The sequence below is a fragment of the Ambystoma mexicanum genome, chromosome 2q (assembly GCF_040938575.1).
Source record: "Ambystoma mexicanum isolate Mex_15411 chromosome 2q, UKY_AmexF1_1, whole genome shotgun sequence".
In the NCBI taxonomy this organism is placed as follows: domain Eukaryota; kingdom Metazoa; phylum Chordata; class Amphibia; order Caudata; family Ambystomatidae; genus Ambystoma; species Ambystoma mexicanum.
In genome coordinates this window covers 1,062,864,969-1,063,153,326 of record NC_090924.1, presented here as the reverse complement: position 1 = coordinate 1,063,153,326, position 288,358 = coordinate 1,062,864,969, and the positions used below count along the sequence as shown (strand labels likewise).

Genomic DNA, 288,358 nt, shown 5'->3' with positions numbered 1-288,358 from the left:
ATACAATGTGAAGTGCCAGGAAGGGTTCTGTTGGGAAATGACCTGAAAGCTCTTGGAGTTGTGTCACATACCCCCAGACCTCCTAGTAAAAGGTTACAGGAGCTCACCAAACCTGCAAGAGAGAAAACCCTGCGAGGTTTATCTCAGGAGATGATGACAGAAATCACTCCTCTCCCACTGGAGCAACTTACTGCAGTAACTACCAGAGCAGGGGCAAAGGGGCAACCCAAGACTCCTAGGAAAAAGCCTACAGCAAGCACTCCAGTGCTCCCAACAAGGACTTCCCCGAGGTTGTCCAAAGTTACACCTGTAACTCCACCTCCAGCTGAGGCTGAGAGGGAGGTACAACCCTGTCTGGTTGAACTAGACTGAAGAAGAGCTAGTAGGAGGCCCAGAACTTATTGGAGACCTGGACCCGGCTGACCATCCTGAGCTGCAGTCTTTACTGGCAGAAGGTGGACCCAGCAGGACAGCTTTTCGTAAGGGACAAAGAGAATGTCCAACTCTGGAGGGTCTCCGCCAACAGGCCGCTTCTCAGGCTGATGGGCAAGAGCCTGGGAAGTATAGGTTACACTGGGAAGATGGCCTCTTCTACAGTGAACCCACTGAATCTGAACCTGGAGCCTACCAACGCCTGGTAGTGCCCCAAGAGAACAGACAACAGTTCTTGCAACTAGCCCACGAGATTCCTTTGGCTGGTCACTTGAGTTTCAAGAAGACCAAGGAAAGGCTCTCCCTCTACTTTTATTGGCCAAAGATGGGGGCTGAAGTAGATAGATATTGCAGGAGCTGCCATACCTGCCAGACTTCTGGTAAGGTTGGTTCCAAGAATGTGGCACCTTTAGTGCCTCTCCCAGTTGTGGGAGTCCCATTTGAGAGGGTAGGGATTGACATTGTTGGTCCCCTTGATCCTCCAACCTCCTCAGGCAACAGGTTTATCCTTGTTGTAGTAGACCATGCTACTAGGTACCCTGAGGCAATTCCTATGAGGACTGTTACAGCTCAGGCTGTGGCTAAGGCCCTCCTTGGTATCTTTACCAGGGTTGGGTTTCCTAAGGAGGTGATCTCTGACAGAGGGTCAAATTTTATGTCCAACTACATGAAAGCCATGTGGAAAACCTGCGGAGTCACCTACAAGTTCTCAACCGCATACCACCCTCAGACAAACGGGTTGGTAGAAAGGTTTAACCGAACTATGAAGAGCATGATAGGTGCTTTAGAAGAACCCCTTAAGAAGAAGTGGGACCTTCTACTGCCATGCCTTCTATTTGCTTATAGGGAAGTCCCTCAGGAGGGAGTAGGTTATTCTCCCTTTGAACTTCTCTATGGCCATCCAGTCAGAGGCCCCTTGGCCCTGATTAAGGAGGGGTTGGAGAGTGCTCCTTCCCCCAAGCCAGTCAGAGTGACTGACTATGTGATAGGTCTCCGAAGGAGAATGTCACACATAATGGCAGAAGCAAGTGACAACTTGAAAGCTGGCCAAGCTCTGATCAAACATTGGCATGATCAGAAGGCTAACATGGTTGAGTTTACTCAAGACCAGCTAGTTCTAGTTATGCTTCCAACAAGGCAGAGGGCCTTGCAAGACAAATGGATGGGACCCTTCAAGGTTGTGAGAAAACTTGGAGAGGTCAACTATCTGGTGGATCTGGGCAAACCCAGGGAAGCTCCCCGGGTCTTCCACACCAACCACCTCAAAGCCTATGTCTCTAGACCAGAAGTAGGAGCCTTGCTTCTAGCTTCATCAGAAGAGGAGGAGGAGAGTGAAGCTCTACCTGACCTCCTGAGAGGCTTACCTTTGGACGAAAAGGTTGAAGGAGTTAATCTCTCTTCAGATCTGACCCCTGAGCAACAGGAGGAGTGCAAAGCGATGTTAAATCAGTTTGCCCCCCTGTTCTCACGTTCACCAGGCTTGACCCCTTGGGGACAGCATGATATGCTCACTGGTGACTGTCTGCCAGTCAAAAGCAGAGGATACAGAATGTCAGAACATGTCAGAACCCACATCAAAGGTGAGGTCAAGAAGATGCTTGATCTCGGGGTAATAGAGCCCTCTACTAGTCCATGGTCTAGCCCAGTGGTGTTAGTACCAAAGGCAGGATCCAAAGAGTTGAGATTCTGTGTGGACTATAGAGCTCTTAATGCAGTCACCAAGACTGATGCCCACCCTTTGCCAAGGACAGATGAGTTGGTGGATAAACTTGGTGCAGCCAAGTACCTCAGCACACTGGACCTTACGTCAGGCTATTGGCAAATAGCCCTGACAGACCATGCCAAGGAGAAAACTGCATTTTCTACCCCAGTTGGCCTATACCAATTCACGGTTATGCCTTTTGGACTGATAAATGCACCTGCAACATTCCAAAGGATGGTGAACCAAGTTCTAGCTGGGATGGAAGACTTCTGCATGGCATACTTGGATGACATTGCAGTCTTCAGCCACTCCTGGGAGGAACATGTGACCCACTTAGGACATGTTTTGCAGGCTCTTGAGCAGGCCAATCTGACCATAAAGGCAAGCAAATGCCAAATTGGACAGAGTAAAGTGGTCTACCTTGGACATGAGGTAGGAGGTGGAGAAATAAGGCCTTTGCTCAGCAAGATTGAAGCTGTGCAAAATTGGACAACACCTACTACTCAGACCCAGGTGAGAGCCTTCTTAGGCCTCACTGGGTACTACAGGAATTTCATTGAGAACTATGGAACCATAGCTTCTCCTCTGAATGTGATCTCCTCTCCAAAATTCCCTAAAAAGGTCAAATGGAATGAGGAATGCAATCAGGCCTTTGAAAACCTGAAGAAAGCTCTTTGCCAAGCTCCAGTACTCAGAGCTCCTGACTACCACCAAACTTTCATTGTACAAACTGATGCCTCCAATGTAGGTATAGGTGCAGTTCTTAGCCAACTGGATGAGAAGGGTAGGGAACACCCCATTTGCTTCATCAGTAGAAAACTGAAGGATCCTGAAACAAGGTGGGCAACAATCGAAAGAGAATGCTTTGCTATTGTGTGGGCACTGAAGAAGTTTAGGCCATACTTGTATGGTTCTACTTTTGTCATTCAGACTGACCACCAACCCTTGAGATGGTTAATGCAAATGAAAGGGGAAAATCCAAAAGTATTGAGATGGTCAATCTGCCTCCAAGGGTTTGATTTCACCATTGAACACAGGTCAGGGTGTCACCATCAAAATGCTGATGGACTCTCTAGGATGTATGTCATCGACTAGAGGTATGAGGTTCATCCAGGAGTGGATTAAATCCTCCTGTCCCTTAGTCTGGGGGGGGCGAGTGTTAGGGAGAATTCTCTGTTTAGGCTGAATTTCCTAACCTAGTGAGTCCCCCAGCAGCTTTGCTGGATTTTTGGGGTTTATTTTTTTTCTCCTGCCAAGAGTGAGACTCTTTTACCCTCACTCTTGGACATGACTTGAGAGTGTTTATGTGACTTGCTATGTGCTTATGGGCTAGGGGGTATTTTTTCCCCATAGGCTATCATTGGTTTTTTGAATGTGTGTTACACAGCACCCTCAGTGCAGTAACACAGGGGTGTCATAGAGACCCCCAAACATAGACTCCAGACCCTGGGACTGACTACTATCTCCCTGGGTCTGTAAAGTCACCATTGACTTTACTAGTCTTAACTTAGGAACTTAACCAGTACAAACCATCTTACTGTGGAAGTACTGGTAGGGGCAATTAGATTGCCCCTGGGTCTGTTGTCGAGGGGGTACTGTCCCGTCCCCCCTCGCCGAGTTCTGGCTGGTGGCAGTGGATACCACGGAAATACTCCACCGGAATATTTCCCAATGGGATTTCCCATTGTTTTTAATGCACCACTTTTTGGTGCAATGTTAAAGATACCGCTGGTTTATTTATTTAATATAAATTCACCGGTTGGGATTTTTTGCCAGAACTCGCCGCCAAAATGGCGTCTAGGTTCACTTTAGTAACCCTGAACCCGAGTCGAGCCTTTGTTCCACTTTTGGCGGTCTTCTGCACAGAAGCCCTCCACAGTGGTGCCATTCTGTCTGGGTACCACAGGGGGTGTGGGAGGGGGTTTAGGCACCCTGGACTGAGTTGCCTTGTCAACCCATGTCGCACTCTAGTGTGATTGGCCCAAGTGGTGAGCCACCCCGCTCACCACTTAGCATGTTTGAGTGACAGCTAGGCTGTATGAATGGGGGTTTGCTGCATAAAAGCAGGGTTTTTGGGACTGGTTCTTCAGAAGTCGCCACAGGACCTAAGAAGCCGAAGAGGGAGAAGCAGAGCCGACCTGCCAAGACGACACCACCGGTGGAGCCCTGCGGAACCGTCTCACCACTTTTTCCGACGACAGAGGAGATCTCCCGCCGGAGAGTCTCCTTCCCTTAACTGGTGGGGACAACCAGTTGCTGCCTCCTTTTCGCCGTCCCGAAGCATCTCGTGGCCGCCTTGCTTGTGCCAAGCACCCCGGCAACCGGGATACCACTTTTTACCTCAACCGCGAAAGAGGGGTAAAATCCTTTGTGACTGAAAAACTCCACGGCTGGTCTCATCCCTGGTAGTGCAACGACCTTCAGCTTTCCTCCACGCCGAGATCACCTCTTCCTCTGGACGACGCCGCGACTTGCACCCACTACCAGGAACAACTACCACTGCTGGAGGATCCTTTCCACTTTTAAAGGTACTGTGTCCCGCCCGGCTTCCCTTGCCACCGATTGTACGGGGTAGATTTAGCCCTCGGCTCTCGAACCTGGGTAAGCCTGGGACACCCTAACTAAACTTTTTCTAAATTCAGTAAAACCTTTTCTACTCACCTGCAAAGACTTGTGACATTGTGTGATCTTGGGCATATTTTCGCCTGGCTCTCTCTAAAGCGGGCCACGAACCAATTTTCCTTGTTCCACAATTAACTGCCTTTTCTAACCTTATGTGAAAAGTGTTTTACCTTGCTGCTCGTATTACTTCTGTTTTTTCCCCCGTTTTCTAATAACTTGTTGGAGTGCCATCTGACGTTAAGCGCTCACCTCTGTTTGGAAATAAGTGGTGTTAACTTAGACGTGTCCAACAATTGACTAGGGATGTACATATAAGTAATAGTGACTGTGTTTTGACTTACTTACCTTTTTCTGTGCTAGTGTAATTTATGAGTGTGCCTTTAAAATAAATAGGTATATACTTTTACACCTAGCTCTGGTCAGTGTTTGCTTGTACTACTGTGCCTCTGTACCTATCCTGTATCCTCTATATACTGCCTAACTCTTCTTGAGGGAAGTCTGACTGCTCAGCCACAGCTACCACAGTGAATCTGTGTGGTACAGACTGCTAGCAAGTGGGTTTACTGCCAACACCTGTAGTCTTAAATCTTTTGCAGTGGTCCCAGAGGGAACTGCACAGGTTTCTGCTTAACACTGGTGTACAGCGGTGGGATTTGTATTGAGTATACACTTTAGTGTACTTTTGAGATACCTTAGTGCAACTAACCACAAAGCTTAAGCACAAGAAAGAAGAAGTCATTTTCTAACCCCTTCTACTATGGAAAGTTATAGTCAAGAATCCCTTGCTACAAAAACTGCTGATTGTCTAAGACTTCTCTGTAAGCATAAGAATCTCATGACTAAAGGAAAGAAAATGGAGCTAAAAGAAAGGTTGTTAGAAAACCAAAGTCTGGATGATGGTTCAGAGGAACCTATCACTCCAGCAAATTTAGAGAACAGCAATGATATTGATATTGAACAAAGTATTGATGATCTTGGGTCAGAACCAGAAGAGGAGGATGAAACTGTTGTAGATGTTCCCTCTAGGCCCCTGTCTGCTCTACCAGCTGTACCTACTGGACCTTTGCCAGGTCCCACATTTAACCCTCAATACTTTGAACTGGAGAAAATGAAAATTGAATTAGAGTACAGGAAACTTAATGCTCAAACTGACAAAGAACTAAGGCTAAGGGAAATGGAGCTCAAGTATGAGCTAGAAATGAAAAAATTGTCTGTTGAGAATGCTTCTCTCTCTGGCTCCTCTAGAAGTTCCAGTCCTAAAAGACCCCGGATGCCTAAGGAATTGATTGGTATGTATGAGCCTAAGTTGGATGTGTTGGATTGGTTGTCTATGTTTGAGTATAATCATGGGCTCCAGAACATCACAGGTAATGAGTTACTCACCTGGTTGTTCTCTAGGCTTCCCCCTGTTGCAACAGATGCGGTAATGGAGTTGGGGGAGGAGGATAGGAAAGAGTATGAATGTGTGAAACTAGCTTTGATAGCTAGGTTTGGGAAGCCCCCTTCCCAGTATCTTAAGAGGTTTAGGAGCCTCAAAAAGCATGATGGTACCCCTTGGGCTACTTGAGTGTGTGAAGGGTTGAAAAACTTAGAGGGATGGATTAAGGGTTACAAAGTGAACACTTATGAGGAATGAGGAATCTTGTAATGATGGAGTCCATTTATGATGCCTGCTCTCCTGAGCTCAGACAGCACTTGGCTGATTCACGGGAATTAGATCCTAGGAAGCTAGCTAAGGCTGCTGACTTGTGGGTTGCCAACCGGGCTACTCACAAGGATTCTGGGGTAACTCAGAAGAAGGATGAGGGAAGACAGCCTAAGAAAGACTCCAAAGAGAATTCTAATAATTCCAATTCCAAAGAGGGCCCCAAACCAAACCATAAGGGTAAGCCACCTGGGAAACCACAGCAGAGTAGTATACCTTCTGGTGCTAAACCAGAAGGAGGTCAGAACAAGCCTCCATTCCAAAGGACCTTTGGGGCCTGTTATGTTTGTAAGGCTACTGACCATGTGAAAGGAGATCCCAGATGTAAGGGTAAACCTTCAGGGGTCCAGCTTGTCTCCTTAGCCTTCGCTCCAGAGGAGGAAGTCACTATGGCAAGTGGAAACTTTCTACTACTGGCTGATGAACCCACTGGAGTCTCAGCCAGTGTTTCTTTAGTCTCTCTGGGGTTGTGGGAACAACAGAATTTAGATGTCTATAATTCTATCCCAGATAATACTAAAGAGTATTATAAGGACAGTGTCCACGTGAATGGTCAGGAGACTCCTGCCATCAGGGATACTGGGGCCAGCATAACTGTGGTGGATGAATCATTTTTCAAGGCAGAGGATGTTGCTAAGGCACCCAAATGCCTCACCAAGTTAGCTGGAGGGCCTGTGCAGATGTGTCCCCAGTTACCAGTTCTCATCCAATGTAATGATATGGCTGTGAAGATACCTGTCAGTATACAATGTGAAGTGCCAGGAAGGGTTCTGTTGGGAAATGACCTGAAAGCTCTTGGAGTTGTGTCACATACCCCCAGACCTCCTAGTAAAAGGTTACAGGAGCTCACCAAACCTGCAAGAGAGAAAACCCTGCGAGGTTTATCTCAGGAGATGATGACAGAAATCACTCCTCTCCCACTGGAGCAACTTACTGCAGTAACTACCAGAGCAGGGGCAAAGGGGCAACCCAAGACGCCTAGGAAAAAGCCTACAGCAAGCACTCCAGTGCTCCCAACAAGGACTTCCCCGAGGTTGTCCAAAGTTACACCTGTAACTCCACCTCCAGCTGAGGCTGAGAGGGAGGTGCAACCCTGTCTGGTTGAACTAGACTCTGAAGAAGAGCTAGTAGGAGGCCCAGAACTTATTGGAGACCTGGACCCGGCTGACCATCCTGAGCTGCAGTCTTTACTGGCAGAAGGTGGACCCAGCAGGACAGCTTTTCGTAAGGGACAAAGAGAATGTCCAACTCTGGAGGGTCTCCGCCAACAGGCCGCTTCTCAGGCTGATGGGCAAGAGCCTGGGAAGTATAGGTTACACTGGGAAGATGGCCTCTTCTACAGTGAACCCACTGAATCTGAACCTGGAGCCTACCAACGCCTGGTAGTGCCCCAAGAGAACAGACAACAGTTCTTGCAACTAGCCCACGAGATTCCTTTGGCTGGTCACTTGAGTTTCAAGAAGACCAAGGAAAGGCTCTCCCTCTACTTTTATTGGCCAAAGATGGGGGCTGAAGTAGATAGATATTGCAGGAGCTGCCATACCTGCCAGACTTCTGGTAAGGTTGGTTCCAAGAATGTGGCACCTTTAGTGCCTCTCCCAGTTGTGGGAGTCCCATTTGAGAGGGTAGGGATTGACATTGTTGGTCCCCTTGATCCTCCAACCTCCTCAGGCAACAGGTTTATCCTTGTTGTAGTAGACCATGCTACTAGGTACCCTGAGGCAATTCCTATGAGGACTGTTACAGCTCAGGCTGTGGCTAAGGCCCTCCTTGGTATCTTTACCAGGGTTGGGTTTCCTAAGGAGGTGATCTCTGACAGAGGGTCAAATTTTATGTCCAACTACATGAAAGCCATGTGGAAAACCTGCGGAGTCACCTACAAGTTCTCAACCGCATACCACCCTCAGACAAACGGGTTGGTAGAAAGGTTTAACCGAACTATGAAGAGCATGATAGGTGCTTTAGAAGAACCCCTTAAGAAGAAGTGGGACCTTCTACTGCCATGCCTTCTATTTGCTTATAGGGAAGTCCCTCAGGAGGGAGTAGGTTATTCTCCCTTTGAACTTCTCTATGGCCATCCAGTCAGAGGCCCCTTGGCCCTGATTAAGGAGGGGTTGGAGAGTGCTCCTTCCCCCAAGCCAGTCAGAGTGACTGACTATGTGATAGGTCTCCGAAGGGGAATGTCACACATAATGGCAGAAGCAAGTGACAACTTGAAAGCTGGCCAAGCTCTGATCAAACATTGGCATGATCAGAAGGCTAACATGGTTGAGTTTACTCAAGACCAGCTAGTTCTAGTTATGCTTCCAACAAGGCAGAGGGCCTTGCAAGACAAATGGATGGGACCCTTCAAGGTTGTGAGAAAACTTGGAGAGGTCAACTATCTGGTGGATCTGGGCAAACCCAGGGAAGCTCCCCGAGTCTTCCACACCAACCACCTCAAAGCCTATGTCTCTAGACCAGAAGTAGGAGCCTTGCTTCTAGCTTCATCAGAAGAGGAGGAGGAGAGTGAAGCTCTACCTGACCTCCTGAGAGGCTTACCTTTGGACGAAAAGGTTGAAGGAGTTAATCTCTCTTCAGATCTGACCCCTGAGCAACAGGAGGAGTGCAAAGCGATGTTAAATCAGTTTGCCCCCCTGTTCTCACGTTCACCAGGCTTGACCCCTTGGGGACAGCATGATATGCTCACTGGTGACTGTCTGCCAGTCAAAAGCAGAGGATATAGAATGTCAGAACATGTCAGAACCCACATCAAAGGTGAGGTCAAGAAGATGCTTGATCTCGGGGTAATAGAGCCCTCTACTAGTCCATGGTCTAGCCCAGTGGTGTTAGTACCAAAGGCAGGATCCAAAGAGTTGAGATTCTGTGTGGACTATAGAGCTCTTAATGCAGTCACCAAGACTGATGCCCACCCTTTGCCAAGGACAGATGAGTTGGTGGATAAACTTGGTGCAGCCAAGTACCTCAGCACACTGGACCTTACGTCAGGCTATTGGCAAATAGCCCTGACAGACCATGCCAAGGAGAAAACTGCATTTTCTACCCCAGTTGGCCTATACCAATTCACGGTTATGCCTTTTGGACTGAAAAATGCACCTGCAACATTCCAAAGGATGGTGAACCAAGTTCTAGCTGGGATGGAAGACTTCTGCATGGCATACTTGGATGACATTGCAGTCTTCAGCCACTCCTGGGAGGAACATGTGACCCACTTAGGACATGTTTTGCAGGCTCTGGAGCAGGCCAATCTGACCATAAAGGCAAGCAAATGCCAAATTGGACAGAGTAAAGTGGTCTACCTTGGACATGAGGTAGGAGGTGGAGAAATAAGGCCTTTGCTCAGCAAGATTGAAGCTGTGCAAAATTGGACAACACCTACTATTCAGACCCAGGTGAGAGCCTTCTTAGGCCTCACTGGGTACTACAGGAATTTCATTGAGAACTATGGAACCATAGCTTCTCCTCTGAATGTGATCTCCTCTCCAAAATTCCCTAAAAAGGTCAAATGGAATGAGGAATGCAATCAGGCCTTTGAAAACCTGAAGAAAGCTCTTTGCCAAGCTCCAGTACTCAGAGCTCCTGACTACCACCAAACTTTCATTGTACAAACTGATGCTTCCAATGTAGGTATAGGTGCAGTTCTTAGCCAACTGGATGAGAAGGGTAGGGAACACCCCATTTGCTTCATCAGTAGAAAACTGAAGGATCCTGAAACAAGGTGGGCAACAAACGAAAGAGAATGCTTTGCTATTGTGTGGGCACTGAAGAAGTTTAGGCCATACTTGTATGGTTCTACTTTTGTCATTCAGACTGACCACCAACCCTTGAGATGGTTAATGCAAATGAAAGGGGAAAATCCAAAACTATTGAGATGGTCAATCTGCCTCCAAGGGTTTGATTTCACCATTGAGCACAGGTCAGGGTGTCACCATCAAAATGCTGATGGACTCTCTAGGGTGTATGTCATCGACTAGAGGTATGAGGTTCATCCAGGAGTGGATTAAATCCTCCTGTCCCTTAGTCTGGGGGGGCGAGTGTTAGGGAGAATTCTCTGTTTAGGCTTAATTTCCTAACCTAGTGAGTCCCCCAGCAGCTTTGCTGGATTTTACCCTCACTCTTGGACATGACTTGAGAGTGTTTATGTGACTTGCTATGTGCTTATGGGCTAGGGGGTATTTTTTCCCCATAGGCTATCATTGGTTTTTTGAATGTGTGTTACACAGCACCCTCAGTGCAGTAACACAGGGGTGTCATAGAGACCCCCAAACATAGACTCCACACCCTGGGACTGACTACTATCTCCCTGGGTCTGTAAAGTCACCATTGACTTTACTAGTCTTAATTTAGGAACTTAACCAGTACAAACCATCTTACTGTGGAAGTACTGGTAGGGGCAATTAGATTGCCCCTGGGTCTGTTGTCGAGGGGGTACTGTCCCGTCCCCCCTCGCCGAGTTCTGGCTGGTGGCAGTGGATACCACGGAAATACTCCACCGGAATATTTCCCAATGGGATTTCCCATTGTTTTTAATGCACCACTTTTTGGTGCAATGTTAAAGATACCGCTGGTTTATTTATTTAATATAAATTCACCGGTTGGGATTTTTTGCCAGAACTCGCCGCCAAAATGGCATCTAGGTTCACTTCAGTAACCCTGAACCCGAGTCGAGCCTTTGTTCCACTTTTGGCGGTCTTCTGCACAGAAGCCCTCCACAGTGGTGCCATTCTGTCTGGGTACCACAGGGGGTGTGGGAGGGGGTTTAGGCACCCTGGACTGAGTTGCCTTGTCAACCCATGTCGCACTCTAGTGTGATTGGCCCAAGTGGTGAGCCACCCCGCTCACCACTTAGCATGTTTGAGTGACAGCTAGGCTGTATGAATGGGGGTTTGCTGCATAAAAGCAGGGTTTTTGGGACTGGTTCTTCAGAAGTCGCCACAGGACCTAAGAAGCCGAAGAGGGAGAAGCAGAGCCGACCTGCCAAGACGACACCACCGGTGGAGCCCTGCGGAACCGTCTCACCACTTTTTCCGACGACAGAGGAGATCTCCCGCCGGAGAGTCTCCTTCCCTTAACTGGTGGGGACAACCAGTTGCTGCCTCCTTTTCGCCGTCCCGAAGCATCTCGTGGCCGCCTTGCTTGTGCCAAGCACCCCGGCAACCGGGATACCACTTTTTACCTGAACCGCGAAAGAGGGGTAAAATCCTTTATGACCGAAAAACTCCACGGCTGGTCTCATCCCTGGTAGTGCAACGACCTTCAGCTTTCCTCCACGTCGAGATCACCTCTTCCTCTGGACGACGCCGCGACTTGCACCCACTACCAGGAACAACTACCACTGCTGGAGGATCCTTTCCACTTTTAAAGGTACTGTGTCCCGCCCGGCTTCCCTTGCCACCGATTGTACGGGGTAGATTTAGCCCTCGGCTCTCGAACCTGGGTAAGCCTGGGACACCCTAACTAAACTTTTTCTAAATTCAGTAAAACCTTTTCTACTCACCTGCAAAGACTTGTGACATTGTGTGATCTTGGGCATATTTTCGCCTGGCTCTCTCTAAAGCGGGCCACGAACCAATTCTCCTTGTTCCACAATTGACTGCCTTTTCTAACCTTATGTGAAAAGTGTTTTACCTTGCTGCTCGCATTACTTCTGTTTTTCCCCCCCTTTTCTAATAACTTGTTGGAGTGCCATCTGACGTTAAGCGCTCACCTCTGTTTGATAATAAGTGGTGTTAACATAGACGTGTCCAACAATTGACTAGGGATGTACATATAAGTAATAGTGACTGTGTTTTGACTTACTTACCTTTTTCTGTGCTAGTGTAATTTATGAGTGTGCCTTTAAAATAAATAAGTATATACTTTTACACCTAGCTCTGGTCAGTGTTTGCTTGTACTACTGTGCCTCTGTACCTATCCTGTATCCTCTATATATTGCCTAACTCTTCTTGAGGGAAGTCTGACTGCTCAGCCACAGCTACCACAGTGAATCTGTGTGGTACAGACTGCTACCAAGTGGGTTTACTGCCAACACCTGTAGTCTTAACTCTTTTGCAGTGGTCCCAGAGGGAACTGCACAGGTTTCTGCTTAACAGAAGGATCTCAGTTTTACAGGCATTGAGGCAGAGATCGTTGGAGGTGCACCAGAACTGGATGGCAGATAGGCAGTCAGGGATGATGGAGGGTGCAAGAGGGTCAGAAGGAAGTTTGAAAAAGAGCTCTGTGTCATCTGCATAACACTGGAAGTTGGAGGAGAAGGAGTTGCAAGCAGAGCAAGGTAGATGTTAAAGAGCTAAGGGTAGAGGATAGAACCCTGGGGGACACCACAGGTGGAGAAGACAGTAGGAAAGGAGAAGGTGCCCAGGATGACTTGGGAAGAGCGGTCAGTAAGGAAGGATGTCAGCCAGTCCAGTGCCCGTTCCAAGATACCAAGGGTATTGTGTAGCCTTTGTATGAAGATGGAAAGGCTGACTGTGTCAATAGCAGAGGAGAGATCGAGAAGGATGAGGACAGCTGGGGAGTTGGAGTCCAGAGATGAAAGAAGTTCTTCACAGGTGTTCAGACGAGCAGTTTCCATGCCATTGGATGCTCGGAATCCAGATGGATGGTTGTGGAGACCACCAACAAGTACAGTGTGTGAGTTGAGTTGGGGCAATGCCATCTTCTCCAGAACCTTCACCAGGAAGCAGGTGATGGAAACAGGGCAGCAGTTGGCAGTGCAGGGAGGGTCTGCTGAAGGTTACTTTAAGGAGTGGGCGCATACGTGAGTCCTTAAGGGAGGAGGGGAAAGATCCAGCATCAAAAGAGTAATTGCAGAAATCAGCGAGTGCAGGGGCAAGAGAGCCAATGTTTTCCTTGATGGTCCTGGATGAGCAAGGGAAACCTGTTTAGAAGAGACCTTCATGGAGCAGACAACTCTGGTAACTTCTTCAGGTGTGACAGGGGAGAAGGAAGAGAAGGAGGAAGGATAAGGGTCAGGGGCCATAGGCGGTAAGGGGGTATAGGTTGGGTTGTGAGGATGTGTAGCAAGGTTTATCAGGATATCCTGAGTGTTGGTGGCAAAGTTTGTGGCCAGTGTCTTGCAGAGTGCCTGGGAAAGAGGAGGGGAGGAGGAGACTGCAGAAGGGTTGGCTAGAAAGTTCTACTGTATTCTTGGATGCACTGGAAATCCATACCTGTATGTGGTCTCTTTTGTTGGCATGGATGGAGAGTCTGTATTGCCTTTGAAGCAGCCGGTAGGCCTGTTTGTCAGAGAATGAGCATAAGGTTTGCCACTTCCATTCTGCCGCCCTGCACTTCCGTTTCAGGGCTGCAAGCTTGTAGTTGTACCAGGTGTTACGCTTAGAGGCAGGTTTCAGGCAGATCCTCATGACTGGGGCAAGAATGTCAAGAGTATTGGTGATGGAAAGGTGGAGGTTCCTGAGGGCAGAGTCAGAATCAGAGGTAGGGGGTTGAGGAGGAATGAAGGTGGAAGCAAAGGCAGCAGCTGACACTCGTTGCATTGGGGGTTGTTAGCGAACAAGGTTGGCAAGGCTTTTGGGGGGGCAGTCAGAGGGCCAAAGGGACCCCGGTGGGAGGAGATGAGAGAATGGTCTGACCAGGAGAGAGGGTTGACCTGCTGGGCTTCACTTTCATTTGCCCTTAAATGTTGCATTGTTCAGGGACTGCTGCTACAAATGCTGACCTCTTGCTCTTACATTGTTGGTTGTAATGTGGAGTTTCCCTCTCCCTCTCAACTTCCACTTATGGGATCTAAATGTTCCGGGGTATGAAGATCTTTTTTTCTGCCTAATCCCTTTCCACTCAAGACATCAAAAAGAAGTGATCACAAAAGGCACCTTATAAATGAATTATAAATAAAATAATTAAAGTGTGTTATTGAGTCAGTCATCTGTTTTTTATTGTCATAGGGTATGTCACGAGATCTATCCAAGCAGCACATCGACCATGATCGTATTACCATGATGCCTTGTAAATCCGCTGAATTCTGCCATCTTGGGTACATCCAGGACAGAAGCTCTGCCTTCTATTTATTACTTATCAACATAATATGCTATGGACCAAGAAGGTATCAACAACAGGCCTTACTAGCATCATTGGTTACGTCTGACTGTGGTCTGTTGTATCAGCATATGTAACAAAGAGCCCCTCAGAATGCTCAAGGGAAGTCCCTGATCTGTGTGATGGCTAGGACATTCCATAAACATGGTGGAGCATGGTCTCAATTATCAGACCCCTCAGGACTCCACACAGAACTTTATAGCTAAGTTGTTGTTATGCACATTTGAGCTAAAGTCATCTAAATGTCAGACATTGAACAAGTTCTAGGCAATTTCAATGTTGCCATGTGAATGGTTTTGAAAATCTGTCAAGGGTTTATGTTGTTGGTATTTATATGCCTCCACCCATTTGGGTGTTGGTTCAGAACCAAGACTAACAATCCTGGACAGTAACCAACTGCAGAAAACCTATGATATTGACCAATAACTCTACTAAGTGGGTGTGTCATCAACATTCACAAGCACAATATATTGCATATTCTTTGTTTTTGTTCTACCAGCTGTTGTTACTGTTTGAGTGTATGAACACACTTTCTAATAAGAGACCAAGTTCATGTTAAAGTACTATTCGTGTACATAATGAATTAATATTTTGCATAATAGATCAGTAGCTGTGAAGACAACGAGTGGAGGAGGAGTGTATAGCCGTTCCCTCGCTTGCTATCATTCCTATTCTAATAACACAAATAATGATGTCTTCTATCAAATTTTCTTAATCCCAGTGAACCCATGACCAATCCAACCAGCAAGACATGTATCTTTTTTAGCACATGAGGTCTTGATTCCCAATCTGGACTGCAGCATTGGGAGGATTGTTATGCATAGGACAGTGTGTTGCATGCAGGTTACTAAACTTGACAGAGTGGTAAGCCCATGTTTCATCATCAAACACATTGTGTGGATCCTGACCGGGTCCTTCAGATGATTAGGACTTTTTAAAGATTTGCAGGAACATTTGAAACCTACTATAGTGCTAAGGCCACTTCTTGGGTTCTAGGAAGAGCAGATTCCATGGTCAAGACATTGTAAAAGCAACCTTCCATTATCATTATATTATGCCCACCTGTAGCACAACCGACTGAGGCCTGTTAAGCGGCTTCACTTCAACACTACAGCTAAGTCAATGCCTAGTCTGGGATGCTGAGGGAAACCCTTATTGATATATTTTTAGGTCCAGTTCATGTACTCTGGATGACAACCCTTATATAACACCCCTCTCTTAGAATCCCCCTGACCCCACTGAGCCAAGAAGTAGGTTGGTTTTGCAAATTTAAAAGGTTTATTTGGACAATTCAACAATATATATCTATCATACTTTATAAATAAATTGATAACTGATGTCACACTTCAGAATATGACCGTGATCAACAATGGATAATGTTACAGGCGTACGCTGATTTGGTTACTTAGTAGTAGTGTAGAGGATGAGGTAGCTGAAAATGCTTGATGGTTTCAAGGAAATGCAAGGTGGAATAAAATGCAGTACAGAAATAACTTGTTATGATTTTAGCAAAAGGTAATATGATCACTTTTTCTTTTGACAATTCACTCCCCCCCTATGCAATACAAGAAATGGAAGGAGAGCACACAGTCTTCAAGAATCCCAACAAATCACACTTTATAATGCAATACACAGTTCCAGTTCCCCCAGCAAGCTTAGAGAAAATAGGTATGAGTTTTAAACACAGGCAAATTACTTTAATGTGGTTTGCAAGGAAGTGAAAAGGTGCTAAAATTGCTTTTAATTCCCTCTAGAGGTTCAGGGTAGGTGATGGCTACTTTATATTAGTTCAGGCTCACTTTAACAATACTCTATGAATGATTAGCAGATTGCAAACCAATTTTAGCAAAGAGAAGCAAAAAGCTGCTGATTTTTACAGATGGCTGAAATTGTGCAAAATGTCAAATCACAGCAAATTTACTCGCACGCGTCAAGCGTAATTATGGAGGCACTATAAGGAGTAGGAAGTCTAGAATCTTAGCTTTAAGATGAAAGTTAAATCTCGTTCCTAGCACAAACGGTTCAAGAGATACGGACGATTTAATAAAGGTAGATTTTCGGATTTAAAGTAAAACTCAAAATGACAGGTGACAGCTTGCAGCTGCACAGGTGACAGTTGTGCAGCTTTAAAAATGACAGATGACACGATTTCTAGGAGGCTGTTCTAATTAGGTTAAAATAGTTTGGATTAGATTGTTTTAACTAAGAGATTGGGTTCTGCACAGTTCTGGCGGATACTCACTCCTAATTTTGAAATGAATGGGCCTCGTCACAGATCTGGTCAACACGTTCAGCGGCAGTTCTCTCTGCTCGGCGGGTCAATCAGGCACCGGTTCTGCTCACAATGATCCGGATCTCTGGTTCTGCTCACAGCGGTCTGGGTCTGGTCTGCGGTTCCGGCACAAGTTCTTGGCAAAGAATTCAAACAGCTCGCCCGGCTGTTGAATAGTTTGGTTAGGTTTGCTGGATTCTGAAGGCCTGCTGAGAATACTTTTGCTTGCAGTGGGTCTTCTTGGTTCAAAGTTCTGTAGTCTCTGTTTAGCTTGGAAGTCTAAGTGTTGGATCTCTGGATGTGAAGTCGTCGGTCAGCACGCTCCGCAGCAAATGGAATTGAATGTCTCTACCTGTCCCAGCAGTCTATTTTAATGTGTTTTAAAAAGTGGGTGGAGAGGCTAGCATCACTAAGCCTGTCCCTCTCTTGATTTGATAGGTCAATAGATTATTTGGTCCCTGATTTGGGAAGGGATAGTGTGTCAGAGTGATGTCATTTTTATGACCTGCAGAAATGACACTCCCCTGGTCAATGTGCACACAAATCTATTCCTGATCCAAATACATATTTCCCAGGTACACAGTTGTTTGACATCACATACACACATCATATATTACTAAAGATAGTCCCTGTCCTGACTCTGGCGTTTCTAGGAGCTTGCCTTCAAAAATGGCAACTTATTTTCGATTTTAGTGGGTTTTGCAACATTGGTTTTTCATCAAAAATTATACAAAGGTACATTTCCCTTCCACATATATCCCAGTAACTTTCCATGTCTCTAGCTTGAATACAGTGTCTACAATATTCATAATTAGCGGGTTTTTGCCCCAGAACATGGTACAAATCGGAGTTTGGACTCAAATCGTGAGGGCATTTTCCATACTAAGACTCTCAAAGTTGTACATTCCTGTCATTTGGTTAAAATAAGTTATCACTGTTTCTATAAAATATATATTTGTTGCAATTCAACTCCCCAAAGTGTTTGGGTCTGCCTCCAGAAGTCTGGGTGGGTCAGTGATCACATGTCTCTCCTTGCTGGCAGAGGGCTGTTGATAGGAAACACTCAAAATTAACATACCCCATTCAACTGAAAGGAGCTATTGTCTCTCTCTTCCAGGCTGAAGGGGAAACCCCCTCCCTCTCACTCAGAAGGGCCATGTGATATCCTGCCTCCTGTGGTGAGTCTCTGGGGTGTTAAGAGTTCTAAGCCTCTTGGCCTCTGGGAACAGCAGGTGGCTAAGATTTTTTAATTAACCAACAGGCCTTTGAAGTCCAGTTGACTCAGGTCCCTTTGTCAGCCAGTTCTCCTGTCAGAGTTTAGACCGCTAGAGCCGCCTTGTGGAATTTGTCAGTACTGCATCCATTTTTGGGATCTGTCTTGAATTACTGCATTTCAATAGAGTGGTCTTTTGCTTGATAGTATAGGACCCTTGCTTAACATTGTTTTGATGGCATCCTTACAGTAGGGTGGCGATGTGGTACCCCCCACAAGAAGGTTGTATCTTTGGAGTGGTCTTGTGCCAACTGCGCAGTTCTCCTGGATTCTGGCGTGAATGTGGGCGGCGATAGCTCATCCCCACATCCACCCAGTCTATTGATTTAGTTTGTTCTGGGATAGAATAATGGGCGGCGATAGCTCATCCCCACATCTACCCAGTCTAAGGATTCAACATGGGTCAAAATCCTTGACAAAACCCCCGCCCGACTGCGCTTTGATTCGAGTCGAGGGGAAGTCGGGTGCCAAGGATGTTTTGAGCCCTGTGCTGGTATGTCCGCATTATGTTCTTCCAATTCTGTAGATGGCACAGTTCAGCATCTTTTCCTCCACCCAGTTGGATCGATCGGTTCTCCTCGCAGGAATGCAATCAGGCCTTTGAAAACCTGAAGAAAGCTCTTTGCCAAGCTCCAGCACTCAGAGCTCCTGACTACCACCAAACTTTCATTGTACAAACTGATGCTTCCAATGTAGGTATAGGTGCAGTTCTTAGCCAACTGGATGAGAAGGGTAGGGAACACCCCATTTGCTTCATCAGTAGAAAACTGAAGGATCCCGAAACAAGGTGGGCAACAAACGAAAGAGAATGCTTTGCTATTGTGTGGGCACTGAAGAAGTTTAGGCCATACTTGTATGGTTCTACTTTTGTCATTCAGACTGACCACCAACCCTTGAGATGGTTAATGCAAATGAAAGGGGAAAATCCAAAACTATTGAGATGGTCAATCTGCCTCCAAGGGTTTGATTTCACCATTGAGCACAGGTCAGGGTGTCACCATCAAAATGCTGATGGACTCTCTAGGGTGTATGTCATCGACTAGAGGTATGAGGTTCATCCAGGAGTGGATTGAATCCTCCTGTCCCTTAGTCTGGGGGGGGCGAGTGTTAGGGAGAATTATCTGTTTAGGCTTAATTTCCTAACCTAGTGAGTCCCCCAGCAGCTTTGCTGGATTTTTGGGGTTTATTTTTTTTCTCCTGCCAAGAGTGAGACTCTTTTACCCTCACTCTTGGACATGACTTGAGAGTGTTTATGTGACTTGCTATGTGCTTATGGGCTAGGGGGTATTTTCTCCCCATAGGCTATCATTGGTTTTTTGAATGTGTGTTACACAGCACCCTCAGTGCAGTAACACAGGGGTGTCATAGAGACCCCCAAACATAGACTCCACACCCTGGGACTGACTACTATCTCCCTGGGTCTGTAAAGTCACCATTGACTTTACTAGTCTTAACTTAGGAACTTAACCAGTACAAACCATCTTACTGTGGAAGTACTGGTAGGGGCAATTAGATTGCCCCTGGGTCTGTTGTCGAGGGGGTACTGTCCCGTCCCCCCTCGCCGAGTTCTGGCTGGTGGCAGTAGATACCACGGAAATACTCCACCGGAATATTACCCAATGGGATTTCCCATTGTTTTTAATGCACCACTTTTTGGTGCAATGTTAAAGATACCGCTGGTTTATTTATTTAATATAAATTCACCGGTTGTGATTTTTTGCCAGAACTCGCCGCCAAAATGGCATCTAGGTTCACTTCAGTAACCCTGAACCCGAGTCGAGCCTTTGTTCCACTTTTGGCGGTCTTCTGCACAGAAGCCCTCCACAGTGGTGCCATTCTGTCTGGGTACCACAGGGGGTGTGGGAGGGGGTTTAGGCACCCTGGACTGAGTTGCCTTGTCAACCCATGTCGCACTCTAGTGTGATTGGCCCAAGTGGTGAGCCACCCCGCTCACCACTTAGCATGTTTGAGTGACAGCTAGGCTGTATGAATGGGGGTTTGCTGCATAAAAGCAGGGTTTTTGGGACTGGTTCTTCAGAAGTCGCCACAGGACCTAAGAAGCCGAAGAGGGAGAAGCAGAGCCGACCTGCCAAGACGACACCACCGGTGGAGCCCTGCGGAACCGTCTCACCACTTTTTCCGACGACAGAGGAGATCTCCCGCCGGAGAGTCTCCTTCCCTTAACTGGTGGGGACAACCAGTTGCTGCCTCCTTTTCGCCGTCCCGAAGCATCTCATGGCCGCCTTGCTTGTGCCAAGCACCCCGGCAACCGGGATACCACTTTTTACCTGAACCGCGAAAGAGGGGTAAAATCCTTTGTGACCGAAAAACTCCACGGCTGGTCTCATCCCTGGTAGTGCAACGACCTTCAGCTTTCCTCCACGTCGAGATCACCTCTTCCTCTGGACGACGCCGCGACTTGCACCCACTACCAGGAACAACTACCACTGCTGGAGGATCCTTTCCACTTTTAAAGGTACTGTGTCCCGCCCGGCTTCCCTTGCCACCGATTGTACGGAGTAGATTTAGCCCTCGGCTCTCGAACCTGGGTAAGCCTGGGACACCCTAACTAAACTTTTTCTAAATTCAGTAAAACCTTTTCTACTCACCTGCAAAGACTTGTGACATTGTGTGATCTTGGGCATATTTTCGCCTGGCTCTCTCTAAAGCGGGCCACGAACCAATTCTCCTTGTTCCACAATTGACTGCCTTTTCTAACCTTATGTGAAAAGTGTTTTACCTTGCTGCTCGCATTACTTCTGTTTTTCCCCCCCTTTTCTAATAACTTGTTGGAGTGCCATCTGACGTTAAGCGCTCACCTCTGTTTGGAAATAAGTGGTGTTAACATAGACGTGTCCAACAATTGACTAGGGATGTACATATAAGTAATAGTGACTGTGTTTTGACTTACTTACCTTTTTCTGTGCTAGTGTAATTTATGAGTGTGCCTTTAAAATAAATAAGTATATACTTTTACACCTAGCTCTGGTCAGTGTTTGCTTGTACTACTGTGCCTCTGTACCTATCCTGTATCCTCTATATATTGCCTAACTCTTCTTGAGGGAAGTCTGACTGCTCAGCCACAGCTACCACAGTGAATCTGTGTGGTACAGACTGCTACCAAGTGGGTTTACTGCCAACACCTGTAGTCTTAACTCTTTTGCAGTGGTCCCAGAGGGAACTGCACAGGTTTCTGCTTAACAGAAGGATCTCAGTTTTACAGGCATTGAGGCAGAGATCGTTGGAGGTGCACCAGAACTGGATGGCAGATAGGCAGTCAGGGATGATGGAGGGTGCAAGAGGGTCAGAAGGAAGTTTGAAAAAGAGCTCTGTGTCATCTGCATAACACTGGAAGTTGGAGGAGAAGGAGTTGCAAGCAGAGCAAGGTAGATGTTAAAGAGCTAAGGGTAGAGGATAGAACCCTGGGGGACACCACAGGTGGAGAAGACAGTAGGAAAGGAGAAGGTGCCCAGGATGACTTGGGAAGAGCGGTCAGTAAGGAAGGATGTCAGCCAGTCCAGTGCCCGTTCCAAGATACCAAGGGTATTGTGTAGCCTTTGTATGAAGATGGAAAGGCTGACTGTGTCAATAGCAGAGGAGAGATCGAGAAGGATGAGGACAGCTGGGGAGTTGGAGTCCAGAGATGAAAGAAGTTCTTCACAGGTGTTCAGACGAGCAGTTTCCATGCCATTGGATGCTCGGAATCCAGATGGATGGTTGTGGAGACCACCAACAAGTACAGTGTGTGAGTTAAGTTGGGGCAATGCCATCTTCTCCAGAACCTTCACCAGGAAGCAGGTGATGGAAACAGGGCAGCAGTTGGCAGTTCAGGGAGGGTCTGCTGAAGGTTACTTTAAGGAGTGGGCGCATACGTGAGTCCTTAAGGGAGGAGGGGAAAGATCCAGCATCAAAAGAGTAATTGCAGAAATCAGCGAGTGCAGGGGCAAGAGAGCCAATGTTTTCCTTGATGGTCCTGGATGAGCAAGGGAAACCTGTTTAGAAGAGACCTTCATGGAGCAGACAACTCTGGTAACTTCTTCAGGTGTGACAGGGGAGAAGGAAGAGAAGGAGGAAGGATAAGGGTCAGGGGCCATAGGCGGTAAGGGGGTATAGGTTGGGTTGTGAGGATGTGTAGCAAGGTTTATCAGGATATCCTGAGTGTTGGTGGCAAAGTTTGTGGCCAGTGTGTTGCAGAGTGCCTGGGAAAGAGGAGGGGAGGAGGAGACTGCAGAAGGGTTGGCTAGAAAGTTCTGCTGTATTCTTGGATGCACTGGAAATCCATATCTGTATGTGGTCTCTTTTGTTGGCATGGATGGAGAGTCTGTATTGCCTTTGAAGCAGCCGGTAGGCCTGTTTGTCAGAGAATGAGCATAAGGTTTGCCACTTCCATTCTGCCGCCCTGCACTTCCGTTTCAGGGCTGCAAGCTTGTAGTTGTACCAGGTGTTACGCTTAGAGGCAGGTTTCAGGCAGATCCTCATGACTGGGGCAAGAATGTCAAGAGTATTGGTGATGGAAAGGTGGAGGTTCCTGAGGGCAGAGTCAGAGGCAGAATCAGAGGTAGGGGGTTGAGGAGGAATGAAGGTGGAAGCAAAGGCAGCAGCTGACACTCGTTGCATTGGGGGTTGTTAGCGAACAAGGTTGGCAAGGCTTTTGGGGGGGCAGTCAGAGGGCCAAAGGGACCCCGGTGGGAGGAGATGAGAGAATGGTCTGACCAGGAGAGAGGGTTGACCTGCTGGGCTTCACTTTCATTTGCCCTTAAATGTTGCATTGTTCAGGGACTGCTGCTACAAATGCTGACCTCTTGCTCTTACATTGTTGGTTGTAATGTGGAGTTTCCCTCTCCCTCTCAACTTCCACTTATGGGATCTAAATGTTCCGGGGTATGAAGATCTTTTTTTCTGCCTAATCCCTTTCCACTCAAGGCATCAAAAAGAAGTGATCACAAAAGGCACCTTATAAATGAATTATAAATAAAATAATTAAAGTGTGTTATTGAGTCAGTCATCTGTTTTTTATTGTCATAGGGTATGTCACAAGGTCTATCCAAGCAGCACATCGACCATGATCGTATTACCATGATGCCTTGTAAATCCGCTGAATTCTGCCATCTTGGGTACATCCAGGACAGAAGCTCTGCCTTCTATTTATTACTTATCAACATAATATGCTATGGACCAAGAAGGTATCAACAACAGGTCTTACTAGCATCATTGGTTACGTCTGACTGTGGTCTGTTGTATCAGCATATGTACCAAAGAGCCCCTCAGAATGCTCAAGGGAAGTCCCTGATCTGTGTGATGGCTAGGACATTCCATAAACATGGTGGAGCATGGTCTCAATTATCAGACCCCTCAGGACTCCACACAGAACTTTATAGCTAAGTTGTTGTTATGCACATTTGAGCTAAAGTCATCTAAATGTCAGACATTGAACAAGTTCTAGGCAATTTCAATGTTGCCATGTGAATGGTTTTGAAAATCTGTCAAGGGTTTATGTTGTTGGTATTTATATGCCTCCACCCATTTGGGTGTTGGTTCAGAACCAAGACTAACAATCCTGGACAGTAACCAACTGCAGAAAACCTATGATATTGACCAATAACTCTACTAAGTGGGTGTGTCATCAACATTCACAAGCACAATATCTTGCATATTCTTTGTTTTTGTTCTACCAGCTGTTGTTACTGTTTGAGTGTATGAACACACTTTCTAATAAGAGACCAAGTTCATGTTAAAGTACTATTCGTGTACATAATGAATTAATATTTTGCATAATAGATCAGTAGCTGTGAAGACAACGAGTGGAGGAGGAGTGTATAGCCGTTCCCTCGCTTGCTATCATTCCTATTCTAATAACACAAATAATGATGTCTTCTATCAAATTTTCTTAATCCCAGTGAACCCATGACCAATCCAACCAGCAAGACATGTATCTTTTTTAGCACATGAGGTCTTGATTCCCAATCTGGACTGCAGCATTGGGAGGATTGTTATGCATAGGACAGTGTGTTGCATGCAGGTTACTAAACTTGACAGAGTGGTAAGCCCATGTTTCATCATCAAACACATTGTGTGGATCCTGACCGGGTCCTTCAGATGATTAGGACTTTTTAAAGATTTGCAGGAACATTTGCAACCTACTATAGTGCTAAGGCCACTTCTTGGGTTCTAGGAAGAGCAGATTCCATGGTCAAGACATTGTAAAAGCAACCTTCCATTATCATTATATTATGCCCACCTGTAGCACAACCGACTGAGGCCTGTTAAGCGGCTTCACTTCAACACTACAGCTAAGTCAATGCCTAGTCTGGGATGCTGAGGGAAACCCTTATTGATATATTTTTAGGTCCAGTTCATGTACTCTGGATGACAACCCTTATATAACACCCCTCTCTTAGAATCCCCCTGACCCCACTGAGCCAAGAAGTAGGTTGGTTTTGCAAATTTAAAAGGTTTATTTGGACAATTCAACAATATATATCTATCATACTTTATAAATAAATTGATAACTGATGTCACACTTCAGAATATGACCGTGATCAACAATGGATAATGTTACAGGCGTACGCTGATTTGGTTACTTAGTAGTAGTGTAGAGGATGAGGTAGCTGAAAATGCTTGATGGTTTCAAGGAAATGCAAGGTGGAATAAAATGCAGTACAGAAATAACTTGTTATGATTTTAGCAAAAGGTAATATGATCACTTTTTCTTTTGACAATTCACTCCCCCCCCCTATGCAATACAAGAAATGGAAGGAGAGCACACAGTCTTCAAGAATCCCAACAAATCACACTTTATAATGCAATACACAGTTCCAGTTCCCCCAGCAAGCTTAGAGAAAATAGGTATGAGTTTTAAACACAGGCAAATTACTTTAATGTGGTTTGCAAGGAAGTGAAAAGGTGCTAAAATTGCTTTTAATTCCCTCTAGAGGTTCAGGGTAGGTGATGGCTACTTTATATTAGTTCAGGCTCACTTTAACAATACTCTATGAATGATTAGCAGATTGCAAACCAATTTTAGCAAAGAGAAGCAAAAAGCTGCTGATTTTTACAGATGGCTGAAATTGTGCAAAATGTCAAATCACAGCAAATTTACTCGCATGCGTCAAGCGTAATTATGGAGGCACTATAAGGAGTAGGAAGTCTAGAATCTTAGCTTTAAGATGAAAGTTAAATCTTGTTCCTAGCACAAACGGTTCAAGAGATACGGACGATTTAATAAAGGTAGATTTTCGGATTTAAAGTAAAACTCAAAATGACAGGTGACAGCTTGCAGCTGCACAGGTGACAGTTGTGCAGCTTTAAAAATGACAGATGACACGATTTCTAGGAGGCTGTTCTAATTAGGTTAAAATAGTTTGGATTAGATTATTTTAACTAAGAGATTGGGTTCTGCACAGTTCTGGCGGATACTCACTCCTAATTTTGAAATGAATGGGCCTCGTCACAGATCTGGTCAACACGTTCAGCGGCAGTTCTCTCTGCTCGGCGGGTCAATCAGGCACCGGTTCTGCTCACAATGATCCGGATCTCTGGTTCTGCTCACAGCGGTCTGGGTCTGGTCTGCGGTTCCGGCACAAGTTCTTGGCAAAGAATTCAAACAGCTCGCCCGGCTGTTGAATAGTTTGGTTAGGTTTGCTGGATTCTGAAGGCCTGCTGAGAATACTTTTGCTTGCAGTGGGTCTTCTTGGTTCAAAGTTCAGTAGTCTCTGTTTAGCTTGGAAGTCTAAGTGTTGGATCTCTGGATGTGAAGTCGTCGGTCAGCACGCTCCGCAGCAAATGGAATTGAATGTCTCTACCTGTCCCAGCAGTCTATTTTAATGTGTTTTAAAAAGTGGGTGGAGAGGCTAGCATCACTAAGCCTGTCCCTCTCTTGATTTGATAGGTCAATAGATTATTTGGTCCCTGATTTGGGAAGGGATAGTGTGTCAGAGTGATGTCATTTTTATGACCTGCAGAAATGACACTCCCCTGGTCAATGTGCACACAAATCTATTCCTGATCCAAATACATATTTCCCAGGTACACAGTTGTTTGACATCACATACACACATCATATATTACTAAAGATAGTCCCTGTCCCGACTCTGGCGTTTCTAGGAGCTTGCATTCAAAAATGGCAACTTATTTTCGATTTTAGTGGGTTTTGCAACATTGGTTTTTCATCAAAAATTATACAAAGGTACATTTCCCTTCCACATATATCCCAGTAACTTTCCATGTCTCTAGCTTGAATACAGTGTCTACAATATTCATAATTAGCGGGTTTTTGCCCCAGAACATGGTACAAATCGGAGTTTGGACTCAAATCGTGAGGGCATTTTCCATACTAAGACTCTCAAAGTTGTACATTCCTGTCATTTGGTTAAAATAAGTTATCACTGTTTCTATAAAATATATATTTGTTGCAATTCAACTCCCCAAAGTGTTTGGGTCTGCCTCCAGAAGTCTGGGTGGGTCAGTGATCACATGTCTCTCCTTGCTGGCAGAGGGCTGTTGATAGGAAACACTCAAAATTAACATACCCCATTCAACTGAAAGGGGCTATTGTCTCTCTCCTCCAGGCTGAAGGGGAAACCCCCTCCCTCTCACTCAGAAGGGCCATGTGATATCCTGCCTCCTGTGGTGAGTCTCTGGGGTGTTAAGAGTTCTAAGCCTCTTGGCCTCTGGGAACAGCAGGTGGCTAAGATTTTTTAATTAACCAACAGGCCTTTGAAGTCCAGTTGACTCAGGTCCCTTTGTCAGCCAGTTCTCCTGTCAGAGTTTAGACCGCTAGAGCCGCCTTGTGGAATTTGTCAGTACTGCATCCATTTTTGGGATCTGTCTTGAATTACTGCATTTCAATAGAGTGGTCTTTTGCTTGATAGTATAGGACCCTTGCTTAACATTGTTTTGATGGCATCCTTACAGTAGGGTGGTGATGTGGAACCCCCCACAAGAAGGTTGTATCTTTGGAGTGGTCTTGTGCCAACTGCGCAGTTCTCCTGGATTCTGGCGTGAATGTGGGCGGCGATAGCTCATCCCCACATCCACCCAGTCTATTGATTTAGTTTGTTCTGGGATAGAATAATGGGCGGCGATAGCTCATCCCCACATCTACCCAGTCTAAGGATTCAACATGGGTCAAAATCCTTGACAAAACCCCCGCCCGACTGCGCTTTGATTCGAGTCGAGGGGAAGTCGGGTGCCAAGGATGTTTTGAGCCCTGTGCTGGTATGTCCGCATTATGTTCTTCCAATTCTGTAGATGGCACAGTTCAGCATCTTTTCCTCCACCCAGTTGGATCGATCGGTTCTCCTCGCCGGTCCTGATGGGAATATTGGGCGGTACCCCGGGCCCCTCGGGTCTCTGCTCCCGGTCCCCGGTCGTCCTCTTTGGCCAATCTCCATGGTTTCCTCTCTCCTAGGATGATAAAGCAAAAGCGGCAATACACATTCCTCGACATTTTTCCACCACTATTAATGGTGTGGCGAACATGTACATTTTATACATCCAAATGCATTTTGCAGTCTGATTTTAAAAACAATATATAACAGGGAACATTTGCATTACGTTACTATATTTTTGATATGTGGAATATTTTAGAGTTTGAACTGACTTACTCTGGAGCGGCCCCCTCTGGTATTGCAGAGGTCTCCTCCAGTTGCTGCAGGGTGTGCCTGGGATGGCAACACTTTAGCTGATTTATATGTACCCACTTGTCTTCCCCCTCTGCCGAACTGCCTTTGGGGATGCGGATCTTGTACGCTACAGGGGAGATCTTGTCTATAATTTCAAAAGGTCCCTTCCATGTAAGCAAACATTTTCGCTGTTTGGCCTGGTTCCTTTGGAAATTGTATAGATAGACCGGGTCACCCACAGTATATTCCTTCCTGGTGGTCTTCAGGTCGTAGTGGGTTTTCATGCTATCAGCTGATCTTTCTAGATTCCGCTGAGCATAGGCAAAAGCATGCAGAAGGTGTTTCCTTAAATTCTCCACATACTCATGAGTTGTGGAGGAATTTATCAGTGTCTGCTCTTGGGTCCTGTAGAGCAGATGCTGGGGAAGCACCGTCGTGCGTCCGGTCATCAACTCAAATGGTGACATTTCAGTTGCAGATGAAGGGGTAGATCTGATGGCCATTAGGACCAGAGGTAATCGGATATCCCAACTTGGCCCAGAATCTGCCACAAACGTTTTTAATATGCTCACAATGATTCGGTTGTAGCGTTCTACTGCCCCAGAGGAAGCTTGCCGGTAAGCAATATGTTACTTCCTTTTGACCCCCAGTATCTCCCACATCTTTGTCATTACTTCACTGGTGAAGTGGCTACCCCTGTCTGACTCAATTCTTTGAGGTAGACCAAAACGGGAAAAGATGTGGTTAATCATCAGGGCAGCTGCTGTTTCTGCCTTGCAGTTTGGAGCCGGGAGACATTCCACCCACTTGGTAAACAAGCATGTAATGGTCAACATGTACTTGTTTCCTCTAGACGAGCGAATTACAGGGCCTACAAAGTCGATTTGCAAATCTGACCATGGCAGTGTCATCCCCCTCTTTTGGAGAGGCGCACGTTGTGTGAGGGATGATGGCTGAAATTGTGCACACACAAGACACCCCTTCAATTATTGTTCGAGGTCCTGCCCCATGTGTGGCCAGTATGCAACCTCTCTTAAGATTTCCAGTGTTGTGTGAAACCCCCTATGACTGGCGGTGGCCGCATCATGGGCGTGACTTAACATCAGGCTTCGGAATGAGGTAGGAACCACCCACTGATCGTGGCCAGCTTTGGATATCCTTACCAGCAAACCGTCTTGGATTCGGAACCTTTTTGGACATTTCATCAACACTCTTAGGTCCTCTTTCCCAATGTAATCGGTATCCGTCAGGGGATAGTTCTCAGGGTCCTCCAGGTGTTGGTAAAACTTACCAATAATTGGATCCCCCTTCTGAGCTGTAATTAAATCAGCATCAGGGGTCTCCTTACTCCATTGGGCAGTTGAAAGATCATTGTGAGCATTTGTCTGGGACCTAGTGATAGCAGTGACCTGGATTTCCCCCAACAGGGACTCTATTTCTATTAGATCCCCGTGGATGGCCCCGGTTTTGGCCAGCTGATCAGCTAAGTCATTTCCAGTTTTGTCTGGTCCCTCTACTTTGGAATGACCCTTGATCTTTTTCCAGTAGATGGTCATCCCATTCGAGGTGACCAGATCATCAATATTTTGGATTAACTTCCCATGTTTCAAGGGTTTATTATTAGCACATAACATGCCTCTGGTTTTCCAATTAACTAGGTGCTCCACGAACCCGTTCCGTACATAATCCGAATCTGTGATTATGACCAGTTCGTGGAGTTGATGTTGGACAGCAGTGAGGATGGCCTGATGCACAGCCATCAACTCTGCCACCTGACTACTTCGGGGACCAATTTTGTATCCAGCGGAGGGTTCTGGAAACTCCTTCACCCATGCATTCCCTACGCCGGCCACCAGTTCTTTCTCCCCGTTGTTGTCAACATGGTACGAGCATCCATCCACATAGACAGTGGGCATTCCCTCACACTTGTCTTCTTCAAAGACTTTGTGTGGGGAATTAAGGTATGCTTCCATGTTGTCCTTGATTTTTAGACTTCCGTCCTCGAGACAGTTTTCTCTGGCACAATCATGCAAGTCAGCCAGACCTTGCGCGAGGGGACTCTTCTTGTTTTGGCCATATCTGACCTCCACAGGAAAGCCTTGCATTGACAGAATCCAGGAAGTAATTTGGGAATTACTCACATTTCCGGCCCGGATTCTGTCACTTTGGAGATATTGCAGAGGCTGGTGTGGAGTCTCCACTATGATGTGTTCCCCCTGGATAAACGGTCGGTAATTCTTCAATGCCCACACCGGTGCCAGGAGTGCCTTCTCACAATCGTTGAATTTTTCCTCCACAGAGGATAAAGTTTTGCTCGCATAGGAGATTACTTTATTGACCTTGTCATGCTTTTGGTATAATACTGCCGTCAAGCACGGATTAGAGAACCCTGTCTCCAGGAAGAACTCCTTGTTTCTGACAGGGTAAGCTAGGCAAGGCGCTTGTGAGAGGCTTCTTTTGAGTTGTCTTACTGCCTCGGATTGTTCTGGACCCCATTGCCACTTGACCCCCCCCTTCAGGAGATGAATCAGGGGTCTGGTGATCTCTGCGTAGCCCTCAATGAACTTTCTGCTGTAATTAGTCAGTCCAAGGAGGCTCCTTAGTTCCTGCAGAGTGGTGGGGTCTTTCAGTTTCTGAAGTGCTTCCACTTTCTTTTCCTGGGGACAGAGACCCTGAGGAGTAATCTCATGCCCCAAGAAATTAACACGGGTTCTACACCACTGTGCTTTCTGAAAGGAAAGTTTTGCTCCGGCGGCCCTCAACTGCGTCAGAACATAACGGATCTCCACTATGTGTTCCTCCACAGATGAACTTTTGATGAGGATATCATCTACATAAGCCAGGTTACCCCTCGCACCCAGGTCGGGCATGGCCTTATGTAAGAAAATGTTGATTTCATTGCCGGAGTTGAGGTATCCGAAGGGAGTCTGGGTCCAGGTGTGCTGCTGGCCCCCAAAGGTAAAAGCCAGTTTGTATTGGTCCTCCCTACTGACAGGCACGGTCCAGTATCCATTGGTCAGGTCTATTGCAGTGAATACTTGTGACCCTTGAATCTGGGCCAGCCCTTGGTCAATGTAGGGCAGAGGCCATCGGGAAGTATGGACCCGTTTGTTGAGCTCCCTAAGGTCGGCGCAGAGTCTCCACTGGCCGTTTGGCTTCAATATTCCCAGCACCGGGTTATTGAAGGTGCTGTGTACTGGACGTATTATTCCCCAGGACTCAAGGTTCTTAATTATTTCAGTAAGGGACTCCATGGATGCGAGAGGCAAACGATATTGCTTCACAAACACTGGAGTCATTCCAGGGTCCGTGGGAATTGTTGTGGTGTGGATGTCGGTGCGACCACAGTCATATGAGTCTACCGCAAAGAGATCTTGGAAATCCAAGAAAACTTGTTTCAACTTTTGCTTCTGTTCCAGAGTCACGCAGGCATCAGCTAGGTTGACCCTCTCTTCCATCATCTGCCTGAAGCCTGGAAAGACTTCTGGCTTGGCTATCTCAGCGGCCTCCTCCAGCTGGGTGGAGAAGTCCCTGGTCAGAGTGCTGATTTGGACTGGGGGCCTCAGCTGGGAAAGGCAGCCTTCATGGACCTGAAAAATCACCTCATCCCTCCTGAAGTCACAAGTCACATCTTCCTTACCATAAGGGCAGGAAGTGTACACCAGGAAGTTCCCCCCATGCCGGGTGAAGATCCTGTCTGGTGTTGTATTGTCCTCACTGTCACTGTCAAAACAGTCCTTGGGGATCGGTCCTATCAGTTCATTCCCTAAATCAATGGAGAAATGTCGGTCATCAACCGCCATTCCAATAATGGTGCCTGCGGCTAGAGTAATACTCTTTAAGTCGCAGTTATCCACCTCTATTGGAATGGTGTCATATTCTATGTTGACTAATGGTGTTGGGTTTAACCCTAACGCGTGCTGTTGGAGAGAAGCATTTAGATGAATATAAGCATCAGGGTTTTTCAATTTTTGTCCTCTTTTAACTTTCACTTCCAGGGAGAATTGTCGGGTCCTTTCTGGGATGGTGACTTCCTCTTTAAACTGAATTACAACTGCATAAGGTAGCAATTGAGCTGACCTAAATGCTTTTTCTGGATCATCAAAGCCCATGGGATTATCCGCTAATCGGGACCAAGCTTTGAAGTTTATTAGGTCCAAACTAATGGCGAAGCGATTGAGAATGTCACTGCCGAAGTAAAAGGCGGCAGTGACGTCTCGCACGACCCAACAATTATGGACTATGCTCTTGTTGCCAATGGAGATTTTGAGCATACACCTGCTTGGCAGGAGATGTTTGGAATTGGGTGTTTCCAGATCCATTTCCCATTTGTCTATCAGTTTGAATGGGGGAATGGCTGGATCCTTTGGGAGTTGGCGGAACATGGCTTCGCTGATGAAGCTCTTACCGTTGTTCACACACACTCGAGCGAGAACAGAGTCCTTCCCATCATTTAACTGAACAGGGATGAACAACTGCTCTCCAATTTGCTGAATATCAGCCAGGCTCTGAGCTGATTTCACCTCTTTCTGGACTAAAAGGGTGGGAGTGTCTGATTGTGGATTGGTAAAGAATTTCAGAGTGTTTCCTTCCAGTGTGGAATACCACCTTAAACTGGAAGGAAGGTTGATTCTCAGAAATAGAGAGGAACCCCATCACCAGTCTGTTGTCCTACTGCTATTACTGTCACGTCTGGAATTTGGTTGTTCTGGAAGTGAAATTCTACTTGGTCAGATTTTTGTTCAACCATGTGGCAGGTGCCATTTAAACTAACATGGTTGACACTCTGTTTTAATTTTTTTGGTCGGCTAGTCTGGGTCCAGAGGACCTTGTTTACACAATCTATTAGGGGTGACAACCTTCTCAGGAGGTCATTCCCTAGTAAACAAGGGGTGCCCTCTGGAGTCACTACTATGAATGGGTGTTTCACCTTGTGTCGCCCAATTTTGATGTCCAAATCTGCAGTCCCCTCGACAGGAATTTCCTTCCCGTCAAAGCTCTGCAGTTGTCCAGGAATAGAGGTGAGAGGAATACGGTAATTCTCCCCCCTTCCTGCATTTAGTTCATCAAAGGCCCTTTTGGACATAAGGGTAGCTTGGGATCCAGTGTCCACCAGTGCCGAAATTGCACCCTGCCCCTGTACTTGTACCGGGGCATAATATCTTCCCTCCTCCTCCTCAAGGGGGCACAGATAATGCACATTTTTGGACAACTGGTGGGCTAACTTTCTGGTTTTGGACATTGCTAGCAAAGAGATTTGGGCAGAATTTTGTGGAGAGCCTGGGGAATCTGAAAGAAAAAGTTGCCAACTGGAAATGGTTTTGGGTTCTGGGCCGCCCCCCCCCCTTTTTGGAGGCAGTCATCAGGATGGGTTTGACCCATGAGATTTTGGTATTATCGGTTCTGGGATGAGATGATGGGCGGCGGTAGCTCAGTCTCCACATCTCCCCAGTCTGAATTGGCATCCCTTGGGACCCATTTTTCCTTGGGAGGAGTTCCCCCATCTCTGAAGGAGACAATGCTTTTCCCAGGATCTTCTGAGGATCCCTCTCCCTCAAATTGGAAGACCTGTGCCTCCTCCACAAAGTGGGTCTGTTTGGGTCCTTTGTTTCTCCTACCCCCCTCTGCTCCTTGGGAGGCAGGCTTTCAGGGCAGGAGATTTTGTTTCCGGTTCCTAGTTTTCCAGGGGCTGTTTACAAGTTGGGAAGGAAGCTTCCTCCAAGGCTTTACACCCCCCTTCCCCTTGTGCCTCCTCCCTGGGAACCGGTGGGTTATCGGGGTGCTGCCCCCGTCATTGTTCTGGAACACCAGGTCCAGAGTTTGGGGCATTCTGCGGTGGCATGCTCATCTGAGGGTTCTGTTGAGCCCTCAGTATGTGACCCAGATCCCGTGCCATATTTTGGACCTGGCGCTCAAGTTGTGAAACCCGCTCAGGCTGATACGGGGCTCTCTTTTCTCCCCTGGGCTGATCCCGGGAAGGGTAGCTATCCCTTCTCTGGTAGTACCCCTGGTTGGGAAGATTTTGGTACCCCTCCACCCTTGGCCTCCCCTCTCCCAGATTAGGTTGTCTGGGCTCAGGGAATTGGGGAAAGAAGGATGGATGATTTTGGGGTTGGAAGTACGTTGGATACCTGGGGAAAAAGTTCTGCCCAGGATTTGGTGAATTTCTGCCCTCCTGGGGGACGTTAGGAGGGAAGTTCCCTGGGTAAGGTGCTTGGCTGGATCCCCGCCCCTTGGGCTAGAGGAGTCCACACATAACCCAGGATGGGTCGGTTTCCCTTGTAGCGGGGGCTTACATAATCAGGGGAGCGAGGGACCCCATTTGTGGGACTACCTCCTCGACTCCCTGTCTGTGACTGGCCCGAGGGCCTTCTGGGCTTGGCATTATTAGGTGCAGGTAGGTTTTTAGGCCCCCCCATCTCCAAATCCAAAACAGGGGTGACCTTTACCTCTGCCACTTTGGCAGCAGAAGGGGTGCTGTTGGTTTTGGGGTTTTTCTGCGCATTATTTTTATTTTCGATGGGCTTCTGCACCTCACAGATCCGGGTGCCTGTTCAATGACCCAGTCTAAAGATCTTTTCTCATGAAAATCTCTCACGAGCTGGGTCATTATGTATTTGGGTAAGGCATGGAAAAACGTATTGATAAATTCTCTGCTATCCGTGCGCACCCTTCTGGTGGTCTGCGCAAAAGCACGCTTTAATTCTTGCACAAACTCTTGTGGGGCCTGATCCTCCCCACATTGCAAATTGTAGGCTGCCTTGCGAGCCTCTTGAGGATTTCTGTGCACACAAAAATGTTTCAAGATGGCCGCCCTGTATGTGGACCACCTTGAATGGTTTTGATCCTCCAGCCCTGCAAGGAAACTGGAGTATTCTGGTGAGAAGGTCCATTTGACGTACTGGATGCAGCTACTGCTGTCCTTCAAATGGAAAGTCTCCATCATTTGCTCATAGAGCTCCAAGTGTTCCCAAACAGAATACTTGGCGTTCTTATGATAAGGCGTGATGACACTCCTTATTGCCTTTATTTGTTTCAATGGGTCCTTAAGCAAGGCCCTTTTTGCCTTATTGGCCTTTTTGGTTCGGGTAACCCTGGTCCATTCATCCTCTGACTCAGAAGCACTGCTCCCAGTGGTGCCCGTCTGATCTTCCAGGTTTTCCCGGATTCTGAGAGCCTGGGAATGGCTGGCAGAATGTGGGGACCTGGTCTCCTGTATCCTGTAATGCTCAGAGGAGTCTTCAGATCCCTCCTTGCTGCCAGGATTTGATGGGTACCCCCCTTACTGACCTAACTGGGCAAAGGTTTTCAGGATGCCCTTAATGTGCCTACTCTCCTGGGGTTCCCCACTAAATTGCACTGTGCTTGGGTGCCCATACCCGGATGCCCGCCCATCCATTCCTGGGGGGTACTGGCCTATGAGGCCCATACTTCTAGCTGGATAGTAATCTGCCATCCCCGTGGCCCTGGGCTCATGTGCGCAAGGGGACATGGGGGTGGCAGAGTCCAGGGACTGGAAGAGATGAAGGCCTCTGGTACTAGGGCTCCTGAGGTTATGCTCAGGAGTTTCTCTTTCCCAGCGAACCTCGTCTCTATCCGCCCCTGCTCCCTGTTGCAATGCAAGAGCCTGCGCTTTCAGTTCCTCAGTTAAGACCTTACTAGACTCTATCAGTCTCTCCTGCATCGCTACCTGTTGCTGGAGCCTATCATTGTGCTGGCAGAGAGCCTCATTCTCTCTCTGTGCCTCCTGATTGGTCCTGGAGTACTGGGCCAGTCTTTGCTGCAGGAGGGTTACCTCCTGAGCTGTGTACCTATTGGCCTGCTCCTTTCTTGCCAGAGCATCCTCCACCCTCCTGGTGTGCTCTAACAAGTTCTGGTGTTCTTTTTGGAGGTCACCCAGTCCCTGGAGGGCCAGGTGATTTTCTTCCATTTTTCTTTTTAAGTGGCAGACTTCCTGGCCTAAGGTATCCCTTTCCTGACTAAGAGCCTGCATCTGTGCTGCCAGGTCGTCCCTTTGCCTTTGGAAGGCACCAGCTTTCTGGCGCTCCTGGTCAAACTCTGCCTGGGTATCCAGGTCTTTCAAAATCAGTTTATTGCTCTCTGCCTTCTCCCTATCTAGGTGGCTTTGCAGGGTGACTACCTGCTCAGCACATGCCCTATTGAAGTCTAACTGTTGCTCCAGCTTTTTCTGGCTCTGCAGTAGGGAGTCCGAACCTTCTTGGTACTCCTTCTGCAAGGCCAGAAATCTGGTATCCTGGTCCGCCTTTTCCTGTTGCAGCACATCCATATCCTCCTTTATTTTAGTGATGTACTGTCTGCTGTCCTTTTCTGACTCCTGGCTCCTGAGCAGCCTCTGCTCAGAAGAGTCCAGATCAGATTGGGCCTTCTCTAACGCCATCTGTTGCCTATTTGTCAGATCTTGGCCTTCAGCACATTTGTCCTGCATGGCTCCCATATATAGGTACAAATATGCCGCTATCCTGGCAATCTTATTATGTTCATCTTTGGCTTTAGGGGCCATATATAGTTCACTCAGGGCCACATGTAGGGGACCTGATCTCTCCATTTATCTGACCCTGTTTCAGTGACCTGTTGCGCGATTGCCTGCAACCAGACCGTTTGGTCCTGATGAGTCCACTCACCTCTCACAAATAGCTTATGTAAGAAGTGCTCTCTGGCTATTTTGATGTCTACCAGTGTCGTCATTCTGGAATTTGAGTTCCTTCCTGACTTACAGAAGTTTGTATTTTATTTTTGCAAAACATACCGTTTGCTTAGAGCGTTCCTTTGAGGGGTGCTTTCACAGTGTAAAACAGAGTGGTGATCTAACCGGATATGTGTATCCATTCAGTTGGCACACTGTATTAAGCTGCACAAGTGATAGATCTAACCCAGAATCTCCGGCTACGAGCCCCCACTTTGTTAAGCGGCTTCACTTCAACACTACAGCTAAGTCAATGCCTAGTCTGGGATGCTGAGGGAAACCCTTATTGATATATTTTTAGGTCCAGTTCATGTACTCTGGATGACAACCCTTATATAACACCCCTCTCTTAGAATCCCCCTGACCCCACTGAGCCAAGAAGTAGGTCGGTTTTGCAAATTTTAAAGGTTTATTTGGACAATTCAACAATATATATCTATCACACTTTATAAATAAATTGATAACTGATATCACACTTCAGAATATGATCCTGATCAACAATGGATAATGTTACAGGGGTACGCTGATTTGGTTACTTAGGAGTAGTGTAGAGGATGAGGTAGCTGAAAATGCTTGATGGTTTCAAGGAAATGCAAGGTGGAATAAAATGCAGTACAGAAATAACTTGTTATGATTTTAGCAAAAGGTAATATTATCACGTTTTCTTTTGACAATTCACTCCCCCCCCTATGCAATACAAGAAATGGAAGGAGAGCACACAGTCTTCAAGAATCCCAACAAATCACACTTTATAATGCAATACACAGTTCCAGTTCCCCCAGCAAGCTTAGAGAAAACAGGTATGAGTTTTAAACACAGGCAAATTACTTTAATGTGGTTTGCAAGGAAGTGAAAAGGTGCTAAAATTGCTTTTAATTCCCTCTAGAGGTTCAGGGTAGGTGATGGCTACTTTATATTAGTTCAGGCTCACTTTAACAATACTCTATGAATGATTAGCAGATTGCAAACCAATTTTAGCAAAGAGAAGCAAAAAGCTGCTGATTTTTACAGATGGCTGAAATTGTGCAAAATGTCAAATCGCGGCAAATTTACTCGCGCGCGTCGAGCGTAATTATGGAGGCACTATAAGGAGTAGGAAGTCTAGAATCTTAGCTTTAAGAAGAAAGTTAAATCTCGTTCCTAGCACAAATGGTTCAAGAGATACGGACGATTTAATAAAGGTAGATTTTCGGATTTAAAGTAAAACTCAAAATGACAGGTGACAGCTTGCAGCTGCAGAATTGACAGGTGACAGTTGTGCAGCTTTAAAAATGACAGATGACACGATTTCTAGGAGGCTGTTCTAATTAGGTTAAAATAGTTTGGATTAGATTATTTTAACTAAGAGATTGGGTTCTACACAGTTCTGGCGGATACTCACTCCTAATTTTGAAATGAATGGGCCTCGTCACGGATCTGGTCAACACGTCCATCGGCGGTTCTCTCTGCTCGGCGGGTCAATCAGGCACCGGTTCTGCTCACAGCGATCCGGATCTCTGGTTCTGCTCACAGCGGTCTGGGTCTGGTCTGCGGTTCCGGCACAAGTTCTTGGCAAAGAATTCAACCAGCTTGCCCGGGTGTTGAATAGTTTGGTTAGGTTTGCTGGATTCTGAAGGCCTGCTGAGAATACTTTTGCTTGCAGTGGGCCTTCTTGGTTCAAAGTTCTGTAGTCTCTGTTTAGCTTGGAAGTCTAAGTGTTGGATCTCTGGATGTGAAGTCGTCGGTCTCTACCTGTCCCAGCAGTCTCTTTTAATGTGTTTTAAAAAGTGGGTGGAGAGGCTAGCATCACTAAGCCTGCCCCTCTCTTGATTTGATAGGTCAATAGATTCTTTGGTCCCTGATTTGGGAAGGGATAGTGTGTCAGAGTGATGTCATTTTTATGACCTGCAGAAATGACACTCCCCTGGTCAATGTGCACACAAATCTATTCCTGATCCAAATACATATTTCCCAGGTACACAGTTGTTTGACATCACATACACACATCATATATTACTAAAGATAGTACCTGTCCCGACTCTGGCATTTCTAGGAGTTTGCATTCAAAAATGGTAACTTATTTTCGATTTTAGTGGGTTTTGCAACATTGGTTTTTCATCAAAAATTATACAAAGCTACATTTCCCTTCCACATATATCCCAGTAACTTTCCATGTCTCTAGCTTGAATACAGTGTCTACAATATTCATAATTAGCGGGGTTTTGCCCCAGAACATGGTACAAATCGGAGTTTGGACTCAAATCGTGAGGGCATTTTCCATACTAAGACTCTCAAAGTTGTACATTCCTGTCATTTGGTTACAATAAGTTATCACTGTTTCTATAAAATATATATTTGTTGCAATTCAACTCCCCAAAGTGTTTGGGTCCGCCTGCAGAAGTCTGGGTGGGTCAGTGATCACATGTCTCTCCTTGCTGGCAGAGGGCTGTTGACAGGAAACACTCAAAATTAACATACCCAATTCAACTGAAAGGGGCTATTGTCTCTCTCCTCCAGGCTGAAGGGGAAACCCCCTCCCTCTCACTCAGAAGGGCCATGTGATATCCTGCCTCCTGTGGTGAGTCTCTGGGGTGTTAAGAGTTCTCAGCCTCTTGGCCTCTGGGAACAGCAGGTGGCTAAGATTTTTTAATTAACCAACAGGCCTTTGAAGTCCAGTTGACTCAGGTCCCTTTGTCAGCCAGTTCTCCTGTCAGAGTTTAGACCGCTAGCGCCGCCTTGTGGCATTTGTCAGTACTGCATCCATTTTTGGGATCTGTCTTGAATAACTGCATTTCAACATAGTGGTCTTTTGCTTGATAGTATAGGACCCTTGCTTAACATTGTTTTGATGGCATCCTTAAAGTAGAGTGGTGATGTGCAACCCCCCACAAGAAGGTTGTATCTTTGGAGTGGTCTTGTGCCAACTGCGCAGTTCTCCTGGATTCTGGCGTGAATGTGGGCGGTGATAGCTCATCCCCACATCCACCCAGTCTATTGATTTAGTTTGTTCTGGGATAGAATAATGGGCGGCGACAGCTCATCCCCACATCTACCCAGTCTAAGGATTCAACATGGGTCAAAACCCTTGACAGGCCCGACATTTGTCTCTCACTGTCCAGGTGGCATTACAACCAACTATTGCACAAATCAGACCAGAGTAAAAGGCAAGTGACCACTATCAGTAGTAAACCTGTATAACATATTGTATATTGTATTGGAAATAAACCTCAGTTGTGCAGGAATTCCATACAAAGGCAGAGTTTATTTTTTAATATTTATAGGTGTTTCTGAAACCTGTACCATCCTATTAGATCAGGAGGAATCTGCTATGAGACTGGAGTAGGTGATAGGAGAAATGTTGATACATATTCCACTAAACAACTACTTTACTACCCAGAGTAGGGGCACGCTGACTTTTCAACAGGTTGGTAAGCAAAATGATTCTGTCCGTAGAGGACTATGAGATGAGTTAACAACATATTTGCACAGATCAATAACAAACACCATAAGTGTTCTGCAATGGCCGCTGGGGGTTCAACATAGTTGGGAGAGTAGAGCCATGGTGCATTTCGGAAAGGTCAAGTTAATCAGTGGTAGAATATCATCAGACCAATGGACAATGCAAAATGTCAACATCAGGTCACTGCTTTCAGCCAACTAAAAGCAGCAGTATATGTGACTGAAATTGCATCTGTTTTGTGGCAATACCTTGGCACTTTTGTAAGGAATTCCAATTTAAACCAAGGAAGAGTTTGGTGGAAGACACCAGGGCTTGACAACAGAGGGAGCCCATTGAGGGAGGAAAGGTTTGGTGGAAGACACCAGGGCTTGACAGCAGAGGGGGCCCAATGATGGAGCAAATATCCAGCGTCACAATAGCAAGAAACCTGCAAGTAGCCATCCTCCTATTACGGTAGCAGTTATCCTGCTATTTCACCAGATGTATATCTTGATAAACATCATGGTAGATTGTGGGGCTGGAGGCAATGTCTTAAACATAAAATGTTCAAATTCTTTGGAGGTATCCCACACAGATAAGTGATATGCAGAACCAGTATAATTGGTTGAAGGTTCCCCAATAATCCAACAGACTTGTAACATGGTATTAGTGTACTAACCAACTTATTCAGAAACCATAACCTTTGATCTAAATTCAGGTACACAATGTGGCCTAATTTTGGGGATGCCCTCTTTAACAACCCCCATTTTGTATTTGTTTATTATTTATATTGCACACCAAACCCTGGGTTACTGGGCGCTTCAGAAACTTGGTGGTTACATACATAGAAGTGCAATACATTCATGTTACAGTCAAATATAAAAAACAGAGAGGGACCCTGGTTACAGGTGGGTCCGGTATGAGATCACAGGCATAGAGTTTGGTATGACAGACGGATGATTAAAAGATCATAAATCATGTCAGACAAAAGAATGGCAAATCATAAATAAGCAGTGGTAAGTTTACATGGTGAGGTCTCTTAGTGGAGAGACTTCTTGCTCAGTCAATTTTTAATGTTGGCTTTAAAGGTGAGGAAGGACGGTTCCTGTCTGAAAGGGATGGGAATGGAATTCCAGCATTTGGCGGCATGTACTGGGAAGGTATCTCCTCCGGCTGTTTTGAGATTGAATCTCTGTACCATCAGGTTGTGGGAATTAGATGATCTGGTAGTGCGTGTAGGTTGGTGTTTGCAGAATTTGTCCGCCAGGTATTTTGGAGCTGAGTTTGTGAGGCATTTGTGTGTGATGACCAAGGTGCGTAGTGTGATTCTGTCACAGATGGATAGCCAATTGGTGTTCTGTCTGTGAGAGGAGATGTGGCAGGATCTGGGAAGGTTGAGGGCTGCTCTCAGAGAGTTGTTTTGAAGTATCTGGAGTTTGTTTAGATTGTGTTCAGAAGAGCCCAGGAAGAGAGTGTTGCAGTAGTCGAGTTTAGATAGAGCGAGTGACGATTAGGTATAAAGGATGGTGATGTACTGTTTAGAGTACTATTTGGACCAATGTAAGCACAGATATAGATCTACACAAACTCCAGCATCTCATTTGGCTATGGTTATGGAAGACAGTGGGCCTCATTACGAGGTTGGAGGTAGCCATGGCGCTATTAGCGCCATGGCTGCCTCCAAACTCGTTCCGACTCCGCCCTGGTGAATGGAGCAATTACCGGTCCATTCCAAGGTTGGAGGGATCAGTCATTCCCCATTCACCAGGGCCATTCCCCATTTCCATTTGAGCCCGCATAGGGCTCAATGGGAATAGGGAAGGCGCTAATAACGGTACCGCAAATTGCAGTACCGTTATTAACTCCAGAGTCCCTTTGCGAGTCCCGTCCTTAACGCCTGGATAAACCAGGCATTAAGGGAGGACCCGCAAAGGGAACTCGTAGTAGGGCGGTAAGGGATTACCGGCACCGTTGCCCTTACCAGTGCCGGTAATACCTTACCGCCCACCTCGTAATGAGGCTCAGTGTAACACTGGGAATGTAAACATTAATTGGGAATTACCTGATGCCTAGAAGACTTTTCTGGATGTGTTTATTAAGGAGACCGCTGAACAGTTACCCCCACGCTGGTCTTTTGATTGTAAAAGAGTTTTCGAGCTGGGGGGTTCACTACATTGCCAAAGGATCTATGCCATGACACAAGCAGAAAACCATCACCACAAAGAAGATATAGAACATCATCTCAAGACAAGGTTTAATAGACTTTATATCATGTGTGCATGAAATAATTCACTAAAAATAATAATTTATTCTTGATCCCTGACCTATTTTGCTAGTAAATTTGCAAAGTTGGACTTATTTCGAGTTTAACAACTCCCTAGTATGCATGAGGTTGAAGAGGGGAAGTTGACATTTTGCATAAGGTTTGGGCTCTTCCAGTATCAGAACATTCCCTTTGACTGGGTAAGTGCAGTCAGGGGAGCCAACATTTGAATTTCTCAGGGGGTTCCTCTGCCCAGATTTTAGGGCACTGGCATTGAAAGAGTATTAACATTGTTTGAGGTTGAATTTCCCACTGTCACCAGTAACGCTCTGGAAAAGTACTAGGCAACTACATTAGATTGGCCTGGTCTCCATGGCCCTTTTTGACTAGTTTGGTTGATTTAGCTAAAAGCTCTGATCCACATACCAGCACTAAGTGGCAGTGGACTGATCCTACAAATTGTAGCACGTCCCAAAGGAGTCCATTTCATCTGTGCTGTTTTTAAAAAAAAATGTTTTAATTGTATTAACCTTTCGATTAACCCAAGGCTGATCACATTTTCTTTGAAATCTGGTTTACACCGAGGTTGAGTTCTGTTACGTCTTTAGTCCTGTAATAGGAGAGGCATGTCTGTGAGTACCCACTGAGTGAATAGACTGTTCTCGAGAAGGCTGAATTCCTTTCGTTGTGTATGATTTCAACTGGGAATTGCTTGTTTGTTGTCTCTTGGTTTAATTAGAATGAGTACCATGAAATGGAAAGACAAGCATATTATAGCATCAACACAAACATAGGAAAATTTGTGGTAATATCAGAGCCAATTTAATGGGCTAAATCGCTAATTTAGTGGATTTCGTTCCACAAGACTATCCTCGGAAATGTCCAGAACTACTATCTGTTAAGAGGCCATGCACACATCAAATCCTTCCGCATTTATGTGCTGTAAGATGTACTGGATTTGGGGAATGTCATCCCTTGGACCATCTGACTCTACCTGGAATAAAAAATGATGTTAAAACTAGGCTTGTGAAAAACCCAGGGTCCAGGGTCCTGAAGATTTGATGACCCTGTCATATCTGATTTTAAAAATGGCCAGGCAATGCTCAAATTAACCACCATGATCTTGCACGTCTACTTAGAACACAATGACACTTCAGATTTAAAATTCAATGAGGAAGAGGGGGTGTGACCATTCCAGAGAAGGCTATCAGCAAACATGATAAAAGCTCACACAATTGTGTTTTAATAGATTTACACCATTGGTTACTGAATCATCCATCACAAGCGTACATGTTAGGTTACACCTCACACATTCTCTCCCAAAAGCAATGCTTATCCATCATGATTTCCTCCCACACAGTGATGCTGAATTCTCAATCACAGGAAAAGTTTCCTGATGAGAGGGACTGTTGCACAGGACGTGTTGCTTTGACTGAGACTGTCTTGCAAATGGATTGCACAATTGCTCAGACTTAATTTCACTCTTTCTACTCTACACATCCATCTGTTTCTAATTTACCACCTCATGATGGGAGATCAGAGTGTAATGAATCCTGAGCAGTTAGTAAAACAACCAAAGGCCCTATAGAGGGTGCTATATGGTGTGATGAAGTTCATAAAGGTGATGGCCTGTTATCATTGCTTTTGGTGATATGTAGGCAAGTAGTAAACAGACAATCACCAATATATAACCATTCTATTGGAAACAATGATACAAATACATGATCTAGCATCCAACTACATCTGAAGAGGCTCACTCGGGGTTTCTGACAGTGGTCCGTATGACAAGGCAGGTTGTAGCTGAAGATAGAAAATGAATACAGGTACACATTTGGCTTTGCCATGTCAAGGGCTGGCTCTCTATAATAAGAGATGATATGGCTGCTGCTTACAGATTTTCAGACCCACATATTTTATTCTCAGGACATAATTTAAAAAGTCTTGGCTATGAAATTGGATGAGCGGTGACCTCCTTTTCATCGACTATGGAGCATACCTGCAATCAGGTTCTAGTATCCAACTGTGACAAATGTACTTCTGCCCTGCAGGAGTGCAAGGATGAGTAGAGGCTCAGACGCCCACTCAGCTCTCATACTTCTACAAACCAAGAGCCAACACAATCATAAATGTAAAATGTGCACAGCCAAGAGATGTACCTCCTTTGCCTTAACTGGTGACGTGGGCTAAGGGAAGGATATACTCTTAAGAGGGGTGTGAATGTGGTTGAAAAGCACACAATAAAGGAATGTCCAATCAAGGTTCTATAAACATAGATACACTTAAATTAAACATGCCATATCCAATAATAACTCATTTGAAAAACACTACGTAAAACCCCCCCTTCAGGAAATAACACAGAATAAGCATAGAAAGTAGATGAAGCACTCTGGGTAATTAATCAGGGGTGAAAAGCTAGCAAAATCAACAATTTTCTTGAAAAACGATATTTACTTGTGAGCAAAATGGGACAAAGGGAGCAGTTAGCAGTCAAAAGTACATTCTTTGGGGGGCGCTGTTGAGCAGCCAACAAAATGGCTGCCTAGCTTTCCAGCTCCGTGTGCCGCCGCTCTATATCTGCCTTCATCTGCGGTCTAACATCTTGCCCCATCCTCTAAACCGGCTCCTGCCTTGCAGGCACTTCGCCCCACCTGCCCGTGAAATTCTGGCCTGAATCGGACCTCCTGGGCCTGAGTTCGGCCGGTGGCGCGACCCCGCCTTGGACTGATTGGGCCGCCACTCTGCCGCTGAGCGGGGGACGGGTTGCGCAGCTGGGGCCCACCGCTGCCTGCGGCCCTACTGCTCGCTTATTCTCACCGCCCACATCCCTGGCTCGATCACTGGCGTCCCGGAGCCTTAGGGCTGTAGCTGATCGGGAGCGCGGAGGCTGCCATCACGACCTGCGCTGATACGCGTGGGCGAATCCTGGCTCAGACGTCGCGGAATTGCCGCTGGGATCCCCTGCGGCCATCCGCCGCTCTGCGCCCGTGCGGTGCCGCTGCCTGACTTCTTCCCGCGGCCCCCGTGTCTCCGCGGGACCCAACGCGGAGATCGCCCCCACCGGACCTACGGCCGGGGGGCCCCTCAGCGCGGCGCTGAAACTGTGCCATTGATGGCGTGGGAGCCCCTCGCGCGGGCTCGCTGGAGACTCCGCCACCCGGATCCTGAACAAGCGTAAGGTGAGGAGCTGGGGGGGATACTGGGGGCGGGTGCTCCCCCGACCCCTCCGCTCTGGTTGATACCCCCCGCTCCCTCATCGCTGCACTCCACGAAATTGGGATTCCGCGGCGATTACCCATTCTGCCTCATATGATCCATTGAGGCGCGCTGCATGGTCGTCTCCCCAGACACTGCCTCCCCTACACCCTGGCTCAGGAGCCTGGATAATACGTTTCTTCATACCCTGTGGGCTACTGTTACATCATCCAAAAAGCCAGATCTCCTTCCTTTGACCTTTTGCTTTGCACAGCCCCAGGTCATATACAGCACCCGTATTGTACTTACTCATATTACACAATGTCTAACAGATCCAGGAATACCAGTAAGACTGGAGCTATGGATAAATTTGCAAAAGCCACCCCGAGATCCGAGTCGACCCATTCTTCTTGTGACCAGACCGACACACCACTCCCTGCGGAGGGGCCTCCTGCGGACATGACGGCCATGATGGAGTCTATGGCTAGAAACTTTGCTGCATTTCACGAAAAGCTAGACGATATAAATGCTAATGTGGCTTCTCTTAGGGCCCAGTAACTTTCCATGTCTCTAGCTTGAATACAGTGTCTACAATATTCATAATTAGCAGGGTTTTGCCCCAGAACATGGTACAAATCGGAGTTTGGACTCAAATCGTGAGGGCATTTTCCATACTAAGACTCTCAAAGTTGTACATTCCTGTCATTTGGTTACAATAAGTTATCACTGTTTCTATAAAATATATATTTGTTGCAATTCAACTCCCCAAAGTGTTTGGGTCTGCCTCCAGAAGTCTGGGTGGGTCAGTGATCACATGTCTCTCCTTGCTGGCAGCGGGCTGTTGACAGGAAACACTCAAAATTAACATACCCCATTCAACTGAAAGGGGCTATTGTCTCTCTCCTCCAGGCTGAAGGGGAAACCCCCTCCCTCTCACTCAGAAGGGCCTCTTGGCCTCTGGGAACAGCAGGTGGCTAAGATTTTTTAATTAACCAACAGGCCTTTGAAGTCCAGTTGACTCAGGTCCCTTTGTCAGCCAGTTCTCCTGTCAGAGTTTAGACCGCTAGCGCCGCCTTGTGGCATTTGTCAGTACTGCATCCATTTTTGGGATCTGTCTTGAATTACTGCATTTCAACAGAGAGGTCTTTTGCTTGATAGTATAGGACCCTTGCTTAACATTGTTTTGATGGCATCCTTACAGTAGAGTGGTGATGTGGAACCCCCCACAAGAAGGTTGTATCTTTGGAGTGGTCTTGTGCCAACTGCGCAGTTCTCCTGGATTCTGGCGTGAATGTGTGCGGCGATAGCTCATCCCCACATCCACCCAGTCTATTGATTTAGTTTGTTCTGGGATAGAATAATGGGCGGCGACAGCTCATCCCCACATCTACCCAGTCTAAGGATTCAACATGGGTCAAAACCCTTGACATACCCGACATTTGTCTCTCACTGTCCAGGTGGCATTACAACCAACTATTGCACAAATCAGACCAGAGTAAAAGGCAAGTGACCACTATCAGTAGTAAACCTGTATAACATATTGTATATTGCATTGGAAATAAACCTCAGTTGTGCAGGAATTCCATACAAAGGCAGAGTTTATTTTTTTATATTTATAGGTGTTTCTGAAACCTGTACCATCCCATTAGATCAGGAGGAATCTGCTATGAGACTGGAGTAGGTGATAGGAGAAATGTTGATACATATTCCACTAAACAACTACTTTACTACCCAGAGTAGGGGCACGCTGACTTTTCAACAGGTTGGTAAGCAAAATGATTCTGTCCGTAGAGGACTATGAGATGAGTTAACAACATATTTTCACAGATCAATAACGAACACCATAAGTGTTCTGCAATGGCCGCTGGGGGTTCAACATAGTTGGGAGAGTAGAGCCATGGTGCATTTCGGAAAGGTCAAGTTAATCAGTGGTAGAATATCATCAGACCAATGGACAATGCAAAATGTGAACATCAGGTCGCTGCTTTCAGCCAACTAAAAGCAGCAGTGTATGCGACTGAAATTGCATCTGTTTTGTGGCAATACCTTGGCACTTTTGTAAGGAATTCCAATTTAAACCAAGGAAGAGTTTGGTGGAAGACACCAGGGCTTGACAACAGAGGGAGCCCATTGAGGGAGGAAAGGTTTGGTGGAAGACACCAGGGCTTGACAGCAGAGGGGGCCCAATGATGGAGCAAATATCCAGCGTCACAATAGCAAGAAACCTGCAAGTAGCCATCCTCCTATTACGGTAGCAGTTATCCTGCTATTTCACCAGATGTATATCTTGGTAAACATCATGGTAGATTGTGGTGCTGGAGGCAATGTCTTAAACATAAAATGTTCAAATTCTTTGGAGGTATCCCACACAGATAAGTGATATGCAAAACTGTAACGCTCACCTAACTCCCACGGAGGCGCTGGCCTGGTTCGCGCTGCTGTGACCTCTTCTAAGGTGATGCGCAGGGTTCGGAAAAAAGGACTGGACCGGGCCCCCAAATCTGGCTTGTCTGGCTCGCAGAAGTATCCTTCTGTAGGTGAAAATAGGGGATTAACTGTCTGCGGGGTAATGCAATTGGCCTCCCACTTTCCCCTCTCACCCTCCTCGAAACCCTTCTGTGATTTCTCGTAGCGTCTCACCTTAGGGTCTGGAAGGACGAGCTCTCCATCCTGCTTCTGATGCAGGGGCGCGTTGGTATCCAGTTACTTCACTGGATTTTCAGATTGGTGAGAACCAAACTTGCTTGGCTTCCAGGTAAGTTTTTTTGATAAGAGGTTCCCCTTGTGTCCATGCATTAATGTACTGATGCTAGTGTCTTTTTCCCCATAGGGGCCGGGGTACGGAATGCCGGGGAACAGGCACCGACCCGAGATGAGAGGTGGAATCCTTGTAGAAATCAGGTAAGTCTTTAATGAGCGTTTTTTGGTAATGTCTTTTCATTCGCTCATTAACGCTGATGTCCCTTTTTCCCCTTAGGGGCCGGGGTCCGGAAATGCCAGGATGCAGCGCGGACCCAAAATGGAGAGGGAATGAATCAACAGGTAAGTCTTAACATGGAGATTTAGCTTTCCTTATTCCCTTCTCTCTCTCACCTTTTGTTCTGGTCTTTTTTTCCCTAGGCGCTGGGGCATGACTGCGAATCCGGATGATCGCTGCTGAACATGGAGGCGCCCTGTAAAGGTGAGTGGAATGCGGCGCTGAAGCGATCGACGCGATGAGCTTTAAAAAAAAAGTCTTCCTTTTCAGGATTGTCGGCGAGATGTCTCCGGGATGCGGTTTTAGCAGGTAAGGACTTTTCCTTCTTCTGTTCTCTTCTTCTCTTCCTTTGCAGGTGATCCAGGATGCTGGCTAGCGTGGCAGAAGTCAGGATGCAGGAGCAGACACGGTGAGCGTCCAGCTGCTAGATGCAGAACAACGCGAAGCACATGTGGCTGTTCGGGTGGGGTTTAAATAGCCTTGGAAGAAGTTCCAGGTATGTATCCTTCCTCCAATCAGGTATGTATCCTTCCCCGACCACACCCGGATGGTCAATTAGTCCCACAGGTAAAGTAGTTCCTTTCAGGCCTCAAGGAGGCCGGGATCCTGCAGCATGGTCTGCATCAGGTAAGTGCACCCAAGCACTCCCATAATGAGCCTGGCGCCTATGGCGCCGGGACTGATGTCTTTTATGACCCTGGCGCCATAGGCGCCAGGACACTGTCCAAAGGGCCCCTATATGGGGTTGCTGGGTCCTTCCTTGGGGACTGGATGTCCGCTTTCGGGGACGCAGGGCTTGAACCGGCTCCCCGGGAGCAGGCATCATGACAAGAACCAGTATAATTGGTTGAAGGTTCCCCAATAATCCAACAGACTTGTAACATGGTATTAGTGTACTAACCAACTTATTCAGAAACCATAACCTTTGATCTAAATGCATGTACACAATGTGGCCTAATTTTGGGGATGCCCTCTTTAACAACCCCCATTTTGTATTCGTTTATTATTTATATTGCACACCAAACCCTGGGTTACTGGGCGCTTGAGAAACTTGGTGGCTACATACAGAGAAGTGCAATGCATTCATGTTACAGTCAAATATAAAAAACAGAGAGGGACCCTGGTTACAGGTGGGTCCGGTATGAGATCACAGGCATAGAGTTTGGTATGACAGACGGATTATTAAAAGATCATAAGTCATGTCAGACAAAAGAATGGCAAATCATAAATAAGCAGTGGTAAGTTTACTTGGTGAGGTCTCTTAGTGGAGAGACTTCTTGCTCAGTCAATTTTTAATGTTGGCTTTAAAGGTGAGGAAGGACGGTTCCTGTCTGAAAGGGATGGGAATGGAATTCCAGCATTTGGCGGCATGTACTGGGAAGGTATCTCCTCTGGCTGTTTTGAGATTGAATCTCGGTACCATCAGGTAGTGGGAATTAGATGATCTGGTAGTGCGTGTAGGTTGGTGTTTGCAGAATTTGTCCGCCAGGTATTTTGGAGCTGAGTTTGTGAGGCATTTGTGTGTGACGACCAAGGTGCGTAGTGTGATTCTATCACAGATGGATAGCGAATTGGTGTTCTTTCGGTGAGAGGAGATGTGGCAGGATCTGGGAAGGTTGAGGGCTGCTCTCAGAGAGTTGTTTTGAAGTATCTGGAGTTTGTTTAGATTGTGTTCAGAAGAGCCCAGGAAGAGAGTGTTGCAGTAGTCGAGTTTAGATAGAGCGAGTGACGATTAGGTATAAAGGATGGTGATGTACTGTTTAGAGTACTATTTGGACCAATGTAAGCACAGATATAGATCTACACAAACTCCAGCATCTCATTTGGCTATGGTTATGGAAGACAGTGGGCCTCATTACGAGGTTGGAGGTAGCCATGGCGCTATTAGCGCCATGGCTGCCTCCAAACTCGTTCCGACTCCGCCCTGGTGAATGGAGCAATTACCGGTCCATTCCAAGGTTGGAGGGATCAGTCATTCCCCATTCACCAGGGCCATTCCCCATTTCCATTTGAGCCCGCATAGGGCTCAATGGGAATAGGGAAGGCGCTAATAACGGTACCGCAAATTGCAGTACCGTTATTAACTCCAGAGTCCCTTTGCGAGTCCCGTCCTTAACGCCTGGATAAACCAGGCATTAAGGGAGGACCCGCAAAGGGAACTCGTAGTAGGGCGGTAAGGGATTACCGGCACCGTTGCCCTTACCAGTGCCGGTAATACCTTACCGCCCACCTCGTAATGAGGCTCAGTGTAACACTGGGAATGTAAACATTAATTGGGAATTACCTGATGCCTAGAAGACTTTTCTGGATGTGTTTATTAAGGAGACCGCTGAACAGTTACCCCCACGCTGGTCTTTTGATTGTAAAAGAGTTTTCGAGCTGGGGGGTTCACTACATTGCCAAAGGATCTATGCCATGACACAAGCAGAAAACCATCACCACAAAGAAGATATAGAACATCATCTCAAGACAAGGTTTAATAGACTTTATATCATTTGTGCATGCAATAATAATTCACTAAAAATAATAATTTATTCTTGATCCCTGACCTATTTTGCTAGTAAATTTGCAAAGTTGGACTTATTTCGAGTTTAACAACTCCCTAGTATGCATGAGGTTGAAGAGGGGAAGTTGACATTTTGCATAAGGTTTGGGCTCTTCCAGTATCAGAACATTCCCTTTGACTGGGTAAGTGCAGTCAGGGGAGCCAACATTTGAATTTCTCAGGGGGTTCCTCTGCCCAGATTTTAGGGCACTGGCATTGAAAGAGTATTAACATTGTTTGAGGTTGAATTTCCCACTGTCACCAGTAACGCTCTGGAAAAGTACTAGGCAACTACATTAGATTGGCCTGGTCTCCATGGCCCTTTTTGACTAGTTTGGTTGATTTAGCTAAAAGCTCTGATCCACATACCAGCACTAAGTGGCAGTGGACTGATCCTACAAATTGTAGCACGTCCCAAAGGAGTCCATTTCATCTGTGCTGTTTTTAAAAAAAAATGTTTTAATTGTATTAACCTTTCGATTAACCCAAGGCTGATCACATTTTCTTTGAAATCTGGTTTACACCGAGGTTGAGTTCTGTTACGTCTTTAGTCCTGTAATAGGAGAGGCATGTCTGTGAGTACCCACTGAGTGAATAGACTGTTCTCGAGAAGGCTGAATTCCTTTCGTTGTGTATGATTTCAACTGGGAATTGCTTGTTTGTTGTCTCTTGGTTTAATTAGAATGAGTACCATGAAATGGAAAGACAAGCATATTATAGCATCAACACAAACATAGGAAAATTTGTGGTAATATCAGAGCCAATTTAATGGGCTAAATCGCTAATTTAGTGGATTTCGTTCCACAAGACTATCCTCGGAAATGTCCAGAACTACTATCTGTTAAGAGGCCATGCACACATCAAATCCTTCCGCATTTATGTGCTGTAAGATGTACTGGATTTGGGGAATGTCATCCCTTGGACCATCTGACTCTACCTGGAATAAAAAATGATGTTAAAACTAGGCTTGTGAAAAACCCAGGGTCCAGGGTCCTGAAGATTTGATGACCCTGTCATATCTGATTTTAAAAATGGCCAGGCAATGCTCAAATTAACCACCATGATCTTGCACGTCTACTTAGAACACAATGACACTTCAGATTTAAAATTCAATGAGGAAGAGGGGGTGTGACCATTCCAGAGAAGGCTATCAGCAAACATGATAAAAGCTCACACAATTGTGTTTTAATAGATTTACACCATTGGTTACTGAATCATCCATCACAAGCGTACATGTTAGGTTACACCTCACACATTCTCTCCCAAAAGCAATGCTTATCCATCATGATTTCCTCCCACACAGTGATGCTGAATTCTCAATCACAGGAAAAGTTTCCTGATGAGAGGGACTGTTGCACAGGACGTGTTGCTTTGACTGAGACTGTCTTGCAAATGGATTGCACAATTGCTCAGACTTAATTTCACTCTTTCTACTCTACACATCCATCTGTTTCTAATTTACCACCTCATGATGGGAGATCAGAGTGTAATGAATCCTGAGCAGTTAGTAAAACAACCAAAGGCCCTATAGAGGGTGCTATATGGTGTGATGAAGTTCATAAAGGTGATGGCCTGTTATCATTGCTTTTGGTGATATGTAGGCAAGTAGTAAACAGACAATCACCAATATATAACCATTCTATTGGAAACAATGATACAAATACATGATCTAGCATCCAACTACATCTGAAGAGGCTCACTCGGGGTTTCTGACAGTGGTCCGTATGACAAGGCAGGTTGTAGCTGAAGATAGAAAATGAATACAGGTACACATTTGGCTTTGCCATGTCAAGGGCTGGCTCTCTATAATAAGAGATGATATGGCTGCTGCTTACAGATTTTCAGGCCCACATATTTTATTCTCAGGACATAATTTAAAAAGTCTTGGCTATGAAATTGGATGAGCGGTGACCTCCTTTTCATCGACTATGGAGCATACCTGCAATCAGGTTCTAGTATCCAACTGTGACAAATGTACTTCTGCCCTGCAGGAGTGCAAGGATGAGTAGAGGCTCAGACGCCCACTCAGCTCTCATACTTCTACAAACCAAGAGCCAACACAATCATAAATGTAAAATGTGCACAGCCAAGAGATGTACCTCCTTTGCCTTAACTGGTGACGTGGGCTAAGGGAAGGATATACTCTTAAGAGGGGTGTGAATGTGGTTGAAAAGCACACAATAAAGGAATGTCCAATCAAGGTTCTATAAACATAGATACACTTAAATTAAACATGCCATATCCAATAATAACTCATTTGAAAAACACTACATAAAACCCCCCCTTCAGGAAATAACACAGAATAAGCATAGAAAGTAGATGAAGCACTCTGGGTAATTAATCAGGGGTGAAAAGCTAGCAAAATCAACAATTTTCTTGAAAAAAGATATTTACTTGTGAGCAAAATGGGACAAAGGGAGCAGTTAGCAGTCAAAAGTACATTCTTTGGGGGGCGCTGTTGAGCAGCCAACAAAATGGCTGCCTAGCTTTCCAGCTCCGTGTGCCGCCGCTCTATATCTGCCTTCATCTGCGGTCTAACATCTTGCCCCATCCTCTAAACCGGCTCCTGCCTTGCAGGCACTTCGCCCCACCTGCCCGTGAAATTCTGGCCTGAATCGGACCTCCTGGGCCTGAGTTCGGCCGGTGGCGCGGCCCCGCCTTGGACTGATTGGGCCGCCACTCTGCCGCTGAGCGGGGGACGGGTTGCGCAGCTGGGGCCCACCGCTGCCTGCGGCCCTACTGCTCGCTTATTCTCACCGCCCACATCCCTGGCTCGATCACTGGCCTCCCGGAGCCTTAGGGCTGTAGCTGATCGGGAGCGCGGAGGCTGCCATCACGACCTGCGCTGATACGCGTGGGTGAATCCTGCCTCAGACGTCGCGGAATTGCCGCTGGGATCCCCTGCGGCCATCCGCCGCTCTGCGCCCGTGCGGTGCCGCTGCCTGACTTCTTCCCGCGGCCCCCGTGTCTCCGCGGGACCCAACGCGGAGATCGCCCCCACCGGACCTACGGCCGGGGGGCCCCTAAGCGCGGCGCTGAAACTGTGCCATTGATGGCGTGGGAGCCCCTTGCGCGGGCTCGCTGGAGACTCCGCCACCCGGATCCTGAACAAGCGTAAGGTGAGGAGCTGGGGGGGATACTGGGGGCGGGTGCTCCCCCGACCCCTCCGCTCTGGTTGATACCCCCCGCTCCCTCATCGCTGCACTCCACGAAATTGGGATTCCGCGGCGATTACCCATTCTGCCTCATATGATCCATTGAGGCGCGCTGCATGGTCGTCTCCCCAGAAACTGCCTCCCCTACACCCTGGCTCAGGAGCCTGGATAATACGTTTCTTCATACCCTGTGGGCTACTGTTACATCATCCAAAAAGCCAGATCTCTTTCCTTTGACCTTTTGCTTTGAACAGCTCCAGGTCATATACAGCACCCGTATTGTACTTACTCATATTACACAATGTCTAACAGATCCAGGAATACCAGTAAGACTGGAGCTATGGATAAATTTGCAAAAGCCACCCCGAGATCCGAGTCGACCCATTCTTCTTGTGACCAGACCGACACACCACTCCCTGCGGAGGGGCCTCCTGCGGACATGACGGCCATGATGGAGTCTATGGCTAGAAACTTTGCTGCATTTCACGAAAAGCTAGACAATATAAATGCTAATGTGGCTTCTCTTAGGGCCCAGTAACTTTCCATGTCTCTAGCTTGAATACAGTGTCTACAATATTCATAATTAGCAGGGTTTTGCCCCAGAACATGGTACAAATCGGAGTTTGGACTCAAATCGTGAGGGCATTTTCCATACTAAGACTCTCAAAGTTGTACATTCCTGTCATTTGGTTACAATAAGTTATCACTGTTTCTATAAAATATATATTTGTTGCAATTCAACTCCCCAAAGTGTTTGGGTCTGCCTCCAGAAGTCTGGGTGGGTCAGTGATCACATGTCTCTCCTTGCTGGCAGCGGGCTGTTGACAGGAAACACTCAAAATTAACATACCCCATTCAACTGAAAGGGGCTATTGTCTCTCTCCTCCAGGCTGAAGGGGAAACCCCCTCCCTCTCACTCAGAAGGGCCTCTTGGCCTCTGGGAACAGCAGGTGGCTAAGATTTTTTAATTAACCAACAGGCCTTTGAAGTCCAGTTGACTCAGGTCCCTTTGTCAGCCAGTTCTCCTGTCAGAGTTTAGACCGCTAGCGCCGCCTTGTGGCATTTGTCAGTACTGCATCCATTTTTGGGATCTGTCTTGAATTACTGCATTTCAACAGAGAGGTCTTTTGCTTGATAGTATAGGACCCTTGCTTAACATTGTTTTGATGGCATCCTTACAGTAGAGTGGTGATGTGGAACCCCCCACAAGAAGGTTGTATCTTTGGAGTGGTCTTGTGCCAACTGCGCAGTTCTCCTGGATTCTGGCGTGAATGTGTGCGGCGATAGCTCATCCCCACATCCACCCAGTCTATTGATTTAGTTTGTTCTGGGATAGAATAATGGGCGGCGACAGCTCATCCCCACATCTACCCAGTCTAAGGATTCAACATGGGTCAAAACCCTTGACATACCCGACATTTGTCTCTCACTGTCCAGGTGGCATTACAACCAACTATTGCACAAATCAGACCAGAGTAAAAGGCAAGTGACCACTATCAGTAGTAAACCTGTATAACATATTGTATATTGCATTGGAAATAAACCTCAGTTGTGCAGGAATTCCATACAAAGGCAGAGTTTATTTTTTTATATTCATAGGTGTTTCTGAAACCTGTACCATCCTATTAGATCAGGAGGAATCTGCTATGAGACTGGAGTAGGTGATAGGAGAAATGTTGATACATATTCCACTAAACAACTACTTTACTACCCAGAGTAGGGGCACGCTGGCTTTTCAACAGGTTGGTAAGCAAAATGATTCTGTCCGTAGAGGACTATGAGATGAGTTAACAACATATTTTCACAGATCAATAACGAACACCATAAGTGTTCTGCAATGGCCGCTGGGGGTTCAACATAGTTGGGAGAGTAGAGCCATGGTGCATTTCGGAAAGGTCAAGTTAATCAGTGGTAGAATATCATCAGACCAATGGACAATGCAAAATGTGAACATCAGGTCGCTGCTTTCAGCCAACTAAAAGCAGCAGTGTATGCGACTGAAATTGCATCTGTTTTGTGGCAATACCTTGGCACTTTTGTAAGGAATTCCAATTTAAACCAAGGAAGAGTTTGGTGGAAGACACCAGGGCTTGACAACAGAGGGAGCCCATTGAGGGAGGAAAGGTTTGGTGGAAGACACCAGGGCTTGACAGCAGAGGGGGCCCAATGATGGAGCAAATATCCAGCGTCACAATAGCAAGAAACCTGCAAGTAGCCATCCTCCTATTACGGTAGCAGTTATCCTGCTATTTCACCAGATGTATATCTTGGTAAACATCATGGTAGATTGTGGTGCTGGAGGCAATGTCTTAAACATAAAATGTTCAAATTCTTTGGAGGTATCCCACACAGATAAGTGATATGCAAAACTGTAACGCTCACCTAACTCCCACGGAGGCGCTGGCCTGGTTCGCGCTGCTGTGACCTCTTCTAAGGTGATGCGCAGGGTTCGGAAAAAAGGACTGGACCGGGCCCCCAAATCTGGCTTGTCTGGCTCGCAGAAGTATCCTTCTGTAGGCGAAAATAGGGGATTAACTGTCTGCGGGGTAATGCAATCGGCCTCCCACTTTCCCCTCTCACCCTCCTCGAAACCCTTCTGTGATTTCTCGTAGCGTCTCACCTTAGGGTCTGGAAGGACGAGCTCTCCATCCTGCTTCTGATGCAGGGGCGCGTTGGTATCCAGTTACTTCACTGGATTTTCAGATTGGTGAGAACCAAACTTGCTTGGCTTCCAGGTAAGTTTTTTTGATAAGAGGTTCCCCTTGTGTCCATGCATTAATGTACTGATGCTAGTGTCTTTTTCCCCATAGGGGCCGGGGTACGGAATGCCGGGGAACAGGCACCGACCCGAGATGAGAGGTGGAATCCTTGTAGAAATCAGGTAAGTCTTTAATGAGCGTTTTTTGGTAATGTCTTTTCATTCGCTCATTAACGCTGATGTCCCTTTTTCCCCTTAGGGGCCGGGGTCCGGAAATGCCAGGATGCAGCGCGGACCCAAAATGGAGAGGGAATGAATCAACAGGTAAGTCTTAACATGGAGATTTAGCTTTCCTTATTCCCTTCTCTCTCTCACCTTTTGTTCTGGTCTTTTTTTCCCTAGGCGCTGGGGCATGACTGCGAATCCGGATGATCGCTGCTGAACATGGAGGCGCCCTGTAAAGGTGAGTGGAATGCGGCGCTGAAGCGATCGACGCGATGAGCTTTAAAAAAAAAGTCTTCCTTTTCAGGATTGTCGGCGAGATGTCTCCGGGATGCGGTTTTAGCAGGTAAGGACTTTTCCTTCTTCTGTTCTGTTCTTCTCTTCCTTTGCAGGTGATCCAGGATGCTGGCTAGCGTGGCAGAAGTCAGGATGCAGGAGCAGACACGGTGAGCGTCCAGCTGCTAGATGCAGAACAACGCGAAGCACATGTGGCTGTTCGGGTGGGGTTTAAATAGCCTTGGAAGAAGTTCCAGGTATGTATCCTTCCTCCAATCAGGTATGTATCCTTCCCCGACCACATCCGGATGGTCAATTAGTCCCACAGGTAAAGTAGTTCCTTTCAGGCCTCAAGGAGGCCGGGATCCTGCAGCATGGTCTGCATCAGGTAAGTGCACCCAAGCACTCCCATAATGAGCCTGGCGCCTATGGCGCCGGGACTGATGTCTTTTATGACCCTGGCGCCATAGGCGCCAGGACACTGTCCAAAGGGCCCCTATATGGGGTTGCTGGGTCCTTCCTTGGGGACTGGATGTCCGCTTTCGGGGACGCAGGGCTTGAACCGGCTCCCCGGGAGCGGGCATCATGACAAGAACCAGTATAATTGGTTGAAGGTTCCCCAATAATCCAACAGACTTGTAACATGGTATTAGTGTACTAACCAACTTATTCAGAAACCATAACCTTTGATCTAAATGCATGTACACAATGTGGCCTAATTTTGGGGATGCCCTCTTTAACAAGCCCCATTTTGTATTCGTTTATTATTTATATTGCACACCAAACCCTGGGTTACTGGGCGCTTGAGAAACTTGGTGGCTACATACAGAGAAGTGCAATGCATTCATGTTACAGTCAAATATAAAAAACAGAGCGGGACCCTGGTTACAGGTGGGTCCGGTATGAGATCACAGGCATAGAGTTTGGTATGACAGACGGATTATTAAAAGATCATAAGTCATGTCAGACAAAAGAATGGCAAATCATAAATAAGCAGTGGTAAGTTTACTTGGTGAGGTCTCTTAGTGGAGAGACTTCTTGCTCAGTCAATTTTTAATGTTGGCTTTAAAGGTGAGGAAGGACGGTTCCTGTCTGAAAGGGATGGGAATGGAATTCCAGCATTTGGCGGCATGTACTGGGAAGGTATCTCCTCTGGCTGTTTTGAGATTGAATCTCGGTACCATCAGGTAGTGGGAATTAGATGATCTGGTAGTGCGTGTAGGTTGGTGTTTGCAGAATTTGTCCGCCAGGTATTTTGGAGCTGAGTTTGTGAGGCATTTGTGTGTGACGACCAAGGTGCGTAGTGTGATTCTGTCACAGATGGATAGCCAATTGGTGTTCTTTCTGTGAGAGGAGATGTGGCAGGATCTGGGAAGGTTGAGGGCTGCTCTCAGAGAGTTGTTTTGAAGTATCTGGAGTTTGTTTAGATTGTGTTCAGAAGAGCCCAGGAAGAGAGTGTTGCAGTAGTCGAGTTTAGATAGAGCGAGTGACGATTAGGTATAAAGGATGGTGATGTACTGTTTAGAGTACTATTTGGACCAATGTAAGCACAGATATAGATCTACACAAACTCCAGCATCTCATTTGGCTATGGTTATGGAAGACAGTGGGCCTCATTACGAGGTTGGAGGTAGCCATGGCGCTATTAGCGCCATGGCTGCCTCCAAACTCGTTCCGACTCCGCCCTGGTGAATGGAGCAATTACCGGTCCATTCCAAGGTTGGAGGGATCAGTCATTCCCCATTCACCAGGGCCATTCCCCATTTCCATTTGAGCCCGCATAGGGCTCAATGGGAATAGGGAAGGCGCTAATAACGGTACCGCAAATTGCAGTACCGTTATTAACTCCAGAGTCCCTTTGCGAGTCCCGTCCTTAACGCCTGGATAAACCAGGCATTAAGGGAGGACCCGCAAAGGGAACTCGTAGTAGGGCGGTAAGGGATTACCGGCACCGTTGCCCTTACCAGTGCCGGTAATACCTTACCGCCCACCTCGTAATGAGGCTCAGTGTAACACTGGGAATGTAAACATTAATTGGGAATTACCTGATGCCTAGAAGACTTTTCTGGATGTGTTTATTAAGGAGACCGCTGAACAGTTACCCCCACGCTGGTCTTTTGATTGTAAAAGAGTTTTCGAGCTGGGGGGTTCACTACATTGCCAAAGGATCTATGCCATGACACAAGCAGAAAACCATCACCACAAAGAAGATATAGAACATCATCTCAAGACAAGGTTTAATAGACTTTATATCATTTGTGCATGAAATAATTCACTAAAAATAATAATTTATTCTTGATCCCTGACCTATTTTGCTAGTAAATTTGCAAAGTTGGACTTATTTCGAGTTTAACAACTCCCTAGTATGCATGAGGTTGAAGAGGGGAAGTTGACATTTTTCATAAGGTTTGGGCTCTTCCAGTATCAGAACATTCCCTTTGACTGGGTAAGTGCAGTCAGGGGAGCCAACATTTGAATTTCTCAGGGGCTTCCTCTGCCCAGATTTTAGGGCACTGGCATTGAAAGAGTATTAACATTGTTTGAGGTTGAATTTCCCACTGTCACCAGTAACGCTCTGGAAAAGTACTAGGCAACTACATTAGATTGGCCTGGTCTCCATGGCCCTTTTTGACTAGTTTGGTTGATTTAGCTAAAAGCTCTGATCCACATACCAGCACTAAGTGGCAGTGGACTGATCCTACAAATTGTAGCACGTCCCAAAGGAGTCCATTTCATCTGTGCTGTTTTTAAAAAAAAATGTTTTAATTGTATTAACCTTTCGATTAACCCAAGGCTGATCACATTTTCTTTGAAATCTGGTTTACACCGAGGTTGAGTTCTGTTACGTCTTTAGTCCTGTAATAGGAGAGGCATGTCTGTGAGTACCCACTGAGTGAATAGACTGTTCTCGAGAAGGCTGGATTCCTTTCGTTGTGTATGATTTCAACTGGGAATTGCTTGTTTGTTGTCTCTTGGTTTAATTAGAATGAGTACCATGAAATGGAAAGACAAGCATATTATAGCATCAACACAAACATAGGAAAATTTGTGGTAATATCAGAGCCAATTTAATGGGCTAAATCGCTAATTTAGTGGATTTCGTTCCACAAGACTATCCTCGGAAATGTCCAGAACTACTATCTGTTAAGAGGCCATGCACACATCAAATCCTTCCGCATTTATGTGCTGTAAGATGTACTGGATTTGGGGAATGTCATCCCTTGGACCATCTGACTCTACCTGGAATAAAAAATGATGTTAAAACTAGGCTTGTGAAAAACCCAGGGTCCAGGGTCCTGAAGATTTGATGACCCTGTCATATCTGATTTTAAAAATGGCCAGGCAATGCTCAAATTAACCACCATGATCTTGCACGTCTACTTAGAACACAATGACACTTCAGATTTAAAATTCAATGAGGAAGAGGGGGTGTGACCATTCCAGAGAAGGCTATCAGCAAACATGATAAAAGCTCACACAATTGTGTTTTAATAGATTTACACCATTGGTTACTGAATCATCCATCACAAGCGTACATGTTAGGTTACACCTCACACATTCTCTCCCAAAAGCAATGCTTATCCATCATGATTTCCTCCCACACAGTGATGCTGAATTCTCAATCACAGGAAAAGTTTCCTGATGAGAGGGACTGTTGCACAGGACGTGTTGCTTTGACTGAGACTGTCTTGCAAATGGATTGCACAATTGCTCAGACTTAATTTCACTCTTTCTACTCTACACATCCATCTGTTTCTAATTTACCACCTCATGATGGGAGATCAGAGTGTAATGAATCCTGAGCAGTTAGTAAAACAACCAAAGGCCCTATAGAGGGTGCTATATGGCGTGATGAAGTTCATAAAGGTGATGGCCTGTTATCATTGCTTTTGGTGATATGTAGGCAAGTAGTAAACAGACAATCACCAATATATAACCATTCTATTGGAAACAATGATACAAATACATGATCTAGCATCCAACTACATCTGAAGAGGCTCACTCGGGGTTTCTGACAGTGGTCCGTATGACAAGGCAGGTTGTAGCTGAAGATAGAAAATGAATACAGGTACACATTTGGCTTTGCTATGTCAAGGGCTGGCTCTCTATAATAAGAGATGATATGGCTGCTGCTTACAGATTTTCAGACCCACATATTTTATTCTCAGGACATAATTTAAAAAGTCTTGGCTATGAAATTGGATGAGCGGTGACCTCCTTTTCATCGACTATGGAGCATACCTGCAATCAGGTTCTAGTATCCAACTGTGACAAATGTACTTCTGCCCTGCAGGAGTGCAAGGATGAGTAGAGGCTCAGACGCCCACTCAGCTCTCATACTTCTACAAACCAAGAGCCAACACAATCATAAATGTAAAATGTGCACAGCCAAGAGATGTACCTCCTTTGCCTTTACTGGTGACGTGGGCTAAGGGAAGGATATACTCTTAAGAGGGGTGTGAATGTGGTTGAAAAGCACACAATAAAGTTATGTCCAATCAAGGTTCTATAAACATAGATACACTTAAATTAAGCATGCCATATCCAATAATAACTCATTTTAAAAACACTACATAAAACCCCCCCTTCAGGAAATAACACAGAATAAGCATAGAAAGTAGATGAAGCACTCTGGGTAATTAATCAGGGGTGAAAAGCTAGCAAAATCAACAATTTTCTTGAAAAAAGATATTTACTTGTGAGCAAAATGGGACAAAGGGAGCAGTTAGCAGTCAAAAGTACATTCTTTGGGGGGCGCTGTTGAGCAGCCAACAAAATGGCTGCCTAGCTTTCCAGCTCCGTGTGCCGCCGCTCTATATCTGCCTTCATCTGCGGTCTAACATCTTGCCCCATCCTCTAAACCGGCTCCTGCCTTGCAGGCACTTCGCCCCACCTGCCCGTGAAATTCTGGCCTGAATCGGACCTCCTGGGCCTGAGTTCGGCCGGTGGCGCGGCCCCGCCTTGGACTGATTGGGCCGCCACTCTGCCGCTGAGCGGGGGACGGGTTGCGCAGCTGGGGCCCACCGCTGCCTGCGGCCCTACTGCTCGCTTATTCTCACCGCCCACATCCCTGGCTCGATCACTGGCCTCCCGGAGCCTTAGGGCTGTAGCTGATCGGGAGCGCGGAGGCTGCCATCACGACCTGCGCTGATACGCGTGGGCGAATCCTGCCTCAGACGTCGCGGAATTGCCGCTGGGATCCCCTGCGGCCATCCGCCGCTCTGCGCCTGTGCGGTGCCGCTGCCTGACTTCTTCCCGCGGCCCCCGTGTCTCCGCGGGACCCAACGCGGAGATCGCCCCCACCGGACCTACGGCCGGGGGGCCCCTCAGCGCGGCGCTGAAACTGTGCCATTGATGGCGTGGGAGCCCCTCGCGCGGGCTCGCTGGAGACTCCGCCACCCGGATCCTGAACAAGCGTAAGGTGAGGAGCTGGGGGGGATACTGGGGGCGGGTGCTCCCCCGACCCCTCCGCTCTGGTTGATACCCCCCGCTCCCTCATCGCTGCACTCCACGAAATTGGGATTCCGCGGCGATTACCCATTCTGCCTCATATGATCCATTGAGGCGCGCTGCATGGTCGTCTCCCCAGACACTGCCTCCCCTACACCCTGGCTCAGGAGCCTGGATAATACGTTTCTTCATACCCTGTGGGCTACTGTTACATCATCCAAAAAGCCAGATCTCCTTCCTTTGACCTTTTGCTTTGCACAGCCCCAGGTCATATACAGCACCCGTATTGTACTTACTCATATTACACAATGTCTAACAGATCCAGGAATACCAGTAAGACTGGAGCTATGGATAAATTTGCAAAAGCCACCCCGAGATCCGAGTCGACCCATTCTTCTTGTGACCAGACCGACACACCACTCCCTGCGGAGGGGCCTCCTGCGGACATGATGGCCATGATGGAGTCTATGGCTAGAAACTTTGCTGCATTTCACGAAAAGCTAGACGATATAAATGCTAATGTGGCTTCTCTTAGGGCCCAGTAACTTTCCATGTCTCTAGCTTGAATACAGTGTCTACAATATTCATAATTAGCAGGGTTTTGCCCCAGAACATGGTACAAATCGGAGTTTGGACTCAAATCGTGAGGGCATTTTCCATACTAAGACTCTCAAAGTTGTACATTCCTGTCATTTGGTTACAATAAGTTATCACTGTTTCTATAAATTATATATTTGTTGCAATTCAACTCCCCAAAGTGTTTGGGTCTGCCTCCAGAAGTCTGGGTGGGTCAGTGATCACATGTCTCTCCTTGCTGGCAGCGGGCTGTTGACAGGAAACACTCAAAATTAACATACCCCATTCAACTGAAAGGGGCTATTGTCTCTCTCCTCCAGGCTGAAGGGGAAACCCCCTCCCTCTCACTCAGAAGGGCCTCTTGGCCTCTGGGAACAGCAGGTGGCTAAGATTTTTTAATTAACCAACAGGCCTTTGAAGTCCAGTTGACTCAGGTCCCTTTGTCAGCCAGTTCTCCTGTCAGAGTTTAGACCGCTAGCGCCGCCTTGTGGCATTTGTCAGTACTGCATCCATTTTTGGGATCTGTCTTGAATTACTGCATTTCAACAGAGAGGTCTTTTGCTTGATAGTATAGGACCCTTGCTTAACATTGTTTTGATGGCATCCTTACAGTACAGTGGTGATGTGGAACCCCCCACAAGAAGGTTGTATCTTTGGAGTGGTCTTGTGCCAACTGCGCAGTTCTCCTGGATTCTGGCGTGAATGTGTGCGGCGATAGCTCATCCCCACATCCACCCAGTCTATTGATTTAGTTTGTTCTGGGATAGAATAATGGGCGGCGACAGCTCATCCCCACATCTACCCAGTCTAAGGATTCAACATGGGTCAAAACCCTTGACATACCCGACATTTGTCTCTCACTGTCCAGGTGGCATTACAACCAACTATTGCACAAATCAGACCAGAGTAAAAGGCAAGTGACCACTATCAGTAGTAAACCTGTATAACATATTGTATATTGCATTGGAAATAAACCTCAGTTGTGCAGGAATTCCATACAAAGGCAGAGTTTATTTTTTTATATTTATAGGTGTTTCTGAAACCTGTACCATCCTATTAGATCAGGAGGAATCTGCTATGAGACTGGAGTAGGTGATAGGAGAAATGTTGATACATATTCCACTAAACAACTACTTTACTACCCAGAGTAGGGGCACGCTGACTTTTCAACAGGTTGGTAAGCAAAATGATTCTGTCCGTAGAGGACTATGAGATGAGTTAACAACATATTTTCACAGATCAATAACGAACACCATAAGTGTTCTGCAATGGCCGCTGGGGGTTCAACATAGTTGGGAGAGTAGAGCCATGGTGCATTTCGGAAAGGTCAAGTTAATCAGTGGTAGAATATCATCAGACCAATGGACAATGCAAAATGTGAACATCAGGTCGCTGCTTTCAGCCAACTAAAAGCAGCAGTGTATGCGACTGAAATTGCATCTGTTTTGTGGCAATACCTTGGCACTTTTGTAAGGAATTCCAATTTAAACCAAGGAAGAGTTTGGTGGAAGACACCAGGGCTTGACAACAGAGGGAGCCCATTGAGGGAGGAAAGGTTTGGTGGAAGACACCAGGGCTTGACAGCAGAGGGGGCCCAATGATGGAGCAAATATCCAGCGTCACAATAGCAAGAAACCTGCAAGTAGCCATCCTCCTATTACGGTAGCAGTTATCCTGCTATTTCACCAGATGTATATCTTGGTAAACATCATGGTAGATTGTGGTGCTGGAGGCAATGTCTTAAACATAAAATGTTCAAATTCTTTGGAGGTATCCCACACAGATAAGTGATATGCAAAACTGTAACGCTCACCTAACTCCCACGGAGGCGCTGGCCTGGTTCGCGCTGCTGTGACCTCTTCTAAGGTGATGCGCAGGGTTCGGAAAAAAGGACTGGACCGGGCCCCCAAATCTGGCTTGTCTGGCTCGCAGAAGTATCCTTCTGTAGGCGAAAATAGGGGATTAACTGTCTGCGGGGTAATGCAATCGGCCTCCCACTTTCCCCTCTCACCCTCCTCGAAACCCTTCTGTGATTTCTCGTAGCGTCTCACCTTAGGGTCTGGAAGGACGAGCTCTCCATCCTGCTTCTGATGCAGGGGCGCGTTGGTATCCAGTTACTTCACTGGATTTTCAGATTGGTGAGAACCAAACTTGCTTGGCTTCCAGGTAAGTTTTTTTGATAAGAGGTTCCCCTTGTATCCATGCATTAATGTACTGATGCTAGTGTCTTTTTCCCCATAGGGGCCGGGGTACGGAATGCCGGGGAACAGGCACCGACCCGAGATGAGAGGTGGAATCCTTGTAGAAATCAGGTAAGTCTTTAATGAGCGTTTTTTGGTAATGTCTTTTCATTCGCTCATTAACGCTGATGTCCCTTTTTCCCCTTAGGGGCCGGGGTCCGGAAATGCCAGGATGCAGCGCGGACCCAAAATGGAGAGGGAATGAATCAACATGTAAGTCTTAACATGGAGATTTAGCTTTCCTTATTCCCTTCTCTCTCTCACCTTTTGTTCTGGTCTTTTTTTCCCTAGGCGCTGGGGCATGACTGCGAATCCGGATGATCGCTGCTGAACATGGAGGCGCCCTGTAAAGGTGAGTGGAATGCGGCGCTGAAGCGATCGACGCGATGAGCTTTAAAAAAAAAGTCTTCCTTTTCAGGATTGTCGGCGAGATGTCTCCGGGATGCGGTTTTAGCAGGTAAGGACTTTTCCTTCTTCTGTTCTCTTCTTCTCTTCCTTTGCAGGTGATCCAGGATGCTGGCTAGCGTGGCAGAAGTCAGGATGCAGGAGCAGACACGGTGAGCGTCCAGCTGCTAGATGCAGAACAACGCGAAGCACATGTGGCTGTTCGGGTGGGGTTTAAATAGCCTTGGAAGAAGTTCCAGGTATGTATCCTTCCTCCAATCAGGTATGTATCCTTCCCCGACCACACCCGGATGGTCAATTAGTCCCACAGGTAAAGTAGTTCCTTTCAGGCCTCAAGGAGGCCGGGATCCTGCAGCATGGTCTGCATCAGGTAAGTGCACCCAAGCACTCCCATAATGAGCCTGGCGCCTATGGCGCCGGGACTGATGTCTTTTATGACCCTGGCGCCATAGGCGCCAGGACACTGTCCAAAGGGCCCCTATATGGGGTTGCTGGGTCCTTCCTTGGGGACTGGATGTCCGCTTTCGGGGACGCAGGGCTTGAACCGGCTCCCCGGGAGCGGGCATCATGACAAGAACCAGTATAATTGGTTGAAGGTTCCCCAATAATCCAACAGACTTGTAACATGGTATTAGTGTACTAACCAACTTATTCAGAAACCATAACCTTTGATCTAAATGCATGTACACAATGTGGCCTAATTTTGGGGATGCCCTCTTTAACAACCCCCATTTTGTATTCGTTTATTATTTATATTGCACACCAAACCCTGGGTTACTGGGCGCTTGAGAAACTTGGTGGCTACATACAGAGAAGTGCAATGCATTCATGTTACAGTCAAATATAAAAAACAGAGAGGGACCCTGGTTACAGGTGGGTCCGGTATGAGATCACAGGCATAGAGTTTGGTATGACAGACGGATTATTAAAAGATCATAAGTCATGTCAGACAAAAGAATGGCAAATCATAAATAAGCAGTGGTAAGTTTACTTGGTGAGGTCTCTTAGTGGAGAGACTTCTTGCTCAGTCAATTTTTAATGTTGGCTTTAAAGGTGAGGAAGGACGGTTCCTGTCTGAAAGGGATGGGAATGGAATTCCAGCATTTGGCGGCATGTACTGGGAAGGTATCTCCTCTGGCTGTTTTGAGATTGAATCTCGGTACCATCAGGTAGTGGGTATTAGATGATCTGGTAGTGCGTGTAGGTTGGTGTTTGCAGAATTTGTCCGCCAGGTATTTTGGAGCTGAGTTTGTGAGGCATTTGTGTGTGACGACCAAGGTGCGTAGTGTGATTCTGTCACAGATGGATAGCCAATTGGTGTTCTTTCTGTGAGAGGAGATGTGGCAGGATCTGGGAAGATTGAGGGCTGCTCTCAGAGAGTTGTTCTGAAGAATCTGGAGTTTGTTTAGATTGTGTTCAGAAGAGCCCAGGAAGAGAGTGTTGCAGTAGTCGAGTTTAGATAGAGCGAGTGACGATTAGGTATAAAGGATGGTGATGTACTGTTTAGAGTACTATTTGGACCAATGTAAGCACAGATATAGATCTACACAAACTCCAGCATCTCATTTGGCTATGGTTATGGAAGACAGTGGGCCTCATTACGAGGTTGGAGGTAGCCATGGCGCTATTAGCGCCATGGCTGCCTCCAAACTCGTTCCGACTCCGCCCTGGTGAATGGAGCAATTACCGGTCCATTCCAAGGTTGGAGGGAGCAGTCGTTCCCCATTCACCAGGGCCATTCCCCATTTCCATTTGAGCACGCATAGGGCTCAATGGGAATGGGGAAGGCGCTAATAACGGTACCGCAAATTGCGGTACCGTTATTAGCTCCAGAGTCCCTTTGCAATTCCCGTCCTTAACGCCTGGATAAACCAGGCATTAAGGGAGGACCCGCAAAGGGAACTCGTAGTAGGGCGGTAAGGGATTACCGGCACCGGTGCCCTTATCAGTGCCGGTAATCCCTTACCGCCCACCTCGTAATGAGGCTCAGTGTAACACTGGGAATGTAAACATTAATTGGGAATTACCTGATGCCTAGAAGACTTTTCTGGATGTGTTTATTAAGGAGACCGCTGAACAGTTACCCCCACGCTGGTCTTTTGATTGTTAAAGAGTTTTCGAGCTGGGGGGTTCACTACATTGCCAAAGGATCTATGCCATGACACAAGCAGAAAACCATCACCACAAAGAAGATATAGAACATCATCTCAAGACAAGGTTTAATAGACTTTATATCATTTGTGCATGAAATAATTCACTAAAAATAATAATTTATTCTTGATCCCTGACCTATTTTCCTAGTAAATTTGCAAAGTTGGACTTATTTCGAGCTTAACAACTCCCTAGTATGCATGAGGTTGAAGAGGGGAAGTTGACATTTTGCACAAGGTTTGGGCTCTTCCAGTATCAGAACATTCCCTTTGACTGGGTAAGTGCAGTCAGGGGAGCCAACATTTGAATTTCTCAGGGGGTTCCTCTGCCCAGATTTTAGGGCACTGGCATTGAAAGAGTATTAACATTGTTTGAGGTTGAATTTCCCACTGTCACCAGTGACGCTCTGGAAAAGTACTAGGCAACTACATTAGATTGGCCTGGTCTCCATGGCCCTTTTTGACTGGTTTGGTTGATTTAGCTAAAAGCTCCGATCCACATACCAGCACTAAGTGGCAGTGGACTTATCCTACAAATTGTAGCACGTCCCAATGGAGTCCATTTCATCTGTGCTGTTTTTAAAAAAAATGTTTTAATTGTATTAACCTTTCGATTACCCAAGGCTGATCACATTTTCTTTGAAATCTGGTTTACACCGAGGTTGAGTTCTGTTACGTCTTTAGTCCTGTAATAGGAGAGGCATGTCTGTGAGTGCCCACTGAGTGAATAGACGGTTCTCGAGAAGGCTGAATTCCTTTCGTTGTGTATGATTTCAACTGGGAATTGCTTGTTTGTTGTCTCTTGGTTTAATTAGAATGAGTACCATGAAATGGAAAGACAAGCATATTATAGCATCAACACAAACATAGGAACATTTGTGGTAATATCAGAGCCAATTTAATGGGCTAAATCGGTAATTTAGTGGATTTCGTTCCACAAGACTATCCTCGGAAATGTCCAGAACCACTATCTGTTAAGAGGCCATGCACACATCAAATCCTTCCGCATTTATGTGCTGTAAGATGTACTGGACTTGGGGAATGTCATCCCTTGGACCATCTAACTCTACCTGGAATAAAAAATGGTGTTAAAACTAGGCTTGTGAAAAACCCAGGGTCCAGGGTCCTGAAGATTTGATGACCCTGTCATATCGGATTTTAAAAATGGCCAGGCAATGCTCAAATGAACCACCATGATCTTGCACGTCTACTTAGAACACAATGGCCCTCATTACGACCCTGGCGGAAAGCGACTGACCGGACCGCCACAGCGTAAATAGCGTTTCCGCCATAGCACGAAGGAGCAAACTGCGGCCCATTCCGACCCATCGAGCACGAGCACCACGGCATGGCGGAAGTGCAAAGTCCGCGATGGCGGAAATGACCCCAAAACGGCCCACACCGCCGCCGTACGGCGCCCCAGGTGCAATACCGCCATCCCCTCTTAGCGGTCCCCGCAGTGTGCGCCTACCGGAAAGTACGGTGGCCGGAAATATACGGAAACGGAAGTCAAAACACGGGGCCGGAACGGGAAACATCCCGGCGTACACCTATAAATACACTAAAACCACACAACCACTAAAAACACTACCCTGAGACACACCCCACCCCGTCAACCACCCTAGCGAAACCAAGAAAAATGGGAAAAGTAGCGAAGAAAGCGTGCGATCGCAAGCGGCAGGTCCACTTCTCCCGCGAGGAACTCACCGTGCTAACAGAGACCCTACAGGAGAATGCTGCCGTCGTCTTCAGCACGCAAATGACCAGGACGGCACTTGCAAACAAGAAGGCCATATGGGCTCTGGTGGCACAGCGTGTAAGTGCGGTGGGGACCGCACCCCGCACCCCACAGCAATGCCGCAAGCGATGGGACGACCTGCGGATACGCGTCCGCAGCATACTCTCCGCCAACCGCAACATTGCCACAGCCACCGGGGGAGGTCCTGAATCACCCATCAAGTTGACCCCCTGGGAAGAAATCTGTGCCTCCACCATCGGAATGGAGAGCATTGAGGGAGTCGGAGGGATGGAGAAAGGAGTGCAGACATCCGAAGATTCAGGTAGGTGGGCCAGATATAACAATCCACACAGTCCATCCATGTGAAGTACCATGCGTCCACATAGTGCAACAGAAACACATGTCCAGGAGAACGTCCACACACATCGGCCTGATAGCGCACGTTAAAATCCACAATAAATACATAAATAATTAAAAACCCCTAATACACGCACTACACGTGCAGCAGGCACACCCAAACTGCAGGCTGCCAAACAACTGCACCCTCACTCCACACACAAATCAAAGCACCTCCAAGTCCCCGACCCAAATCACCCTCAGGTACCACCCCAAAGCATGTGATACAATGCCATTCCAATTCCCACAGACCCATCAATAACCCTCGCCCTCCTTTACTCCACCACAGGGTCCGATCCAAACGACGAGCTACAGGACACCCCTACCAGCACACCTGCAAAGAGGGCCAAGACCAACGGCCAGAGACCCTCCACCTCAGCTGCACGCATCAAGACACGGCAGCAGCACAAATCAGGTGCCAGCACAGAGGAGGGAACATCAACAGGCACCCCAGCAGCCAGCATGCCCACAACACCACCACAACAGGTCCCCCCAATGGATGCCACAGAAGGCACTGCCTCTGGTGGCAGCAGCACCATAGGTGACACCCCATTGATGGCAGCATGCTCGGACACAGAAAACGGGGATGTCGAAGTCAGATCCATCCATGACCTGTCCCAATCCCCCTGTCTGTCCCATCCCGTACAACATGAGGATACCACGCAGGGGCACCCACAAGACGACGACTGGCCATCCCCCCCAAGCCCTGTGGCAAGGCAACATGAGGACAACAGCCCCTCTGTGACACCACCGCAAATGGCCATGGCCCAGCAGAGGCAACAGTCCCTCGACAAGTTAATCGTCCAACAGCAGCAAATGGCCACACTCCTCAAGGGCCATGCCGATGAATGTGGGGGCACCAAGGCAGACATAGAAACATCAACAGAGACACTTAGGGCAGAAATGGAGAGAGGTACTGAGACGCTAAGGGCACAAATCGAGAGTAGCACCGAGAGCCTGAGAGTCCAAACGGAGAGTAGCACCGAGAGCCTGAGAGTCCAAATGGAGAGAAGCACCGAGAGCCTGAGGGGGGAACTGCATGCGACGTCCAAAGACGTATGTGCCGAACTTGCCGCAGTGCGCCGTGTGCTCACTGAGCTCTCGCAAACCCTTAGGGACATGCATGGACGTGATCAGGCAGACACATCATCCGTTGCAAGTTCCGTCCAGGGCAGCCCCCAACGTAGATCTGGGAGGACCCGGCGCTCCACAGGTAGGGGTGCCCCTGATACCCGCAGAGGGGGCATGCAATAGCGACAGCCCACTGACAATGAGCATCTTTGGACACTGGTGTTCGGGGGGGAGGTAGGAGGGTGGAGGGGGTGTGTTGGGCTCACTTGGGTGGCGGGTCGATAGGGTGTTCAACATGATATCACATATGCCATAAAAAGTGCACGATCAACCAATGAGATGTGTGGACATTGATCTTTGTGTACTAGGCCATCATAGGCGTACAGTCCATATTGTGCATGTCCCAGACACACGCAGTGCCACGAGTCCCGTGTCCATGTATCAGCCACCAGGCGTGAGTGCTAGAAGCATGCATCAATGAGATGCTGACGGATGTCACGGGCCTCCGGTGCCTCGCAGACTCCATGAGGTGCTGCCACATCCCCACCCTCATCATGACCATCATCAGGTGCTTGCAGTTCTGCGTCAGGGGGCATGGGCACATTTCTACGTACGCACATGTTGTGGAGCATGACACATGCCATGACCATCTTTGCAACCTTCTCATGGCGGTACAGGAGTGCCCCGGCAGACCTGCTCAGGCAGCGGAAACGAGTCTTCAGTAGGCCGAATGCCTGTTCTATGACTACACGGGTACGTGAGTGGGCATGGTTGTAGTCCTCCTCATGCTGGTCCCGTGGGTTCCGGACTGGTGTGAGGAGCCATCTCTTCAGTGGATATCCAGCATCACCTGTATGTGGACGAGAAACGTAGGATGTGGAATGCCATTGATACGTACGCACACCCCCCCCCCTTCCTGCCAGTACATTGCCAAATCACATACCCCACATCATCATGCATGCAATGAGACTCACCGAGTAGCCAGGATCTGTTCCCTGCGTGTCGCTCCATGTAGCGTGGTATGGTAGAGTTCCTCAAGACCATGGAATCATGGGTTGATCCAGGGAATCGGGCACAACAATGCGTAATGATCCTGTTGGAGTCACACACCATTTGTACATTCAGGGAATGAAATTGTTTTCGGTTGCGGTACTGGGCCTCCATGGCATGTGGGACGACCAATTCAACATGGGTGCAGTCGATGGCACCAATGCAACCCGGTATGCCGGCAAGTGCATGGAATCCCACTTTTGTGTTGGTTATTTCCTGCTCCGAGCGTGGTAGAGAGATGTAGTCGTCTGCGTGCTGCAGGAGGGCATCGAGCACTTGGAATAGTGTCCGTGAGAACAGTGGCTGAGAAATGCCATGCAACTGTCCGACTGTGTGCTGGTAGGTGCCAGTGGCCAGGAAGTGTAGTACAGACACCACCTTCAGTAGGGGTGGGATGGCGGTTGGGCTATCTATCATGCTGACTAGGTCAGCCTGTGTCATGTCCACAATGGCGGCTATGGTGTCCCGGTCCAGACGGTAGAGGGTGTGGATCTGCTCATCAGTGAGGTTGAACGGATGTGCTCGGAGGCGTGGTATTGCGGGCTGCCTGCGTGGTGGTAGTGGCTGTGCTGGTGGGCCTTGCTGGCCCTGCCTTGGCCTCCTCCTCCTCCTGCGTCTCCTCCGTGCGGCTGGTTGTAGTTGATGTTCGTCTTCCTCTTGGAGTCGGAGCACTTGCAGTGCTATCAGGTCCCCCAGGGCCAACATCGCGAGTCCTGCCGGTAGCATTTCGCTGTGGTTGTGGGAGGAGACTGGCTGTGCAATTTATGTGTTTCCAGGCTGTATGGCCTCCACCTGTGGTGATTGATTCCACCTGTGCCAACTGCTCTCCCCTTTGGCCGAGCATGTCCCGCGCACGACGCTGCTAATCGGGTATTTGTATCTTGCTATTGCATTCATGTATTTGTACCCGATGGCCGTGTAAGATTGGTTGATATGTTCATTCTGCTGTGGTCCCATTGTTTCCCATACTATCTGTGCAGTCGCGAACGGACTTGTGAAGGGTCAGTGGAACGTAGTACTCGAGTAACGGTGGGCCCTCATGCATCACTGTACCGAGTTGCAACGACGGGCGTGGCTTCCCATTCGTGGGTGAAGGCAGTTGCCATTTTCACGCACAGCCGCACTCGATGGAATAATTAGTGATTTCAAACGGCCACAGATGCCTTCTCGACGTGATGTTGAAAATGAGGAATTCGAAGGGCGGCGCTTTCGGTTTCCGGCTAGCGGCGAGGAGATGCCCACAGGTCTGTCTGCAAATATAACGTTCTTTTGTTCTGTGTCCTTGAGACAGGGCCCATGGCGAGGGAGCAATGATTGATATGTATAGTTTGGGATGCGCAATAGCTACGTGGGCGATGAGGCCGGGCATTCCCAAATACATGTTACTTCACAACACTGGATTTACGGGCTGGGGCACTGTGGATTTAGCAGGCTGCATTACGCACAGACTCAATGGATGTTTCTGATGTCATGTGAGTAATTATTCAGGCGTTTTGATTCCTGGATGAGGGTATGATGAATGGATGCATGGGCAGGTGATTTGATGCAGAGTTTCCCTTGTACAGGGCTTCTTGGGGTCTATCCGCCTCCCCTACGCTATGTGATGCAGGGCTGCCATAGTGGGCCCATCGTCTATCTGGCCTTGTTGAGCCCTCCCTGTCTCGACGCGCACTCAGCCACTTGTGTCCATGCACGTTAACATTCCCCTCTGATGGATTCTGTTATGGCAGACGCATGCACAGGTACACTCGTTTGTGATGGTGTTTACACCTCGATATAGAGAGTTATAAGTCGCAAGTGGTTTTGGGGTGGTGATGATCCTTTGGAGTGGGCTAGCATGCATATGGCTGTGGATTTCGTGTGCTCATTGAAGTGAGTTGTTCGTATGTGGTTCTGATGGCCATTCTGTTCTTGTTCTTTTCTTTTGGTTGACAGGTATCTCCTCCCCTTTTGCCACTGCCATCTGTATGCCACTCCTGCAGATGGATTTTACTCCCAACACCTGCTGCTTCGTGTTAATCGGTGGAGCAGCATTACGATCTTATGGGACGATCGCCAGTGGCCCACATGCCCTTACGCAGTACTGGTGGCTCGGAGCAACATTTCGGCCTTTCAGCTGGACTAGTGCCTCCACATTGGGACGGCCCTGCGGTTGTGTGCGCTTCCATGTAGCCTTTTCGTACGTGAATGTGGCTCTGTGTACCATGCTGGAACAGGGCGTCACACAAGTGGTGGATGGTCATTTCTTGCGGATGCAGCCCTCAATGGTGGAATGTGTTTTTGAGTTCGTGGCCTGATGGCTGTATGGGCTTGGTGATTTAGTTGTGCATTAAATTTCTGATCGGATTTGGCCCGTGTAGCGTTTTTCTTTGCAAGTGATGTGGCATGTGCCTATTTGTGGGGCGATGTATTGTGAGGAGATCTGCATTGGGTTCCTGCTTCGGGGTTTAGTTGCGTGGTACTGTACTGGGCGCGTTTGCCTACTGAGCCCGTGAGGTCAGGGATGGGGGCTGCCAATGTGACAGTTTGAATGTTGTCATGCTCAGGGGCGGGGGATTGGGTTTTGTGTAACAGATGCCGGTCAGCCAGGTGGACTGGTGGAATGATGTGTTTTCGGATTGTTGCTGGGCACAGGTGCCTGTGTTTGCGTGCGTTTCTTGGTGGGGGACTGTGGTCATGTCCATTGGGATGGCTTCTGTATTCGTGCCATCTGTGCCCTGCAGCTCCCATTGGCACCTCTTGTGTTGCTTTTGTTCGTTGGCATGCATGGGTGCTTTGTACTTTTCAATGGTTGCATTGTGGCTTCTTTGCACCTACAGGGAGTTGTACTTTGTGGGCAGGGGGCGGTGTACAGGCACTCAGTGGGGCCGTTTACGGTTGATTCGCGATGCCGTACTTCTCACCATGGCGGAATGGTCCATTCCGCCATGCCTGATGGCGTTAGGTACATGTCCGCTAGGGTCGGAATTGGCGTACCGTTGCACCATGGTGGTGTTTGCGGTTTGGCATGGCGCGCGCGCGCGTGCTTAGTGCAGTTAGCGTTGGCGTTCACTACGGTGTCGCTAATGGCTTCGTACTTTGCGGTGACGGGTCGTAGTCGCACCGAGCGCTATTCGATGGCGGTATTGCATTTACGCCATCGTTTTCCCATTTCCGCCAGGGTCGTAATGAGGGCCAATGACACTTCAGATTTGAAATTCAATGAGGAAGTAGGGTGTGACCATTCCAGAGAAGGCTATCAGCAAACATGATAAAAGCTCACACAATTGTGTTTTAATAGATTTACACCATTGGTTACTGAATCATCCATCACAAGCGTACATGTTAGGTTGCACCTCACACATTCTCTCCCAAAAGCAATGCTTATCCATCATGATTTCCTCCCACAGAGTGATGCTGAATTCTCAATCACAGGAAAAGTCTCCTGATGAGAGGGACTGTTGCACAGGACATGTTGCTTTGACTGAGACTGTCTTGCAAATGGATTGCACAATTGCTCAGACTTAATTTCACTCTTTCTACTCTACACATCCATCTGTTTCTAATTTACAACCTCATGATGGGAGATCAGAGTGTAATGAATCCTGAGCAGTTAGTAAAACAACCAAAGGCACTATAGAGGGTGCTATATGGTGTGATGAAGTTCATAAAGGTGATGTCCTGTTATCATTGCTTTTGGTGATAGATAGGCAAGTAGTAAACAGACAATCACCAATATATAACCATTCTATTGGAAGCAATGATGCAAATACATGATCTAGCATCCAACTACATCTGAAGAGGCTCACTCGGGGTTTCTGACAGTGGTCCGTATGACAAGGCAGGTTGTAGCTGAAGATAGAAAATGAATACAGGTACACATTTGGCTTTGCCATGTCAAGGGCTGGCTCTCTATAATAAGAGATGATATGGCTGCTGCTTACAGATTTTCAGACCCACATATTTTATTCTCAGGACATAATTTAAAAAGTCTTGGCTATGAAATTGGATGAGCGGTGACCTCCTTTTCATCGACTATGGAGCATACCTGCAATCAGGTTCTAGTATCCAACTGTGACAAATGTACTTCTGCCCTGCAGGAGTGCAAGGATGAGTAGAGGCTCAGACGCCCACTCAGCTCTCATACTTCTACAAACCAAGAGCCAACACAATCATAAATGTAAAATGGGCACAGCCAAGAGATGTACCTCCTTTGCCTTTACTGGTGACGTGGGCTAAGGGAAGGATATACTCTTAAGAGGGGTGTGAATGTGGTTGAATAGCACACAATAAAGGAATGTCCAATCAAGGATCTATAAACATAGATACACTTAAATTAAACACGCCATATCCAATAATAACTCATTTGAAAAACACTACATAAAACCCCACCTTCAGGAAATAACACAGAATAAGCATAGAAAGTAGATGAAGCACTCTGGGTAATTAATCAGGGGTGCAAAGCTAGCAAAATCAACAATTTTCTTGAAAAAAGATATTTACTTGTGAGCAAAAAGGGACAAAGGGAGCAGTTAGCAGTCAAAAGTACATTCTTTGGGGGGCGATGTTGAGCAGCCAACAAAATGGCTGCCTAGCTTTCCAGCTCCGTGTGCCGCCGCTCTATATCTGCCTTCATCTGCGGTCTAACATCTTGCCCCATCCTCTAAACCGGCTCCTGCCTTGCAGGCACTTCGCCCCACCTGCCCGTGAAATTCTGGCCTGAATCGGACCTCCTGGGCCTGAGTTCGGCCGGTGGCGCGGCCCCGTGTTGGACTGATTGGGCCGCCACTCTGCCGCTGAGCGGGGGACGGGTTGCGCAGCTGGGGCCCACCGCTGCATGCGGCCCTACTGCTCGCTTATTCTCGCCGCCCGCATCCCTGGCTCGATCACTGGCCTCCCGGAGCCTTGGGGCTGTAGCTGATCGGGAGCGCGGAGGCCGCCATCACGACCTGCGCTGATAGGCGTGGGTGAATCCTGCCTCAGACGTCGCGGCTTTGCTGCTGGGATCCCCTGCGGCTGTCCGCCGCTCTGCGCCCGTGCGGCGCCGCTGCCTGACTTATTCCCGCGGCCCCCGTGTCTCCGTGGGACCCATCGCGGAGATCGCCCCCACCGGACCTACGGCCGGGGGGCCCCTCAGCGCGGCGCTGAAACTGTGCCATTGATGGCGTGGGATCCCCTCGCGCGGGCTCGCTGGAGACTCCGCCACCCGGATCCTGCACAAGCGTAAGGTGAGGAGCTGGGGGGGACACTGGGGGCGGGTGCTCCTGCGACCCCTCCGCTCTGGTTGATACCCCCCGCTCCCTCATCGCTGCACTCCACGACATTGGGATTCCGCGGCAATTACCCATTCTGCCTCATATGATCCATTGAGGCGCGCTGCATGGTCGTCTCCCCAGACACTGCCTCCCCTACACCCTGGCTCAGGAGCCTGGATAATACGTTTCTTCTATCCCTGTGGGCTACTGCTACATCATCCGAAAAGCCAGATCTCGTTCCTTTGACCTTTTGCTTTGCACAGCCCCAGGTCATATACAGCACCCGTATTCTACTTACTCATATTACACAATGTCTAACAGATCCAGGAATACCAGTAAGACTGGAGCTATGGATAAATTTGCAAAAGCCACCCCAAGATCCGAGTCGGCCCATTCTTCTTGTGACCAGACCGACACACCACTCCCTGCGGAGGGGCCTCCTGCGGACCTGACGGCCATGATGGAGTCTATGGCTAGAAACTTTGCTGCATTTCACGAAAAGCTAGACGATATAAATGCTAATGTGGCATCTCTTAGGGCCAAACTGGATCAACAGGGGACGTGGATCACTGAGGCTGAAAATAGAATCGGTGCCAGTGAGGACAATATAGTTACACTACAGAGTACAGTGGCAACCCTTGTCACGGACATGAAATCAGTAAAGGCTTAGTGTGATGACCTTGAATCCAGATCAAGGAGGAATAATATATGCATTATTGGGGTCCCGGAAAATGCGCTGAAGGGCCGACTCAAATTGGCCGTCGAAAACCTCTTGAAAGACCTGTTGGGCAACCCGGATTTGTCTCCCTTCTTCACAATTGAAAGGGCCCACAGGGCACTCGCCCCACGTCCCAAACCTAGTGACTTTCCAAGGCCCATTATTGCAAAAATTCTGAGTTTTAGAGATCGTGACCAGATTCTCCACCTCGCACGTGAGAAGGGTGAGCTCAGAATGGACTCGCAGGTGATCCGAATTTTCCCTGACTTCTCGACCAGAGTCCAGAAACTGCTCAGGGAGAGAAGCATTCCTTATGCCATCCTATTCCCTGCGCGTCTAAAGTTCACATTCAACAACAAGCTTTACTTCTTTACGGTGCCCTCGGAAGCGGTGAAATTCATAGAAGCGCATATTCCCCCTCATCCACCTGCTGAGGATATGATGGAGAATGACTGAACTTTTTCCGAAGCTTGCTCCCCTTGATCGTCCTTTGGCCAGCCGGTCTGCTGGCTCCATCGCTCATTAGCCTCCTCCACAACTATCCTGCTGTCACATTCACATGTCTCATGCAATCCAGGCTGTACTCACAGCACCTAATCTCTCAGATATGCACTGCTAAATTACCATAATGTTGAACTACTCATCGTGATCATGTTGACTTCTTATTGGTGTTTAGTGTAACGTTCCTTTGATTCACATTCAGGCCTGGCACGGCCCTTTTTAGATGCAGCGACATGCATTACCAAACCGCAAACACTGCTTGTCTTTTCTTGGATCCCACTGGGTTCCAAGCGTGCTAGCACACGGCAATAGCGCACCCCACTGCGATTGCACTGTTCTTCATATCGTTGTTCTGGGCTAGCCCCTGTTGGGCTCCTGCACAGGCTGGATCATGTTGGGGTCGATCCGACTGTGCGCAGTTAAGCATGGGTGGGGTTCACACTGCTAAACTAGGGTTGGTGGTGAGGGTGGGGGGTGGGTACGGGATGTTATCTAAAAAAGGCACACAAGGTTGCATGGTGCGAGCACTGAAGGGACACGATTGCAGGAATGACTCCAAACTTTGGGGCACATACTATTGCTGGATCCGAGATGTCCACTGAGAATATGTGTGGTACAATGGTTTATTTGTCACTGCAATGTCTACCATCATAATGTCCTGGAATGTCCGTGGGTTAAGCAATCATACCAAGGCCCGCAAAATCATAGCTTATGCCAACAGACACAGCTGTAAAATACTGCTCCTACAGGAGACACACTCCAGTGGCCACATACCTAGAACTATGGCCCTGGCATGGGGACCTGCGAGATTCTTTACCTCCTATTCCACTCAATCCAGGGGAGTACTAACGATGATTCATAAATCCATTAAATTCACATTGCACAAAAGTTACACCGACCCCGAGGGACGTTATGTAATACTACATTGTACTTTGGCTAACAAAGAATATCTACTTGTCAACACCTACTGCCCCCAATGTGGACTCTCCCGAATTTTTTGATAATATCACTACCATACTGCTGGGATATGTGGGCATGCCGATCTTTTGGGGTGGAGATTTAAATCTTATTCTTGACACGGTCCTAGACAGGACTGGAACTGCTCCCCGCTCTTTGTCCAGTGCTGCATGCAGACTGCACTCCCACATTAAGACCCTTGACATCTGCGACGTTTGGAGGACGTTACACCCCCAACTGAGGGATTACACTTACTATTCATCAGTGCACGATAGCTCTTCTAGGATAGACCTATTTTTTGTGTCAAGGGGAGTCATGGGCGGGGTGGTGGACTCCCAGATGCTACCTCGCACACTGTCTGATCATGCCCCGATCACAATCTCGGTGAAGTTGGGGATACTTGTCCCGACATTCAGCACCTGGCGTTTCAAATCCGAGGCCCTTAGGGATGTTGTATTTAAAGCTGAAATACTTGCTGACATTCTGTCTTTCTTTGAACGCCTTTAAAGTGTATATTAGGGGTATGTCCATCTCCCGGGAGGCTGGAGTGCTGAAAACAATCAGAGCCGCATTGGGTCGATCTGAAACCAAACTGAAGCAATTGGAACTGCGATGTGCCGCTAGGGCTGACCCTGCCATACTTGCACAGGTCTCCGATGAACTCCAGGCATTCAACAAACTTGCTGTCAGCGAAATACAATACCTTAGCCGCCCACAAGCAGCCAGGAAATATGGGGAGGGGGATAGGCCTGGGAAAACGTTAGCGACACTGATGAAATGGGAATCTGGCCGAACGCAAATCACCTCTATTAAAGACAAACATGGTAACGCTCAATGGGCTGACCAACAAATCCTAGACACATTCACTGAGTTCTACAGGTCTCTCTACTCTCAACCTGCTGAACACACTGAACAATATATGAGAGAACTCCTCGACCAGATCCCCACCGCAGAGATCTCCTCCACTACTCGAGACGAATTGGACTCCCCAATTACACTGGATGAGATAGTAACAGCTATCTCCAACTTGCCCAAAGGCAAAGCCCCAGGACCTGACGGCCTAACCGCTGATTTCTACCAAGAACACGTCGCCATAATCGCTCCCAGGCTACTTGAGGTCTGGGATGAATCGCTGCGACTCTCTATCCTCCCCCTTTCCATGCGCGAGGCAGCCATTACAGTGCTGCTCAAGCCTGGTAAACCTGATGATGAATGCGGGTCCTATAGACCCCTTTCCCTTATGAATCTTGACACAAAGATCTTTGCAAAAATTATAGCGAACCGATTTCTGCCCATTATGATATACTTAGTTCATGAAGACCAGGCCGGTTTTGTACCTGGAAGGTCTACCTCCCACAACATCAGAAGATTGTTCAACGTGATGTCCCGCATTGATCAGGATGTGCAAGCGGTGGTGGTCACGCTGGATGCCCAGAAGGCCTTTGATATGGTCTCGTGGAAATACACATGGCTGGTGCTGGAGACTATGTGCATTGGCCCAAACATGCTTAGGTTCATCAAATTGTTATACACCTCTCCTGTGGCGCGGGTTAGAACCAATACATTGACATCTGATCTTTTCACACTCTTCAGGGGTACCCGACAGGGATGCCCCTTTTCTCCGATTCTATTAGCTCTAGCAATAGAGCCGATGGCAGACTATGTCCGTGCTCATCACGCCTGCAGGGGAATAAGATTGATAGACAGCCCCGAAATTATATCTCTTTATGCGGACGATGTTTTGCTATATATCAGAGACCCCACGACACATCTTGACCCGATATTGAGAGATATCACTCGCATCGGCACTCACTCCGGCTTCACTATTAATTACTCAAAATCAGAGATCTTCCCGCTCACTGAATCCACCCAGCAGCCCACCACCGAATACCCCCTTCGCTGGTCACCGAATGGCGTTAGATATCTGGGTGTGCAAATATCCTTAGCCAAATCCACCCGCCTTGCTGATAATTACTCCGCGATAGCACGAATAGTTGAGACAAAAATCCTAAGGTGGCGTGCCCTTCCACTATCCATTGGTGGACGGCTCTCCCTCATCAAAATGATCCTACTCCCCAAACTCCTTTACACGTTTAGTAACGTACCCGTGTGGCCCGGGAGGGAAAATTTTACTAGACTACACACACTGTGTGCACAGTTCCTCTGGCACTCTGGCGCAGTACGCAAAAAGTGGACGGACATGACGCTCCCTTACAGACAAGGGGGACTCACGGCTCCAGATCTGTCACTTTATTGGCACGCGGCCCAGGCCTAACATGCCACTCACTGGTACCCTGGTACTCCGGTGCGTCCCCATATCAAACTGGAGCGATTGGCAGCTGCTGGTATCGACCTAATGTCCATCATACTACATCGGCAATACACGCCCGACTCTCCCATCGACCCAATCAACACGACCATTCAAGCCTGGGCTCACCTGCTATCTCAGACACCTGAAGCCTCCCCATATTACAAATGGCTTCCTGTGTGGGCCTTCCCCGGCCTAGAACCCACTCATGATGCGGCACTGGCCCGACACTGGGGGAAGCTGGGATACCAAGCACTGACAGACTTTTACCCCGATGGCAGGTTCATTGACCCCAAACCTGGAAACCGGGACACACCGGGACCGCCTTGGAGACCCTTCAATACTATAGATTACGGGCCGCGTTTCGCACCAAATGGCCCACATTCCCTGCTGAGCCCCCGGATAACTCGGCCATTGCATATATTGCCAACTCGGGCGGTGCCCGTGGAATAGTCTCTTCACTTTACAAGATCCTACAGGATGCTACCCCTACTCCCACTCTCAAGGCACGTGTTGAATGGGCTAGTGAACTAGACCTAGAACTATCAGACGGGGACTGGGGCAATATGTGCCTACACACCCAAAAAGTCTCCCTCAATTTCCGTTTTCGCGCCATGCAGTACAAACTTTTAAATAGACTCTACTATACTCTGCATAGGACCTCGAGGTTCACTCGCACTACGGAGCATCTCTGCCCCCGTTGCGGGGCCACAGAAGCGGACCACTTACACATGTTCTGGTCTTGTGACAAGTTGCTCAGATTTTGGGAAAGTATCCTAGAAACACTCATGGCCATCACTGAAACGGTTATTGACCCTGATCCTTTGGCCGTCCTGTTTGGAGCCTGGAATACTGATGACAACAGACGTTCGGCTAAATTTCTCAATATTGGGTGTATGATAGCCAAAAAATGCATTCTCCAGAGCTGGAAAAGTCCCTTCCCCCCGGTCCACCAGAAATGGCTCCATATGCTTACTTGGTCGCGAAACTGTGAGGAAGAATTTATATCCATGCTCCCCGCCACCTCTCGCCCCAAGAACATCTGGGTGGAATTCAACTCCTACCTTAACAGTCAAGGTGTGGACGCTTCCAGCTCTGGCTCGTCCCCCACTCCTTCAATGACCACGCCTACTACTGGATCCCGTACTCGTATGAATCGTATGTGACCATTACCTGACAATGCTATTACTAATGTACCATGTTTTATGTATTGCTCCACCTTATGTTGCTTAGTCATGCTTGTTGCCTTGATGTGTGTACCTTGTAAACCTCTGCCGCCAAAAATAAAAGTTGAAAAAAAAAATAAAGTACATTCTTTTCAGTTCTTGGTGGTTCAGCAGCGCTGAACCAGACTCTTGACGCTGTGTGACGTTTGGGGGAGAGCAAATGGCAGCAACTGAGGGTCCTGCTGGTTCAAATGTGCTAAACAACTCTTGAAACACACTCCAAGCAGTTAGCAAAACAAATTAGGATCCCAGCTGTCTTTGCTCTCAGGGTGCAGCAAGTCCCAATCCAGGAGCTCAGGGATAAGATGAGTCTCTTTCTCGTGCTCCCAAACAAGGGGGAGGCTGTCACAAAACTGCAGGGAACCTTAAACACAATGCGGTCCTGGGTACCGCTGTGGCTGGCAGAGAGGCAGTCTTACTCCAGCAGTAGGTCACTTCTTAGATTGCTTTGAGTCGAACTCCAGGAATTTAGGGACAAGATGGGTCCTTGATTTCGGGCTCTCAAAAAAAAGGGGAGGCTGGCACAAAACTTCAGGGGTTCACCAACACAGTGAGGTCCTAGTTACTGCTGTTGTTGGCAGAGAGGCACCTCATGTTCCAGCAGCACCTATCACCCCCAATCATTGCTGGGAATGGTTAGAGGACATAGCTCTCCTCTGCCTTGGAACACCTACCCTCACCTCACAACTGGAGGAGTCTGCAAAGGACTGCTCTGCTAGCAGGGTCCAACAAAATCTTCTCAAGTGTGGATCCAAATATGTTTTAAGGTGATAATGTCACACCCAAAGTGCTTTCCTCCAGAGTAAGTGGAGGGGATTAGAAAAAAAAAGAAGAGCAGAGAGATTGAAGATGGTGGAAGTCTCCATGCCTGTAATGGAGTTCTCCTGATTACTCTAACTCCGCCTCTTCCCTTCGCTCTAAGAACAAAGGTCTTTAGAAATGCATCACATTGGTGTGAGACCTGGCTCTCCGTGAACGGATGTGCCCCTTGATTCCAGTTTCCATGCCAGCTCCCTGCAGAGTGGCTGTCCCTGGGGAAAGGGTGTTTCAAAGTAACAAACAGAAGCAATACCCCAAGGCCAGAGGGTAGGGTGAGCCTTGTCTGAGCTGAATACACATAACACATCCACAGATGAACTGGGCCTACAGGGCTGACATATGTGTGGAATCAAATTGGATGTGTCTGCAATGATCATAAGTAGGGCCATGCACCATGCTTTAACTCAGGCATAGCATTGTTCTTACAGGTTATTCTGCTATCATCATGGCTACTTATGCTCATTACAGTTTTGGTACAAAGGCGCATATCCTAAATGCAGCCCCTGCACTGCAGATACATGGCGTCCTTTACAGCTGTCAAATGAGCAGCTGTGACCTCCGAACCTGCTCTGTGCCACTGAAAGAGAAAGTACTTATGTCAGAAGGTCACAGGTAACACTATTCTTTTGGCATGGAGCCTAAGAAATGGGAATCTGATCAGCAGAGATGGAATTGCCTGCATCATTATATTATTTAATATAAATCAAAAAAGATAGGGCTTTCACACCTTTGCCAGATGGAAATTCATCACACCAATTTAGACAGAATTTATGTAATTATATTCCCCCAGCTTCTTCTCGATTAACAGCTTGTGGTGACTCAAGTCTTGACACCATAGCTTAACATATAGTTTTATTCTACTCCATAAACCACCTCACATTACCTCTACTTTCAAAGAGAAATATTAAGTTTTATTGCATTCTTTTGTTAAGTCTTCTACCAAGATTATTCTTGCAGATTGTGATTTGTGGTTACATGATTTGCACGATCATAGAGCCGGTTCTTTTGATCAAACCCTTTCTAATCTTGGATTTGTTCGGGTCATTTTTGAGCCTTAGTCAAAAGGACAGTCACGCTCTTGACTGGGTGTGTAGCTTGGGTATTCCAGTTAAAACCATAGATTTTTCAGTCTGCCCGTGATCTGACTACTGTTTAAATCTTTTAAAATTCATTTAACATAATAGGCATACTTGTAAAGCGCACCTTCACCCCTGAAGGGGCATCTTGGCGCTAAAAAAAGATGTGTATTGTTACCCAAATTAATGGTACTCATTTTTTCTATTTTGGAAGGATGAAGGGCTGAGTAGACCTGCCAGGATTCGAACCTGTGACCATGAGGTCAAATACAGGACCCTGTAGTGGATGCATTAGTTCACTGAGCCACAGGCCCGACTGATATCTGCAGTTTACCACCACAAATCTACCCACAGACCTATTTGGTGACCAAGCACAGTTTATATAACACCACTTACTCTTAAACCGTTTTTGGATTTTGCCAACCCCTCTTATTGCTCTGACACTTTGGTTGATGAGCTAGTATTATGTTATAATCATGAACTGTCTGTAGCTCTTGACACTATTGCCCCTGCAAGGATTTGTGAAACCGCTTGGGTGGAAAGGCTGTTGCAGACCTGGTATACACATAATCTGCGTAGCATGCAGGCTACTAAAAATAAAGCATATCGACTGTGGCAAAAGTCCCTATTTGCACATGATAAATAGTCATAAGATCTTAGTCATACAAGCCAAGAAGGAGCACCTTAATACACATATTAGACAGGCTGCATCGAGCTCTAAGGAAGAAATCATGATCTTCAGAAAGCTCGAGAAACCCAACATCAAATTGGCAGAACAAGATTGGTGTATTAAAATTCAGCATGCATGCTTTGAAAAGGTTTCCTTACTCAAAGCCGTAATTCTCAAAGAATTACTAGTCTTTTGGTACTTTTATTGCTATCAATCCCTACTAATTTGCCCTTAGCCAATTTCAGCTTCAGGGAAGACTCTATACCTAAAGTGGAAGTAGTTATAAAGTCCCTGGGACCCATGCCCTTCCAGTATCATAAACACCTGTGTGTCAGTGCTTTTTGATTACTGGATGTGTGAATGCTAGGGCCTGAAGACCCCCCGCATATGGAAACTAAGGCACAATCACCATATACTAGCGATACGACAGACACAAGGTTCGATTTTCCAAGTACTATGGTTTATTGCAAAGTATGCTCAGTCGGCCGACTGGGTCTAACTTCTCGCAACGTGTGTCTCCCAGGCCTCGTGAGACGCAAGAGAGCGAGCATCGCTCAAGCAGCAACATATATACAAACATACAATCTTTGAAGGCACATCAAACCGCCCATAATGTATCTTCTAGAGGTAGGGTTCGGTGAATGACAATCATGACAAATATGACACATTATGACAAGTTTCTTATTCAATCTAATTATACTTACTTAAGCAACAGTTGCAGAGACAGTTCTTTGTTATGGAGAACATAAAGCACTTGTTCAGCAAGGATATCGTGTTCGCGAGAGTGACACATTCCATAGCACGTTATCTACCCGTTTCTATTTGTGAACTAGGGGTCAGCCTGTTCTGAGGCAGATCCGCGAAGGAGGACCACTAGAAGAGTATAATTCACCTGGGCCGGTGATTAAATGCCATTTCTCCTTGCCTCCAAGGACTTTGTGAGGGAGGAAAACAATGTATTTATGTACTGTTTGGCATTCCTTTCTCAGTTGATAATTTCAGCATGCAGTCTGTGGCCTCGCACCGTGTATGAGCTTTCAGAATAAAATACATTTTGCAAAGCATTTGACAGAAAGGAAAAAAGCAAATGGCGGATGTTACACAAAATGGACGGCATGTGGTTGTACTGGTTATACCGACGATTCTGTGTTTGCGATGTTTGTCATGTGATGCAATTGGTTTCCGGCCAACATAATATAAATACTATACTTGGTTAGGGTCATTTCTGGACTAACAAACCCTCCTTTTGGCCGTAAGCCAAGAGCATCATCCATACATCTCATCTTCATCTGACCATGTATCTAATTCTGAACTATGCATGCTACTATAATCGTCATCTTCAACATTAATTGACATGAATTCCTTGATTGTTTGAATTTCGTGATTTTCACCCTTATGTAATACGGGAGATTGGCAGGCAGTGTATGCAACAACAGCAGAAGATGACGATCCCAGGTATCGTGACTGAAACTGAAATTATTTTCCATCCCCATGAACGCAGTAGTTCCCAAAACCATGTGCTTATGTTCAGATTCCAACCACCTGTGGAGACATGAATATCAGAACTCAGGACGTGCAATTTCTTGATCGCTTCAAAAATCGTAGGGGAGGAGTCACTTATGAATACACACCATGCTGACCACACGATTTTGCACACACCCCCACGATCAGCCAAAATTATATCAAGAGCCATTCTATTCTGAAGTGTCATTAATCTAACTGTTTTCTCTTCTAGTGTCATATTATAGAGTATATCGGTAGTCTCATTTATCGTTCTTTCTAACACCCTGGACAGTTTCCTTATATTCCATGAATTCATTGCTTGCCCCCAAAATGGTATATATATCGCCTGCAATCAGTCCTGTATCATCCCGCCGTGGCCTGGATCTGGATAGTTTGGATATGTCTGAAGTTTTGGAAAGGAATACACCAGGAAAAAGAACTGCTAAGTAACAGGTCCCTCCCCAATTTCTAGGTAACCAGGGATAAGCCTGTTCTCCACATACAAAATACATAGGATCGCCTACATATATTGGTTCCTCTTCTTTGTCAAGCACTGCAGTATTAATACATCTAGTAAATGTTCCCACCGAATAGGAACCCTTTTTTGGTAAGCAAAATGGGACAGTACGTGGACTGTAATTAATAGTATAGGAGGGAGGCACAACATCCTTATTCCCTACGGGAGCCATGTGGAAAGTGCTTACCGCCGATTTGTAAGGCACAAAGAGCCTATCTACTTGTTTTGCCATTGGTTTTATCATTCTCGCCCTGTTAAATATGGAACAATCCACTGGTTTCATTACCACTCTTTCGAACTCATCTATGTTTGTTCCATCCAATTGATCAGTATCACTCTTATTCCATTTCCCGTAAAATAGTGCACTCAATGATGCACAACATGCCGTATTAAGCGGTAATGGCTGCATGTACCAACCCTTTCCGTTTCCGCCATGCTGGGGTAAATGGGAGCAGACCTAACAATTTGTCCTATTCAGAATAGTATGAGTCATATTCATAATCAAAAGCAATGTATTATTATCGTACCCTCTTCTGTGTCTCACCACTTGGGAGGAGAGAGTATAAGAGAGCACATGTACCGGACTGCTTGTGGCAGGATCATTGGTAGCAGGCAAAAGAGAGCTTAAAGGATGCACAGTTTGCAAATACCAAAATATTGGGACAAATGTAATCAAGATGCAAAGTGGTGTCATAATCATTAGCATATGTTTCCCAAAACAAATTCTTCTGGGCACTCATTTAGTCTCTATCTCTATAATATCATCAGCGTTGGTGCAGGAGGGAGCAGGAATAAGTATGGGCATTGTCTGCAATGTTTATCTTGGCAATGTTCGTCACAAAGAAATTCTTCACAGCAGCACATGTTAGACAGCAAAGCGTTCTAGTAACAGCAAAGCGTTCAGGCCAGTTTAGGTTAGCCTGCTTGATAAATGATTGCAAGCTTATGTGATTCTGTACAGTGCTCCAAAAGGTCATAGCAAGCATCAATTGTGTTGGTACCATATGCGCCCCGTTTGTCCCCACAGTGTGATCGCACTGGTCCTTCACTTTTCAAAGGTAGCACCGGGAATCCGCGTTTCAGAGCTTTCAATTTGATGCAGATTGATACAGCTCATACGCTCCATTTCCCTAGCCCTCGGATTCCCATTTCATCCGTGTTGGGAACAGAGGCAAACAAAAACACACAGATTATTTCCGGCTTTGAGAATGTAGGTTGTACCTTATCGCTCCAGGTACTGTATGATCAATGAACAATGCACTATCATTTCCGGATGCAGGATCAGTGTCAGCCTGCGATGCAATGAGTGATGCTGTGGCAGTAGTTGGACAATGCTGAGGCACCTTTGGCCTTTCGATCTTTGTTGCAATCTCCCCAGGCCTTTTCCCTGGTTTAGGAAGCACCTCTGGCAGAGAACTGAGGATGGTATCTTTGTGATCGAGTGCAGCTGTTTCTCGATCGGCCTTTGGATCAGGCAGCTCTTTCAAAGGGAACGGGATTCTTTTCGTATGTATGGCATGGATCCATGACTTGCAACCATCCACTCGGACTGCAGTCTGTGTTGCCAGGAGGACCTGGTAAGGCCCCTTCCACCGATGTGCAAGTGAAGGCTTTTGTTCAAAATGTGTGGTGGGAATATAGTCTCCAGGCTGTAGACAATGCCCTGGACTGGTATATCTGACAGGAAGAGCCTCCTGCACCTGCTTATGAATTAAACACTAGTTTTGAGTTAACACTTTACAGTAAGTGATGAGCAAAGGGTGTTCGATCTCTCTTAAATGCTTAGGCTGTGGGGCACTCCAAACATTTGCTGGTCTCCCCATTACGATCTCATACTGGGAGAGACCAGTCTTTGCCTGCACAGATGTTCTCATACATAATAAAGCCAATGCCCATGCATCAGGCCACTTCAACTGACTCCCTGTGCATATTTTACTGAGCTTATTCTTCAAAATACCGTTTTGGCGTTCCACAAGACCGGCACTCATCGGGTGTTTGGCCAAGTGGAATCTCTTATCAATCTGGAGACCTGCACAAATCTGTAGTATCACGGCTGCAATAAAATGCGGTCCATTATCTGACCACATGACACGTGGCAAGCCAAAATGGGAAAAATACTCTTTTAGCATAACTTTCGCTGTGCTGATCATTGTACAGTCTTTAAGGGGATAGGCCTCCACCCATTTTCTAAACGCACAGACCACTACAAGGATGTATTTGTAATTTTGACACCTTTCCATTTCTATAAAATCAAAATGGATCACTTCAAATGACATAGAGGGGGGCCAAAACTACCCACTGGAGTCGCTGTTCCTTTTCCAATGTTATGTTGTATACAAGTCATGCAGTTTTGAACTAGCCTGTCAGCTGTTTTTCTAATGTGCAGATTCTGCCATACTGTGTCTAAATGCTGAATCATTTTCTTAGCACATATGTGTTGGGCTATGGGCCATAGCGACCATCGCAGTTACATAGGCATATGGCAACATCCATTTTTTATTCTTTTTGTCCACCCAGCAACCTTCTATGTCTAATTCTGCTGTGCCCTCAGACCATGTGTTTATTTCATCTGCAGTTGCTTCTGTTTGCATCTCTTTAACTGTGGCAATTTCATTTTCTACCATTTAGAGTACCTCTTTTGACTTCTCAATATACATTTTTGCATGTAAATCAGTGGCAGTTTGTTTCGCAATTTGGTCTGCAAATGCGTTTCCCTTCCTGACGTTACATGTTACCTTTATATGCGCTTCGCATTTCATTATTGCTAATCGTTTGGGAAGCGCAAGGGCGGACAACAATCTTAGTATCAAAGTGCCATGTTGGATCTTGGTTCCGTGTGATGTCAGAAAAACCCTTTCAGCCCATAGTTGACCAAAATTGTGTACCACCCCAAATGCGTACTGACTGTCAATATATATGTTTACATTTAGGTTCTCAGAAATGTCACATGCTCTGGTAAACACAATTATCTCTGCAGCCTGTGCTGAATTGTATGAGATTCTTTTGCTTTCTACAATACTCTTCAGTGTCATGATGGCATATGCAGCAGTTGATGTACCATTGGGTAATTTAAAACAAGAACCGTCACAAAACAGTTCTCCATCTGGCTCTTTCTGTGGGGTATCTGTTTGATCAATTCTTCCTTTCATGTCTTGCTCAGTAACCATTAAACAATCATGGAGGAATTCTTTTTCACCCGTTCTTTCATTGGGAGGAGGCATTAACTCAGCCGGATTCAAAGCGCAACACCTCATAATTTGTATATACGGTGCAAATAGAACTATTTCATACCACATCAGCCTGGGTGATGTAAGGTGTTGAATCTGCGTTCTATTTAAAAGAATGTCTACTGCGTGGGGCACCATGACGGTTAAAGTGTGACCTAAAATCATACCCTCGGTTTGTTTTACTGATGCAGCAGTCGCAGCAACAGCTCGCAAACAGCGCGGCAAAGCATATGCAACAGGATGCAGTACGGAAGAAAAATAAACTCATGGTCTATTTCTCCCTCCTTGTTCATGGGTCAAGACAGCGAAAGCACAACCATTGTTCTCATACACAAATAATTTGAAACTCTTGCCCAAAACGGGAGCTGAACACAATGCAGCTTTCAGCAGGTCACATGCTTCTTGACATTCCATGCTCCATGGCAAAGGCAGGACAACATCCTTCCTTGTCAGTGCCACTATTGGTTTCACAATCATAGTGAAATTCGCGTTACACTGCCTACAATATGGGGGCAATGCCAATTATAGCCCTGACTTCCTTCTGCGCTTTTGGAATAGCCATACCAGAGATGCTTTCTATCCTTTCTGGTGTCAGTCTTCTTCCCTCCTTTGAAAGGAGGTAGCCCAAAAAGGCCACTTTCTTTCGACAACACTGGAATTTCTTTAACAAAGCTTTGTGTCCATGTGCTGCTAGATGTGTCAATAGTGCAACTGTACTCTCTTTGCAAATGTCTTCTGTGTCTGCTGCAATGAGTAGATTTTCAATGTACTGTGACAATACGCAACCTGTTGGTAGCTCTAACATGTCTAGTTGTTCCTTTAATGCTCGACTATAAATACTCAGACTTTCAGTGTAACCCTGCGAATTTGTGTGAATGTAAATGAACGTCCTCCTAGAGTGAAAGCAAATAAATATCTGCTATCTAGATGTACTGGAATGCTGAAAACACATTCTTCAAATCTACAACACTAAAATACGATGCAGATGCTGGAATCATAGTCAAAATTGTATTCACGTCCGGGACTAATGGAAATTGAGGATCAACAACTTTGTTCAATCCGCGCAAATCAATTATGAGATGGTACGCTATGTCATTACCTCCTTTCTTATAAACCGGAAGAATTGGACTATTGCAAGTGCTACCTGAAATCTCTTCAATTACGTTTCTTTTAATCAAATCTGACACAATGCATTTCAATGCTTTCTCTCCTTCTGCCGAGATTTTATATTGTGGAATACGCGGCAACGTAATTCCTTCTTTCAAGACAATTTTTACTGGCTCTACTTTTAAACAACCAACATCATTATCATTTACTGCCCATATACAAGTTGGTACTCTACTCAATTCAGTCGGTAATGGTTTAGATAAAAATTGTGCTACAGGAGTTTTTTTGTGGTGATATTGTCAAATACACTCCATCAGACTCCATCAGGAGACCAATGAATAATGGCATTCAATTTATTCAAAAAATTTAAACCCAACAAATTGTCATTGCACTTTTTTGTCAAAAGAAATTGGCAAGACTCAGTGAATGGACCAAGTGTTATAGGAACTGACTGTGACACTGGACTAATTACTGGTGTACCTGCGAACCCTACTGAGACATTATTCTGCCCTGACAGTGGTATATCTGGAACCTGGTGATGGTTAATTGAACATTTCTGTGCACCTGTGTCCACTAGAAATGTGTGCTCCCTATTCCCAACCTTCATTTCTACATAGGGTCCTTTCTGGTCACGGGAATAGATATTGGTTCCAACCCCTGTCTTGGGCTGTCCTAGTAAAACAATACATCAGCAGATGTAAAGTCGCCAGAGTAATATGCATTGGACTGATTATCAAAAACATTTCCATCTCTCGTGCTATTCTGCTGTTGCTGCTGCTGGTTCTGGTTGTGATTACCCTGGTTGTTCTGAGCTTGTGGTGCTCTTTGGTTTCTATTCTGTCCTTGTGTTTCCGGGCGACCTCTATTCTGTCTTCTCGGGAAAGTTTCATTCCGATTCTGCATCTGCGGGCACTGTGCTCGCCAATGGTCTTCTTGTCTACAATAGGAACATTGATTAATTTCAATTGGACCACCTTGCATGTTGGGAAAATTAGCTCTGGGTTGTGCGTTCCCGCCACCTCTGTTATTGTTTGCTACCCGCTGCATTAATACCCTTGTTTTTAAATTCCCTTTGTCCCTTATCTCTTTCTCCTTCTCTGCATTTACTCTATTCTCATAATATTGGGCCATGTGCAATACTTCACACTGTGATTTTGCTTGCCATGCACTTTCAGATGTCATTATTAAATTTAGAATTTTCGGTAACAACCCTTGCACGAACTTATCAACAAACAACCTCTTCCCGGGTTCAGTACTCAAATCTTGGCCACTGAAATCTGCAAATACTTCTTCAAATCAATTACAATAATCTGTTGCAGCTTCATTTTTGCCCTGTAAGCAAGCCGTTAATTTATCCCAAACAATTCTTTTCTCAGGTATCAACATTTTCAATTTCTGTACTATTCACGCTGGTAAGGCCAACATGACCGGCGGCGGTTTTTCTCCCGCTTTTCTGTCTGCATCAATTCTAATCAAATTTTCCCATGTATCACCCAATATATCTATGTAATTTATATTCCTAACCTGTTTCCATATGTCTACAGGAAGAATCACGGGGAACAATAGATCAATATCACTTGTTGTAAAAGCAGAGAAATTCAAAACAGACTCAATTTCTTTATAGAATCCCGCTGGAATTTTCCTAAGATCAGGGATCGTCTGCTTAATATTATTTACCTCCTGTCTAGAAAAAGGGACATGCACAAATTGCGCTGTATAATGGGCTTCTATCGTGTGCACGTCAGTCGTTGCAGTGGCAGAAAGCTCTACTTTTGGGACAAATGTGGGGGGCACTTCTCTCACAGGCAATTGCAAACTAGGTGATTCTACATCTGTTTGTTTGCTAAGCAATAAAGCTGAATCGAGAGAAAAGGCAGTCCTTCCAGTTTCAGACGAAAATGCTCTTTTGTATATCGTCATCAAATCAGCGGGACAACATACTTTCTTCTTCAAACACTCATGTTGCAAATACTTGACCATTACCTGCAATATCTTTCTCTGCATCTCTAGTGTATACTGGCTAAACGTATCATGCACTTCTATTGGGGAAATGCTGACATCCGTAATCCATCTAAGCACCTCTCGTGTACAAATGTTCATCGCTTGACTAACAGGTTTTAACGGCGGCAAGAATCGCTGCTGGACATAGGGCACTACTTGCTGTTTACCTCTTTTCATTATTTCTTCATTCAATTGATCAAGCTCGTTTCTAAACACAAATAGCCGGCCTACATGTTCTCGTACTTCCGACGCATTATCCCGCAAACGAGAAAAAACATTTAGATCACGCAACTCTTGCGGTGCCAATGTACCAGTCAATTTTTTCCATTTCTCCACAAGATACTCCCCCATGCATTCTAACAATACCTGCTGTTCACCAAGCCTTTTATAGTCACACATGGAACTCTGCACGGCTCCCTCATTGTTAGCTTCAATATACGTTTCTGCCCAGTCTTTCAGCTGCTCTTTCCTGTCTTTACTACTGCAGGCACTAAGAGAAGAGGAGTCCTACTAGGCCTTTCTCAAAGCCCTTAAGACTCGATTGTTTGTCTAAACTCCAGGCGCAACCTCAAACTGCCTATTATACGACAAATATGACTACAGTTATTCTATATGTAACACATGTATGCCTCCATGCCTCGCCTATGAGCTTCATGTAACCGATTTTTTTCTCCAGCGCCCTGATGCCGAAAGGGCTTGTGTGCATGATACGAATGCTAAAATAAATAAATAATAATCAGGCGCAGAGGATAGATCTGACCAATTTTGAGATGGAGAAAAACCACATTGATATGGCAGTAGGTGGAAAGAAGCCTTTTAAAACAAATGGTATTCGCCAATATTTATGTGAACCCACTAACGTTAGTGAGATCCTGTCCAACAATGAAGTGAATGATGGGAATCAAATTTTGGAAAGAAGTAGTAAGAACAATCAATCACAGGTAGCAGATATTGGAGACTGTGTATTGGAATCAGTACAATGTCTGCTTGGTAGTGAATGTACAACTGAACCTAGAGACACTAGAGAATATGGTTGGGATAAACCAAAGGAAACTTGGGCACACCAGTGTGTTGGTTAACGGTGGTGCAGATGTGACAGTTAACGTTGCAAACTAGCCCATGGAACATGGATGAAAAGGACAAATGCAAAGAGAGTGTGACAAGAGCAGTAGTGCAGATAACTAATCAAAAAAGCTTGGTAGACACCGATGAGCTAGTACGAGCCCTGCAAATGAGGTCCATCTCTGGCATAGATAGCCATCCTCCCTTAAACAGGGCTCTGGTGCTTTCTGTATTTCATGGAATGGTGCCATTTCAGAGATTAACACTGATAACCATCTGGTGGTACACCAATTGGATAATAGGAAAAATGTGACATCGAATATATGGTTTAAATCAGCGAGTATTATAGATCATATCCTCCGGCATAAAATCGGCCTGTTTAAGCTGAGACATTGCTGTGCCGAAATGCAAAAATAAATCCAATTGCGAAGAAGATTGCATCTCAGTAGAAAAATCCAAATGAGCAAAGAAAATCATATATGAATGAAGGAAGAGTGCATGATGGCAACTACCGATGTACAGCGCGGAGCGCACAGCGGAACCGGGCAGCATAGGTGGGCAGAGCCTGCAGCAGGAGAGAGTATGCTTTTCCTTTCCTTTGTTGGAGATTGTAAGAAGATTCAATTCAACACTACAGCTAAATCAATGCCTAGTCTAGGATACTGAATGGAAACCCTTATTGATATATCTTTATGTCCAGTTCATGAGTTCTGGATAACTACCCCTATATAACACCCCTCTCTTAGAATCCCCCTGACCCCACTGAGCCAAGAAGTAGTTCTGTTTTGCAAGTTTAAAAGGTTTATTTGAGAATTTAAACAATATATATATATATCACACTTTATAATAAATTAATATCTGATAGTACACTTAGACATATGATGTTGATCAACAATGGGTAATCTGGCATTAGCACACTTCTTTACAATCAATGAAGAGTTAGTATAGGATGGAGTAGTAGCAAAAGAACTTTTATGATTTCAAGGGAAAAGCAATGAGGAATAAAATGCAGTACAGAAATACTTGATATGATTTTAGCAAAAGATAAAATAATCACTTTTTCTCTGGCAATTCACCCCCCTCCCCTATGCAATGTAAGAAATGGAAGGAGATGGAAGTAACACACACAGTTCTTAGGAATGCAATCAAATATAATTCAGTTCACCCCAGTAAGCTTAGACCACAGATAGAAGTTTGAAACACAGGCCCAAAATGCTTTTAAAAGGTGATGGCAATGAAGTGAGAAATATGCTGAAAATGGTTTTAATCCCCTTTAGGAGGTTCAGGGGGAGTGGTAGCTACTTGGGATAAGTTCAGGCTCACTTTAGCAATGATTCAGAGATGGTGATTAAGAGGCAAACAAATTTTTAGCAAGGAAAGAAATGACTGCTGATGGTTACACGTGGCTGGATTTTTAACCAAATCGCAAAACGCGGTAAAATTCGCGAGTGCGTGAATCGTGATTACGGCAACAGTATAAGGAGTAGCAGGCTCTAGGCTTGTGGGAAAGCTGAGATTCTAAGCTTTCAGAGGAAAGTTAAACCAAGTTCCTAGCCCAAACGGTTCCAGAGATACGGACGATTAAATAAAGGTAGTTTTTCGGATTTAAAGTAAACTCAAAATGACAAGTGACAGCTATGCAGCTGCAGAATTGACAAGTGACAGTGGTGCAGCTTTACAAAATGACAAGTGACAACTTCTAGGAGGCAGTTTTGGTTAGATTAAAATAGTTTGTATTAGATTACTTTAAACTAAGAGCTTATTTCTGTCACAAATCTGACCTAAGTACTCACAATATATTTTGGAAGGACTGGACCTCGTCACGGATCTGATCAATCAGGCTAGCGGCACTTCACAGCGATCTGGTCTCTGGGTCTGCGGTTCTGCACGGTCTGGTCTGGTCTGGTATGGCACTGGTCTGGTCTGTCCGGATACAGCGGTCTCTGCACGGCTCCTGGATCTCTGCACTGGTCCTGGCAAAAGTTCTTGGCAAGGGATTCAAGCAGCTCGCCCGGCTGTGAGTAGCTTGCAATGATTTGAGGCCTGCTGCAGAGAACTCAGCTTGTGGTGTTAGGCCTCTGATTTAGGTTCTAAAGTTTAAGTTCTAGGTTCTGGAGTATGTAGCTGGAGTCAGTCTGGAACTGGTATCTTCTGGATGTTGTGTGGTCCGGCAAAACGCTCCGCAGCAACTGGATTTGAATGTCTCTACCTGTCCCAGCAGTCTCTTTCTATGTGTTTTGGAAATGGGTGTGTGCCTGGGCCCAGCCAAGCCCGCCCCTCTCTACTCGTCATTGGCCCAATTCTCCCCTCTCCCACGATTGGGGGAAGGAAATGTGAGTCAGAGCGATGCTGTAGGTTTCATGGGTCAGAGGATCCTCCCCTGGTCAGTTTGCCCACAAATCTATATTTGATTCAAATACATATTGCACAGATACACAGTTGTTTAAAAGTACATGCACCCATCACATATCACATGAGGTATACTCTGTTCAAACTCTGCTCTTCCTGGGGGCTTGCATTCAGAAATGCAACATTTTGCGCTTTTTAACTGGTTTTGCAATATTGGTTTTTCATTAAAATTGATACACATATACACCACCCTACTACACATATCTCAGTAACTTTCCATTTGTCTAGCTTAAATACAGTGTCTGTGGTGTCAATAAATGGTGGGGTTTTGCCCCAGAACATCACACAAATTGGAGTTTGGGCTTGAATTGTAGGCAAAGTTTCCATTTTAAGGTTCCCCACATTTCACATTTCTGTCATCCGGTTACCAAGAGTTATCAGTGTTTCTGTAAAATATATATTTTGCTTTCAAATCAGTTCTCAGAGTGTTGGAGTCCGCCTCCAAGACTTGGGTGGGTCAGTGATCACATGTCTCTTCTGCTGGGAGCTCTTTGTGTACAGTCAACAGTCAACATCAGCATATTCTATTCAAGTGCAAGAGCCTATTGTGTGGTCTCTGGGAGGCTGAGGTCAGCAGACCAGGGAGCCACTTTACATTTGGTTAGTATGACCATGTGGTTTCCTGGGCTTCCTGAGGTGAGAAGGGTTCCCAGGATTTTGGCCTGTTAATTAAATCAGATTGTCTTCTGGGAACAGCATGTGGTTAAGATTTTTATTAACTCCCAGCCTTTGATGTAAAGGCCTCTCCTGCAACTCCTGACATGCAGTTTCCCTGTCAGAGTTAAGACCGCTAGCGCCTTGAGGTATTTATCGGTACTGCGTCCATTTTTTGGATCAGTCTTGAATGAATGCATTCCAAACAAGAGATTTTACATGGAAGTATATTATCCAGGTTCAGCACATGGAACTGGTGTGGTTCTGCAGTAAAATAATTTTGTGCCCGTTGAAGGAATGAATTCCCAATAGTTGTGGGTTGCTTTTGGCAATCAGCATTGCCCCTTTTGCAATGGTTTCAGGCTACTGTGTGTAGCCCAATGGTGGTTTTAGGCAGTGCCCTTCTGTGCCCATAACATCGGCAAAATGGGTGGCAGCCTATTCTTCATGCATTTCCCTGTGCATTTTCTGGGAAGCTCTGGCCATCATGATGTTTTCCATGCCAGTACTGCACAGTTTTCCTATTCTGGCGTACATGTGGGCTTTTTGGCCATCTTGGATTTTCTAAGCCCACAGCACCAAATGTTGCAGCATGATAGCTCAAACGTGGGTCAGGACACCCAACAAGATGTGTCTTCTCTAAAACAACAGGTGTAAAGCGCGGAGGGTGCAGCAGAGCAGGGCAGCAGAGGTGGGCAGTCACTGCAGTCTGTGCAGGCTGGAAGGCGAAGCGAAGCATTGGATTGGACTCTGGTTGTAAGGTGGGACTGCAGTGCGAAGGCATAAGTGCTTGAGTGCCTGGGAACCTAGTGGGGATCACCTAGTGGGGAAGACTCAAATAGTTATTTCGCATACTCCCTCTGTGCCGGATATAGTGCTTGAGAAGTGGTTTATAGCTATGCTGTCAAACGGCCTTTGTTCTAGGTGTAAGGTAAATCTATGTGAGGATTCATCATCTACTCCTCCTATCAAACATACAGTGGCATTAATTTCTGTGCCCCGAAATAACTGGTCTTATTTCTCTAGATATGGGGGAGACTGGTGAACAGGAGAAAAGCCCTGGGTCCTTCACCCTGCCCTCCAATCCAGCAACCCAAAATTGTCATGGAGGGATTACAATTCCGAGTGACCGTGAAGACGAGTGCGTGACTGAAAGGGAGAGGGACCCTGCAAGAAACCCTTCACCTGCTCCCAGACAGGCACCGCAATTGGTTCCAGCTCCTCTTGCTCCTGAGAGGCCAATGAAGACTGGGAGTATGAAGAAGATGCAGAGTATCTCGAAGTGGTTTTCAACTGTCTAGACTCCCTCGAATATGCTGTATTGGGGTCCTCAGGACCTTCATTGAAACCTCCACTCCTGGGCTTTCAGTTTTCCTCAGTGGAGATCTTGGAGTGCCAGCATGTGGCTCTGGCCACAAGACTAGCTGTGGACATTGCCGGCCTGAGCTTTATTAGGCAAACGCAATGCAGGCGGAATAACTTGGCAAATACAAACTGCTTAACTCCAAAAAGTCAGGACATCCCAGCTGACTCACTTCGGCAGCTAATCTTTTGATACGAAGGAATAAACTGTCTATGGTATTGTTCAGTTGTAAAATGGAGGGGTGATTTCCAGTACACAGACGGCAACCACTCAGAAGCCGGCTCCCACAACACCTTCAGCCACACTCCCTGCAAACAGTAACTCCAGTCTACTTATGGTAATTACACAGGAGCTGGTGCGTGCAGCGCCTCTTGGCCTCCTCCCATCAACTAGTAACTCGCCCGAGAAACTGAGTTCATCTTCTGTTTCTTTCTGTGACTCCGGATCTAGTACCTCTCTGAAGAGGAACGGAGAGGGTTATCTGCCGGCTCCAGTAGTTGCTGGAGGGCTAGATCATGTTCAACTGCAGAACTTTATGATGGCGGTCCTGAATATCACTATCAATCCCTTCACAAAGCTATATGAATCTCTTAATGAGACAATAAAAGATCAAGTTACGCTATTAGCGATGGTGCATACCAAATTCATTCTTCTGGAATCTTCCGTTGGATCAGTCCAGTCAAGACTTGACAAGGAAGCTGAACTTTCTGCGCAATGGCAGTCTAGGCTCTTCGACTTGGCCAGAGGTGAGGAGTGGGAGAAAACAAATTTAATGACTGGAATTATGGATTTACTGAAGTTGTTCAGGCATCAGAAGAGCTCCCGCGATTTGGAACGGGAAGGCACTTCTGTTAAAGACCCTGGGTTAGTGCTACTAAGTCTATCCCGCCTACAATGGCTACAAGAGAACAAGCCTCGACAAACTTGCATTGTGCAACCCCTGAGTCCATGTTGTAGAACTTGACATGCCTTGCTAATGCTCAATCTACACTGCCCCACTAGGAACCATCGGTGCTGCCAAAGGGGCCTGAAAAGTCAAATGAAACAGCGTTAAGCTTGACCTCTGAAAAGTCAGACTCGAGGAAATGATATTCTGTATTTGGACTCCCGAGCAGGATCGATGATGGTCGCAAACAGACGTCCAACCATCAAAAACAAAAAAAATCTAAGCATCTCCGAATGCCTATAAAGGCTAAATCAAATGGCTCTAGAACTCTTTTGTGAAAGCTAATGCTAACAAATCCTGCAATCTCGGAGACATGTACCTATGACGTCCCTACAAAAATGGTTGTGTCTCGGGGTGCAACTCCAAAATTTATTGATGTACTGGATACAGAAGACGAAAACATGCTTCTGTTGATGAACCTATCTACCTATTCTGACGGCATGAATGAAGAATTGGCTGATAGAAGTGACCTGACTTTTGTGTTTGAGAAAACTCTGCCTTCTATGGGGGAACACCAGCTGGACTGCAGCCACTTCCATGGCCTGTTCCCTCCAACGATTGGGCATTAACCGAGTGGGGATGTGGGAGTCCTGTTTTTCATACATTGGAGCAAAAAGAGAACTCTTTTCGCACCTTGAAACACTTGTGTATAGGTGCGTTATAAATGCCATATCATATCATATCATGTCTTGTCAAGGAAAAAAGAGCAAATAAGCATAAAACCTTCTGGCTCTACGGAGTGGAGGGAAGAAGACTATACGAGAGGTCGGGTGAGCCCCAAGTTGCTTGTATCAATCGAGAGGCTCATATCAGAGAAAGATTGTCTAATCAGGAATAGGAGGAATGTATTAAAATGCCCAGACTACGATTTATTGGTCAAGATGATGTTAAGATTGTGACCTTTGTGAGTGGAAAATGTCTGGATTGAGTGGTGCTACATCTGCACTAAATTCTGGTTAGGAATGCCATCTTGAAATCCTCCCCTGACTTTCTACACCTGGGTTTTGAGCTAACTGATGGTGATCTACTTAATTCTACAACTCTTGGAAGGCAAGCCCATGTCCAAGAGATGGCTAGTTTGAAAGCTCCAACTACGTATAACTATCTGCTGCTTAGCTCAAAGCCCAAAAGTGCAAGTGTTTAAAGCAAAGGGAATTGAGCTCCCCTTGCAGGAATGGGGAAAGGGCTACATCTATACAAGTGTCTTTTGAGCGAAATAATTCAACTTAAAGAACGGTGAGGATGAGTGAAGATAGATGTGGAGCAACAAGGGCTGCAACAAGCTGGTCCTATTTGGCAGGTACATTGGCGGAGGGCCAGAACCTGAAACTCCCAGAGTCGCAGTCTATTTCCTCCTTATGTATGGCTTCACGGAACACTAGAGGCACTGGGCACCTGTTCGAGAAGGATGGCCTAGACTTTCTAAACAATGACATTCTTTGTTAACAGAAGAATTTGCTATCCTCTAAGCCAATTTGTGAGGGATTTGAAGTACACCTCAGTCTGGCCCAAACTAGAACAGTGGGAAGACCGTCGGTGGGTTTACTGACCCTAGTAGAACTGGGACAGAGGCTCAAGATATTGGAAACAACAAACCCAAGCCCTTATGTACAGACGGTTCACTTAGAATGGTACAGAACCCCTGGCAGCATTCTGTGACTGTTAGTTGTGTTCAATGTTTATTGGAACCCAGCTGGGATCAGGGATGAAGAGTTTGTGGAACTTGTCACCCAATTTATAGATAACTGTTGGGTGGAGTTGAAGACTCCCTTGTTTTTGATATGTGGGAATATTAATTTCAGATGTTTGGACAAATTGGGGGTAAAATTGAAAAGGGGTTCTCTATTGAAAAAAGCAGCCCTATGGGTATCAGAGCTAAAAGAGCAAGATGTCTGCATGGTGAATGGCCTCTGTTAAGGAGAATTCTCCAGAATGGCAAATTTCCCTTACCTACTGAGTCCCTCAGCAGTTTTGCTGGATTTCTGGGATTTATTTTTTTCATCTGGTAAGAGTGTGAGCCTTTTTTCCCACTCTTACATGTGTTTTGCAGCGTGTGTTTAACATTGTCTTGTGTTCATAGACTGTGGAGCCTTACCTACTCCATAGGTATCATCTTTATACTGTGTGTTACACAGCACCTTCAGTGCAGTGACACAGGGTTGTCTTTTCGACTTCCCATCTCAGACTCCATTTTCTGTAAGAAAAAAACATGTAAAGTTGCCATTGACTTTATTAGTCTTTTTAAAGTCCACAGACCCAGTACAAACTATCTTACATAAGAGTACTGGAAAGGGTTACTAGTTATCCCTTTTTGTCTGTTTCTCATGGAACATTGTTTCGTTCCTTTTTCATTAATTCTTGGCTGGTGTCAGTGGTAACTACCCTAGTTTTCCTACCACATTTATTTTAAATAGCCTTGGTATTGTTTTAGTCTATCTTGGTAGCCTCAAACTTAAACCCGCTGGACATATACGTTTTTATACGGTTCCGGCTGGGTTTATTCACCATTTCTTTTTGTAAAAGTCTTTCTCGTGTTTTACTCTGCGCACCAAACCAGGTTTGGTTCCTTTGTTCACCGTCCTTTCGCGGGCTTCTGCATAGAAGCCCTCCTTAGGCGCATGTACGTCTGAGGGGGACAGGATGTGAGGGTGAGGTTTAGGACTCCCTGCACAGGGTCTCCTTGGAGACCCATGTTGCACTCTGATATGATTGGCTGTGGTGACTGTCCCGGCGGGACAGCCACACTGCTGTGTGATTGACAGCCAGGCTGTGTGAATGGGGGAAAACTGCATAAAAAGCAGGTCACTGGGGATGGAAAGGCAGAGTCACCAATGGATTGAGAGAACTGAAGAGAAGCTGACAGAAAAGGACCTCTACCATGACTAATCCTCCCGGTGAAGCCCTGCTCCAGGTCCGAATCTTCAACTTCGACGACAGGGAAGATCAGCAAGGAATCTTCTCCCCTTGAGTTGGTGGGAACAACCAGTTCGCCAAACGGCTCTCCAGGCCTCCCTTCTCTGGTTGAATTTGCTGTACAGAGCTACAGTGAACCGGATAGCCAGGAGGAACGGACCCTGCTTGCGTTTTAAGGAGCGCACCATTTATTTGTCGCTTTGCTCTGCTGCTGCTTTCTTCCCTGGGCAGTGCAGGACCCTCCAGTCTTCCTCCTTCTTGTCAGTCCATCAGTCGCTTCAGGAACCGTGAGCCTGCAGGACCTGCCAGGATTGTCTGCCTCAGCTACAGCATTCTTCTGCTCTAAAGGTACTGTGCTAACCCGGTTGTTCGTTTCGTCCAGCCGCGGTGAAAGTGTGAAATCTTTTGCCAATCTGAGGGCTTGTCTTTCTTCATTCTTTAAAGTAACATTTTTCGTCTGACCAACTCCGTTCTGAACTCTTGGCAAAGACTTAACCGCGAACTACCCTGAACTGTGTGATCCTCTGCAAATACTTTTTTCCATTGACTTTGGCCTAGGCCTCTTGATTTGATTTCCTCACTGTAGTTCCGTTTTCTAGATTGCCCTGCTTACTTACTTGTTGGTGCTGCTCAACTTTTGTCAAACTTTGTATTTCAGTCCCTTTTGAATTACTGGAGTGCCATTTTGCTCACACTTCATTTTGAGCCTTACTTGTCCAGAATCTATTGGGTGTGGTGTAGTGTATTAGAAACGTGATTTTTCAACTGCTTGATAATAGTGAAATGTTTAATAACTGATGTGTAAATAAATGTATATTCTTTTACTCAGAAAACTTGATTCAGTTTTTATTTGAATCATAGTAATTGCTGTCCTTTGTGTAATTATTGATACTGCTCACTCTACTCTTGAGATAAGCCTGGCTGCTAAGCCATTGCTACCACTTTACTGGCATGTAGCAAAGGTTAATTTGTACTGTTACTTGTAGTCTTACTTGTGTGAGGTGCTGTCAAAGGGTACTGCATATAATTCTGCCTAACAGCCTCCTAAGAGGTTATATACCGGGTAGAGTGACATGGGTACGTGGCACCCAGAAAATCCATTTGGATTACTATTTTGTATCAAATGGTCTTTTTAAATGTCTACAATCCCTGAATATTAGGCCTATGGCAAATAGTGATCAATGCCTCCTATGTCTTCGCTTTAAAGGGCAGGAACGGGGCACTGAGGAGTGAATGTCAGAAGCCTTACAAAAATCAGGAGAGGAATTGTGTGCAAATTCTTCCTAAGGAGGTCCCAAAGGTCACAGCTTTATATAAAAATAGCCCTCCAATTAAGAACTCTGGGGCTTGACTACCCCCGTGTCTCTTTGAGCTTCCAAATTAAATCAAAGACTGGAAGCAAACCCACCTTCATGAGGCTTCACTACCCTAATAAATATCTGAAAGAGGCTAAAAAAAACGTTCAGAGCTGACCTGTGAAGGATTGATCGCCTTCAGCTGGGTGACAAAGCTTCTTTAAAAAGGAAGTGGAGACAGCAATATAGAAACTGGCTGTTGGCTACTAAAGAACAACGCTATCAAGCGGATGCTGAAGTAATAATGAAAATCATCTCCAACAAGAATATGCAAGACCTTTTTTTTTGGCCCTGCTTAATAGTAATGTCACATTCCACTGGCTACCATGATGATTCCTGCAGTTCCAGAGAGAGTCTGGAATGGGGTTTTTCAGGCCTTTTTGCGTCATGGAATGTATCTAGGACAGATCCCTGGACTGTTCAGTGGAGGAGAGCAGTGGTGCTCATTATGTATTTGCTGGCAATCCCATTGGTTGCCATCTTTTGTGGCTCAACCCCAAGTCTGATTTTCTGTGCTGATCCTCTGTGCCATCTTTGTGAGGGCTGAAAGAGCTTGTCACCTCCATATCCATTGACATAAATGCTCGACCATTTCAATGTTTGCCCAAGAAAAGGACATGAATGTTTTGGTTTTTGATCCTGCAAAAGTCTCTGATCCTATAAGTCATGGTCGAAAATACAAAAATCACGAGAATAAAATATAATGTGGCTAAACGAAGTAATAACTTCAAACCAGGTGACTGTATGCTTAAGGGCAATCCTCATAGCATTGAGCTTGCTTATTTGGCAGTCGTGTGGATGTCTGATTCATTCACTGGCATACTCGACATGTTTTAGACCTAATCATCCAGTAACTTACATTTTAATGTTCAGCGCGATTCTTGGTTACACGATTTATTTAGTTTGTGTGTTTGTTTTGCTTATTTGTGCAGTGAATAGGGCACGAGGAGTATGCAATGCTAGAACTACAATGTGGTACAAAACAAAAATGACGAATAACTCCCTAAACTACAGTAACACACTTCTAATTGTTAGTGACTTGATTGAGAACTAAATATCCGAGACACGTGATATTTCTGAACGTCGTATCCTCGCTGCACTTCGCGACTTGCAATTTCCAGCTTCTGCTTGCTGTAGCAGAGTTGTTGCTCATGGCTTCGAGTTGCGTTCGTCTCGCCTGAAAGCATTAGACCTGCACCAGAGAGCACTTTATTCCTTTTGAAGCAGTGATAATTCTTTCATCATTTTCAAGGCCCAATTACTGTAAGTTATTGTGCAAGACACACAATCAGACAAGAACTGCTTCAGCGTGTCCTCTTATGCTGTCACTGTGACTTGTGACATTCAAATTACAAGGAGACGATTAAACTTTACGGTGCTCTTGAAAGCCGTGGGTCAAGTTACAAATCCTTGTGGGTTAGACTCTCTGAACAAAAGGAAAAAACAGGGTATTCATTATTATGACAAAAAGCCCCCGAAAGACAGTGCCTCCTGCATAATGGGACGGTTTTTAACACTCTTTCTTTGCGCAAGTCTGCCGGCTTCCCCTTGTAAAATAATTTCTCGTCACAAGCTAGTCTACTATTTCTGGAATTTTAAGAAAGGTCAGAGAGTCTCAAGAGTTGTGATTACTTTTTCTAGTTGACATTTATTGATCTCATTACCTACATGCTCATATTTCAAAATCCTTTTTTTCATTTTGTAGCCGTTTCAAGGATGACAGGAGTGTCGCAGTGCCCACTGGGCTAGACCTAACAGTAATTAAAGCTTGTACCGTGTGTGTCATCCGACGTTCCCGCCTTGCGTGCTCTATACTGCGTGCCACATTGTCATAATTAACGGTGTAAAACGGCGCAATCTAAAATGCATGCATTTGTTTCTAAGATCCATAAATTGTATTGGTGTACGCTGAGCAGAAATCATGACCATGCGCAGGGGTGTTGCTAAGTCAGGAAAAGATCCGGGGCTACCCTAATGTCGGGACTGTCAGAACTCGGGGCTAGCTAGCCTTGCTGTTGTAACCCCTGAGCTTCTATCGGGGGCTACAACCGAAAGACCCGGGGCTATAGCCCAGTCGCCCCCTAGCAAGGCCTCTGCCCATGGGCCTGTTTCACAGACGTGTTTTTATAATGTCGCAATCCCATTGAAAAACGCCCTGTGAATCCGGCCCATTGTGTCATGAGTCATTTGGCAGAACCTGCTCTACTGTACGTCACGCCAATGCTTTTGCCATATTTTCTTCACTTGAGCGGACTGGCATAACGTGATTTTTTTGAGGCAGCAAACCCAAAAGGATTGAAAATGTGTGACAGGCTTTAGAGCAATGTCTTCTTCATATGCATACTATATTTTAAACATTTTAAAACAATTGCGTTTTCCTGAGATCAATAACCAAATGGCCGATGTTACTGATGAGTGCCCTAGACAGGGTGGAAAAATCCTTGTCATTCTGCTGTGGCCTTCCAGTAGGTCAGTCGGTTAGTGATTGTAATGGGTCACCCCTCCTGGGAGCTTGGTATCTCCCAGGCTCATGCTCCTGTCTCGTGGCAGGGACCAGGCGGGCAGCAGAGAGGAAATAAATATCCTGCCTGCCGGGTGGTGAAATGCGCTCCTCCATATTGGCGGGATTAAAGGAGAGGGAAAAGTCCCTGTTGCACTTCCCAGGTAAACCAAGGTGCTCCGTGTCAGAGTTTACAGAGTAGAGACCCCGATGCACTGCTCCGAATCTTCAGAGCCTCCAGAATGGGAATCCTGGGCCAATTGACAAGGAAGTGCGGCAACAAAAAAAAAAAAGGAAAAGGCTCCCTGTCAGAGAGTTCAACAATGCATGGACCCTCTTCAGGCCCAGGCCCATGGCCGGTGAGGTGCAAGTGCTCCGTGTTGGCGCAAAAAGAAATGAGCAGACCTGGTGCCCAATGCACATCCCGGGCCAGCCGGGGCTAAAGGAAAAAAAAAATTGAAGAAGGAGAAAGGGAGGGTTGCAGCTCACACAAGTGCTTGTGCGCCTTCCTAGGCCTGCCGCCCAGACACCCTGCCACCAATGTCTCCCTGCCAGCCGCCCCAGGTGGGAAGAGAAGTGTAAAGTGTGGCATGTCATCCCATCACCAGTACCCGGCCCCCAAGGCATGTGGACTAGGTTGATGAGGCCCCTCGGCAACCCCACCTCCCCCCAGGTGTGACTTTGCCAGCCCCTGAACTGGTGTGACTGTCCTGAACTGATGCTGGAGAAGGCATGAACTGGATTCCCGCAACTCCATGAGTGCGCAAGATGGACACCATAGACATCCCAATGAAGACTGGGACCCTGCCCTGAACTTGCTTAAAATGGCCCAGTCAATGGGAAATGTGAAGCTGTAAACATCTCTATGTGTGGACGTGCTTTATGTGGTGCCAGGGCTCTCATCAGTGTTTTTCAATGGCTTTATATCTCACACACTCAGGTTAATAAAGGGTCCTTTGATATGTTTGAGTGTGCAGAGAGATGACAAAGTGCGACTAACTCAGTAATCTGAGTAATGCCAGTTCAGAGTGTTAGCTCTCTACGCTCCCTTTTCCATAACCCTGATACTCCTCCGAGGATGTCATTCAACTGTTTAAGAGAGGAAACAAATTGCAACCAGGCGCTTATGTCCATCAGAACAATAGATATTACAACTTATTAGAATCACTCGCAGGCCTCTGTGCCGAAAGCTGTATGGCAAACATGTGCATTTATTTATGTATTTATTTATTTTAATTCTTACTACGCGCCACATTCCCGTAGGCCTCAGGGCGCACGTCCTGTGTATGGCTTTCAGTATATTGGCCAGGTTGTACAGTGATAGATGTTAAATGTCCCTCAACCATTTTCCACATGATCAAAGTATAGCTCAAGTATGGTACAATCAGTCAGCAATAAAGGTCATTACCACACCAAGATATTGATTGCCATGACTTTGTGCTAAAAGCAACATCAAAACAATGTTCAATCTCTATTGGGCACATCCCTGCTTTCTGCAAGACCATGTGGTTTTCTCTCACGTACATCCTTGCTTCCACCTATCATATCATATACTCGTGTCTCTCATCCTGGAATTGCTTGACAGATTCTATTGCTTACCATACATGAATGCATTATGGGTATTATCACTGCTGTGAACCATGGCCTGATCATGTGTTTTTCTGCCCATTCATCATGACTGTTCATATACACAACGTCTCCCTTGTACAGCATAGATAGGAGATCCTTTGTACTCTAAAAGAACAGCAGTGGCTTATTTTTCTATGTGGTAAAATCATTATTCCATATGGGTAAGTACTCTGCTTGATATTCCGTGAGGTCCTCTAGACATTTGGTTCAACCCATACCTTCAACAGTGAATTTATAAAAACACTTTTTGGAACAACAATCTGTTTGCGTCACTAGTGTCAATTTTGTGCCTACACCATGGTGTAAGGCCTGGTGTCAGTGAAAACAGAGAGGCATACTGCCAGAGCAAAGCCCTGCAGGCCCTCTGCTGTTCTGTCGTCAGATCTGGAGAGAGATGTACTCCCTCCACTGAGCCATCCTGAGGGTTGCTATGCAGCAAATCAGGAAGGGGCTCACTCTCATCCTCTTCTTGCTCTGAAGCTAGCAAGAGACATGAGACTTCTGCTCGCCTGTGGAAATGCTTGAGCCTGTTAACATGGAATGCCTGGGGGGCTACCCCTGGGATTCCCATGTCAACCATATAATTGACCTCGCCCATCTTGGAGATTATCCGGAAGGGTCCAGTCCGTTTATCTGCCAATGCACGAGGCTTGGTAGGCTCCATCACAAGGATTTCCTGTCCCAGAGTCCAATCCGCTTGCGAGGCTTTAAGGTCATGCCAGTACTTATTCAATTCCTGTCTGGCCTTGAGATTTGCTGTGCCTGACCCATCATCTGTGTCATCCTCCACCGGAGGCCTAACACATAGTCCCCCACTTGCTTGGTGGCACCTGGAGGGGTGGCTTCCAAACCTTCTCTGATCAAGGCAAGGGGCCCCCTCAAGGGATGTCCAAAGAGTAACTCAAAGGGGCTGAAAGCAACACCCTTTTAGGTACCTCTCTGTAAGCGAACAGCTGGCATGGCAGGAGGAGATCCCATTTCCTTCTTAGAGGCTTTTTGAAAGCGCCTAGCATGCCCTTGAGAGTTGTATTAAATCTCTCAACCAGACCATTGGTCTGGGGATGGTAAGAGGTGGAGAACTCGTAGGTTAACCCACACTCTTTCCACATGGTTTTCATGTAACTAGACATGAAGTTGGATCCTCTGTCTGAGATAACCTCCTTAGGGAATCCAACAAGGGTGAACATGCCCAGGAGAGTCCTGGCAACCACCTTGGCAGTAACAGTCCGAAGGGGTATAGCCTCAGGGTACATGGTGGCATGATAAACCAAGACCTGGATTAACCAATGTCCACCTGAAGTGGGAGGGTCAAGGGGACAGACAATGTTGATTCCCACCCTCTCAAATGGTGTGCCAACCACTGGCAATGGCTGCAGTGGGGCAATGACGATGTCTCCAGTCTTGCCAGACAACTGATAAGTTGGGCAGGTCCTGCAGTGGGACTCCATTTCTACTCCCAACTGAGGCCAGTAGTAATGGGCAGATAGCCTCTGCTTAGACTTCTTGGTACCAGGATGACCAGCTAAGGGCACCTCATGTGCCAACTGCAGCAGGAAGGGCCTGTAAAGCTTGGGTACCAACAACCTCTTGAGGGCACCAGGTTCAGGCTTAGTGGGCTCACTAACAAGGAGCTCACCCTCCCAATAGATCTGAAATGTCCTAGGCACTTTTCTCTGTGCCTGGGACAGGGCCTGTTTCCTCAGGCCCTCGAGAGAGTGGCACTCTCTCTGCCCCTTATAGAAGTCTGCCCAGGAGGGTTCCCCTTCAGCCAACAGGCATTGAAGGTCGGGGTGGTCCTCCGGGTTGAGAACCTCTCCCACAGGAGAGTCTTCTGTCTCTTCTCCCTCAGGAGTTGAGTTTGGGTTTTCCACTGGACCCAGCCCATCCGGAGCATGGATCCCAATGGGTTCTGTAGGAACAGCAGGAAGAGAAGGCTCCGTCTTCACAGAGGTGGCCTTCTTGTTCTTTCGTCTTTTTGCCTTAGGCCTCACCTTTGGCTCGGTACCTGACTCACAGTCAGATCCGTTGTCACCTGTGATCTAGTGACTGCAGCAGCAGTCATGGAGAGACCATCCGAGATCAACTCCAACTCTACTAGATCATTTCCTAACAGAATGTTAGCATGGACATTGTCCTGAACCAGGACAGGAAGCTTTGCTGTCCTGTCTCCAATCATGAGTGTGACTAAGGCTACAGGCGATAATTTGGGAGGTCCACCAGCTAACCTGGTGGTTCTCAGAGGAGCACCGACATAGTCCTCTGGCTTGAGCTGGGTCCTGTCCACCACTGTCATGCTTGCCCCAGTGTCTCTCAAACCAGGAGAAGGCTGGCCATTCAAGAGGACACTTCTCAAAAACCTACCGGTGTTCTGTGGGATAGTCGCCAGTACTTCTGCATACTGGTCCCAGGCCCCAAGAGACACTAAGGACATTTTTACAGAGCACCAAAGGTGATTCCTGTAGAGGAGGGGAGGACGGTGGCCTCCACCTCAGACATGGGGTCAGGATAGCTCAGGCTGACAGCCTGTACTCCAAGTGCCTTACCTTTACACTGGGAGTCACCCTTCTTGTGATCCAGAGCTCCACATTCCCAACAAGTGCCAGGAATCCAGGGTACTGTACTGGAACCACTGGGATCCTGCTTTGCAGCAGGTGGACCACTACTCTTATTCCCTCCCACAGATGACTTATCCCCACTAGAGTTTTGGGTCTTAGGAAAGGAAACTTTTGGTTTACTCGACTGTGATTGCTTCCGGGACTCCTCAGCTTTCGGAGACGTCCCCTTTTCTTTGTCCTTGTCTTTCCCACTGGAGTCCTTAGTGGACACCCGGGGGGAGACACACTTGTCAGCCAACCTAGCCACCTTAAAGGGATCCAAAATGTTCTGGTCAGCAAAATACTGACGCATCTCCGGTGAACAGGCTTCAGAAAAATGCTCAAAAAACAAAAGGTGAGACAATTCAATAAACGTTTTCACTTTGTAGCCATCAATCCACACCAACATGTTCATGTGCGCAGCACTCACCCAGTCAAACCAAGACACATTCTCCCTTTTCTTAAATTCCCTAAACCTTTTAAGGTATTTGGTAGGTGTCTTGCCAAACTTGGCAATCAAAGCAGACTTCATGCATTCATACTGATCCCGTTCTTCCACACTCAGTTTCAGAATACAGTCATATCCAGTCGGAGGAACTCTGCTTAACAAACACTTAGCCCAATCTCTCTTATCTACATCATGAATTGCACAAGCCATTTCAAACACTTCAATCCACTGGAGGATATCTGAACTCTTCACAAACACATCAACCAAATCTTTCATAAACCTGGTGGCTGGGGACCTGACACTCTCAACGGGTTTAGCTGAAGTCTCCACTCTAGCTTTCTCTAGCTGGATTCTCTGACATTCAGTGTCCTTGTCTTTGAGTTGAAGATCCCTATTCTTGAGTTACACTTGCTGTGCCAGCACCTTGTTCTTAAGCTCAGCTTCTATTTCCAACTTGCTTTATTCAAAGGCCAATTTCATCCTTAATAACTCAAGTTCCACGTAATTGCTAGGGTTTGGAACAGAGGCAGCAGGAATGGTGCATTCCCAGAGACAGATTCAGCAGCAACCCAAGGGGCAGAGTCCTCATATGTTGCATCCCCCCTTCAAGAGTTTCACCATCAGTCTGGTAGTCCACCAGGGCAGCGATAACTTATCCACAAAGTCTAACTCCCTGGCTTCACAAGCACTCTGGAGAGCCTCTAAGCCCATCCTAGTCAATTTACCATTTGCAATAGACTCCATTGCTTGTAATGCAGTTATCTTGTACACAAGTAAACCTCAATTTAACAAAGTGCAGATATTTTGTAAGTGTCACGGTTATACACTGATTCTTAAAACTATAAGCATCCCACTGCTGACACCAGTGTAAAGACTGCAGGGGTGTCTGTACTTCTGCTCTCTATATAGTAGAGGAGAGGCACAGAGGACCCCAGCCAATATTCTCTATTATTGGTGCGTGGTAGAGCAGTCAAGGCCTAGCTTCTCAGGAGGTGATGCAGGCTGGTTCTTAAGTACAGTGTGGTTCCCAAGACCCCACAAAGGAATGTCCACACACTGTGTTTGTTAAAACACAGTCTTATATAATTAATATAATATAATATAACAATATCACGATAACTCACTTTGTACTTGGTTATCTATAAAGTGTAAGCGGATTCAATTCAACACTACAGCTAAGTCAATGCCTAGTCTGGGATGCTGAGGGAAACCCTTATTGATATATTTTTGTGTCCAGTTCGTTTACTCTGGATGACTACCCTTATATAACACCCATCTCTTAGAATCCCCCTGACCCCACTGAGCCAAGAAGTAGGTTTGTTTTGCAAATTAAAAGGTTTATTTGAAAAATAAACAATATATATCTATCACACTTTTATAGTAAATTAATATTTAATAGCACACTTGTGAGGATGATAGTGATCAACAATGGATAATGTTACAGTGGTAGACTCTTTTTGATGGCTTAGAAGTGAGATAGAGAGGATAAAGTAGCTGAGAATGCTTTTATCGCTTCAAGGACAATGCAATGATGAATGAAAATGCAGTTCAGAAAATAAACTTGATACAACTTCAGCAAAAGACAATGTAATCACTTTTCTTTGACAATTCACCCCCCCCCCCTTTATGCAAGGTAAAGAGATGGAAGGAAAGCACACAGTTCTCAGAAATGCAATCAAATATAATTCAGTTACCCCCTAGCAAGCTTAGAGGAAAACAGATAGGAGTTTTAAACACAGGCAATATACTTTGATGCGGTATGCAAAGAAGTGAAAAATATGCTAAAATTGCTTTAATTCCCTATAGGAGGTTCAGGGTGAGTGAGAGATACTTTAAATAAATTCAAGATCACTTTAGCAATGCTCTATGAATGATTGTCAGGTTGCACACGAATTTCTGCAAGAAAAGCAAGGACAAATATTTTTACACGTGCCTGAAATTAAGCAAAATGTCAAATCGCGGCAAATTCAGACGTGTGCGTCGAGCGCAATTACAGAGGCACTATTAAAACTCGCTCCTAGCACGAACGGTTCCGGAGATACGGCCGATTTAGTAAAGTTAGTTTTTCAGATTTGAAATTTTAAAGCTCAGAATGACAGATGACAGTTTTCAGTTTTAAAGATGACAGAATAACACGATTCTAGGAGGCAGTTCGAATAGGCTAAAATAGTTTGGATTAGATTATTTTAAACTAAGAGATGGGTTTTGGCACAGTGCTAGCTGGGTTCTCACACTCGATTTTGGACGGGAATGCGACTACGTCACCGATCGGGTCAGAATTGGCTGGACTTCTACTAGCAGTTCTTCACAGCGATCTGGTCTCTGGTTCTCTCTGGTTCCGGATACAGCACTGCTTTCTGGATACTGCTACAGGTTCTTGCAAAAGTTCTTGGCAAAGAATTCAAACAGCTCGCCCGGCTGTTGAATAGTTTGGTTGGCTTTGAGGCCTGCTGAAGAGGATTCACCTTGTGGATTCAGGCCTCTCTGCTACAAATTCTGGAGTTAATTTCTGGTCTCTGGAGATTGATGGATTTGAAGTCTGGATCTTTGGATGTGAAGTCTGAAGTCTCCCGGCAAAGCGTCCCGCAAGAAAGTGGAAAGTGAATGTCTACCTAGGTTCCAGTGGCTCTTTTTTATGTGTTTTGAAAATGGGTGTGTGCCTGGGCCTAGCTAAGCCTGCCCCTCTCACTTATCATTGGCCATGCTTTCCTCTCTCCCTTGATTGGGGAGTAGGGTTGTGTGTCATCTTTATGGCTTACAGAAAGACTCTCCCCTTGTCAATGAGCACACAAATCTATTTCTGATCCAAATACATATTTCCCAGATACACAATTTGTTGAAATTACATGTACATATTACAGATTCCTTATGGTCCATGCTTGTCCGACTCTGATCTTCCTGGGGGCTTGCATTAAAAAATGACAACTTAATTTTGTTTTTAATTGGTTTACCAATGTTAAATCTGTATCGAAACTTACACCAATGTACACCCTCCTTCTACACACATTCCAGTAATTTACTAGGTTTCTAGCATAAACCCGGTGTCTGTAATATCAATAAATAGCGGGGTTTCGCCTCAGAACATGGTACAAAGTTGAATCAAGTCTTGAATTGTGGGGACTTTTCTTGTATTAAGGTTCTCCAAATTGCACATTTTTGTGAGCTTAATACAATATTTTAGAAGCATTTAACTTAAACATATATTTGCTGCAAAAGGAATCCACACTCAAGTCTGGCCTGCCCCTCGAAGCTGGGTGGGTCAGCTCACGTGTCCCTGCTCCCAGGCAGAGCTCTGTTTACAGTCCACATCCAAAATTAACATACTCCATTCAAGGGAAAGAGTCTATTGTGTGGGTCTCTGGGGTGAGAAGGTTTCCCAGCCTCTTGGCCTTTTAATTGAATCAGATTGTCTCTGGGAACAGCAGGTGGTTAAGAATTTTAATTAACCAACAGGCTTTGAAGTCCCAGTTAGGCTGCATCCTCTTGCACTCCTGAGATACAGTCCTACTGTCAGAGTTTAGACCGCTAGTGCCGGTTTGTGGACAAAGCTGGTACTACGCCCATTTTTGGGATCTGTCTTGAATTAATGCATTTCAATAGAAGGGTCTTTTGCTTGATATTATAGGACCCTTGCTTAACATTTTGATGGCATCCTTACAGTAGAGTGGTGATGTGGAACCCCCCACAAGAAGGTTGTATCTTTAGAGTGGTCTTGTGCCCATGATTTTAGCAACTTTTTGACATTAAAAAAAAACCACCTTTCTTTGCACTGGTGGGTGGCAGATTAGGTGACCATTTTGGTGTGCGCAAACTGCGCAGTTCTCCTGGATTCTGGCGTGAATGTGGGCGGCGACAGCTCATCCCCACATCTACCCAGTCTATTGATTTAGTTTGTTCTGGGATGGAATAATGGGCGGCGACAGCTCATCCCCACATCTACCCTGTCTATTGATTCAACATGGGTCAAAACCCTTGACAAAAGGCAAATATACATTTCTATGTGGTACCACTATAACTATTAGATCTCATTAAAGTGCATCAACTGTACAGTTAAATGTCACACAAATCAGTTTGTAAAGGAAACCAACAATAGATATAAGAGGAAAGCAGTTGGTTCGAACAATTGGCAGAATACCGGCTCCTACCGTTAGTGTGGAGATCCCCCCACTTGGGCAACCTGTAGAATAAAGATATATCACAAGCCCAGTCCATATATTGTTCACAAGAGTCTTCCCAATAGTTTAGCAACCCCAAAGTACCTGGTGTTGTGGAGTTCCACGTCGGGAAATCGACTGCCTTTCTTGAGTACACTCCCTTTAAGGCAGGAGCCACGGGTCATCGAACGTCCGGCGATGAACACGGTGAACTACGGCGGTGAAGTGGCAGCTTCATTCCTAGCGTTGCTCGTTGACTGGGAAGCGTAAACGTCCTGCAAGCAAGAGGAGTGCGGGGCACCTCGATGTCGATAGTTCTGGACCGCAAATAGTTTGAAAAACTGTGGCCCAGCAAGGGCGTTGAGTCGTCGGCATCTCTGTGGTCTTTGGATGGCAGGAAACCCACCTGTGGATGCTCCTCAGCTCGTCGACAGCCTGGCCTTCTCCGGCGGGAAAGGCAGGAAGCGGTGCGGACAAGCGTCTCTGTGAATTGAAAGTTCTTAGGCAATGGGATCACGGTGGATCTGGTCGGCGACGGCGGTCGTCAATGGTGGTGGACAACAGTCTGGGTGCTTCTCTTTGGGATTCCGCGGCAGTCACCGTCTCCGGTCGGCAACCTGTCATAGGTCTGACTACCAGGGAGTTTTGGCAAAGATCAGCTGGTGCACGATGGTCCCTCGCAGCTCGGGAAGAGGGTGCCTTACCAGGTCCTCTCTGGGTCAGTCCTTCGAGACACATCAGCTTTCAGATTGATGAAGAAGGGCAACAGCAATTCTTCTCTTCCGGCAGGGCTTCAAGGTTAAGCTTCAGTTTTACTCCAGTTACTCTTTGTAGTTTGAACTTCAGCTTCTGAACACAAATTCTAGCAGTGAGAGGCCCCCAGATATACTAGGTGATCTCCCATTCTTTCTGCTGGGTCACACTCCGGCAACCAATCCGTCAGAAGGGCATTCATGCAAGCAGGCAGCCAATCAGGTGCATAGTGCATTCAGGCCATTCACTTCTCTCCAGACACTCACAACACGTTATGTGTATTGGGACAAGTACCCAGCCATTCAACACTCCACACTGCATTCATACCAGTTTCGGGCAGGGCTGTCTCAGAGATTGTGTCAAACACCAGAAACTAGACATCCACAACAAGAAGTGCATATTGGTCACCCACAGGGTGTACCCACAACATACAGTCACTGGGAAGGCTCCTGGACTTCACAACAACACCATATATGGAACTTCCACCCAACAGCCATTCAGGAGGAAGGGACAGAGTCAGGGCTTCCCAGGACTTTGGGAAAACAAGGCCACAGGGGCCATCTTGTTTTCTATCAGGAATCAACCCATTCCAATGGCAGGGCCTGAGTATCCCAGAATGGAGGATACTCAGAGCACCTGTCAAATTCAGCATGGAGCTGACACCAGCCCATACCCTGCTCTGTGGGCCACACACAGGTGCCCAAAAACATACACTAGGGGCACAAGGTTGCACCCTCATCCATGGGTGCCATAAGGGTATCCCATGGGTCTGTACACCAAACCAAAAGAGAGAGCTGCGCCACCAGGAGTCCTACATGAACTCCTGCGTGGAAAACACAACAGAACACACAATAAAAAGCAGTAAAGGACAAGGATACAGAGATCCTGTCCCCCCGATGCATTTCCGGCATCATACCTGTCTGTTTCCATTTCCTTCCCTCTCTCCCCCTCCATTCCTTAACTATGTCTTAGCTCTTGCACTATCTGAAATGTCGTCAGGCCGAGTATGATTGTTAATTCCACATCCTTACTGTTCATGGCCTGTAAGAATGTAATTGTATTTTCCCTTGTTCCCTCCTTTGCCTTGAAGCACTTTGAAACACATTGTGCATAGGCGCTATATAAATAAACTATCATATCATATCATATCGGGCCTGGTTGAAGAGTTGTGGGGACTGTTGCGAAGTGACTTGCAGGCTTAACTTAGGTTATATATTAGGTTTATTCAAGACACTTCAGTTACAGTTACATGGAAGTAAATACAGGAGTATGGAGTATTATCAGCACTGGCCCCATCACCCAGGCAGGGGAGCTCTAACTGCCTGCCTCAGTACGGAACCCTCAGATCAGCATTCCATCATTCACCCACAACATTCCATATGACATCACACACTCACATATGGCAGATCCACACAGACAGTCACTATATAACACATCTCCCTCCTTTTCCAAAGCCACACACACACGGGAAGTCACAACGAAACACATCTCCTTCCTTTACCAGACCACACATGTACAAATCAGACACAACAAGATATTTCTCTTAACCCGTCTCAAACACGCATCTAATACCAAACCAAAACAGACACATTCACAGCGACACAACACCACTCACCCATTCAAACATCAAATATACTCAGCCTGTTGGGTGTGACCTACTTAGCCAATACATTCAAATACTGCAGAAGAAGCTGAGACACTGGCCAGGCATCCCAAACCCATCTGCGTACCCGGTGAATGACCACAGTCAACCCAATGCAGAATTGATAGAAACTGACATGCCACACCCCACTAATTTGGATGAAACACAGGCTTTGACACAACTACACATAAGAAAATATCACTACAGAGGGGCTACCTCCTTTAAACAATTGCGGGAACAATATGACATGGTACTCATCCACTGAGGTACCTGTCCTACTCTACACGGGCTGAGGCGCTACCTCACGCACATCACTATGTTCCACAAACCTGAGGCGCTATCTCCCTCATATACACTTGTGTCCATTCACACCAGAGGCGCTTTTCTTGCTAACACTATCTACCGGAGGCGCTACCTCCCTTATATGCACTTACGTCCATGCACATCAGAGGCGCTACCTCTCTCTAATACTATACTTCGCATAAACCTGGAGGCGCTACCTCCCTAACATACCCTAGTGACACTCACCTCAGAGGTGCTACCTCTGAAAGAAAACCTATTGTCACTCTAACTGGAGGCGCTACCTCCCTAAAATACCCATTGAGCCACACTCATCAGAGGCGCTACCCCCATCAAACGTGACCCACATATCAGAGGCGCTACCTCTAAATACTACCACAGTGTCATTCATCTCAGAGGCGCTACCCCTTACTAAAACTGATGGAGACACATACACATCAGAGTCGCTACCTCTCATTCCTTACAAAAATGCCATTCACATCAGAAGCGCTACTTCATCAGTTACTGCCTGATCCATACCATCTACATGCCCATTATTTTGCATCTATTTTACTTCCAACTTTAACTGAATCAGGCTAAAACATTTTACAATTCACCATGTTATAACTGCGGTGTTATTAAGTTAACCAACATTTTTGTCCTAGAAGTCCATGGTCATCTCTTGACCTTAAGATAAATACTATGCTCCTATAAGTCCATGGTCAAGTTTTGACCCTATATGCAATGGCAACTGAACTCCTGAAAATCCTCAAAGAAATTATACTAGCTCTACTAGCTCACTCTTCCACATGCAACTCAACCCGGGTCTTTGTTGCTCAAAATAAACAATATCTAATGTATATGGATGACCCTTTTAAACAGCCAGTTTATGTAATATGCAGGAAACAGCACGTTGCCACTAAAAGAAATAAGAAACTCTAAAACTCATTTAAAAACCTTATAATGTTGCTGTCCAATGCAACATAACGCTGACATAAGTACCATGCTGACATAAGCACGTTGCAGGAGCAGTTTTTGTAAACAATGCAGCATTGAAATAATAAACTTTCCACGTGCTGCTGTCCTTCTTCACCACGTCAGCAGTAACTCAAGAAACACAGTACCTGATGCTTCAGTGTCGGCACCAAAGCATAACCGTTTCCTTTCTTTTCTCGTCCATTGAGAACAAGTGTCTGTCACTTTCTCTCTCTTGTTTTTAATTCTTGAAAACAAATGGCTGTATGGGGAGTGCCAGCATTTCTTGTTATTTAAACAGTTGTTTCCGCATACACGTTGCATGAATATTCGCCATGAACAGCAGAATGCTGGAAACGTCCACACGATCCTTCCCATAACAGCTGATCACACGGAAGGCAATCCAAGAGCCTTCCGTGTGCGTCATTACGCTGGCCAACGCTGCTACGGCCTTTTCTTCAAAGAGTTCTTGTGACACGAAGAAACGAAAACAGCATGAAGCTCAAACAGAAGCAGGATCCGAACTCTCAGGAACACTGCATTCGGCTCTCCACCAATCCCCCTGGCAATTCCAATGCGTCATCACTCAAACAAGAGCTTCCAGGACACACGGAGCTCCTGCCTCCCAACCGTATTAACGGTAATTGCACAACAGCTGTCAATACACAGGCAACTTTGCAGAGCGCCCGCTCACGGCCCATACACAGTTTTGAAACGGTACCTTTCCACATATTGTTCCTGCTCCCACCTTCTCTCTCTCTGTAGCATAATGAGAGCTGAATCTCAGAATTTGCAGCACAAACAGACAGCTGCCGCCAGCCATACATCGGTCAGCATTACACAGTACCTTATTGCCACTGATTCCTTCCTGCAATGGGTCGCCTCCATATGTGTACCACGCTCTGTACCTTCCGGCTGCCTGCCGCTTCCCCCTTTTAACTCCTTTGGGGAATGAATGAATCGTACTGTAGTTTTGGGGCAGACACCTTCCAGTTCAGCAAACTTATTTTACCTCCACCTGAGAGTTACTTTGCGAGACATGCTGCTCTTAAAGGGCTTACAGGGACAGTCCGCTTCACTGTTTAGTGACACTGGCATTGCTTGGTGGGGCTGTCAAAACGCTGAATGTCCCATTACCTCTCCCCTTTTTATCCACAAGTCCATTGCACTAGCTGCATCTTCTTTCATTTTGTGACTCATACAGCAGCTGTGGAACATGAGTGGAACCTCTCAACCAGACTTTCCCACTATAGCTGGCTTGGCTTGTTTCCACCTGGGGCTACTTCATCTTCATACTGCTTCATAATTTAAATCCAAGGTATTGATCCCTGATAAAGTGGGGTTTCCTTGCTCTTCCCCTCCTTAACTCTGGGTGATGGGTCTCTTACTTGTGTTGTGGGGGCAGTGCTGATCTCCGCTGTTTCCTCCTGTCTACTGCACCCCCCGCAGCAGGTTTCTTCATCTTCAGCTCCTTCTTTTGTGCGCAGATTCTTCTCTCAAGACCAACTCGTCGCCAATGTTGCGAAGTGACTTGCAGGCTTAACTTAGGTTATATATTATGTTTATTCAAGACACTTCAGTTACAGTTACATGGAAGTAAATACAGGAGTATGGAGTATTATCAGCACTGGCCCCATCACCCAGGCAGGGGAGCTTTAACTGCCTGCCTCAGTACGGAACCCTCAGATCAGCATTCCATCATTCACCCACAACATTCCATATGACATCGCACACTCACATATGGCAGATCCACACAGACAGTCACTATATAACAGGGACCTATTTCAACATGATGGTTGGGGGACCCCTTGCTTAGAGTGGATAACAGTTAAGGGGTTAATAGCTGCTGATTTTTACGCGATGGTCAGCCAGGGGGAGCTGAAACACTAAATCCCCACCGAAAAGCTACAAATCCTTCTTTGTTAGCAAGTGGCTGATGTGGAAAAACCTGTCTTATACCTGTCTGTTTACCGCAAGGGCAGTGACGGACAGAAGGGCTGCAGCAAATGCAGCTTGTAAGTCAAGCACCGAGAAGCATACATTTAAAGCCCCATAATGAGAGTAATATAGAAAGGAATATATTTCCATTTTATAAGACTGCTGACTAGAAACATGGGGGCCGTTGCTGGGGGCCCAGCTGACCGCCACCACAGCCTACTAATCAAGGACCAGTTGGACGAAGGACCAGAAGTGAAACATCAAAAGCTAATAATGTGAATATTCTAATTGTCAGAAAATTAAAATGCATTTTTAATAAATCCCTTTTTTTCTAACATGCTATCATACTTGCCAACATTCTGTGACCAAAAAGATGTAAAATTTTTCTAGTTTCATAAATAATAATTTACATAACGACATCACAGAAAAATACAAAAGATACATTGTTGGCACTTTGAAGCATTCTACAATACACAGCACACCAAACAGCACATGGAAAGATGTTAAAATGTTAAAAATGTATAATTCTGAATGGTAAATTAGCTCCAAATTCAATTACCTAACTTTACAGAAGTTAATCATACGGCGCTGCTAGGCAACATTTCTCACTGCTCTAAAGCAGCAGCATGGGCAATACATATGTATTCCTGCAGTGCACGTTTAAAAATGAAAGACATGGAAACTGATACCCCCTGTGTCTGATAGGCAGAAGCTGTGCGATGGTGTTATGCTCTGCCGCTTGCCTTCACTGTTGGTTCGCCTAAGGCATACATGCCAACATTCCGACGTACCTGGAGGGAGATTCCCTAAAAGAAATCAGGAGATAACAAATTTCCCATAGGAACGCATTGTGGAAAGAACTATGTTAGGCGGAATAACGTGAAAAATAGCAATATTTTTCACTGAAAAATCGTGAATCTCCCATCTAAATCGGGAGGGTTGTCATGCATGCTAATGGTTTTACCAGCAAAGGTGCAGGGCAAAGTCACATAGCTGTCAGGTCAGTGGATTGGTCTGAGCCCTATCAAAGTAATCACCTACCAGCCCACTGTATTACCTGCCACTGTAAAAAGCACTAGGACCTGTCAGACAAATCTGCTTAAAAAGAAGTATCCTACTGTCTAAATCTGTAGGGTTGGCAAGTATGTAGTATTTGTGTGTTTTCTCTATGTTTATTTTATTGTGCATAGTTTCTTACTTTTGGGACCCACCCGCAGCGTTTACGGTGTATGCTTGTTTTTTCTGTTTATTTTGATGGGAGTCTGCTTGTTTTGGGCTTGTTTCTGAAGGAGATACAGCTTGTTTTTTTTCCTTTCGACCTGGAAACACTGGACTCCAACAATGGCGGTCAAGATTCCAGTGTGGGCCGGGGATCCCGAAGAAAAGGCTAAAATAATGTAAGGAGATGATGCACGCTTTTTTAGGCTGGTGTATTTCATGGTGGGGCTTTCACTGCATCTCCGTGTCTCCCAGGACACATACAAACGTTATCTTGATTTTACAAGGAAGACCTGCAGGGATGCTTTCCTGGTCACCAGTAATCAGGTTTCAAGGCATTTCCTACGGACCAAGGGAGAGGATATTCCACCAGAAAACATTTACACAATAGATATTCGTGTCAACTCATACACGCTTAGTTCATTGAAACCCCCATTTTGAAAACATGTATGAGATTGGATTGAATCTGTGCGTGCAGCTATTTTTCTAAATCAATAATTAAGTGGATATTTGAAGATGCGCTGCCTAAATATATTAAAGTAAAATGCATTGCCGTGCTTGACTGATAGAATCCACTTGAAATTCCAGTCTTAAGAGTCCGCTGTGGGGGGAATGCAGCCGCTTGACTTGATACTGGAGACCAAACACGTCAACAACACCCCCACAAGCATATGTGTCAGCATTATCATTACTCAGGAAGGGCAGAGTGCTTGCATTGTTGATGAGAAGGTGCTTTGGCGCAATTGTGGGCTCACAGGGCAAGGGCAGAAATATGCAGAATTTGCCCACTCCCATCCCTGTGTGGCACATGTAACATTCTGAATTCCTTAGGTTTTTACTTGTAAGCAGCGGGCCAGATCTGTGCAAGCGCATTTAACAAAGCAACGTTTTCTCCTCGAATTCACAAGCATTCCTGCATAGACTTATGGAGTGAGTCCAGGTGGATGGAAGTTTTTGAGTCATTATGATGAGGCTGAAAATTTGAAACAAGATATGCCCCCAGATTTCAGGATGGGCTTTTAGCATGTTATTAGAAAGTCCATCCGGACCCCAAGCACCGGCCTTTTTGATGAAAAACAAAATATCCAAATCAAAGTTTATATGATAGTTGGACGGGGGACATACAGAGTCCAGGGGTATACCACCATCAGGTACTTTGTAGAGATCAGAAAAATATGAAAGCCAGGCAGAATCAGAAACTTTGTTAGCTTGCATAACAACTTGCGGACCAATCGTAGCTTGATTAAGGAAGGGCCACTTTTCGGCAATTTATTTGCTTTGTACTGCGGCCAGAAGTTGTTGACTATCAGTATTATATAAATAGGCATGCCTTGATTTGACCCAATTCTTATATTTTGTTCTCAGGTTTATAAGTTGTTTATGATGGACATGATCAGGAAGGTTCAACACTTCTCTTTTCTGCTGCCTGAACAGACGTTTACGATCTCTGATTTCCTGATCGAAAACGTGCAGTGTGGAGATACGGTAAGCAGAATTTGACACAGAATTAGACACCGAGGACCGAAAGGCTTGGATCATGTCTGAATAAGAAGAGCTACTGTCTGCTTGGAGGCTTACATATCACATGTTGTTTATCTCCGTGTCTCTCAGAGCCACCTTACAGTGGAATTTGAAACACGTGTGTGTGTCAGCATAAACTCCACTGTGCACGTACATTATCTGTTGAAGATGTACCGAGACACCAGGACTTTGGAGCGGGGACTTTCGAACCACTGCAGTTTGCTTGAACTAGACTCGTTTGGAAGTGTCTTGCCAATATCCGAGCTCGGGGGTTGGGGTGTTGTACAAAGCTTGGCAATTGGCATGTTTGTTATATCCCTTTCCCAACCAGTTTCACAGAGCTTACGATTCATTTGTGGCCAGTATCGGATTTGAATGTATTTGTATAATAATTAATTATAATAATTTTATTATTATACAAAGTTCAATTCTTCCAATCCGTGACAAAACTAGCAATTCTAAGAACCGCACAATGCACACTCTCATGTAAACAAGAGAAAAAGTGGGGCTGCCAGGAAATGGCAATCTTACTGTGAAAAACGAAACTTAATAGAACTTAACTTAAATGACATTTCAGAGGTCCAAACGCAAGTACATACATAAAAAAAAACAGGCTTGCTTCAACGCGGATCACCCCAACTCTCTGCATTTAAGGGTGGAAACGCAGTTGAGGTTTTGCGCACATCCACATTTTAAACAGCAAAAGAGAAAAGCTCAGCCAGGAAAATAAAAGGCGAGTTCAACTCGACTCCTGAGATTGAAGTGGTCTGCGGAATGTCCCCAGGACAACAATTTTCAACCTGCATGAGAAAGCATGAATTAAACCCTGTCCTCAAACAATGCAAACTGCAATGTTCATGTGAATGCGGCCGCTGCTGGAACCGAGCGCAGGAGCCACTTGTGTTTCAGAGACAAGGTCACGGCGAAATTGTCCATTGTTTGTTTGCGTTCCTTGTCTTATGCAGGGAAGTGTGCGTCTCGGTCTGATTTCAGGTTTGGCTTGTTTGGGGATGCCATGAGCACAGGCCGCTTTCCCAGCACAAGTTTTCCATAATTCTTTCGGACCCTAGCACCAAATCTGTACTCGCCATCCTCAGGGTTGGAGGGTCCCATCGCACAAGGTCGCAGTCTGGCTTGTTGCCAGAGTATACAGAGAGGTGGTTCACACAATTAAACATGCTTCTCGAACATTGCTGCTCAGTGTCAGTTGAGCACTGAGAACCATTACTATGTGGTTGGTGGGTGGGTTGGGGGTAAGTCAGCGAACACAGTATTATGAACCCTTCTTTAAACCTACAGTTGCATACATTTTCTGCACAGCTGCCGACTCATATGAAACCATTATGGAAATCCAGCTTTAGACGTTGCCTTTCTCTATCGTGCTCCCGAACCCGCATATAAGCCTGTTCCCGTGGCCCCTGTACCCCAACGCCACCCTGTCCTGTGCAACCATCGCCCCACCACCCGTTTGCACCCACACTTGCTGTTTGATGCACCTATGCTGCTGCCTTTTATTCCCCCCTGGCACCCCCTCTGCATTTCTCCGGTATCTAAATTGCATTAAGTATTTAAAATTGCATTGTGAAACCTAGGCCTTTTTTCCCACTATGCAGGACTCTCACTCAGACTTAGGTATGTTGCTGCCATATCTAAATTGCATTATGAAAGTAGTGCTGTCTTGTGGTTTTTGCCTCCTAGCCAAACTTTCATCTAGCAAACTTTTCTACCTTTAATTAAGCCCCTGTCATCTTGTCTACTTGTCTTGTCTGCTTGCACCCCACCCTTTGGCCTTCCCTATTGTTCTCTCCACCCCCTCCCACACGTCCCCACTCCCCTCTCCCTATCTGTCTCCCCTATCTTTTCTAACTGATTCTCTATTGACTATCCTGCTCTCCTCAATAAATCTGGGGGGAAGAAGTTTAATAAGGATATCCTGGTCTCCAACCAAGGCCTCCCTATTGCTGATACCTATACCAGTACCTCTGCCAGGCAAACCCTCACCAACATCCTCTTTGTTCTTCCTTCACCAGACGTATGGACCCTACCTATGGTATCTGTGCTCTCTCCTTTCTCTTCTTCTCCCATTAATGGAGGCACCTGGAGGGAGACCCTCCTGGAATCCTTCCACTCCTCTAAGTTCATCATTAATGTTTACTTGCATGGTACCATCTTGGTCCAAGGCCCTAAAGCCAACCTTCTTCTCTTTGATAGATGCTTCCCGCGCCTCATCAATTTCCTTTCTTCTCCTGCTGTGCCCTCACTCCCCTCCACGGCTTCCTCGCCTCCCCCTGCTGTCTCCTTCTTGGCTACCTTGCCCTCTCCTCCTGCAGCTTCTGCTCCCCCTCAGGCTTCTTCTACACCTCTGCAGGGCATACCTCTGATTTGTACCCCTCCCGGGTAAAGGATGGCAACTGTTTCCATATTGTCACTCTAAACTCATGTTCGGCTGTCAAACACTCCTCTGACAGTTGCTGCCTCCTTCAGGAATTTGACCTTGATGTCATCGGTCTCACCGAGACATGGTTCACGGCCAGCTCTGTCATAAGCTTTGACACTCTCCTCTCCGCACTCCCGCATTTGTGATGTCATCATTGATGTCCTGGGTGTTAGTCTTAACAGTGCACGGTGGTGGCGCGAGTTATGGTTGCTTAGCTTACCATAACTGGCGAATTTCAAGGTTTTTTCGGTTTTACTTGGAACCATAACGTCCCTTTGACAAAGTTTTTTCACTGAATTTCATAGGTTTTTAGTAGCGCAACTTAACCATAACGTCCCTTTAACAAAGTTTTTTCACTGAATTTCATAGGTTTTTAGTAGCGCAACTAAACCATAACGTCCCTTTAACAAAGTTATTTCATTGAATTTCATAGGTCTTTATTAGTGTAACTTAACCATAACGTCCCTGTAACACATTTTCTTTTTACTGAATTTTATAGGTTTTTATTATTGCAACGTCACCATAACATCCTTTTCAATAGATGAAGACCACTAGCATCTTAGGTCCTCAAAGTGGGAACCCCGGGTGGTAAAAAAAAAGATTTTCCTTACTACACCGGGACACCTCCGGCGTCCCGGTGTAGGAAGGAACATATTTTACCAAGATGGCCACCATGGAAAGGGAAGGTGGAGTGTATAAAGAGAACACAACAGGGCATGAGCGGGGGGTGGGGGGGTACAGGGAGACACATGGGCATGAGCGGGGGGTGAGAGGGGACAAGGCACAAACGGGGCATGAGCAGGGGGTGGGGGGGAAAAGGAAGGAAACATGGGGCATGAGCGGGGGTGGGGGGAATACGAGAGAGACACGGGGCATGAGCAGCGGGTGGGGGGGAACAGGGGAGACACGGGGCATGAGCGGGGGTGGGGGAACACTAGTGAGACACGGGGCATAAGCGGGGGGTGGGGGGAAGGGGAGAGAGACACGGGTATGAGCGGGGGGTGGGGTGGGGGAAGGGGAGAGACACACGGGGCATGAGCAGGGAGGTGGGGGAAGGGAAGAGACACACGGTGCATGAGCGGGGGTTGGGGGGAGGGGAGAGACACACGGGTCATGAGCGGGGGGCGGGGGGAAAGGAGGGAGACACGGGGCATGAGCGGGGGCTGAGAGGGAGGGGAAAGACATGGGGCATGAGCAGGGGGTGGGGGTAACACAAGGGAGACACGGGCATGAGCGGGGGGTGGCGGGTAACAGGGGAGACGGCATGGGTGGGGAGGTAACACAAGGGAGACACGGGCATGAGCGGGGGTGGGGGTAGCACGAGGGAGACATGGGGCATGAGCGGGGGTGGGGGGGTAACACAAGGGAGACACGGGGCATGAGCGGGGGGTGGTGGGTAACACAAGAGAGACACGGGGCATGAGCGGGGGGTGGGGGGTAACATGTGAGACAGGTCATGAGCAGGGGGTGGGGGGTAACGGGAGACACGGGGCATGAGCAGGGGGTGGGAGGGAAGTGGAGAGAGACACGGGCATGAGCGGGGCGTGGGGGGAAGTAGAGAGAGACACGGGGCATGAGCAGGGGGTGGGGGAACAGTTTGGAGACATGGGGCATGAGCGGGGGGTTGGGGAGAAGGGGAGAGACACACACGGGGCATGAGCGGGGGGTGGGGGGGAAGGGGAGAGTGTAGGAAGGAACATCTTTTACCAAGATGGCCACCATGGAAAGGGAAGGTGGAGTGTATAAAGAGAACACAACAGGGCATGAGCGGGGGGTGGGGGGGTACAGGGAGACACATGGGCATGAGCGGGGGGTGAGAGGGAACAAGGCACAAACGGGGCATGAGCAGGGGGTGGGGGGGAAAAGGAAGGAAACATGGGGCATGAGCGGGGGTGGGGGGAACACGAGAGAGACACGGGGCATGAGCAGCGGGTGGGGGGGAACAGGGGAGACACGGGGCATGAGCGGGGGTGGGGGAACACTAGTGAGACACGGGGCATAAGCGGGGGGTGGGGGGAAGGGGAGAGAGACACGGGTATGAGCGGGGGGTGGGGTGGGGGAAGGGGAGAGACACACGGGGCATGAGCGGGGAGGTGGGGGAAGGGAAGAGACACACGGTGCATGAGCGGGGGTTGGGGGGAGGGGAGAGACACACGGGTCATGAGCGGGGGGCGGGGGGAAAGGAGGGAGACACGGGGCATGAGCGGGAGGTGAGAGGGAGGGGAAAGACATGGGGCATGAGCAGGGGGTGGGGGTAACACAAGGGAGACACGGGCATGAGCGGGGGGTGGCGGGTAACAGGGGAGACGGCATGGGTGGGGAGGTAACACAAGGGAGACACGGGCATGAGCGGGGGTGGGGGTAGCACGAGGGAGACATGGGGCATGAGCGGGGGTGGGGGGGTAACACAAGGGAGACACGGGGCATGAGTGGGGGGTGGTGGGTAACACAAGAGAGACACGGGCATGAGCGGGGGGTGGCGGGTAACAGGGGAGACGGCATGGGTGGGGAGGTAACACAAGGGAGACACGGGCATGAGCGGGAGGTGGGGGGTAACATGTGAGACAGGTCATGAGCAGGGGGTGGGGGGTAACGGGAGACACGGGGCATGAGCAGGGGGTGGGAGGGAAGTGGAGAGAGACACGGGCATGAGCGGGGCGTGGGGGGAAGTAGAGAGAGCCACGGGGCATGAGCAGGGGGTGGGGGAACAGTAGGGAGACATGGGGCATGAGCGGGGGGTTGGGGAGAAGGGGAGAGACACACACGGGGCATGAGCGGGGGGTGGGGGGAAGGGGAGAGACACACGGGGCATGAGCGGGGGATGGGGGGAGAGACACATGGGGCATGACCGAGGGTGGGGGAAAGGAGGGAGGCATGGTGCATGAGCGGGGGGGTGGGGCTAAGGGGAGAGACACACGGGCGTGAGCGGGGGGTGGGGGGAAGGGGAGAGAGACATGGGGCATGAGGCATGAGCGGGGGTGGGAGGAAGGGGAGAGACACACGGGGCATGAGCGGGGGTGGGGGGAAGGGGAGAGACACACGGGGCATGAGCAGGGGGTGGGGGGGGAAGGGGAGAGACACACAGGGCATGACCGGGGGTGGGGGGAAGAGGAGAGAGACACAGGGCATGAGCGGGGGTGGGGGGAACAGTAGGGAGACACGGGGCCTGAGCGGGGGTGGGGGGAAGGGGAGAGACACACGGTGCATGAGCAGGGGGTGAGGGTGAAGGGGAGAGACACACGGGGCATGAGCGGGGGTGGGGGGAAGGGGAGAGAGACACGTGGCATGAGCGGGGGTTGGGGGAAGGGGAGAGACACGGGGCATTAGAGGGGGGTGGGGGGAGGGGAGAGACACATGGGGTATGAGCGGGGGGTGGGGTGAAAGAAGGGAGACACGGGGCATGAGCAGGGGGTGGGGGGAAGGGGAGAGACACACAGGGCGTGAGCGGGGGGTGAGGGGGAAGGGGAGAGACACACGGGGCATGAGCGGGGGGTGGTGGGAAAGGAGGGAGACATGGGGCATGAGCAGGGGGTGGGGGGAAGGGGAGAGACACACGGGGCATGAGCGGGGGCTGGGGGGAAGGGGAGAGAGACACAGCGCATGAGCGGGGGTTGGGGGAAGGGGAGAGACACACGGGGCATGAGCGGGGGGTGGTGGGAAAGGAGGGAGACACGGGGCATGAGCAGGGGGTGGGGGGAAGGGGAGAGACACACGGGGCATGAGCGGGGGGTGGGGGGAAGGGGAGAGACACACGGGGCATGAGTGGGGGTCGGGGGAAGGGAAGGGACAAACGGGGCATGAGCGGGGGGGAGGGGCAAGGGGGGAAGGGGAGAGACACACGGGGCATGAGCGGGGGTGGGGGGAAAGAAGGGAGACACGGGGCATGAGCAAGGGGTGGGGGGAAGGGGAGAGACACACAGGGCGTGAGCGGGGGGTGAGGGGGAAGGGGAGAGACACACAGGGCATGAGCGGGGGGTGGTGGGAAAGGAGGGAGACACGGGGCATGAGCAGGGAGTGAGGGGGAAGGGGAGAGACACACGGGGCATGAGCGGGGGTGGTGGGAAAGGAGGGAGACACGGGGCATGAGCAGGGGGTGGGGGGGAAGGGGAGAGACACACGGGGCATGAGCGGGGGCTGGGGGGAATGGGAGAGAGACACAGGGCATGAGCGGGGGGTGGGGGGAACAGTAGGGAGACACAGGGCATGAGCGGGGTGGGAGGGGAGGGGAGAGACACACGGGGCGTGAGCTGTGATTGGGGTGGAAGGGGAGAGACACAAGGGGCATGGGTGGGGGGAAGGGGAGAGACACACGGGGCATTAGCAGGGGGTGTGGGGGAAGTGGAGAGAGACACGGTGCATGAGCGGGGGTGGGGGGAAGGGGAGAGACACGGGGCATTAGCGGGGAGTGGGGGGAGGCGAGATACACAGGGGGCATGAGCGGTGGGGTGGGGGGAAGGAGGGAGACACGGGGCATGAGCGGGGGGTGGGGGGAAAGGAGGGAGACACGGGACATGAGCGGGGGGTGGGGGGGAAGGGGAGAGCGACACGGGGCATGAGCGGGGGTTGGGGGAAGGGGAGAGACACACGGGGCATGAGCGGGGGGTGGTGGGAAAGGAGGGAGACACGGGGCATGAGCAGGGGGTGGGGGGAAGGGGAGAGACACACGGGGCATGAGCGGGGGGTGGGGGGAAGGGGAGAGACACACGGGGCATGAGCAGGGGGTGGGGGGAAGGGGAGAGAGACACGGGGCATGAGCGGGGGTTGGTTGGAACAGTAGGGAGACACAGGGTATGAGCGGGGGGTGGGGGGAAGGGGAGAGACACACGGGGCATGAGCGGTGGGGTGGGGGGAAAGGAGGGAGACACGGGGCATGAGCGGGGGTGGGGGGAAGGGGAGAGACACACGGGGCATGAGCGAGGGGTGGGGGGGAAGGGAGAGACACACGGGGCATGAGCTGGGGGTGGGGGGGAAGGGGAGAGACACACGGGGCATGAGCGGGGGGTGGGGGAAAGGAGGGAGACACGGGACATGAGCGGGGTGTGGGGGGGAAGGGGAGAGCGACACGGGGCATGAGCGGGGGGAAGGGGAGAGGCACACAGGGCATGAGCGGGGGGTGGGTGGAACAGTAGGGAGGCACAGGGCATGAGTGGGGGGAAGGAGGGAGACACGGGACATGAGCGGGGGAACGGGAAATAGAAACGGAGCATGAGCGGGGGTGGGAGGAACACACAGAGAATCAGCGAGGGGGGGAACATGGGAGACATGGGCCATGAGAAGGGGGGTGGGGGGAACCGCCTTTTTGTGGCCGATGCAGGGTCGATGCAGAGCCGACGCATCCCACATCTACACTGTGCAGGCAGCAGATCCCGCTCCGATAAACAAAGATGGCAGGCGTCTCTGAAAATAGACGCACTGCACGCTTCATGGCAGCCAATAGAAAAGCATGTCAGATGTCCGCGGACATCACGCAAGCTGCTTGCCCAATCACCGTCTTGTCCGCGTAGCGAACAGGGAAGTGTGTCCGCGAAGCAAACACAGATATCACTAATTTTTTCTGACCTACTTTTTGGTCATTTAAAAAAAACTACTGGACAGATTTTCACCAAATTTGCAAAAGCACGCTTTTGGGACCAAGCCACTGCTCCTGGTCCAAATTTGGTGAAAATCCATCCAGCGGTTCCAGTCTATGGGAAAAAAAACAATTTTGGGACCCCCCCTATAACTTTGCCCCCCCTGGACCAAACCTCACCAAACTTTGCAAAAAAATATTCAGAGTGGGCCATATACTTTTTTTTGCAAAGTTTGGTGTGGATTATGGATTATATATTCAGTAAAAAAAAACTTTGTTAAAGAGACATTATGGTTAAGTTGCTTATTGTACTCTCCATATATATGCCCCATATTTGTATGCATTGTACTCTATTTATGGTTTGTGTGTATTAGTAAACATATGTTGTAAGTAATGCATTATTATCTACTTACTGCATGTTTCACAGTACGGAAAAGTGTGATACAGAAGCATTCACCGTTTTTTTATATAAGTTTGGAAAATTACAAATATAGCACCTCTGTGGTGTATGCTGCAGCCAATACCTACATTTATGTATGAGTAGGTTCCTGTACTAGAAAACACACTGCAATGGAATGTTCTTTAGAATACTACTTTGCGTAATAAACTATATAGTGTATTACACATCTCTTGATAATTCCTGATACGTTTTTGGCAACATTACATTCACAACCCCTTGTATGAAATGTAAATGCACATGTGATATCATCAATGATATTTGTGATGTCATCTTTGATGTCCTGGGTGTTAGTCTTAGCAGTGCACGGTGGTGGCACGAGTTATGGTTGCTTAGCTTACCATAACTTGCACATTTCAGGGGTTTTCCGATTTTACCTACAACCATGGCGTCCCCTTAACAAAGTTTTTTTACTGAATTGCATAGGTTTTTAGTAGTGCAACTTAACCATAACGTCCCTTTAACAAAGTTTATTTTTTACTGAATTTCACAGGTTTTTAGTAGCGCTACTTAACAATAACGTCCTTTTAACAACGTTTTTTTACTAAATTTCATAGGTTTTTATTAGTGCAATGTAACTGCAGTGCACGGTGGTGGCGCGAGTTATGGTTGCTAAGCTTACCATAACTGGCGAATTCAGGTATTTTTGGTTTTACCTGGAACCATAACGTCCCTTTAACAAAGTTTTTTCACTGAATTTCATAGGTTTTTAGTAGAACAACTTAACCATAATGTCCCTTTAACAAAGTTTTTTCACTGAATTTCATAGGTTTTTAGTAGCACAATTTAATAATAATAACTCTGAATTTATGTGCATATCAAATTGAACATACTGAACCCCCTCTACTGAGTTTGATGTCCGCAAACTCTTTTAATGTAATGGACATGTTCGGACAACAGCACCACTACCCAAAAACTCTGGGGGGTATGTTTAATTGTTATATCATAACATATTAACATTTTACAAATTCACAAACCAGCGCACATACACATTATATGTAGTAATACATAAGAAGTGTAACTCATATATGTAACACACTAACCATTCATTTAAATACAATATGTTCTAAAATGGAATATACCAAAAGAAGAAAGATTTCACACGTGATTTCAGCAGGGTATGTGTATTTTGGGGGTGCGCGGGAAGTTTCACACGCGATTTCAGCAGGGTACGTGTATGCTGATCTCATGACACAAACCAAAAGTCAACCATGTACATCAACACATGTCCGTCACACACATACACTGGTTGGCATTGCTTGTGTAAACCCACATTTTCACATGCATTAACCCAATGAGCGAATGCCACACATGGAACTAAAAAATGAAAATGTATTATGTACATAAAATCAAAAATGAAATGAAAGCATACCAAAATATGAAACATGAAATGAAAAGCATGTGAAAAAGATGATTGAATGAAAATGATAACCAATCCAAAAAAATTAGAAAGAAAAACAGTCCAAAGTCACCCTCCAACAACGCAAATCCAAAGGAAATGTAAAATAAAATCTCACGAAATACACGTACCCTGCTGAAATCGCGTGTGAAACTTCCCACGCACGCCCAAAATACACGTACCCTGCTGAAATCACGTGTGAAACTTCCCGTGCACCCCCGAAATACACGTACCCTGCAGAAATTGCGTGTGAAACTTCCAGCGCACCCCCGAAATACACATACCCTGCTGAAATTGCGTGTGAAACTTCCCGCGCACCACCCAAAATACACGTACCCTGCTGAAATCGCGTGTGAAACTTCCCGCGCACCACCAAAATACACGTACCCTGCTGAAATCGCATGTGAAACTTCCTGCAAACCCCAGGAATACACATACCCCACTCAGTATATGCATGCTTTTTATTTCTGCACACTTTTGTAATGCGCACGGATGCTACCACCTGCCTTCGTGTGGCGGGCGTGTTTAAGCCTGTGCGTGTCTTTGCCCATGCGCCGGTTTGCCCTATTCGATTCCATGAATACGTGTGGTTCACGTGCGTGTAGGCGTTCTGTGTACTTCCCAGAAGTACTTCCCCGTTACGCCTTCTTTTTCACGTGTTATTCCCCATTCTGCATGTTCCGCCCCCTGTTCCGCCTGCTTTTGTTGTGTGCACTGCGCCATGTGCGCTTTGGCTGTGCGCTTAGCGCACGCTGTTTGGAGATATGTGCGCCAGCATGCACCATGCACGGATTTGGCACGGATTAGGCGCACAACCAGTGGGAAAGTAGCGCAGCGCCTCCCTTGAATCACACGCGTGCGCGTGCGCTTGCTTTCTCACGCTTGTGCCTCCTTGCGCCTGCTTGCGCTGGGATTTTCAGTGCACGTTTGTTCCATGAATCGGCCCCTTAATTTAGGTGTCCGCGGACAGCACGGGTGTCCAGAATGTCCGTGAAGAAATGAAAATGGAGGTGTCCTGAAGAACACTACACCTGTCCATACTGTTCGCTAGCAAGTTGAAACTGTTCTAAGAACACTCGCGGTGTCCTCAAATGTTCGTCCTGAGAACGGCATGCCTGCCCGTTTTGTTCTTAGACAGATTGAAACTGTTCTAAGAACACATCATGTGCCCTATAAGGTTTGTAAATAAACGAAATAGGGGTGTCCTTAGAACACTATACCTCTCTGTAATATTTGCATGCAAGTTGAAACTGTTCTAAGAACAAACGCGGTGTCCTGAAATGTTCGTAAATAAACAAAATAGGGGTCTCTTGAGGACGCTATGCCCGTCCGTAATGTTTGCAACCAAGTTGAAACTGTTCTAAGAACACATGTGGAGTCCTCAAATGTGCATAAATACATAAAATGGAGGTGTCCTGAGAACGCTATGTCTGTCTGTATTGTTCGCAAGCAAGTTGAAACTGTTCTAAGAACAAACGTTGTCTGTAACTGTTTGTTTGAAGTGTGACGCACCTTTAATTACTTCAGGACACGAACAGTGTCCGTAGAACATCAACGCGCATGCGCAAACCAATGTTCGTGCCTTTGGTGTCCTGCAGACAGCCGCTCCCTTCGCGGACATGTTCGCAAAGCGATCATGTGACCGCGCCCACACTGATCGTGTGTTCTGAATGCGGACACTGTTCGTGTCCCCAAACAATTTAAAAGTACATTTTCAAGTAATCCACAATATTTTTCAATAAAAACTCACCATAGCACAAGTCCCACATACTAATTCTGAGTTTCTACGTACTTTTTAAAACTTTTTGAACCCTTTTTTTGTGTTCGATCTGTCCGCAGACTGCGCGCATGTCCACGAACCGCGTACAAGCACCCCCATAAAAGACCACGCCGTAGAGTTTATTCTCATTGTGTTTCTGGCTATTCTACAGAGCACAGCGTATTTTACTGCCACCTGCAGATTTCCATCTTGAACCTGATGGCATCCATGGCTGCACTGCTGCCACCTGGTGCTGCATCTGCCTCAGCACCACCCCCACCCCCTCCACCACCACCACCTCCCCAAGGGCCTGAAGAAGGGAACAGGAGTGAGGATGCAGAGGATGAGGTAGTTGAACTCCCTACTACGGCGTGAGTCTTGGGTGTGGCAGTTATTTACCATTCGTGGGAATGGTCCTAAGGCTCGTGCAAACCAAGTCACCTTCAACGAGTGCAAAATGGTACTCAGTCGCAGGAGGCTTGGTTCGTACAGTTTTGGGACCACTATCATGAAGCGACACCTAAGGTCATTTCACACTGGGGGCATTCGCAGGGTTGTACCTTGTGAGGAGCGTAGCAGGTTCACTTCCTCTACTTCATCCTCCGTTTCTGATCCTGTCATCACAAGGAACACTCCTGTGGGACAGCGTATTACTCAAGCTGCCTCACAGGCCATACACAATGCTGATGACCCTTACCTTTTGAGGGTCACAATTGTGTGTATGTACTGCGATGCAGTACTCTTCAGGGGGGAGCAACTTTGCAGTGCTTTTGAGACTATTGTCTCAGAGCATGAGAAGATCTGCTCAAAACCCAAATAAAACCGACTCTACATCTTCCTCTCTCACAACGCCCTTTCTTATCCCTGTGGTTGGTGTCCCCCTTTGGACTCCTTTCCCCTCCTCTCCTAGTGTGTCTTGTATAAAAAAATAAAAAAAAATATAAAACAGCAAAGATCAAAAAAATAAGACTCTTTTCAGAGCCGCCTTTCACAGTTAAAAAATAGAAGTGAAAATAAATGAAGCAGGGCCCTTTGTATTTGTCAGATGTCTGTGGACAGTCCACGGACATCTAAAATTTTGCGGTGCTACCCGATCATAACCATTGCGATTTTGTCTGGGAGGAAGTGGTGGCTCTGAAAAGAGCCTTTTGGTGGTGTTTGTGTTTGAAAAATTATAAATACTCAACACCTACTACAAAATGGATGCTGTAATTCTAAAAAAGGTCGCAATGCATTTTGTATATATCTTTGAAAAATCTGACTGCCATAGATGGACTCCATCACTGCGAAAAATGTATGTACTACGAAACATAATATTTTCACTGTGAAAAGAGGACATGCCAAAATCTCTTAGAAAGGCACACACAGCCTTATTGACATTGTGCCTTGCTTTCTCCATTTGTGGACCAAATGAAGAAGAACAAAGCCACATTTGTCTCTGCGCAATCCGTGAAAAAATTACTTGTGAATTTGGAAACATGTCCATGAACTTTCCAAGTCCTTCTTTCGTTGCAAATTGCAAATAAATTCCAGACACATGTCCTAAACTGTTCCCTCCACAATGAATTATAATTATATCTGGGTGTTGCTCTGTCTCCAAAGTAGCACAGAGAGGTAGCAAATCCAACCACTTCATTCCACGTACTCCATGCCAGTGTACTTCCACATGTGGAAATCCAAGATCTACAGCTACTCCACAGCTTTCTGCGTGCACCTTCAACCAATGTATCCACGAATCTCCCAAAATCCAAACAATCTGTTTTTTTAAACAAACGCCATAGCTATATGTTCTTCTCTCAGCAAAAAGAGTATCTGAGAAACTCTCTACTGGCACAACACACAACTAAACTTTCCTGGCCAATCCCTTTCTATGCTCATTCTATTTTGCATTTGTAAAAATCCCCAGATATAACACCCGATGTCCGCGAACTACTGCCATGTCCGCGGACATATCGTAACATGGACAGCCCTTCTACCATTTCCAGTCCACTCTCTGTGCCATTCACTCATTGGATGTAGCTAAGAAGTCACATGACCATCTACCAATCACATAGAAGACCTCTACATCTAACTGCATCATCATAGATCAGCACTGCAAATGTACTGTGAATCTCTCTTGAGTACAAGTGTCATTTCATTGGAAAGCACCTTCTACAAGAAATACTGTACAAGTCTCCAAGATTTCTACTTGCCGCTCCATGCATATCCATATGCATGAACACAAACTACAGGTATGCATATTTTCTGTAAAGTACATGTACAATTCTTCTAATTTCATATAAACAGATTAACTGACTTTTACCTTGTATAATCTGTAAAATGAACTTACTGTCTTTTTTTCCAACCTTTATACTATTTAATTTCTTTTTACACACACATATTCAAAGCATGTTGAAGTAACATTTTTTAAATAAAATATATAGACTGCATATAATCAAACAAAATTGCATGCACACACTATGTTCAATTCTCAAACAACAATACTTGTACAATAATATAAACATTTATGTATTTATTTATTTATTTACTTACTTATATTTATATAGCGCAAGCAGCCCATGACATTGAGGCACTATTACTTGCAAGAGCTTAGTTACAGGAATAGTGGTATTCACTGGTACATTATGAATTTCATAAGGCATAGTAAAGATATTTTGTGTGCTACAGTTTGTCATTGCAATACAGTTTATTCATTAAGAACATATGATATGTATTCAACTGGTACGACGTATCTTATGTGAATAAGATAGTTTTAATGGTTTTGAGGAAGGTGCTGAGGATGTCAATTAAAATAATCAATGTCTAAATTAAAAAACTGTGCTATATACAAACAAAATCATTAATTTGTTTCTTTTACAATTGCAGTGAAGACCATTCTCCTGAAAAGAAGCAGCCGAATTTGAAGTACAAAGAACAACTAAGAAGTAACCTGCTCATTTTAGAAAAAAAGTAAGTTGCATACCAGCATAATATTTGTATTATTACTCAAACACACTGTAAGGTTAATTCATGCTATTTCTGTGCCTAAAAATAGAGATTGTGCACCATTCTGTCTAAAAATCCCCATTTCTTAAACAGCAATTTACAGCCAGAATGGCCCACGAATTCCTATTTTTCAACACACAAATTACCCAACTCTGCCGCTAGAATTTTGATGTTATAGAACAAACAACTATTTTAATTGTGTTGCAGTAGATTTACTATTTGTACTTCTCCACACCACTAGCTTACTTTTTTCTGTCATGTGAACCCCAGTTTAGTAACAAATTAATTCAAGAATACCCATCCATACTAGTTGTAGTTGCCCAATGCACAATCACACACCATTACATACATCTTTATCATCTTACTCAAACACTCATGCACACAGCACACATACATTGCAGAACACCCCAACTCATACCTTCTTTATTTTTTCAACAGACCCTAAAGAATGCCTACCAAAAATCAAGTCCGTAGAAAGCAACGCAGAAGTAGAGCAAATGAAAATAAAAGTGTCCAACATAAGCATCCATCTCTAGCACAATTTGTAAAAAAAGTTGAAACAAAACAGCTAATACAGTCATTTAGTGAAACAAAAGAAGTTTCAAGTACAAAAACTTTGCCTCCTCTATCAAAATGTAAACCAAACCAACAAACAATTAGTAGAAAATCAGTTATCACTACAGATAAAACTGCTTCTTTAAATCTTGATATAGTTCAAAGTAAGCATACCAAGAAAAGTATTTTAGCCAAAATGTTCCGTCACAAAGTCATTCAAAATCTTATAAAAACAGGAGAGAAACCAGGTTCAACGCTTAAAACCTATCGTAGGAAATTAATCTTAGAAGCGTTGATAGACAGTGCAATTCTTCTCAAAAGAAAGTTATTTATTTTAGTGTTAAACAAAACGAAACCACTAACAAAACTAATAACTAAATTAAAAAAAAGACTTCTAAATAAACGAAATGTCAACAGAAAGAACTTCTTACGTATCTGCGGAGGTGAATGGAGTCACACTACGAGCACAGAACCATACTTTAATGAAGAAGCATACAAACAAAAGTAAACACATACAATTGCCATACATAGCAGTGGTCGAGGTTATGAAAAAGTTAATAATACCATAATGGAACAAGAAGTACTCCTTACAAAAATATGTCCTGAAAACTTAGAATTACCCCTCCATTCAACTGAATCAGAACGTCTAGTGTACAAATGGCCATGCACGTTAATGTGTAACATTCCCAAACAATTTTCCAAGTCTTTACGCCAATTCCTCAATCAATATGTGAAAAGCAAAGACAAAATCAAAATTAAACTACTGCAAAATATGGATACCTGTCAAGTACGCAAGTACACAGGACTACAAGGACATTCATTGGCCTGCATTACAGGACCTACTTGCAAAACCACCTTCCATGATATCAAAAGGATATCAACACATCATTCAACTATAAAAAATCTAGTTTATAAACTGTACTATGCTAAAAGTCCTGCTTTAGCACTAGCCAATTTAAATAACATTCTTCTACATGGTACAGCAAAAGACCTACTAGATGAAATCGACTTTATCCCAAAAAAATATTTTGGAAGTGAAACCCACTTACAGAATGAAATAGCTGAAACCAAATTAGTAACAATTCTACACATGGCAACCTTTTACTACACACATACAAAAAATAAATACTAACATTTAAAAGTACATCAGCTGAAGTACCAAACCATGTGTGTGTATGTTGCCGCAGAACTACAAAACACAAAAACTGTAGACCTATCATACAAAATAGAAGACAATGAAGATTCTAAATGGTTTGAATTAGCTCTCTACCTTATAGCAGAAAACAAATAAGAAATAACTGACCCCATAATACTTTGTAGTTACTGCACTACAAAACTTGACAACAACCAAACTCCTTCACGGGCTATCACAAATAATTTTGAATTATGTCCAATACCAAAACCCCTTCAACAACTTAATTTATATGAGAGCATCATAATTCAAACAGTAAATACAGAGTGACAAACTGTGAAGGCAGCTTAGTAAAACTCACCAAACCAAATTTAATTAATCATATCAAAATGTCATTAAAGACTCCTCAACATAAAGAAGTATATTACATGTCCCTGCTACAACTCTTTAAACCATGGAGAAAAGAAGAAGACATACTAGATAACTATGACTCAAATGAAGACGCTTTCAAAGCAAATGAAAGCAGTATAACTGATGTAAACTTTACACAGTACAAAACAATGTTGCACAATGAACAGCAACATGAAGAAGAACTCCAGGCCCAACTAGATAAGGACACTCCTGACAGTAGTCAACATTCTGTAACATGAAGCCAAGAACCACTGAGAGTGCCACTAATAACAAATGAGGCAGAATTATCTATGATAAAAGTAGAAAACACCATATGTCAGTATGAAGATAAAGAAGACTTAACTATACTACAATCAATCCTAAGCAATGAGCAATGTAGCATTTTTCAAGAAGTAACAAAAGAAATTGCACATGGTGTACAGCAAGAAAACAAAGAATGCACCTGCCAAGATTACAAACCTATACTATTGTACGTCAGTGGTGAAGCTGGTTCTGGCAAAACATTCCTAATCAAAATCATCTGTAAGTACCTTCAAAAATTGAAAAACAACAAACTGTCTGCTGTTGTCACTGCCCCCACAGGTTTAGCTGCCTACAACATAGGTGCTGTCACTTTAAACCGATTACTACTCCTGCCAGTAGAACACCAAAACAAATTAGACTATTACAAACTTTCTACAGAAGCTGCAATGAAACTATGCAGAGTATTGAAACAAATGAAAATGCTTCTAATAGATGTAGTGACCATGGTGTCCAACCTAATGTTGGCTTTGATTCACCTCAGATTACAAGAAGTACTCAAAAAAAACTATGAAGAGCTCTTTGCAGCAAATCACATTATTGTTTTCGGAGATCTTCTTCAATTGACACCAGTAAAAGGTGAGCCTATTTTTAAAACATTAGGACACAAACTCTGCCGTAAAACTGTTGGCAGCATTGGAAATGTCAGCCTTTGGCAACATTTCCAATACAGAGAATTAACAGAAAACATGCGGCAATCTGCAGATCTCACTTATACCAACATCTTAAAAAGTATTAGAGTTGGTATACTATCTAAAGAAGCACAAGCAATATTGAAAACCTGGCACATTGATGCACTTTATGGCGATAATGCATGTGCTACAGATGTTATGGAACAATTAGCCCATAAAAATGTCAATTGTATGGCCTTAATGCCAACTCATGCAACTTCTTTCAAATGCAATGAAATAATGTTAAATAAAGAAATGCAACCAATAATGGAAATTAGCGCCACAGACAAACTAGATGTACATGGTATGACACTACCCATGTGTGAGCAAGCCACAACAAGACTACATAGTATAGAAAATTCAATCTCCAACGCAGCTGGGTCGGAAAAGATATTAAAATTATCCTAAAATTGCAGAGTAATGCTTAAACGTAACCTTGATGTGGATCAAGGACTAGTTAATGGAGCACTGGGTACAGTTGTTGGCTTTCAAACATACCTACGTGACAACAAAATTCAGTTTGTCAATATTCTCTTTGACAAACTTTCAGAAGGAAAAAGGATAGGACGCTCAACAGCTCGATTCCTTCTCTTCAAAGACATGTATATACGCAGAGAACAATTTTCTCTACCTCTTGCATACGGAGTCACCATTCATAAATCACAAGGTCTTACCCTAGACAAAGCAATGATAGACATTGGTAACACAGTCTTTAAAGAAGGCATGAGCTACGTAGCACTATCACGCTTACATGACGGTCTATTTCTAATCAACTTTGATGCTAGTAAAGTAAACGCTGATATTCCTTGCATTTTAGAATACAATAGACTTCGCTCACTATACACCCCCCATCTAAACACATATTCTGTACCACAAAAAGTAAAACGTTGTAAAAGAAAACTAAATCAAACAGAAATGCAACAGGATGTCTCTGCAAATCCTCCAAAGAGAGTAAAAGAAACTAAAACTTCATCAATTACCACAAACATAAAATAACCCATTAGGGAAACTAAACCAGGTACTTCATCAAAGAAGGAAGACAAACTAAAAAAAATCAATCAGATAAAGAACTACCTGGTCCATTTAAACTCTCAAATATAGTTGGAGTAAGTTGCTACGCAAATGTTGCAATGAATATTCTATTTCAATTGCCACCAATTGTTGACAACATTTACTTACACAGTACAGACCAAATTTGTTTGCAAATGTTAGTACTTCACAGAAATGCAACAAACAATCCTGATAACACGTATAGTGTTTGTGGAATAAGACAACTATTGGACTACTGTGCTGGAATGGTTAAATTCACTATAAACTCACAGGAAGATCCACAATAATTTCTAATGTACTTACTACAAGTACTGAAAAATAAAAACATAACAATAAAGGAAATCTTCCAGATTTCATACATGTGGAAACATACAAGCACTCTCTGCAACAATGTGACACAAGAAGAAATCCCCAATGAACGCTTCATATATATGTCAATACCTAATTGTGAATCCATTCCATTTCAGCAACTTGTACAAAAGGCAAACCATGGTAGATTATGTATTACCTGCAATTCGGATAATCGCTCCACGTTAGTAATACAAACAGATAGTAAATACGTAATACTAATGCTTCTATGTTACAATGCAGATGGTACCAAAAACAACTGCAAGCTGACTGGATTCACACATGGTCAAATATCACTTGGTAAGAAAACCTTCATAACAATAGGTATAATTTACCATGCAGAAGCCACAGCCAATTCTGGGCACTACACTGCATATATAAAAAAGAAATAGGGATGGTTTGAATATAATGATAGTACCATTACTCTAAAGCAGAGATTACCAGCATATCTTACAAAAGCTTATTTAATGTTCTTAAAACCAAAATTTGATAACTAAACTGTACTTAAACTTTAAATAAACTTATAGTAAAAAAAATATAAACTGTTAGAATATTCCAAAAGCTATCTAACTGCCCAAAGATTCTACAACAAATAATCAGATAAATGAATACCACTAAATTATAGCAAAAAATAGACAGTTAGAATACGCCAATTGGTATCTAACTGTCCCAAAATTTAACAATATCCAAACAGATAAATCAATACCACTAAAATATATCAAAAAATAGACAGTTAGAATACGCCAATTGGTATCTAACTGCTCCAAAGTTTTACAATATCCAAACAGATAAATAATATGTTACTGCTCCAAAAAACTGCAACAAGCCATTGTATAAAGCATTAGCCAGAAACAACAAGTGAACACTGAAAACAAACAAACAAATAAACTGTAGCATAACAGAAAAAGGTTTATTTTTTTAATCCAACATGGATATCTTTTCTCCCATAGACCCAATGATTTTAGCAACAAACACAGAAACTGAGCCAATTGCACAGTATTCTGGTTTGTAATCTACTAAATATGAGGGTCCAAAAAAACAATTGTTGATTATACAATGCAATAAGTCATTACAAAATACTAATACTAACATGATATTTTCTTTTATCACGGAAATGAACAAGAAATACATGTACTCCAGTTACTAAACCAAACAGTAAGTATATTATAATAAGTACAACCATCGCAGCACATCACACCCATAGTGGGTTATAACTTTCTTCCTTATAAATTTGTTTTTGACTCAAAGCTATAAGCAACTATGAGTGTGATATGCTGCGGTGGTTGGGGCCAGGGCATAGAGTCTTGGGTGCATTGCCAAATGGCCAAATGGCCATGCACCCAAGACTCTATGCCCTGGCCACAACCACCACAGCATATCACACCCATAGAGTCAAACATTTCAACTATGGCCTATGGAAACTTTTAATGTCCGCGGACATCATGAGTGTTCTTAGAACACTTTCAACTGGCCAGCGAACAATACGGACAGCATCCTGAGAACACCCCTATTTTTTATTTGTGAACATTTCAGGACACCGTGAGTGTTCTTAGAACACATTCAACTTGCCAGCGAACAATACGGACAGCGTCTTCAGGACACCCCCTATGAACATTTCAGGACACTGCGACAGTTCTTAGAACACTTTCAACTTGACAACGAACAATACGGACAGCTTCCTCAGAACACCCCCATTTCGTTAATTTGCGAACATTTCAGGACACCACGAGTGTTCTTAGAACACATTCAACTTGCAAGAGAACAATACGGACAGCGTCCTCAGAACACCCCCATTTTTTTATTTGCGAACATTTCAGGACACCGCGAGTGTTCTTAGATCACATTCAACTTGCCATCGAACAATACAGACAGCGTCTTCAGGACACCCCGTATGAACATTTCAGGACACCGCGACAGTTCTTAGAACACTTACAACTTGACAACGAACAATACGGACAGCGTCCTCAGAACACCCCCATTTCGTTAATTTGCAAATATTTCAGGACACTTCGAGTGTTCTTAGAACACATTCAACTTGCAAGAGAACAATACGGACAGCGTCCTCAGAACACGCCCATTTTGTTATTTGCGAACATTTCAGGACACCGCGAGTGTTCTTAGAACACTTTCAACTTGACCACGAACAATGCAGACAGCGTCCTCAGGACACCCGCATTTTGTTTATTTGCGAACATTTCAGGACACCACCTGTGTTCTTAGAACACATTCAACTTGCCATCGAACAATACGGACAGCGTCCTCAGGACATCCCCATTTTGTTTATTTATGAACATTTCAGGACACCGCGAGTGTTCTTAGAACACATTCAACTTCCCATCGAACAATACGGACAGCGTCCTCAGGACAGCCCCATTTTGTTTATTTACGAACATTTCAGGACACCACGAGTGTTCTTAGAACATATTCAACTTGCCAGAGAACAATACGGACAGCGTCTTCAGAACACCCCCTACGGACATTTCAGGACACCGCGAGTGTTCTTAGAACACTTTAAACTTGACAACAAACAAAACGGACAGCGTCCTCAGAACACCCCCATTTTGTTTATTTACGAACATTTCAGGACACATCAAGTGTTCTTAGAACACATTCAACTTGCAAGAGAACAATACGGACAGCTGAGCACCCCCATTGTTTATTTGCGAACATTTCAGGACACTACGAGTGTTCTTAGAACACATTAAACTTGCTAGCGAACAATACGGACAGCGTCTTCAGGACACCCCCTACGAACATTTCAGGACACCGCAAGTGTTCTTAGAACATTTTCAACTTGACAACGAACAATACGGACAGCGTCCTCAAGACACCCCCTTTTTGTTTATTTGCGAACATTTCAGGACACCGTGATTGTTCTTAGAACACATTCAACTTGCATCGAACAATACGGACAGCGTCCTCAGGACACCCCCATTTTGTTTATTTGTGAACATTTCAGGACACCGCAAGTGTTCTTAGAACACATTCAACTTGCAATCGAACAATACGGACAACGTCCTCAGGACGGTTCCATGTAATAATGTCGCCACATAAATCTCGCCATGCAAAAATATCACTGAAAAATGGCCGTTTTTTGTGGCAACATTATTGCATGGAACATGCGGGGGACACCCCTGCAGCCCCCAAACTTTATTTTTTTTCTTTTTTCTTTTTTAATTATTTTTTTTTGCCCCTGTCCCCATATATATGGTCACCCAGCTGTTACATCTTCCACGTCCTCTACCTTACGAACTACTATGTTTCCCACAGGTTCACGTTTCCACACACCCACATTACGTAGCCTCCGATGCTTACCTCTGGGCGCGCAGACAAGGTGGCACCATTGCAACCGTCATATCAGGGGGGTCCATGGCAGGCTTGGTGTCGTTCGCCCTTCTCTCCGTTGGCAATGTAATTGGAGGTTCCCATTTGGCCGCAATCACCGTTGCTCGTGTGGACCTGATCGTCACGTGAGGAGACCAAACGCAATCGGTATCACGTGACGACCCCCACGCCTCAACGTTTCCCTGTTGAGCATCACGTGATTTTCTCCAATGGTTTAAATGCATTCAGAAACACCGAAACATTGCTTCACAGCTGGTCTTTCTCTCGGACATTGCTACGCTTAGTATTTACCAGGATTTTTTGATCACTCGACAACGGTCTGCCTAACGGATTGCTTTCTCTACGCCCTGAACTTGCCTTGAACACCATCAGAACTTTTGGTCACTCAACACCGGTCTGCCTAACGGATTGCTTTCTCTTAACCCTAAACTTGCCTTGATTAGCTCTGGAGCTCTTGGTTTACTCGCCCGCGGCCTGATTAACGGATTTTCTCCATGAACCACGATTTTTGGAACCTGGGCCTATGGCCTGTCACTAGGCGTTCGCCTGGTCAAGCACTCCAAACTCCAGTGCTTACCATCATCATACCAGAGGTTGTATAAACCTATCCGAACCCGGGCTCAGGTCCAATCACTCTCCTTCCTTTCCGGGTGGGCCTACAGTACACATACAATACACATAGGTAAGAACGTTTAGTTTCTATTTCTAGATACCCTGTAATATTGCATTTCGCCCTGTACTAATCCCTCCTTGCCTTACAGCGCTCAATGGGTCCTTCCGGCAGTTCCTGACTCCAGACTCGACAAACTACCACACCTGTGGCCTCAAGGATTGCACAGGCAGTGTTCATATAATTGCCTGTGTGGTACTTGGGGACGGATGTATTCATATCTGCACAACCGGCAACTCTGTCACAGACTGTGAAGCCTTCCCGGTTCGTCCAGACTATGAATCCCTCCGCCGGGGACCCTGTGACTGCGTTAATGCAGGCCCTAGAGGCCCTTAGGACCGACATGGCCACTGCCACGACCGCCATTCACCACCGCCTTGATGCCCTCCAGAGTACACGTTTTCCCTTGCCCGGTGATGAAGACGAACCGGGTCCTGCCTCTCCAGTCCAGCCTGCCCCGACTTCAGCCCCCGTTCCCACTCCAGTGTTGCTCCCGTTGACTCCCCCTCTTGCTGCTCCAGAACGCTTCCAGGGTGAACCCCGGAAATATCGCACCTTCATAAATCAGTGTAAATTACATTTCTCATGCAAACCTCAGGCTTTTCCCTACTCTGTCACTAAGGCCGCCTTCCTTCTGTCTCATTTGTCCGGGGTAGCTGCCACTTGGGCAAATCCATTGTTGGAAAATGATCACCCTGCCTTATACGATTTCGATCTGCTGGCTGCAGAAATGGCAGAGGTATTCGATACCCGTTACAAGGCCCAGGCACAGGACCTGGAATTACTTGATCTCACACAGGGTAGGCAAACATTGATAGAATATATCACCCGTTTCAACCAATTGGCCGCAGAAACTTCCTGGCCAGAGGAAAAAAAGGCGATCGTTTTCTACCGAGGCTTGTCCAATGCCATGAAAGATGCTCTGTCGGTGGTTCCTGCTCTGCCTTCTGTTTTTTCGGATCTAGTTGATCTCACGCTGCAGTTAGACGCCCGCAGATCCGAGCGGAAGGCAGAAGCAACATTTATTAGTCACTCTTCCCCGGCACCTCCATCTACCAGTCCCAAACCCATGCAAATAGGCGGGATCCGCAGTCCAATAACACCAACTGAACGGGAACGTCGGAGGACAGATAACGCCTGCTTTTATTGCGGACTCAACGGGCACTATGTGAAAGAATGCCCTCGACGTCCCAGAAACAAGACTCCGTTTTTTCAGAAGGCTCGCCCATGAGAGAGGGGGCATCGGCGAGCCCTTCATTGACCCCCACTGAACCCGCCTTTGGTCCAATCAGACCCATAGTAGTGCAGGCCTTATTAAAACCAACCAGGGAGATCACACACACTGTCTATCCTGTGATCGATTCAGGGGCCACTGGCTGCTTCATGGACATTGCTTTAGCCCATAGTCTTAACTTACCGCTAATCAAAAATGAGCATCCTGAGCCCGTACAAGGAGTTGATGGCACGTCCCTGAAAACTGCCCCTCTTGAGGTGGTAATAAAAGGCACACATAAAGAGACCCTGTCATTCGATCTCATCACTACACCGCAGTTCGGTATCATTCTGGGTATCCCCTGGTTGAGGCAACATAACCCTTTGATCAATTGGGGAACAGGACATGTATCGTTTGAGTCAGAGTTATGTCAACATTTTTGCCTGATAGAACCAGATTCCCTTGTTTCTCCTGCCACGATTCTTGGCGCCATGGCCTCCTCCCGACTCACTGATGACACAGCAGAGGCTACCACGTTACATTTCGTAGGGGCCATCTCGGTTAGCATCCCTGTTGAATACCAAGATTTCCACATGGTTTTCGATAAGGCATCCGCGGAGGGTTTGCCCCCGCATAGGGCCTACGATTGTCCTATTGATCTCATTCCAGATGCCCCCATACCAAAGGTGAGGATCTACTCGTTGTCACCTTCCGAGGAACAAGCCCTGAAGGATTACATACAGCAGGCTCTGCGTCTAGGTCATATCCGTCCCTCCTGTTCCCCGGCTGCTAGCCCCATTTTCTTTGTGCCAAAGAAGGAAGGTGATCTACGCCCGTGTGTGGACTATAGACAGTTGAATGCCATCACCATCAAAAACAGGTATCCTATTCCACTCATTTCTACGCTGTTAGATAAGTTAACGAGCGCCTCTATCTTTACCAAGTTGGACCTGAGAGGGGCGTACAATCTGATCCGCATGTGGCGTGGGGACGAGTGGAAAACGGCCTTTTGTTCTCGACAGGGGTTGTTTGAGTACACCATGATGCCCTTTTGGCTCTGTAACGCTCCTGCCACATTCCAACGCTTCATCAATGATGTATTATCTGACATCCTTGATGTATTCGTGGTGGTCTATTTAGATGATATCTTGATCTTCTCATCTTCTCTGGAAGACCATATCGGGCATGTAAGAGAAGTCCTCTCTCACCTCAAAAGAAACGCCTTGTTCGCCAAACCCGAAAAGTGTTTGTATCATTCTCAAGAAGTAGAGTTCCTGGGTTTTCACTTTACACCCGGTGGGTTGACCATGAATCAGACAAAAGTACGTGCAATCACGGAGTGGCCTACCCCCGTCAACCTCAAACAACTCCAATCGTTTCTCAGCTTTGCCAACTTTTACAGGCGATTCATCGCCGGCTTTTCTGCCATTGTTTCTCCCCTGACCGCCCTCACCAGCCCTCATGTCTCCTTCTTCTGGACACCTGACCACCAAGGGGCATTCGAGGCACTCAAGTCCAGGTTTGTTTCTGCCCCTGTGCTACAACACCCTGACCCGGAAATTCCGTTTGTTGTAGAGGCGGATGCCTCCTCTTTCGCGTTAGGTGCTATACTTTCTCAACCTTGTTCTGCTACTGGGCTCTTGCATCCTATAGCTTATCATTCACGGAAATTCTCGGCAGCCGGGTCCCATTATACCGTAACAGAAAAGGAACTGTTAGCCATTAAGGATGCACTTCAAACCTGGCGTCACCATCTCATGGGGGCAACGCATCAAACAGTGGTGTACACAGATCATAAAAACCTGCAGGATCTTGCCTCTCTGAAATGTGTGAACAGCAGGCAGGTGCGTTGGCATTTATTCTTCGACGCATTCAATTTTTGGTAAAGCATAGGCCAGCTCTCGCTCATAGTAAAGCGGATGCGCTTTCACGTTCTCCTGGGGGAGTATCGCTTTCCACATTTCCGGACACATTATTGGGAAGGGGCCATGTCATCTGCCTATGTACACCTACCCCAACCATGCTTACCATGATTAAAAATTGGACCTGCCAACACCCGCACATACTCACTGAATGGGACATTACACTTCAGAAGGGACTGCCATTCATTCAAGGGAAATTATTCCTCCCCACTAGCGATGTACGCAATCAGGCACTTGCCTGGTCTCATGATGCTGCCATCAACGGACATCCAGGGCAACAACGTACCTTGGAGTTACTACGACGTTGGTGTTGGTGGCCGTCAATGAGAAGGGATGTAGCGACCTATGTAAACACCTGTGCGATCTGTGCCCAATGTAAATCACGCAGGGGACGTCCTTTGGGTTTGCTCCAACCTCTACCCGTTCCCCCAAACCATGGCACACGGTCTCTATGGACCTTATCACAGACTTACCTCGCAGACGGGGGTATGATACCATCTGGGTCATCGTTGATTCTTATACTAAGATGGCCCGTTTCATTCCCTGCACTGGCGTGCCATCAGCCCCGACCTTGGCCCGTTTGTTTTTTAGGTCTGTCTTTTGTCTTTTCGGCCTCCCACAAGTCATCATATCAGACCGTGGAGCACATTTCACGTCCTGTTTTTGGCATTCTCTGACCAAGCTCCTGGGTATTGATGCCCGCTTCTCCTCGGCCTATCACCCGGAAAGTGATGGACAGACGGAAAGGGTGAATCAGGCTCTAGAACAGTTTTTGCGCTGCCTGACCCTTCAGTATCAAGACTCCTGGTTCGATCTGCTCCATCTCGCTGAACTTGCCTACAATAATGCATGGCACTCGGTCACCGGCTTTTCTCCTTTCTATTCCATGTATGGCCAACACCCACCCACCATTCCACTTCCGGACTTTCCTTCTGCCACCCCTGCTGCTACTGCTTGTGCCAGCGATCTAACTGAGGTTCATGCCCAAACCATGATCCATCTCCGTGAGGCACAGACAGCTATGAAGAAGAAGGCGGACAGGAAACGAGCGGTAGCACCTGTGTATCATGTAGGGGACCGTGTTTGGTTGTAAACTCCCCATTTACACATCCCGGGCTGTCGCAAACTTCTGCCCCGCTTTGTCGGCCCCTACAGAATTACTAAAGTCCTGAACCCTGTAGCTTTGTGCCTTGCTATTCCATCTGCTTGGCGTATACACCCGGTTTTTCATACTTCCCTCCTTAAACCATACCTTGCCCCTACCCGGGTCCATACTCCACCTGCTCCTGGTTCAGTCTCCACACCCGATGTCTTTAAGGTCAGTGCCACTTTGGGTTCCCGTCTGCACAGAGGTCGGCTCCAATACCTCGTGGACTGGTTGGGCTACGGTCCGGAGGAGCACTCTTGGGTTCCATCTCGGGATGTCCAGGCCCCGCTTCTTGTTGCACGCTTCCATAAGGACCATCCCTCCTGCCCACGAGGTCGTGGGCCTTTGAGGGGGGACTCTCTGTTACAGAGTTGCTGGTCGTGCAGATATGAATACCTCCGTCCCCAAGTACCACACAGGCAATTATATGAACACTGCCTGTGCAATCCTTGAGGCCACAGGTGTGGTAGTTCGTCGAGTCTGGAGTCAAGAACTGCCGGAAGGACCCGTTGAGCGCTGTAAGGCAAGGAGGGATTAGTACAGGGCGAAATGCAATATTACAGGGTAGGGTTGTAACGGTATTACGGTATACCGTTAAAGATACCGTGAACCACTTAATTGAACAATAATAACCGTCACATTGTTTATACGGGTATACCGTTCATACCGTTAAGTGTGCTTTTCAATCTGATTTGGAAAGGCTGCAGTAAGCAAGTTCTGCGCAGTCTTGGTCTTGCACTGTTGGATGTGCCGTCTGCCAAGTAGTTTCAGTTTGAGCAGTTTTTAATGCCATTCCATAAACCACACGTGCCTGACACAAAATCAACATGTTAGCAATAGGAAGAATAAATACAGTGCCAAGAAGGAAAGGGGTTTACTTTTTTTTATTAAAATTTTTTTTTAAAGCGCTCACACAGCCCCAGGGCATCGAGGCGCTGTTAAAGAAATTGGTTATGTTTATTTTGTTGCGTAATTGTTTTTGTCTTAGTTGCGTATTTATAACGTGCTTAAACACCCAGAGGTTTCCAAGCGCGGACCCAGGGATCGAACCTGTGTTGCTTTGTGTCGTCTTGCTTCCAAGGCACGCACGTTCCCGCTGAGCTATCCTCCCGGGACTTTGGGTTGGCGGCTTTGGGGTTTATATATTTATAATGGATAATGTTTTCTAAACATATGACAATGGCGGATTTCCCTGGTTCTATCATTGAATTTACATATAATAAGTCACACTGCGAAATTTAATCATCTCTGTGGGTATTCCCTGCTGCCATACCAAAGGGTAACATGTCCGTGATTACTGAACACCTTTTGGCCCAGAAGTAAACTAAAGGCTGTAACGTAAAGAGAGAGTGCGTGTGCGTGTGTGTGTGTATGCGCACAAGCGTATACTACCATCAGACTCCATTAATCTGTGGCATGCAGATTATCAATATGGCAACATGTTCATCTTCACCAGTAGCCAGTGGGGGAGCTAAAAGCCTAAATGACCACTTAAGAAAAGCTATTCAGTTTGCTTTGCCAGTCGCAGCAGGGCCCCACCTCCCCCTCCTCTCCACACGTGCGTTTGTGTTTGGTGCAAGCAAGGGGTGGCATTTCGGTGGAAAGTATGTTGAAAAGCCCAATTCTGGCCCTGGGTGCATGGTTTTGTTTGTGATGATAAATCTGACAATTTATTACCTTTTAGAAAATATTTGTTAAGATTAGTTAACTCCACCTGCTATACCGCGATAACCATGATATACCGTCATTTGGCAAGAAGGTTATTGTACCGTCATAAAACTAATACCGTGACACCCCTATTACAGGGTATCTAGAAATAGAAACTAAACGTTCTTACCTATGTGTACTGTATGTGTACTGTAGGCCCACCCGGAAAGGAAGGAGAGTGATTGGACCTGAGCCCGGGTTCGGATAGGTTTCCACAACCTCTGGTATGATGATGGTAAGCACTGGAGTTTGGAGTGCTTGACCAGGCGAACGCCTTGTGAGAGGCCAAAGGCCCAGGTTCCAAAAATCGTGGTTCGTGGAGAAAATCTGTTAATCAGGCCGCGGTCGAGTAAACCAAGAGTTCCAGAGCTAATCAAGGCAAGTTTAGGGTTAAGAGAAAGCAATCCGTTAGGCAGACCGGTGTCGAGTGACCAAAAGTTCTGATGGTGTTCAAGGCAAGTTCAGGGCGTAGAGAAAGCAATCCGTTCGGCAGACCATTGTTGAGTGATCAAAAAATCCTGGTAAATACAAAGCGTAGCAATGTCCGAGAGAAAAACCAGCTGTGAAGCAACGTTTTGGTGTTTCTGAATGCATTTAAATCATTGGAGAAAATCATGTGATGCTCAACAGGGAAACGTTGAGGCATGGGGGTCGTCACGTGATACCGATTGCGTTTGGTCTCCTCACGTGACGATCAGGTCCACACGAGCAACGGTGATTGCGGCCAAATGGGAACCTCCAATTACATTGCCAACGGAGAGAAGGGCGATAGACACCAAGCCTGCCATGGACCCCCCTGACATGACGGGTGCAATGGTGCCGCCTCGTTTGCGCGCCCAGAGGTAAGCATCGGGGGCTATGTAATGTGGGTGTGTGGAAACGTGAGTCTGTGGGAAACATAGTAGTTCGTAAGGTAGAGGATGTGGAAGATGTAACACCAGCATCCTCAGAACACCCCCATTTCGTTAATTTGCGAACATTTCAGGACACCGCGAGTGTTCTTAGAACACATTCAACTTGCAAGAGAACAATACGGACAGCTTCCTCAGAACACCCCCATTTTTTTATTTGCGAACATTTCAGGACACCGCGAGTGTTCTTAGAACACATTCAACTTGCCAGCGAACAATACGGACAGCGTCCCCATGTCACCCCCATTTTGTTTATTTACAAACATTTCAGGACACCACGAGTGTTCTTAGAACACATTCAACTTGCCAGAGAACAATATGGACAGCGTCTTCAGGACACCCCTTACGAACATTTCAGGACACACCGAGTGTTCTTAGAAATCTTTAAACATGACAACGAACAAAACGGACAGCGTCCTCAGAACACCCCATTTTGTTTATTTACGAACATTTCAGGACACCACAAGTGTTCTTAGAACACATTCAACTTGCAAGAGAACAATACGGACAGCGTCTTCAGGACACCCCCTACGAACATTTCAGGACACCGCAAGTGTTCTCAGAACATTTCAACTTGACAACGAACAATACGGATAGTGTCCTCAGGACACCCCCATTTTGTTCATTTGCGAACATTTCAGGACACCGTGAGTGTTCTTAGAACACATTCAACTTGCCATCGAACAATACGGACAGCGTCCTCAGAACACCCCCATTTTGTTTATTTGTGAACATTTCAGGACACCGGAAGTGTTCTTAGAACACATTCAACTTGCCATCGAACAATACGGACAGCGTCCTCAGGACACCCCAATTTTGTTTATTTGTGAACATTTCAGGACACCGCAAGTGTTCTTAGAACACATTCAACTTGCCATCGAACAATACGGACAGCGTCCTCAGGACAGTTCCATGTAATATTGTCGCCACAAAAATATCGCCATGCAAAAATATCACCGAAAAATGGCCGTTTTTTGTGGCAACATTATTGCATCGAACATGCGGGGGACACCCCCGCAGCCCCCAAACTTTATTTTTTTTCTTTTTTCTTTTTCTTTTTTAATTATTTTTTTTTGCCCCTGTCCCCATATATATGGTCACCCAAATAATATTGCCACAACATTTTCCCGGCGATATTATTTACGGCGACCATATATATGGGAATATTATATTATTACCGGATACCCTCAGGACACCCCCATTTTGTTTATTTACGAATGTTTCAGAACACCGTGATTGTTCTTAGAACACATTCAACTTCCCATCGAACAATACGGACAGCGTCCCCATGACACCCCCATTTTGTTTATTTACAAACATTTCAGGACACCACGAGTGTTCTTAGAACACATTCAACTTGCCAGAGAACAATACGGACAGTGTCCTCAGGACACCCCCATTTTCTTTATTTACGAATGTTTCAGAACACCGTGATTGTTCTTAGAACACATTCAACTTCCCATCGAACAATACGGACAGCGTCCCCATGACACCACCATTTTGTTTATTTACAAACATTTCAGGACACCACGAGTGTTCTTAGAACACATTCAACTTGCAGAGAACAATACGGACAGCGTCCTCAGGATACCCCCATTTTCTTTATGTACGAACATTTCAGAACACCACAAGTGTTCTTAGAACACATTCAACTTGCCAGAGAACTATACGGACAGCGTCCTCAGGACAGTTCCATGTAATATTGTCGCCACAAAAATATCGCCATGCAAAAATATCACCGAAAAATGGCCGTTTTTTGTGGCAACATTATTGCATCGAACATGCGGGGGACACCCCCGCAGCCCCCAAACTTTATTTTTTTTCTTTTTTCTTTTTCTTTTTTAATTATTTTTTTTTGCCCCTGTCCCCATATATATGGTCACCCAAATAATATTGCCACAACATTTTCCCGGCGATATTATTTACGGCGACCATATATATGGGAATATTATTACCGGATACCCTCAGGACACCCCCATTTTGTTTATTTACGAATGTTTCAGAACACCGTGATTGTTCTTAGAACACAGTCAACTTCCCATCGAACAATACGGACAGCGTCCCCATGACACCCCCATTTTGTTTATTTACAAACGTTTCAGGACACCACGAGTGTTCTTAGAACACATTCAACTTGCCAGAGAACAATACGGACAGTGTCCTCAGGACACCCCCATTTTCTTTATTTACGAATGTTTCAGAACACCGTGATTGTTCTTAGAACACATTCAACTTCCCATCGAACAATACGGACAGCGTCCCCATGACACCACCATTTTGTTTATTTACAAACATTTCAGGACACCACGAGTGTTCTTAGAACACATTCAACTTGCAGAGAACAATACGGACAGCGTCCTCAGGATACCCCCATTTTCTTTATGTACGAACAGTTCAGAACACCACAAGTGTTCTTAGAACACATTCAACTTGCCAGAGAACTATACGGACAGCGTCTTCAGGACACCCCCTACAAACTTTTCAGGACACCGCAAGTGTTCTTAGAACACTTTAAACATGACAACGAACAAAACGGACAGCGTCCCCATAACACCCCCATTTCGTTAATTTGTGAACATTTCAGGACACCGCAAGTGTTCTTAGAAAACATTCAACTTGCAAGAGAACACTACGGACAGCATCCTCAGAACACCCCCATTTTTTTATTTGCGAACATTTCAGGACACCGCGAGTGTTCTTAGAACACTTTCAACTTGACAACGAACAATACAGACAGCGTCCCCATGACACACCCATTTTGTTTATTTACGAACATTTCAGGACACCACAAGTGTTCTTAGAACACATTCAACTTGCCAGAGAACAATATGGACAGTGTCTTCAGGACACCCCCTAAGAACATTTCAGGACACGGCGAGTGTTCTTAGAAAACTTTAAACATGACAACGAACAAAACGGACAGCGTCCTCAGAACACCCCCATTTTGTTTATTTACGAACATTTCAGGACACCACAAGTGTTCTTAGAACACATTCAACTTGCAAGAGAACAATATGGACAGCGTCTTCAGGACACCCCCTACGAACATTTCAGGACACCACAAGTGTTCTTAGAACATTTTCAACTTGACAACGAACAATAGGGACATTGTCCTCAGGACACCCCCATTTTGTTTATTTGCAAACATTTCAGGACACCGTGAGTGTTCTTAGAACACATTCAACTTGCCATCGAACAATACGGACAGCGTCCTCAGGACACCCCCATTTTGTTTATATATGAACATTTTAGGACACCGCAAGTGTTCTTAGAACACATTCAACTTGCCATCGAACAATACGGACAGCGTCCCCAGGACGGTTCCATGTAATAATGTTGCCACAAAAATCTCGCCATGCAAAAATATCACCGAAAAATTGCCGTTTTTTGTGGCAACATTATTGCATGGAACATGCGGGGGACACCCCCGCAGCCCTCAGACTTAATTTTTTTTCTTTTTTCTTTTTTTTTTTGCCCCTGTCCCCATATATATGGTCACCCAAATAATATTGCCACACCATTTTCCCAGCGATATTATTTACGGCAACCATATTTATGGGGATATTATTACCTGATACCCTCAGGACACCCCCATTTTGTTTATTTACGAACATTTCAGGACACCACAAGTGTTCTTAGAACACATTCACTTGCCAGAGAACAATACGAACAGCGTCCTCAGGACACCCCCATTTTCTTTATTTACGAACATTTCAGAACACCGTGAGTGTTCTTAGAACACATTCAACTTCCCATCGAACAATACGGACAGCGTCCCATGACACCCCCATTTTGTTTATTTACAAACATTTCAGGACACCACGAGCGTTCTTAGAACACATTCAACTTGCCAGAGAACAATACGGACAGCGTCTTCAGGACACCCGCTACGAACATTTCAGGACACGGCGAGTGTTCTTATAAAACTTTAAACATGACAACGAACAAAACGGACAGCGTCCTCAGAACACCCCTATTTTGTTTATTTACGAACATTTCAGGACACCACAAGTGTTCTTAGAACACATTCAACTTGCAAGAGAACAATACAGAAAGCGTCTTCAGGACACCACCTACGAACATTTCAGGACACCTCAAGTGTTCTTAGAACATTTTCAACTTGACAACGAACAATACGGACATCGTCCTCAGGACACCCCAATTCTTTTATTTGCGAACATTTCAGGACACCACAAGTGTTCTTAGAACACATTCAACTTGCCAGCGAACAATACAGATAGCGTCTTCAGGACACCCCCTATGAACATTTCAGGACACCGCAACAGTTCTTAGAACACTTTCAACTTGACAACGAACAATACGAACAGCGTCCTCAGGACACCCCTATTTTGTTTATTTACGAACATTTCAGGACACCGCGAGTGTTCTTAGAACACATTCAACTTGCAAGAGAACAATACGGACAGCGTCTTCAGAACACCCCCATTTCTTTATTTGGAACATTTCAGGACACCCCAAGTGTTCTTAGAACACTTTCAACTTGACAACGAACAATACAGACAGCGTCCTCAGGACACCCCCATTTTGTTTATTTGCGAAGATTTCAGGACACCACCTGTGCTCTTAGAACACATTCAACTTGCCATTGAACAATACGGACAGCGTCCTCAGGTCATCCCCATTTTGTTTTATTTATGAACATTTCAGGACACCGCGAGTGTTCTTAGAACACATTCAACTTCCCATCGAACAATACAGACAGCGTCCCCATGACACCCCCATTTTGTTGATTTACGAACATTTCAGGACACCACAAGTGTTCTTAGAACACATTCAACTTGCCAGAGAACAATACAGACAGCGTCTTCAGGACACCCCCTACGAACTTTTCAGGACACCGCCAGTGTTCTAAGAACACTTTCAACTTGACACCGAACAATACAGACAGCGTCTTCAGGACACCCCTATTTTGTTTATTTGTGAACATTTCAGGACACCACCTGTGTTCTTAGAACACATTCAACTTGCTATCGAACAATATGGACAGCGTCCTCAGGACATCCCCATTTTGTTTATTTATGAACATTTCAGGACACCGCGAGTGTTCTTAGAACACATTCAACTTCCCATCGAACAATACAGACAGCGTCCCCATGACACCCCCATTTTGTTTATTTACGAACATTTCAAGACACTGCAAGTGTTCTTAGAACACATTCAACTTGCCAGAGAACAATATGGACAGAGTCTTCAGGACACCCCATACGAACATTTCAGGACAGGGCGAGTGTTCTTAGAAAACTTTAAACATGACAACGAACAAAACGGACAGCGTCCTCAGAACACCCCCATATCGTTTATTTTACGAACATTTCAGGACACCACAAGTGTTCTTAGAACACATTCAACTTGCAAGAGAACAATACAGAAAGCGTCTTCAGGACACCCCCTACGAACATTTCAGGACACCTCAACTGTTCTTAGAACATTTTCAACTTGACAACGAACAATACGAACAGCGTCCTCAGGACACCCCTATTTTGTTTATTTACGAACATTTCAGGACACCGCGAGTGTTCTTAGAACACATTCAACTTGCAAGAGAACAATACGCACAGCGTCCTCAGAACACCCCCATTTTTTTATTTGCGAACATTTCAGGACACCGCAAGTGTTCTTAGAACACTTTCAACTTGACAACGAACAATACAGACAGCGTCCTCAGGACACCCCCATTTTGTTTATTTGCGAGCATTTCAGGACACCACCTGTGTTCTTAGAACACATTCAACATGCCATCGAACAATACGGACAGCGTCCTCAGGACATCCCCATTTTGTTTATTTATGAACATTTCAGGACACCGCGAGTGTTCTTAGAACACATTCAACTTCCCATCGAACAATACGGACAGCGACCCCATGACACCCCCATTTTGTTTATTTACTAACATTTCAGGACACCACGAGTGTTCTTAGAACACATTCAACTTGCCAGAGAACAATACGGACAGCGTCTTCAGGACACCCCCTACGAACATTTCAGGACACGGCGAGTGTTCTTAGAAAATTTTTAAACATGACAACGAACAAAACAGACAGCGTCCTCAAAACACCCCCATTTTGTTTATTTACGAACATTTCAGGACACCTCAAGGGTTCTTAGAACACATTCAACTTGCAAGTGAACAATACGGACAGCGTCTTCAGGACACCCCCTACGAACATTTCAGGACACCGCAAGTGTTCTCAGAAAATGTTCAACTTGACAACGAACAATACGGATAGTGTCCTCAGGACACCCCCATTTTGTTTATTTGCGAACATTTCAGGACACCATGAGTGTTCTTAGAACACATTCAACTTGCCATCGAACAATACGGACAGCGTCCTCAGGACACCCCCATTTTGTTTATTTGTGAACATTTCAGGACACCGCAAGTGTTCTTAGAACACATTCAACTTGCCATCGAACAATACGGACAGCGTCCTCAGGACACCCCCATTTTCTTTATTTACGAACATTTCAGAACACCGTGAGTGTTCTTAAAACACATTCAACTTCCCATCGAACAATACAGACAGCGTCCCCATGACACCCCCATTTTGTTTATTTACAAACATTTCAGGACACCACGAGTGTTCTTAGAACACATTCAACATGCCAGAGAACAATACGGACAGCGTCTTTAGGACACCCCCTACGAACATCTGAGGACACTGCAAGTGTTCTTAGAACACTTTAAACATGACAACAAACAAAACGGACAGCGTCCTCAGAACACCCCCATTTTGTTTATTTACGAACATTTCAAGACATCACAAGTGTTCTTAGAACACATTCATCTTCCAAGAGAACAATACGGACAGCTTCCTCAGAACACCCCCATTTTTTTATTTGCGAACATTTCAGGACACCGCAAGTGTTCTTAGAGCACATTCAACTTGCCAGAGAACAATACAGACAGCGTCTTCAGGACACCCCCTACGAACATTTCAGGACACCGCGAGTGTTCTTAGAACACATTCAACTTGCGAGCGAACAATACGAGCAGCGTCCTCAGGATACCCCTATTTTGTTTATGTACGAACATTTCAGGCACCACAAGTGTTCTTAGAACAGATTCAAATAGCCAGAGAAAAATACGGACAGCGTCCTGAGAATACCCCCATTTCTTTATTTGCGAACATTTCAGGACACTGCGAGTGTTCTTAGAACACATTCAACTTGCCAGCGAACAATACAGACAGCGTCTTCAGGACACCCCCTATGAACATTTCAGGACACCGCAACAGTTCTTAGAACACTTTCAACTTGACAACGAACAATACGGACAGCGTCCTCAGAACACCCCCATTTCATTAATTTGCGAACATTTCAGGACACCGCAAGTGTTCTTAGAACACATTCAACTTGCAAGAGAACAATACGGACAGCGTCCTTAGAACACCCCCATTTTTTTATTTGCGAACATTTCAGGACACCGCAAGTGTTCTTACAACACTTTCAACTTGACAACGAACAATACAGACAGCGTCCTCAGGACACCCCCATTTCGTTTATTTGCGAACATTTCAGGACACCACCTGTGTTCTTAGAACACATTCAACTTGCCATCGAACAATACGGACAGCGTCCTCAGGACATCCCCATTTTGTTTATTTATGAACATTTCAGGACACCGCGAGTGTTCTTAGAACACATTCAACTTCCCATCGAACAATGAGGACAACGTCCCCATGACACCCCCATTTTCTTTATTTACGAACATTTCAGGACACCACAAGTGTTCTTAGAACACATTCAACTTGCCAGAGAATAATACGGACAGCGTCTTCAGGACACCCCCTGCGAACATTTCAGGACACGGCGAGTGTTCTTAGAAAACTTTAAACATGACAACGAACAAAGAGGACAGCATCCTCAGAACACCCCCATTTTGTTTATTTACGAACATTTCAGGACACCACAAGTGTTCTTAGAACACATTCAACTTGCAAGAGAACAATACGGACAGCGTCTTCAGGACACCCCCTACGGACATTTCAGGACACCGCAAGTGTTCTTAGAACATTTTCAACTTGACAACAAACAATACGGACAGCGTCCTCAGGACACCCCCATTTTGTTTATTTGCGAATATTTCACAACACTGTGAGTGTTATTAGAACACATTCAACTTGCCATCGAACAATACGGACAGCGTCCTCAGGACACCCCCATTTCGTTTATTTGTGAACATTTCAGGACACCGCAAGTGTTCTTAGAACACATTCAACTTGCCATCGAACAATACGGACAGCGTCCTCAGGACAGTTCCATGTAATATTGTCGGCACAAAAATATCGCCATGCAAAAATGTCACCGAAAAATGGCCGTTTTTTGTGGCAACATTATTGCATCGAGCATGCGGGAGACACCCCCGCAGCCCCCAAACTTTATTTTTTTTCTTTTTTCTTTTTCTTTTTTAATTATTTTTTTTTGCCCCTGTCCCCATATATATGGTCACCCAAATAATATTGCCACAACATTTTCCCGGCGATATTATTTACTGCGACCATATATATGGGAATATTATTACCGGATACCCTCAGGACACCCCCATTTTGTTTATTTACGAATGTTTCAGAACACCGTGATTGTTCTTAGAACACATTCAACTTCCCATCGAACAATACGGACAGCGTCCCCATGACACCCCCATTTTGTTTATTTACAAACATTTCAGGACGCCACGAGTGTTCTTAGAACACATTCAACTTGCCAGAGAACAATACGGACAGTGTCCTCAGGACACCCCCATTTTCTTTATTTACGAATGTTTCAGAACACCGTGATTGTTCTTAGAACACATTCAACTTCCCATCGAACAATACGGACAGCGTCCCCATGACACCACCATTTTTTTTATTTACGAAAATTTCAGGACACCACAAGTGTTCTTACAACACATTCAACTTGCAAGAGAACAATACGGACAGCTTTCTCAGAACACCCCCATTTTTTTATTTGCGATTATTTCAGGACACCGCAAGTGTTCTTAGAGCACATTCAACTTGCCAGAGAACAATACAGACAGCGTCTTCAGGACACCCCCTACAAACATTTCAGGACACGGCGAGTGTTCTTAGAACACTTTCGACTTGCCGGTGAACAATACGAACAGCGTCCTCAGGACACCCCCATTTTATTTATTTGTGAACATTTCAGGACACCGCAAGTGTTCTTAGAACACATTCGACTTGCCGGTGAACAATACGAACAGCGTCCTCAGGACACTCCAATTTTGTTTATTTATGAACATTTCAGGCACCACAAGTGTTCTTAGAACACATTCAAATTGCCAGAGAACAATACGGACAGCATCCTCAGAATACCCCCATTTTTTTATTTGCGAACATTTCAGGACACCGCAAGTGTTCTTAGAACAAATTCAACTTGCAAGAGAACAATACGGACAGCGTCCTCAGAACACCCCCATTTTTTTATTTGCTAACATTTCAGGACACCGCGAGTGTTCTTAGAACACTTTCAACCTGACAACGAACAATACAGACAGCGTCCTCAGGACACCCCCATTTTGTTTATTTGCGAACATTTCAGGACACCACCTGTGTTTTTAGAACACATTCAACTTGCCATCGAACAATACGGACAGCGCCCTCAGGACATCCCCATTTTGTTTATTTATGAACATTTCATGACACCGCTATTTTTCCTAGAACACATTCAACTTCCCATCGAACAATACGGACAGCGTCCCCATGACACCCCCATTTTGTTTATTTACGAACATTTCAGGACACCGCAAGTGTTCTTAGAACACATTCAACTTGCCAGAGAACAATACGGACAGCGTCTTCAAGACACCCCCTACGAACATTTCAGGACACGGCGAGTGTTCTTAGAAAACTTTAAACAGGACAACGAACAAAACGGACAGCGTCCTCAAAACACCCCCATTTTGTTTATTTACGAACATTTCAGGACACCACAAGTGTTCTTAGAACACATTCAACTTGCACGAGAACAATACAGAAAGCCTCTTCAGGACACCCCCTATGAACATTTCAGGACAACTCAAGCGTTCTTAGAACATTTTCAACTTGACAACGAACAATACGGACAGCGTCCTCAGGACACCCCCATTTTTTTATTTGCGAACATTTCAGGACACCGAGAGTGTTCTTAGAACACATTCAACTTGCCAGCGAACAATACAGACAGCGTCTTCAGGACACCCCCTATGAACATTTCAGGACACCGCGACAGTTCTTAGAACACTTTCAACTTGACAACGAACAATACGAACAGCGTCCTCAGGACACCCCTATTTTGTTTATTTACGAACATTTCAGGACACCGCGAATGTTCTTAGAACACATTCAACTTGCAAGAGAACAATACGGGCAGCGTCCTCAGAACACCCCCATTTTTTTTATTTGCGAACATTTCAGGACACCGCAAGTGTTCTTAGAATACTTTCAACTTGACAACGAACAATACAGACAGCGTCCTCAGGACACCCCCATTTTGTTTATTTGCGAACATTTCAGGACACCACCTGTGTCCTTAGAACACATTCAACTTGCCATCGAACAATACGGACAGCGTCCTCAGGACAACCCCATTTTGTTTATTTATGAACATTTCAGGACACCGCAAGTGTTCTTAGAACACATTCAACTTCCCATCGAACAATACGGACAGCGTCCCCATGGCACCCCCATTTTGTTTATTTACGAACATTTCAGGACACCGCAAGTGTTCTTAGAACACATTCAACTTGCCAGAGAACAATACGGACAGCGTCTTCAGGACTCCCCCTACGAACATTTCAGGACACGGCGAGTGTTCTTAGAAAACTTTAAACATGACAACGAACAAAACGGACAGCGTCCTCAGAACACCCCCATTTTGTTTATTTACGAACATTTCAGGACACCACAAGTGTTCTTAGAACACATTCAACCTGCAAGAGAACAATACAGAAAGCGTCTTCAGGACACCCCCTATGAACATTTCAGGACACCTCAAGTGTTCTTAGAACATTTTCAACTTGACAACGAACAATACGGGCAGCGTCCTCAGGACACCCCCATTTTTTTATTTGCGAACATTTCAGGACCCCGAGAGTGTTCTTAGAACACATTCAACTTGCCAGCGAACAATACAGACAGCGTCTTCAGGACACCCCCTATGAACATTTCAGGACACCGCGACAGTTCTTAGAACACTTTCAACTTGACAACGAACAATACGAACAGCGTCCTCAGGACACCCCTATTTTGTTTATTTACGAACATTTCAGGACACCGCGAGTGTTCTTAGAACACATTCAACTTGCAAGAGAACAATACGGACAGCGTCCTCAGAACACCCCCATTTTTTTTATTTGCGAACTTTTCAGGACACCGCAAGTGTTCTTAGAATACTTTCAACTTGACAACGAACAATACAGACAGCGTCCTCAGGACACCCCCATTTTGTTTATTTGCGAACATTTCAGGACACCACCTGTGTCCTTAGAACACATTCAACTTGCCATCGAACAATACGGACAGCGTCCTTAGGACAACCCCATTTTGTTTATTTATGAACATTTCAGGACACCGCGAGTGTTATTAGAACATATTCAACTTCCCATCGAACACTACGGACAGCGTCCCCATGGCACCCCCATTTTGTTTATTTACAAACATTTCAGGACACCACGAGTGTTCTTAGAACACATTCAACTTGCCATAGAACAATATGGACAGCGTCTTCAGGACACCCCCTACGAACATTTCAGGACACAGCGAGTGTTATTAGAAATCTTTAAACATGACAACGAACAAAACGGACAGCGTCCTCAGAACACCCCCATTTTGTTTATTTGCGAACATTTCAGGACACCGTGAGTGTTCTTAGAACACATTCAACTTGCCATCGAACAATACGGACAGCTTCCTCAGGACACCCCCATTTTGTTTATTTGTGAACATTTCAGGACACCAGAAGTGTTCTTAGAACACATTCAACTTGCCATCGAACAATACGGACAGCGTCCTCAGGACACCCCAATTTTGTTTATTTGTGAACATTTCAGGACACCGCAAGTGTTTTTAGAACACATTCAACTTGCCATCGAACAATACGGACAGCGTCCTCTGGACGGTTCCATGTAATAATGTCGCCATAAAAATCTCGCCATGCAAAAATATCACCGAAAAATGGCCGTTTTTTGTGGCGACATTATTGCATGGAACATGCGGGGGACACCCCCGCAGCCCCTTAACTTTATTTTTTTCTTTTTTCTTTTTCTTTTTTAATTTTTTTTTTGCCCCTGTCCCCATATATATGGTCACCCAAATAATATTGCCACAACATTTTCCCGGCGATATTATTTACGGCGACCATATATATGGGAATATTATTACTTGATACCCTCAGGACACCCCCATTTTGTTTATTTGCGAACATTTCAGGACACCACCTGTGTCCTTAGAACACATTCAACTTGCCATCGAACAATACGGACAGCGTCCTCAGGACAAACCCATTTTGTTTATTTACAAACATTTCAGGACACCACGAGTGTTCTTAGAACACATTCAACTTGACAGAGAACAATACGGACAGCGTCTTCAGGACACCCCCTACAAACATTTCAGGACACCGCGAGTGTTCTTAGAACACTTTAAACATGACAACGAACAAAACGCACAGCGTCCTCAGAACACCCCCATTTTTTTTATTTACAAACATTTCAGGACACCACAAGTGTTCTTAGAACACATTCAACTTGCAAGAGAACAATACGGACAGCTTTCTCAGAACACCCCCATTTTTTTATTTGCGATTATTTCAGGACACCGCCAGTGTTCTTAGAACACATTCAACTTGCCAGAGAACAATAGGGACAGTGTCTTCAGGACACTCCCTACGGACATTTCAGGACACAGCGAGTGTTCTTAAAACACTTTCAACTTGACAACGAACAATACGGACAGCGTCCTCAGGACACCCTCATTTTATTTATTTGTGAACATTTCAGGACACCGCAAGTGTTCTTAGAACACATTCGACTTGCCGGCGAACAATACGAACAGCGTCCTCAGGGCACCCCAATTTTGTTTATTTATGAACATTTCAGGCACCACAAGTGTTCTTAGAACACATTCAAATGGCCAGAGAACAATACGGACAGCATCCTCAGAATACCACCATTTTTTTATTTGCGAACATTTCAGGACACCACGAGTGTTCTTAGAACACATTCAACTTGCCAGCGAACAATACAGACAGCGTCTTCAGGACACCCCCTATGAACATTTTAGGACACCGCAACAGTTCTTAGAACACTTTCAACTTGACAACGAACAATATGGACGGCGTCCTCAAAACACCCCCATTTCGTTAATTTGCGAACATTTCAGGACACCGCGAGTGTTCTTAGAACACATTCAACTTGCAAGACAACAATACAGACAGATTCCTTAGGACACCCCCATTTTGTTTATTTGCGAACATTTCAGGACACCGCGAGTGTTCTTAGAATACTTTCAACTTGACAACGAACAATACGGACAGCGTCCTCAGAACACCCCCATTTTTTTATTTGCGAACATTTCAGGACACCGCGAGTGTTCTTAGAACACTTTCAACTTGACAACGAACCATACAGACAGAGTCCTTAGGACACCCCCATTTTGTTTATTTGCGAACATTTCAGGACACCACCTGTGTTCTTAGAACACATTCAACTTGTCATCGAACAATACGGACAGCGTCCTCAGGACTTCCCCATTTTGTTTATTTATGAACATTTCAGGACACCGCGAGTGTTCTTAGAACACATTTAACTTCCCATCGAACAATACGGACATCGTCCCCATGACACCCCCATTTTGTTTATTTACGAACATTTCAGGACACCGCGATTGTTCTTAGAACACATTCAACTTGCCAGAGAACAATACGGACAGCGTCTTCAGGACACCCCCTATGAAATTTTTAGGACACAGCAAGTGTTCTTAGAAAACTTTAAACATGACAACGTACAAAATGGACAGCGTCCTCAGAACACCCCCATTTTGTTTATTTACAAACATTTCAGGACACCACAAGTGTTCTTAGAACACATTCAACTTGCAAGAGAACAATACAGAAAGCGTCTTCAGGACACCCCTTACGAACATTTCAGGACACCTCAAGTGTTCTTAGAACATTTTCAACTTGACAATGAACAATACGGACAGCGTCCTCAGGACACCTCCATTTTTTTATTTGCGAACATTTCAGGACACCGCAAGTGTTCTTAGAACACATTCAAATTGCCAGAGAACAATACGGCCAGCGTCTTCAGGACACCCCCTACGAACATTTCAGGACACCGCGAGTGTTCTTAGAACACTTTAAACATGACAACGAACAAAACGCACAGCGTCCTCAGAACACCCCCATTTTTTTTATTTACGAACATTTCAGGACACCACAAGTGTTCTTAGAACACATTCAACTTGCAAGAGAACAATACGGACAGCTTTCTCAGAACACCCCCATTTATTTATTTGCGATTATTTCAGGACACCGCAAGTGTTCTTAGAACACATTCAACTTGCCAGAGAACAATACGGACAGTGTCTTCAGGACACCCCTACGAACATTTCAGGACACAGCGAGTGTTCTTAAAACACTTTCAACTTGACAACGAACAATACGGACAGCGTCCTCAGGACACCCCCATTTTATTTATTTGTGAACATTTCAGGACACCGCAAGTGTTCTTAGAACACATTCGACTTGCCGGCGAACAATACGAACAGCGTCCTCAGGACGCCCCAATTTTGTTTATTTATGAACATTTCAGGCACCACAAGTGTTCTTAGAACACATTCAAATTGCCAGAGAACAATACGGACAGCATCCTCAGAATACACCCATTTTTTTATTTGCGAACATTTCAGGACTCCAAGAGTGTTCTTAGAACACATTCAACTTGCCAGCGAACAATACAGACAGCGTCCTCAAAACACCCCCATTTTGTTAATTTGCGAACATTTCAGGACACCGCGAGTGTTCTTAGAACACATTCAACTTGCAAGAGAACAATACGGACAGCGTCCTCAGAACACCCCCATTTTTTTATTTGCGAACATTTCGGGACACCGCAAGTGTTCTTAGAACACTTTCAACTTGACAACGAACCATACAGACAGAGTCCTTAGGACACCCCCATTTTGTTTATTTGCGAACATTTCAGGACACCACCTGTGTTCTTATAACACATTCAACTTGTCATCGAACAATACGGACAGCGTCTTAAGGACTTCCCCATTTTGTTTATTTATGAACATTTCAGGACACCGCGAGTGTTCTTAGAACACATTCAACTTCCCATCGAACAATACGGACAGCGTCCCCATGACACCCCCATTTTGTTTATTTACGAATATTTCAGGACACCGCAAGTGTTCTTAGAACACATTCAACTTGCCAGAGAACAATACGGACAGCGTCTTCAGGACACCCCCTACGAAAATTTTAGGACACAGCGAGTGTTCTTAGAAAACTTTAAACATGACAACGAACAAAACGGACTGCGTCCTCAGAACACCCCCATTTTGTTTATTTACAAACATTTCAGGACACCACAAGTGTTCTTAGAACACATTCAACTTGCAAGAGAACAATACAGAAAGCGTCTTCAGGACACCCCCTACGAACATTTCAGGACACCGCAACAGTTCTTAGAACACTTTCAACTTGACAACGAACAATACGAACAGCGTCCTCAGGACACCCCTATTTTGTTTATTTACGAAAATTTCAGGAGAACACGAGTGTTCTTAGAACACATTCAACTTGCCAGAGAACAATACGGACAGCGTCTTCAGGACACCCCCTACGAACATTTTAGGACACAGCGAGTGTTCTTAGAAAACTTTAAACATGACAACGAACAAAACGGACAGTGTCCTCAGAACACCCCCATTTTGTTTATTTACGAACATTTCAGGACACCACAAGTGTTCTTAAAACACATTCAACTTGCAAGAGAACAATACGGACAGCGTCTTCAGGACACCCCCTATGAACATTTCAGGACACTGCAAGTGTTGTCAGAACATTTTCAACTTGACAACGAACAATACGGATAGTGTCCTCAGGGCACCCCCATTTTGTTTATTTGCGAACATTTCAGGACACTGCAAGTGTTCTTAGAACACATTCAACTTACCATCGAACAATACGGACAGTGTCCTTAGGACACCCCCATTTTGTTTATTTATGAACATTTCAGGACACTGCAAGTGTTCTTAGAACACATTCAACTTGCCATCGAACAATACGGACATAGTCCTCAGGACACCCCCATTTTGTTTATTTGTGAACATTTCAGGACACCGCAAGTGTTCTTAGAACACATTTAACTTGCCATCGAACAATACGGACAGCGTCCTCAGGACGGTTCCATGTAATATTGTCGCCACAAAAATCTCGCCATGCAAAAATATCACCGAAAAATGGCCGTTTTTTGTGGCGACATTATTGCATGGAACATGCGGGGGACACCCCCGCAGCCCCCACACTTTATTTTTTTTCTTTTTTGCCCCTGTCCCCATATATATGGTCACCCAAATAATATTGCCACACTTTCTCAGCGATATTATTTACGGCGACCATATATGTGGGGATATTATTACCTGATACCCACAGGACACCCCCATTTTGTTTATTTACGAACATTTCAGGACTCCACAAGTGTTCTTAGAACACATTCAAATTGCCAGAGAACAATACGGACAGCGTCCTCAGGACACCCCCATTTTCTTTATGTACGAACATTTCAGAACACCGTGAGTGTTCTTGGAACACATTCAACTTCCCATTGAACAATACGGACAGCATCCCCATGACACCCCCATTTTGTTTATTTATGAACATTTCAGGACACCACGAGTGTTCTTAGAACACAATCAACTTGCCAGAGAACAATACGGACAGCGTCTTCAGGACACCCCCTATGTACATTTCAGGACACTGCAAGTGTTCTTAGAACACTTTAAACATGACAACGAACAAAACGGACAGCGTCCCCATGACACCCCCATTTAGTAAATTTGCGAACATTTCAGGACACCGCGAGTGTTCTTAGAACACATTCAACTTGCAAGAGAACAATACGGACAGCGTCCTCAGAACACACCCATTTTTTTATTTACGAACATTTCAGGACACTGCGAGTGTTCTTAGAACACTTTCAACTTGACAACGAACAATACAGACAGCGTCCTCAGGACACCCCCATTTTGTTTATTTGCAAACATTTCAGGACACCACCTGTGTTCTTAGAACACATTCAACTTGCCATCGAACAATACGGACAGCGTCCTCAGGACATCCCCATTTTGTTTATTTATGAACATTTCAGGACACCGCGAGTGTTCTTAGAACACATTCAACTTCCCATCGAACAATACGACAGCGTCCCCATGACACCCCCATTTTGTTTATTTACGAACATTTCAGGACACCACGAGTGTTCTTAGAACACATTCTACTTGCCAGAGATCAATACGGACAGCGTATTCTGGGCACCCCCTACGAACATTTCAGGACACGGCGAGTGTTCTTAGAAAACTTTAAACATGACAACGAACAAAACAGACAGCGTCCTCAGAACACTCCCATTTTGTTTATTTACTTACATTTCAGGACACCACAAGTGTTCTTAAAACACATTCAACTTGCAAGAGAACAATACGGACAGCGTCTTCAGGACACCCCCTACGAACATTTCAGGATACTGCAAGTGTTCTTAGAACATTTTCAACTTGACAACAAACAATACGGACAGCGTCCTCAGGACACCCCCATTTTGTTTATTTGCGAACATTTTAGGACACCGTGAGTGTTCTTAGAACACATTCAACTTGCCATCGAACAATACGGACAGCGTCCTCAGGACACCCCCATTTTGTTTATTTGTGAACATTTCAGGACACCACAAGTGTTCTTAGAACACATTCAACTTGCCATCGAACAAAACGGACACCGTCCTCAGGACGGTTCCATGTAATAATGTCGCCACAAAAATCACGCCATGCAAAAATATCACCGAAAAATAGCCGTTTTTTGTGGCGACATTATTGCTTGGAACATGCGGGGGACACCCCCGCAGCACACAAACTTTATTTTTTTTCTTTTTTCTTTTTCACATTTTTTTTGCCCCTGTCCCCATATATGTGGTCAACCAAATAATATTGCCACAACATTTTCATGGCGATATTATTTACGGCGACCATATATATGGGGATATTATTACCTGATACCCTCAGGACACCCCCATTTTGTTTATTTACGAACATTTCAGGACACCACAAGTGTTCTTAGAACACATTCAACTTGCCAGAGAACAATACGGACAGCGTCTTCAGGAAACCCCCTACGAACATTTCAGGACACGGCGAGTGTTCTTAGAAAACTTTAAACATGACAACGAACAAAACGGACAGCGTCCTCAGAACACCCCCATTTTGTTTATTTACGAACATTTCAGGACACCACAAGTGTTCTTAAAACACATTCAACTTGCAAGAGAACAATACAGAAATCGTCTTCAGGACACCCCCTACGAACATTTCAGGACACCTCAAGTGTTCTTAGAACATTTTCAACTTGACAACGAACCATACGCACAGCGTCCTCAGGACACCCACATTTCTTTATTTGCGAACATTTCAGGACGCCGCAAGTGTTCTTAGAACACATTCAACTTGCCAGCGAACAATACAGACAGCGTCTTCAGGACACCCCCTATGAACATTTCAGGACACCTCGACAGTTCTTAGAACACTTTCAACTTGACAACGAACAATACGAACAGCATCCTCAGGTCACCCCTATTTTGTTTATTTACGAACATTTCAGGACACCGCAAGTGTTCTTAGAACACATTTAACTTGCAAGAGAACAATACAGACAGCGTCCTTTGAACACCCCCATTTTTTTTATTTGCGAACATTTCAGGACACCACCTGTGTTCTTAGAACACATTCAACTTGTCATCGAACAATACGGACAGCGTCCTAAGGACTTCCACATTTTGTTTATTTATGAACATTTCAGGACACCGCGAGTGTTCTTAGAACACATTCAACTTCCCATCGAACAATACGGACAGTGTCCCCATGACACCCCCATTTTGTTTATTTACGAATATTTCAGGACACCGCAAGTGTTCTTAGAACACATTCAACTTGCCAGAGAACAATACGGACAGCGTCTTCAGGACACCCCCTACGAAAATTTTAGGACACAGCGAGTGTTCTTAGAAAACTTTAAACATGACAACGAATAAAACGGACTGCGTCCTCAGAACACCCCCATTTTGTTTATTTACAAACATTTCAGGACACCACAAGTGTTCTTAGAACACATTCAACTTGCAAGAGAACAATACAGAAAGCGTCTTCAGGACACCCCCTACGAAGATTTCAGGACACCTCAAGTGTTCTTAAAACATTTTCAACTTGACAATGAACAATACGGACAGCGTCCTCAGGACACCCACATTTTTTTATTTGCGAACATTTCAGGACACCACAAGTGTTCTTAGAACACATTCAACTTGCCAGAGAATAATACGGACAGCGTCTTCAGGACACCCCCTACGAACATTTCAGGACACGGCGAGTGTTCTTAGAAAACTTTAAACATGACAACGAACAAAGAGGACAGCATCCTCAGAACACCCCCATTTTGTTTATTTACGAACATTTCAGGACACCACAAGTGTTCTTAGAACACATTCAACTTGCAAGAGAACAATACGGACAGCGTCTTCAGGACACCCCCTACGAACATTTCAGGACACCGCAAGTGTTCTTAGAACATTTTCAACTTGACAACAAACAATACGGACAGCGTCTTCAGGACACCCCCATTTTGTTTATTTGTGAACATTTCAGGACACCGCAAGTGTTCTTAGAACACATTCAACTTGCCATCGAACAATACGGACAGCGTCCTCAGGACAGTTCCATGTAATATTGTCGGCACAAAAATATCGCCATGCAAAAATATCACCGAAAAATGGCCGTTTTTTGTGGCAACATTATTGCATCGAGCATGCGGGAGACACCCCCGCAGCCCCCAAACTTTATTTTTTTTCTTTTTTCTTTTTCTTTTTTAATTATTTTTTTTTGCCCCTGTCCCCATATATATGGTCACCCAAATAATATTGCCACAACACTTTCCCGGCGATATTATTTACGGCGACCATATATATGGGAGTATTATTACCGGATACCCTCAGGACACCCCCATTTTGTTTATTTACGAATGTTTCAGAACACCATGATTGTTCTTAGAACACATTCAACTTCCCATCGAACAATACGGACAGCGTCCCCATGACACCCCCATTTTGTTTATTTACAAACATTTCAGGACACCACGAGTGTTCTTAGAACACATTCAACTTGCCAGAGAACAATACGGACAGTGTCCTCAGGACACCCCCATTTTCTTTATTTACGAATGTTTCAGAACACCGTGATTGTTCTTAGAACACATTCAACTTCCCATCGAACAATACGGACAGCGTCCCCATGACACCACCATTTTGTTTATTTACAAACATTTCAGGACACCACGAGTGTTCTTAGAACACATTCAACTTGCCTGAGAACAATACGGACAGCGTCTTCAGGACACCCCCTACGAACATTTCAGGATACCGCGAGTGTTCTTAGAACACTTTAAACATGACAACGAACAAAACGGACAGCGTCCTCAGAACAACCCCATTTTGTTTATTTACGAAAATTTCAGGACACCACAAGTGTTCTTACAACACATCCAACTTGCAAGAGAACAATACGGACAGCTTTCTCAGAACACCCCCATTTTTTTATTTGCGATTATTTCAGGACACCGCAAGTGTTCTTAGAACACATTCAACTTGCCAGAGAACAATACAGACAGCGTCTTCAGGACACCCCCTACAAACATTTCAGGACACGGCGAGTGTTCTTAGAACACTTTCAACTTGACAACGAACAATACGGACAGCGTCCTCAGGACACCCCCATTTTATTTATTTGTGAACATTTCAGGACACCGCAAGTGTTCTTAGAACACATTCGACTTGCCGGTGAACAATACGAACAGCGTCCTCAGGACACCCCAATTTTGTTTATTTATGAACATTTCAGGCACCACAAGTGTTCTTAGAACACATTCAAATTGCCAGAGAACAATACGGACAGCATCCTCAGAATACCCCCATTTTTTTATTTGCGAACATTTCAGGACACCGCAAGTGTTCTTAGGACACATTCAACTTGCAAGAGAACAATACGGACAGCGTCCTCAGAACACCCCCATTTTTTTATTTGCGAACATTTCAGGACACCGCAAGTGTTCTTAGAACACTTTCAACTTGACAACGAACAATACAGACAGCGTCCTCCGGACACCCCCATTTTGTTTATTTGCGAACATTTCAGGACACCACCTGTGTTTTTAGAACACATTCAACTTGCCATCGAACAATACGGACAGCGCCCTCAGGACATCCCCATTTTGTTTATTTATGAACATTTCATGACACCGCTATTTTTCCTAGAACACATTCAACTTCCCATCGAACAATACGGACAGCGTCCCCATGACACCCCCATTTTGTTTATTTACGAACATTTCAGGACACCGCAAGTGTTCTTAGAACACATTCAACTTGCCAGAGAACAATACGGACAGCGTCTTCAAGACACCCCCTACGAACATTTCAGGACACGGCGAGTGTTCTTAGAAAACTTTAAACATGACAACGAACAAAACGGACAGCGTCCTCAAAACACCCCCATTTTGTTTATTTACGAACATTTCAGGACACCACAAGTGTTCTTAGAACACATTCAACTTGCAAGAGAACAATACAGAAAGCGTCTTCAGGACACCCCCTATGAACATTTCAGGACAACTCAAGTGTTCTTAGAACATTTTCAACTTGACAACGAACAATACGGACAGCGTCCTCAGGACACCCCCATTTTTTTATTTGCGAACATTTCAGGACACCGAGAGTGTTCTTAGAACACATTCAACTTGCCAGCGAACAATACAGACAGCGTCTTCAGGACACCCCCTATGAACATTTCAGGACACCGCAACAGTTCTTAGAACACTTTCAACTTGACAACGAACAATACGAACAGCGTCCTCAGGACACCCCTATTTTGTTTATTTACGAACATTTCAGGACACCGCAAGTGTTCTTAGAACACATTCAACTTGCAAGAGAACAATACGGACAGCGTCCTCAGAACACCCCCATTTTTTTTATTTGCGAACATTTCAGGACACCGCAAGTGTTCTTAGAATACTTTCAACTTGACAACGAACAATACAGACAGCGTCCTCAGGACACCCCCATTTTGTTTATTTGCGAACATTTCAGGACACCACCTATGTTTTTAGAACACATTCAACTTGCCATCGAACAATATGGACAGCGCCCTCAGGACATCCCCATTTTGTTTATTTATGAACATTTCATGACACCGCTATTTTTCCTAGAACACATTCAACTTCCCATCGAACAATACGGACAGCGTCCCCATGACACCCCCATTTTGTTTATTTACGAACATTTCAGGACACCGCAAGTGTTCTTAGAACACATTCAACTTGCCAGAGAACAATACGGACAGCGTCTTCAAGACACCCCCTACGAACATTTCAGGACACGGCGAGTGTTCTTAGAAAACTTTAAACATGACAACGAACAAAACGGACAGCGTCCTCAAAACACCCCCATTTTGTTTATTTACGAACATTTCAGGACACCACAAGTGTTCTTAGAACACATTCAACTTGCAAGAGAACAATACAGAAAGCGTCTTCAGGACACCCCCTATGAACATTTCAGGACAACTCAAGTGTTCTTAGAACATTTTCAACTTGACAACGAACAATACGGACAGCGTCCTCAGGACACCCCCATTTTTTTATTTGCGAACATTTCAGGACACCGAGAATGTTCTTAGAACACATTCAACTTGCCAGCGAACAATACAGAGAGCGTCTTCAGGACACCCCCTATGAACATTGCAGGACACCGCGACAGTTCTTAGAACACTTTCAACTTGACAATGAACAATACGAACAGCGGCCTCAGGACACCCCTATTTTGTTTATTTACGAACATTTCAGGACACCGCGAGTGTTCTTAGAACACTTTCAACTTGCAAGAGAACAATACGGACAGCGTCCTCAGAACACCCCCATTTTTTTTATTTGCGAACATTTCAGGACACCGCAAGTGTTCTTAGAATACTTTCAAATTGACAACGAACAATACAGACAGCGTCCTCAGGACACCCCCATTTTGTTTATTTGCGAACATTTCAGGACACCACCTGTGTCCTTAGAACACATTCAACTTGCCATCGAACAATACGGACAGCGTCCTCAGGACAACCCCATTTTGTTTATTTATGAACATTTCAGGACACCGCGAGTGTTCTTAGAACACATTCAACTTCCCATCGAACAATACGGACAGCGTCCCCATGGCACCCCCATTTTGTTTATTTACGAACATTTCAGGACACCGCAAGTGTTCTTAGAACACATTCAACTTGCCAGAGAACAATACGGACAGCGTCTTCAGGACACCCCCTACGAACATTTCAGGACACGGCGAGTGTTCTTAGAAAACTTTAAACATGACAACGAACAAAACGGACAGCGTCCTCAGAACACCCCCATTTTGTTTATTTGCGAACATTTCAGGACACCACCTGTGTCCTTAGAACACATTCAACTTGCCATCGAACAATACGGACAGCGTCCTCAGGACAACCCCATTTTGTTTATTTATGAACATTTCAGGACACCGCGAGTGTTCTTAGAACACATTCAACTTCCCATCGAACAATACGGACAGCGTCCCCATGGCACCCCCATTTTGTTTATTTACGAACATTTCAGGACACCGCAAGTGTTCTTAGAACACATTCAACTTGCCAGAGAACAATACGGACAGCGTCTTCAGGACACCCCCTACGAACATTTCAGGACACGGCGAGTGTTCTTAGAAAACTTTAAACATGACAACGAACAAAACGGACAGCGTCCTCAGAACACCCCCATTTTGTTTATTTACGAACATTTCAGGACACCACAAGTGTTCTTAGAACACATTCAACCTGCAAGAGAACAATACAGAAAGCGTCTTCAGGACACCCCCTATGAACATTTCAGGACACCTCAAGTGTTCTTAGAACATTTTCAACTTGACAACGAACAATACGGACAGCATCCTCAGGACACCCCCATTTTTTTATTTGCGAACATTTCAGGACACCGAGAGTGTTCTTAGAACACATTCAACTTGCCAGCGAACAATACAGACAGCGTCTTCAGGACACCCCCTATGAACATTTCAGGACACCGCGACAGTTCTTAGAACACTTTCAACTTGACAACGAACAATACGAACAGCGTCCTCAGGACACCCCTATTTTGTTTATTTACGAACATTTCAGGACACCGCGAGTGTTCTTAGAACACATTCAACTTGCAAGAGAACAATACGGACAGCGTCCTCAGAACACCCCCATTTTTTTTATTTATGAACATTTCAGGACACCGCGAGTGTTATTAGAACATATTCAACTTCCCATCGAACACTACGGACAGCGTCCCCATGGCACCCCCATTTTGTTTATTTACAAACATTTCAGGACACCACGAGTGTTCTTAGAACACATTCAACTTGCCAGAGAACAATATGGACAGCGTCTTCAGGACACCCCCTACGAACATTTCAGGACACAGCGAGTGTTCTTAGAAATCTTTAAACATGACAACGAACAAAACGGACAGCGTCCTCAGAACACTCCCATTTTGTTTATTTGCGAACATTTCAGGACACCGTGAATGTTCTTAGAACACATTCAACTTGCCATCGAACAATACGGACAGCGTCCTCAGGACACCCCCATTTTGTTTATTTGTGAACATTTCAGGACACCGGAAGTGTTCTTAGAACACATTCAACTTGCCATCGAACAATACGGACAGCGTCCTCAGGACACCCCAATTTTGTTTATTTGTGAACATTTCAGGACACCGCAAGTGTTCTTAGAACACATTCAACTTGCCATCGAACAATACGGACAGCGTCCTCTGGACGGTTCCATGTAATAATGTCGCCATAAAAATCTCGCCATGCAAAAATATCACCGAAAAATGGCCGTTTTTTGTGGCGACATTATTGCATGGAACATGCGGGGCACACCCCCGCAGCCCACACACTTTATTTTTTTTCTTTTTTCTTTTTCTTTTTTAATTTTTTTTTTTTGCCCCTGTCCCCATATATATGGTCACCCAAATAATATTGCCACAACATTTTCCCGGCGATATTATTTACGGCGACCATATATATGGGAATATTATTACTTGATACCCTCAGGACACCCCCATTTTGTTTATTTGCGAACATTTCAGGACACCACCTGTGTCCTTAGAACACATTCAACTTGCCATCGAACAATACGGACAGCGTCTTCAGGACACCCCCTACAAACATTTCAGGACACCGCGAGTGTTCTTAGAACACTTTAAACATGACAACGAACAAAACGCACAGCGTCCTCAGAACACCCCCATTTTTTTTATTTACAAACATTTCAGGACACCACAAGTGTTCTTAGAACACATTCAACTTGCAAGAGAACAATACGGACAGCTTTCTCAGAACACCCCCATTTTTTTATTTGCGATTATTTCAGGACACCGCCAGTGTTCTTAGAACACATTCAACTTGCCAGAGAACAATACGGACAGTGTCTTCAGGACACTCCCTACGGACATTTCAGGACACAGCGAGTGTTCTTAAAACACTTTCAACTTGACAACGAACAATACGGACAGCGTCCTCAGGACACCCTCATTTTATTTATTTGTGAACATTTCAGGACACCGCAAGTGTTCTTAGAACACATTCGACTTGCCGGCGAACAATACGAACAGCGTCCTCAGGGCACCCCAATTTTGTTTATTTATGAACATTTCAGGCACCACAAGTGTTCTTAGAACACATTCAAATTGCCAGAGAACAATACGGACAGCATCCTCAGAATACCCCCATTTTTTTATTTGCGAACATTTCAGGACACCACGAGTGTTCTTAGAACACATTCAACTTGCCAGCGAACAATACAGACAGCGTCTTCAGGACACCCCCTATGAACATTTTAGGACACCGCAACAGTTCTTAGAACACTTTCAACTTGACAACGAACAATACGGACAGCGTCCTCAAAACACCCCCATTTCGTTAATTTGCGAACATTTCAGGACACCGCGAGTGTTCTTAGAACACATTCAACTTGCAAGACAACAATACGGACAGATTCCTTAGGACACCCCCATTTTGTTTAATTGCGAACATTTCAGGACACCGCGAGTGTTCTTAGAATACTTTCAACTTGACAACGAACAATACGGACAGCGTCCTCAGAACACCCCCATTTTTTTATTTGCGAACATTTCAGGACACCGCGAGTGTTCTTAGAACATTTTCAACTTGACAACGAACCATACAGACAGAGTCCTTAGGACACCCCCATTTTGTTTATTTGCGAACATTTCAGGACACCACCTGTGTTCTTAGAACACATTCAACTTGTCATCGAACAATACGGACAGCGTCCTCAGGACTTCCCCATTTTGTTTATTTATGAACATTTCAGGACACCGCGAGTGTTCTTAGAACACATTTAACTTCCCATCGAACAATACGGACAGCGTCCCCATGACACCCCCATTTTGTTTATTTACGAACATTTCAGGACACCGCGATTGTTCTTAGAACACATTCAACTTGCCAGAGAACAATACGGACAGCGTCTTCAGGACACCCCCTATGAAATTTTTAGGACACAGCAAGTGTTCTTAGAAAACTTTAAACATGACAACGAACAAAACGGACAGCGTCCTCAGAACACCCCCATTTTGTTTATTTACAAACATTTCAGGACACCACAAGTGTTCTTAGAACACATTCAACTTGCAAGAGAACAATACAGAAAGCGTCTTCAGGACACCCCTTACGAACATTTCAGGACACCTCAAGTGTTCTTAGAACATTTTCAACTTGACAACGAACAATACGGACAGCGTCCTCAGGACACCCCCATTTTTTTATTTGCGAACATTTCAGGACACCGAGAATGTTCTTAGAACACATTCAACTTGCCAGCGAACAATACAGAGAGCGTCTTCAGGACACCCCCTATGAACATTGCAGGACACCGCGACAGTTCTTAGAACACTTTCAACTTGACAATGAACAATACGAACAGCGGCCTCAGGACACCCCTATTTTGTTTATTTACGAACATTTCAGGACACCGCGAGTGTTCTTAGAACACTTTCAACTTGCAAGAGAACAATACGGACAGCGTCCTCAGAACACCCCCATTTTTTTTATTTGCGAACATTTCAGGACACCGCAAGTGTTCTTAGAATACTTTCAAATTGACAACGAACAATACAGACAGCGTCCTCAGGACACCCCCATTTTGTTTATTTGCGAACATTTCAGGACACCACCTGTGTCCTTAGAACACATTCAACTTGCCATCGAACAATACGGACAGCGTCCTCAGGACAACCCCATTTTGTTTATTTATGAACATTTCAGGACACCGCGAGTGTTCTTAGAACACATTCAACTTCCCATCGAACAATACGGACAGCGTCCCCATGGCACCCCCATTTTGTTTATTTACGAACATTTCAGGACACCGCAAGTGTTCTTAGAACACATTCAACTTGCCAGAGAACAATACGGACAGCGTCTTCAGGACACCCCCTACGAACATTTCAGGACACGGCGAGTGTTCTTAGAAAACTTTAAACATGACAACGAACAAAACGGACAGCGTCCTCAGAACACCCCCATTTTGTTTATTTGCGAACATTTCAGGACACCACCTGTGTCCTTAGAACACATTCAACTTGCCATCGAACAATACGGACAGCGTCCTCAGGACAACCCCATTTTGTTTATTTATGAACATTTCAGGACACCGCGAGTGTTCTTAGAACACATTCAACTTCCCATCGAACAATACGGACAGCGTCCCCATGGCACCCCCATTTTGTTTATTTACGAACATTTCAGGACACCGCAAGTGTTCTTAGAACACATTCAACTTGCCAGAGAACAATACGGACAGCGTCTTCAGGACACCCCCTACGAACATTTCAGGACACGGCGAGTGTTCTTAGAAAACTTTAAACATGACAACGAACAAAACGGACAGCGTCCTCAGAACACCCCCATTTTGTTTATTTACGAACATTTCAGGACACCACAAGTGTTCTTAGAACACATTCAACCTGCAAGAGAACAATACAGAAAGCGTCTTCAGGACACCCCCTATGAACATTTCAGGACACCTCAAGTGTTCTTAGAACATTTTCAACTTGACAACGAACAATACGGACAGCATCCTCAGGACACCCCCATTTTTTTATTTGCGAACATTTCAGGACACCGAGAGTGTTCTTAGAACACATTCAAATTGCCAGAGAACAATACGGACAGCGTCTTCAGGACACCCCCTACGAACATTTCAGGACACCGCGAGTGTTCTTAGAACACTTTAAACATGACAACGAACAAAACGCACAGCGTCCTCAGAACACCCCCATTTTTTTTATTTACGAACATTTCAGGACACCACAAGTGTTCTTAGAACACATTCAACTTGCAAGAGAACAATACGGACAGCTTTCTCAGAACACCCCCATTTATTTATTTGCGATTATTTCAGGACACCGCAAGTGTTCTTAGAACACATTCAACTTGCCAGAGAACAATACGGACAGTGTCTTCAGGACACCCCCTACGAACATTTCAGGACACAGCGAGTGTTCTTAAAACACTTTCAACTTGACAACGAACAATACGGACAGCGTCCTCATGACACCCCCATTTTATTTATTTGTGAACATTTCAGGACACCGCAAGTGTTCTTAGAACACATTCGACTTGCCGGCAAACAATACGAACAGCGTCCTCAGGACACCCCCTATGAAATTTTTAGGACACAGCAAGTGTTCTTAGAAAACTTTAAACATGACAACGAACAAAACGGACAGCGTCCTCAGAACACCCCCATTTTGTTTATTTACAAACATTTCATGACACCGCAAGTGTTCTTAGAACACATTCGACTTGCCGGCGAACAATACGAACAGCGTCCTCAGGACGCCCCAATTTTGTTTATTTATGAACATTTCAGGCACCACAAGTGTTCTTAGAACACATTCAAATTGCCAGAGAACAATACGGACAGCATCCTCAGAATACACCCATTTTTTTATTTGCGAACATTTCAGGACACCACGAGTGTTCTTAGAACACATTCAACTTGCCAGCGAACAATACAGACAGCGTCCTCAAAACACCCCCATTTTGTTAATTTGCGAACATTTCAGGACACCGCGAGTGTTCTTAGAACACATTCAACTTGCAAGAGAACAATACGGACAGCGTCCTCAGAACACCCCCATTTTTTTATTTGCGAACATTTCAGGACACCACAAGTGTTCTTAGAACACTTTCAACTTGACAACGAACCATACAGACAGAGTCCTTAGGACACCCCCATTTTGTTTATTTGCGAACATTTCAGGACACCACCTGTGTTCTTAGAACACATTCAACTTGTCATCGAACAATACGGACAGCGTCCTAAGGACTTCCCCATTTTGTTTATTTATGAACATTTCAGGACACCGCGAGTGTTCTTAGAACACATTCAACTTCCCATCGAACAATACGGACAGCGTCCCCATGACACCCCCATTTTGTTTATTTACGAATATTTCAGGACACCGCAAGTGTTCTTAGAACACATTCAACTTGCCAGAGAACAATACGGACAGCGTCTTCATGACACCCCCTACGAAGATTTTAGGACACAGCGAGTGTTCTTAGAAAACTTTAAACATGACAACGAACAAAACGGACTGCGTCCTCAGAACACCCCCATTTTGTTTATTTACAAACATTTCAGGACACCACAAGTGTTCTTAGAACACATTCAACTTGCAAGAGAACAATACAGAAAGCGTCTTCAGGACACCCCCTACGAACATTTCAGGACACCGCAACAGTTCTTAGAACACTTTCAACTTGACAACGAACAATACGAACAGCGTCCTCAGGACACCCCTATTTTGTTTATTTACGAACATTTCAGGAGACCACGAGTGTTCTTAGAACACATTCAACTTGCCAGAGAACAATACGGACAGTGTCTTCAGGACACCCCCTACGAACATTTCAGGACACAGCGAGTGTTCTTAAAACACTTTCAACTTGACAACGAACAATACGGACAGCGTCCTCAGGACACCCCCATTTTATTTATTTGTGAACATTTCAGGACACCGCAAGTGTTCTTAGAACACATTCGACTTGCCGGCAAACAATACGAACAGCGTCCTCAGGACACCCCCTATGAAATTTTTAGGACACAGCAAGTGTTCTTAGAAAACTTTAAACATGACAACGAACAAAACGGACAGCGTCCTCAGAACACCCCCATTTTGTTTATTTACAAACATTTCAGGACACCACAAGTGTTCTTAGAACACATTCAACTTGCAAGAGAACAATACAGAAAGCGTCTTCAGGACACCCCTTACGAACATTTCAGGACACCTCAAGTGTTCTTAGAACATTTTCAACTTGACAATGAACAATACGGACAGCGTCCTCAGGACACCTCCATTTTTTTATTTGCGAACATTTCAGGACACCGCAAGTGTTCTTAGAACACATTCAAATTGCCAGAGAACAATACGGACAGCGTCTTCAGGACACCCCCTACGAACATTTCAGGACACCGCGAGTGTTCTTAGAACACTTTAAACATGACAACGAACAAAACGCACAGCGTCCTTAGAACACCCCCATTTTTTTTATTTACGAACATTTCAGGACACCACAAGTGTTCTTAGAACACATTCAACTTGCAAGAGAACAATACGGACAGCTTTCTCAGAACACCCCCATTTATTTATTTGCGATTATTTCAGGACACCGCAAGTGTTCTTAGAACACATTCAACTTGCCAGAGAACAATACGGACAGTGTCTTCAGGACACCCCCTACGAACATTTCAGGACACAGCGAGTGTTCTTAAAACACTTTCAACTTGACAACGAAGAATACGGACAGCGTCCTCAGGACACCCCCATTTTATTTATTTGTGAACATTTCAGGACACCGCAAGTGTTCTTAGAACACATTCGACTTGCCGGCGAACAATACGAACAGCGTCCTCAGGACGCCCCAATTTTGTTTATTTATGAACATTTCAGGCACCACAAGTGTTCTTAGAACACATTCAAATTGCCAGAGAACAATACGGACAGCATCCTCAGAATACACCCATTTTTTTATTTGCGAACATTTCAGGACACCACGAGTGTTCTTAGAACACATTCAACTTGCCAGCGAACAATACAGACAGCGTCCTCAAAACACCCCCATTTTGTTAATTTGCGAACATTTCAGGACACCGCGAGTGTTCTTAGAACACATTCAACTTGCAAGAGAACAATACGGACAGCGTCCTCAGAACACCCCCATTTTTTTATTTGCGAACATTTCAGGACACCGCAAGTGTTCTTAGAACACTTTCAACTTGACAACGAACCATACAGACAGAGTCCTTAGGACACCCCCATTTTGTTTATTTGCGAACATTTCAGGACACCACCTGTGTTCTTAGAACACATTCAACTTGTCATCGAACAATACGGACAGCGTCCTAAGGACTTCCCCATTTTGTTTATTTATGAACATTTCAGGACACCGCGAGTGTTCTTAGAACACATTCAACTTCCCATCGAACAATACGGACAGCGTCCCCATGACACCCCCATTTTGTTTATTTACGAATATTTCAGGATACCGCAAGTGTTCTTAGAACACATTCAACTTGCCAGAGAACAATACGGACAGCGTCTTCAGGACACTCCCTACGAACATTTCAGGACACAGCGAGTGTTCTTAGAAAACTTTAAACATGACAACGAACAAAACGGACTGCGTCCTCAGAACACCCCCATTTTGTTTATTTGCGAACATTTCAGGACACCCTGAGTGTCCTAAGAACACATTCAACTTGCCATCGCACAATACGAACAGCGTCCTCAGGACACCCCCATTTTGTTTATTTGTGAACATTTCAGGACACTGCAAGTGTTCTTAGAACACATTCAACTTGCCATCGAACAATACGGACAGCGTCCTCAGGACACCCCCATTTTGTTTATTTGTGAACATTTCAGGACACCGCAAGTGTTCTTAGAACACATTCAACTTGCCATCGAACAATACGGACAGCGTCCACAGGACGGTTCCATGTAATAATGTCGCCACAAAAATCTCGCCATGCAAAAATATCACCGAAAAATGGCCGTTTTTTGTGGCGACATTATTGCATGGAACATGCGGGCGACACCCCCGCAGCCCCCAAACTTTATTTTTTTTCTTTTTTCTTTTTCTTTTTTAAATTTTGTTTTTGCCCCTGTCCCCATATAAATGGTCACCCAAATAATATTGCCACAACATTTTCCCGGCGATATTATTTACGGCGACCATATATATGGGGATATTATTACCTGATTCCCTCAGGACACCCCCATTTTGTTTATTTACAAACATTCCAGGACACCACAAGTGTTCTTAGAACACATTCAACTTGCCAGAGAACAATACGGACAGTGTCCTCAGGACACCCCCATTTTGTTTATTTACAAACATTTCAGGACACCACGAGTGTTCTTAGAACACATTCAACTTGCCAGAGAACAATACGGACAGCGTCTTCAGGACACCACCTACGAACATTTCAGGACACCGCGAGTGTTCTTAGAACACATTTTAAACATGAAAACGAACAAAACGGACAGCGTCCCCATGACACCCCCATTTTGTTAATTTGCGAACAATTCAGGACACCGCGAGTGTTCTTAGAACACATTCAACTTGCAAGAGAACAATACGGACAGCGTCCTCAGAACACCCTCATTTTTTTATTTGCGAACATTTCAGGACAACGCGAGTGTTCTTAGAACACATTCAACTTCCCATCGAACAATACGGACAGCGTCCCCAGGACACCCCCATTTTGTTTATTTACAAACATTTCAGGACACCACGAGTGTTCTTAGAACACTTTCAACTTGACAACAAACAATACAGACAGCGTCCTCAGGAGACCCCCATTTCGTTTATTTGCGAACATTTCAGGACACCACCTGTGTTCTTAGAACACATTAAACTTGCCATCGAACAATACGGACAGCGTCCTCAGGACATCCCCATTTTGTTTATTTATGAACATTTCAGGACACCGCGAGTGTTCTTAGAACACATTCAACTTCCCATCGAACAATACCGACAGCGTCCCCATGACACCCCCATTTTGTTTATTTACGAACATTTCAGGACACCACAAGTGTTCTTAGAACACATTCAACTTGCCAGAGAACAATACGGACAGCGTCTTCAGGACACCCCCTACGAACATTTCACGACACGCGAGTGTTCTTAGAAAACTTTAAACATGACAACGAACAAAACGGACAGCGTCCTCAGAACACCCCCATTTTGTTTATTTACGAACATTTCAGGACACCACAAGTGTTCTTAGAACACATTCAACTTGCAAGAGAACAATATGGACAGCGTCTTCAGGACACCCCCTACGAACATTTCAGGACACCGCAAGTGTTCTTAGAACATTTTCAACTTGACAACGAACAATACGGACAGCGTCCTCAGGACACCCCCATTTTGTTTATTTATGAACATTTCCGGACACCGCAAGTGTTCTTAGAACACATTCAACTTGCCATCGAACAATACAGACAGCGTCCTCAGGACACCTCCATTTTGTTTATTTCTGAACATTTCAGGACACCACAAGTGTTCTTAGAACACATTCAACTTGCCAGAGAACAATACCGACAGCGTCTTCAGGACACCCCCTTCGAACATTTCAGGACACGGCAAGTGTTCTTAGAAAACTTTAAACATGACAAAGAACAAAACGGACAGCGTCCTCAGAACACCCCCATTTTGTTTATTTACGAACATTTCAGGACACCACAAGTGTTCTTAGAACACATTCAACTTGCAAGAGAACAATACAGAAAGCGTCTTCAGGACACCCCCTACGAATATTTCAGGACACCTCAAGTGTTCTTAGAACATTTTCAACTTGCCAGCGACCAATACAGACAGCGTCTTCAGGACACCCCCTATGAACATTTCAGGACACGGCAAGTGTTCTTAGAAAACTTTAAACATGACAACGAACAAAACGGACAGCGTCCTCAGAACACCCCCATTTTGTTTATTTACGAACATTTCAGGACACCACAAGTGTTCTTAGAACACATTCAACTTGCAAGAGAACAATACAGAAAGCGTCTTCAGGACACCCCCTATGAATATTTCAGGACACCTCAAGTGTTCTTAGAACATTTTCAACTTGCCAGCGAACAATACGGACAGCGTCCTCAGGACACCCCCATTTTTTTATTTGCGAACATTTCAGGACACCGCGAGTGTTCTTAGAACACATTCAACTTGCCAGCGACCAATACAGACAGCGTCTTCAGGACACCCCCTATGAACATTTCAGGACACGGCGACAGTTCTTAGAACACTTTCAACTTGACAACGAACAATACGACCAGCATCCTCAGGACACCCCTATTTTGTTTATTTACGAACATTTCAGGACACCGCGAGTGTTCTTAGAACACATTCAACTTGCAAGAGAACAATACAGACAGCGTCCTCAGAACACCCCCATTTTTTTATTTGCGAACATTTCAGGACACCGCAAGTGTTCTTAGAACACTTTCAACTTGACAACGAACAATACAGACAGCGTCCTCAGGACACCCCCATTTTGTTTATTTGCTAACATTTCAGGACACCACCTGTGTTCTTAGAACACATTCAACTTGCAATCGAACAATACGGACAGCGTCCTCAGGACATCCCCATTTTGTTTATTTATGAACATTTCAGGACACCGCGAGTGTTCTTAGAACACATTCAACTTCCCATCGAACAATACGAACAGCGTCCCCATGACACCCCCATTTTGTTTATTTACGAACATTTCAGGACACCGCAAGTGTTCTTAGAACACATTCAACTTGCCAGAGAACAATACGGACAGCGTCTTCAGGACACCCCCTACGAACATTTCAGGAAACGGCGAGTGTTCTTAGAAAACTTTAAACATGACAACGAACAAAACGGACAGCGTCCTCAGAACACCCCCATTTTGTTTATTTACGAACATTTCAGGACACCACAAGTGTTCTTAGAACACATTCAACTTGCAAGAGAACAATACAGAAAGCGTCTTCAGGACACCCCCTACAAACATTTCAGGACACCTCAAGTGTTCTTAGAACATTTTCAACTTGACAACGAACAATACGGACAGCGTCCTCAGGACACCCCCATTTTTTTATTTGCGAACATTTCAGGACGCATCAAGTGTTCTTAGAACACATTAAACTTGCCAGCGAACAATACAGACAGCGTCTTCAGGACACCCCCTATGAACATTTCAGGACACCGCGACAGTTCTTAGAACACTTTCAATTTGACAACGAACAATACGAACAGCATCCTCAGGACACCCCTATTTTGTTTATTTACGAACATTTCAGGACACCGCGAGTGTTCTTAGAACACATTTAACTTGCAAGAGAACAATACAGACAGCGTCCTCAGGACACCCCCATTTTGTTTATTTGCTAACATTTCAGGACACCACCTGTGTTCTTAGAACACATTCAATTTGCCATCGAACAATACGGACAGCGTCCTCAGGACATCCCCATTTTGTTTATTTATGAACATTTCAGGACACCGCGAGTGTTCTTAGAACACATTCAACTTCCCATCGAACAATACGGACAGCGTCCCCATGACACTCCCATTTTGTTTATTTACGAACATTTCAGGACACCACGAGTGTTCTTAGAACACATTCAACTTGCCAGAGAACAATACGGACAGCGTCTTCAGGACACTCCCTACGAACATTTCAGGAAACAGCGAGTGTTCTTAGAAAACTTTAAACATGACAACGAGCAAAACGGAGAGCGTCCTCAGAACACCCCCATTTTGTTTATTTGCGAACATTTCAGGACACCCTGAGTGTCCTAAGAACACATTCAACTTGCCATCGCACAATACGAACAGCGTCCTCAGGACATCCCCATTTTGTTTATTTGTGAACATTTCAGGACACCGCAAGTGTTCTTAGAACACATTCAATTTGCCATCGAACAATACGGACAGCGTCCTCAGGACACCCCCATTTTGTTTATTTGTGAACATTTCAGGACACCGCAAGTGTTCTTAGAACACATTCAACTTGCCATCGAACAATACGGACAGCGTCCACAGGACGGTTCCATGTAATAAAGTCGCCACAAAAATCTCGCCATGCAAAAATATCACCGAAAAATGGCCGTTTTTTGTGGCGACATTATTGCATGGAACATGCGGGCGACACCCCCGCAGCCCCCAAACTTTATTTTTTTTCTTTTTTCTTTTTCTTTTTTAAATTTTTTTTTTGCCCCTGTCCCCATATAAATGGTCACCCAAATAATATTGCCACAACATTTTCCCGGCGATATTATTTACGGCGACCATATATATGGGGATATTATTACCTGATTCCCTCAGGACACCCCCATTTTGTTTATTTACGAACATTCCAGGACACCACAAGTGTTCTTAGAACACATTCAACTTGCCAGAGAACAATACGGACAGTGTCCTCAGGACACCCCCATTTTTTTATTTGCGAACATTTCAGGACACCGCGAGTGTTCTTAGAACACATTCAACTTGCCAGCGACCAATACAGACAGCGTCTTCAGGACATCCCCTATGAACATTTCAGGACACGGCGACAGTTCTTAGAACACTTTCAACTTGACAACGAACAATACGACCAGCATCCTCAGGACACCCCTATTTTGTTTATTTACGAACATTTCAGGACACCGCGAGTGTTCTTAGAACACATTCAACTTGCAAGAGAACAATACAGACAGCGTCCTCAGAACACCCCCATTTTTTTATTTGCGAACATTTCAGGACACCGCAAGTGTTCTTAGAACACTTTCAACTTGACAACGAACAATACAGACAGCGTCCTCAGGACACCCCCATTTTGTTTATTTGCTAACATTTCAGGACACCACCTGTGTTCTTAGAACACATTCAACTTGCAATCGAACAATACGGACAGCGTCCTCAGGACATCCCCATTTTGTTTATTTATGAACATTTCAGGACACCGCAAGTGTTCTTAGAACACATTCAACTTCCCATCGAACAATACGAACAGCGTCCCCATGACACCCCCATTTTGTTTATTTACGAACATTTCAGGACACCGCAAGTGTTCTTAGAACACATTCAACTTGCCAGAGAACAATACGGACAGCGTCTTCAGGACACCCCCTACGAACATTTCAGGAAACGGCGAGTGTTCTTAGAAAACTTTAAACATGACAACGAACAAAACGGACAGCGTCCTCAGAACACCCCCATTTTGTTTATTTACGAACATTTCAGGACACCACAAGTGTTCTTAGAACACATTCAACTTGCAAGAGAACAATACAGAAAGTGTCTTCAGGACACCCCCTACAAACATTTCAGGACACCTCAAGTGTTCTTAGAACATTTTCAACTTGACAACGAACAATACGGACAGCGTCCTCAGGACACCCCCATTTTTTTATTTGCGAACATTTCAGGACGCATCAAGTGTTCTTAGAACACATTCAACTTGCCAGCGAACAATACAGACAGCGTCTTCAGGACACCCCCTATGAACATTTCAGGACATCGCGACAGTTCTTAGAACACTTTCAACTTGACAACGAACAATACGAACAGCATCCTCAGGACACCCCTATTTTGTTTATTTCGAACATTTCAGGACACCGCGAGTGTTCTTAGAACACATTTAACTTGCAAGAGAACAATACAGGCAGCGTCCTCAGAACACCCCCATTTTTTTTATTTGCGAACATTTCAGGACACCGCAAGTGTTCTTAGAACACTTTCAACTTGACAATGAACAATACAGACAGCGTCCTCAGGACACCCCCATTTTGTTTATTTGCTAACATTTCAGGACACCACCTGTGTTCTTAGAACACATTCAATTTGCCATCGAACAATACGGACAGCGTCCTCAGGACATCCCCATTTTGTTTATTTATGAACATTTCAGGACACCGCGAGTGTTCTTAGAACACATTCAACTTCCCATCGAACAATACGGACAGCGTCCCCATGACACTCCCATTTTGTTTATTTACGAACATTTCAGGACACCACGAGTGTTCTTAGAACACATTCAACTTGCCAGAGAACAATACGGACAGCGTCTTCAGGACACTCCCTACGAACATTTCAGGAAACAGCGAGTGTTCTTAGAAAACTTTAAACATGACAACGAGCAAAACGGAGAGCGTCCTCAGAACACCCCCATTTTGTTTATTTGCGAACATTTCAGGACACCCTGAGTGTCCTAAGAACACATTCAACTTGCCATCGCACAATACGAACAGCGTCCTCAGGACATCCCCATTTTGTTTATTTGTGAACATTTCAGGACACCGCAAGTGTTCTTAGAACACATTCAACTTGCCATCGAACAATACGGACAGCGTCCTCAGGACACCCCCATTTTGTTTATTTGTGAACATTTCAGGACACCGCAAGTGTTCTTAGAACACATTCAACTTGCCATCGAACAATACGGACAGCGTCCACAGGACGGTTCCATGTAATAAAGTCGCCACAAAAATCTCGCCATGCAAAAATATCACCGAAAAATGGCCGTTTTTTGTGGCGACATTATTGCATGGAACATGCGGGCGACACCCCCGCAGCCCCCAAACTTTATTTTTTTTCTTTTTTCTTTTTCTTTTTTAAATTTTTTTTTTGCCCCTGTCCCCATATAAATGGTCACCCAAATAATATTGCCACAACATTTTCCCGGCGATATTATTTACGGCGACCATATATATGGGGATAGTATTACCTGATTCCCTCAGGACACCCCCATTTTGTTTATTTACGAACATTCCAGGACACCACAAGTGTTCTTAGAACACAATCAACTTGCCAGAGAACAATACGGACAGTGTCCTCAGGACACCCCCATTTTGTTTATTTACAAACATTTTAGGAAACCACAAGTGTTCTTAGAACACATTCAACTTGCCAGAGAACAATACGGACAGCGTCTTCAGGACACCCCCTACGAACATTTCAGGACACCGCGAGTGTTCTTAGAACACATTTTAAACATGAAAACAAACAAAACGGACAGCGTCCCCATGACACCCCCATTTTGTTAATTTGCGAACAATTCAGGACACCGCAAGTGTTCTTAGAACACATTCAACTTGCAAGAGAACAATACGGACAGCGTCCTCAGAACACCCCCATTTTTTTATTTGCGAACATTTCAGGACAACGCGAGTGTTCTTAGAACACTTTCCACTTGACAACGAACAATACAGACAGCGTCCTCAGGACACCCCCATTTTGTTTATTTGCGAACATTTCAGGACACCACCTGTGTTCTTAGAACACATTCAACTTGCCATCGAACAATACGGACAGCGTCCTCAGGACATCCCCATTTTGTTTATTTATGAACATTTCAGGACACCGCGAGTGTTCTTAGAACACATTCAACTTCCCATCGAACAATACGGACAGTGTCCCCATGACACCCCCATTTTTTTTATTTACAAACATTTCAGGACACCGCAAGTGTTCTTAGAACACATTCAACTTGCCAGAGAACAATACGGACAGCGTCTTCAGGACACCCCCTACGAACATTTCAGGACACGGCGAGTGTTCTTAGAAAACTTTAAACATGACAATGAACAAAACGGACAGCGTCCTCAGAACACCCCACAATTTGTTTATTTATGAACATTTCAGGACACCACAAGTGTTCTTAGAACACATTCAACTTGCAAGAGAACAATACAGAAAGCGTCTTCAGGACACCCCTACGAACATTTCAGGACACCTCAAGTGTTCTTAGAACATTTTCAACTTGACAACGAACAATACAGACAGCGTCCTCAGGACACCCCCAATTTTTTTATTTGCGAACATTTCAGAACATCGCGAGTGTTCTTAGAACACATTCAACGTGCCAGCGAACAATACTGACAGCGTCTTCAGGACACCCCCTATGAACATTTCAGGACACCGCGACAGTTCTTAGAACACTTTCAACTTGAAAACGAACAATACGAACAGCGTCGTCAGGACACCCCTATTTTGTTTATTTACGAACATTTCAGGACACCGCGAGTGTTCTTAGAACACATTCAACTTGCAAGAGAACAATATGGACAGCGTCCTCAGAACACCCCCATTTTTTTATTTGCAAACATTTCAGGACGCCGCGAGTGTTCTTAGAACACATTCAACTTGCCAGCGAACAATACAGACAGCGTCTTCAGGACACCCCCTATGAACATTTCAGGACACCGCGACAGTTCTTAGAACACTTTCAACTTGACAACGAACAATATGAACAGCATCATCAGGACACCTCTATTTTGTTTATTTACGAACATTTCAGGGCACCGCAAGTGTTCTTAGAACACATTCAACTTGCAAGAGAACAATACAGACAGCGTCTTCAGAACACCCCCATTTTTTTTTATTTGCGAACAATTCAGGACACCGCAAGTGTTCTTAGAACACTTTCAACTTGACCATGAACAATACAGACAGCGTCCTCAGGACACCCCCATTTTCTTTATTTGCTAACATTTCAGGACACCACCTGTGTTCTTAGAACACATTCAACTTGCCATCGAACAATACGGACAGCGTCCTCAGGACATCCCCATTTTGTTTATTTATGAACATTTCAGGACACCGCGAGTGTTCTTAGAACACATTCAACTTCCCATCGAACAGTACGGACAGCGTCCCCATGACACCCCCATTTTGTTTATTTACGAACATTTCAGGACACCACGAGTGTTCTTAGAACACATTCACTTTGCCAGAGAACAATACGTACAGCGTCTTCAGGACACCCCCTACGAACATTTCAGGACACAGCGAGTGTTCTTAGAAAACTTTAAACATGACAACGAGCAAAACGGAGAGCATCCTCAGAACACCCCCATTTTGTTTATTTGCGAACATTTCAGCACACAGTGAGTGTCCTTAGAACACATTCAACTTGCCATCACACAATACGAACAGCGTCCTCAGGACACCCCCATTTTGTTTATTTGCGAACATTTCAGGACACCACAAGTGTTCTTAGAACACTTTCAACTTGACAACGAACAATACAGACAGCGTCCTCAGGACACCCCCATTTTGTTTATTTGCGAACATTTCAGGACACCACCTGTGTTCTTAGAACACATTCAACTTGCCATCGAACAATACAGACAGCGTCCTCAGGACATCCCCATTTTGTTTATTTATGAACATTTCAGGACACCGCGAGTGTTCTTAGAACACATTCAACTTGCAAGAGAACAATACGGACAGCGTCTTCAGGACACCCCCTACGAACATTTCAGGACACGGCGAGTGTTCTTAGAAAACTTTAAACATGACAACGAACAAAACGGACAGCGTCCTCAGAACACCCCCATTTTGTTTATTTACGAACATTTCAGGACACCACAAGTGTTCTTAGAACACATTCAACTTGCAAGAGAACAATACAGAAAGTGTCTTCAGGACACCCCTACGAACATTTCAGGACACCTCAAGTGTTCTTAGAACATTTGCAACTTGACAACGAACAATACAGACAGCGTCCTCAGGACATCCCCATTTTTTTATTTGCGAACATTTCAGGACATCGCGAGTGTTCTTAGAACACATTCAACTTGCCAGCGAACAATACAGACAGCGTCTTCAGGACACCCCCTATGAACATTTCAGGACACCGTGACAGTTCTTAGAACACTTTCAACTTGAAAACGAACAATACGAACAGCGTCCTCAGGACACCCCTATTTTGTTTATTTACGAACATTTCAGGACACCGCGAGTGTTCTTAGAACACATTCAACTTGCAAGAGAACAATACGGACAGCGTCCTCAGAACACCCCCATTTTTTTATTTGCAAACATTTCAGGACACCGCAAGTGTTCTTAGAACACTTACAACTTGACAACGAACAATACAGACAGCGTTCTCAGGACACCCCCATTTTGTTTATTTGCGAACATTTCATGACACCACCTGTGTTCTTAGAACACATTCAACTTGCCATCGAACAATACAGACAGCGTCCTCAGGACATCCCCATTTTGTTTATTTATGAACATTTCAGGACACCGCGAGTGTTCTTAGAACACATTCAACTTGCAAGAGAACAATACGGACAGCGTCCTCAGAACACCCCCATTTTTTTATTTGCAAACATTTCAGGACGCCGCGAGTGTTCCTAGAACACATTCAACTTGCCAGCGAACAATACAGACAGCATCTTCAGGACACCCCCTATGAACATTTCAGGACACCGCCACAGTTCTTAGAACACTTTCAACTTGACAACGAACAATACGAACAGCATCCTCAGAACACCCCCATTTTTTTATTTGCAAACATTTCCGGACACCGCAAGTGTTCTTAGAACACTTTCAACTTGACAACGAACAATACAGACAGTGTCCTCAGGACACCCCCATTTTGTTTATTTGCGAACATTTCAGGACACCAACTGTGTTCTTAGAACACATTCAACTTGCCATCGAACAATACAGACAGCGTCCTCAGGACATCCCCATTTTGTTTATTTATGAACATTTCAGGACACCGCGAGTGTTCTTAGAACACATTCAACTTGCAAGAGAACAATACGGACAGCGTCTTCAGGACACCCCCTACAAACATTTCAGGACACGGCGAGTGTTCTTAGAAAACTTTAAACATGACAACGAACAAAACGGACAGCGTCCTCAGAACACCCCCATTTTGTTTATTTACGAACATTTCAGGACACCACAAGTGTTCTTAGAACACATTCAACTTGCAAGAGAACAATACAGAAAGCGTCTTCAGGACACCCCCTACGAACATTTCAGGACACCTCAAGTGTTCTTAGAACATTTTCAACTTGACAACGAACAATACGGACAGCGTCCTCAGGACACCCCCATTTTTTTATTTGCGAACATTTCAGGACGCTGCGAGTGTTCTTAGAACACATTCAACTTGTCAGCGAACAATACAGACAGCGTCTTCAGGACACCCCCTATGAACATTTCAGGACACCGCGACAGTTCTTAGAACACTTTCAACTTGACAACGAACAATACGAACAGCATCCTCAGGACACCCCTATTTTGATTATTTACGAACATTTCAGGACACCGCGAGTGTTCTTAGAACACATTTAACTTGCAAGAGAACAATACAGGCAGCGTCCTCAGAACACCCCCATTTTTTTTATTTGCGAACATTTCAGGACACCGCAAGTGTTCTTAGAACACTTTCAACTTGACAATGAACAATACAGACAGCGTCCTCAGGACACCCCCATTTTGTTTATTTGCTAACATTTCAGGACACCACCTGTGTTCTTAGAACACATTCAACTTGCCATCGAACAATACGGACAGCGTCCTCAGGACATCCCCATTTTGTTTATTTACGAACATTTCAGGACACCACAAGTGTTCTTAGAACACATTCAACTTGCCAGAGAACAATACGGACAGCGTCTTCAGGACACTCCCGACGAACATTTCAGGAAACAGCGAGTGTTCTTAGAAAACTTTAAACATGACAACGATCAAAACGGAGAGCGTCCTCAGAACACCTCCATTTTGTTTATTTGCGAACATTTCAGGACACATTCAATTGCCATCGCACAATACGAACAGCGTCCTCAGGACACCCCCATTTTGTTTATTTGTGAACATTTCAGGACACCGCAAGTGTTCTTAGAACACATTCAACTTGCCATCGAACAATACGGACAGCGTCCTCAGGACACCCCCATTTTGTTTATTTGTGAACATTTCAGGACACCGCAAGTGTTCTTAGAACACATTCAACTTGCCATCGAAAAATACGGACAGCGTCCACAGGACGGTTCCATGTAATAATGTCGCCACAAAAATCTCGCCATGCAAAAATATCACCGAAAAATGGCCGTTTTTTGTGGCGACATTATTGCATGGAACATGCGGGGGACACCCCCGCAGCCCCCAAACTTTATTTTTTTTCTTTTTTCTTTTTCTTTTTTAATTTTTTTTTTGCCCCTGTCCCCATATATATGGTCACCCAAATAATATTGCCACAACATTTTCCCGGCGATATTATTTACGGCGACCATATATATGGGGATATTATTACCTGATTCCCTCAGGACACCCCCATTTTGTTTATTTACGAACATTCCAGGACACCACAAGTGTTCTTAGAACATATTCAACTTGCCAGAGAACAATACGGACAGCGTCTTCAGGACACCCCCTACGAACATTTCAGGACACCGCAAGTGTTCTTAGAACACATTTTAAACATGAAAACGAACAAAATGGACAGCGTCCCCATGACACCCCCATTTTGTTAATTTGCGAACAATTCAGGACACCGCGAGTGTTCTTAGAACACATTCAACTTGCAAGAGAACAATACGGACAGCGTCCTCAGAACACCCCCATTTTTTTATTTGCGAACATTTCAGGACAACGCGAGTGTTCTTAGAACACTTTCCACTTGACAACGAACAATACAGATAGCGTCCTCAGGACACCCCCATTTTGTTTATTTGCGAACATTTCAGGACACCACCTGTGTTCTTAGAACACATTCAACTTGCCATCGAACAATACGGACAGGTCCTCAGGACATCCCCATTTTGTTTATTTATGAACATTTCATGACACCGCGAGTGTTCTTAGAACACATTCAACTTCCCATCGAACAATACGGACAGCGTCCCCATGACACCCCCATTTTTTTTATTTACAAACATTTCAGGACACCGCAAGTGTTCTTAGAACACATTCAACTTGCCAGAGAACAATACGGACAGCGTCTTCAGGACACCCCCTACGAACATTTCAGGACACGGCGAGTGTTCTTAGAAAACTTTAAACATGACAATGAACAAAACGGACAGCGTCCTCAGAACACCCCCATTTTGTTTATTTATGAACATTTCAGGACACCACAAGTGTTCTTAGAACACATTCAACTTGCAAGAGAACAATACAGAAAGCGTCTTCAGGACACCCCTACGAACATTTCAGGACACCTCAAGTGTTCTTAGAACATTTTCAACTTGACAACGAACAATACAGACAGCGTCCTCAGGACACCCCCAATTTTTTTATTTGCGAACATTTCAGAACATTGCGAGTGTTCTTAGAACACATTCAACTTGCCAGCGAACAATACAGACAGCGTCTTCAGGACACCCCCTATGAACATTTCAGGACACCGTGACAGTTCTTAGGACACTTTCAACTTGAAAACGAACAATACGAACAGCGTCGTCAGGACACCCCTATTTTGTTTATTTACGAACATTTCAGGACACCGCGAGTGTTCTTAGAACACATTCAACTTGCAAGAGAACAATATGGACAGCGTCCTCAGAACACCCCCATTTTTTTATTTGCAAACATTTCAGGACGCAGCGAGTGTTCTTAGAACACATTCAACTTGCCAGCGAACAATACAGACAGCGTCTTCAGGACACCCCCTATGAACATTTCAGGACACCGCGACAGTTCTTAGAACACTTTCAACTTGACAACGAACAATACGAACAGCATCCTCAGGACACCCCTATTTTGTTTATTTACGAACATTTCAGGGCACCGCAAGTGTTCTTAGAACACATTCAACTTGCAAGAGAACAATACAGACAGCGTCTTCAGAACACCCCCATTTTTTTTATTTGCGAACATTTCAGGACACCGCAAGTGTTCTTAGAACACTTTCAACTTGACCATGAACAATACAGACAGCGTCCTCAGGACACCCCCATTTTGTTTATTTGCTAACATTTCAGGACACCACCTGTGTTCTTAGAACACATTCAACTTGCCATCGAACAATACGGACAGCGTCCCCAGGACATCCCCATTTTGTTTATTTATGAACATTTCAGGACACCGCGAGAGTTCTTAGAACACATTCAACTTCCCATCGAACAATACGGACAGCGTCCCCATGACACCCTCATTTTGTTTATTTACGAACATTTCAGGACACCACGAGTGTTCTTAGAACACATTCAACTTGCCAGAGAACAATACGTACAGCGTCTTCAGGACACCCCCTACGAACATTTCAGGACACAGCGAGTGTTCTTAGAAAACTTTAAACATGACAACGAGCAAAACGGAGAGCGTCCTCAGAACACCCCCATTTTGTTTATTTGCGAACATTTCAGCACACAGTGAGTGTCCTTAGAACACATTCAACTTGCCATCGCACAATACGAACAGCGTCCTCAGGACACCCCCATTTTGTTTATTTGCGAACATTTCATGACACCACCTGTGTTCTTAGAACACATTCAACTTGCCATCGAACAATACAGACAGCGTCCTCAGGACATCCCCATTTTGTTTATTTATGAACATTTCAGGACACCGCGAGTGTTCTTAGAACACATTCAACTTGCAAGAGAACAATACGGACAGCGTCCTCAGAACACCCCCATTTTTTTATTTGCAAACATTTCAGGACGCCGCGAGTGTTCTTAGAACACTTTCAACTTGACAACGAACAATACAGACAGCGTCCTCAGGACACCCCCATTTTGTTTATTTGCGAACATTTCAGGACACCACCTGTGTTCTTAGAACACATTCAACTTGCAAGAGAACAATACAGAAAGCGTCTTCAGGACACCCCTACGAACATTTCAGGACACCTCAAGTGTTCTTAGAACATTTTCAACTTGACAACGAACAATACAGACAGCGTCCTCAGGACACCCCCATTTTGTTTATTTGCGAACATTTCAGGACACCACCTGTGTTCTTAGAACACATTCAACTTGCCATCGAACAATACAGACAGCGTCCTCAGGACACCCCCTATGAACATTTCAGGACACCGCGACAGTTCTTAGAACACTTTCAACTTGACAACGAACAATGCGAACAGCATCCTCAGAACACCCCCATTTTTTTATTTGCAAACATTTCAGGACACCGCAAGTGTTCTTAGAACACTTTCAACTTGACAACAAACAATACAGACAGCGTCCTCAGGACACCCCCATTTTGTTTATTTGCGAACATTTCAGGACACCACCTGTGTTCTTAGAACACATTCAACTTGCCATCGAACAATACAGACATCGTCCTCAGGACATCCCCATTTTGTTTATTTATGAACATTTCAGGACACCGCGAGTGTTCTTAGAACACATTCAACTTGCAAGAGAACAATACGGACAGCGTCTTCATGACACCCCCTACGAACATTTCAGGACACGGCGAGTGTTCTTAGAAAACTTTAAACATGACAACGAACAAAACAGACAGCGTCCTCAGAACACCCCCATTTTGTTTATTTACGAACATTTCAGGACACCACAAGTGTTCTTAGAACACATTCAACTTGCAAGAGAACAATACAGAAAGCGTCTTCAGGACACCCCTACGAACATTTCAGGACACCTCAAGTGTTCTTAGAACATTTTCAACTTGACAACGAACAATACAGACAGCGTCCTCAGGACATCCCCATTTCGTTAATTTGCGAACATTTCAGGACACCGCAAGTGTTCTTAGAACACATTCAACTTGCAAGAGAACAATACGGACAGCATCCTCAGAACACCCCCATTTTTTTGTTTGCGAACATTTCAGGACACCGCGAGTGTTCTTAGAACACTTTCAACTTGACAACGAACAATACAGACAGCATCTTCAGGACACCCCCTATGAACATTTCAGGACACCGCGACAGTTCTTAGAACACTTTCAACTTGACAACGAACAATGCGAACAGCATCCTCAGAACTCCCCCATTTTTTTATTTGCAAACATTTCAGGACACCGCAAGTGTTCTTAGAACACTTTCAACTTGACAACGAACAATACAGACAGTGTCCTCAGGACATCCCCATTTTGTTTATTTATGAACATTTCAGGACACCGCGAGTGTTCTTAGAACACATTCAACTTGCAAGAGAACAATACGGACAGCGTCTTCAGGACACCCCCTACGAACATTTCAGGACACGGCGAGTGTTCTTAGAAAACTTTAAACATGACAACGAACAAAACGGACAGCGTCCTCAGAACACCCCCATTTTGTTTATTTACGAACATTTCAGGACACCACAAGTGTTCTTAGAACACATTCAACTTGCAAGAGAACAATACAGAAAGCGTCTTCAAGACACCCCTACGAACATTTCAGGACACCTCAAGTGTTCTTAGAACATTTGCAACTTGACAACGAACAATACAGACAGCGTCCTCAGGACATCCCCATTTTTTTATTTGCGAACATTTCAGGACATCACGAGTGTTCTTAGAACACATTCAACTTGCCAGCGAACAATACAGACAGCGTCTTCAGGACACCCCCTATGAACATTTCAGGACACCGCGACAGTTCTTAGAACACTTTCAACTTGAAAACGAACAATACGAACAGCGTCCTCAGGACACCCCTATTTTGTTTATTTACGAACATTTCAGGACACCGCGAGTGTTCTTAGAACACATTCAACTTGCAAGAGAACAATACGGACAGCGTCCTCAGAACACCCCCATTTTTTTATTTGCAAACATTTCAGGACACCGCAAGTGTTCTTAGAACACTTTCAACTTGACAACGAACAATACAGACAGCGTCCTCAGGACACCCCCATTTTGTTTATTTGCGAACATTTCATGACACCACCTGTGTTCTTAGAACACATTAAACTTGCCATCGAACAATACAGACAGCGTCCTCAGGACATCCCCATTTTGTTTATTTATGAACATTTCAGGACACCGCGAGTGTTCTTAGAACACATTCAACTTGCAAGAGAACAATACGGACAGCGTCCTCAGAACACCCCCATTTTTTTATTTGCAAACATTTCAGGACGCCGCGAGTGTTCTTAGAACACATTCAACTTGCCAGCGAACAATACAGACAGCATCTTCAGGACACCCCCTATGAACATTTCAGGACACCGCGACAGTTCTTAGAACACTTTCAACTTGACAACGAACAATACGAACAGCATCCTCAGAACACCCCAATTTTTTTATTTGTAAACATTTCCGGACACCGCAAGTGTTCTTAGAACACTTTCAACTTGACAACGAACAATACAGACAGTGTCCTCAGGACACCCCCATTTTGTTTATTTGCGAACATTTCAGGACACCACCTGTGTTCTTAGAACACATTCAACTTGCCATCGAACAATACAGACAGCGTCCTCAGGACATCCCCATTTTGTTTATTTATGAACATTTCAGGACACCGCGAGTGTTCTTAGAACACATTCAACTTGCAAGAGAACAATACGGACAGCGTCTTCAGGACACCCCCTACAAACATTTCAGGACACGGCGAGTGTTCTTAGAAAACTTTAAACATGACAACGAACAAAACGGACAGCGTCCTCAGAACACCCCCATTTTGTTTATTTACGAACATTTCAGGACACCACAAGTGTTCTTAGAACACATTCAACTTGCAAGAGAACACTACAGACAGCGTCCTCAGGACACCCCCATTTTGTTTATTTGCGAACATTTCAGGACACCACCTGTGTTCTTAGAACACATTCAACTTGCCATCGAACAATACAGACAGCGTCCTCAGGACATCCCCATTTTGTTTATTTACGAACATTTCAGGACACCACAAGTGTTCTTAGAACACATTCAACTTGCAAGAGAACAATACAGAAAGCGTCTTCAAGACACCCCTACGAACATTTCAGGACACCTCAAGTGTTCTTAGAACATTTGCAACTTGACAACGAACAATACAGACAGCGTCCTCAGGACATCCCCATTTTTTTATTTGCGAACATTTCAGGACATCACGAGTGTTCTTAGAACACATTCAACTTGCCAGCGAACAATACAGACAGCGTCTTCAGGACACCCCCTATGAACATTTCAGGACACCGCGACAGTTCTTAGAACACTTTCAACTTGAAAACGAACAATACGAACAGCGTCCTCAGGACACCCCTATTTTGTTTATTTACGAACATTTCAGGACACCGCGAGTGTTCTTAGAACACATTCAACTTGCAAGAGAACAATACGGACAGCGTCCTCAGAACACCCCCATTTTTTTATTTGCAAACATTTCAGGACACCGCAAGTGTTCTTAGAACACTTTCAACTTGACAACGAACAATACAGACAGCGTCCTCAGGACACCCCCATTTTGTTTATTTGCGAACATTTCATGACACCACCTGTGTTCTTAGAACACATTAAACTTGCCATCGAACAATACAGACAGCGTCCTCAGGACATCCCCATTTTGTTTATTTATGAACATTTCAGGACACCGCGAGTGTTCTTAGAACACATTCAACTTGCAAGAGAACAATACGGACAGCGTCCTCAGAACACCCCCATTTTTTTATTTGCAAACATTTCAGGACGCCGCGAGTGTTCTTAGAACACATTCAACTTGCCAGCGAACAATACAGACAGCATCTTCAGGACACCCCCTATGAACATTTCAGGACACCGCGACAGTTCTTAGAACACTTTCAACTTGACAACGAACAATACGAACAGCATCCTCAGAACACCCCAATTTTTTTATTTGTAAACATTTCCGGACACCGCAAGTGTTCTTAGAACACTTTCAACTTGACAACGAACAATACAGACAGTGTCCTCAGGACACCCCCATTTTGTTTATTTGCGAACATTTCAGGACACCACCTGTGTTCTTAGAACACATTCAACTTGCCATCGAACAATACAGACAGCGTCCTCAGGACATCCCCATTTTGTTTATTTATGAACATTTCAGGACACCGCGAGTGTTCTTAGAACACATTCAACTTGCAAGAGAACAATACGGACAGCGTCTTCAGGACACCCCCTACAAACATTTCAGGACACGGCGAGTGTTCTTAGAAAACTTTAAACATGACAACGAACAAAACGGACAGCGTCCTCAGAACACCCCCATTTTGTTTATTTACGAACATTTCAGGACACCACAAGTGTTCTTAGAACACATTCAACTTGCAAGAGAACACTACAGACAGCGTCCTCAGGACACCCCCATTTTGTTTATTTGCGAACATTTCAGGACACCACCTGTGTTCTTAGAACACATTCAACTTGCCATCGAACAATACAGACAGCGTCCTCAGGACATCCCCATTTTGTTTATTTATGAACATTTCAGGACACCGCGAGTGTTCTTAGAACACATTCCACTTGCAAGAGAACAATACGGACAGCGTCTTCATGACACCCCCTACGAACATTTCAGGACACCGCGAGTGTTCTTAGAAAACTTTAAACATGACAACGAACAAAACGGACAGCGTCCTCAGAACACCCCCATTTTGTTTATTTACGAACATTTCAGGACACCACAAGTGTTCTTAGAACACATTCAACTTGCAAGAGAACAATACAGAAAGCGTCTTCAGGACACCCCTACGAACATTTCAGGACACCTCAAGTGTTCTTAGAACATTTTCAACTTGACAACGAACAATACAGACAGCGTCCTCAGGACATCCCCATTTCGTTAATTTGCGAACATTTCAGGACACCGCAAGTGTTCTTAGAACACATTCAACTTGCAAGAGAACAATACGGACAGCATCTTCAGGACACCCCCTATGAACATTTCAGGACACCGCGACAGTTCTTAGAACACTTTCAACTTGACAACGAACAATGCGAACAGCATCCTCAGAACACCCCCATTTTTTTATTTGCAAACATTTCAGGACACCGCAAGTGTTCTTAGAACACTTTCAACTTGACAACGAACAATACAGACAGCGTCCTCAGGACACCCCCATTTTGTTTATTTGCGAACATTTCAGGACACCACCTGTGTTCTTAGAACACATTCAACTTGCCATCGAACAATACAGACAGCGTCCTCAGGACATCCCCATTTTGTTTATTTATGAACATTTCAGGACACCGCGAGTGTTCTTAGAACACATTCAACTTGCAAGAGAACAATACGGACAGCTTCTTCAGGACACCCCCTACGAACATTTCAGGACACGGCGAGTGTTCTTAGAAAACTTTAAACATGACAACGAACAAAACGGACAGCGTCCTCAGAACACCCCCATTTTGTTTATTTACGAACATTTCAGGACACCACAAGTGTTCTTAGAACACATTCAACTTGCAAGAGAACAATACAGAAAGCGTCTTCAGGACACCCCTACGAACATTTCAGGACACCTCAAGTGTTCTTAGAACATTTGCAACTTGCCATCGAACAATACAGACAGCGTCCTCAGGACATCCCCATTTTGTTTATTTATGAACATTTCAGGACACCGCGAGTGTTCTTAGAACACATTCAACTTGCAAGAGAACAATACGGACAGCGTCTTCAGGACACCCCCTACAAACATTTCAGGACACGGCGAGTGTTCTTAGAAAACTTTAAACATGACAACGAACAAAACGGACAGCGTCCTCAGAACACCCCCATTTTGTTTATTTACGAACATTTCAGGACACCACAAGTGTTCTTAGAACACATTCAACTTGCAAGAGAACACTACAGACAGCGTCCTCAGGACACCCCCATTTTGTTTATTTGCGAACATTTCAGGACACCACCTGTGTTCTTAGAACACATTCAACTTGCCATCGAACAATACAGACAGCGTCCTCAGGACATCCCCATTTTGTTTATTTATGAACATTTCAGGACACCGCGAGTGTTCTTAGAACACATTCAACTTGCAAGAGAACAATACGGACAGCGTCTTCATGACACCCCCTACGAACATTTCAGGACACCTCGAGTGTTCTTAGAAAACTTTAAACATGACAACGAACAAAACGGACAGCGTCCTCAGAACACCCCCATTTTGTTTATTTACGAACATTTCAGGACACCACAAGTGTTCTTAGAACACATTCAACTTGCAAGAGAACAATACAGAAAGCGTCTTCAGGACACCCCTACGAACATTTCAGGACACCTCAAGTGTTCTTAGAACATTTTCAACTTGACAACGAACAATACAGACAGCGTCCTCAGGACATCCCCATTTCGTTAATTTGCGAACATTTCAGGACACCGCAAGTGTTCTTAGAACACATTCAACTTGCAAGAGAACAATACGGACAGCATCTTCAGGACACCCCCTATGAACATTTCAGGACACCGCGACAATTCTTAGAACACTTTCAACTTGACAACGAACAATGCGAACAGCATCCTCAGAACACCCCCATTTTTTTATTTGCAAACATTTCAGGACACCGCAAGTGTTCTTAGAACACTTTCAACTTGACAACGAACAATACAGACAGCGTCCTCAGGACACCCCCATTTTGTTTATTTGCGAACATTTCAGGACACCACCTGTGTTCTTAGAACACATTCAACTTGCCATCGAACAATACAGACAGCGTCCTCAGGACATCCCCATTTTGTTTATTTATGAACATTTCAGGACACCGCGAGTGTTCTTAGAACACATTCAACTTGCAAGAGAACAATACGGACAGCTTCTTCAGGACACCCCCTACGAACATTTCAGGACACGGCGAGTGTTCTTAGAAAACTTTAAACATGACAACGAACAAAACGGACAGCGTCCTCAGAACACCCCCATTTTGTTTATTTACGAACATTTCAGGACACCACAAGTGTTCTTAGAACACATTCAACTTGCAAGAGAACAATACAGAAAGCGTCTTCAGGACACCCCTACGAACATTTCAGGACACCTCAAGTGTTCTTAGAACATTTGCAACTTGACAACGAACAATACAGACAGCGTCCTCAGGACATCCCCATTTTTTTATTTGCGAACATTTCAGGACATCGCGAGTGTTCTTAGAACACATTCAACTTGCCAGCGAACAATACAGACAGCGTCTTCAGGACACCCCCTATGAACATTTCAGGACACCGCGACAGTTCTTAGAACACTTTCATCTTGAAAACGAACAATACGAACAGCGTCCTCAGGACACCCCTATTTTGTTTATTTACGAACATTTCAGGACACCGCGAGTGTTCTTAGAACACATTCAACTTGCAAGAGAACAATACGGACAGCGTCCTCAGAACACCCCCATTTTTTTATTTGCAAACATTTCAGGACACTGCAAGAGTTCTTAGAACACTTTCAACTTGACAATGAACAATACAGACGGCGTCCTCAGGACACCCCCATTTTGTTTATTTGCGAACATTTCATGACACCACCTGTGTTCTTAGAACACATTCAACTTGCCATCGAACAATACAGACAGCGTCCTCAGGACATCCCCATTTTGTTTATTTATGAACATTTCAGGACACCGCGAGTGTTCTTAGAACACATTCAACTTGCAAGAGAACAATACGGACAGCGTCCTCAGAACACCCCCATTTTTTTATTTGCAAACATTTCAGGACGCCGCGAGTGTTCTTAGAACACATTCAACTTGCCAGCGAACAATACAGACAGCATCTTCAGGACACCCCCTATGAACATTTCAGGACACCGCGACAGTTCTTAGAACACTTTCAACTTGACAACGAACAATACCAACAGCATCCTCAGAACACCCCCATTTTTTTATTTGCAAACATTTCCGGACACCGCAAGTGTTCTTAGAACACTTTCAACTTGACAACGAACAATACAGACAGTGTCCTCAGGACACCCCCATTTTGTTTATTTGCGAACATTTCAGGACACCACCTGTGTTCTTAGAACACATTCAACTTGCCATCGAACAATACAGACAGCGTCCTCAGGACATCCCCATTTTGTTTATTTATGAACATTTCAGGACACCGCGAGTGTTCTTAGAACACATTCAACTTGCAAGAGAACAATACGGACAGCGTCTTCAGGACACCCCCTACAAACATTTCAGGACACGGCGAGTGTTCTTAGAAAACTTTAAACATGACAACGAACAAAACGGACAGCGTCCTCAGAACACCCCCATTTTGTTTATTTACGAACATTTCAGGACACCACAAGTGTTCTTAGAACACATTCAACTTGCAAGAGAACAATACAGAAAGCGTCTTCAGGACACCCCCTACGAACATTTCAGGATACCTCAAGTGTTCTTAGAACATTTTCAACTTGACAACGAACAATACGGACAGCGTCCTCAGGACACCCCCATTTTTTTATTTGCAAACATTTCAGGACGCCGCGAGTGTTCTTAGAACACATTCAACTTGTCAGCGAACAATACAGACAGGGTCTTCAGGACACCCCCTATGAACATTTCAGGACACCGCGACAGTTCTTAGAACACTTTCAACTTGACAACGAACAATACGAACAGCATCCTCAGGACACCCCTATTTTGATTATTTACGAACATTTCAGGACACCGCGAGTGTTCTTAGAACACATTTAACTTGCAAGAGAACAATACAGGCAGCGTCCTCAGAACACCCCCATTTTTTTTATTTGCTAACATTTCAGGACACCACCTGTGTTCTTAGAACACATTCAACTTGCCATCGAACAATACGGACAGCGTCCTCAGGACATCCCCATTTTGTTTATTTATGAACATTTCAGGACACCGCGAGTGTTCTTAGAACACATTCAACTTCCCATCGAACAATACGGACAGCGTCTTCATGACACCCCCTACGAACATTTCAGGACACGGCGAGTGTTCTTAGAAAACTTTAAACATGACAACGAACAAAACGGACAGCGTCCTCAGAACACCCCCATTTTGTTTATTTACGAACATTTCAGGACACCACAAGTGTTCTTAGAACACATTCAACTTGCAAGAGAACAATACAGAAAGCGTCTTCAGGACACCCCTACGAACATTTCAGGACACCTCAAGTGTTCTTAGAACATTTTCAACTTGACAATGAACAATACAGACAGCGTCCTCAGGACATCCCCATTTCGTTAATTTGCGAACATTTCAGGACACCGCAAGTGTTCTTAGAACACATTCAACTTGCAAGAGAACAATCCGGACAGCATCCTCAGAACACCCCCATTTTTTTATTTGCGAACATTTCAGGACACCGCGAGTGTTCTTAGAACACTTTCAACTTGACAACGAACAATACAGACAGCATCTTCAGGACACCCCCTATGAACATTTCAGGACACCGCGACAGTTCTTAGAACACTTTGAACTTGACAACGAACAATGCGAACAGCATCCTCAGAACACCCCCATTTTTTTATTTGCAAACATTTCAGGACACCGCAAGTGTTCTTAGAACACTTTCAACTTGACAACGAACAATACAGACAGCGTCCTCAGGACACCCCCATTTTGTTTATTTGCGAACATTTCAGGACACCACAAGTGTTCTTAGAACACATTCAACTTGCAAGAGAACAATACAGAAAGCGTCTTCAGGACACCCCTACGAACATTTCAGGACACCTCAAGTGTTCTTAGAACATTTGCAACTTGACAACGAACAATACAGACAGCGTCCTCAGGACATCCCCATTTTTTTATTTGCGAACATTTCAGGACATCGCGAGTGTTCTTAGAACACATTCAACTTGCCAGCGAACAATACAGACAGCGTCTTCAGGACACCCCCTATGAACATTTCAGGACACCGCGACAGTTCTTAGAACACTTTCATCTTGAAAACGAACAATACGAACAGCGTCCTCAGGACACCCCTATTTTGTTTATTTACGAACATTTCAGGACACCGCGAGTGTTCTTAGAACACATTCAACTTGCAAGAGAACAATACGGACAGCGTCCTCAGAACACCCCCATTTTTTTATTTGCAAACATTTCAGGACACTGCAAGAGTTCTTAGAACACTTTCAACTTGACAATGAACAATACAGACGGCGTCCTCAGGACACCCCCATTTTGTTTATTTGCGAACATTTCATGACACCACCTGTGTTCTTAGAACACATTCAACTTGCCATCGAACAATACAGACAGCGTCCTCAGGACATCCCCATTTTGTTTATTTATGAACATTTCAGGACACCGCGAGTGTTCTTAGAACACATTCAACTTGCAAGAGAACAATACGGACAGCGTCCTCAGAACACCCCCATTTTTTTATTTGCAAACATTTCAGGACGCCGCGAGTGTTCTTAGAACACATTCAACTTGCCAGCGAACAATACAGACAGCATCTTCAGGACACCCCCTATGAACATTTCAGGACACCGCGACAGTTCTTAGAACACTTTCAACTTGACAACGAACAATACCAACAGCATCCTCAGAACACCCCCATTTTTTTATTTGCAAACATTTCCGGACACCGCAAGTGTTCTTAGAACACTTTCAACTTGACAACGAACAATACAGACAGTGTCCTCAGGACACCCCCATTTTGTTTATTTGCGAACATTTCAGGACACCACCTGTGTTCTTAGAACACATTCAACTTGCCATCGAACAATACAGACAGCGTCCTCAGGACATCCCCATTTTGTTTATTTATGAACATTTCAGGACACCGCGAGTGTTCTTAGAACACATTCAACTTGCAAGAGAACAATACGGACAGCGTCTTCAGGACACCCCCTACAAACATTTCAGGACACGGCGAGTGTTCTTAGAAAACTTTAAACATGACAACGAACAAAACGGACAGCGTCCTCAGAACACCCCCATTTTGTTTATTTACGAACATTTCAGGACACCACAAGTGTTCTTAGAACACATTCAACTTGCAAGAGAACAATACAGAAAGCGTCTTCAGGACACCCCCTACGAACATTTCAGGATACCTCAAGTGTTCTTAGAACATTTTCAACTTGACAACGAACAATACGGACAGCGTCCTCAGGACACCCCCATTTTTTTATTTGCAAACATTTCAGGACGCCGCGAGTGTTCTTAGAACACATTCAACTTGTCAGCGAACAATACAGACAGGGTCTTCAGGACACCCCCTATGAACATTTCAGGACACCGCGACAGTTCTTAGAACACTTTCAACTTGACAACGAACAATACGAACAGCATCCTCAGGACACCCCTATTTTGATTATTTACGAACATTTCAGGACACCGCGAGTGTTCTTAGAACACATTTAACTTGCAAGAGAACAATACAGGCAGCGTCCTCAGAACACCCCCATTTTTTTTATTTGCTAACATTTCAGGACACCACCTGTGTTCTTAGAACACATTCAACTTGCCATCGAACAATACGGACAGCGTCCTCAGGACATCCCCATTTTGTTTATTTATGAACATTTCAGGACACCGCGAGTGTTCTTAGAACACATTCAACTTCCCATCGAACAATACGGACAGCGTCTTCATGACACCCCCTACGAACATTTCAGGACACGGCGAGTGTTCTTAGAAAACTTTAAACATGACAACGAACAAAACGGACAGCGTCCTCAGAACACCCCCATTTTGTTTATTTACGAACATTTCAGGACACCACAAGTGTTCTTAGAACACATTCAACTTGCAAGAGAACAATACAGAAAGCGTCTTCAGGACACCCCTACGAACATTTCAGGACACCTCAAGTGTTCTTAGAACATTTTCAACTTGACAATGAACAATACAGACAGCGTCCTCAGGACATCCCCATTTCGTTAATTTGCGAACATTTCAGGACACCGCAAGTGTTCTTAGAACACATTCAACTTGCAAGAGAACAATCCGGACAGCATCCTCAGAACACCCCCATTTTTTTATTTGCGAACATTTCAGGACACCGCGAGTGTTCTTAGAACACTTTCAACTTGACAACGAACAATACAGACAGCATCTTCAGGACACCCCCTATGAACATTTCAGGACACCGCGACAGTTCTTAGAACACTTTGAACTTGACAACGAACAATGCGAACAGCATCCTCAGAACACCCCCATTTTTTTATTTGCAAACATTTCAGGACACCGCAAGTGTTCTTAGAACACTTTCAACTTGACAACGAACAATACAGACAGCGTCCTCAGGACACCCCCATTTTGTTTATTTGCGAACATTTCAGGACACCACCTGTGTTCTTAGAACACATTCAACTTGCCATCGAACAATACAGACAGCGTCCTCAGGACATCCCCATTTTGTTTATTTATGAACATTTCAGGACACCGCGAGTGTTCTTAGAACACATTCAACTTGCAAGAGAACAATACGGACAGCGTCTTCAGGACACCCCCTACGAACATTTCAGGACACGGCGAGTGTTCTTAGAAAACTTTAAACATGAAAACGAACAAAACGGACAGCGTCCTCAGAACACCCCCATTTTGTTTATTTACGAACATTTCAGGACACCACAAGTGTTCTTAGAACACATTCAACTTGCCAGCGAACAATACAGACAGCGTCTTCAGGACACCCCCTATGAACATTTCAGGACACCGCGACAGTTCTTAGAACACTTTCAACTTGAAAACGAACAATACGAACAGCGTCCTCAGGACACCCCTATTTTGTTTATTTACGAACATTTCAGGACACCGCGAGTGTTCTTAGAACACATTCAACTTGCAAGAGAACAATACGGACAGCGTCCCCAGAACACCCCCATTTTTTTATTTGCAAACATTTCAGGACACCGCAAGTGTTCTTAGAACACTTTCAACTTGACAACGAACAATACAGACGGCGTCCTCAGGACACCCCCATTTTGTTTATTTGCGAACATTTCATGACACCACCTGTGTTCTTAGAACACATTCAACTTGCTATCGAACAATACAGACAGCGTCCTCAGGACATCCCCATTTTGTTTATTTATGAACATTTCAGGACACCGCGAGTGTTCTTAGAACACATTCAACTTGCAAGAGAACAATACGGACAGCGTCCTCAGAACACCCCCATTTTTTTATTTGTAAACATTTCAGGACGCCGCGAGTGTTCTTAGAACACTTTCAACTTGACAACGAACAATACCGACAGTGTCCTCAGGACACCCCCATTTTGTTTATTTGCGAACATTTCAGGACACCACCTGTGTTCTTAGAACACATTCAACTTACCATCGAACAATACAGACAGCGTCCTCAGGACATCCCCATTTTGTTTATTTATGAACATTTCAGGACACCGCGAGTGTTCTTAGAACACATTCAACTTGCAAGAGAACAATACGGACAGCATCTTCAGGACACCCCCTATGAACATTTCAGGACACCGCGACAGTTCTTAGAACACTTTCAACTTGACAACGAACAATACGAACAGCATCCTCAGAACACCCCCATTTTTTTATTTGCAAACATTTCCGGACACCGCAAGTGTTCTTAGAACACTTTCAACTTGACAACGAACAATACCGACAGTGTCCTCAGGACACCCCCATTTTGTTTATTTGCGAACATTTCAGGACACCACCTGTGTTCTTAGAACACATTCAACTTACCATCGAACAATACAGACAGCGTCCTCAGGACATCCCCATTTTGTTTATTTATGAACATTTCAGGACACCGCGAGTGTTCTTAGAACACATTCAACTTGCAAGAGAACAATACGGACAGCGTCTTCAGGACACCCCCTACAAACATTTCAGGACACGGCGAGTGTTCTTAGAAAACTTTAAACATGACAACGAACAAAACGGACAGCGTCCTCAGAACACCCCCATTTTGTTTATTTACGAACATTTCAGGACACCACAAGTGTTCTTAGAACACATTCAACTTGCAAGAGAACAATACAGAAAGCGTCTTCAGGACACCCCCTACGAACATTTCAGGATACCTCAAGTGTTCTTAGAACATTTTCAACTTGACAACGAACAATACGGACAGCGTCCTCAGGACACCCCCATTTTTTTATTTGCGAACATTTCAGGACGCCGCGAGTGTTCTTAGAACACATTCAACTTGTCAGCGAACAATACAGACAGCGTCTTCAGGACACCCCCTATGAACATTTCAGGACACCGCGACAGTTCTTAGAACACTTTCAACTTGACAACGAACAATACGAACAGCATCCTCAGGACACCCCTATTTTGATTATTTACGAACATTTCAGGACACCGCGAGTGTTCTTAGAACACATTTAACTTGCAAGAGAACAATACAGGCAGCGTCCTCAGAACACCCCCATTTTTTTTATTTGCTAACATTTCAGGACACCACCTGTGTTCTTAGAACACATTCAACTTGCCATCGAACAATACGGACAGCGTCCTCAGGACATCCCCATTTTGTTTATTTATGAACATTTCAGGACACCGCGAGTGTTCTTAGAACACATTCAACTTCCCATCGAACAATACGGACAGCGTCCCCATGACACTCCCATTTTGTTTATTTACGAACATTTCAGGACACCACGAGTGTTCTTAGAACACATTCAACTTGCCAGAGAACAATACGGACAGCGTCTTCAGGACACTCCCTACGAACATTTCAGGAAACAGCGAGTGTTCTTAGAAAACTTTAAACATGACAACGAGCAAAACGGAGAGCGTCCTCAGAACACCCCCATTTTGTTTATTTGCGAACATTTCAGGACACCGCAAGTGTTCTTAGAACACATTCAACTTGCCATCGAACAATACGGACAGCGTCCTCAGGACACCCCCATTTTGTTTATTTGTGAACATTTCAGGACACCGCAAGTGTTCTTAGAACACATTCAACTTGCCATCGAACAATACGGACAGCGTCCTCAGGACACCCCCATTTTGTTTATTTGTGAACATTTCAGGACACCGCAAGTGTTCTTAGAACACATTCAACTTGCCATCGAACAGTACGGACAGCGTCCACAGGACGGTTCCATGTAATAATGTCGCCACAAAAATCTTGCCATGCAAAAATATCACCGAAAAATGGCCGTTTTTTGTGGCGACATTATTGCATGGAACATGCGGGGGACACCCCCGCAGCCCCCAAACTTTATTTTTTTTCTTTTTTCTTTTTCTTTTTTAATTTTTTTTTTTGCCCCTGTCCCCATATATATGGTCACCCAAATAATATTGCCACAACATTTTCCCGGCGATATTATTTACGGCGACCATATATATGGGGATATTATTACCTGATTCCCTCAGGACACCCCCATTTTGTTTATTTACGAACATTCCAGGACACCACAAGTGTTCTTAGAACACATTCAACTTGCCAGAGAACAATACGGACAGTGTCCTCAGGACACCCCCATTTTGTTTATTTACAAACATTTCAGGACACCAGGAGTGTTCTGAGAACACATTCAACTTGCCAGAGAACAATACGGACAGCGTCTTCAGGACACCCCCTACGAACATTTCAGGACACCGCAAGTGTTCTTAGAACACATTTTAAACATGAAAACGAACAAAACGGACAGCGTCCCCATGACACCCCCATTTTGTTAATTTGCGAACAATTCAGGACACCGCGAGTGTTCTTAGAACACATTCAACTTGCAAGAGAACAATACGGACAGCGTCCTCAGAACACCCCCATTTTTTTATTTGCGAACATTTCAGGACAACGCGAGTGTTCTTAGAACACTTTCCACTTGACAACGAACAATACAGATAGCGTCCTCAGGACACCCCCATTTTGTTTATTTGCGAACATTTCAGGACACCACCTGTGTTCTTAGAACACATTCAACTTGCCATCGAACAATACGGACAGGTCCTCAGGACATCCCCATTTTGTTTATTTATGAACATTTCAGGACACCGCGAGTGTTCTTAGAACACATTCAACTTCCCATCGAACAATACGGACAGCGTCCCCATGACACCCCCATTTTTTTATTTACAAACATTTCAGGACACCGCAAGTGTTCTTAGAACACATTCAACTTGCCATCGAACAATACGGACAGCGTCCTCAGGACATCCCCATTTTGTTTATTTATGAACATTTCAGGACAACGCGAGTGTTCTTAGAACACATTCAACTTCCCATCGAACAATACGGACAGCGTCCCCATGACACCCCCATTTTTTTTTATTTACAAACATTTCAGGACACCGCAAGTGTTCTTAGAACACATTCAACTTGCCAGAGAACAATACAGACAGCGTCTTCAGGACACCCCCTACGAACATTTCAGGACACCTCAAGTGTTCTTAGAACATTTTCAACTTGACAACGAACAATACAGACAGCGTCCTCAGGACACCCCCAATTTCTTTATTTGCGAACATTTCAGAACATCGCGAGTGTTCTTAGAACACATTCAACTTGCCAGCGAACAATACAGACAGCGTCTTCAGGACACCCCCTATGAACATTTCAGGACACCGCGACAGTTCTTAGAACACTTTCAACTTGAAAACAAACAATACGAACAGCGTCGTCAGGACACCCCTATTTTGTTTATTTACGAACATTTCAGGACACCGCGAGTGTTCTTAGAACACATTCAACTTGCAAGAGAACAATATGGACAGCGTCCTCAGAACACCCCCATTTTTTTATTTGCAAACATTTCAGGACGCCGCGAGTGTTCTTAGAACACATTCAACTTGCCAGCGAACAATACAGACAGCGTCTTCAGGACACCCACTATGAACATTTCAGGACACCGCAACAGTTCTTAGAACACTTTCAACTTGACAACGAACAATACAAACAGCATCCTCAGGACACCCCTATTTTGTTTATTTACGAACATTTCAGGGCACCGCAAGTGTTCTTAGAACACATTCAACTTGCAAGAGAACAATACAGACAGCGTCTTCAGAACACCCCCATTTTCTTTTATTTGCGAACATTTCAGGACACCGCAAGTGTTCTTAGAACACTTTCAACTTGACCATGAACAATACAGACAGCGTCCTCAGGACACCCCCATTTTGTTTATTTGCTAACATTTCAGGACACCACCTGTGTTCTTAGAACACATTCAACTTGCCATCGAACAATACGGACAGCGTCCTCAGGACATCCCCATTTTGTTTATTTATGAACATTTCAGGACACCACAAGTGTTCTTAGAACACATTCAACTTGCAAGAGAACAATACAGAAAGCGTCTTCAGGACACCCCTACGAACATTTCAGGACACCTCAAGTGTTCTTAGAACATTTGCAACTTGACAATGAACAATACAGACAGCGTCCTCAGGACATCCCCATTTTTTTATTTGCGAACATTTCAGGACATCGCGAGTGTTCTTAGAACACATTCAACTTGCCAGCGAACAATACAGACAGCGTCTTCAGGACACCCCCTATGAACATTTCAGGACACCGCGACAGTTCTTAGAACACTTTCAACTTGAAAACGAACAATACGAACAGCGTCCTCAGGACACCCCTATTTTGTTTATTTACGAACATTTCAGGACACCGCGAGTGTTCTTAGAACACATTCAACTTGCAAGAGAACAATACGGGCAGCGTCCTCAGAACACCCCCATTTTTTTATTTGCAAACATTTCAGGACACCGCAAGTGTTCTTAGCACACTTACAACTTGACAACGAACAATACAGACAGCGTCCTCAGGACACCCCCATTTTGTTTATTTGCGAACATTTCATGACACCACCTGTGTTCTTAGAACACATTTAACTTGCCATCGAACAATACAGACAGCGTCCTCAGGACATCCCCATTTTGTTTATTTATGAACATTTCAGGACACCGCGAGTGTTCTTAGAACACATTCAACTTGCAAGAGAACAATACGGACAGCGTCCTCAGAACACCCCCATTTTTTTATTTGCAAACATTTCAGGACGCCGCAAGTGTTCTTAGAACACATTCAACTTGCCAGCGAACAATACAGACAGCATCTTCAGGACACCCCCTATGAACATTTCAGGACACCGCAACAGTTCTTAGAACACTTTCAAATTGACAACGAACAATACGAACAGCATCCTCAGAACACCCCCATTTTTTTATTTGCAAACATTTCCGGACACCGCAAGTGTTCTTAGAACACTTTCAACTTGACAACGAACAATACAGACAGTGTCCTCAGGACACCCCCATTTTGTTTATTTGCGAACATTTCAGGACACCACCTGTGTTCTTAGAACACATTCAACTTGCCATCGAACAATACAGACAGCGTCCTCAGGACATCCCCATTTTGTTTATTTATGAACATTTCAGGACACCGCGAGTGTTCTTAGAACACATTCAACTTGCAAGAGAACAATACGGACAGCGTCTTCAGGACACCCCCTACAAACATTTCAGGACACGGCGAGTGTTCTTAGAAAACTATAAACATGACAACGAACAAAACGGACAGCGTCCTCAGAACACCCCCATTTTGTTTATTTACGAACATTTCAGGACACCACCTGTGTTCTTAGAACACATTCAACTTGCCATCGAACAATACAGACAGCGTCCTCAGGACATCCCCATTTTGTTTATTTATGAACATTTCAGGACACCGCGAGTGTTCTTAGAACACATTCAACTTGCAAGAGTACAATACGGACAGCGTCTTCAGGACACCCCCTACAAACATTTCAGGACACGGCGAGTGTTCTTAGAAAACTTTAAACATGACAACGAACAATACGGACAGCGTCCTCAGGACACCCCCATTTTTTTATTTGCGAACATTTCAGGACGCCGCGAGTGTTCTTAGAACACATTCAACTTGTCAGCGAACAATACAGACAGCGTCCTCAGGACACCCCCAATTTTTTTTATTTGCAAACATTTCAGAACATCGCGTGTGTTCTTAGAACACATTCAACGTGCCAGCGAACAATACAGACAGCGTCTTCAGGACACCCCCTATGAACATTTCAGGACACCGCGACAGTTCTTAGAACACTTTCAACTTGAAAACGAACAATACGAACAGCGTCGTCAGGACACCCCTATTTTGTTTATTTACGAACATTTCAGGACACCGCGAGTGTTCTTAGAACACATTCAACTTGCAAGAGAACAATATGGACAGCGTCCTCAGAACACCCCCATTTTTTTATTTGCAAACATTTCAGGACGCCGCGAGTGTTCTTAGAACACATTCAACTTGCCAGCGAACAATACAGACAGCGTCTTCAGGACACCCCCTATGAACATTTCAGGACACCGCGACAGTTCTTAGAACACTTTCAACTTGACAACGAACAATACGAACAGCATCCTCAGGACACCTCTATTTTGTTTATTTACGAACATTTCAGGGCACCGCAAGTGTTCTTAGAACACATTCAACTTGCAAGAGAACAATACAGACAGCGTCTTCAGAACACCCCCATTTTTTTTATTTGCGAACAATTCAGGACACCGCAAGTGTTCTTAGAACACTTTCAATTTGACCATGAACAATACAGACAGCGTCCTCAGGACACCCCCATTTTCTTTATTTGCTAACATTTCAGGACACCACCTGTGTTCTTAGAACACATTCAACTTGCCATCGAACAATACGGACAGCGTCCTCAGGACATCCCCATTTTGTTCATTTATGAACATTTCAGGACACCGCGAGTGTTCTTAGAACACATTCAACTTCCCATCGAACAATACGGACAGCGTCCCCATGACACCCCCATTTTGTTTATTTACGAACATTTCAGGAAACCACGAGTGTTCTTAGAACACATTCACTTTGCCAGAGAACAATACGTACAGCGTCTTCAGGACACCCCCTACGAACATTTCAGGACACCGCGACAGTTCTTAGAACACTTTCAACTTGACAACGAACAATACGAACAGCATCCTCAGAACACCCCAATTTTTTTATTTGTAAACATTTCCGGACACCGCAAGTGTTCTTAGAACACTTTCAACTTGACAACGAACAATACAGACAGTGTCCTCAGGACACCCCCATTTTGTTTATTTGCGAACATTTCAGGACACCACCTGTGTTCTTAGAACACATTCAACTTGCCATCGAACAATACAGACAGCGTCCTCAGGACATCCCCATTTTGTTTATTTATGAACATTTCAGGACACCGCGAGTGTTCTTAGAACACATTCAACTTGCAAGAGAACAATACGGACAGCGTCTTCAGGACACCCCCTACAAACATTTCAGGACACGGCGAGTGTTCTTAGAAAACTTTAAACATGACAACGAACAAAACGGACAGCGTCCTCAGAACACCCCCATTTTGTTTATTTACGAACATTTCAGGACACCACAAGTGTTCTTAGAACACATTCAACTTGCAAGAGAACACTACAGACAGCGTCCTCAGGACACCCCCATTTTGTTTATTTGCGAACATTTCAGGACACCACCTGTGTTCTTAGAACACATTCAACTTGCCATCGAACAATACAGACAGCGTCCTCAGGACATCCCCATTTTGTTTATTTATGAACATTTCAGGACACCGCGAGTGTTCTTAGAACACATTCAACTTGCAAGAGAACAATACGGACAGCGTCTTCATGACACCCCCTACGAACATTTCAGGACACCGCGAGTGTTCTTAGAAAACTTTAAACATGACAACGAACAAAACGGACAGCGTCCTCAGAACACCCCCATTTTGTTTATTTACGAACATTTCAGGACACCACAAGTGTTCTTAGAACACATTCAACTTGCAAGAGAACAATACAGAAAGCGTCTTCAGGACACCCCTACGAACATTTCAGGACACCTCAAGTGTTCTTAGAACATTTTCAACTTGACAACGAACAATACAGACAGCGTCCTCAGGACATCCCCATTTCGTTAATTTGCGAACATTTCAGGACACCGCAAGTGTTCTTAGAACACTTTCAACTTGACAACGAACAATACAGACAGCGTCCTCAGGACACCCCCATTTTGTTTATTTGCGAACATTTCAGGACACCACCTGTGTTCTTAGAACACATTCAACTTGCCATCGAACAATACAGACAGCGTCCTCAGGACATCCCCATTTTGTTTATTTATGAACATTTCAGGACACCGCGAGTGTTCTTAGAACACATTCAACTTGCAAGAGAACAATACGGACAGCTTCTTCAGGACACCCCCTATGAACATTTCAGGACACCGCGACAGTTCTTAGAACACTTTCAACTTGACAACGAACAATGCGAACAGCATCCTCAGAACACCCCCATTTTTTTATTTGCAAACATTTCAGGACACCGCAAGTGTTCTTAGAACACTTTCAACTTGACAACGAACAATACAGACAGCGTCCTCAGGACACCCCCATTTTGTTTATTTGCGAACATTTCAGGACACCACCTGTGTTCTTAGAACACATTCAACTTGCCATCGAACAATACAGACAGCGTCCTCAGGACATCCCCATTTTGTTTATTTATGAACATTTCAGGACACCGCGAGTGTTCTTAGAACACATTCAACTTGCAAGAGAACAATACGGACAGCTTCTTCAGGACACCCCCTACGAACATTTCAGGACACGGCGAGTGTTCTTAGAAAACTTTAAACATGACAACGAACAAAACGGACAGCGTCCTCAGAACACCCCCATTTTGTTTATTTACGAACATTTCAGGACACCACAAGTGTTCTTAGAACACATTCAACTTGCAAGAGAACAATACAGAAAGCGTCTTCAGGACACCCCTACGAACATTTCAGGACACCTCAAGTGTTCTTAGAACATTTGCAACTTGACAACGAACAATACAGACAGCGTCCTCAGGACATCCCCATTTTTTTATTTGCGAACATTTCAGGACATCGCGAGTGTTCTTAGAACACATTCAACTTGCCAGCGAACAATACAGACAGCGTCTTCAGGACACCCCCTATGAACATTTCAGGACACCGCGACAGTTCTTAGAACACTTTCATCTTGAAAACGAACAATACGAACAGCGTCCTCAGGACACCCCTATTTTGTTTATTTACGAACATTTCAGGACACCGCGAGTGTTCTTAGAACACATTCAACTTGCAAGAGAACAATACGGACAGCGTCCTCAGAACACCCCCATTTTTTTATTTGCAAACATTTCAGGACACTGCAAGAGTTCTTAGAACACTTTCAACTTGACAATGAACAATACAGACGGCGTCCTCAGGACACCCCCATTTTGTTTATTTGCGAACATTTCATGACACCACCTGTGTTCTTAGAACACATTCAACTTGCCATCGAACAATACAGACAGCGTCCTCAGGACATCCCCATTTTGTTTATTTATGAACATTTCAGGACACCGCGAGTGTTCTTAGAACACATTCAACTTGCAAGAGAACAATACGGACAGCGTCCTCAGAACACCCCCATTTTTTTATTTGCAAACATTTCAGGACGCCGCGAGTGTTCTTAGAACACATTCAACTTGCCAGCGAACAATACAGACAGCATCTTCAGGACACCCCCTATGAACATTTCAGGACACCGCGACAGTTCTTAGAACACTTTCAACTTGACAACGAACAATACCAACAGCATCCTCAGAACACCCCCATTTTTTTATTTGCAAACATTTCCGGACACCGCAAGTGTTCTTAGAACACTTTCAACTTGACAACGAACAATACAGACAGTGTCCTCAGGACACCCCCATTTTGTTTATTTGCGAACATTTCAGGACACCACCTGTGTTCTTAGAACACATTCAACTTGCCATCGAACAATACAGACAGCGTCCTCAGGACATCCCCATTTTGTTTATTTATGAACATTTCAGGACACCGCGAGTGTTCTTAGAACACATTCAACTTGCAAGAGAACAATACGGACAGCGTCTTCAGGACACCCCCTACAAACATTTCAGGACACGGCGAGTGTTCTTAGAAAACTTTAAACATGACAACGAACAAAACGGACAGCGTCCTCAGAACACCCCCATTTTGTTTATTTACGAACATTTCAGGACACCACAAGTGTTCTTAGAACACATTCAACTTGCAAGAGAACAATACAGAAAGCGTCTTCAGGACACCCCCTACGAACATTTCAGGATACCTCAAGTGTTCTTAGAACATTTTCAACTTGACAACGAACAATACGGACAGCGTCCTCAGGACACCCCCATTTTTTTATTTGCAAACATTTCAGGACGCCGCGAGTGTTCTTAGAACACATTCAACTTGTCAGCGAACAATACAGACAGGGTCTTCAGGACACCCCCTATGAACATTTCAGGACACCGCGACAGTTCTTAGAACACTTTCAACTTGACAACGAACAATACGAACAGCATCCTCAGGACACCCCTATTTTGATTATTTACGAACATTTCAGGACACCGCGAGTGTTCTTAGAACACATTTAACTTGCAAGAGAACAATACAGGCAGCGTCCTCAGAACACCCCCATTTTTTTTATTTGCTAACATTTCAGGACACCACCTGTGTTCTTAGAACACATTCAACTTGCCATCGAACAATACGGACAGCGTCCTCAGGACATCCCCATTTTGTTTATTTATGAACATTTCAGGACACCGCGAGTGTTCTTAGAACACATTCAACTTCCCATCGAACAATACGGACAGCGTCTTCATGACACCCCCTACGAACATTTCAGGACACGGCGAGTGTTCTTAGAAAACTTTAAACATGACAACGAACAAAACGGACAGCGTCCTCAGAACACCCCCATTTTGTTTATTTACGAACATTTCAGGACACCACAAGTGTTCTTAGAACACATTCAACTTGCAAGAGAACAATACAGAAAGCGTCTTCAGGACACCCCTACGAACATTTCAGGACACCTCAAGTGTTCTTAGAACATTTTCAACTTGACAATGAACAATACAGACAGCGTCCTCAGGACATCCCCATTTCGTTAATTTGCGAACATTTCAGGACACCGCAAGTGTTCTTAGAACACATTCAACTTGCAAGAGAACAATCCGGACAGCATCCTCAGAACACCCCCATTTTTTTATTTGCGAACATTTCAGGACACCGCGAGTGTTCTTAGAACACTTTCAACTTGACAACGAACAATACAGACAGCATCTTCAGGACACCCCCTATGAACATTTCAGGACACCGCGACAGTTCTTAGAACACTTTGAACTTGACAACGAACAATGCGAACAGCATCCTCAGAACACCCCCATTTTTTTATTTGCAAACATTTCAGGACACCGCAAGTGTTCTTAGAACACTTTCAACTTGACAACGAACAATACAGACAGCGTCCTCAGGACACCCCCATTTTGTTTATTTGCGAACATTTCAGGACACCACCTGTGTTCTTAGAACACATTCAACTTGCCATCGAACAATACAGACAGCGTCCTCAGGACATCCCCATTTTGTTTATTTATGAACATTTCAGGACACCGCGAGTGTTCTTAGAACACATTCAACTTGCAAGAGAACAATACGGACAGCGTCTTCAGGACACCCCCTACGAACATTTCAGGACACGGCGAGTGTTCTTAGAAAACTTTAAACATGAAAACGAACAAAACGGACAGCGTCCTCAGAACACCCCCATTTTGTTTATTTACGAACATTTCAGGACACCACAAGTGTTCTTAGAACACATTCAACTTGCCAGCGAACAATACAGACAGCGTCTTCAGGACACCCCCTATGAACATTTCAGGACACCACGACAGTTCTTAGAACACTTTCAACTTGAAAACGAACAATACGAACAGCGTCCTCAGGACACCCCTATTTTGTTTATTTACGAACATTTCAGGACACCGCGAGTGTTCTTAGAACACATTCAACTTGCAAGAGAACAATACGGACAGCGTCCCCAGAACACCCCCATTTTTTTATTTGCAAACATTTCAGGACACCGCAAGTGTTCTTAGAACACTTTCAACTTGACAACGAACAATACAGACGGCGTCCTCAGGACACCCCCATTTTGTTTATTTGCGAACATTTCATGACACCACCTGTGTTCTTAGAACACATTCAACTTGCTATCGAACAATACAGACAGCGTCCTCAGGACATCCCCATTTTGTTTATTTATGAACATTTCAGGACACCGCGAGTGTTCTTAGAACACATTCAACTTGCAAGAGAACAATACGGACAGCGTCCTCAGAACACCCCCATTTTTTTATTTGTAAACATTTCAGGACGCCGCGAGTGTTCTTAGAACACATTCAACTTGCCAGCGAACAATACAGACAGCATCTTCAGGACACCCCCTATGAACATTTCAGGACACCGCGACAGTTCTTAGAACACTTTCAACTTGACAACGAACAATACGAACAGCATCCTCAGAACACCCCCATTTTTTTATTTGCAAACATTTCCGGACACCGCAAGTGTTCTTAGAACACTTTCAACTTGACAACGAACAATACCGACAGTGTCCTCAGGACACCCCCATTTTGTTTATTTGCGAACATTTCAGGACACCACCTGTGTTCTTAGAACACATTCAACTTACCATCGAACAATACAGACAGCGTCCTCAGGACATCCCCATTTTGTTTATTTATGAACATTTCAGGACACCGCGAGTGTTCTTAGAACACATTCAACTTGCAAGAGAACAATACGGACAGCGTCTTCAGGACACCCCCTACAAACATTTCAGGACACGGCGAGTGTTCTTAGAAAACTTTAAACATGACAACGAACAAAACGGACAGCGTCCTCAGAACACCCCCATTTTGTTTATTTACGAACATTTCAGGACACCACAAGTGTTCTTAGAACACATTCAACTTGCAAGAGAACAATACAGAAAGCGTCTTCAGGACACCCCCTACGAACATTTCAGGATACCTCAAGTGTTCTTAGAACATTTTCAACTTGACAACGAACAATACGGACAGCGTCCTCAGGACACCCCCATTTTTTTATTTGCGAACATTTCAGGACGCCGCGAGTGTTCTTAGAACACATTCAACTTGTCAGCGAACAATACAGACAGCGTCTTCAGGACACCCCCTATGAACATTTCAGGACACCGCGACAGTTCTTAGAACACTTTCAACTTGACAACGAACAATACGAACAGCATCCTCAGGACACCCCTATTTTGATTATTTACGAACATTTCAGGACACCGCGAGTGTTCTTAGAACACATTTAACTTGCAAGAGAACAATACAGGCAGCGTCCTCAGAACACCCCCATTTTTTTTATTTGCTAACATTTCAGGACACCACCTGTGTTCTTAGAACACATTCAACTTGCCATCGAACAATACGGACAGCGTCCTCAGGACATCCCCATTTTGTTTATTTATGAACATTTCAGGACACCGCGAGTGTTCTTAGAACACATTCAACTTCCCATCGAACAATACGGACAGCGTCCCCATGACACTCCCATTTTGTTTATTTACGAACATTTCAGGACACCACGAGTGTTCTTAGAACACATTCAACTTGCCAGAGAACAATACGGACAGCGTCTTCAGGACACTCCCTACGAACATTTCAGGAAACAGCGAGTGTTCTTAGAAAACTTTAAACATGACAACGAGCAAAACGGAGAGCGTCCTCAGAACACCTCCATTTTGTTTATTTGCGAACATTTCAGGACACCGCAAGTGTTCTTAGAACACATTCAACTTGCCATCGAACAATACGGACAGCGTCCTCAGGACACCCCCATTTTGTTTATTTGTGAACATTTCAGGACACCGCAAGTGTTCTTAGAACACATTCAACTTGCCATCGAACAATACGGACAGCGTCCTCAGGACACCCCCATTTTGTTTATTTGTGAACATTTCAGGACACCGCAAGTGTTCTTAGAACACATTCAACTTGCCATCGAACAGTACGGACAGCGTCCACAGGACGGTTCCATGTAATAATGTCGCCACAAAAATCTTGCCATGCAAAAATATCACCGAAAAATGGCCGTTTTTTGTGGCGACATTATTGCATGGAACATGCGGGGGACACCCCCGCAGCCCCCAAACTTTATTTTTTTTCTTTTTTCTTTTTCTTTTTTAATTTTTTTTTTTGCCCCTGTCCCCATATATATGGTCACCCAAATAATATTGCCACAACATTTTCCCGGCGATATTATTTACGGCGACCATATATATGGGGATATTATTACCTGATTCCCTCAGGACACCCCCATTTTGTTTATTTACGAACATTCCAGGACACCACAAGTGTTCTTAGAACACATTCAACTTGCCAGAGAACAATACGGACAGTGTCCTCAGGACACCCCCATTTTGTTTATTTACAAACATTTCAGGACACCAGGAGTGTTCTGAGAACACATTCAACTTGCCAGAGAACAATACGGACAGCGTCTTCAGGACACCCCCTACGAACATTTCAGGACACCGCAAGTGTTCTTAGAACACATTTTAAACATGAAAACGAACAAAACGGACAGCGTCCCCATGACACCCCCATTTTGTTAATTTGCGAACAATTCAGGACACCGCGAGTGTTCTTAGAACACATTCAACTTGCAAGAGAACAATACGGACAGCGTCCTCAGAACACCCCCATTTTTTTATTTGCGAACATTTCAGGACAACGCGAGTGTTCTTAGAACACTTTCCACTTGACAACGAACAATACAGATAGCGTCCTCAGGACACCCCCATTTTGTTTATTTGCGAACATTTCAGGACACCACCTGTGTTCTTAGAACACATTCAACTTGCCATCGAACAATACGGACAGGTCCTCAGGACATCCCCATTTTGTTTATTTATGAACATTTCAGGACACCGCGAGTGTTCTTAGAACACATTCAACTTCCCATCGAACAATACGGACAGCGTCCCCATGACACCCCCATTTTTTTATTTACAAACATTTCAGGACACCGCAAGTGTTCTTAGAACACATTCAACTTGCCATCGAACAATACGGACAGCGTCCTCAGGACATCCCCATTTTGTTTATTTATGAACATTTCAGGACAACGCGAGTGTTCTTAGAACACATTCAACTTCCCATCGAACAATACGGACAGCGTCCCCATGACACCCCCATTTTTTTTTATTTACAAACATTTCAGGACACCGCAAGTGTTCTTAGAACACATTCAACTTGCCAGAGAACAATACAGACAGCGTCTTCAGGACACCCCCTACGAACATTTCAGGACACCTCAAGTGTTCTTAGAACATTTTCAACTTGACAACGAACAATACAGACAGCGTCCTCAGGACACCCCCAATTTCTTTATTTGCGAACATTTCAGAACATCGCGAGTGTTCTTAGAACACATTCAACTTGCCAGCGAACAATACAGACAGCGTCTTCAGGACACCCCCTATGAACATTTCAGGACACCGCGACAGTTCTTAGAACAATTTCAACTTGAAAACAAACAATACGAACAGCGTCGTCAGGACACCCCTATTTTGTTTATTTACGAACATTTCAGGACACCGCGAGTGTTCTTAGAACACATTCAACTTGCAAGAGAACAATATGGACAGCGTCCTCAGAACACCCCCATTTTTTTATTTGCAAACATTTCAGGACGCCGCGAGTGTTCTTAGAACACATTCAACTTGCCAGCGAACAATACAGACAGCGTCTTCAGGACACCCACTATGAACATTTCAGGACACCGCAACAGTTCTTAGAACACTTTCAACTTGACAACGAACAATACGAACAGCATCCTCAGGACACCCCTATTTTGTTTATTTACGAACATTTCAGGGCACCGCAAGTGTTCTTAGAACACATTCAACTTGCAAGAGAACAATACAGACAGCGTCTTCAGAACACCCCCATTTTCTTTTATTTGCGAACATTTCAGGACACCGCAAGTGTTCTTAGAACACTTTCAACTTGACCATGAACAATACAGACAGCGTCCTCAGGACACCCCCATTTTGTTTATTTGCTAACATTTCAGGACACCACCTGTGTTCTTAGAACACATTCAACTTGCCATCGAACAATACGGACAGCGTCCTCAGGACATCCCCATTTTGTTTATTTATGAACATTTCAGGACACCACAAGTGTTCTTAGAACACATTCAACTTGCAAGAGAACAATACAGAAAGCGTCTTCAGGACACCCCTACGAACATTTCAGGACACCTCAAGTGTTCTTAGAACATTTGCAACTTGACAATGAACAATACAGACAGCGTCCTCAGGACATCCCCATTTTTTTATTTGCGAACATTTCAGGACATCGCGAGTGTTCTTAGAACACATTCAACTTGCCAGCGAACAATACAGACAGCGTCTTCAGGACACCCCCTATGAACATTTCAGGACACCGCGACAGTTCTTAGAACACTTTCAACTTGAAAACGAACAATACGAACAGCGTCCTCAGGACACCCCTATTTTGTTTATTTACGAACATTTCAGGACACCGCGAGTGTTCTTAGAACACATTCAACTTGCAAGAGAACAATACGGGCAGCGTCCTCAGAACACCCCCATTTTTTTATTTGCAAACATTTCAGGACACCGCAAGTGTTCTTAGCACACTTACAACTTGACAACGAACAATACAGACAGCGTCCTCAGGACACCCCCATTTTGTTTATTTGCGAACATTTCATGACACCACCTGTGTTCTTAGAACACATTTAACTTGCCATCGAACAATACAGACAGCGTCCTCAGGACATCCCCATTTTGTTTATTTATGAACATTTCAGGACACCGCGAGTGTTCTTAGAACACATTCAACTTGCAAGAGAACAATACGGACAGCGTCCTCAGAACACCCCCATTTTTTTATTTGCAAACATTTCAGGACGCCGCAAGTGTTCTTAGAACACATTCAACTTGCCAGCGAACAATACAGACAGCATCTTCAGGACACCCCCTATGAACATTTCAGGACACCGCAACAGTTCTTAGAACACTTTCAACTTGACAACGAACAATACGAACAGCATCCTCAGAACACCCCCATTTTTTTATTTGCAAACATTTCCGGACACCGCAAGTGTTCTTAGAACACTTTCAACTTGACAACGAACAATACAGACAGTGTCCTCAGGACACCCCCATTTTGTTTATTTGCGAACATTTCAGGACACCACCTGTGTTCTTAGAACACATTCAACTTGCCATCGAACAATACAGACAGCGTCCTCAGGACATCCCCATTTTGTTTATTTATGAACATTTCAGGACACCGCGAGTGTTCTTAGAACACATTCAACTTGCAAGAGAACAATACGGACAGCGTCTTCAGGACACCCCCTACAAACATTTCAGGACACGGCGAGTGTTCTTAGAAAACTATAAACATGACAACGAACAAAACGGACAGCGTCCTCAGAACACCCCCATTTTGTTTATTTACGAACATTTCAGGACACCACCTGTGTTCTTAGAACACATTCAACTTGCCATCGAACAATACAGACAGCGTCCTCAGGACATCCCCATTTTGTTTATTTATGAACATTTCAGGACACCGCGAGTGTTCTTAGAACACATTCAACTTGCAAGAGTACAATACGGACAGCGTCTTCAGGACACCCCCTACAAACATTTCAGGACACGGCGAGTGTTCTTAGAAAACTTTAAACATGACAACGAACAATACGGACAGCGTCCTCAGGACACCCCCATTTTTTTATTTGCGAACATTTCAGGACGCCGCGAGTGTTCTTAGAACACATTCAACTTGTCAGCGAACAATACAGACAGCGTCCTCAGGACACCCCCAATTTTTTTATTTGCAAACATTTCAGAACATCGCGTGTGTTCTTAGAACACATTCAACGTGCCAGCGAACAATACAGACAGCGTCTTCAGGACACCCCCTATGAACATTTCAGGACACCGCGACAGTTCTTAGAACACTTTCAACTTGAAAACGAACAATACGAACAGCGTCGTCAGGACACCCCTATTTTGTTTATTTACGAACATTTCAGGACACCGCGAGTGTTCTTAGAACACATTCAACTTGCAAGAGAACAATATGGACAGCGTCCTCAGAACACCCCCATTTTTTTATTTGCAAACATTTCAGGACGCCGCGAGTGTTCTTAGAACACATTCAACTTGCCAGCGAACAATACAGACAGCGTCTTCAGGACACCCCCTATGAACATTTCAGGACACCGCGACAGTTCTTAGAACACTTTCAACTTGACAACGAACAATACGAACAGCATCCTCAGGACACCTCTATTTTGTTTATTTACGAACATTTCAGGGCACCGCAAGTGTTCTTAGAACACATTCAACTTGCAAGAGAACAATACAGACAGCGTCTTCAGAACACCCCCATTTTTTTTTATTTGCGAACAATTCAGGACACCGCAAGTGTTCTTAGAACACTTTCAATTTGACCATGAACAATACAGACAGCGTCCTCAGGACACCCCCATTTTCTTTATTTGCTAACATTTCAGGACACCACCTGTGTTCTTAGAACACATTCAACTTGCCATCGAACAATACGGACAGCGTCCTCAGGACATCCCCATTTTGTTCATTTATGAACATTTCAGGACACCGCGAGTGTTCTTAGAACACATTCAACTTCCCATAGATCAATACGGACAGCGTCCCCATGACACCCCCATTTTGTTTATTTACGAACATTTCAGGAAACCACGAGTGTTCTTAGAACACATTCACTTTGCCAGAGAACAATACGTACAGCGTCTTCAGGACACCCCCTACGAACATTTCAGGACACAGCGAGTGTTCTTAGAAAACTTTAAACATGACAACGAGCAAAACGGAGAGCGTCCTCAGAACACCCCCATTTTGTTTATTTGCGAACATTTCAGCACACAGTGAGTGTCTTCAGAACACATTCAACTTGCCATCGCACAATACGAACAGCGTCCTCAGGACACCCCCATTTTGTTTATTTGCGAACAGTTCATGACACCACCTGTGTTCTAAGAACACATTCAACTTGCCATCGAACAATACAGACAGCGTCCTCAGGACATCCCCATTTTGTTTATTTATGAACATTTCAGGACACCGCGAGTGTTCTTAGAACACATTCAACTTGCAAGAGAACAATACGGACAGCGTCCTCAGAACACCCCCATTTTTTTATTTGCAAACATTTCAGGACGCCGCGAGTGTTCTTACAACACATTCAACTTGCCAGCGAACAATACAGACAGCATCTTCAGGACACCCCCTATGAACATTTCAGGACACCGCGACAATTCTTAGAACACTTTAAACTTGACAACGAACAATGCGAACAGCATCCTCAGAACACCCCCATTTTTTTATTTGCAAACATTTCAGGACACCGCAAGTGTTCTTAGAACACTTTCAACTTGACAATGAACAATACAGACAGCGTCCTCAGGACACCCCCATTTTGTTTATTTGCGAACATTTCAGGACACCACCTGTGTTCTTAGAACACATTCAACTTGCCATCGAACAATACAGACAGCGTCCTCAGGACATCCCCATTTTGTTTATTTATGAACATTTCAGGACACCGCGAGTGTTCTTAGAACACATTCAACTTGCAAGAGAACAATACGGACAGCGTCTTCAGGACACCCCCTACGAACATTTCAGGACACGGCGAGTGTTCTTAGAAAACTTTAAACATGACAACGAACAAAACGGACAGCGTCCTCAGAACACCCCCATTTTGTTTATTTACGAACATTTCAGGACACCACAAGTGTTCTTAGAACACATTCAACTTGCAAGAGAACAATACAGAAAGCGTCTTCAGGACACCCCTACGAACATTTCAGGACACCTCAAGTGTTCTTAGAACATTTGCAACTTGACAACGAACAATACAGACAGCGTCCTCAGGACATCCCCATTTTTTTATTTGCGAACATTTCAGGACATCGCGAGTGTTCTTAGAACACATTCAACTTGCCAGCGAACAATACAGACAGCGTCTTCAGGACACCCCCTATGAACATTTCAGGACACCGTGACAGTTCTTAGACCACTTTCAACTTGAAAACGAACAATACGAACAGCGTCCTCAGGACACCCCTATTTTGTTTATTTACGAACATTTCAGGACACCGCGAGTGTTCTTAGAACACATTCAACTTGCAAGAGAACAATACGGACAGCGTCCTCAGAACACCCCCATTTTTTTATTTGCAAACATTTCAGGACACCGCAAGTGTTCTTAGAACACTTACAACTTGACAACGAACAATACAGACAGCGTCCTCAGGACACCCCCATTTTGTTTATTTGCGAACATTTCATGACACCACCTGTGTTCTTAGAACACATTCAACTTGCCATCGAACAATACAGACAGCGTCCTCAGGACATCCCCATTTTGTTTATTTATGAACATTTCAGGACACCGCAAGTGTTCTTAGAACACATTCAACTTGCAAGAGAACAATACGGACAGCGTCCTCAGAACACCGCCATTTTTTTATTTGCAAACATTTCAGGACGCCGCGAGTGTTCTTAGAACACATTCAACTTGCCAGCGAACAATACAGACAGCATCTTCAGGACACCCCCTATGAACATTTCAGGACACCGCAACAGTTCTTAGAACACTTTCAACTTGACAACGAACAATACGAACAGCATCCTCAGAACACCCCCATTTTTTTATTTGCAAACATTTCCGGACACCGCAAGTGTTCTTAGAACACTTTCAACTTGACAACGAACAATACAGACAGTGTCCTCAGGACACCCCCATTTTGTTTATTTGCGAAAATTTCAGGACACCACCTGTGTTCTTAGAACACATTCAACTTGCCATCGAACAATACAGACAGCGTCCTCAGGACATCCCCATTTTGTTTATTTATGAACATTTCAGGACACCGCGAGTGTTCTTAGAACACATTCAACTTGCAAGAGAACAATACGGACAGCGTCTTCAGGACACCCCCTACAAACATTTCAGGACACGGCGAGTGTTCTTAGAAAACTTTAAACATGACAACGAACAAAACGGACAGCGTCCTCAGAACACCCCCAATTTGTTTATTTACGAACATTTCAGGACACCACAAGTGTTCTTAGAACACATTCAACTTGCAAGAGAACAATACAGAAAGCGTCTTCAGGACACCCCCTACGAACATTTCAGGACACCTCAAGTGTTCTTAGAACATTTTCAACTTGACAACGAACAATACGGACAGCGTCCTCAGGACACCCCCATTTTTTTATTTGCTAACATTTCAGGACGCCGCGAGTGTTCTTAGATTACATTCAACTTGTCAGCGAACAATACAGACAGCGTCTTCAGGACACCCCCTATGAACATTTCAGGACACCGCGACAGTTCTTAGAACACTTTCAACTTGACAACGAACAATACGAACAGCATCCTCAGGTCACCCCTATTTTGTTTATTCACGAACATTTCAGGACACCGCAAGTGTTCTTAGAACACATTCAACTTGCCAGAGAACAATACGGACAGCGTCTTCAGGACACCCCCTATGAACATTTCAGGACACCGCGACAGTTCTTAGAACACTTTCAACTTGACAACGAACAATACGAACAGCATCCTCAGGTCACCCCTATTTTGTTTATTTACGAACATTTCAGGGCACCGCAAGTGTTCTTAGAACATATTTAACTTGCAAGAGAACAATACAGGCAGCGTCCTCAGAACACCCCCATTTTTTTTATTTGCGAACATTTCAGGACACCGCAAGTGTTCTTAGAACACTTTCAACTTGACAATGAACAATACAGACAGCGTCCTCAGGACACCCCCATTTTGTTTATTTGCTAACATTTCAGGACACCACCTGTGTTCTTAGAACACATTCAACTTGCCATCGAACAATACGGACAGCGTCCTCAGGACATCCCCATTTTGTTTATTTACGAACATTTCAGGACACCACGAGTGTTCTTAGAACACATTCAACTTGCCAGAGAACAATACGGACAGCGTCTTCAGGACACTTTCGACGAACATTTCAGGAAACAGCGAGTGTTCTTAGAAAACTTTAAACATGACAACGAGCAAAACGGAGAGCGTCCTCGGAACACCTCCATTTTGTTTATTTGCGAACATTTCAGGACACATTCAATTGCCATCGCACAATACGAACAGCGTCCTCAGGACACCCCCATTTTGTTTATTTGTGAACATTTCAGGACACCGCAAGTGTTCTTAGAACACATTCAACTTGCCATCGAACAATACGGACAGCGTCCTCAGGACACCCCCATTTTGTTTATTTGTGAACATTTCAGGACACCGCAAGTGTTCTTAGAACACATTCAACTTGCCATCGAACAATACGGACAGCGTCCACAGGACGGTTCCATGTAATAATGTCGCCACAAAAATCTCGCCATGCAAAAATATCACCGAAAAATGGCCGTTTTTTGTGGCGACATTATTGCATGGAACATGCGGGGGACACCCCCGCAGCCCCTTAACTTTATTTTTTTCTTTTTTCTTTTTCTTTTTTAATTTTTTTTTTGCCCCTTTCCCCATATATATGGTCACCCAAATAATATTGCCACAACATTTACCCGGCGATATTATTTACGGCGACCATATATATGGGGATATTATTACCTGATTCCCTCAGGACACCCCCATTTTGTTTATTTACGAACATTCCAGGACACCACAAGTGTTCTTAGAACACATTCAACTTGCCAGAGAACAATACGGACAGTGTCCTCAGGACACCCCCATTTTGTTTATTTACAAACATTTCAGGACACCAGGAGTGTTCTGAGAACACATTCAACTTGCCAGAGAACAATACGGACAGCGTCTTCAGGACACCCCCTACGAACATTTCAGGACACCGCAAGTGTTCTTAGAACACATTTTAAACATGAAAACGAACAAAACAGACAGCGTCCCCATGACACCCCCATTTTGTTAATTTGCGAACAATTCAGGACACCGCGAGTGTTCTTAGAACACATTCAACTTGCAAGAGAACAATTCGGACAGCGTCCTCAGAACACCCCCATTTTTTTATTTGCGAACATTTCAGGACAACGCGAGTGTTCTTAGAACACTTTCCACTTGACAACGAACAATACAGATAGCGTCCTCAGGACACCCCCATTTTGTTTATTTGCGAACATTTCAGGACACCCCCTGTGTTCTTAGAACACATTCAACTTGCCATCGAACAATACGGACAGGTCCTCAGGACATCCCCATTTTGTTTATTTATGAACATTTCAGGACACCGCGAGTGTTCTTAGAACACATTCAACTTCCCATCGAACAATACGGACAGCGTCCCCATGACACCCCCATTTTTTTTATTTACAAACATTTCAGGACACCGCAAGTGTTCTTAGAACACATTCAACTTGCCAGAGAACAATACGGACAGCGTCTTCAGGACACCCCCTACGAACATTTCAGGACACGGCGAGTGTTCTTAGAAAACTTTAAACATGACAATGAACAAAACGGACAGCGTCCTCAGGACATCCCCATTTTGTTTATTTATGAACATTTCAGGACACCGCGAGTGTTCTTAGAACACATTCTACTTGCAAGAGAACAATACGGACAGCGTCCTCAGAACACCCCCATTTTTTTATTTGCAAACATTTCAGGACGCCGCGAGTGTTCTTAGAACACATTCAACTTGCCAGCGAACAATACAGACAGCATCTTCAGGACACCCCCTATGAACATTTCAGGACACCGCAACAGTTCTTAGAACACTTTCAACTTGACAACGAACAATACGAACAGCATCCTCAGAACACCCCCATTTTTTTATTTGCAAACATTTCCGGACACCGCAAGTGTTCTTAGAACACTTTCAACTTGACAACGAACAATACAGACAGTGTCCTCAGGACACCCCCATTTTGTTTATTTGCGAACATTTCAGGACACCACCTGTGTTCTTAGAACACATTCAACTTGCCATCGAACAATACAGACAGCGTCCTCAGGACATCCCCATTTTGTTTATTTATGAACATTTCAGGACACCGCGAGTGTTCTTAGAACACATTCAACTTGCAAGAGAACAATACGGACAGCGTCTTCAGGACACCCCCTACAAACATTTCAGGACACGGCGAGTGTTCTTAGAAAACTTTAAACATGACAACGAACAAAACGGACAGCGTCCTCAGAACACCCCCAATTTGTTTATTTACGAACATTTCAGGACACCACAAGTGTTCTTAGAACACATTCAACTTGCAAGAGAACAATACAGAAAGCGTCTTCAGGACACCCCCTACGAACATTTCAGGACACCTCAAGTGTTCTTAGAACATTTTCAACTTGACAACGAACAATACGGACAGCGTCCTCAGGACACCCCCATTTTTTTATTTGCGAACATTTCAGGACGCCGCGAGTGTTCTTAGATTACATTCAACTTGTCAGCGAACAATACAGACAGCGTCTTCAGGACACCCCCTATGAACATTTCAGGACACCGCGACAGTTCTTAGAACACTTTCAACTTGACAACGAACAATACGAACAGCATCCTCAGGTCACCCCTATTTTGTTTATTCACGAACATTTCAGGACACCGCAAGTGTTCTTAGAACACATTCAACTTGCCAGAGAACAATACGGACAGCGTCTTCAGGACACCCCCTATGAACATTTCAGGACACCGCGACAGTTCTTAGAACACTTTCAACTTGACAACGAACAATACGAACAGCATCCTCAGGTCACCCCTATTTTGTTTATTTACGAACATTTCAGGGCACCGCAAGTGTTCTTAGAACATATTTAACTTGCAAGAGAACAATACAGGCAGCGTCCTCAGAACACCCCCATTTTTTTTATTTGCGAACATTTCAGGACACCGCAAGTGTTCTTAGAACACTTTCAACTTGACAATGAACAATACAGACAGCGTCCTCAGGACACCCCCATTTTGTTTATTTGCTAACATTTCAGGACACCACCTGTGTTCTTAGAACACATTCAACTTGCCATCGAACAATACGGACAGCGTCCTCAGGACATCCCCATTTTGTTTATTTACGAACATTTCAGGACACCACGAGTGTTCTTAGAACACATTCAACTTGCCAGAGAACAATACGGACAGCGTCTTCAGGACACTTTCGACGAACATTTCAGGAAACAGCGAGTGTTCTTAGAAAACTTTAAACATGACAACGAGCAAAACGGAGAGCGTCCTCGGAACACCTCCATTTTGTTTATTTGCGAACATTTCAGGACACATTCAATTGCCATCGCACAATACGAACAGCGTCCTCAGGACACCCCCATTTTGTTTATTTGTGAACATTTCAGGACACCGCAAGTGTTCTTAGAACACATTCAACTTGCCATCGAACAATACGGACAGCGTCCTCAGGACACCCCCATTTTGTTTATTTGTGAACATTTCAGGACACCGCAAGTGTTCTTAGAACACATTCAACTTGCCATCGAACAATACGGACAGCGTCCACAGGACGGTTCCATGTAATAATGTCGCCACAAAAATCTCGCCATGCAAAAATATCACCGAAAAATGGCCGTTTTTTGTGGCGACATTATTGCATGGAACATGCGGGGGACACCCCCGCAGCCCCTTAACTTTATTTTTTTCTTTTTTCTTTTTCTTTTTTAATTTTTTTTTTGCCCCTTTCCCCATATATATGGTCACCCAAATAATATTGCCACAACATTTACCCGGCGATATTATTTACGGCGACCATATATATGGGGATATTATTACCTGATTCCCTCAGGACACCCCCATTTTGTTTATTTACGAACATTCCAGGACACCACAAGTGTTCTTAGAACACATTCAACTTGCCAGAGAACAATACGGACAGTGTCCTCAGGACACCCCCATTTTGTTTATTTACAAACATTTCAGGACACCAGGAGTGTTCTGAGAACACATTCAACTTGCCAGAGAACAATACGGACAGCGTCTTCAGGACACCCCCTACGAACATTTCAGGACACCGCAAGTGTTCTTAGAACACATTTTAAACATGAAAACGAACAAAACGGACAGCGTCCCCATGACACCCCCATTTTGTTAATTTGCGAACAATTCAGGACACCGCGAGTGTTCTTAGAACACATTCAACTTGCAAGAGAACAATTCGGACAGCGTCCTCAGAACACCCCCATTTTTTTATTTGCGAACATTTCAGGACAACGCGAGTGTTCTTAGAACACTTTCCACTTGACAACGAACAATACAGATAGCGTCCTCAGGACACCCCCATTTTGTTTATTTGCGAACATTTCAGGACACCCCCTGTGTTCTTAGAACACATTCAACTTGCCATCGAACAATACGGACAGGTCCTCAGGACATCCCCATTTTGTTTATTTATGAACATTTCAGGACACCGCGAGTGTTCTTAGAACACATTCAACTTCCCATCGAACAATACGGACAGCGTCCCCATGACACCCCCATTTTTTTTATTTACAAACATTTCAGGACACCGCAAGTGTTCTTAGAACACATTCAACTTGCCAGAGAACAATACGGACAGCGTCTTCAGGACACCCCCTACGAACATTTCAGGACACGGCGAGTGTTCTTAGAAAACTTTAAACATGACAATGAACAAAACGGACAGCGTCCTCAGAACACCCCCATTTTGTTTATTTATGAACATTTCAGGACACCACAAGTGTTCTTAGAACACATTCAACTTGCAAGAGAACAATACAGAAAGCGTCTTCAGGACACCCCTACGAACATTTCAGGACACCTCAAGTGTTCTTAGAACATTTTCAACTTGACAACCAACAATACAGACAGCGTCCTCAGGACACCCCCAATTTTTTTATTTGCAAACATTTCAGAACATCGCGAGTGTTCTTAGAACACATTCAACTTGCCAGCGAACAATACAGACAGCGTCTTCAGGACACCCCCTATGAACATTTCAGGACACCGCGACAGTTCTTAGAACACTTTCAACTTGAAAACGAACAATACGAACAGCGTCGTCAGGACACCCCTATTTTGTTTATTTACGAACATTTCAGGACACCGCGAGTGTTCTTAGAACACATTCAACTTGCAAGAGAACAATATGGACAGCGTCCTCAGAACACCCCCATTTTTTTATTTGCAAACATTTCAGGACGCCGCGAGTGTTCTTAGAACACATTCAACTTGCCAGCGAACAATACAGACAGCGTCTTCAGGACACCCCCTATGAACATTTCAGGACACCGCGACAGTTCTTAGAACACTTTCAACTTGACAACGAACAATACGAACAGCATCCTCAGGACACCCCTATTTTGTTTATTTATGAACATTTCAGGGCACCGCAAGTGTTCTTAGAACACATTCAACTTGCAAGAGAACAATACAGACAGCGTCTTCAGAACACCCCCATTTTTTTTATTTGCGAACATTTCAGGACACCGCAAGTGTTCTTAGAACACTTTCAACTTGACCATGAACAATACAGACAGCGTCCTCAGGACACCCCCATTTTGTTTATTTGCTAACATTTCAGGACACCACCTGTGTTCTTAGAACACATTCAACTTGCCATCGAACAATACGGACAGCGTCCTCAGGACATCCCCATTTTGTTTATTTACGAACATTTCAGGACACCACGAGTGTTCTTAGAACACATTCAACTTGCCAGAGAACAATACGTACAGCGTCTTCAGGACACCCCCTACGAACATTTCAGGACACAGCGAGTGTTCTTAGAAAACTTTAAACATGACAACGAGCAAAACGGAGAGCGTCCTCAGAACACCCCCATTTTGTTTATTTGCGAACATTTCAGCACACAGTGAGTGTCCTTAGAACACATTCAACTTGCCATCGCACAATACGAACAGCGTCCTCAGGACACCCCCATTTTGTTTATTTGCGAACATTTCATGACACCACCTGTGTTCTTAGAACACATTCAACTTGCCATCAAACAATACAGACAGCGTCCTCAGGACATCCCCATTTTGTTTATTTATGAACATTTCAGGACACCGCGAGTGTTCTTAGAACACATTCAACTTGCAAGAGAACAATACGGACAGCGTCCTCAGAACACCCCCATTTTTTTATTTGCAAACATTTCAGGACGCCGCGAGTGTTCTTAGAACACTTTCAACTTGACAACGAACAATACAGACAGCGTCCTCAGGACACCCCCATTTTGTTTATTTGCGAACATTTCAGGACACCACCTGTGTTCTTAGAACACATTCAACTTGCCATCGAACAATACAGACAGCGTCCTCAGGACACCCCCTATGAACATTTCAGGACACCGCAACAGTTCTTAAAACACTTTCAACTTGACAACGAACAATGCGAACAGCATCCTCAGAACACCCCCATTTTTTTATTTGCAAACATTTCAGGACACCGCAAGTGTTCTTAGAACACTTTCAACTTGACAACGAACAATACAGACAGCGTCCTCAGGACACCCCCATTTTGTTTATTTGCGAACATTTCAGGACACCACCTGTGTTCTTAGAACACATTCAACTTGCCATCGAACAATACAGACAGCGTCCTCAGGACATCCCCATTTTGTTTATTTATGAACATTTCAGGACACCGCGAGTGTTCTTAGAACATATTCAACTTGCAAGAGAACAATACGGACAGCGTCTTCATGACACCCCCTACGAACATTTCAGGACACGGCGAGTGTTCTTAGAAAACTTTAAACATGACAACGAACAAAACGGACAGCGTCCTCAGAACACCCCCATTTTGTTTATTTACGAACATTTCAGGACACCACAAGTGTTCTTAGAACACATTCAACTTGCAAGAGAACAATACAGAAAGCTTCTTCAGGACACCCCTACGAACATTTCAGGACACCTCAAGTGTTCTTAGAACATTTTCAACTTGACAACGAACAATACAGACAGCGTCCTCAGGACATCCCCATTTCGTTAATTTGCGAACATTTCAGGACACCGCAAGTGTTCTTAGAACACATTCAACTTGCAAGAGAACAATACGGACAGCATCCTCAGAACACCCCCATTTTTTTATTTGCGAACATTTCAGGACACCGCGAGTGTTCTTAGAACACTTTCAACTTGACAACGAACAATACAGACAGCATCTTCAGGACACCCCCTATGAACATTTCAGGACACCGCGACAGTTCTTAGAACACTTTCAACTTGACAACGAACAATGCGAACAGCATCCTCAGAACACCCCCATTTTTTTATTTGCAAACATTTCAGGACACCGCAAGTGTTCTTAGAACACTTTCAACTTGACAACGAACAACAGACAGCGTCCTCAGGACACCCCCATTTTGTTTATTTGCGAACATTTCAGGACACCACCTGTGTTCTTAGAACACATTCAACTTGCCATCGAACAATACAGACAGCGTCCTCAGGACATCCCCATTTTGTTTATTTATGAACATTTCAGGACACCGCGAGTGTTCTTAGAACACATTCAACTTGCAAGAGAACAATACGGACAGCGTCTTCATGACACCCCCTACGAACATTTCAGGACACGGCGAGTGTTCTTAGAAAACTTTAAACATGACAACGAACAAAACGGACAGCGTCCTCAGAACACCCCCATTTTGTTTATTTACGAACATTTCAGGACACCACAAGTGTTCTTAGAACACATTCAACTTGCAAGAGAACAATACAGAAAGCTTCTTCAGGACACCCCTATGAACATTTCAGGACACCTCAAGTGTTCTTAGAACATTTTCAACTTGACAACGAACAATACAGACAGCGTCCTCAGGACATCCCCATTTTGTTTATTTATGAACATTTCAGGACACCGCGAGTGTTCTTAGAACACATTCAACTTGCAAGAGAACAATACGGACAGCGTCTTCAGGACACCCCCTACGAACATTTCAGGACACGGCGAGTGTTCTTAGAAAACTTTAAACATGACAACGAACAAAACGGACAGCGTCCTCAGAACACCCCCATTTTGTTTATTTACGAACATTTCAGGACACCACAAGTGTTCTTAGAACACATTCAACTTGCCATAGAACAATACGGACAGCGTCTTCAGGACACCCCCTACGAACATTTCAGGACACGGCGAGTGTTCTTAGAAAACTTTAAACATGACAATGAACAAAACGGACAGCGTCCTCAGAACACCCCCATTTTGTTTATTTATGAACATTTCAGGACACCACAAGTGTTCTTAGAACACATTCAACTTGCAAGAGAACAATACAGAAAGCGTCTTCAGGACACCCCTACGAACATTTCAGGACACCTCAAGTGTTCTTAGAACATTTTCAACTTGACAACGAACAATACAGACAGCGTCCTCAGGACACCCCCAATTTTTTTATTTGCGAACATTTCAGAACATCGCAAGTGTTCTTAGAACACATTCAACTTGCCAGCGAACAATACAGACAGCGTCTTCAGGACACCCCCTATGAACATTTCAGGACACCGCGACAGTTCTTAGAACACTTTCAACTTGAAAACGAACAATACGAACAGCGTCGTCAGGACACCCCTATTTTGTTTATTTACGAACATTTCAGGACACCGCGAGTGTTCTTAGAACACATTCAACTTGCAAGAGAACAATATGGACAGCGTCCTCAGAACACCCCCATTTTTTTATTTGCAAACATTTCAGGACGCCGCGAGTGTTCTTAGAACACATTCAACTTGCCAGCGAACAATACAGACAGCGTCTTCAGGACACCCCCTATGAACATTTCAGGACACCGCGACAGTTCTTAGAACACTTTCAAATTGACAACGAACAATACGAACAGCATCCTCAGGACACCCCTATTTTGTTTATTTACGAACATTTCAGGGCACCGCAAGTGTTCTTAGAACACATTCAACTTGCAAGAGAACAATACAGACAGCGTCTTCAGAACACCCCCATTTTTTTTATTTGCGAACATTTCAGGGCACCGCAAGTGTTCTTAGAACACATTCAACTTGCAAGAGAACAATACAGACAGCGTTTTCAGAATACCCCCATTTTTTTTATTTGCGAACATTTCAGGACACCGCGAGTGTTCTTAGAACACATTCAACTTGCAAGAGAACAATATGGACAGCGTCCTCAGAACACCCCCATTTTTTTATTTGCAAACATTTCAGGACGCCGCGAGTGTTCTTAGAACACATTCAACTTGCCAGCGAACAATACAGACAGCGTCTTCAGGACACCCCCTATGAACATTTCAGGACACCGCGACAGTTCTTAGAACACTTTCAACTTGACAACGAACAATATGAACAGCATCCTCAGGACACCCCTATTTTGTTTATTTACGAACATTTCAGGGCACTGCAAGTGTTCTTAGAACACATTCAACTTGCAAGAGAACAATACAGACAGCGTCTTCAGAACACCCCCATTTTTTTATTTGCAAACATTTCAGGACGCCGCGAGTGTTCTTAGAACACTTTCAACTTGACAACGAACAATACAGACAGCGTCCTCAGGACACCCCCATTTTGTTTTTTTTGCGAACATTTCAGGACACCACCTGTGTTCTTAGAACACATTGAACTTGCCATCGAACAATACAGACAGCGTCCTCAGGACACCCCCTATGAACATTTCAGGACACCGCGACAGTTCTTAGAACACTTTCAACTTGACAACGAACAATGCGAACAGCATCCTCAGAACACCCCCATTTTTTTATTTGCAAACATTTCAGGACACCGCAAGTGTTCTTAGAACACTTTCAACTTGACAACGAACAATACAGACAGCGTCCTCAGGGCACCCCCATTTTGTTTATTTGCGAACATTTCAGGACACCACCTGTGTTCTTAGAACACATTCAACTTGCCATCGAACAATACAGACAGCGTCCTCAGGACATCCCCATTTTGTTTATTTATGAACATTTCAGGACACCGCGAGTGTTCTTAGAACACATTCAACTTGCAAGAGAACAATACGGACAGCGTCTTCATGACACCCCCTACGAACATTTCAGGACACGGCGAGTGTTCTTAGAAAACTTTAAACATGACAACGAACAAAACGGACAGCGTCCTCAGAACACCCCCATTTTGTTTATTTACGAACATTTCAGGACACCACAAGTGTTCTTAGAACACATTCAACTTGCAAGAGAACAATACAGAAAGCTTCTTCAGGACACCCCTACGAACATTTCAGGACACCTCAAGTGTTCTTAGAACATTTTCAACTTGACAACGAACAATACAGACAGCGTCCTCAGGACATCCCCATTTCGTTAATTTGCGAACATTTCAGGACACCGCAAGTGTTCTTAGAACACATTCAACTTGCAAGAGAACAATACGGACAGCATCCTCAGAACACCCCCATTTTTTTATTTGCGAACATTTCAGGACACCGCGAGTGTTCTTAGAACACTTTCAACTTGACAACGAACAATACAGACAGCATCTTCAGGACACCCCCTATGAACATTTCAGGACACCGCGACAGTTCTTAGAACACTTTCAACTTGACAACGAACAATGCGAACAGCATCCTCAGAACACCCCCATTTTTTTATTTGCAAACATTTCAGGACACCGCAAGTGTTCTTAGAACACTTTCAACTTGACAACGAACAATACAGACAGCGTCCTCAGGACACCCCCATTTTGTTTATTTGCGAACATTTCAGGACACCACCTGTGTTCTTAGAACACATTCAACTTGCCATCGAACAATACAGACAGCGTCCTCAGGACATCCCCATTTTGTTTATTTATGAACATTTCAGGACACCGCGAGTGTTCTTAGAACACATTCAACTTGCAAGAGAACAATACGGACAGCGTCTTCAGGACACCCCCTACGAACATTTCAGGACACGGCGAGTGTTCTTAGAAAACTTTAAACATGACAACGAACAAAACGGACAGCGTCCTCAGAAAACCCCCATTTTGTTTATTTACGAACATTTCAGGACACCACAAGTGTTCTTAGAACACATTCAACTTGCAAGAGAACAATACAGAAAGCGTCTTCAGGACACCCCTGCGAACATTTCAGGACACCTCAAGTGTTCTTACAACATTTGCAACTTGACAACGAACAATACAGACAGCGTCCTCAGGACATCCCCATTTTTTTATTTGCGAACATTTCAGGACATCACGAGTGTTCTTAGAACACATTCAACTTGCCAGCGAACAATACAGACAGCGTCTTCAGGACAACCCCTATGAACATTTCAGGACACCGCGACAGTTCTTAGAACACTTTCAATTTGAAAACGAACAATACAAACAGCGTCCTCAGGACACCCCTATTTTGTTTATTTACGAACATTTCAGGACACCGCGAGTGTTCTTAGAACACATTCAACTTGCAAGAGAACAATACGGACAGCGTCCTCAGAACACCCCCATTTTTTTATTTGCAAACATTTCAGGACACCGCAAGTGTTCTTAGAACACTTTCAACTTGACAACGAACAATACAGACAGCGTCCTCAGGACACCCCCATTTTGTTTATTTGCGAACATTTCATGACACCACCAGTGTTCTTAGAACACATTCAACTTGCCATCGAACAATACAGACAGCGTCCTCAGGACATCCCCATTTTGTTTATTTATGAACATTTCAGGACACCGCGAGTGTTCTTAGAACACATTCAACTTGCAAGAGAACAATACGGACAGCGTCCTCAGAACACCCCCATTTTTTTATTTGCAAACATTTCAGGACGCCGCGAGTGTTCTTAGAACACATTCAACTTGCCAGCGAACAATACAGACAGCATCTTCAGGACACCCCCTATGAACATTTCAGGACACCGCGACAGTTCTTAGAACACTTTCAACTTGACAACGAACAATACGAACAGCATCCTCAGAACACCCCCATTTTTTTATTTGCAAACATTTCCGGACACCGCAAGTGTTCTTAGAACACTTTCAACTTGACAACAAACAATACAGACAGTGTCCTCAGGACACCCCCATTTTGTTTATTTGCGAACATTTCAGGACACCACCTGTGTTCTTAGAACACATTCAACTTGCCATCGAACAATACAGACAGCGTCCTCAGGACATCCCCATTTTGTTTATTTATGAACATTTCAGGACACCGCGAGTGTTCTTAGAACACATTCAACTTGCAAGAGAACAATACGGACAGCGTCTTCAGGACACCCCCTACAAACATTTCAGGACACGGCGAGTGTTCTTAGAAAACTTTAAACATGACAACGAACAAAACGGACAGCGTCCTCAGAACACCCCCATTTTGTTTATTTGCTAACATTTCAGGACACCACCTGTGTTCTTAGAACACATTCAACTTGCCATCGAACAATACGGACAGCGTCCTCAGGACATCCCCATTTTGTTTATTTATGAACATTTCAGGACACCGCGAGTGTTCTTAGAACACATTCAACTTCCCATCGAACAATACGGACAGCGTCCCCATGACACCCTCATTTTGTTTATTTACGAACATTTCAGGACACCACGAGTGTTCTTAGAACACATTCAACTTGCCAGAGAACAATACGTACAGCGTCTTCAGGACACCCCCTACGAACATTTCAGGACACAGCGAGTGTTCTTAGAAAACTTTAAACATGACAACGAGCAAAACGGAGAGCGTCCTCAGAACACCCCCATTTTGTTTATTTGCGAACATTTCAGCACACAGTGAGTGTCCTTAGAACACATTCAACTTGCCATCGCACAATACGAACAGCGTCCTCAGGACACCCCCATTTTGTTTATTTGCGAAAATTTCATGACACCACCTGTGTTCTTAGAACACATTCAACTTGCCATCAAACAATACAGACAGCGTCCTCAGGACATCCCCATTTTGTTTATTTATGAACATTTCAGGACACCGCGAGTGTTCTTAGAACACATTCAACTTGCAAGAGAACAATACGGACAGCGTCCTCAGAACACCCCCATTTTTTTATTTGCAAACATTTCAGGACGCCGCGAGTGTTCTTAGAACACTTTCAACTTGACAACCAACAATACAGACAGCGTCCTCAGGACACCCCCATTTTGTTTATTTGCGAACATTTCAGGACACCACCTGTGTTCTTAGAACACATTCAACTTGCCATCGAACAATACAGACAGCGTCCTCAGGACACCCCCTATGAACATTTCAGGACACCGCGACAGTTCTTAGAACACTTTCAACTTGACAACGAACAATGCGAACAGCATCCTCAGAACACCCCCATTTTTTTATTTGCAAACATTTCAGGACACCGCAAGTGTTCTTAGAACACTTTCAACTTGACAACGAACAATACAGACAGCGTCCTCAGGACACCCCCATTTTGTTTATTTGCGAACATTTCAGGACACCACCTGTGTTCTTAGAACACATTCAACTTGCCATCGAACAATACAGACAGCGTCCTCAGGACATCCCCATTTTGTTTATTTATGAACATTTCAGGACACCGCGAGTGTTCTTAGAACACATTCAACTTGCAAGAGAACAATACGGACAGCGTCTTCATGACACCCCCTACGAACATTTCAGGACACGGCGAGTGTTCTTAGAAAACTTTAAACATGACAACGAACAAAACGGACAGCGTCCTCAGAACACCCCCATTTTGTTTATTTACGAACATTTCAGGACACCACAAGTGTTTTTAGAACACATTCAACTTGCAAGAGAACAATACAGAAAGCTTCTTCAGGACACCCCTACGAACATTTCAGGACACCTCAAGTGTTCTTAGAACATTTTCAACTTGACAACGAACAATACAGACAGCGTCCTCAGGACATCCCCATTTCGTTAATTTGCGAACATTTCAGGACACCGCAAGTGTTCTTAGAACACATTCAACTTGCAAGAGAACAATACGGACAGCATCCTCAGAACACCCCCATTTTTTTATTTGCGAACATTTCAGGACACCGCGAGTGTTCTTAGAACACTTTCAACTTGACAACGAACAATACAGACAGCATCTTCAGGACACCCCCTATGAACATTTCAGGACACCGCAACAGTTCTTAGAACACTTTCAACTTGACAACGACCAATGCGAACAGCATCCTCAGAACACCCCCATTTTTTTATTTGCAAACATTTCAGGACACCGCAAGTGTTCTTAGAACACTTTCAACTTGACAACGAACAATACAGACAGCGTCCTCAGGACACCCCCATTTTGTTTATTTGCGAACATTTCAGGACACCACCTGTGTTCTTAGAACACATTCAACTTGCCATCGAACAATACAGACAGCGTCCTCAGGACATCCCCATTTTGTTTATTTATGAACATTTCAGGACACCGCGAGTGTTCTTAGAACACATTCAACTTGCAAGAGAACAATACGGACAGCGTCTTCAGGACACCCCCTACGAACATTTCAGGACACGGCGAGTGTTCTTAGAAAACTTTAAACATGACAATGAACAAAACGGACAGCGTCCTCAGAACACCCCCATTTTGTTTATTTATGAACATTTCAGGACACCACAAGTGTTCTTAGAACACATTCAACTTGCAAGAGAATAATACAGAAAGCGTCTTCAGGACACCCCTACGAACATTTCAGGACACCTCAAGTGTTCTTAGAACATTTTCAACTTGACAACGAACAATACAGACAGCGTCCTCAGGACACCCCCAATTTTTTTATTTGCGAACATTTCAGAACATCGCAAGTGTTCTTAGAACACATTCAACTTGCCAGCGAACAATACAGACAGCGTCTTCAGGACACCCCCTATGAACATTTCAGGACACCGCGACAGTTCTTAGAACACTTTCAACTTGAAAACGAACAATACGAACAGCGTCGTTTGGACACCCCTATTTTGTTTATTTACGAACATTTCAGGACACCGCGAGTGTTCTTAGAACACATTCAACTTGCAAGAGAACAATATGGACAGCGTCCTCAGAACACCCCCATTTTTTTATTTGCAAACATTTCAGGACGCCGCGAGTGTTCTTAGAACACATTCAACTTGCCAGCGAACAATACAGACAGCGCCTTCAGGACACCCCCTATGAACATTTCAGGACACCGCGACAGTTCTTAGAACACTTTCAACTTGACAACGAACAATACGAACAGCATCCTCAGGACACCCCTATTTTGTTTATTTACGAACATTTCAGGGCACCGCAAGTGTTCTTAGAACACATTCAACTTGCAAGAGAACAATACAGACAGCGTCTTCAGAACACCCCCATTTTTTTTATTTGCGAACATTTCAGGACACCGCAAGTGTTCTTAGAACACTTTCAACTTGACCATGAACAATACAGACAGCGTCCTCAGGACACCCCCATTTTTTTTATTTGCTAACATTTCAGGACACCACCTGTGTTCTTAGAACACATTCAACTTGCCATCGAACAATACGGACAGCGTCCTCAGGACATCCCCATTTTGTTTATTTATGAACATTTCAGGACACCGCGAGTGTTCTTAGAACACATTCAACTTCCCATCGAACAATACGGACAGCGTCCCCATGACACCCTCATTTTGTTTATTTACAAACATTTCAGGACACCACGAGTGTTCTTAGAACACATTCAACTTGCCAGAGAACAATACGTACAGCGTCTTCAGGACACCCCCTACGAACATTTCAGGACACAGCGAGTGTTCTTAGAAAACTTTAAACATGACAACGAGCAAAACGGAGAGCGTCCTCAGAACACCCCCATTTTGTTTATTTGCGAACATTTCAGCACACAGTGAGTGTCCTTAGAACACATTCAACTTGCCATCGCACAATACGAACAGCGTCCTCAGGACACCCCCATTTTGTTTATTTGCGAACATTTCATGACACCACCTGTGTTCTTAGAACACATTCAACTTGCCATCAAACAATACAGACAGCGTCCTCAGGACATCCCCATTTTGTTTATTTATGAACATTTCAGGACACCGCGAGTGTTCTTAGAACACATTCAACTTGCAAGAGAACAATACGGACAGCGTCCTCAGAACCCCCCCATTTTTTTATTTGCAAACATTTCAGGACGCCGCGAGTGTTCTTAGAACACTTTCAACTTGACAACGAACAATACAGACAGCGTCCTCAGGACACCCCCATTTTGTTTATTTGCGAACATTTCAGCACACCACCTGTGTTCTTAGAACACATTGAACTTGCCATCGAACAATACAGACAGTGTCCTCAGGACACCCCCTATGAACATTTCAGGACACCGCGACAGTTCTTAGAACACTTTCAACTTGACAACGAACAATGCGAACAGCATCCTCAGAACACCCCCATTTTTTTATTTGCAAACATTTCAGGACACCGCAAGTGTTCTTAGAACACTTTCAACTTGACAACGAACAATACAGACAGCGTCCTCAGGACACCCCCATTTTGTTTATTTGCGAACATTTCAGGACACCACCTGTGTTCTTAGAACACATTCAACTTGCCATCGAACAATACAGACAGCGTCCTCAGGACATCCCCATTTTGTTTATTTATGAACATTTCAGGACACCGCAAGTGTTCTTAGAACACATTCAACTTGCAAGAGAACAATACAGAAAGCTTCTTCATGACACCCCCTACGAACATTTCAGGACACGGCGAGTGTTCTTAGAAAACTTTAAACATGACAACGAACAAAACGGACAGCGTCCTCAGAACACCCCCATTTTGTTTATTTACGAACATTTCAGGACACCACAAGTGTTCTTAGAACACATTCAACTTGCAAGAGAACAATACAGAAAGCTTCTTCAGGACACCCCTACGAACATTTCAGGACACCTCAAGTGTTCTTAGAACATTTTCAACTTGACAACGAACAATACAGACAGCGTCCTCAGGACATCCCCATTTCGTTAATTTGCGAACATTTCAGGACACCGCAAGTGTTCTTAGAACACATTCAACTTGCAAGAGAACAATACGGACAGCATCCTCAGAACACCCCCATTTTTTTATTTGCGAACATTTCAGGACACCGCGAGTGTTCTTAGAACACTTTCAACTTGACAACGAAAAATACAGACAGCATCTTCAGGACACCCCCTATGAACATTTCAGGACACCGCGACAGTTCTTAGAACACTTTCAACTTGACAACGAACAATGCGAACAGCATCCTCAGAACACCCCCATTTTTTTATTTGCAAACATTTCAGGACACCGCAAGTGTTCTTAGAACACTTTCAACTTGACAACGAACAATACAGACAGCGTCCTCAGGACACCCCCATTTTGTTTATTTGCGAACATTTCAGGACACCACCTGTGTTCTTAGAACACATTCAACTTGCCATCGAACAATACAGACAGCGTCCTCAGGACATCCCCATTTTGTTTATTTATGAACATTTCAGGACACCGCGAGTGTTCTTAGAACACATTCAACTTGCAAGAGAACAATACGGACAGCGTCTTCAGGACACCCCCTACGAACATTTCAGGACACGGCGAGTGTTCTTAGAAAACTTTAAACATGACAACGAACAAAACGGACAGCGTCCTCAGAAAACCCCCATTTTGTTTATTTACGAACATTTCAGGACACCACAAGTGTTCTTAGAACACATTCAACTTGCAAGAGAACAATACAGAAAGCTTCTTCAGGACACCCCTATGAACATTTCAGGACACCGCGACAGTTCTTAGAACACTTTCAATTTGAAAACGAACAATACGAACAGCGTCCTCAGGACACCCCTATTTTGTTTATTTACGAACATTTCAGGACACCGCGAGTGTTCTTAGAACACATTCAACTTGCAAGAGAACAATACGGACAGCGTCCTCAGAACACCCCCATTTTTTTATTTGCAAACATTTCAGGACACCGCAAGTGTTCTTAGAACACTTTCAACTTGACAACGAACAATACAGACAGCGTCCTCAGGACACCCCCATTTTGTTTATTTGCGAACATTTCATGACACCACCTGTGTTCTTAGAACACATTCAACTTGCCATCGAACAATACAGACAGCGTCCTCAGGACATCCCCATTTTGTTTATTTATGAACATTTCAGGACACCGCGAGTGTTCTTAGAACACATTCAACTTGCAAGAGAACAATACGGACAGCGTCCTCAGAACACCCCCATTTTTTTATTTGCAAACATTTCAGGACGCCGCGAGTGTTCTTAGAACACATTCAACTTGCCAGCGAACAATACAGACAGCATCTTCAGGACACCCCCTATGAACATTTCAGGACACCGCGACAGTTCTTAGAACACTTTCAACTTGACAACGAACAATACGAACAGCATCCTCAGAACACCCCCATTTATTTATTTGCAAACATTTCCGGACACCGCAAGTGTTCTTAGAACACTTTCAACTTGACAACGAACAATACAGACAGTGTCCTCAGGACACCCCCATTTTGTTTATTTGCGAACATTTCAGGACACCACCTGTGTTCTTAGAACACATTCAACTTGCCATCGAACAATACAGACAGCGTCCTCAGGACATCCCCATTCTGTTTATTTATGAACATTTCAGGACACCGCGAGTGTTCTTAGAACACATTCAACTTGCAAGAGAACAATACGGACAGCGTCCTCAGAACACCCCCATTTTTTTATTTGCAAACATTTCAGGACGCCGCGAGTGTTCTTAGAACACATTCAACTTGCCAGCGAACAATACAGACAGCATCTTCAGGACACCCCCTATGAACATTTCAGGACACCGCGACAGTTCTTAGAACACTTTCAACTTGACAACGAACAATACGAACAGCATCCTCAGAACACCCCCATTTATTTATTTGCAAACATTTCCGGACACCGCAAGTGTTCTTAGAACACTTTCAACTTGACAACGAACAATACAGACAGTGTCCTCAGGACACCCCCATTTTGTTTATTTGCGAACATTTCAGGACACCACCTGTGTTCTTAGAACACATTCAACTTGCCATCGAACAATACAGACAGCGTCCTCAGGACATCCCCATTCTGTTTATTTATGAACATTTCAGGACACCGCGAGTGTTCTTAGAACACATTCAACTTGCAAGAGAACAATACGGACAGCGTCTTCAGGACACCCCCTACAAACATTTCAGGACACGGCGAGTGTTCTTAGAAAACTTTAAACATGACAACGAACAAAACGGACAGCGTCCTCAGAACACCCCCATTTTGTTTATTTACGAACATTTCAGGACACCACAAGTGTTCTTAGAACACATTCAACTTGCAAGAGAACACTACAGACAGCGTCCTCAGGACACCCCCATTTTGTTTATTTGCGAACATTTCAGGACCCCACCTGTGTTCTTAGAACACATTCAACTTGCCATCGAACAATACAGACAGCGTCCTCAGGACATCCCCATTTTGTTTATTTATGAACATTTCAGGACACCGCGAGTGTTCTTAGAACACATTCAACTTGCAAGAGAACAATACGGACAGCGTCTTCATGACACCCCCTACGAACATTTCAGGACACGGCGAGTGTTCTTAGAAAACTTTAAACATGACAACGAACAAAACGGACAGCGTCCTCAGAACACCCCCATTTTGTTTATTTACGAACATTTCAGGACACCACAAGTGTTCTTAGAACACATTCAACTTGCAAGAGAACAATACAGAAAGCGTCTTCAGGACACCCCTACGAACATTTCAGGACACCTCAAGTGTTCTTAGAACATTTTCAACTTGACAACGAACAATACAGACAGCGTCCTCAGGACATCCCCATTTCGTTAATTTGCGAACATTTCAGGACACCGCAAGTGTTCTTAGAACACATTCAACTTGCAAGAGAACAATACGGACAGCATCCTCAGAACACGCCCATTTTTTTATTTGCGAACATTTCAGGACACCGCGAGTGTTCTTAGAACACTTTCAACTTGACAACGAACAATACAGACAGCATCTTCAGGACACCCCCTATGAACATTTCAGGACACCGCGACAGTTCTTAGAACACTTTCAACTTGACAACGAACAATGGGAACAGCATCCTCAGAACACCCCCATTTTTTTATTTGCAAACATTTCAGGACACCGCAAGTGTTCTTAGAACACTTTCAACTTGACAACGAACAATACAGACAGCGTCCTCAGGACACCCCCATTTTGTTTATTTGCGAACATTTCAGGACACCACCTGTGTTCTTAGAACACATTCAACTTGCCATCGAACAATACAGACAGCGTCCTCAGGACATCCCCATTTTGTTTATTTATGAACATTTCAGGACACCGCAAGTGTTCTTAGAACACATTCAACTTGCAAGAGAACAATACGGACAGCGTCTTCATGACACCCCCTACGAACATTTCAGGACACGGCGAGTGTTCTTAGAAAACTTTAAACATGACAACGAACAAAACGGACAGCGTCCTCAGAACACCCCCATTTTGTTTATTTACGAACATTTCAGGACACCACAAGTGTTCTTAGAACACATTCAACTTGCAAGAGAACAATACAGAAAGCATCTTCAGGACACCCCTACGAACATTTCAGGACACCTCAAGTGTTCTCAGAACATTTGCAACTTGACAACGAACAATACAGACAGCGTCCTCAGGACACCCCCATTTTGTTTATTTGCGAACATTTCAGGACACCACCTGTGTTCTTAGAACACATTCAACTTGCCATCGAACAATACAGACAGCGTCCTCAGGACATCCCCATTTTGTTTATTTATGAACATTTCAGGACACCGCAAGTGTTCTTAGAACACATTCAACTTGCAAGAGAACAATACGGACAGCGTCTTCATGACACCCCCTACGAACATTTCAGGACACGGCGAGTGTTCTTAGAAAACTTTAAACATGACAACGAACAAAACGGACAGCGTCCTCAGGACATCCCCATTTTTTTATTTGCGAACATTTCAGGACACCGCAAGTGTTCTTAGAACACATTCAACTTGCAAGAGAACAATACGGACAGCGTCTTCTGGACACCCCCTATGAACATTTCAGGACACCGCGACAGTTCTTAGAACACTTTCAACTTGAAAACGAACAATACGAACAGCGTCCTCAGGACACCCCTATTTTATTTATTTACAAACATTTCAGGACACCGCGAGTGTTCTTAGAACACATTCAACTTGCAAGAGAACAATACGGACAGCGTCCTCAGAACACCCCCATTTTTTTATTTGCAAACATTTCAGGACACCGCAAGTGTTCTTAGAACACTTTCAACTTGACAACGAACAATACAGACAGCGTCCTCAGGACACCCCCATTTTGTTTATTTGCGAACATTTCATGACACCACCTGTGTTCTTAGAACACATTCAACTTGCCATCGAACAATACAGACAGCGTCCTCAGGACATCCCCATTTTGTTTATTTATGAACATTTCAGGACACCCCGAGTGTTCTTAGAACACATTCAACTTGCAAGAGAACAATACGGACAGCGTCCTCAGAACACCCCCATTTTTTTATTTGCAAACATTTCAGGACGCCGCGAGTGTTCTTAGAACACATTCAACTTGCCAGCGAACAATACAGACAGCATCTTCAGGACACCCCCTATGAACATTTCAGGACACCGCGACAGTTCTTAGAACACTTTCAACTTGACAACAAACAATACGAACAGCATCCTCAGAACACCCCCATTTTTTTATTTGCAAACATTTCCGGACACCGCAAGTGTTCTTAGAACACTTTCAACTTGACAACGAACAATACAGACAGTGTCCTCAGGACACCCCCATTTTGTTTATTTGCGAACATTTCAGGACACCACCTGTGTTCTTAGAACACATTCAACTTGCCATCGAACAATACAGACAGCGTCCTCAGGACATCCCCATTTTGTTTATTTATGAACATTTCAGGACACCGCGAGTGTTCTTAGAACACATTCAACTTGCAAGAGAACAATACGGACAGCATCTTCAGGACACCCCCTACAAACATTTCAGGACACGGCGAGTGTTCTTAGAAAACTTTAAACATGACAACGAACAAAACGGACAGCGTCCTCAGAACACCCCCATTTTGTTTATTTACGAACATTTCAGGACACCACAAGTGTTCTTAGAACACATTCAACTTGCAAGAGAACAATACAGAAAGCGTCTTCATGACACCCCCTACGAACATTTCAGGATACCTCAAGTGTTCTTAGAACATTTTCAACTTGACAACGAACAATACGGACAGCGTCCTCAGGACACCCCCATTTATTTATTTGCGAACATTTCAGGACGCCGCGAGTGTTCTTAGAACACATTCAACTTGTCAGCGAACAATACAGACAGCGTCTTCAGGACACCCCCTATGAACATTTCAGGACACCGCGACAGTTCTTAGAACACTTTCAACTTGACAACGAACAATACGAACAGCATCCTCAGGACACCCCTATTTTGATTATTTACGAACATTTCAGGACACCGCGAGTGTTCTTAGAACACATTTAACTTGCAAGAGAACAATACAGGCAGCGTCCTCAGAACACCCCCATTTTTTTTATTTGCGAACATTTCAGGACACCGCAAGTGTTCTTAGAACACTTTCAACTTGACAATGAACAATACAGACAGCGTCCTCAGGACACCCCCATTTTGTTTATTTGCTAACATTTCAGGACACCACCTGTGTTCTTAGAACACATTCAACTTGCCATCGAACAATACGGACAGCGTCCTCAGGACATCCCCATTTTGTTTATTTATGAACATTTCAGGACACCGCGAGTGTTCTTAGAACACATTCAACTTCCCATCGAACAATACGGACAGCGTCCCCATGACACTCCCATTTTGTTTATTTACGAACATTTCAGGACACCACGAGTGTTCTTAGAACACATTCAACTTGCCAGAGAACAATACGGACAGTGTCTTCAGGACACTCCCTACGAACATTTCAGGAAACAGCGAGTGTTCTTAGAAAACTTTAAACATGACAACGAGCAAAACGGATAGCGTCCTCAGAACACCTCCATTTTGTTTATTTGCGAACATTTCAGGACACATTCAACTTGCCATCGCACAATACGAACAGCGTCCTCAGGACACCCCCATTTTGTTTATTTGTGAACATTTCAGGACACCGCAAGTGTTCTTAGAACACATTCAACTTGCCATCGAACAATACGGACAGCGTCCTCAGGGCACCCCCATTTTGTTTATTTGTGAACATTTCAGGACACCGCAAGTGTTCTTAGAACACATTCAATTTGCCATCGAACAATACGGACAGCGTCCACAGGACGGTTCCATGTAATAATGTCGCCACAAAAATCTCGCCATGCAAAAATATCACCGAAAAATGGCCGTTTTTTGTGGCGACATTATTGCATGGAACATGCGGGGGACACCCCCGCAGCCCCCAAACTTTATTTTTTTTCTTTTTTCTTTTTCTTTTTTAATTTTTTTTTTGCCCCTGTCCCCATATATATGGTCACCCAAATAATATTGCCACAACATTTTCCCGGCGATATTATTTACGGCGACCATATATATGGGGATATTATTACCTGATTCCCTCAGGACACCCCCATTTTGTTTATTTACGAACATTCCAGGACACCACAAGTGTTCTTAGAACACATTCAACTTGCCAGAGAACAATACGGACAGTGTCCTCAGGACACCCCCATTTTGTTTATTTACAAACATTTCAGGACACCAGGAGTGTTCTGAGAACACATTCAACTTGCCAGAGAACAATACGGACAGCATCTTCAGGACACCCCCTACGAACATTTCAGGACACGGCGAGTGTTCTTAGAAAACTTTAAACATGACAATGAACAAAACGGACAGCGTCCTCAGAACACCCCCATTTTGTTTATTTATGAACATTTCAGGACACCGCGAGTGTTCTTAGAACACATTCAACTTCCCATCGAACAATACGGACAGCGTCCCCATGACACTCCCATTTTGTTTATTTACGAACATTTCAGGACACCACGAGTGTTCTTAGAACACATTCAACTTGCCATCGAACAATACGGACAGCGTCCTCAGGGCACCCCCATTTTGTTTATTTGTGAACATTTCAGGACACCGCAAGTGTTCTTAGAACACATTCAACTTGCCATCGAACAATACGGACAGCGTCCACAGGACGGTTCCATGTAATAATGTCGCCACAAAAATCTCACCATGCAAAAATATCACCGAAAAATGGCCGTTTTTTGTGGCGACATTATTGCATGGAACATGCGGGGGACACCCCCGCAGCCCCCAAACTTTATTTTTTTTCTTTTTTCTTTTTCTTTTTTAATTTTTTTTTTTTGCCCCTGTCCCCATATATATGGTCACCCAAATAATATTGCCACAACATTTTCCCGGCGATATTATTTACGGCGACCATATATATGGGGATATTATTACCTGATTCCCTCAGGACACCCCCATTTTGTTTATTTACGAACATTCCAGGACACCACAAGTGTTCTTAGAACACATTCAACTTGCCAGAGAACAATACGGACAGTGTCCTCAGGACACCCCCATTTTGTTTATTTACAAACATTTCAGGACACCAGGAGTGTTCTGAGAACACATTCAACTTGCCAGAGAACAATACGGACAGCGTCTTCAGGACACTCCCTACGAACATTTCAGGAAACAGCGAGTGTTCTTAGAAAACTTTAAACATGACAACGAGCAAAACGGAGAGCGTCCTCAGAACACCTCCATTTTGTTTATTTGCGAACATTTCAGGACACATTCAACTTGCCATCGCACAATACGAACAGCGTCCTCAGGACACCCCCATTTTGTTTATTTGTGAACATTTCAGGACACCGCAAGTGTTCTTAGAACACATTCAACTTGCCATCGAACAATACGGACAGCGTCCTCAGGACACCCCCATTTTGTTTATTTGTGAACATTTCAGGACACCGCAAGTGTTCTTAGAACACATTCAACTTGCCATCGAACAATACGGACAGCGTCCACAGGACGGTTCCATGTAATAATGTCGCCACAAAAATCTCGCCATGCAAAAATATCACCGAAAAATGGCCGTTTTTTGTGGCGACATTATTGCATGGAACATGCGGGGGACACCCCCGCAGCCCCCAAACTTTATTTTTTTTCTTTTTTCTTTTTCTTTTTTAATTTTTTTTTTTTGCCCCTGTCCCCATATATATGGTCACCCAAATAATATTGCCACAACATTTTCCCGGCGATATTATTTACGGCGACCATATATATGGGGATATTATTACCTGATTCCCTCAGGACACCCCCATTTTGTTTATTTACGAACATTCCAGGACACCACAAGTGTTCTTAGAACACATTCAACTTGCCAGAGAACAATACGGACAGTGTCCTCAGGACACCCCCATTTTGTTTATTTACAAACATTTCAGGACACCAGGAGTGTTCTGAGAACACATTCAACTTGCCAGAGAACAATACGGACAGCGTCTTCAGGACACCCCCTACGAACATTTCAGGACACGGCGAGTGTTCTTAGAAAACTTTAAACATGACAATGAACAAAACGGACAGCGTCCTCAGAACACCCCCATTTTGTTTATTTATGAACATTTCAGGACACCACAAGTGTTCTTAGAACACATTCAACTTGCAAGAGAACAATACAGAAAGCGTCTTCAGGACACCCCTACGAACATTTCAGGACACCTCAAGTGTTCTTAGAACATTTTCAACTTGACAACGAACAATACAGACAGCGTCCTCAGGACACCCCCAATTTCTTTATTTGCGAACATTTCAGAACATCGCGAGTGTTCTTAGAACACATTCAACTTGCCAGCGAACAATACAGACAGCGTCTTCAGGACACCCCCTATGAACATTTCAGGACACCGCGACAGTTCTTAGAACACTTTCAACTTGAAAACGAACAATACGAACAGCGTCGTCAGGACACCCCTATTTTGTTTATTTACGAACATTTCAGGACACCGCGAGTGTTCTTAGAACACATTCAACTTGCAAGAGAACAATATGGACAGCGTCCTCAGAACACCCCCATTTTTTTATTTGCAAACATTTCAGGACGCCGCGAGTGTTCTTAGAACACATTCAACTTGCCAGCGAACAATACAGACAGCGTCTTCAGGACACCCCCTATGAACATTTCAGGACACCGCGACAGTTCTTAGAACACTTTCAACTTGACAACGAACAATACGAACAGCATCCTCAGGACACCCCTATTTTGTTTATTTACGAACATTTCAGGGCACCGCAAGTGTTCTTAGAACACATTTAACTTGCAAGAGAACAATACAGGCAGCGTCCTCAGAACACCCCCATTTTTTTTATTTGCGAACATTTCAGGACACCGCAAGTGTTCTTAGAACACTTTCAACTTGACAATGAACAATACAGACAGCGTCCTCAGGACACCCCCATTTTGTTTATTTGCTAACATTTCAGGACACCACCTGTGTTCTTAGAACACATTCAACTTGCCATCAAACAATACGGACAGCGTCCTCAGGACATCCCCATTTTGTTTATTTATGAACATTTCAGGACACCGCGAGTGTTCTTAGAACACATTCAACTTCCCATCGAACAATACGGACAGCGTCCCCATGACACTCCCATTTTGTTTATTTACGAACATTTCAGGACACCACGAGTGTTCTTAGAACACATTCAACTTGCCAGAGAACAATACGGACAGCGTCTTCAGGACACTCCCTACGAACATTTCAGGAAACAGCGAGTGTTCTTAGAAAACTTTAAACATGACAACGAGCAAAACGGAGAGCGTCCTCAGAACACCTCCATTTTGTTTATTTGCGAACATTTCAGGACACATTCAACTTGCCATCGCACAATACGAACAGCGTCCTCAGGACACCCCCATTTTGTTTATTTGTGAACATTTCAGGACACCGCAAGTGTTCTTAGAACACATTCAACTTGCCATCGAACAATACGGACAGCGTCCTCAGGACACCCCCATTTTGTTTATTTGTGAACATTTCAGGACACCGCAAGTGTTCTTAGAACACATTCAACTTGCCATCGAACAATACGGACAGCGTCCACAGGACGGTTCCATGTAATAATGTCGCCACAAAAATCTCGCCATGCAAAAATATCACCGAAAAATGGCCATTTTTTGTGGCGACATTATTGCATGGAACATGCGGGGGACACCCCCGCAGCCCCCAAACTTTATTTTTTTTCTTTTTTCTTTTTCTTTTTTAATTTTTTTTTTTTGCCCCTGTCCCCATATATATGGTCACCCAAATAATATTGCCACAACATTTTCCCGGCGATATTATTTACGGCGACCATATATATGGGGATATTATTACCTGATTCCCTCAGGACACCCCCATTTTGTTTATTTACGAACATTCCAGGACACCACAAGTGTTCTTAGAACACATTCAACTTGCCAGAGAACAATACGGACAGTGTCCTCAGGACACCCCCATTTTGTTTATTTACAAACATTTCAGGACACCAGGAGTGTTCTGAGAACACATTCAACTTGCCAGAGAACAATACGGACAGCGTCTTCAGGACACCCCCTACAAACATTTCAGGACACGGCGAGTGTTCTTAGAAAACTTTAAACATGACAATGAACAATACGGACAGCATCCTCAGAACACCCCCATTTTTTTATTTGCGAACATTTCAGGACACCGCGAGTGTTCTTAGAACACTTTCAACTTGACAACGAACAATACAGACAGCGTCCTCAGGAGACCCCCATTTTGTTTATTTGCGAACATTTCAGGACACCACCTGTGTTCTTAGAACACATTCAACTTGCCATTGAACAATACGTACAGCGTCCTCAGGACATCCCCATTTTGTTTATTTATGAACATTTCAGGACACCGCGAGTGTTCTTAGAACACATTCAACTTCCCATCGAACAATACCGACAGCGTCCCCATGACACCCCCATTTTGTTTATTTACGAACATTTCAGGACACCACAAGTGTTCTTAGAACACATTCTACTTGCCAGAGAACAATACAGACAGCGTCTTCAGGACACTCCCTACGAACATTTCACGACACGCGAGTGTTCTTAGAAAACTTTAAACATGACAACGAACAAAACGGGCAGCATCCTCAGAACACCCCCATTTTGTTTATTTACGAACATTTCAGGACACCACAAGTGTTCTTAGAACACATTCAACTTGCAAGAGAACAATACGGACAGCGTCTTCAGGACACCCCATACTAACATTTCAGGACACCGTAAGTGTTCTTAGAACATTTTCAACTTGACAACGAACAATACAGACAGCGTCCTCAGGACACCCCCATTTTGTTTATTTATGAACATTTCAGGACACCGCAAGTGTTCTTAGAACACATTCAACTTGCCAGAGAACAATACGGACAGCGTCGTCAGGACACCCCCTACGAACATTTCAGGACACGGCGAGTGTTCTTAGAAAACTTTAAACATGACAACGAACAAAACGGACAGCGTCCTCAGAACACCCCCATTTTGTTTATTTACAAACATTTCAGGATACCACAAGTGTTCTTAGAACACATTCAACTTGCAAGAGAACAATACAGAAAGCGTCTTCAGGACACCCCTACGAACATTTCAGGACACCTCAAGTGTTCTTAGAACATTTTCAACTTGACAACGAACAATACAGACAGCGTCCTCAGGACATCCCCATTTCGTTAATTTGCGAACATTTCAGGACACCGCAAGTGTTCTTAGAACACATTCAACTTGCAAGAGAACAATACGGACAGCATCCTCAGAACACCCCCATTTTTTTATTTGCGAACATTTCAGGACACCGCGAGTGTTCTTAGAACACTTTCAACTTGACAACGAACAATACAGACAGCGTCCTCAGGAGACCCCCATTTTGTTTATTTGCGAACATTTCAGGACACCACCTGTGTTCTTAGAACACATTCAACTTGCCATCTAACAATACGGACAGCGTCCTCAGGACATCCCCATTTTGTTTATTTATGAACATTTCAGGACACCGCAAGTGTTCTTAGAACACATTCAACTTCCCATCGAACAATACCGACAGCGTCCCCATGACACCCCCATTTTGTTTATTTACGAACATTTCAGGACACCACAAGTGTTCTTAGAACACATTCAACTTGCCAGAGAACAATACAGACAGCGTCTTCAGGACACCCCCTACGAACATTTCACGACACGCGAGTGTTCTTAGAAAACTTTAAACATGACAACGAACAAAACGGACAGCATCCTCAGAACACCCCCATTTTGTTTATTTACGAACATTTCAGGACACCACAAGTGTTCTTAGAACACATTCAACTTGCAAGAAAACAATATGGACAGCGTCTTCAGGACACCCCATACTAACATTTCAGGACACCCTAAGTGTTCTTAGAACATTTTCAACTTGACAACGAACAATACAGACAGCGTCCTCAGGACACCCCCATTTTGTTTATTTATGAACATTTCAGGACACCGCAAGTCTTCTTAGAACACATTCATCTTGCCATCGAACAATACGGACAGCGTCCTCAGGACACCCCCATTTTGTTTATTTGTGAACATTTCAGGACACCACAAGTGTTCTTAGAACACATTCAACTTGCCAGAGAACAATACGGACAGCGTCTTCAGGACACCCCCTACGAACATTTCAGGACACAGCGAGTGTTCTTAGAAAACTTTAAACATGACAACGAACAAAATGGACAGCGTCCTCAGAACACCCCCATTTTGTTTATTTACGAACATTTCAGGACACCACAAGTGTTCTTAGAACACATTCAACTTGCAAGAGAACAATACAGAAAGCGTCTTCAGGACACCCCCTACGAACATTTCAGGACACCTCAAGTGTTCTTAGAACATTTTCAACTTGACAACGAACAATACGGACAGCGTCCTCAGGACACCCCCATTTTTTTATTTGCGAACATTTCAGGACACCGCAAGTGTTCTTAGAACACATTCAACTTGCCAGCGAACAATACAGACAGCGTCTTCAGGACACCCCCTATGAACATTTCAGGACACCGCGGCAGTTCTTAGAACACTTTCAACTTGACAACGAACAATACGACCAGCATCCTCAGGACACCACTATTTTGTTTATTTACGAACATTTCAGGACACCGCGAGTGTTCTTAGAACACATTCAACTTGCAAGATAACAATACAGACAGCGTCCTCAGAACACCCCCATTTTTTTATTTGCGAACATTTCAGGACACCGCAAGTGTTCTTAGAACACTTTCAACTTGACAACGAACAATACAGACAGCGTCCTCAGGACACCCCCATTTTGTTTATTTGCTAACATTTCAGGACACCACCTGTGTTCTTAGAACACATTCAACTTGCCATCGAACAATACGGACAGCGTCCTCAGGACATCCCCATTTTGTTTATTTATGAACATTTCAGGACACCGCGAGTGTTCTTAGAACACATTCAACTTCCGAGCGAACAATACGGACAGCGTCCCCATGACACCCCCATTTTGTTTATTTACGAACATTTCAGGACACCACGAGTGTTCTTAGAACACATTCAACTTGGCAGAGAACAATACGGAGAGAGTCTTCAGGACACCCCCTACGAACATTTCAGGACACAGCGAGTGTTCTTAGAAAACTTTAAACATGACAACGAGCAAAACGGAGAGCGTCCTCAGAACACCCCCATTTTGTTTATTTGCGAACATTTCAGGACACCGTCAGTGTTCTTAGAACACATTCAACTTGCCATCGCACAATACGAACAGCGTCCTCAGGACATCCCCATTTTGTTTATTTGTGAACATTTCAGGACACCGCAAGTGTTCTTAGAACACATTCAACTTGCCATCGAACAATACGGACAGCGTCCTCAGGACACCCCCATTTTGTTTATTTGTGAACATTTCAGGACACCGCAAGTGTTCTTAGAACACATTCAACTTGCCATCGAACAATACGGACAGCGTCCACAGGACGGTTCTATGTAATAATGTCGCCACAAAAATCTCGCCATGCAAAAATATCACCGAAAAATGGCCGTTTTTTGTGGCAACATTATTGCATGGAACATGCGGGGGACACCCCCGCAGCCCCCAAACTTTATTTTTTTTCTTTTTTCTTTTTTTAATTTTTTTTTGTCCCTGTCCCCATATATATGGTCACCCAAATAATATCGCCACAACATTTTCCCGGCGATATTATTTACGGCGACCATATATATGGGGATATTATTACCTGATTCCCTCAGGACACCCCCATTTTGTTTATTTACGAACATTTCAGGACACCACAAGTGTTCTTAGAACACATTCAACTTGCCAGAGAACAATACGGACAGTGTCCTCAGGACACCCCCATTTTCTTTATGTACGAACATTTCAGAACACTGTGAGTGTTCTTAGAACACATTCAACTTCCCATTGAATAATACGGACAGGGTCCGCATGACACCCCCATTTTGTTTATTGACAAACATTTCAGGACACCACGAGTGTTCTTAGAACACATTCAACTTGCCAGTGAACAATACAGACAGCGTCTTCAGGACACCCCTTATGAACATTTCAGGAGACCGCGACAGTTGTTAGAACACTTTCAACTTGACAACGAACAATACGAACAGTGTCCTCAGGACACCCCTATTTTGTTTATTTACGAACATTTCAGGACACCGCGAGTGTTCTTAGAACACATTCAACTTGCAAGAGAACAATACGGCCAGCTTCCTCAGAACACCCCCATGTTTTTATTTGCGAACATTTCAGGACACCGCAAGTGTTCTTAGAACACTTTCAACTTGACAACGAACAATACAGACAGCGTCCTCAGGACACCCCCATTTTGTTTATTTGCGAAGATTTCAGGACACCACCTGTGTTCTTAGAACACATTCAACTTGCCATCGAACGATACGGACAGCGTCCACAGGACATCCCCATTTTGTTTTATTTATGAAAATTTCAGGACAACGCGAGTGTTCTTAGAACACATTCAACTTCCCATCGAACAATACGGACGGCGTCCCCATGACACCCCCATTTTGTTTATTTACAAACATTTCAGGACACCACGAGTGTTCTTAGAACACATTCAACTTGCCAGAGAACAATACGGACAGCGTCTTCAGGACACCCCCTACGAACATTTCAGGACACCGCAAGTTTTCTCAGAACATTTTCAACTTGGCAACGAACAATACGGATAGTGTCCTCAGGACACCCCCATTTTGTTTATTTGCGAACATTTCAGGACACCGCAAGTGTTCTTAGAACACTTTAAACATGACAACGAACAAAATGGACAGCGTCCCCATGACACCCCCATTTCGTTAATTTGCGAACATTTCAGGACACCGCGAGTGTTCTTAGAACACATTCAACTTGCAAGAGAACAATACGGCCACCGTACTCAGAACACCCCCATTTTTTTATTTGCGAACATTTCAGGACACCGCAAGTGTTCTTAGAACACTTTAAACATGACAACGAACAAAATGGACAGCGTCCCATGACACCCCCATTTCGTTAATTTGCGAACATTTCAGGACACCGCGAGTGTTCTTAGAACACATTCAACTTGCAAGAGAACAATACGGACAGTGTCCTCAGAACACCCCCATTTCTTTATTTGCGATCATTTAAGGACATTGCAAGTGTTCTGAGAACACTTTCAACTTGACAACGAACAATACAGACAGCATACTCAGGACACCCCCATTTTGTTTATTTGCGAACATTTCAGGACACCACCTGTGTTCTTAGAACACATTCAACTTGCCATCGAACAATATGGACAGCGTCCTCAGGACATCCCCATTTTGTTTATTTATGAACATTTCAGGACACCGCAAGTGTTCTTAGAACACATTCAACTTCCCATCGAACAATACGCACAGCGTCCCCATGAAACCCCCATTTTGTTTATTTACGAACATTTCAGGACACTGCAAGTGTTCTTAGAACACTTTCAACTTGCCAGAGAACAATACGGACAGCGTCTTCAGGACACCCCATACGAACATTTCAGGACACGGCGAGTGTTCTTAGAAAACTTTGAACATGAAAACCAACAAAACGGACAGCGTCCTCAGAACACCCCCATTTTGTTTAATTACGAACATTTCAGGACACCACAAGTGTTCTTAGAACACATTCAACATGCCATCGAACAATACGGACAGCGTCCTCAGGACATCCCCATTTTGTTTATTTACGAACATTTCAGGACACCACGAGTGTTCTTAGAACACATTCAATTTGCCAGAGAACAATACGGACAGCGTCTTCAGGACACCCCCTACTAACATTTCAGGACACGGCGAGTGTTCTTAGAAAACTTTAAACATGACAACAAACAAAAAGGACAGCGTCCTCAGAACACCCCCATTTTGTTTATTTACGAACATTTCAGGACACCACAAGTGTTCTTAGAACATTTTCAACTTGACAACGAACAATACGGATAGTGTCCTCAGGACACCCCCATTTTGTTTATTTGCGAACATTTCAGGACACCGTGAGTGTTCTTAGAACACATTCAACTTGCCATCGAACAATACGGACAGCGTCCTCAGGACACCCCCATTTTGCTTATTTGTGAACATTTCAGGGCACCGCAAGTGTTCTTAGAACACATTCAACTTGCCATTGAACAATACGGACAGCGTGCTCAGGACACCCCCATTTTGTTTATTTGTGAACATTTCAGGACACCGCAAGTGTTCTTAGAACACATTCAACTTGCCATCGAACAGTACGTACAGCGTCCTCAGGACGGTTCCATGTAATAATGTTGCCACAAAAATCTCGCCATGCAAAAATATCACCGAAAAATGGCCGTTTTTTGTGGCAACATTATTGCATGGAACATGCGGGGGACACCCCCGCAGCCCCCAAACTTTATTTTTTTTCTTTTTTCTTTTTCTTTTTTTTTTTTCCCCTGTCCCCATATATATGGTCACCCAAATAATATTGCCACAACATTTTCCCGGCAATATTATTTACGGCAACCATATATATGGGGATATTATTACCTGATACCCTCAGGACATCCCCATTTTGTTTATTTACGAACATTTCAGGACACCACAAGTGTTCTTAGAACACATTCAACTTGCCAGAGAACAATACGGACAGCGTCCTCAGGACACCCCCGTTTTCTTTATTTACGAACATTTCAGAACACCGTGAGTGTTCTTAGAACACATTCAACTTCCCATTGAACAATACGGACAGCATCCCATGACACCCCCATTTTGTTTATTTACAAACATTTCAGGACATCACGAGTGTTCTTAGAACACAATCAACTTGCCAGAGAACAATACGGACAGCGTCTTCAGGACACCCCCTACGAACATTTCAGGACACCGCGAGTGTTCCTAGAACACTTTAAACATGACAACGAACAAAACGGACAGCGTCCCCATGACACCCCCATTTCGTTAATTTGCGAACATTTCAGGACACCGCGAGTGTTCTTAGAACACATTCAACTTGCAAGAGAACAATACGGACAGCGTCCTCAGAACACCCCCATTTTTTTATTTGCGAACATTTCAGGACACTACGAGTGTTCTTAGAACACTTTCAACTTGACAACGAACAATACAGACAGCGTCCTCAGGAAACCCCCATTTTGTTTATTTGCGAACATTTCAGGACACCACCTGTGTTCTTAGAACACATTCAACTTGCCATCGAACAATACGGACAGCGTCCTCAGGACATCCCCATTTTGTTTATTTATGAACATTTCAGGACACCGCGAGTGTTCTTAGAACACATTCAACTTCCCATCGAACAATACGACAGCGTCCCCATGACACCCCCATTTTGTTTATTTACGAACATTTCAGGACACCACGAGTGTTCTGAGAACACATTCAACTTGCCAGAGAACAATACGGACAGCGTCTTCAGGACACCCCCTACGAACATTTCAGGATACGGCGAGTGTTCTTAGAAAACTTTGAACATGACAACGAACAAAACGGACAGCGTCCTCAGAACACCCCCATTTTGTTTATTTACGAACATTTCAGGACACCACAAGTGTTCTTAGAACACATTCAACTTGCCATCAAACAATACGGACAGCGTCTTCAGGACACCCCCTACGAACATTTCAGGACACCGGGAGTGTTCTTAGAACACTTTAAACATGACAACGAACAAAACGGACAGTGTCCTCAGAACACCCCCATTTTGTTTATTTACGAACATTTCAGGACACCACAAGTGTTCTTAGAACACATTCAAATTGCAAGAGAACAATACAGACAGCTTCCTCAGAACACCCCCATTTTTCTATTTGCAAACATTTCAGGACACCGCGAGTGTTCTTAGAACACATTCAACTTGCCAGAGAACAATACGGACAGCATCTTCAGGACACCCCCTACGAACATTTCAGGACACGCAAGTGTTCTTAGAACACTTTCAACTTGACATCGAACAATACTGACAGCGTCCTCAGGACACCCCCATTTTGTTTATTTGTGAACATTTCAGGACACCTCGAGTGTTCGTGTTCTTAGAACACATTCAACTTGCCAGCGAACAATACGAACAGCGTTCTCAGGACACCCCTATTTTGTTTATTTACGAACATTTCAGGCACCACAAGTGTTCTTAGAACACATTCAAATTGCCAGAGAACAATACGGACAGCGTCCTCAGGACACCCCCATTTTGTTTATTTGCGAACATTTCAGGACACCGCGAGTGTTCTTAGAACACATTCAACTTGTCATCGAATAATACGGACAGCGTCCTCAGGACAAAATGACAACAGCGCATGGAACATGCACAATCAGCAATAATAATTAGCACAAAGGCACCGCATGGCGAGAATGGTCTGCAAATTGAAATTAAATCATGCATACGAATAAATAATAAGATGACAGATATTAGGAAAATGGTCAACTACACAAATTATCAGATGTTAAAGTATTAAAACCAAGCAGTAGTAGGCAGTAATAGACCAACAAGAGGTGTGCATACAAGTGACATAAATGTTAAAAGACCATGCCAGAACATACAGCAGTGGTGGTTGGCAGGCTGTTAAAACCTAGAGTAAGACAATGATTAAAGTGCTAATGCAGGAGTGGGGAAAAAGATTTGTTCACCACCAATAGAAGTGGGATATACTGATTGCTCACAATAACAAGTCACATGGTAAAAAGCCAAAACCAAACCGGACCAAACAGCATAGTAATTATGTGTGGTCCTGTATGACCTAGGGCACAACCCTACAGAATTAAAGGCACATAGGGTTTAAAAAAACAATATGTAAGAGCACACCTCAATATAAAATGTACAACAATGTCATTCCATCATGGATGCCAACTGCGGCTGCTAATAAGTGAACTGGTCAGTGGTATAATCATGAATAGGGGCAGAATATTAAAACACATACGAATATGAACAGTTCGGGCATGAAGTGCATAAGTAGCAAATAGCTAAAAGGAGAAATCTCCATGCTAAAGTGCAAGTGCAAAAAGCTCGAACAGTCCAGGCAGTCAAGGACGACAATGGCAATTGAGCAAAGCATGTGTAAAAAAGAAAGGCCCAGAGGAGTAAAACCTCAAAAAAAAATGAAATTCATGAACTCAAGTAAATAGGACCAACCACCTATACACAGAAAAACAGAAATAAACAGAGAGGAAAGGACCAAGAAAAAATATTCTTCCTAGGGTGTATAAGACAGAGAAGTCCCCACAGATTGCAGTAGTGAGCAGCCAGTTGTAGGCAAAAATAAAAGAGTCTTAAATGGATAAGATAAAACAAATCAAATCCAGGGCTAGAAAAATCCTTGCATGAACAACAGTGAAAATTCATGAGAGCATAATCATGAAAGGAAAGAGAAGAGGCAAAGAAGAGCAAAATGTAGAAGAATACACAATAAAAGAGAGAAATTAGGTCCCCAAGAAAGTATATAACTCCTCATCCACATTGTGATCCTTAGGCGACTTGGTGTCAAAGTCCAAAATTAATCTTGTCTCAAGTTGTCTGAGTTTTAGGACACGATCCCCGCCTCTGGGGTGTATGGGTACATGTGCCACTGGAAAGAAGGTTAACAAGTTAACATCATTCCCATGTTCCCGTTTAAAATGTTTAGCCATTGGGTATGCTGGGTCCGAGTTCTTAATGGCTCTGAGATGTTGCAGAATGCAGAGTTTGAGTTTGCAGGTTGTACTCCCAATGTACCATCTCATGCATGGGCATGACAGGACGTACACCACAAATGTAGTGTCGCAATTTATAGAATATTTGACCTTAAAAGGAATGGTGGTGACTGGATGTACAAATGACTTCAACACAGTGGCATGAGCGCAGGCTTTACCTTTCATGCATTTGGAAAATCCCATAGAGGAGACGGGTGGCCAGTTCATACTAGGTACATTCTTTTCGACGGGGGTAAAAAACTAGACACCAATTTATCTTTGAGGGATGGCACACGTTTAAAGGTCATAGTAGGACATTTGGACAGGACAGAGCTGAGATCATTGTCTAGAGTTAAGACATGCCAATGTTTTTCCACAATTTTACATATGTCATTGGAGGCAGTGTCAAAAGAGATGATCAATCTAGGGTCATCATTGGTACTGGATTTGACAGGTTTATCATCGTACAGGAGTTTGTCTCTAGACATGCCACGTGCCTTAGTGTATGCCATCTCAATAGTTCTTTTGTCATAACCTTGTTTCAGAAATGCAGCCGCCGCCAATGCACAATGATGGTCGAACCAATCAATGTTCGTACAGTTCCGTCGAAAAAAGTGATAAATTCACCATAGGGAATTGATTTTTTACACGCTGGGGGATAGCAACTATTGTCATGGAGGGGCAGGTCAGTATTGGAAGGTTTTATGTGTAATGCCGTATGAATGCCAGTGCTGTCCAGCATAACAATGACATCCAAATAAACATCTCAGAGCGGCTATGACATTCAGTGAAGGTGCAATTAGCCTTGTTAGTATTGATATCCTTAACAAAAGATAGCCAGTCATTCTCCAAGCCCTTCCAAATAATAAACACATCATCTATGCGATACCTAATAATGCCATGCACTGAACCTTCCTCCCATATTGACCCCCGGGCGCGATACTATGACCACTGCTTATCCCCACAGGTCGCTTCCACCTACCCGTACTAATAAGCCTCCCCAATTTTACATTGGCCACTCCCCCATTCCACAAAATGTTGGCCTTGATGTCACTGGTAATAGGGGCTGGGGTGAGATGTCCCATGCAGCAATTAACAAGGGAGAGGCCAGGCTCACGGGACCCAACATGCCGTGGTGCTGTGGGCAAGGCAGCACCACACGGGAAGGACTTACTTCCCACCTCCCTTCAACACTTCCCAATGTGCACACCCATAACCTGGAAGCAGGACCAAAGCAGGTGCCCCAACGTGCTGATGGCCTTATATGGGGGCGCATTGGCCGTGGCTCCCCCAGCGACGCCCCTTGATGACGTATCTACCCCCCTAACCATACTCTGGGCGTTGAGTGCAGAGCCACCCCCCTCTTTAGCATAAGTAGAAGTAGGCGTTCCCGCTAAGGGCGGCCCACACCAAGAGGCCGTTTGCTGTGGAGCGGAAGCCTCGCGAGGTAGGGATGACTGAGTCCAGCCATGCGTGTGTATCTGAATGACTGGGACTGACTGACTGTGTGTCTAATATTGAGTTACTGACTGAATGTGTCTAAGTGATGGTGTGACTGCATGAGTGGCAGGGTGATTGAGTCACCCTCAGACTGGCAGACTGAGTTGGAGAGTGAGTGAGTGGCTTACTGACTAACTGACTGACTAACTGACTGACTAGGGAGAGAGTGAATAGTTGGTTGAGGGAGTGAGTGGGTTAGTGAGTGACTGGTTGGCTGATTGACTGGTTGGCTGGAAATGTTACAAAAGCCTGCAACTAGCACAAGCAAGGGCTATTTCTGACATAGTGGGCCTCATTACGAGTTTGGCGGTAGCAATGGAGCTATTAGCTCCATGGCTGCCACCAAACCGGGCCCATTTACCGGGTACCTGCAATGAGGATTACTGGCTCATTCCAACATTGGAGGACCCGGTGATTCCTCCTTGCAGGTACCATTCCCCATTCCCATTTGAGCCCCCACAGGGCTCAATGGGAATGGGGATGGAGGTAACAATGGGCAGATTACAACTGGCCCATTGTTACCTCCTTCTTCCCCTCGCGGGACCCAGAAAGCACGCCTGGTTTGACCAGGCGTGCGATCCGGGTCCCGCGATGGGAACCTCGTAATAGTGCAGAGTGGGTTTAACGGTGCCAGCACCATTATCGGCGCTGTTAAACCCATTCCGCACTAGTTGTAATGAAGCCCTGTGTCTTTTTTTCCCCCAGCAGATCCAAACAGTGCTCTTGGTGAAAGCTGCAAACGAGGATTTTTCTTCTTAGTGTTACAAACTCTCGAGGCCAGGATGGATAAAGAAAACAAGAGTAAACTCTTGGGAGGAAGTAGTCTGCTACTCCAATGCAAATATGCTACCTTTTTAAGAAATAGTATCTCAAGTAAGGATTTCTTTTAATATGTTTTTCTTATTTATTTCTTGGTTATTTTATTTGGGTGTTTTATATTGTACTTTTTGACCCCCTTCAACTGCATCAAGGGTGTGATCAGTAGCTGGGTGGGTGGGAGCGCTTGTGCGGGTAGAAATATTGTGTGTGTGTTGTTGGGCCTCAATACGATTTTGGCGGTAGCCTTGCCGCATGGCTGCCGCCAAAATCGGGTCTGGGTTCCCAGAAGGGGAAATTACCGGGCCATTCCGAGTTCGGAGGGCCCGGTAATTCCTCCCTCCAGGAACCCGGTCCCGGACCTTCCCCATTCCCATTTCAGCCCCCATAGGGATGAATGGGAATGGGGGAGGGAGCAAACAACGGGCCGATTACGAGCGGCCCATTGTTTGCTCCCTCTTCCCCTCACGGGACCCGGCAATCACGCCTGGTTTGACCAGGCATCACTTACTGGGTCCCATGAGGGGAGCTTGTAATGAGGAGGAACAGGTTTAACGGGTGTGTTTAGAAGTGTAGGGGCAGAAGGGGAGGTATTTGGGAAAGAAGAGCACTGGGGCAGTTGGGGGAGATGAGGGGTGGGGTAGTTTGGGTAGAAGGGAATTTGGTCACTGGTCACAGCACTCGCTATTCATCTCACAAACTGTCTCAGTTCCAACTAGCCGTAGCGGCAAGCTTGCCGCACCAGTTCTAAAGTGAGTGGCTAAACGCAGACTTGGTTAAGACATTTTTATTACACTAGTAGTGGGTTTAAAACTCCAATTGATTCATTAACTTTCAGAAGACTGCTTTGAAAAAACACTGGGAGGCCTGTGCATGGTGCAGTGTGTGCCTAGAGGGCTAATTGTCCCCGCTGGCTTGGCCTCATGTCGGAGATGAATATTAGTTTTTTTAAGCATGGTGTTCAACAAATTTAAATATCCAGATAAAATGAAACCATTTGTGTCAAACTAGAAGCCATCATAGTTAGTGAGCTTTATTTTTTTAGCTGAATTTCATTGCCCAGGAAGAAGTGCTATTAGAATGTGTAATATTAATGTTTGTGCTACTATTTCAGTGTACTGGGATACAATGCCAGCAAGCTGGCCATCAAGCACTGCCTGGAACTGGCTCTTCAGTGGAAAAAGAATCAGACCGGAACCACCGGGTGTCTGTTCCCAGTCCTGGTCCAGAAACAGCATCAGATGTAAGCACCCCTTGAGTAAAAAAAAAAGTTGGTTGACGCACCTCAACTCTCGCTCTCTGCTGTTGAACATTCCTCTGATATCTTTTTTTTTATTATACTTGATTTAATCAAATTAATGATTTTTACAAGGCGAAGAAAAGAAGACATGAAAAGAACAACAGCAAAGAGACATTTTTAAATGTAGTAAAACACGCTGTCTCTGATTCCCTAATTCTGAAGCACGACTGGACTTGCTTGCTGGATTAGGGATCCAAGGATCTGCTTCAGTGTCTGTGCGGTAGCGATTGTCCAGGAAGTTCTTTCACCGCTAATGAGTCTTTCTCACCACACCTGTTCATCCTGGATGTGAGAGGCAGACAGGTACCCCTGCAGGTATTTCGAACCTATAACCTCTGTTCCTGGGCAGTTGAGTAACAGATGCCGTATTGTTTCAATTTCTTCGTCTTTTTGACAAAAACAGCATTTCTTTGAAATGGTTAAGCCTCTAACTGCCAAGATCTCATGAGTTTCAAGTAGATTTAGACGGGCCCTCATAAAGGTGTTCCTTATTGATTTTCTAGGACATTTTTCTAGGTACTTCGGAACAGAGTTTAGTTTCCTCAGCTGTGGAGGAAGATGACTGGTCGATTTGTACTCCGCGGCAGTGTCCAAAGTCTTTATCCAGTCGAGTTCCTCCATCTTCCTTTTTATCTTCATCTGATTTTGTATTAACTCGGCCTCAGATGATTGAATTTCGTCCAACTTTGCTATACATGTGTTTTCCCATGTTTTCAGCATACTACATCGGGAGCCCACTGTTTCTTCTCTGATCATGTTTAGGATGTTCGGACAGTTGGGTAACCAGGTTTTCCTGTAAAGCATCGTACTGTTTCTTTCGATGTTCGCTTCCAGTGAGAGGAGGCCGAGTTCCCGTCTAATTAGGATCATAGATGTAGATTATTTAGGAAGACCCAAGTCGGTACGCCAGAAGTAACCTTCCAACCTGATCCATAGCTTTCCAGGCATTTGGGGCATGGCCTCCGCGGCAAGTTAGAGATGGCACCACCTTAGATCGATAAAATCTTATCATAGGGATAAGTGAGAATCGGCCGTACTTGTTGTCTAGGGCCAGAGCTTGGGCAGATAGTTTCCTTGATCTTTTCAGGAGGGATTGTTGCATTGCTGTATTTGTTCCTGAACTGTCTAGGGTCACACCAAGGTATTTGAAGAGTTATACCTTTTTGAGTATCAAGCCTTCAAGGAACCAGTTCAAGTGTTCCTTTCGCTTTTGTGTTTTTTCAGAACTAGGACCTTAGTTTTTGCAACATTGATTTGCAGGTCATTTCCATGGATATAGACAGCCAGGTTGTCACGTTGGCGTTGAAGGCTGAAGGGGGTGTGATCCATTAAAATCAGATCATTAGCATACAACAGATGAGTGATTTTGGTCAGGCCCGTGGTAGGTGGAAAAGATCTAATAGCAAGCTCTGAGTCCTTGAAGTCACCCATATATGCTATAAAAAGGGCCGGGACTAGTGGACAGCCCTGCTTGACTCCACGTTCTGCCTGAATTCCGTTGGATAATAGACCAGCTTGATTTAGTCTCACTCTCAGTCTGGTGTTCTCATGGAGAGTGCAAATACGTTGGAGGATGTCAGGACTACAGTTCCACTCTTTTACTTTCTTCCACAGAGTCTCTCTATTGATCTGGTCAAATGCTTGGGCCAGGTCAATGAAGGCCACAAAAACTCAAGGAGCCCCATCAATGATTTTGCTCTTTAGTGCGCTCATGAGCATGATGTTAGCCGTTGTCCCAATGTTTTTGGTGAATCCAGTTTGAAAAGGATCTGCACAGGGGGCGGTTTTTTCCCATTGCTGGAAGTGTTTTAATAAGAGGGCTCCAAAGACCTTAACAATCAGGTCGAGTAGCGCAAAGGGGCGATAGTTACTTGGCTCCTCTTTGCATCCCTTCTTGAATATTGGGACCACAATAGACGTGGTCCAGGATGATGGAATCGACTTTGCTTCCGCGCACCTTTTGAAGATCGCACTAATGAGCGACGGCCATTCCTCTGAGCACTTTTTAAGGTCCACATTGGTAATACCGTCGGGGCACGGGGCTTTAGATGATTTCAATCTGTGTATGACCTCTATTATATCTTCTTTCGGTCAACCCAGTGTTCTGGTTGAGGTTTTTCCTCTGAAGCTGATGGTAATGTGGTTCGTTTGAAAAGTAGTTTGGAAAAGTTCATCCAAGTCTCCTCGTCGATGTTGTTAAACGGAGCGTCCTCCACGGATCGATCAGCTGATCTAAGTAATGCCCAAAATTCACGGGGATTATGACCAAAAACGTTTCTCAACATTTCTTCCGTGTCCTGTTGGTAGAGGTCAGGTGGTGCTGTCTGACCCAGGATTTATATGATCTTTCAGCGGTGCCTAATTGTTCTAAGTTGGCTGATGACGGATGTGTCCGGGTGAGCTGCTTCAGTTTCCTAAGATCTCGGCGTTTCCCAATCAGGGTCTCACAATATACATGGTTACGTGGGTTACAAAGGGTTTTGCTCTTTTTGACATTAGATAGGTATGCGACCAAGAGGGGCCGATAATCCGGTGGTGCTTGCCTAACGTTTGCACGGCGATCGTCAGATCCCTTTAGGTAGTGTCTTGTTATAACCGTTAGAGATCTGACAGACAATTTTAGATGATTACCTTGTCGATTGCACTCAACTTGATTTTGCATGAAAAGTTTTTGTGCGGGGCGTGATTTCCACGTGAAGGCCAGTAGGTTGTGATCACTGGCAGTAGATTTCAATACTTCAAATGACACAGCTTGTGCAGCTAGAGATCTAGTTAAGAAGATATGGTCAATATCGGTGCTCGGTTTAGCCTCGGGAATAAGTCACCTGCGTTCAGGAAGTCTCTTGAAGATACTAAGGTGATCCACTTGTTACCTCTTTCTTCTCTGTGCGATGAGAACTTCTGTTGAGCGGACAAGTCATCTTGCGGGTGACATTTGGCATTGAGATCGCCACATATTATCACGTTTGCAGCCTGGTACTCTGAGTGCCTCGTCAATTGCTTGTTCAACCATCAAGAGAAAGGTCTTGTCATCCATGGCCTGAGGGTTCCAATAAGTGTTCATAACAATCAACAGCGATGAAGCGGACGTTGAATCTTCTCCTGTACGTTGGTCCCATCGAAGTAATGTGACCAGTAGATACGTGGTTGTAATCAGCATTTTCTGAAAATGCAGCCCACTGCCTGAGCGTATCGCCGTTATAATGCCTGAAAATAGGTGTCCCTGAGCCTTTTTTTGCTCGAAAAAACGCTATATTGTATCCGTCCATTGTTGGTTTTGCCATCATCAAGGATTCCTGTATGTGAAAGAGGCCTAGGTTTAGGCCGCCCTCCTTAGTCAGATGGTGAAAGGCCCGAGTGTTCCAGGACCCCAAAGTCAGCACCTCTTGCAAAAAGTGGGCGATTCATCGAGGGATCCAATTTGGGCCAAGGAAGACTGGCGCATTGCTATTGCTTCTTATTAATCATAAGCGCCTTCGGGATCCAAGACCAAAGTTGTGAGAGAAGGTCCTGCTTTGGATTGGATTGGGACAGGTTGTTGTCAGGCTTTGGAGCTTGCAGAAAGGTTCGCTGGATTTTATCCAGGGGTCCATGCGTAAAACTCCCTATGCCAATGGATCTTTGTAATTTGATTTATCTATGGACGTTGCCTGCTCCAGAGGTTGTTTGTGGTAAACAGAACGCAAACTCTCTTGTAAGCTGATTGTCGGTTCACATGGAAAGGTAAATGCTATTTCTTTCATAAGTTTATCTTTTTTTGTGGATGCATCGGTCATCTGTGACACTGGCATACAGTGGGAAGACTCAGAGTAGGCAGAGCTTTTGATTCTTGTGTTCCTGGCGGCATCATGGGACGTCATCATAAACGGGTGTGAATCATTATCTGCTAGTTCTAAAAGGTCGAAGACCAGCTTCAAGACCTTTTCAGCAGCATCCAGGATCATGGTCCTTACCTAAGAGGAGAATACGTGAAGGTATGCAGTGGCTTTTACCCCTTCATGGATTGGCTTAACCAGTGGGATATCATCTGTTCTCAAAAGCCTCAAGGTCAGAATACATTGAAATAAGTTGAGCACATAGCCTCGATTTAAGATAATATATTTCTTATTATCGAGGAGTTGTTCTAACTTGAACGAGCGTTTAGGCTTTGGGCGTGAAGAAGATTTCCGATTTCCCAACTTTGAGACAAGTCTGGGCCGTCTTGGACAAACTTTTACTGAGTGGGAGCTCTGCAGATGTCTCTGCGGCATAGGAGGCAGGCGGACGCGGATGGAATGAGCAACCCGTTTCTTGCCGATTTTGGAGTCATAAGACGGGGAGCAGCGGCACACTTCCTCTCGCCTATTGTCTGTGAGAGCTGATCTCGGAGACAGAACACTGACTGCTTGGTTGGCCCGTCATGGTAAGTCACGAGGTGGCCTCTCCCTTTCTGCTGGGCCCCAAGTAGGCTTAGCAATTAGTTTCTTGCAGCGGTTTTCCAGAGTCTGAAATGGAGGTTCTTCTGGACTTTGGACTCCCGATTCAGGGTGATTCGAGGACGTAACTGAACCCGGGGGTTTGCCAGTTTCTTCGACTCCAGGAGTACCAGGTGGAGAATTTTCCATCTTCGGCCTCTGAGACCGAATAGACACTTAAGGTCATCAAATTGTCGTCTACAGCATGCTCCTCCAACGAATTTATTGGTGGTTTTCAAGAGGGGATATCATCATCTGCATGCCTAGAATTCGGCGACCGACCTCTAGTTGTGCTGGATTTTCCATCCAAACTTTTGGTTGTGGAAGCCAGATTGAGGGCCCCCCCTCGTTATGAGTGAGGTCCTCAACTCGTGATGGTGGCTGCATGTTGTCTAATTGGTCCTTGGCCTTTGAGCCAGCGAAGATTGCAAAGTCTTTGCTTAAGGGTTCTTTTAATGATAGATCAGTCTTGGCAGAATCTTCCAAAGTAGGTAAGATGAGAATCACCTCATTGTTAATTGCGCCATTGGGGCGTAAACCCCCAGGCTTACTCTTGTTGTTTTTGGCTGCAGCATCTTTAGTGCTGTTTTTCACCTTAGGAGTGTGGACCTCTAAATTTTGACTTATCGAGGGAGAGAGAGTCTGTGTGCTGATTTCAGCAGTTGTTAGGGATTTAACAGAAGACAGAGGGGAGGGAACCTCTTGATCGGCTTGAGGATGTTCTTTTGGAATATTACAAGACCCTTGATCCACTTGGTTGTTTAGGGCGTTGATATAGCCTTCAAGGAAAATCAGTCTGCTGTTCATCATCGCTGTAATGGATATATGGTCGTTTAAGGCTTCGTTAATGGACTCAGTTTGCAAAAAGGCATTATCGACATAAGATCCGGCTTCTTTCCCAGAGAGTCCTTGGGAGTTTTGGATGGAAGCTCACTTAAGCGTCGGTTCCTTGGTGGGGTTTGCTGAATGCGGGGATCTCTGGATGGCTCGAGGGCGGGGGGCGGTTCCAGGTCCGCCGTGATCTCTGACTGGGGGAGGCGTTTGTTCCCACCAACGCCTTTGAACTTGGTTCAACACAAATCGAGGGCAATTCAGGCAGATGCACCACCCCCGGGTTCACACCCGACTGGGCGTCCCCACTACTGCTCTCTTTGCTCACAGTAGGTGGAGAGCAATTGCTGTTTTTTCCCTTGAGAGGCGTTGTGGACTGAGGGAAAGATGAAGACGGCCTTACAGAGTCCCTGTTCCCCCCCACCCCCAGTCGGTTGTAGAGTCTCCTCTGTATCCAAACCGGGAGCGACTGGAGGGGGGACAGACGGGGGTCCACTGAAGCACGAGCTGTAGTGTGCATAGGGTCAGAATGGTCTGAGGCCTGCGACCGGGATGGAATACCTGGACTGGCCAAGCTCCCACGACATTCAGACACCCGCGGAGCAGCTTTAGGCAACCGCAGCGGTTGTTTTATATAGGGGCCATGTTACCCAAAGTGCCACCTGACTGAAGACAGGTGTGGGGCCGCAGCCTCGCGGCTTCCTGCCAAGGCAGGCGTTAGGCCCCCGCTAGATGCAGAGCATTTGCAGGTGTTCTCAGAGGTAGTGCCTGGTCAACAACGACACTCAGAATTTCAGTGTCAGAAATTTCCTCAGATGCCACATCTTTTCTTTTATGAAATTTGGCAAAAAAGTTTTTTAAGGGCGAGGTCGATACATGGAGTTTAGTCTCTCCTTTCATTGGACTAAGAGGGGAGTTGGTAAGTCTCAGGTGTGGGCTAGGCAGCACTTTTTTCCTGATTTTTGTCAAAGGTGGGCACATCGCTTTCTTCGAGCAGGCCCTTTCTTTAGTTTCTGCAGGCACTGGTTAGTGGATGAATATGCCGATTTCGTTTGGTGAAAATGTTCATGGCCATTTTGGAAAGTACCCGGGGGAGGACACCCCGGAAGATCCCGCTGCTCCGAGGATCCCAGCTGAACCGGAGTGGATGAGGGCAGACCCCCCGGTTTGCTCCGGGTCTCCTGCACCCCGCTTGATGGCGGGCGGGAGTGAAGCTGGATGTGGACCTCTATTTGGTTTGAAAGAGGTGGCTGGGTAGGGTCCCGGTGTGCAGGCACGGCCCCCTCACCCTCAGCCGCCTCAGAGATGTCAAGTGATGTCAAAGGAGGCGTAGCTTCTCCATTGAATTTCCCCGCAGGTGGATGCGGGAGGACAGCGGCCGGCTCCCCACAACCCCGCTCCCCACCCGCCCCCACCTCCTTATCTGGATCTGCCAGCTGCGGACCTCCTCCGAGGAGCGCTGCCAGGTTCGCCTTCGGCGACAGAGGAATTACACGAGGGGAGGGAGCTGGAAAGGGAGGGCGGGGTCCAGGGTCGTCGACAGCTGAAAGCAGTTCAGAAGATGGCCTTGCTTGAGAGTCTTCAGGGCGCAAAGAGTCCAGCGCACAGGGGCGTTCCGCTTCACGACCAGAGCAAAGAGCCATAGATTTTTCCTTAAGTTTGTGTGAACTCAGAAGCCAGCGAGCTTCTGCCTCTGGGGGAGGGCTTACAGGCAGACGAGGGCAGGGCCGTAGATCACCTTCACTTCCCCTTTGAGCTGCCCGCGCTGCCATAGACTGCAGAGACTGCTACTCTGCAGCTACTCTGCGGCCGCTCTGCGGCAGGAGAGGGGTTTTGTGCAAGTCCAACCCTCTTTGCAGGCAAGCTGGTAAACAGACTGCAATACAGGATCAACAGAAAAAACACTCGCAGCAGGGCATGTAGGGATGACTGCAGAGACTGCTACTCAGTAGCTACTCCGCGGCTGCTCCGCGGCAGGAGAGGGGTTTTGTGCAAGTCCAACCCTCTTTGCAGACAAGCTGGTAAACAGACTGCAGTACAGGATCAACAGAAAAAAAACACTTGCAGCAGAACACGTAGGGATGACTGCAGAGACTGCTACTCTGCAGCTATTCCTATGATATCTGTCACCTCCTTGAAGACTTTGATGACCTTGACGTCCTCACTCTCACCGAGACGTGGTTCACTGCCAGCTCTGTCAATGTTTTTGACAAACTCCTCCATCACGGCTAAGTCCAGGCCTAAGATCCTCACCTGGTATGATTCCGACCTAGCCTCTCTCAAACGCAAGTGCAGAGTTGCTGGCTTCAAGCCCATACGCTGACAGACTGGCCCAGGGCCGGTCTTACACCAGATTGCACCCCAGGCAGGAAGCATCATTGGCACCCCCCGATTCATCAGAATGCGCTCCTCATCCCCCTACTGGCTCACGTCACTGCCAAACTACACCTCTGTTGTGCGACAAAACCCCTCCTTAATATGAATAAATAATTGCTATATAAATGAAGCTAGTTTCATTACATTGTAATTCAAGTACTTTACAGAAGAATTCTAATGTGAAAACACAGCTGTTGCTGCTTCCCAGTTAAATGGTTTTTCTGTCACCTGCTCTTAGGGAAGCAGTTTCAAACTGTCCGTACTGGCACACTGCAGTGTGACCAGCCTGCAGGGGTCTGAGGGCCCACTGACCACTGGCCATGTTTTGCAGCTAGGTGTTCTGTTCGTACCACCTCACATGTATTTCACAAGGGGCAATACTAGACTAACCATATGAATAATTTTCTGATAGTAGGTCATCATTCCAAGATGTGACAGATGGAAATGTGAGGAGACCATGGTTTTACTTTGTTTCAGGTGGCGACAACACCTCTAGGCAGCGATATCTCCCAATAGACATACCAAGCCGCTGCACAAATAGTGAACATTCGAAATGGCCCAGAAAACAGAGGCACTTTGACAGTACTCAGGGTCTGCGGTGCTAGGCAAACACACCAAAACAAGTCAGTTCCCAAAATCTCCCAGAGACTGGCATATTATGTCGATGAGTATAACCTGGCTGGCTGGCAGTACATGTTGCAAACTTTAGTCTGCATTCTGTGCTTGATTTCCAGGCGCTTGGAATTCCCACCTCCCACTTGAGCTGGCATCCCTTCATCATTGCCAACAAACGCCCAGTGCTTAATACAGGTCATGCATAAAGTAAGAAATAGCCATCTTAAGACAACTGAGCATGCTAGAACGAGTGCAACTAGTATTAAAATAGATGTGATAACAGACATGGACAACATAATGACAAACTATACAATGACACCAACCGATTTAGCCATTCCCATCATGCCTAGTATAAAGCTTATTAAACGTAGCCCCTATACGCAAGACGATATCACCACTGCCCATATATGGCGAGTAAACCTCATCAAAAGAATGCAAGTCAGTAGAGGTCTCACACGCATCGCATTTTCATAGTTCGACAAAATCTGCAGTTCAGTGACCTAGTCCACCTGGGCGCCTAAAAAGATACTGCTTTTTAATGTCACACACTTTAAGGGATTATGCATTGCCTATTCTAATTTTCGGGTGTTTTACACAAATGTGCATTATTTTTTTGTAAAACAGGCAGCAATTAATTATGTGGAATACACAGTTTAGCTACCTGTGGTGGGATTACTTTTCAAAAGGAGCTCTATAAGAGCAGAGGGATAATAATAATGATGACTTGGTGATATACCTGCCTAACCTCTGGATTTTTCCTGGAGACTCAGGAATTTTAACCATTTCTCCAGGTCTCCGGGAAAGACCCTGGAATCTCAGGAATTTTGGTGGGGGGACAACTTTCACTGATTTCTTTTTTTTTTGTTTTGTAATGTTATGCTTGCAGGACTGCACTGCCATGGACTCCCTCCCTGAGTGTGGCTTTGTCTCTGTATTAATGACTGTAACGCTTCCAGCACATTGGCAAAAAGCATGCAGGTGAAGCAAAATAACGCGCGTTTATATTGCTTCAACTTTCATTCTTTTTTGCCGACTTTCAATGCAAACGCGCGTTTCTTCTGCTTTCTTTCTTTTTGCCCAGGTTAGGGAGGACTCAGCCCCATTGAACCACAGCCATCAGGTTTGCAGTCTGGACAACTCACCACTGCACTACTAACCTGATGAAAACCAACTAAGGTGAAATGTCCAATTTCGGTACTGCAAAATTCAGGGAAAACCTTTGTATTGGTTCTTGGAGTTAACATCTACACGTTTTAACGTGTTGATTTTATGGAAGGCGAATGCCTTTTGTCCTATGCAATTTGGGTGGTTGTGAAAAGACAATTTAATGAAATATGCATATTTCAATTGGAACTGCAAATTTCTGACATCACATCACATTACAACAGAGTTTACCTTTTTAACATGTGGGCAGAGGCATGTGAAAATGGGCAGAGTTTTGTGTGACTGTGGGCAGTGCATAAATCTCAGGAATTTTGATTGTAGGCATGCTTGGTGCACTGCCGTAGCTTTCACGCTGGATTCCAACTTCCAAGCGCTGCGCTCTAATAATGGACGTAGTCTGCCTTAGGAGGGGGCATGCGTTGGACAGGAAGCTGTGCATTCACCATGCGGCCTGCCCTGTCCCTGTTTCGGTATGGGGATACACTTAGGGGCAATCTGCCCAAGTTTACGTACAGCTGGTAAACAGTTGTGAGGGGTCAAGCCAGCCGGCTGCACAGCAGACAACTTCCCTCAGCCTTAACTCCTGATTAACCACCAAATGGTTAATATTATGAAATACATAGAAAAGTGCAGCCGATACATGCCACACAAGCATTGCCTGGCTAACCAAATGTCTTGCTTTTTAGTAAACCCTCTCTTTAGTTAGCATTACTTTAGTCAAGCCCATGTATATACAGGAGCCTGGTTTAATGGACGTCGGAACAAGGGGAGAACTGGACCTAACTATGCATCATACAGACACACTGAGGCCTGCATGGATGGAAATACACTTGCATACGCCTTAAGCTACGTGGAGGAGTAGGTACATGTTTGGAGCAATAAACAAAATCAAATGCTGGCACACATGTGGCAAGATTAGATACCATGCAGGAGTGGGTGTGTGTAGGGAAACATTTGTCTTGAAAGGCATACAAAAAGCAGCACAGGTGCAACTGGGAATAGCCTCAAACAACTGCAGAAGCCAAGATTAGGGAAAGACCGTAACATGAAGGTGCACAACAATAGCCGCAGATGCCATAAATGAAGCCCAGAGCATTAAGCAATACACAGGACCTACGTTTTGGGACAATTTGTGGAAAAGGGATCTTTTAACCTTTTGGGCCACTAACACTGGTCAGACCTCATAGTTGCACCAAGTCAAACTGGCCCATATTAGCTAGCCATTATGCCTTGTCCCAAATGGCGTGTAGACACGCGAGGGAAGAAATAATAGAGTAATTTATAGAGGTGGCCTCCAGTAGTACAGCAGACACTTCAGGGTTGTTGGGGCCTGGTGAGTTTATGAATGCTTGTTTCCTTGATGCTGACTTGCTCTTCTCCAGCAAGCCCTGGAAACTCACTCAATAGCAGGAGAGACAAACACGCGTTGCAAATTCTTGTGCTGACTCAACTGGTGGCAAGCAGTCTGTGCTCCCAGGTATTTTGCCCCGGTAAATCCTCTTATGAAGCCCAATCACTATCGGGTGTTGATTTTAAGTTCTACACACTTGTGCTACTAGCGCACCTTGACAGAAATTGTTTGCCTCCAATCTCTGTCAAAGTGCACTAGAGCACTGGGAGACACATGCGGAGTTGGCCCAAACAAACACTTACCTGATGTGCTGCTGGATCCACCGGCACTCGCTCCTCTTTTCCGAATGGCGGGGGCGCTAGCCAGCCCCAATCTCAATCTATCAGTGCACAGCCTCTGGGCACGTCGCACGTGCGGTGCACCCATGCAGCCCATGTGTCTGGCTGGCACCAAAAATGTTGCTAATTTATTAGTCAGTTGCTGCACGGCCTGCCCTGCCTCAGGGCAAAGGCTGCAGCCTGAAGCAGCAGTACTA

General features: G+C 44.9%; 1 long non-coding RNA gene across 1 annotated transcript; it reads left to right on the top strand.

Annotated features, from left to right (window-relative positions):
• The first annotated feature begins 123,012 nt into the window (after nucleotides 1-123,012).
• Nucleotides 123,013-276,965, top strand: LOC138569058 (uncharacterized). Its single transcript, XR_011303092.1, has 3 exons — nucleotides 123,013-123,089; nucleotides 124,276-124,395; nucleotides 276,847-276,965. It is a non-coding gene; the product is annotated as an uncharacterized lncRNA (long non-coding RNA).
• The last annotated feature ends 11,393 nt before the right edge of the window (nucleotides 276,966-288,358 follow it).